Source organism: Nyctereutes procyonoides, unplaced genomic scaffold (genome assembly GCF_905146905.1).
Source record: "Nyctereutes procyonoides isolate TBG_1078 unplaced genomic scaffold, NYPRO_anot_genome, whole genome shotgun sequence".
Lineage (NCBI taxonomy): Eukaryota > Metazoa > Chordata > Mammalia > Carnivora > Canidae > Nyctereutes > Nyctereutes procyonoides.
The window spans coordinates 1,585,454-1,810,846 of record NW_026575114.1 but is presented as its reverse complement, the minus strand read 5'-3'; the positions used below and the strand labels follow the sequence as shown (position 1 = coordinate 1,810,846).

Sequence of the window (225,393 nt, the reverse complement as noted above, 5' to 3'; positions counted from 1 at the left end):
CGACTTCTTTCTTTCACATGTGGATATCCAGTTTTCCCAGGACCATTTAATGAAGAGAAAATACTTTCCCATTGACACCCTTATCAAGGATTGTTTGGCCACATATCCAAGAGCTTATTTCTGGGTTTTCTACCCTGTGCCTTTGGTCTATGTCTGTCTTTATGCCAACACTTCATGGCTTTGATTACTGTAGCTTTGCGGTATGTTTTGAAATCAGGAGGTTTGAGCCCATCAGCTTTTCTTTCTCAAGATTGCATTGGCTATTAGGGGTCCTTTGGGCTTTTTTTTTTTTTTTTTTTTAATTTCTTTTTTTTTTTTTAATTTTTATTTATGATAGTCACAGAGAGAGAGAGAGGCAGAGACACAGGCAGAGGGAGAAGCAGGCTCCATGCACCGGGAGCCCGATGTGGGATTCGATCCCGGGTCTCCAGGATCGCGCCCTGGGCCAAAGGCAGGCGCCAAACCGCTGCGCCACCCAGGGATCCCTCCTTTGGGCTTCTGCATGAATTTTAGTATTTTTTTTCTCCTTCTGCAATATCCTTGAATCTGGGGATCTCTTTGGGTAGAATGGGCATTTTAACAATATTAATTCTTCCAATCCATGATCATGGGATATCTTTCCATTTATTTTAGGGTTTTCTTTAATTACTTTAAGCAACATTTTGCAGTTTTTATAGTACACAAGTCTTTCACTTACCTGGATAAGTTTATTCATAAATATTTTGTTCTTTTTAATGCTATTTAAAATGTTCATATTTTGAACTATCTTCACACTGCAGGTATAAATCCAATTTAGTGTGTTGTTGAATTTAGTTTCCTCTTATTTTGTTGAGGATTTCCGCATCAACATTCATAAAGGATATTGGCTTCTAGTTTTCCTTTCTTGTCATGTTCTTGTCTGGCCTTGGTAATAGGGTCATGCTGCTTCATAAAATGAGTTTAGGAGGATTCTTTCCTCTTTAATTTTTTGGAATATTTTGAGAAAGTTTGGGTTAATTTTTCTTTAAATGTTTGATGAAATATGGGCAGCCCAGGTGAATCAGCAGTTTAGCGGCGCCTTCAGCCCAGTGCGTGATCCTGAAGACCAGTCCTGTGAATAAATAAATAAAATCTTTAAAAAAAAGTTTGATGAAATCCTCCATTGAAACCATCTGGTTCAAGCTTTTCTTTGTTGGGATGGTTTTGATTCCTGGTTAAATATCTTTGAGTTATAGATCTGCTCAGAATTTTTATTTCTTTATGATTCAGTCTTGCTAGGTTTTATGGCTGTAGGAATTTACACATTTCTTCTGCATTATCCAATTTATTTTGGTATTCATTGTTCACAATAGACTCTTCTGATCCTTTTTATTTTTTTTTAAGTTTCTTGAAATTATTTATTCATGAGAGACACAGAGAGAGAGAGACAGAGACACACAGGCAGAGGGAGAAGCAGGCTCCATGCAGGAAGCCTGACATGGGACTCGATCCCTGGACTCCAGGATCACACCCTGAGCCAAAGGCAGATACCCAACCCGCTGAGCCACCCAGGCGTCGCTGATCCTTTTTATTCCTGTGGCATCAATTATAATGTTTATCCATTTCATTTTTGTTTTTTGAATCTTCTCCTTTTTTCTCAGTTATTCTAGCTACAAGTTTGTCAAGTTTGTTGATCTTTTCATAAAATTAGCTCTTAGTTTCAATACTTTTTCTATGGTTTTCTATTCTGTTTCATTAATTTTTTCTCTAAATGTTACCTTTCTTCTGGTAACTTTGAGTTAGTTCATTATTTTTTTTTCTCTAGTTCCTTAAGCTGTAAAGTTAGGTTATTGATTTAAGATCTTCCTTTCTTCCTTTCTCTCTCTCTCTCTTTCTTTCTTTATTTCTTCTGTAGGTATGTACCACTATAAACCTCCTTCTTAGCTCTGCTTGTGCTATATTCCCAGTGTTCATCATCCCAGAATCCTGGGATCGAGCCCTGCATCAGGCTCTCTGGTCAGTGGAGAGTCTGCTTCTCCCTCTCCCTCTGTGTACTATCTCTCTCAAATAAAATCTTTTTTTTTTAAGAGTGTTTTTGTAATTTTTACCTATATATGGGTTGTTTTGTTTTGTTTCGTTTTGCTGTTGATCTCTAGTTTCATTCCACTGTGGTCAGAAAAGTGAGTTGGTATGACTCAGTCTTTTTAAATTTGTTAAGACTTGTTTTGTGGCCCAACATGTGATCTATCCTGGAGAATGTTCTGTGTGCACTTGAGAAGCAGGTACTACACTGCTTCTTTTGGGTAGAATGTTCTGTATATTTCTGTTGGGCACAGTTTAATCAGTAGTGTTATTCACGTACTCTGTTTCCTTACAGATGTTTAGTCTGGTTGTTTGGTCTGTTGCTGAAAATGAGATGTTGAAATTTCCTACTGTAATTGGATTACTATATCCCCCTTCAGATCTGTCAGTGTCTGCCTCACATATGTGGGTGCTCTCCTGTGGAGATGGAGAGTGGAGCCACCCCAGGCTAACATGCCACAGGCACTCCCCTCCTTGTCAAGGTTCAGAATACTCTTTTGAATAAATGCTTTCAATTTTTTGTATGCTTTTGGTCAATTTCCAGTCTTTATATACTTGTTTTGACAACTTTGTCCCATTTTGCTGTTAGCTTTCAGGAAGAGGGTTTTCTGAATTCCTCAGTCAGCTATTTTTAAAGGGTTGTGCAGTCTCCCCACTCCCCCCCTTATTCATACATGGAAAGAGGCACTAGAAGGTAGATTTCATGGACCTGGGAAGAGAAATGTGTCCTACAGCATAACTTGTGCTGGAACCCTGCCCCTTCCAACACACAGCCCTCCCAGGATCCATTCAGGCATCCGGATGATGTGACACAGACATTGGAGCCATCAGCTCAATGCCCTTGCCTCAGGGTCTCCATTGCATCCTCTGGCCAAGTCCCTAGCACTTCTAGACACCTGCAACCTGATTCCAAACTTCTTGTGATGGGACGGAAAATAATGAGCATTGGAGACAGTTACTTTCTCAATATTTCCTGTCTCATTTGGCATAAAGTGAATTTTACTCAAATTTTATCTATGGATGGTCCTGTATGATTCTCTAAACTAATTTTAAAAAATATTTTTGCGTAAGCATCCTGGATTAATAATTGCCTATATAAGAAGTGGGTATAACAAAAGTACTGTGAGACAGTCAGCTTTTTTACTTCTAAATTAATATTATTTGAGATTCTCTAATTGTATGACTATAAAGATACAGCGAATAGCGCAAGATCTACAATAAGAACACTACGTATCTCATTTATAGGTTATTTAATTTTTAAAAATGTTATCATTAAAGGTGCCTGGCTGGCTGTCAGTGGAGCATGCAACTCTTGATCTCAGGGTCATGAGTTCAAGCCTCATGTTGGTGTAGAGATTATTTAAATATTAAGAAAAAATACTTCAAAATTTTTTGAAAAATAAATAAAATGCTATTATTAATAAGCTGGCCCAGTAAACTCCTTTAAAATCCTTGGTTTTAATTCTAAATTGTGATTGTCCAAAAAATAACCCATTTACTCTTCCAGCCAGCAACTCTCCATTGAGTATCTATTTTAGTCTGCTTGGGCCACCATAACAACAAACCATAGACCGGGGGGTCTACACAGCAGACATTTATTTTTCATATTTTTATGGGTTGAGAAGTCTAAAATCAAGGTGCCAACTGATTTGGTTCCTGGCTTACAGACAGCCAGTTTCTTACTATGTCCTCACATGGTGGAGAGGGCTCTGGTCTCTTCCTCTTCTTATTAGGATACTAACCCCCTGGTGGAGGCTTTACACTCATCACCTCATCTAAACCTTTTGTTTATCTGGAGATGACTTAATTGCTCTCTCACTTCTTGGATGGGAGTGTCAGAGGGAGAGAAGAGAGAGAGTCTTTTTTTTTTCATTCTTGATTTTTTATTTATTTTATTGGAGTTCAATTTGCCAACATATAGCATAACATGCAGTGCTCATCCTGCCAAGTGCCCCCTCATTGCTCGTCACCCAGTCGCCCCAACACCCTGCCCACCTCCCTTTCCACTACCCCTTGTTCGCTTCCCAGAGTTAGGTGTCTCTCATGCTTTGTCACCTTCACTGATATTTCCACTCATTTTCTCTCCTTTCCCCTTTATTCCCTTTCACTATTTTTTATATTTCCCAAACGAATGAGACCATATAATGTTTGTCCTTCTCCGATTGACTTACTTCACTCAGCATAACACCCTCCAGTTCCATCCACGTTGAAGCAAATGGTGGGTATTTGTCACTTCTAATGGCTGAGTAATATTCCATTGTATACATAGACCACATCTTCTTTATCCATTCATTTTTCGATGGACACCGAGGCTCCTTCCACAATTTAGCTATTGTGGACATTGCTTCTATAAACATTGGGGTGCAGGTGTTCCGGTGTTTCACTGCATCCGTATCTTTGGGGTAAATCCCCAATAGTGCAATTGCTGGGTCGTAGGGCAGGTCTATTTATAACTCTTTGAGAAACCTCCACACAGTTTTCCAGAGTGGCTGTACCAGTTCACCTTCCCACCAACAGTGCAAGATGGTTCCCCTTGAAGAGAGAGAATCTTAATCAGGTTCCATACCCAGCATGGAGCCCGACGTGGGGAACAATCTGATGACCCTGAGATTGTGACCTGAGCCAAAATCAAGAGTTGATGCTTAACTGAATGAGCCCTCTCCCTCATTTTTGAAGGACAGTTTAGCCAGCTACAGAATGCTTAGTTGACAGTTTTCTTTTCTTTTAAACTGACCTACAAGTTTTCTAATGAAAAATTGACTTATGAGAAGCTTTTGCACAGCAAAGGATACAGTCAACAAAACTAAAAGATAACCTACAGAATGGGAGAAGATATTTGCAAATGACCTATCAGATAAAGGGCTAGTTTCCAAGATCTATAAAGAACTTATTAAACTCAACAGCAAAGAAACAAACAATCCAATCATGAAATGGGCAAAGACATGAACAGAAATCTCACAGAGGAAGACATAGACACGGCCAACAAGCACATGAGAAAATGCTCTATATCACTTGCCATCAGGGAAATACAAATCAAAACCACAATGAGATACCACCTCACACCAGTGAGAATGGGGAAAATTAACAAGGCAGGAAACCACAAATGTTGGAGAGGATGCGGAGAAAAGGGAACCCTCTTACACTGTTGGTGGGAATGTGAACTGGTGCAGGCACTCTGGGAAACTGTGTGGAGGTTCCCCAAAGAGTTAAAAATAGACCTGGCCTATGACCCAGCAATTGCACTGTTAGGGATTTACCCCAAAGATACAGATGCAATGAAACGCCGGGACACCTGCACCCTGATGTTTCTAGCAGCCATGTCCACAATAGCCAAACTGTGGAAGGAGCCTCGGTGTCCATCGAAAGATGAATGGATAAAGAAGATGTGGTCTATGTATACGATGGAATATTCCTCAGCCATTAGAAACGACAAATACCCACCATTTGCTTCGACGTGGATGGAACTGGAGGGTATTATGCTGAGTGAAGTAAGTCAATCAGAGAAGGACAAACCTATGTTCTCTTTCATTTGGGGAATATAAATAATAGTGAAATGGAATATAAGGGAAGGGAGAAGAAGTGTGTGGGAAATATCAGAAAGGGAGACAGAACATAAAGACTCCTAACTCTGGGAAATGAACTAGGGGTGGTGGAAGGGGAGAGGGGCGGGGGGTGGGGGTGAATGGGTGACGGGCACTGAGGGGGGCACTTAACAGGATGCGCACTGGGTGTTATTCTGTATGTTGGTAAATTGAACACCAATAAAAAATTAATTTATAAAAAATAAAATAAAATAAAATGTAATCGCCAACCCCCCCAAAAAAACTTATTTAAAAAAAGAACTGAAAAAGAGAAAAATTGACTTATGATTTTATTTAGAATTCCTTGTATGAATCAAAACCACAATGAGATACCACCTCACACTAGTGAGAATGGGGAAAATTAACAAGGCTCCTGCTTCCTAGCCACAAATGTTGGAGAGGTTGCAGAGAAAAGGGAACCCTCTTGCAATGTTGGTGGGAATGTGAAATGGTGCAGCCACTCTGGAAAACTGTGTGGAGGTTCCTCAAAGAGTTAAAAATAGACCCGCCCTATGACCCAGCAATTGCACTGCTGGGGATTTACTCCAAAGATACGGATGCAATGAAATGCCAGGACACCTGCACCCCGATGTTTGTAGCAGCCATGTCCATGATAGCCAAACTGTGGAAGGAGCCTCGGTGTCCATCAAAAGATGAATGGATAAAGAAGATGTGGTCTATGTATACAATGGAATATTCCTCAGCTATTAGAAACGACAAATACCCACCATTTGCTTCGACCTGGATGGAACTGGAGGGTATTATGCTGAGTGAAATAAGTCAATCGGAGAAGGACAAACATTGTATGTTCTCATTCATTTGGGGAATATAAATAATAGTGAAAGGGAATAAAGGGGAAAGGAGAAAAATGAGTGGGAAATATCAGAAAGGGAGACAGAACATGAAAGACTCCTAACTCTGGGAAACGAACTGGGGGCGGTGGAAGGGGAGGAGGGCTGGGGGTGGGGGTGACTGGGTGGCGGGCACTGAGGTGGGTACTTGATGGGACGAGCACTAGGTGTTATTCTGTATGTTGGCAAATTGAACACCAATAAAAATGAATTTATTATTTAAAAAAGGAATAGAGATATAAAGGATAACCAAATGGAAATTTTGGGGACTAAACAATACAATAACCAAGCTAAAAGTCCAACTGGGGAATGGGAGGGGCAGAGAAAGCAATCAGTGAACCTGAAGATAGGACAATAGAACTTACCCAATCCAGGGATCTCTGGGTGGCTCAGCAGTTGGAGCCTGCCTTTGGGCCAGGTCGTGATCCTGGAGTCCCAGGATCGAGTCCCACACCAGGCTCCCTGCATGCATGGAGCCTGTTTCTCCCTCTGCCTGTGTCTCTGCCTCTCTCTCTCTCTCTCTCTCTCTCTCTCTCTCTCATTAATAAATCTTTAAAAATAAAAAAAACCTTACCCAATCTGTAGTAACATAGAATAGAGTGAAAAAATGTGAACGAGGACCTGTGGGACTACTACAAAAGATTTAACATTAGTATCATCGAAGTCCTGGAAAGAGAGAAGAACAGCAGTCGGGCTGGAAAATTACTCAAAGAAATAGTGACTTAAAATGAAGGAGATTCACACACCTGCTCAACATGGATGAACTTTGAAGACATTATGTGAATGAAATAAGCCAGACACGAGAAAGATATAGTATGATTCCATTTATATTAGGTCCCTAGAGCAGTCAAATTCATAGAAACAGAAAGTAGAGCAGTGTTTACTGGGGGCTGAGGAGAAGAGGAAACAGGGAGTTTTCAATGGGGACAGTTTCAGTTTTACAGGATGAAAGGGTTGTAGAGATAATTAGCATTGATGGATACACAACAATGTACATATAACAACACTGAACTATAAGCTTAAAAATGATATATTTTATGTCCTCCGTGTTGTGCCCTTTACAATGCTCTAAAAAATTAGGACTTGCTCTTTGGAAGACTTTGGTAAGAAGATGATGAAAAGATAAGCTGCCAAGTGAGAGAAAATATTTGTAAACCACATATCTGACAAATGACTAGTCTCCAGGATACATACAGAACCCCCACATTTCAAAAGTAAACAGTCCTATCAGAAAATGGACAGAAGGGATCCCTGGGTGGCGCAGCGGTTTGGCGCCTGCCTTTGGCCCAGGGCGCGATCCTGGAGACCTGGGATCGAATCCCATGTCTGGCTCCCGGTGCATGGAGCCTGCTTCTCCCTCTGCCTGAGTCTCTGCCTCTGTGTGTGTGTGTGTGTGTGTGTGTGACTATCATAAATAAATAAAAATTTAAAAAAAAGAAAATGGACAGAAGACCTGGACAGATATTCCACCCAAGAAGATAATCAGATGGCAAATGAAACCATTCTGCAGCAATCACACTGCTAGGCATTTATCCTAGAATAAAGAAGATGATAATCACACAGAAATCTGTACCTGAATGTTTATAGCAGGCTTATCTGAAACAGCCCCAAACTGGGAGGGATCTAAATAGCCATCAGTGGGTGAGTGGCTCCACAGGTTGTGGTACGTCTATGCCATGGAACATTACTCACCCGTAAAAAGGAATGGACTACCGACAGTTGCAACTCTATTCATGAATTGCCAAAGAATTATGCAAAGTGAAAAAGAGCCAATCTCAAAAGGTTTCATGCAGGTTGCTCCATTCTTAAAATCACAAAAGTAACAAATATAAGTTGTCATGGTTGAAGTGTTAAGATGGGAGGGAAGTGGATCTGGCTGAACCCAAAAAAAAGGGTAACATGAAGAATCCTTGTGATAGAAACATTTTGTAGCTAGCCTGTATCAGTGTCATCAATTTCAATCTCCTGGTTGTCGTCACACTATAGTTTTGTGAGATACTACTATTGGGGGAAATTGGATAAATGATGCCTGAGCTTTCTATATAGTTTCTTTCAACTGCATTGTGATTCAAGAATGATCTCAGAAGATAAAACTTAACTGAAAAAGGTTACCATATAATAAAATACAACACACCTAGTCATCCCCACTCCCTGCCCACCTCCCTTTCCACCACCCCTTGTTAGTTTCCCAGAGTTAGGAGTCTCTCATGTTCTGTCTCCCTTTCTGATATTTCCCACTCATTTTTTCTCCTTTCCCCTTTATTCCCTTTCACTATTTTTTCTATTCCCCAAATGAAGGAGACCATATAATGCTATATGTTGGCAAATTGAACTCCAATTAAAAAAAATAAAAAAAGAAAAGGGAAATTTGGACAGAAATACAGACACAGAAGTCACAGGGAGAATGCCACGGAAAGGAGACAGGCATTGGGGCCTTCTGTGTATATGCCTGGGAATAGCAAAGACTGCTGGCAAGTAGCAGATGCTAGAAGGGAGGTGCAGAGCAGATTCTCCCTCACAGCCTCAGGATGGAACCAACCTAGCCAACAACTTGACTTTGGATTTCTAACATCCAGAATTGGGAGATAATAAATGTCTGTTGTTTTAAAAATAATAATAAATAAAATAAAATACAACACAACACAAATATAGAAAACAAGATATAGTACATCAGATTTGATCTTTAGAAACAATCTGCCAACAAAAGACTCCTAATAAATGCAGGGACTCTGGGACCCAGTGAGTTCACCTGACAGAGTTCAGCCTGGGAAGAGGGACATGGATCATGCCACATGACATTAGGAGAGGCGAGCCACTGTGTACGAAGCACAGGAAGCAGAGTAATAAGGCAGAGCTCACAAGGAAAGCTGGGCTTGGGAAGCCGGGCTAGCCACCAGCAAGGACTGAGGGAAGCTGGGATCTTGGAGGAGCCAATGCCTCTGTGCAGCCCTGGTGAGTGTCTCTCAACATATCAAGCTGAAGCTGGGCCCACCCTGCAGAATCTGATCTAAACAGGCTTAGATGAGGATATGTCATCCCAGCACACAGCACAGAGGAGGTTACCAAAGAAATGCAGCCTCAGAAAAGTTGCTCAGTCTCACCTGGGTCCCTATGCACAGAGCCAGGGTTGATGTGGACACGGCCAGCTGGGGCTGGGTGGGCATGGGACGGAGCGGAAGGGGTGGGCTCAGATGCAGACCGTGAGGGCTAAGAGCAGAGGTGTGTTCACTGTGTGTCTGAACAAGAGTGGTCAGAGCTATAGGACTGTTGAGGGACTCTTGGCAGAATGCTCAGAGGTAGTCCCTGGGCACAATGGACCTGCCCCAGAAGAGAATACTGGCAGGATGCCATTCCTAGCTGAAACTAGAATTAGAATCAGTCAAGGCAAAACAAGGCAGCCAGCACTTATGCAACGCCAGACCCACACATTCTTTCCAAATGAGATTTCCCATCCAGGAGTGGGAGGTAGGGGGTGAGAGGGCTGGAGGGGGGTGAGGTTCCAGATTTTTCTGCAGCTTCTGCAGCCTCCCGGTTCAGGAGTCTGCCCCTGCTTCCCCTGTGGGTGGCCTGGCTGGTCACTCACCAGGCCCCTTTCTGCTTCCCACAGAGGGCTGATGTGGCCAGTCCTGGAGGCCACACAAGGTCAGCGAGGCAACTGTGGGGGCCAGGCTGGTTGGGATCTGTGCACCTCCCAGCACCCAGAAGCCCCAGGAGAGGTGCCTTGGAGGCCGTGGGTGGGGCGAGGCTGGGGACCCGCAGGATCGGATCACCCTAGGTGAGGCTGCGCTGGCAACTCTGGTTCTTCCACTCTAGGGGCCAGATGCCTCGCTTCCACTCATTCCATGGGGAAGCGCAGTTCCGCTCCTTAGTCAGCCCCCCAAGTCCCAGGTGAGGTGGCAGGACCCTGACTTCTTTCCTCAAACTAAACTGAACAAAGACACAGATTACACCTCATCTGGTTCTGCTTTTTATTGGCATGCTGTGCATATACAGCAAGTTCTAGAAGCAAGACTAGGGGGTGAAGCCCAGCAGGGTGATCTCCTCGCCCCCCCAAATCCACCTGGCCCAGTGCTCAGTGCACCTGCGCCAGATTGTGCTTCTTATACAGCAGTGCCCGCCTCTTCTCTCGCTCACGCAGGAAAGCACGCAGGCGCACTGTGGGGAAGGTCACGGCAGCTGGCTGGGAGCCGGCAGGGCCCTCCTCGGTTAGCCACGGGCACTGCAAGCAGCTTGATGCACAAGGCCGGCCCCTAGATAGAGGGTGAAGGTGTCTGCTGAGCCCTTGGAGCTGAGGCGAGCGGGGAAGGGAGGCGGGAAGTGGGTAGACAAGGTGGGGGAGCGGGCATTGGTGGACGTGGGGCAAGGCGGAGGGGGTTGGCCCTGGCGGGTCCACCTTACCACGGGTGAGCACACAATGTGCTCCGGAGAAAAGCCACGGCGCCGCCAGACAGCCCTGCGTAGCAGCGGCTCAGATGGATCAGCCCCTTGCGCAGGCTTTTCTGCAGGTCGCGTGTCCCTTCACTGTTCACGGGGTACTCGGCACTCAGCCTGCACGCGGGGTGTCAGGACACCCAGGTCACTCTCAGGTGGATGGAGCCACAGGGAGCTCTGGGGTCACCCTCGATGGATAGGGAATCATAGGGAACTGAGATCACCCTCAAATGGATGGGGGACTCGAGGTCTGAGGCTACCCTCATTTGGAGGACACACAGGGGGCTCCCGGGACACCTCGATGGATCCCCAGTCTCCCAGCCCCTGCGCTTGGGGGACTTACATGATGAAGGCTGTGACGCCTATGGCCCAGATGTCGGTCTGCGGGAGGGCACTCTGGCCCTCCAGGAGCTCGGGAGCTGGGGGACAGCACAGGTGAGAGGCTGGCTGTTTGCAGGGCGGGGGGGGGGCAGGTCTGGGGGCTGGGCTTCCTCCTGTCCCCCCCTTTTCCCCTTCTCAACACCCGGGTCAGGTTGGCCTCTGCTCCCTGCGCACCCATGGTCTCCACGTAGTCCTTGAAGCCCTCGGAGGGCAGGATCCTCTCCTGGGTGAGACTCTGAGCGTTGCCCAGGTCCACGACCTTGAGTAAGTTGTACTCGGTGATGATCATGTTCTCCGACCTGAGGTCCAGGTGCAGGATGCGCTGGGCGTGCAGGTACTGGGCCGCACTCAACATCTGCCACAGGTAGTCCTTCACCTCTGATTCTGAGTAGGAGACCCTGGAGTGGCACGGGGAGGGGGCTTAGCCCTGTCCACGCCGCGGAAGTTGTGCAGGGACACCAGCCCTTCTGGTGGGCTTGGGAGGGGTGCCCCCCCAGAGCCTCCTGGCTCTGGCGGGCCGCGGAAGCCGGGCAGCAGGTGGGCGGCGAGGTGAGAGGCGGTGCGCCTGTGTGTCGGGCGCCCCTCCACGCCCCGACGTGCTGAGCATCCCGCCCTGGGCCCTGCATCCAGGCGAGGCCTCACCTCTCCGCCAGGCAGGGGAGCAGCTCCGGTCCCAAGCACAACTCCAAGATAAGAACCAGGTGCCGGGGGCTGAGGTAGGCGGCCTGTAGCTGGGCCAGGTGCGGGTGGCGCAGGCTCTTGAGGGCTTCGTATTCCCGCAGCACGTCAGGCCTGTCCTCGAGGCGGTAGGGGATGATCTTGGCGGCCAGTGCGCGCCCGCTGGCCTTCTCCTGGCACTGCCGCACGACGCTGAAGCGGCCCCTGGGCGAGCAAGCACCGGACTGGCTGGTGAGGACCCCCGCGCCCTCCTTCCCAGGAGGGGCTGGAAAGCCGGGCAGTGGGAGGTGACTGGAGCCTTGGGGAGGGGGCTGAGGCTCTTGGAACCATACCATGTGGGCATGAGAAGCAGGGAGAGAGGCTGAGGCTGGGATGGGAGCAGGGAAAGCGGGGAGGGGGGGCAGGGGGGGCTGCAGCACCTTCGGATCTGTGTCTGGAAGGTGAAGGTCTGCGTGCTAGGGAGGGGCTGCGTGGGCCATGGGATGCTGCTCTCTTCCTCCGAGGCTGTGGGAGAAGGAGCCAGTGAGTGGGAGGCACCCCTACAGCCCCAGCTCGCCCCACCTGGTCTCCTGTACCCCTTCCCAGGCCCCCTAGCAGGGGCCCCATCTGTGAAGCCCCACACTTTTTTCTCTCATTCCTCAGGCCCTTTGGGGGCAGAGGCCTACCAGTGAGTGGGTGGGTCTGAGTGAAGGGGCAGGGCCAATGGATAGGACTACCGCCCCACGCCAGCAGGCTTGACAAGCACCTCACCCAGGTGGCTGGGCCCTCCCAGGAGGACCTGCTCTGAGGGGCTGCTGTAGGGTCCCATGCCCGCCTTGCTGACGCAGGCCGTCCGGAAAGTATACAGGCCCCCCGGGGAAAGCTTGCTGGTGAGGTAGCAGCAGTCAAAGATGTCGGAAGCCAGGGTGCTCCAGCTGCCGCCTGGGCCACAAGGAAGTGGGTGAGGGACAGTCCAGGGCCTCCCCACTCCCGAGTCGGGGGGTGCAGAGACCCTTCCCCAAGGGAATACAGAGGTGGCTGGGTTCTGCCCAAGAGGCAAGGCAGCGGGGGCTCCTACCTTCCAGACTGCACTGCACGATGTAGGTCACAGGTCCGTAGGACTCCACGGGCTTCCAGACCAGCAGCACCGCATCAGCATACACCTCCCCAATGTCCGGGCGTGGAGAAGATGAGGGGCGCTCTGCAGGGCCCATGGGCAGCCGTCAGAGGTGGGCCCCCCACGGCTTCCCACCACAGCTGAGTGCCCCCAGCCCTGCCTCAACCTCCCGCACCTGCTGCCAGATTCCTGAGCCCACCATCCCCTACAGCTATGCCCCACCTGGGGGCGTCCCAGTCTGCAGAGCAGACTCTCCAGGCCCTGGCCGTGCTGGGGTGGGGAGATGACTGAGTGGTGAGCATCATGCTAAAGGGGCCTCCTCCTGGAAGGGGACCAGCACAAACCAACTCACAAAGCATGAGGTGGTCGGCGGGCACCCTAGAAGCACCCATCAGGGTCAGTACCCACCCCCACCCTGCTGAGAGGGCCTGGCCTACCCACCTGCCTTCCGGAGGACAGCCGTGGTGGTTGCCGTCCCCAGTGTGTTGCTCACACGGCATGTATACACCCCCAGGTCCTCAGCAGTCACCACCAGAATGGTGAGCAGCTGGAAGTGCTTGAGCGTGGCAGAGATGAGGAGGCGGCTGCTGCTCTGCAGGAGAGCCCCGTCTACGGCAGGACAGAGCAGGCCTGGGCAGTGGCACCAACATGCACCCTGCCTTCCAGGGGCCTGCCTCCCCCTATTGCAGGGGGCACCCTCTGCCTTCCTGCCACCTGCCCCGGGACATTTTCTTACCTTTGGTCCAGGTGGCCTGTGCAGCCGGCTGGGCCGACACTTGGCAAGCAAGAGTCACGGACTGGCCCAGGACCACTGTTTCATCTGAGAGCTCCCGTAGAAAGGATGGCGCTAGGGAAGGGGGCCAGACAAGCCTTCAAAGCCACCCCCAACCTGAAAACATGGCCTGCACCCCCGAGACGGGGATGCTAGGGAAACCCATGCCCACTCAGCTCCCCTTCAACACTAGCACCTCCTCCAGGACTGCCCCAATGCTGAGCACCAGAGCCGCCCCCATGTCCCCACTAATCAGGGCCCCAGGCCCTGTGGATGTAAGCTTGGCCCCTCCAGTGGCCCTGGAAACCAGAGAGGGGCTCCCTCCCCCTGCAGTTGGGTCCCCATGGCTGCCCCTGGGCAGCACACACACCTTGGTCCCTGCTCTTCAGGCCCAGCCGGAAGGAAGCCAGGCCTGCCTTCTTCCTGGGGGGGCTCTCTTTCTCTGGGCCTGCAGGGAGGAAGAGGCCTCTGGAAGTCACAACTGTGGGGTCGGCTTCCCTGATGCTGACTGTGTTGGCATCGGTGCGGGAGCAGGGGAGGAGGAACCCGGACCCCCACCCCCCACAGCGGGATTCCTGCATGGCCACAGAGCACACAGCCCAGGGGTCCAATCCGCTGCTGACACCACACCTTTCCCACCCTGTCAGGGTCAGTCTATCTTGGGCAAGGGCACCAGGGGCAGGGGATGGGGAACGCTCGGGCCACTGGTGTCTGGGGAGGCCTGGCCATGGAACCCAGGGTCAGGGCCAGTCAGGCAGGGCTCTCTGTTCCCACGCGGGCCATATGGTGACCTCAGGAACAGAAGCCCCTGTGTGCAGGTGATGTGTGTGGCCCAGGGAACCCCCACCCTAGAGAGTGGCTTCTGGGTCAGCACAGGGGGTGAGGTGCCCCAAGGTTCAGACAGACACCGGCCACCTGCCAGGGCTGAGGGGACGGGTGGGGGGGCGGGGGAGTCACCTTCAGGCCTGCCCTTCAGGAGGCGGGAGATGTGGGCCACAGACGCCCTCACCCTCCGGCGAAGGCCCAGCTCCACGGGCTCCTGCTCCTCTGGCAGCACATGCCTCCCTGGGAGATGGAAGAGGTCACGGGCGGGGGGCGACCATTTGCGCTTCCTGCTGCCCGTGGCCTCTCTGAGCAGGGTCTCCATGTCCTCTGGCTCCTCAGTGATGTGCAAGCTGGCTGGTGTGCCCAGGGCACCTGGCCAGGGCCACCCGGCCTCTGGGAGCGTGGCCAACTCCTCCCCGGCCTCAGACTCAGGGGAGGATGGTGGCTCTGGCTCCACAGGCTTGGGGACCCTCCTGAAGATCATGAACTCAAAAGGGAGGTACTTGATGTCATACAGGTCAGACAGGTTGAGGTAGGCAGGCTCCACCTCTGAGATGTCCAGGGATATGGTGTCTGCTGCCTCGGAGTCCCCGGACAGGTCTCGGATCTGCACCAGGGACACCTGGGAGCCACCACCAAAGTCTTCCCACGCACTCAGCTCCGGGGAGGCCAGTGAGGGTGCCCCACTGCCCTTGGGAAGGGGCGCTTTGCTGGCCTGGGGTGGCGGGCTCTGGGCCCCTACTTCATCATGCTCCTCTGAGGACTGAGAAGTGGCCCAGGCCATCCTGGCCCACAGGGGACCCTGCCCCAGCATGCCCCCTGCATCCCCACCGAAGGCAAAGGTGCCATAGCCAGCCACGCCTGCGTAGCCTCCACGCCATGCCCCCAGGGAGAACTTCCGTGTAGTAGCCTGCTCCTGAGGCCGCTGCAGGCTGGGTTCCCACTCAAGAGCTTCCTCAGGCTCTGCAGCCAGGCCCTCCCTATCCTGGGTGGGGCCAGGCTCCGCTCCCATTGGGGAGGCCAGCCCTGGGGCGCTAGGGGGGCCCCGCCTCGCAGGGAGAGGGCTGTCCTTCAGTTCTGTCTTACCGCCTGGCTGGGGACACTCTTGGGCTAGGGACAGGAACCCCTTTGGCTCCGGGGAGAGGAGGGAGCTGGAGGGAGCTGAGAGGGACCCCGTGCACTGTTTTGTAGGGAAAGAGCCTGGAGCCTGTGGTATAATGGCCGGAGGGGGAACCCAGCCTTCCAGGGCAGTAGGACCCCACTGCCCCCCACAGCTGTCCTGAGATGACCCCTCTTGCTGGGTGGACCCCAGGGCCCCGGTGATGGACTGAAACAGTCTTGGCCCCTGCTGGGGTCCCTCTGGCAGCTCCCTCTCCCGGGCAACTGTGGCGCCAGCTCTGCCCGGCCAGCTCTGCCCGGAGTCCATCCGGGCGTCCGAGGGAGCCGGGGTAGCGCACTGGCCGCCACCGCAGGCCACGGCCGAGGGGCTGCGGCTGCGCGCGCCCCCGAGCTCCAGGGATCGGCTGTGGCCCCGGGCCCCGCGGGCGCTCTCGGAGGAGGGCGCCTTGGCCATCAGGGCGGCCTGCTCGTCGCGGGCCGCCGCCTCCTCCAGCGCGCGGCGCTCCAGCAGTGGCTCCCGCAGGCCCGGCAGGGCGCGGGCGAAGTAGCCGCCCTTGAGCAGGTGCCGCCGCCGCGCCGGGGGCCTCCCGCCACCCGCGGGCCCTCGGCGCTCCGGGCCCTCGGCCGCCTGCTGGTAGAAGAGGCTGCGGATGACGCTCTGCCGCGGCACGCAGCCCGGGGCGGCGGGGGACGCCGCGGGCGGGGGCGCGGCGGCAGGGGGCGCGCGGGCCTCGGCCTCCTCGGGCAGGCTGGCCGAAGGCCGCAGGAAGCCCCGCGGGTGCAGCAGCGGCGAGTGGGTCACCGGAGACGGCGGCAGCGACTTGGCCCGGGCGAAGGGGGCCAGCTCGTTGTCGGAGGAGGAGGACGAGCTGCTGGAGGAGGCGCTGGCGCCACCGCGCAGGTGCCGCGCCACCCCGAGGGACGGGCTGTCGGGCGGGCCCTGGAGCAGCTCGGGGATGGAGCGCATCACCAGGATGGACTTGTAGCTCATCAGGGAGCGCTGCGGGGCGCGGGGGAGGGGACGTCAGCCGTGCGCCCCCCACCCCCGCCTTCTTCGCTCCCGGCAGGCTCAGAAGGGGCACCCGGGAGCCGGGAGGCGCTACAAGCTCCACGCTTCGGATCCCACGGCTCTGCCCTCGCGGGGACTCTGCACGCCCCGCCGCCCTGCCCCCGTGGCTCCCAGAGCGCGGGCCCCGAATTGGGATGCCCTGTGCCGCCTGCGGGGCCTGCTTTCTGTCGCCCCCCGCCCCTCCAGGCCCCTCCTGGGCGCTGACACCGCATGGCACCTTCCCCCCTCCCTCCCTCCCTCCCTCTCCCCGCCCCCCCCCCCCCCCCAGAGGCTGCAGGGCTCACCTGCCAGCGGCTGCGGGCCAGCAGAAACTTGAGTTGCTTGGTGTTGATGAAGTGGGCCTCCTCCGCGGGCACCGAAGTCTGAGGGGGTCCAGGTGAGAGGGGCGATAAGGGGGGCCCCAGTGCACCCTGGGTCCACACAGCCCCCCCCCCCCGGACTCAGATTGGCCCCCTGTGCACATCTGCTTGGGCCCAGCCTACTCACCTGGAACCAGGGGTGTGTGAGGCATTTGGCTGCGCTGGGCCGGGCCCTAGTGAGAGAGGAGGACCAGGGATCAGGCCAGGTGGCAGCTGCCCCAGGCCTTGGCCTAAGAGAACCCCAGATGAGGCAACAGGTGGGGGGTGCTGTGCACTCACTTTGGGGCCCTTTGCAGGGTAGCCTTGATGAAGTCCTGGGCATCCTTGCTGAGGTGGGTAGTCATGGGGCTGTTCCAGGACACCTGCCCCTCCAGCACGTTCAGGAGGGTGGCTCGGTCACTCTCACCAGCAAATGGTGATGAGCAGGTCAGGCTAGAGGCAGAGACATGACTTGCCTTCAGATGTGACCTGGACTTGTGATCCATAGAAGCCAGAACTTGTATGGGGCCCCCACTCCTGCCTGGGGTGGCCACAGTGCCATGGCCATCCAGACCCCAGGATTTCCACAATGGTCTGAGACTTGCCCAGAGATCCAGGCTCAGCCCAGGACAGGGATCAAGGCTTAGCTTGAGGTGGGATCCAGGTGAAGTCTACACCAGCAACATGCTCAGAACAGCAGTAATTGGTGGAAGGGGCCCTCCAGCAAACTACCCAGACCCTTTAGGGAAACAGCTCACTGCTTTGCCTGGTGACTCCACAGAGCATCTCTGGGACAGTGCGTGTAAGAAAAGAGCTCAGTGGAAACCCCTTATTAGTTGGCTGACCGCTGGTTAGCCCTAATAGCTGCCCTTGGGGTCCTGGATCTTTGATCTGGGGAGCGGCCAGTAGTGCTCGAGGCCTCCCCTGGGCCTGATGGGGAGGGGGTCTGGGGTCGGCTTCAGAGGAGGTGGCTGACAAAGGCTTGGGTCTGCTCACCTGAGGTAGGAGATGACACCCATGGACCTGCAGAACAAAACCACAGTCACAGGGTGTGCTCGAGGTTGTGGGGTGTGTGTGCTGGGGGGCTGCTGGCATGGAAGCTGGCCTCCCCAGGCACCCACTCACTCACCAGATGTCAGAGGCCTCGCTCACTGGGGTCTGCTCGATGATCTCGGGAGACACAAACTCTGGGGAGCCATACTTGCTGTACTGTGGCTCTCCTGGGGTGATTTTTTGGGCAAAGCCAAAATCGCAGATTTTAATGTCTTCCCGAGCAGGATGTACCATCAGGATGTTGGGGGGCTGTGAGGGAGAGTCAGGGAGGGGTGAGGTCGTGCCCTGAGGAGGTGACTCCTGGGGCTGCAGGGAACACTCAGTTCTGTGAGGCCAATGTGGGAGTGCCTCTGATTCATCAGAGCTATACCCCACCGGAGAGAGCTCCCCATCCCCAGAGGCAACCGTGTCCTAACAGGGAATCTAGACATGGTAGGCCTGTGCCCACTCCCTCCCATGTCTGCAGGCCCCAGGCTCCCACCTGTCCCTCCTGGGTCCCTGGGCACCCATGGGGGCTGAGTACCTTTATGTCCAGGTGCAGAACGCTGTGGCTGTGCAGGTACTGTAGCCCCTCCACCAGCTGCTGGACATAGACCTTGACCTGAAGCAAAGGCCAGGGCTCAGGTGGGAACCCTCCTCCTCCCCCACCCCCTTCCCTCCTCCTAGCCTTCCCTCTTCTATTCCCCCTATCTACAAGGTATCCACTTCCCTCACCATCTGAGCTTGGGATGGTGCCATGGGGCAGGTCATGTGTAAAGCCTCCCAGACCCCATGCACATCAAGGCCAGAGGACTCCTCCAGCCTGGAAATGGATCAGCCTGACCAAAGCAGGACGGGGTGCCTCAGGAGCAGGCTAGGATGGCACACTGGCCAGGCAAGGAATCAGTGTGTGTGTGTGGGGGGGGGAGGGGTGCATGGGAGGACTGGGAGAGCTCTAGGAGGAGTTGCCACACCCTGTGAGGCCCAGGGAGCCCCAGAAGTTCTCTGGGCTGGGGAGCCTGGGGGCGGGGCCTGTGTGGGCAGGGGGACAGCAAGCAGGCAATCACCTCGGCCTCGGTCACCACACTCTTCTTGAACAGACGGTCCAGCAGCTCCTCCGACGAGCACCTGGCTCAGGTCAAGAAAAGCTCCGGAGTCTGGAACCCACCCAGCCCCACACATCTTTAGCCAGTCTCACCTGGGGTGGGGGTGGGGCCATGCTGGGGAGGAAGTTGAGGAGAGTGGGAGGGACAGGGTCCCCAGGAGGGGGGCTGGGGGAGGCCGCCCCCCGCAGCAGCAAAGGGGGGGGAGCGAGCAGTGCGCATGCGTCCCTCCCTGGAGTCCCTCCCTGGAGCTCAGGTGGGCAGCCCGAGGGCCCTCTCCGCATGGACGCTGGGGGCACCCACCTAGCTGGTGAACCCCCGTGAAGCATGGCAGGGGCCCGGTGAAAACACGTCCTGGACCCTGCGGACACAGCTCCGTGGACACAGCCCTGCCCTAATCCCCGGCCCCTGGCCCCGCGAGCTACGAGGACGGTGCTGCGTCCAGGGACCCCAAAACAGCAGGCCCCGCAGGGCCCTGGGACCCTGCCTACCCTCCCTTAGGCTGAGGGCAGGATACAGCTCCAAGACAAGGATCAGGGTCTTCCGGGTCTCAAACTGGTCCAGCAGCCCTGTTACCAGCGGGTGGCTCAGCGTGGCCAGGATGTCCCGCTCGCGGTAGGCCTGGGCGCGTGTCCTGCTCCGCAGCGGGATGAACTTGGCTGCGCAGGACATCTGGCTTCCCTTGTGCTGCGCTCTCCTCACGAAGCCGAACACGCCCCTGCGCGGAGGGGGGCCACGATGGGCGGGCACAGGGCGTGGGGGGCGTGTCGGGCGCAGGAGAGGCGGGGTGGGGCGGAGCTCCCGGCGGTCGGGTCTCAGGAGGCGGGGCGGGCGGCGGGGACCCAGGGAGGCGGGGCAGCGGCTCGGGCGCCGGCTCGCGGGCTGTACCTTCCAATTTCCTCCTTGACCTCATAGGAAGAGCGCAGTTTCCTTCGGTAGCTCTGCTTCTCAGAGTCGGGTTCGCTGTCTCCTGCAGCCAAGGAGCGGGCAGTGCGGGTGAGCACGTCCACTTCGCCCCCCGTAGCATCCCGGTGCTGGAGCCTGTGGGAGGCGACGTACACACCCTCCCGCCCCCGTGCCAGCGAGGCACTGAGACTCACCCCCATGGACCACCAGCTCCGCTTTACACAGCACCTGTCCACCCGCGTTGCGGGCCAGGCATGTGTAGACACCCGCATCACTGTGTGTCACGTCCCTCAGCACCAGGGAGTAGGTGGTGCCTTCCCGCTGCTGGCTGAGCCGGGTGCCATCCACCAGCTGGGCGTTGTCCTGGGGGCACAGGCGGGTGGGCGGGGCCATCAGCCCGACCTGGGGGCCCCTGCAAGGTGGCCTGTTCCGTCCCCCAGGTACTGCCTTACTGCGGGTGGGAACGCCACGCACTCCCGACTCCCAGCACCCAAGGCGGCGCCTGTCCCTACCCGGTACCAGGTTACTGTGGGCTGCGGGTTGCCATCAATGACTGCCTGGAACTGGGCTGTGCTGCCCTTCTGTGCCTGCACATCCTCAATGGTGACCTGCATGGACGGGGATCCTGGGGTGCAGGAGGGAGCCTGTGAGGGGGGGCCTGGTGGTGCGCAAGCCCAGCATTGAATCATCAAGCTGGAGCTTGCTCTGGCCAGAGACCCCCTGGTGGGTGAGTCTTGCTCCTGGGCCTGTCCTGACACCCCAGGCAAGCAGCCAGGCCCTGGGATACTCCCCAGAGCAAGAGCTCATCTAGCTCCCCCAGTGAGGGCAGCCTTCTCCTGACTCTGCCAAGGCCCCTGAGAGTCCGTCTAACCTCTGTCTGTCCTGCTTAGAGACCTTAGCTGTCCAGAGCATGCTAAACCCTGCTGGGGAAGGGGGCATCCACACCCAATTCACTATTGTGGGCACCCCCAAAGGAGCGTTCTCACCCTCCCCAGAGAGGCCCCTCCTAGGGTATGCAGGGCACAGGGCAGTGAGGCCCCCATCACAGCAAGGCTGGGACATGCCAGGTGGCCTTGCAGTTTCCTCTGCACAAGTGTCCGCCCAGTCCAGAGCATGGGGAGCACACGTGTAACCTGCTAAGTCCCCACCTACTTGTGGCACCCGTGTCGCTGGCCTGGTACACGTATGTCCGATGTGTGGTCTCCATGAACACGTGGCTGTGGATGTCCCATAGCTCCCCTGCACCTGCCCCCAGCCAGGCTGCACCCTCCATCCTGTGGTGGTGGAGCTGGGTGAGCTGTCTGCCTTCTTCCTGCACCTCTGGAGTGTGGGCAGCCAAACCTCACCCTAAGATGGGGGTCCCTGCCTCCCCCTCCCTGGACCCCAGTGGACTTTCTGGGAGGGGATGTCCAGAGAGGGGACCCAGCCCTGTGCAAGGAGAGGGCTCCACCAACATCCCAGGGCAGCCTCTTCTCCCTGCCCTGCCCCTGGCATGTCCCCTCATGAACTGCCCCCACCCAGCACGCCAGGGAGGTTACCGGATGGGCACAGTGCATTCCTGGCCCTCAGCATGGTCCCCCAAGTCCCGCTCCTGGTCCTCCTTGGGGAGAGGCTGTGGAACCTTCTGCGGCTCAACTGGTCCAAGACAAGGGGCTTAGTGAGAGAGAGCTTGGGATGCAGCTGGGACTGCCCCCACAATGCGCCCCTTGTCGTCCTCCAGTCCCAGAGGGTGAGAGCACGAGGCAGAGCAGGGGCTTCGGGGGTGCAGGGCCCTCTAGGTCAGAAGAGACAGGGAACATGCACCCCTAAAACCCAGGGCTCCAGACCTCCCTGCAGAGCTCCGAGGTCCAGGCACCCTCGGTCCTAGCTCCTAACTTGGGCCACCAGCCCTGAGGCTCCCCCTGCTGGCCACCCAGACAAGGGCCATGCTGACAGCCAGGTGTAGCAGCTTCTGGGGGAGGGGCCTGAAGGGCTACATCCCTGGAGGGAGCACCTGTGGGGTGGGGGTCATGAGGGATCTACTCCTCCCTCTCCTCCTTCCTCTCCCTTTCCTCTCCCTCCCCCCTCTTCCCTCTTTTCCTCCTCCTTCTCTCCTTCCCCAGCCTCCTCCTCTTCTCTCCTCCTCCCCCTTCCTTCCACCCCCTACCTCCTACTTCGTCTCCTCCCTATTCCTTCTCCTCCTCCCACTCCTCTCCCTCCTCCCTCTCTCATCCTCATCTTCCTCCCCCCACCGCCTCCCTCTCCTCCTCCTCCTTCTCTTCCCCCTTCTCTTCCCTCCTCCCTCTCCTCCTCCTCACCCACCTAGGAGCACAGGGTACCCAGGGTGTCTGCTCAGGACTGACCACCAAAGCTTCCGGTTCCCAGGACAGATGTACTCATGAAGAACCTCCTAGTACCCATCCCCTGCCTAGTTTCACAGACAGGGAGACTGAGGCTGAGTATATGGGGCTATTGGGATGTCAGGGTCCCCAGGGTTCTGCCCATTTGCCCACATTGGATGGATACCTGGGGTGGCCAAGGTTGGGGCCAGCACAGGCCAAGGTTGGGGACTGAGAACAGGTGGCACTTGGTGGTCAGCCTGAGGCCACTGGGCCTCACCAGATGAATCTGCAGCCTCCATGCCTAAGAGTTGGGGGCCAGACTCCTGGGCTTTGATTGGCCCTCTAGGGTCAGGGCTGGAGCTGGCATGGTCCCCTGTGGAGGGTCCCGGAGCCTCGGGGCACACCAGCATCATTGGGACAGACGTGATCTCCTGGTCTGCTGGCTCCAGGGCAGGAGGAGAGACAGCAGCGTCTGTGGGAGAGGCAGGTCAGCGTGTAGGGGTGAGGTGTGACCTGGGCCCCAGGAGAGGGCTCCAGAAATTTTGTGCCAGTCCTCAGAGGCTGCCCTTCCCACCTGCCTGCCCCACACACCCACTCAAGGCAGCGGAGCTCAGGACCTCTGGGAGCATGTGGGCTTCTTTGGGGACAGGTGAACCTGAATACTTACCCCCTGTCCTGGCTGGCCCCTCAGGCTCAGTTCATGCCCTCCCTTCTCCCACCCCATGGCCCACTCCAGACCCCAGGGTACTGGGCCACCCAGGCCAAGGTGGGCCCAGCCCCACACTGTAGGGAAGTCTGGGGACAGCCTGGGACCAGGCGCTCCTTCCTGCCCTCCCAGGGTAGCCCCCGCTCCCTGCCTGGCACCTGCAGCCTAACCCCACCCAGGCCACTGCACCATCACTGGCTCCTACCACAGCCTCCCACACAGCCCCCTTAGGGGACTCTCAGACTGTCCCATATGTTTGCCCCCTGCTCCCCACTTCCCAGCACATTTTCCTTCTCCAGCTGGAGACTAGTGTGCATGTAGCCAAATCACAGCTTCACATGCCCAAGAATGCCCACCACTCCATTCCCAGTAGGTCCCCCTGCCTGGAACTCTCCCCTGCCCCAGACCCTTTCTCTTGCTGATTTTCCATATCCTTGGGCCCTCCAGGCCAGAGAGGCAGCTGGGCAGGCTGCTGTTTGCCCCCTGTGGCCCTAGAGCACCCGTCTTGTCCTTACCCAGTCCAAGGACATCGGCAGACCCATGACACATCACACCTTCCCTATCAACCTCGCCGACAACCCCCACTGCACAGGGGGCAGGAAGACCTGCTTAACCCCCAGCAGGCTGGGAGTGACCACTATGTGCTGTCCTGGTCACAGTATATGCACCCATGTGAGCAATCTAAATTGGCAAGCTGTCACACCTCCACCCAGGGACCCCAGAATGGGCCAGAACCTACAGGCTGATGCCAGGGGCTGACTCAGGGCTGCCATTGGTTGGTCTCTAGGACAAGGCCTGGACGGCACTCCCCACAAGTCGCCGGAGCCACCAGAGAATCAAGAAAGCAGAGGCAGTACAGGGAACTAGTTTATTATCATTGGGGGTAACCGATGGGCCGCCTCCCATACACGGACCCTGGTCCACCCTGCAGAGAGGGCTGGGCCCCACACAGGCCTCCTGGAGGCCGAGAGAAATGTTCATGGTGAAGATGTGGCCGGGAAGTCCCCACTGAGAGGAAGACTGGGTTCCCAGCCTAGAGCAGAAGGGACCCAACTGACAGCCCGGCCTCGTAAACATGGCAGGGCAGATGCAGAGTCCCTGACCTGTGTCTAGAGCCCTGAGCCCAGAGCTGCGGTCCAAGAGTCCCTCTGGCCTGCACTCTTAGGTGGCTTCTGTACTTTCTGAGATTCCCAGTCTGTGTGCAGTGTCTTCTGCTGGATCAGGCCCCATGAGGTAGGAAGTGCCTGGAGTGGAAGGGGTAGGCAGGCTCCAGCCCTGAGTTCTTGGAGATTTGGAGGGAGGGTCAGAGCACACATGTCCACAGAGCGCTGGCTTCCTCCATGCAGCCTAAGGGCCCACAGCCAAGCACCTGCTGCTCACAGCCTCAGCCCTGGGAGGGGCCAGGGGCCTTGTCCCCATCTGGGCGGATGTGCAGGGTGACTGTCTCACCCACTGTCCCAAAGCTGACTGTCTGGGTGGAAACCTCCGTTTTGAAGCTGCTCTGGCCACTGTCTGCAGATCTCTGGACCTGGATGCAGAAAGATGGCTTCCAGGATGCAGCACCCCCAGCCCGGGCCTCCTGCATAGAGAAAGAGACTCCTGCAGGGCTGAGCACCTGAGGCCCCAAGGGAGATGCCTCTCGGTGACTGAAAAAACTGGGTGGGTTTCGAGGGCCAAGGAGATGCCCCACGTTGAGCAGGACAGGCTGCCCCACAGTGGGTTCACTGATCTCTCTCTGGAGCACGGACACTTCGCAGGGTGGGTCGTCAGAAGTGCTAGGCACAGGGCCACAGCAGCCGAAGGTCTCCCCCTCCCGGGGCACATAATCCTCCAGGTCAGCCAGCGTCAGCACTTGGCCATCGTGGGTGAGGATCTTGGGGTCATGGCCCCAAAGGCCATTGGTGCCCAGGGGCTCCTCGGTTGGGAGGGCACCTCCTCCCTCCACTTTCTCCAGGGGGGCTTCCTCTTCAGCCACCTCGAGAAGGGATGGCCCCGGGGTCTCCTCTGGCCCAGTGTCCATGCAGAAGATGAGGGGCTCTCCAGTGCTGACCGTGGCTCTGCCCCAAGCCTGCGGCTCCTGGGCCAGTAGGTTATTGTTGGAGTTGTTTGCATTGGGGTCTCCTACGGGGGTCCCACCAGGCAGTGTGAAGAGAAGCCCTGCCGAGCTGTCAGGTGCCTCTCTGGCAGGGGATGTACCTCTGGAGCCTGTCTTCTTCACCCTGACTTCAATGGTCTCTTCAACTTCTACCCACTTGGGCTGGGGCCTTGTGCCCTGGGGTGGGATTGGCGTGTGGGACTCAGGCTCTGTCACATACAGCGTGGGTACGGTGGGCCTCCAGCCTGGCTCCACCTCAGGCCTGAGAGGCTGGCCAGCCCCCAGTGAGTACAGCAGCTCGGGGGCTGCCTGGCCTGGCTTAGGTGGGCTGGCAGTGTGGCGGGAAGGTGAGCGAGAGGGAGACTTGTTGGGGGACCGGCGCCGGCCACGAGGGCTCTTCACCACGGTGGTGATGGTTTCCTCTCTGCAGGGAGAGGCCAAGAGGAAATCTGTGCGGAGACCTACAGCTTCGCCCAATGCCCATGCCATCAGCACATACAGCAGCCACATGGGTGATCAGGTTAGTGTAGCAAGCAAATGGTGACACTGAGTGAACAAATTTCTACATATGTGCTTGAGCCCAACCTCTGGAACCAAAGAAACAAAGCACAAAGCCTCATCTGGCCAACATTAGGCTCTACTCTGCAGGTCTCAAAACAAGAGTTGAGGCATCAGTGGAGGCCCATGTCACATCACAAGGCACCTCCAAACCCCAGACCATGTCTGGGTCACAAGTCTCCATGTGCCAGTCTCTCCATTTATGGCCATCTGATTTTGGAGCTGCTAATGCTCCTTGCCGAGCTAATGGACAGGGACACAGGAACACAGCCATGTGGCTTTCCTCATCTGTCCCATGAGTGCTTTTTGCTTTGTATCATGAGGGGTTGCTCCAGGGAGTTCTTAGAGGACAGGAGCCTCATGGTCCTCAGTTGGAGAAAGGTTGGCAGCTGATGCCACAGGCACAGGTGCAGGTCCAGGAGGGTTGTCAGAGCCTTGCGGGTGTGACAGCCCAGCAAGAACACCTGGCTCCAGGCATGGCTTGGCTATCATGGGCTGTATGATGTCAAACAGGTACTTCCTCTTTCTGGACCCCTTCCCCCAAATGCAAGTGGGCAGGAAGGAGAAGGGGAGGCAGAACTCAAGGCCAGTGGCATGTGGGTGAGCATCAGGCACTGGCCAGGGACTTTGTAGCAGCCTCGGGGGATGGACCTAAGCTTCTGCAAGTGTGGACCACGAGGCTGAGAAGGCCAAATACTTGCCCGGGGCCAAGATTCAGAATCCCACCAGTCAGCCCTGGCACTCCTCTGCCACCCAGTGCCCCTGACCTTGCTGGGCGCTGTGGTTAAAATGAGTATTAGGGGATCCCTGGGTGGCGCAGTGGTTTGGCGCCTGCCTTTGGCCCAGGGCGCGATCCTGGAGACCCGGGATTGAATCCCATATCGGGCTCCCGGTGCATGGAGCCTGCTTCTCCCTCTGCCTGTGTCTCTGCCTCTCTCTCTCTCTGTGTGTGACTATCATAAATAAATAAATTTAAAAAAAATTAAAAAAAATAAAATAAAATGAGTATTAGGTGGTATCAGGGAGCAGAGTAGTGCTGAGTAACACACAGACCCTGGGGAACTCACAACTCTCCTGGGCCCTGGAACCTGCATTTTCTCTTAGGCTCAGGCATACATATGGTGAAAGTTCAATGTTGTTACCAGCTGCCTGTTAGGACTAAGGCAGGCTCATGCTCTCTCTCTCCCTCTCATTCAGCATCTGCCCAACTCAGGGCTCCAACCAGGAGCAGGTACACCCAAGGATAGGCTCAGAGGTGTGTGCTACCCCTTGGGGTGCACGGCAGTTACAGACCTTGCCTCCTCAGCCCTCACCTGGTAAGAAGGAAATGCTACACCCCACCTAACTAATGGGAACACTGAGGCTTGGATGTGTGACCTATTCAAAATCACGAGACTGCCTTCCAGCCTCATGCCCAGGCTCAGGAGCACTAGGCTTGTCCCTGAGTGAGAGCTTGCCCAAACATCAGGGGAACCTGGGCCAGGCCCATCTGCTGGCCTCATGCCTTTGAAATTCGCCAAGGCAGGACAGTCAGACTGGGGTTCAGGGTGCCTCTTGAGTCCCCTAGCCCAGCTGTCCCAGGTGCGAGTCCTTTCTGAAGTTTTACTGATGGGGCAGCCTGGCCCTGTCTGTTTTCCATTTTGTCATCTGTAAGATGTAAATAATAGAAATGTTCCCTTCATGGGTGAAATGTAGGGTTAATTTGTGTAAAGCTCTGGCACAGCTGTACACCTCCAGGAAGGCTTACTACTGCCCTATGTACTTTGGGCCACAGTGTGCCTTGGGGGAAGAGGGAGGGAGGGATGGAAGAGGTAACCCAGGATCTGACCAAATGTCGGGTGATAGGGTTCTCCAAAACTTGGCCAACTACAGGCCCCTTTAGGAGATCACAGGTCCATGAGGACCAACTGGAGCTTCCCAGTCATCTGATCTTAGACCAGTCTTTCTGGTCTCCTGCCTTTTGCAAGCTTTTCCACGATCTCCAGCTGCACACACTTCCCACTGGATCGAGGACAAAACCAACTCTACCTTCTGTGGGCTTACTCAGTTCCAGGCCTCTCCAGTTAATTAGCCACAACCTCAGCCTTGAAGGCACTGAATGAGGGGATGGTGGGTGTGGCACCAGGGAAATGGGGTACCTGCTGGCTTTCCATCCTGAACCACCCTGAACAAGCCTCCTTTTCCCTGAATTTCAGTTCCCCATCCCCCAATGCTAGGGTTGGTCCTGGAGGCCTTTAAGGGCCCTAGAGTTGTGCTGCCTATCAAGGTTACACTATTTTAATTAAATGCAAGTTAAAGATAATTTTAAAAATCCAGAATTCAATTCTTCAGTGGCTCTCGATACACTTTAAATTCTCAGCCACGTGTGCCTAGTGACTGCTTTTGTAGCGAGCATAATTAAGATATAATATTCCCAACACAAGAGAAAGTTTGTGGGACAAAAATGCCCTAGATCTTTGGGTTTTGAGGGGTAGAATGTTCCCTCTAGCCCACTGTGGGAAGCAGTTCAGTTCCTGCTCCAAACTAAGTGATGTGATCTGGGCCCAAGGCCTGAGTGAGCCGTTGCCAAGTACACAGAGCAAGTCTACCTTGTGGAGGCACTGGAGACCTGGAGGCCCTAGAAGAGAGCTGTGAAATGTGAAGGCAGCCAAGGCCTCAGGGAACAGTGAGCCCCTTCAGAGGCGTCTGCAAGGTGCTGGCAGTCTGCATGGTGAGCAAAGGCCATGTGAGCAGGTAGTCAGACAAGCAGGTGGCTGGGCCACACAGGCAAGGTCCATTTGGGTTAGTGGGCATGCAGGGGGCACTACAGTCAGAAGGAACGGTAGGAACACGCCTGCACTTACATGATGACGGTTTTCTTGGGGACTTTAGTCTCCTGCTCAGTGACTACAAAGAAAACAGTTGGAATAGCGAGAGTTACAGATCAGCCAGTGCTTGGGGGCTGAGCCATTTGAGTGGCATGGCAGTGTAGTAATTTGCTCGGCTTCGGAGCACTGTGTCCACGTCGTGCCTCACCTTGCCTGTTATGGGTTGGGAACTCAGTTTTGTCATCTTTAACATGTCTGCTCTGAGTGGCCGGGAGATGAGTGAATGTGACATCAGTATGTCCCACGTGAGGGAATGAGGGTCTTGTAGGGAGTGCAGCAAGAGTAGGGGCCCCACCTGGGCTGCTCACGCAGAAATCCCAGCTCCTCCATCAGCCCATGTGCCCAGGGAGCCCTGTGAATCTGTCAAACCTAACGTCCCACTTCTCAGACAGAAACTGAAGGCTGGGGGAGGGTGGCAGGGTATGGAAAGAACTATGGGAGCCAAACTTGGACTGGGATGGCTGGTGCCTGTTTTATAAAATATCCTGAAGACCAAGGGGACCTCTCCAGGGGAAAGGGGCTTTGTAGTACTAGAGATGGCACGTCTGAGCTTTGTCCCATGAGGCTATGGAAATCCCATCAAGAGCAACCAGAGACACCATGACAGGGTCCTGAGTTCCAAGTGAGTAGGGAAACCTAGGTGTTCCCATAGATGCTCCCCATAAACTCAACAGCCTTGATTGTCCTAACTTCCCACCTCCCTGGAGTCAGCAGATGGAGGACCTGAGTTCCAGGGAGAGGACTCGCTTGGGACCAGGCCACACCTATTCCCACCCATCTTGAGGCCTCTTCCTCTGTAGCTTCTGGGCAGGGCCACACTTGAAAGAGAGGTGCCCCTCCTAGCCACACCCTGCTGGGCAGCAGATAGTCCACCGGATACCAGTACCCTCAGATCTCAACAGTCCCTCTTGCCATTCTGGGGACAAAGCTGAGTGGGATGCTCAGCAAAGTCAAGTGGCACAGCCTGCAGCACACAGCACCCTGGCTTCCGGTGTGTGGGATTTTAGGCTTTGGTGCAGGGCCACGCAGAGGAAGAATTTCCCTTAGATGACCAAGAGTATTTTAATCTTGTGTCCAATTGGGTACACGTGAGTTAAATAGACCAGCTGTATATGTATGGCCTTTGGGAGCCTCATTTACTTGTGTACGTGTGTGCATGTGTGTGAACATACATACACATATGTATGTACGTCTGTGTGTTTGTGCCCGCTGCCTCTGGGAGAAGGAAATCCCCTGGGAGAGAGAATGGGATCCAGCCAAAATGCCTTGTGTGTTTGCCTTAAGTTGGACCTGGAAAGAACCAACCTGTTTGCCACCTGCAGGCCAGACCCTGTGTGCAGAGTGATGGGAGGACACTCCCCTGTTGGGGTCCCGTTCTGGCTGCTACATTGCTGGTACCTTTATTCCTGACCTGACCTGCCACCTGACAGGCTCTAAGCTCCAGTGAATACTGGCAGCCATTGGAGGAGTGCAGCTGTGCGAAGCGGGGCTTCCAGCCCAATGCAGTTCCAAAAGCAAGGGGGCAGCACCCACCCTACAAGGCTGGCTAGGGCTGTCTTGGCTGCAGAGCCACCAGGTTAAAGATAAAGCGGCAGGATAGGGTTAAGAAGCAGGACATGGCGGGCTCCAACCACTGGGTCTGTGAGGACTGGCCTTCTCGGATGTGAGGTGCCATGTTTCTGGTATTAAGAGGGCTGCCCCTCTTCCAGACTCCAGAGCCATGAGATGATGACAGAAAGTGACCTATCATGACCATGAAGTGAATGCCTCTGTAGGACACACTTGTCACCAGCCCAAGAAGGAGTGCTGAAGTCCTTGCTCCCCAACATAAGATGCCATATGGCAGAAAGCACAGGTCCCTGCAGACACCACTAGGCCCTCTGAGGGGCAGGAACATGGACCCCTGCCCACTCTGTGAGGGCTGTGGAAGGCATCAAAGGCTGTGAGGTCGAGCTTCAGATGCCAGGTAGGCTGACTCTGGGAGGGTCCTCAGATAGAGGCTCCTGGACACTGGGCCCCAGGAGGGACTGGATCCATTAGCCCAAGGCATCACAGAAGCCACCTGGGAGGATATATCTTCCAGCCCATCCACCGTGAGAGCTGCAGCTCCACCAGCTGTTGATCTAGCATCAGCCTTCATGTCGCTAGGGACAGGAAGCACAGCTTCTTCTAGGTGGAGCAACTCACACTGGGAGAAGCTGTCTCTGAGGCTGCAGCCTGCCCTGCAAGCACCATAAGGTGCTCTCTGCCTGAGCAGGCCCAGGACACATGCCAGTTGTCCTCCTTCCCATCCTGGCCATTCTGAGGCTAGGCCCAGCTGGAACCCTGGACTCAGAGGTGAGTGGAGGCATGAGGCATCCTGCTGCCCACCCTTCACCTCCCACACAGGAGCACATCTCCCCTCAAGGAGCCCAGACACCCCCACAGGCCAGGCTTTAGAAGTGTAGCCACAGCATTCTGTTTGCTTCCATGACGGCCCAACCCAGTGTGGAGGTACCAGGCCCCCTGCCATCACTCCATCTCCTGGAGCCACACAGGGACCAGCAGGTGGTGCACTGCTCTCAGCACGCTTTGCTCAGAGCCGTCCTCCCTAGGGTCCACTGCCCTGCAGCCTGCCAGGCCAAGCCTGGCCTTCCTACACACTCATTACTGCCCCAGGGGTGGTGGGCAAGATGCAGGCCCCCACCCAGGGCTGCCGTCTAACCTGGCTGGAACTCTGGGCTCAAGGTTCACCTCATGCTGCCCAGGATGGGGCTGGAACCAGCCCTTGCCTCATAGTCTCTGCATCCCCTTCTCTCCCAGACAGACCCCTCCTCAGCCCTCACTGTCCCTCCTCCAGGAAGCACACCCTGGTTGGAAAGGCTGGTGGTTTCCCCCCAACTTGGCCCCACAGCGGCACTTACCTTCCACGGCTGCAAGCTGCTCCCTGTGAAGCTGTTCCCGGGCCCGAACAACAGGGCTCTGCATGCACAGCTCTGCCCCGCCCCTCACAGAGCCCAGCTGGTTCACCAACTGCAGGACAGATGGCAGGAGACCACTTAGAGCCTGGGGCTCCCTTGGGACCATCCAGGCCATCTCTAGTATGGGGGGCCCTCTGTGGCTGTGTCCCAGAGCCACAGAGCCTGCCACAGAAGAGAGGCCTAGGGGTTTCTTAGGTGGTGGGGATACTATCTGCACAGTATGGTATGGTGGCTGTTGCCACACCTGAGCACTGGAAACGGAACCGAATCTTTACCTACAGTTAACTTGATTTCAACTCAAATTGCATGTATGGCCAGTGGTGATTGAATCAGTGTGGATCTGACTGGCTCAGGTCCATGTGCCTCCCCAGGAGCTGCATGGGGGGCAGGACCCACCTGGTCCAACCCAAGCTACTGGTCTAGCCTCAGCCTACATGTTACTAGGGACAGGAGGCCACACAGGAGCAGCCACATCGGAGAAGATGGCAGCCAGGAAGAGTCACAGCCTACACGTACCTTCCACAGACCACAACTGGCCCTGCAGGTGGGCAGATGGCTTGGGAAGAAGACAGGATGCCACCTAGGGCTCCCACTCAGGTCCCTGTCCCCTTACATGTACACTTGGTGATGGGCTGGGGGCTCCTCCCTCATCAGGGTGACAGTGGGCTGGGGGCCCCTCCCTCATGGGGGACACTGGATGATGGTGGGCCGGGGGCCCCTCCCTCATCGGGGACACTGAGTGATGGTCCCCCAGCCATTCCTGTGCCCGCCTACCTCACCTCACACTCATAATGGCCCAGGTCCTCCTTGCTGGCTGCCAGGATCTCCAGCACCAGCAGACCGCTGCGGGGCTCACTCAGGGTTCGGTATTTGCTGCTAGGCGTCAGCAGAGCCCCATCCTTGTACCACCTGCAGCCAAACCCGGGTGTGAGGCAGAGCCACCCCAGCTTCCTCCACTGAGACCCTCTTCTCACCCACCCTGCAATTCTGGGCGTCCATACAGAGCTCACACTCTCCTGAAGCCCGCCACTCACCCGCCATCCAGCAGGTGATGCCCTCTCTGCGGCAGGAGCCATGTTCAGAACCTGCCCAGCCCCAAGAGGCCCCTTCTCATCAGAAAGGCCCACGTTTAGTGTCCAGCCCGCCCCAATGTATTGAGCATGCCACCTACTTTCCCTCCCATGCCCCCAGGCTCCAGCTGCCCAGCCCACCTGATCTGAGGGTGTGGGGCGCCTTCGATGGTGCAGGTGACCTGAGCGTCCTCTCCCTCCACAAAAGGCACTGCCCGGACCTTTTTCACAAACCGTGGGGGTACTGTGGGGCCACAGGGCAGGTAAGGGAAAGACATACAGAGACACCATGGTGGGGCGTGACCCTACACCCACCAGCAAGTGTCCCAGACTCCTGAGGCGGCCCACCTGCAGGCCTGCACCCCCCATGGTGCCACCTAGGTGGATGGGGGTCTGGATGCCTCATACCACAGTCTCCCTCCCCAGACTCACCTTGCACCAGGATTTTGCCCAGTGTGCTGGCATTGCCAGAGGCACTGGCCGCAAAGCACATGTACTGGCCGGAGTCCACTCCAGTCAGGTTGTCCAGAATGAGGGCACACGAGCCGTCAGGGTCTTCAATGAGGATGTGGTGTGGATCCACCTCCACTGGCTTTCCATCTGGAAAGGAAGGCAGGGCCGTCATGGAGGGGACCCTGCTGGGGACAGGAGGCTGGACTGTCCGGGGCTTATGGTCCCAGGGCAGTGGGCTGGAGCACAAACCCCTGGCGGGGCACCTGGCTGACCACGCTGACCCACAGTCCTGTGTCCTTCCCCGATCTCTCGTGCCTGCTGTGCCTGCTGTGTGGCCTCGGAAAAGTAGCTCAGAGCTAGAGGCAAGAGCCAGGAAAAGGGACCTGACCCCACAGAGGACACACAGACCCTCAATAACCTGGCCACTGATTCCAGGACTCCCCGCCCGCCCCCTACCCCTACAGACAAGGTGAGACACTGCCTGTGTCCCTCATCACCGCCCTGTCAAACACCTTAGGCCATAGCACGATTCCCTCCTGGGTGGGGCGGGGGAGGGGGTGGGGAGATGTGTTCTTTCACTGGGTAGGCCCCCATCCTCCACCAATACCTGCAGCTCCATGGCTGACCGCCTTCCAGCAGCCCTGTACCTGCCCAACGAGGCTGCCGTTGAAGTCATAACAGCCCACGAGCAGCATCCTGACTCATGTCAGGATGCTTTATGTCAGGTGACCCTGCTCTTTCCCATCTGGGGAGAGCACCGGCAGGTGTGCCCACAGCCCCACAGAAGCTCAGCCTCCCCCAAAACCCGTGTTCTCTCCTGTGGGCAGCCCCCTGCCTGCATTTAACACTGAGCCCTGAAATGTGGGGCTGGAACATGCCTCTCTCACCACAACCACCCACCTCTCCCCAGCCCCAGGGTCTTGGTTTCTGTCTGTATCTGGCTGGCTTGTTGGTTTGTAAGTGGGGAAACACCGCAGATCCTTCACACGTTGGGGACATGGAAGGGATGCCCTCAAGGATGCGGTATTCCAGAAGAGAAAGGAGGTAAATAAGCAGAGACCCCGTGGCCCTGTGAGAGGACCTGAGCGGGTCCCTGGGCGTTGGCAGCACACACGCTGACCACACCATGGCACCTGCTGGACAGTGAACCCCACTCCCCTTTGCTGCACGAAGACAATGGGAAACAGGGCAGGAGACTGTGTCTGGGTACTGAGAAACTGGTTCAAAGATCCCTGGACAGTGCCCTGGTTGACACGTTCTGCTCTGAGCATGCCTGAGGTCAGCTGGTGCCCAGCCAATGCCAGAGCCCACGCTGGGTGCCAGCCCTGATGGGCAGTGGGCAGGACCGCCGGCGAGGAGCGCAAGGGACCCCCTCGGAGGGAGGTACAGCTGCTGTGTGTGCAGACCTGGCCGCGGACCCCCTCGGGGAGCTGTGGGTGCCCATCAGGCGGGCTCTGGGCTCCAAGGTGGCATCCACAGTGTGGTGACAGGCTCGAGGAGGCAGCGGCGAGTGGGGGGTGTTGGGGCGTTCTGACAGGTGGCCCAGCTTCCTGGGCAGCCTTGCTCGGCCCCTGAGGCCAGTGGATGCCCCGCACCTGCATCACTCATGATGTGAGCCAGGTTCCCCGCAAGCAAAGAGGGGACTGTTGCCTTGGAGCATGTCAGGGGACCTGACATGTGCCGTTTGGGATGCCCTGGCTGGAACGTGTCAGGGCAGAGGTGACCTGGGACCCCCAGACTTTGTGGCTCCCATCATGCCCCAAGCCAACCTGAGAGCCCGGCACAGGGCCCACATCAGCATCCACTGTCCCCTCTCCTGGCCACCTGGCTTCCTGCCCCGAGCTGCCAAATGTCCACCAGAGAGGTGGCTGCAAGGTATCAGCCCCTGCCCCCCGTCCGCCCTATCTCTCGGGCTGGCCGCACCCCTGCCCATGTCCTGCCACTGCTCTATCCTACAGGTTGCCACCTGTCTCCTCCCCTGGACCCCTGGATGCCAGCACCCTTGGGCAGCAAGGGCAGGTCACCGCATCTGAATCTCGGGAACACACCCTGAGCCTCTGTCCCCCACCTCCACCAGCACACCGGGCTCCGCCGACTAAGTTGGCAGGGACTACTGGACAGGAGGCCTGGGCCCTGTGCCCTGCCATGCCCATCCCTGCCCCTGCCCCCCATCCCGCTCCACACCCCCTCCCTGGTGGCCCAGGCCCCGCCCAGGCCCCGCCCAGATCCTCCTCCGTCACCCCCCCAACCCCCCCAACCCCCCCCCCCACGCCATCCCCAGCCATCCCCACCCCGCCCAGGCCTGATTTCCTCCCGGTTCTTGCTACAGGAACACCACTCTAGGGCCTGGGCCTGCGGACCTTTGTACCAGCTGACGATGGGCTTTGGGGTGCCCGTCACGCGGCAGGCCAGCTTCACCGTCTCACCCAGCTCAGCTGTGCAGTCTGCCAGCTCCTCCTCGAAATCTGGTGGGTCTGGGCACACATACACAGGCCCTGAGCTCTTGGGGGGTTGGGGAAGGACAGCGGGGCCCCATGTCCTTGGTACGTCCCTGGCAAGCCCTCCATCCCAGGGTGTGGTTGTTATGGACACTACCTGTAAGGACCTTCCCTCCAGGTGGCCCCTCCTGTCCCTAACGCTGTCTGGGCTCCTGCGCTGTGGTGGGGGTGGGGGGCTGTGCTGTGCCAGGGGTGGGGCCTGTCCTGTGCTGGGGGAGGGCTCTGTCCTGTGCTGGGTGGAGGCCCCTATCCTGTATTGGGGGCTGCTGTCCTGTGCTGGGGGGCCCCTGTCCTGTACTGGGTGGAGGCCCCTGTCCTGTGCTGGGTGGAGGCCCCTGTCCTGTGTCGCGGCCGGCGCGAGAAGGTCCGCATTCAGGAACCGAGGGCAAGGGGATGAGAAATAAACAAGAGACTAAAAGTTCATGGGATAGGAGGTTGCATGCAGCTGATGACTACAATGGACAAGCTTTATTTTTGCATGTAGAGTTTATATAGCGTCCGTAAGCAGGCGGCTTATTTCTTTAAGGAGAAGTACATCTCGCGCACAAACATACATTGTTTTTAAAACTAACACCTGTTATTTGTTTAAGCAATAGAGAGGGAATGCCACATTTAGACTAAACAGTGAGGTTTGTTTATTAAGTAATGTCTGCCAAGGCGGTCAAGTGTCAGGCCACCTACTCGCTTACTTTATGGGAACTTGTCTCGATAACATTTTAAAGGAGAAGCAAATATGTACTTTTACTTCCATAAGGGGGAAGAGCTAGGTGCAGTCCCAGCGGGTTGGCCAGGTAGGACAAGGAGCCTTTGCTCAACCTGGAACCCTGCCTGGCGCCGAGGGACCGCCCCCGACAGTCCTGTACTGGGTGGGGGGCCCTGTCCTATACTGGGGACCCTGTCCTATAATGGGTGGCCCCTGTCCTGTGCTGGGTGGGGCCCCTGTCCTGTACTGGGGGGCCCATCCTGCACTGGGGGGACCCTGTATGAATCCCGAGGCTCCCCTATGCTCAAGTAGGGGTCAGCCCCACTCCCCCGCTCAGGCTGCCAGCAGGCTGAGCTGACTGTGCCCCAGACGGAGTGTGTCCTGTGTCCCCGGGGCCAGGGGCCATGTGCACTCACGCCACACAGGCAGGGCCAGGCGCTGCTGTAGGCCACAGATCTCCTTCACCCAGGAGCTCTTGGTGATGACTGTCCGTGCCTGCAGCACGTACTTCCGCACGGAGTCCTCCCGCTCGTGCCACACCTCAAAGGCACGGTCATCACCCTCCACCTGGTCGTTGAGGTCAATGCTGCTCAGCTGTAGGGGCGGAACACAGGCTGACTGCCTGGAAGCAGGCCTCAGCCCTCGACCTGGGGTCCCCACCTGCCCGCCACCCCCCTGCCCTACCTGCCACCCCCGTGCAGTACCCCCTTCCCCGCCCGCACCCCCCTGCCCTGCAGCCTCCACCCCACCCCCCTTGCCCTGGCTCCGCAGGCACCCGCAGACCTTCATCATGTTCCGGAAGACGTAGCTGAAAGTGTCAGTGCGGGAATCCCTGCGGGGCTTACAGACCAGCAGGTGGTGGCGGAACAGGAAGACGTGCCGGTGGTGGCCCTTCCAGGGCATCCGTGCGCCCGGTGCCCCCTCCCACACGATGAAGTGGCCCTGGGGGAGCACGCGGCAAGTGGTGAGCCTGGTGCCTGGCCCCCAAGGGGCCCTGCCCAGGCGACAGGCCGTGTCCCGCATCCCAGACCTGACGGATGGGCTCGCCCAGTGCCTCCAGGGTGCCCGGGTAGTTCTCCATGAGTGACAGGTGCAGCTGGTTTTCAGCGCGCTGCGGCAGGGCCGACACCACAGCGTACGCCTGCTCCAGCAGCGCACAGTTCTGCGCGTTCCTCGCCTTGTTGCGGATCAGCTCCTGGGGGACATGGCGTCAGGCCCCGGTGGTGCAGGGGAGGGTCAGGGACGGTGGCCAAGCAATGCACCCCTACCTTGAGCAGGGCCTGGTACTGCTGGACCCGCTCCACGGGCTGTTCCAGAAAGTGCTGCAGGGGTGGTGGGGGCGGCTGCGAGGGGTCTGCGGCCGACAGCACCTCTTCTGTGTATTTCTGTGAGAACCGCAGGCCGGGGTTGGGGACACACAAGGCTCCCCAGATGACCAGTGTCACCAGAGGGGGGGTGCTGGAGGGCAGGGGCATCGGGGTACACACACGCACACACTCACTGCCCCTGTCCCCAGGCCAGCCATACCCCGGCCCCACTGTGTCACCACCTGAAGGTGAGCACAGGGCTGCAGGGGCCCAGGTGGGGGTACCTTGTAGAACTCCTGCACAGCCGGGCTGACCACTGCTGACTCAGCCTGTACTCGGCCCACCAGGAATGCCAGGTACTGCTCGAAAGCCGCCTGATTCTTGATGAAGCACATGGCCACATCGTCATCTGTGTCACAGCTCTGCAGCTCCCGCTGGAAGCTGTGGTGGAGGGCAGGGTAGTCACAGGGAGGGCGAGCCCTCGGGTTTGGGAGGCAACAGCCTGCTGCCCACAGCTGGGCTGCTCGGGAATGAGTATGCTGGGCTGTGGGGGCTGCAGGCGTGGGGCATGAGGGCATGCATGTCTGTGTGCATGTGTGCTGTGTAGGCAGGCAAGGAAGTTCATGTTCATGCAGATGTGCATGAGCAGGTATGTGTGCCACATATATATATTTTAATAAGCATCCCTTTATTTGCTCATGCCATTACAAAAAACAGATTACGTTAGCAATAAAAAAAGTGTTTTCTTCAAGTCAGAGGCAGTTGCTCCCCAAAGTGTTAAGTAAAACAGTGTACATCAGTATTAAAATGTTAAATTTTTTTTTAAATTTTTATTTATTTATTTATTTATTTATTTATTTATTTATTTATTTATTTATTTATTTATTTATGATAGTCACACAGAGAGAGGGAGAGGCAGAGACACAGGCAGAGGGAGAAGCAGGCTCCATGCACCGGGAGCCCGACATGGGATTCGATCCCGGGTCTCCAGGATCGCGCCCTGGGCCAAAGGCAGGCGCCAAACCGCTGCGCCACCCAGGGATCCCTAAAATGTTAAATTTTATATTGTTTTTACCACTTTCGATCTTCTGAACAATTTTATTGAGCAAAATAAGATAAAATATTACATATTTATTTGATGTTAGGAACGTAGATAAACACATGTAAGAGTGTGCATGTGAATGCAGGCCTGCACGTAGGAGAGTGTGCCTGTCATGTGTATGGGTAAGTTTCCAGAGTGTTCTCATGTACATGTGTTGGCGGCAGGTAAGTATACTGCAGGGGCTTCCATGGGTGTTCCCATTTGTGTCCTCATACAGGAGTGTGGTGCACTGAAGAGTAAATCAAGTCAGCAAAGTTGTCTCACATATGCATGTATGTGGGCATGTGTGTACCTCTGTATGGCGTGTATCTGCACGTGTGTGCAGGCATCACTCTCAGCTGTGCACCACTCACACTGTACACGAGTGCCTGGCACATTTGTGCACCCTTGAGGACATGCCCGCCTGCCCACCCACCTGCTGTGGAAGCGGCAGATGTCCTGCACATTGCGGAAGATGACCGCCTTCTGGCTGGCCACAGCCGTGGGTACGTGAGGGCAGCGGTCCAGGTGCTGCATGTGGTGGCTCTGCAGGAACTGCAGCTTACCCACAAAGGTCTGCTCAGAGCTCAGCAGGTCCTGGATGATGGAGCTGGGAGGGGACGGGGCGAGGGGGATCCAGGAGCATTGAAGGGGGTACTCGGCCTCCCCCTGCCACGCAGCCTGCCACCCACTGTCAAAGCAAGCCCGGTGAAGTAGGGAGAGAGCACTCCCAAGTCCACCTCACCACCACAAAGCCGCTCACATCCCCGCCTGCTGGACCCTCACCTCAGCCTTGTCTTGTATTCATCCTCAGACACGGCCTCCCCCGGGAACTCGGGGGCCTCGGTGGGCCCCCACTCGGGTGACAGCTGGTGAGAAAATGGGAGTGTGGCCTAGGCTCTGGCCCCACCTGTGGGAGTCGGGCTCCTGTCCTCACGGGGGACGACAATCCCAGGCCCCACCCCAGCCGTCCAGTACCTTAAGCCGCCTGTCCAGGTAAGCAGGGGACACCCAGCCTTGCCGAGAGGGGCTGGATTTGGTGGGTTTGGTGCGCACGAGCCAGCGCAGGGGGTGGGCTGAGTCTAGCACTTCCACGTACTGGCCTTCCCGCAGTGAGAGGGCATCCTGCTCTGCCCCCAGGGGCAAGTAGTCAGCCGTGACCACGTAGATATCAAAGATCTGGAGAGATGATGCTGAGTCAGACCCCAGGGGTGCCAGCCTGGCCTATAGCCCTCCCCCAGCCCCTAAGGACCCCAAAGGGGCAGGACCAGGGCAGGTGACCACCCAGGCTTCCCAAGGCACCCCCGACCCCTAAGGACCCCAGAGGCTACAGGGTGCCTCACATTAAGTGGTGGGAAAAGCCATCCTGAGATTCCATAGAGTTCCAGAACAGGCTCAACACGTCTCTCCTGATGGGAATCCCATCGGGGGGGGGTGGTAGTGAGGTCACGCCAGAGGGCCAAGGCACAGCCTCAGGGGTGCCACCCAGATGTGTGCCCTCCAACCTACCTCACACCCCCTGTGACCTGCCCACCCCTGCTGGCAGAGCACCTCGCCTCGTGAGTCTCCGTCCTCTGACTCTGAGGACGACTCCTGGACACTGGAGGAGGGGCGGGAACGGCCGTGCCAGGGGGATGCGGAAGGCGTCTTGGATTCCTCATCGCTGTCACCTCCCGGCACCTGCAGCTTGGCTAGGGGATGCAGGGCAGGTGACACCCAGGAAGGGCTCCCCCCATGAGTCCCCGGGGTGGATGGACAAGGGAAACCCCGCCCTCGCTCCATAGCCTGTGGTGCCCTCACCATGTGTGATCTTGGCCGACACAATCTCGGTGATCTGGGATGTGAGCTTCTGCAGGAACTCCTCTGTGCCCATCTCAGCCAGGGACAAGTGGCCACGGGCCTCCACTGCTGTGGGCTCTGCGGGGGGGCCACAACCTAGCTCAGCTGGACACATGCCCTGCACACATGCCCAGGAAGCCCCTCCAGGTCCTGTGCTGGGCTCAGTCGGCCAGCAGTGCCAAGGAGCACACAGATGTGAGGCCACCACTGCAAGGAGCTTTGCAGGGCCGGGCTAGGTGAAAAGAGAGCTGCCTGGGTGACCCCAAAGGTCAGCAGGCAGACCCTGCTGGGGTTGGGGGGCGGATCCAGGAAATAGGAGGTCCTGACAAGGGCATGCCCAGCACATGCGTCCCGCACCACCCTTATCCTGCTCTCAGATGCCATCTGCATCCAGGCCTGCTGGAGGGGAGTCCTGAGCCTAGGGCCGCAAGGCCTCCAGGGGAAGGCGAGCAGGCATTCCTAGGGGCACACAGCCTGGGGCAGCCCCTCCAGGCCTCACCCCTGCCAGGGGCATGTCGGCCCCCACCCTGCAACAACATGCTCCCAACCATCTCGTACCTTTCCTCTGCCCAGCAAGGTCAGCGAATCCCACAGGTTCTGACATCTGTGTGGAAATGGCTTGGGTCCTGAAGGGGAGCGGTGTCCTGAGGAATGCCTCAGCAAAGTCCTCTTTTCACAATGGGAACACTGAGGCACAGGGTGGGCCAGGGCTGGCCCGAGCCACAGAGCCCTCGCGGGGCAGGTTTGGGCTGCAGTCTAGATGGGGTTCCCTCCCCCACAACAGCACTGTACCCCCAGGGCTGGGACGCCCTGCTCCTAGGCCTGCTCCCTGCACTCACCCCTGTAGGAAAGTAGAGATGAGGGCCTCCTTCACCCCAGCACGCTCCTCCGCCACCCTGGTCTCCTTAGGCACTGTCAGGAGAACAGGTGAGTCAACACGTGTTGGCCCAAGCCCTGAGCCACTTCTGGTTGACACCTGGTCCAGGACATCTGGGGCCCCAGGGGACTTGGCTCTGGTCCCCTGGGAGCCCCAAGATTGAGTGGGGCCCAGGAAGGAAACACTAAGGGTGGCAGGGGGCTTCTAGGAGGGTCCCGGCCAGCTGAGCACAACTGGCAGAACGGGGATGGGAGCTGGCCCACCAGGGGCTGTGGACTCCAAGTTGGGGGCTTGGTGGACGTGTCCTGAGTAGGTCCCGACCCTGGAGGGGACTCACAGCCAGAGACGTGCAGGCTGGCGGAGCAGAGGGCCTGGCCGGCAGCATTGGTAGCGATGCAAGTGTAGGTGCCCTGGTGCGGCCTGCCCACGTCCAGCAGGACCAGGCTGTGCTGCTGGGCAGAGCTGGCCACTGTGTAGCCTGGCGTGTCGCGGCCAATCCACAGCACGCCGCGCTCAGCCTCCTCCCGAAGCCAGTGCACAGCTGGGGCCGGGAATCCTGCAGGCAGGCGGACAGGCCCTCTGAGGGGTGGGGGTCGCCTCTGAGCTCCCTGGGGGCGTCGTAGGTGGGGGCAGGAAGGGGCCTCCTCTGAGCCTCCCGGGGAGATGAGGGGGATCCCAGGGGAGGGGCAGGGAGGTACCTGCTCTGAGCCTCCCCAGTTGGGGGGGTCCCAGGTGGGGGCAGGGAGGTAGGAGCACCCTACCTTCCACCTTCACTGAGAAGGTGATGCTGGAGCCTTTCTTCACTTTTTTGGAGGTGAATCTTTCCAGGAACCGGGGTGGTACCAGCTGCTGCTGCACATCTGGAGAAACAGTGGGCAGTGGTGACCAGCACCTGGGGAGCCTACACCCTGTTGGGGCACCCAGCCCAGCCACAGCCTCCAGGTCCCAGCCTCATCCTGCCCAGGGCTGGGTTTCCACAGCCTACACCCAGCCCTCCTCCCAGCCTGCCTCCACCTGCATCACGAGGTTGTGTCCCTCACGCGCTTTGGGGGAGCCACCCGCCCCCTCTGCCCTCCGAGTCTGCTCACCCGACGCTGGCTTCTCTTCAGGATCTTTGGGGCCTGAAAGAGACAAGAAATGGAAATCAGGCCTATAGCAGCCAGGGTCCTCCTGCCCAGGGCCCTGCACCTGCTGGGGGTGGGGCCCACAGGGGAGCCCCACCCACTCCTTTACACACTTCCCAAGACCCAGGCCACGCAGCCGGGGAGTTCACACTGAGGCTATGTGAACCCAGGCTGATGCCACCTACACCCCATGGCCCCGGGAGCGTGGTGTCCCTCTGGAGCCTACGCAAGGTCTCAGTGGAGGCTGGAGACAGACTAGGCAGCATAGGGCCAGCCAGGCCCAGACTGGAAGCACCTTGCCGTCAGTGCTCAGAACTTTGGAAAACAAGGAAGCTCAGACCTCCCCTCCCACAGTGGCCCTTGGCCTCTTCCTCCGCGCGGTCTCCTGGTGCCCGCACGCCTGCCTGTTGTGTCTCAGGGCCCCCCAGCTCCCCGCACGGCCTATAGCCACCACCCAGTCACCACACCCACCCCGGACAATCAGCCGAGCAGACGAGTAGGCAGCGCCCACAGCGTTGCTGATGTAGGCCGAGTACTGGCCATCATCCTCGCAGGTGACCGACACGACCTCCAGGGTGTGCAGCGTCTTCCGGTCAGCCATGTGGATGTGCTCAGAAGCCGTCAGGGGCTGCCCATCTTTGAACCAGTACAGTCGGGGTGCCGGGTAGCCTGGGGCCACAGGAGAGTGGTCAGCACAGAGCCCCCGTCCTGGGGGCACCACCCTACAGCCCCCTGGGACCTGGGACCGCTCAGACTGCATGGTTATATCACGGCTCCTGGCCTTTCTCCCTTTCTCACCTTTCACTTTGACCTGGAACTTGGCCAGGCGTGTGCCGGGGGCCACCTGGAGATCTTTCAGCTCCTCCACCACCTGGGGCAGCTGCCCCTCCTCCGAGGTAGATTCCGTACCCTCTTGCTCCCGGCTTGTGGGTGGAACAAAGAAGGTGCAGTGAGGTGGACCAGCAAGGAGCCCAGCACCTGGGGGTCAGGTCAGCCATGGTGGCTTCTGAGGGCCCTGTGTGCTGGACAGACACTGCTGGGGCCTGGATCAGAGCTCCAGCATTCAGATTCTCTTAGTGCCACCCGCTGGGGTGCCGCCACCTGCTGGGGGACAGCCCGCCTGTGTATGGTCCTCTACCTGGACAGGTAGCCCTGGGCGCTGAAGTAGGAGGAGGTCTCTGTGGCATCTGCCGCAGTTTCATAGTCTGTGCTGGTCACTGGGAAAGGAACAGTGGTCGCAGTGAGGCTTGTGTCCTGCCTGCCTGGACACAGCCCCATCCCAGGGCCAGGTACCAGCTCTCACTTCGAGGCCATCCCTGGGAGCTACACACATTCCTGGGGCAGACGCCATGGGGTACGTGGCTGCCAGTGGCCCTCTGCACCCAGGCTGTCACCAGCCCGTGCTTCCAGGCCTGGAGCTAACTGCAGGCCCCAACAAATTGCCAACCCTGGGTGATTCTGGGCCTCATGACAGGCGGGGCTGTGTCTTCCAGTTTTACCCGCTAGGGGACCCACGCTGGAACCCAACACTCTGGCGCCTGAGCTCAGACGTGCAGCCTCCAGAACCAGGAGCAGGAACCTTCTGTTTAAGCCACATGCTCCGTGGCACCTGTTAGAGCAGCGGGACCAAGACAGCCTCCCCCATCCTGCCTCCGCCCAAACAAGATGTCAGGAACAATGGTTGTGATCGTGGGATTTAGAATAAGAAACACACATTTGGTCTTTGTCCCAGGATCCTGGCAAGGAGCTCCTAAAACCCTTAGCATTTCCTGTGCTGAGAGCCGTAAGGTGTCTTTGTTACGTACTGAGGTGACCTTGGGCAGCCCCTCAGGATGGGGGCGAGTGGCCAGGGGACCCAACCCTGGGAGCAGAGGGTTGGATGCTTCAGTCCCACCCCCTGACCTCTGGGAAGGAAGAGGGGATCAGTCACCAATGCCCAGTGATGTAACCAATCACACCCGCATCATGAGGCCCCATGAAAACCCGGGAGGACAGCCTTAGGGAGCTTGGAGTTGGTGAGCACATGGAGACGTGGGGAGAGTGACCTGCCCCGGAGCTGGCCCCAGGTCACAGCCTTGGATAATAAGCTGGTAACGTCAGACATTTCTCTGAGATCTGAGCCGCTCCAGCAAGTTCAGGGACCCGAGGAGGGGCCGTGGGAGCCTCTGGCCTGTAGCTGGGGGGTCAGCGGGGGCGACCCCTGGACTGTGGCTGGCGTCTGCTGTGAGGCGGCCTGTGGGGTGTGGATGGGGGCAGAGCGGAGTTAATTATAGGACCCCCAACTGGTATCAGAGAATTTCTTGTTGACCCCTTACAGACAGGAAACAATAATGAGCCCCAGCTTCCTGCCTTGAGTTTCCAGGTCCAGGAGGAGCAACTGAGGAAGAGCTAGGTAGACCCTGAGTAGAGGAGCTGGTGTCCACAGGACAGAAACCAGACAACAGAAAGCTGCAGAGGCAGTGAGCTCTCTCCTGGAGGATTCAGCAGAGCACTGGCTGGCACATGCACACAGGGGCAGAGACACCTGAGGGGCCATTAAAACAGCACAGAGGACGTCATGTTTCCAATAGGACTGGGAACTTCCCCAGTGGATGGCTTCAGGCCCTCAGCAGAGGGAGGGGATCAGCCCTGGACTGAGCCTGCTCCCCACCTAAGAGGAAGACCTTAGGCCTGCAGAGGTAAAGTATGCAGCCCCCACGAGGGCAGGCATCCAGTCAAGGACCACCAAACATGCTCACAGGCAGGAAAACACCACCCAGTGGGTCAAAACCAAGCCAGGACGGTGCAGGTGGAACTGGCAGAGAAGGAAGTCAAAGTATTAGGACTGCATACGTGTCTCCAAATCGTCAGAGACACAGAGCATGTGAAAAAGACTCAAGAAGCTGTAGAGAAGAAAACTACAACGACGGGACGGATGGCAGGTGAGCGATGACAGGACAGTGAAGGGAAGCAAGTAGAGGTACAAACCGCAGGAAATGAAGTGCATGGTGGCAAGAATTGTAAGGGAAGTGTGTCAGCGTGTGGTAGCATCATGGCACACAGCTTCATGTGCATGTGACTGAGGTCCCCAGACGAGGGGGAAAGTTAACACACTTGAAGAAATAACAGCCAAAAACACTTCCAAACTTGATGAGAAAACTAGAAACGCCAAATCCCAAGTGGCTCAGTGAACTGCAAGCACGAGGGAACATAAAGAAAAGCACACCCAAGAACAGCACGGTCAGAGTACTCAAGACCAGCAAAAAGAAGGAAATCCTTAAAAATACCCAGAGGCCATTTTGGAGGACTTTGAGAAACTGATCCTAAAAGTCATATAAAAATGCCAGGGACTCAGATGCTCCAAACAATCGTGCACAAGAGCAAAGCTGGAGGACTCACTTGTCTCAACTTCAACACTGAGCACGAATCTACAGGAACCAAGATGGTGTGGGGTTGGCAGAATGACAGACATACCGATAAATGGGAGAGAGGTTGGAGACCAGAAATAGACCCATGTATGTCATGGAAATCAGTGTCTGACACGAGTTCCAAGACAGTTTTTTTTTTTTTTTTTTTTTATTTATGATAGTCACAGAGAGAGAGAGAGAGAGAGAGGCAGAGACATAGGCAGAGGGAGAAGCAGGCTCCATGCACTGGGAGCCCGACGTGGGATTCGATCCCGGGTCTCCAGGATCGCGCCCTGGGCCAAAGGCAGGCGCCAAATCGCTGCGCCACCCAGGGATCCCCCAAGACAGTTTTATGAAGGAAAATAGTCTTTTCTACGATCGGTCCTGGAACAACTGTATTTCCACAAGAATGGATTGGGGCCTTTCACACCATACACCCAAACGAAGCCTACACACAAGAGCTAAAACCATGAAACACTTAGAAAAAAACAGGGGTGCAGATCTTTATAACGTCGGATTGGGCAATGGTCTTGTAGACGTGACAACAAACGTACAAGCAACCAAAGAAGCAATGGAGTTCATCACAATTAGAAATCTTTGTGCATCAAGGAACACCATCCAGAGAGTGGAAAGAAAATCCTCAGAATGGGGAAAATAATTTGAAAATCATATATCTGATAATGACCCAGTACCCAGAACATATATATGTATATAGGGCTTCTTTCCGGGATCACAGAAATGTCCTGGCACCTGATGGCAGCAACGCTTGTGCGACACGACGAATATATGTTTTCAAACGGCACATTTTTATGGCATGCAAGTGTCTAAAGCATCCCAATCCTACGAGTAAAGGCAAGTTTTGCACAGAGAAATGAAGATACGAGTGGCGTCCTGCTTCTCAGCGGAAGCAATGCAAGCTACAAAGGTTGTCTGCGCAACAATATCTTTCAGAACCACCACAGACACACAGATGTTTTCTCCAGGCATACAAAAGCTGGAAGAACTATAGCACACTCAGGCTACGGAAAAGATGCCGAAAGATGTCCTTCAGGCAGAAGTAAAGCGGAGCCCAAATTCACATCCCCACCGCAAAGTGAAATCCCTTCTATGTGGGCCAACATGTACAATTTTGTCTGGTTCGAGGGACCCGGCCAGCTGTTTGCAGCCGTGCCCAGGACCCCGGTGGGCCGCGTGTCTCAGACCCTTGGAAACACACGCAGGCCGTAGGCCCACCAAGGCAGGATGGGGGAATCCATCAGGGAGGACAGTCCTGCCCACACCCCATAGATGCTTGGGTCTCCAGCTGGGACGCTGCCATGCTCATTTCCAGAGAACATGTCCACGTGATGTTCCCGCCAGCAAGGAATGAGCGACCCCTGTCACTACACCCTGGGCACAGCGTGTTATCTCCAGTTATCATCCTCCCACCCTGCCAGGCACAGCGACGTCTCACTGGGGTTTCGTCAGCATTTCCCTGCCGCCTAATGATGCAGACAGCTCCCGTGTGCGTGTCGTCTCCTATGAACATCTGGACATGTATTTTGCTTTGTTCTAACTGGACTTTTAATTTTTATTTATTTATTTTTTACCATTTACTGCTAAGCATTCTTTATATTTTTTTAAGATATAGCTCTTTACTGGACATGTGGTTTGTAGACACATTCTCCCATCCTGAGGTCCATCCACACAGAGAAAATTTTACCAATTTTCCCTTTTGCAGGTGTTGCTTTAGTGTCAAATCTAAGAAGTTTTTTCCTGGCTGTGGCTCCTAAAGATGTCTTCCTTTTTTTTTTTTTTTTTCCTGAAAGTACCATACTTTCATATCTTGTATTTATGGACGTAATCCATGTTGAGCTGAATTTTGTTTGAGGCCAAGGTCTAATGTTTTGTTTATAAACATCCCAACTCCTCCAGCACTATGAGATTCTATCCTGGAATCTAAAAGTCTAACCTTCCTCCACTTAGTTGCTCTTGCACTTTTCTCAAAAATAAGATGGATGTACTCATGTACTCATGTGAGGCCCACCAGGAGTCATTGCGCTGGACTAAAACAGGCCTCCTGTCCCCTTGTTACTGGGGGAGACTTCTGGGGACTTAGGAACTATGTGCTAGGAGCCAGGGACGAGACCAAATACCCACTTATCTCAGCACAGCCAGTCACCCATACGTGCCTGGGGCATCTCCAAAGTCCCCAGGCCCATCCCCAGCTTAGACACCCCCCAAGGAGGTAAGGCCCCCCAGCTCCTGTGGTTCCAAATCCCGCATGACCTGACACGAGTGCTCTCTGGGTCCTCCGGCCACCCCGCCCCACCGCTCCCAGCTCCTACCCTGGGGCCACACTCACGGTCTACACGGAGCTCCGCCTTGGTGGAGGACACACCCACACTGTTCTCAGCCATGCAGCGGTAGACGCCCATGTCTGCGGGCACCACGGCCGTAATGATGAGCTGGTGGCCGCCCTGCTGGTCCTCACTGATCATGTAGTGGTCATCCTCCTCCAGCATCCTACCGTCCTTGAACCAGCACACGGTGGGCACAGGCTGGCCTGTCACCACACAGTCGAAGCTCACGGGATACCCATCCAGCACCTCTTGATTCTGCAGCTCAGTCAGGAACACCGGGGCTAGGATGGATAGATGGGTGTACAGGGGTTCGGCCCCGGGCTTTTCCCCCAGCCACCCCAGCTGCTGGCCCCTCAGTCTGCATGATCTGCACAGCGTGCTCAAGTGGGAGTGCTGGCGGGCTCCCGGGTGGAACAGGACTGTGCCTCCGGAAGACATAGACATGGCCAACATGCACATGAGAAAATGCTCTGCATCACTTGCCATCAGGGAAATACAAATCAAAACCACAATGAGATACCACCTCACACCAGTGAGAATGGGGAAAATTAACAAGGCAGGAAACAACAAATGTTGGAGAGGATGCGGAGAAAAGGGAACCCTCTTACACTGTTGGTGGGAATGTGAACTGGTGCAGGCACTCTGGGAAACTGTGTGGAGGTTCCCCAAAGAGTTAAAAATAGACCTGCCCTATGACCCAGCAATTGCACTGTTAGGGATTTACCCCAAAGATACAGATGCAATGAAACGCCGGGACACCTGCACCCCGATGTTTCTAGCAGCAATATCCACAATAGCCAAACTGTGGAAGGAGCCTCGGTGTCCATCGAAAGATGAATGGATAAAGAAGATGTGGTCTATGTATACGATGGAATATTCCTCAGCCATTAGAAACGGCAAATACCCACCATTTGCTTCGACGTGGATGGAACTGGAGGGTATTATGCTGAGTGAAGTAAGTCAATCAGAGAAGGACAAACCTATGTTCTCTTTCATTTGGGGAATATAAATAATAGTGAAATGGAATATAAGGGAAGGGAGAAGAAGTGTGTGGGAAATATCAGAAAGGGAGACAGAACATAAAGACTTCTAACTCTGGGAAATTAACTAGGGGTGGTGGAAGGGGAGGAGGGCGGGGGGTGGGGGTGAATGGGTGACGGGCACTGAGGGGGACACTTGACGGGATGAGCCCTGGGTGTTATTCTGTATGTTGGTAAATTGAACACCAATAAAAATTAATTTATTAAAAAAATAATAATAAATTAAAAAAAAAAAAAGGACTGTGCCTCCGCCAGCTTCCCCCCATTCTCTGGGAGAATCTGTGCCCTGCCAGCCTGTGTCTCAGGCCACTGAGACGCTAGAGGAATAGAAGCCAGGAGACAGCAGGAGGGGGAGCTGAGGGCAGACAAAGGCTGTGTGGGCTGGGGGTCCAGGGGCTGCAAGCATGAGGACGGCCCCAAATTACACGGAGGTTTCCAGACATGACGCCATGGGTTACATGTTACATCACACCCCTCACAGCTCCCAGGGAGTCACAAGCAAAGAGTGTAAAGGCTTCAGTTGCTGGAGCAGATAGATGATGTGGGCATGGAACCCCTCTTTTAGAATACTTGTATTCCAAACCCTCACAGAGCAAAAAACACAAGATGTGGAAAGCCAGGGTTCCTCTACCCACTTCACAGAGCAAGACCCCGAGGCCCGCAGAGGCTAGCTCATGACAGGTAGAGCCAGGACGAACAGCGAGCTCTGTCTACCCATAAATTCAGGGCTCTTCCAGCTCAGGAGTCCCCTGGGGCAGCCCCATGCCCCTCTGTCCTGTCCCACCCCAGGCCACAAGCAGACTCACCACCCTCGGAGGTCAGCGCGGGGAGCGTGGGGAGCGCCCTCTCCCGGGGTGCCGCAGGGGCCGGAGCCACTTTGCTGATGCGCATCTCCACCCCCCGGGGCCCCTGCTCCGACAAGCTGATGTCCACCCCGATGTCCATGGTGCCAAACATCTCCCGGAAGCACGCGGCAGCGCGCTGGGACTCAGCAAGTGACTCGAAGCGGATGTAGACGAAGCGCTCATCTTCATGGTAGGTCTGCCAGTCCCCGGGCTCCTGGGGCTCCGCGGGGCCCTCATCTGCACTGACGAAGATCTCTTCATCTGAAACCTCGGCGGGGCTCTTGGTGCGGAAGAGGCGGTGCAACCGCCGGGCTGCCCGGCGGAAGGCGTCATCCAGCTCACCCCCCGAGGAGCTCTCCGCCTCACTCTCTGTCCCGCTAACCACCACACATGCGCTGTGGGCCACATGGCCGAACTTGCTGCTCACCTGGCAGGTGTAGCGGCCGGCATCAGCACGGCCCAGGCCCGTGACCAGCAGAGAACAGGTGCCATCCCCAAGCTGGTCAATGTGGTGGTGCCGGCTGTCAGTCAGCTCCACACCATCCTTCAGCCAGCAGGCACGTACGTCCGCCTTGCTGGACACCACACACTCCAGACGCAGGACATCCCCCACCTGGACCTCGGTGTCCCTGAATGTGCGGGAGAACGCAGGTCCCTCCTGCTGCTTCATCTCCTTGCGGACCTTGTAGCCCTTAAAGGCAGCCTGGATCTTCACGGCTGCTTTGTCCATGGATGGGTCACTCAGGTCCTCAGCACTCAGGTCTGCTGGTGCAGAGTGAGCTGCAGCTGGCTGCTCCTGATGCTTCTGTGGCCTCCCAGATGGGACTGTGGGAACCCCGACCTGTGCACACAGGGAAGGTTTGGAAACTGAGGCCTGTGACAGGGCCAGGATGGGGCAGGGATGTATGGAGCAGAGCAGGAAGCAAAGCCCATGTCTGCTGCCCCAGCTCCACGTGGAGCCACTTCCTGCCCACCCAACAACTGGTCAACCATTGCATGCCTCAGGGCTCCTACTGCCACTGAAAGGCAACTCCACCTTCCCTGAGTCACTCTAAGTGGTCACCCAGACAGAGTGACAGGTTGTGAGGGACACCACAGAGAAACCAGTTCCAGCTCGTAGCAGCCAGGTGGATGGTGGGGTGGGTGGATGGGTAAGAGGTGGGCAGATAGGTGAGTGCTGGATGGGTAGATGGGTGAGTAGATGGGTGAGGGGTGGATGGATGAGGGGTGGGTGGGTAGGTGAGATGGTAAGTGGGTGGGTGAATGGTGGGTGCGTCATTGAGATAGGTGGTAGATGGTTGGATGGTGGGCGGGTACATGAGTGAGTGAATGGTGGAAGGATGGGTGGGCAGTGGATGGACAAACAGATGGTGGATGGATGGGTGGATGGATGGATGGATGGATGGATGGATGGAGAGGTAGTGAGTGAATGGTGGAGGGATGGGTGCTGGATGATGTAAGGATGGGTGGATGGACGGGTGGTGGCTGGGCGATGTGTGAATGGACAACAGGTGTATGGACAATGGCTGGCAGATGGGTAGTGAGCTGATAGGTGGCTGTATAAGCTGGCGTCAAGTGGACAGATGATGGAACAACGCGGGGTGGCTGGTGGAAGACTGGTAGAGACCTAAGACGTCCAGGCTGCTCCCTGCAGGCCACACAGGGCACTCACCTTGCTGGCTGGGGGTGAGGTGCTGGGCCTTCCAGCCTTCTTGAGGTAGGTAACCAGGGAAGGAGTGCCTGCCTGGGACTCGTCATCAGAGCTGGTGTGCGAGAGGTCAGCCTCCCCAGTGCGTGCCAGCTCGTCTGCCGTGGAGTAGTCCTCGGACAGGTCAGGGGCCGCTTCCTCTGCCTCCTGCCGCAGGCGCTGCACACGCCCGTCCTCCTCGGGCAGCTCACTGATGGAGTCCAGCGTGGGCTCACGGCTCATGCGGCGCTTCCGTGCCAGGGCTTCCCACAGCAGGTGCAGGTCACCCTCTTGGGCCGCCTCAGGGGGCAGGCTGGGCTGCACAGGGGCCTCATCCCTGGATCCTGGGGTCAGCTCCACTGAGGAGGACATGCCACTGGTCAGCAGGGTGGGCACACAGCCTTGATCCTGGGCCGGCCTTGGCTGCTGACTGCGCTGCCTGCCTGGGCCGCCAAGAGCTCTGAAGGCCCACTGTGCACAAGGATTTAGGGGTTCTGGACTGGCCCTGGGCCCCAGCTCCCCTGAGGAGGCCAGACCTCAACCTACCTCAGGCTCCGGCACAGAGGAAGTGGGCCCAAGCAGAAGGCCAGAGGCAGTGCAGGTGCAGGGGGGCTCATGGTGTGGAGGGGCTCATATTGTGGGGGGTTCATAGTGTTAGGGGGGCTCAGAGCGCAGGAGGTGGGGGCATGAGTTCAGGGGAGGGTGGTTCGGAGTGGGGGGCCCATAGTGTGGCGGTGCTCAGAGCATAGTGGTGGGGTCAGGGCATGGGGTTGGGGAGTCAGAGTGAGGGACTCAGAAGGTAGGGGGAGGGAGGCTCAGAGTGCAGGTGGGGGGATGCAGAGCATGGGACGTGTGGGGTGCAGGGCATGAGGGGGAGGCTCAGAAGGCTGGTGGAGGGACGCAGAGCATTGGGGGTGCGGGGTGCAGGGCATAGGGTGGAGGCCCACAGGGCAGGGTTGGCCAGGGTCCTGTGGGGGAGCAATGTGAGCTGAGCTGCCAGCCTTCTGAGGAAGCTGAGCCACAGGACTCTATGCATCTCCCCCACCAGGCCTCAGTATGGCAGGAGGCAGGCTCCTCAAGAGGACCCCCTGACTGTCTCCAGGGAGCTAATGAGGATGAGGGCCCAGCTCATTCCCACATCCCATGCCCTCCCACCCCCACTGGGTCCCCAGGACGCACCCTGGAAGGAGGCAGTGGCTGCAGAGGAGGTGGGGTCCCAGGCAGGGCTGCAGCAGTACTCCCCCTGGTCCTCTGCCGAGAAGCCCTGGATGACCAGCGTATGTCGCTGACCCCGGCAGAGAACCTGGACGCGCCCGCCAGGTTGGATGAGCTCCGTCCCCTTCAGCCAGACAACCTCACCCGCCTCGGCCACCTCGCACTCCAGACACAGGTCCTCGCCGGCACCCACCTGCCGGGTCTCTGGAGCAGGGAGCATGGGAGCCAGGGGCGCAGGAACTGGGTGCGCAGGAGTCTGGGTCTCTGGAGCTGGGGGCACTAGGGTGGGGGGTGCCGGAGCCCAGGTCTCTGGAGCTGCGGGCGTGGGAGCTGGGGGCGCTGGAGCGGGGGGCTCTGCGGGCAAAACCACCACTTCAGCAAAGACATGCCCCGAGGCTCCTCAGCCTGGGAAGACCAGGAGTGCTCTGGGCAGACTTCACCCTCAATAGCCGCAGGGCACACAGCGACTCACCTAGCCTCACTGTCTGGGGCAGGTGCACTGGCTCCCCAGCCCCCACGGGGCCCACCGCTGCCACGCGGAAGCGGTAGGTCTCCCCGGGGGCCAGGCCGTTCACGATGCACTCAGGCCCGGGCACCAGCTCATGGCACAGCCGCCACTCGCCCGTGGTGGCTGCCTTCATCTCCACCCGATAGCCGCACAGCCCACCGCCACCATCGCTTGCCGGCGCCACCCATGACAGCGTCACAGAGCGGCCACTTTGCGCCACCACCTCAGCGTCCTCTGGGGGGTCCGGGAGGCCTGCAGGGAGGGGGCTGGTCAGTGGAGGCTCCCCATCAGTGCCCGCGGGTGCCCGGCCTGCCTGCCTGGGGTCTGATCCCAGGGTGGGGAGTGGGTGCCGGGTGGTCCACCCCCACAAGCTGGTGAGGCGCTGTGCTTGGGGTCCAGACCCTCTGAGACAGCAGAGGCCGCGCCGCGCACCGCGCTCGGGCACCAGGGAGACTGTGTGCCCGAGCCCACCAGGATGGGGCCCTCTGGGACCAGAACAGCTGAGCACCCAACCCACACACACTCCCGCCCCCGCAGCAGTCTCCAGAGCCACCCACTCAGCACGGTGAGCCGCGCGGAGGCCACGGCGTCGTGGGCGGCGAAGGTGACCTCGCCAGCGTGGTGTGGCTGGGCACCGCGCAGCAGCAAGGCGTGGTGGCTGCCATCTGCAGTGACCGTCCAGTCAGGGTCGTCCGGCTGCACCGCGGCCCCGTTGAGGTACCAGGTAGCCTCGCCCACCGGCACCGCCTCGCTCAGCGCGCAGGTAAACTGGGCCTGCCCACCAACTCGTACCGACGCGTCGCGTGGCGACTCCAGGACGTCCAGGCGCCAGCCTGCGGGGCGGGGGCTGCGGTGAGCGCGTCCCGGGGCTGCCTGGAGGCGGGGCGGGGAGCCCCGGAGCCACTGCGTCCGCCAGCCCGGCCCCCCGCCCCTGGCCAAGGAGGAGGCCCGGCCCGCGCAGGAGGGGTCTCGAAGACCAGCGCCCCCAGGCCCCAGCCCTGCACCTCCCCTGGGCGGGATCCGGTGGGAGGGGGCTCAGACACCTGGCTCCCCCCTGCAGCCCCGCCTCTCCCACACACCTGGGGCGCGGCGTCCGGTGGGAAGCACCTCAGATACGGGCCCCCCACGCCCCTAACCTCTGACTGTGAGGAATGCGGAAGTCACCACATCCCCCGCCAGGAAGGTCACCCGGCAACTGTCCTGCGGCCGCAGGTTTTTGAGCAGAAGCAGATGCCGCAGACCGTTCTCGAAGTAGACCACCTCCGCGTTTTCTGAGGTGTGCACAGGCTCATCGTCCAGCAGCCAGGTGTGCGCGGCCACCTCAGGGCGGGACAGCTGGCACTCGAACAGCGCCTCGCCACCTTCCAGTGTGTCCACGTTCTCCAAACCGCGTACCACGGTGTTCTTGGCTGCGGGGAACGGGCAGCTCAGGGCGCGTGGGGGCCTCCTCTGCACTGACTCCACACAGTCAGGGGGAAGAGCCTCCCCCGCGGGAGAAAGGGTCCGAGGGCTGAACATAAGGCCGCCAGGGGAAGGGCAGCGTGGGGTGGGAAGCTCTGGTGGCCTTCAACTGTGGCCAGGGACGGGGTTCTCCACACCAGCCAGGTGAGACAGCTTACTCAGCGGTGTTCCCAGAGCTGCCTGACCCACAGCCAGGCTCATACCCCCCACCTGTACCCCAAGAGCTGTGCCCCTGCGGGGACTACAGAGTGCAGCTCTGGAAATGCGCACCCATCTTCCCAGCCCTGAGCCAGAGCTGAGGCAGGCCAGTCTGCTCCCTGACTCACACACACCAGTCCTGTCCCTATTCCTGACCCACTCTAATCCTCTTCCACACACGGTACACTGGTCTTACTAACTGAGCATGGGTTTCTTCTGTAAGCCATGAGCTCAGGACTGGGGGTGCCTGGCCCCAGCGCCAGCTCAGTGCCTGGCTGCACAGGCCTGCCCCTGCCATGGCCCATTCCTGCCACGTACCACCTCTTGGGCAGGTGATATCTGAGTGGGCTTCCAGGAGAATGAACCTCAGGGCATGACTGAGCTGGGTGGGGTAGTTGTCTAGGCAGGAGGAGTGACAAGAGAGGACACCAGGATAGGAATGAAGGCAGGATAGTCAGCAGAGCAAGGGATTCAAGGCACCAGGTGGGGTCCTGGCGGCAAGGCTGCATGTTAGGCCAGAAAGGAGGGCCAGGTGGGCCAGGGCTGGCCCAGATGCTGGCAAGGGTGTGACCCTGATGCATGTGACCTCAGGAAGCCACTGCATACAGGATCTGACCTGACAGAAGAGGGGACAGCCAGGCCCACAGCCCCACCTGCTGTCTGAGGGATGTCCCCAAATGAAACTTGTTCACAGCCCAGGGCTGAATCCAAACTTGTGCACGCGCCCTGCAGGCAAGCGTGTCTGCTCAGGACCAGCAGCCCCAGGGACTGAAGGGACCAGAGCAGAGGCCCCCAAGGACCTGTCCACATTCCTCTTCTGGCCACCTTCCTGGGCCTGGGCTGCTCACAGACCACACATCCCCACATCCTGGCCCTGCTCCTCCCACATCAGAATAAACAGCGGCCACAGGGCCTAGCAGCCCATCCACACCTCCACTGTGCACTGATGGCCACTTTGGGGCTACAGCTGCCCTTAGTCATGAGGGGAGGAGCAGCGGGGTGACTGCCAAGCCTGCAGTCACCCAGAGTTACCCAGATGGCACTCAGAGTCACCCAGATGGCACCTAGAGTCACCCAGATGGCGCCGAGATGACACCCAGATGGCACCCAGAGTCACCCAGATCACACCCAGATGGCACTCCTGCTTCATCGCGATACAATCCCGGATATCGAGGCAACAGCAAGCCCCTGAACCCCCTGCTGTCTCCCACCTCTCTGGGCTCCCCTGTCTACCTACCCTGCCCAGATGCCCTGTTCCCCCACTCCCACCTCTGTCCAGCCTGGCACTCACGGCAGCCCCTGCCCACAGCTGCTATCAGGTCCTCCTGCAGCTCCCACCGGGATAGTCCCCAGAATGGAGGAACTGCTGTCTATTCTGATCTGTGCCCCCAGTGACCACAAAAAAAATTTTAAAAACTTAGCTCTTTAAAGAGTGAAGGAAGGGGTGGGTGTGCCATCAGGCAGTAGCCAGACAAGCCCACCTGCTCATCCTGATGGCCCAGAACACTGCTCCCACCCTCCTGCTCACTCGCCACTAGGAATGGTTCAGATTTTCCCAGATAGGAAGTGGCAGCAGCCAAGTGATGACCCCCTCTGACAGGGGCTGCAGCCAACACCACTCCCCTGATTCCCCAGAGTGTCCTTGCTGTACGCAGACAGGGACACAGGGCTCCAGGGCCCTCTGGGTGGCCAGCCTGGAAAGCAGAGTAACAAAGACCCCAGGATTCCAGGAGCTTAGCCCAGCACCCCCATCCTGTCCCATCAGGCTGCTGTGGAAGGAGCAGGGGGCTGCCTGCTGCGACCCTGTCTTTCTGGCCTGGTCACAGGGCATAGGTTGTCGCCGCCTGCCTCTATACCACTAAGGACAATCCCAGCCATGCCGGAGCTGTGCAAGGCCTCACCTTGCACTTGCAGCAGGGCCACCACATGGGTGCCCGCAGCCTCACAAGAATAGATGCCACTGTCGCAGGGCAAGGCCGGCCGGAAGGACAGCCTGGCCACGGTCCAGTCCTGCTCTATGACGACACGGCGCCCGTCGGCGCGCACCTCCTGCTCGTCCATCTTCCACGTGGCCTGCACGGGCCGTGAGTACTGGCAGAGGAGCTCGGCCGGGCCGCCCTCCTCCACCACCAGGTCCTGCATGGCACTGACCACCTCCAGCGTGGGATCTGTCGGCCGACACCCCAGTCACGCGTCAGCTGGAGCCACGCAGCTGGACCCCACCCTCCCTCTGCCCTCAGAGGCTTGGCAGCAAGCAAGCGCAAGGCTGCGGCGTGAGGGGACCTGTAATGATGACCCAGGGCCCTCTTCACAGGGCAAGCCTTGCCTGCCCCCCGCACCACCCACCCTGGCAGATAGCCCTCAGGGCTAAGCCCTCCCATCCCCTGGGTCCCTGCATCCCCCTGAAGCCCTGGCCCAGGGCATGCTTTGCCTCAGCAGGGACACAGCACTTCTCCCCAAAAGCCCCCTGCTGGACACACGGCACCTCCAGCCCAGGTTGTCCCTTCTCCGCAGGCCTTGCCAACCTCCTTGGGGTCCCTATCCCTTGTTAGCCTGCTGAAATCCTACTCAACTAATGGTTCGCCCCTCAGATGTGGGTGAACATCCACACTTATTCTAAAGCACAGAGGAGGATCAGGGCAAAAGTGCTGGGTGAAGCCTTTCTGGCCAGCCATCCCAGGGGGACCAGACACCCCCACTGGTGTTCCCCGAAAAAGCCTAGCTCGAAGGGCACAGGACCTCAACTGAGCCCACAGCAAGGGAAGCAGCCACGAGCAGGGACAGTGCAGGCTCAGCCCAGGGCCAGGAAGGGGACTCTCACCTCCTGGCAGCCCTGTAGACAAGCACCTGGCCACACAGCAGGGGCCAGGCAGGAGGCAGTGCCTGGGCCCCACAAGTGGGTGGGATGGGGTTGGCTTACAGCTTTACCATTGCCCAGCCTGACCTTCTCATCCACCAGTCAGGCCAGCAGACCTCCCACTGTTCCTGCCCGTGACACGCACAGAGCAATGCCCAGTCCGTGTCCCAGGACCTGCCCAAACCTGCCACCCCGGGAGCCTGCAGCAAGCGTGCAGAGTCAGTAGGTGCAGAAGCGCCAGCTCAGGGCAGGGTCCCATTGGCCAATACCTTTGACCAACAACTTGGCCGTGGAGACCAGGGGCCCTGCGCGGTAGGTGATGGTGCCGGAGTCGGCAACCCCCAGGCCCGAGAGTGTGAGGGAGTGGAAGGTCCCGTCACGCACGGAGATGGCACTCTGGGGGCCATCCTGCAGCAGGGTGCCATCCAGCCACCAGCGGGCCTCCGGCCCACCCGCACGGGACACCTCACAGGAGAACGTGGCCACCTCCCCCGCAAAGACGTCCACATTCTGCAAGCCACGTACCAGGCATGGTGCTGCCTCTGCGCAAGAGGGCAAAAGGAGGGGAGCTGGGCATCCTGGGTTTGCGGGGCCAAGCTGGGGTCCACACAGGCTACGCTGGGCTGAGTCTAGAGATCTACCCAGGCCAGCTGGATCACCTCACTTGTAGAATGACAGGCAGACTGCCTACAGCAAGCCCATGGAGGGCTGCCTCAGCCCCCCTGTACTCAACACCCCCACTGGAACATGTCCAGGTTCACCAAATGAGACTGATGACCTACATCCATGCCCTTTTCACAAGGCACAACACATAAGCCCCATGCCCCCAGAATGTGATCTCTGTGGGGTGGGTACAGGGTGAAGAGAAGCCATGGGGCCTGCTGCTCTGATAGGGTGGGGGGGATCTCCCTTGGGAAGTAAGCCCTCCATCCCTGGAGGTGTAGAAGCAGGTACTTCTCCCATCCCCAGAGCTCCATTTGTCCAGACGTCTTGAGGTCCCCCCAGCCCTAAGATTCCTAGGCCCTATTGCCGTGTGGCAACTGCCCCCTGCTCTGTCATGCAGTAGGACCTGAACCCAGGGCCTTCCCAGACACAGATGATGACTACTCTGTACCCCTGTGCCCACCATGGCTGCATGGCTGCTCCCCTCAGAAGACCCCCATGCCCTTCCTAATGGTGCACTTAATAGTGCACCATTAACATTCCAGCCTGCACTTGCCCTTCCACCCTCTCCCAAAAGTGCACACCTGATGGCATCCTTGCCCTACCCCATCAGCTCCCCATTCCCATCTCCAGTAGAGTTCCCAAGTTCATCTATATGCCACCTACCAGGGCATCCATTCACACACCCCCAGGCTCACAGCCCTCCCCACAAGGCTATGGCCAGGTATCTGACATGAGCCAGCACACTCCAACAGGAGACACCGGGCCAAGAGGCACAGCCCTCAGTGGAGCCTGCAAAGTCCAACCCAGTCCCATGCTGCCCCCTTACAGATGCCCACCCTGGATCCACTCCACTCAGGACACCCAGAGTGCCACTCCTCCCCCATCACTCACTCAACTTGAGGGCACTGCACTCTGGAGCCTTTCCCAGTCCCACAGTCCACAGAGCTAACTGTGTCTGTCCACCCTTTGAAGATCCCAGAACAGGGGAGGGGACCTGAGATTCAGGACACATACTGTCTCTATGTCTAACTCGCCCAGCAGACTGGGGACTCCCTGAGGGCAGAGCTGCATCTGGCCCTTCTCCAAGTAGATGGTAAGATAGATGCTAGGTGGCTAGATGGGCACATGGATAGAGGTGGGTGGATGGATGATGGATGGATAGATGGATGGATGGATGGATGGATGGATGGTGGATAGATAAATGTTGGATAAGCAGATGGATAAATGGATACGGTGGGTGGATCTGCAGTAGCTGGATGGATGGTGGGTGGATGACAGATGCATGAATGAATGATGGGTGAACGTGCAGTAGATGGATGGATGGATAGCAGATGGTTGTGCAGTGGATGGATGGATGGGTGGATGGATGGTGGATAGATAAATGTTGGATAAGCAGATGGATAAATGGATACGGTGGGTGGATCTGCAGTAGCTGGATGGATGGTGGGTGGATGACAGATGCATGAATGAATGATGGGTGAACGTGCAGTAGATGGATGGATGGATAGCAGATGGTTGTGCAGTGGATGGATGGATGGGTGGATGAGCAGATGGATGGATGGATGGTGATTTGACAGATGGATGGATAGTGGACGGATGGCAGATGAACACATGGACAGTAAATGGACAGATGGATGGTGAATGGATGGATGGTGGATGGGTACATGGTGGAGAGATGGATGAAAAGGTAGATATGTGGATGTAGACAGAAGGATGGGTGGTGAATGGACGGGTGGATGGAAGAGTAGAGGAATGACCCACAGGCACGCGGCTGGTTATGGGAGCAAGCTGCCCACCTGTGACCTTTAGCTGGGCCTCCGAGCTACACGAGCCCACTTGGAAACTGATGGTTCCAGCATCCTCCAGGGTTACCTGAAGGAGAGAGGGGGTCTCAGCCTGGCAGCCCTGCTCCCATCATTTCCACAGGCCCCCAGCCCAGCCCCAACCCAGATGCATCGTGGCAGGCAGCAGGTCCCAGGGAGCCTACCTTGTGCAGGGTGAGCAAGTGGAGTGTGCCATGCTCTACTGTGATGTCATTCATCTCATTGGCCTTCAAGGGCACCCCTCCCAGGGCCCAGTGGGCCTCCTGGCCAGAGGCCCTGGACAGCTGGCACCGGAAGTGGGCATCCTGGCCCTCACTGAGCTGCACATCCTGTAGGGCCTCCACGATGGTGACCTCGGGGACTGTGCAGTGGGAGATGGGGCATTGGCCTCTGTGCCAGGCATGCCTCCCAGCCCCCAGGGCCCGCCCTAGCACCAAATCCCATTTCCTGGAGACATCACGTGGCGCACCACTCCAGTGCATCTTGGCCACCCCAGCACCACCCATTCACAGGGCCACCTCCCCACCGGTTCCCTCCCTGCAAGGGCAGGGACCCGGGGACCTGTCGGGCCCACAGAGGGCCTGGACCTTCCACCCAGGGGCCAGTGAGCCAGCCTGGAGCCCACTACCTCGGACAGTGAGCTGGGCGGAGGATGTGTGCATGCCCACATGGAAGGAGACGGTGCCTGCATCCTCTGGTGTCACACCCTTCAGCTGCAGCATGTGGGTGCGGCCACCTCGCATGGACACCTCCGTCACCTCGTTGCTCTGCAGGGGCAGGCCTTGGAGCCGCCACTCCACATCTGTGACGCCGGGCCGTGACACCTCGCAACTGAACTCCACATCCCCGTCGACCTGCACCTCAGCATCCACCAGCCCCCGCACGATGGTCACCTCTGGTTCTGGGGTATAGGTGAGGAGATCCCTTCACCAGCCAGGCCAACCTCCCACTTCTCCTTCTCTGGGAAGCTTTCCTGAACACCCTCACTCTTCTCTTGCCACAGCCTCTATGTGCCCCATATGACATCTGTCACCATGACATTCAATTGCTAGGAGCAGAGACCCGGCTGGGGGTGCCTCTGTTTGGAGGAAATGTGAAAGGAGTTGTAGAGGGGTGGGCTGCCTCTGTCCATCCCCACCCTGTGGCCAGCCCTACCCTAGCCAGGACAGCAGGGAGCCAAGCCCTTTGAGAGACGCAGGGGCTCCATGGCGACGACCAGGACAGGCCGCCCACCCGTGGGCTGGGGGTGAGAGGCAGGGCAGTGTCTGGGGAGGGGTGCAGCTTGTTTCCCAGAGCAGAGCAGAAAGGACAAGAGAGAGCCTGTGACCCCAGAGCCACCAAAACAAGGTACAGACAAGTGCTTGACCTTAATGGGTGCTGGGCTGGGCCAGGTATATGCCTGAGCAGCCGCAGGGAGAAAGTGTGTGGCAGCGAGGGCTCACCTTTGACCATGACAGAAGCCATGGTTTTCTGACCACCGGCCACGCAGACGTACTCGCCAGTGTCTTTTGGCTCTAGCCCGTGGATGAGCAGCTCACACGTGGTTCCCATGCGCCTTATCTCATATTTGGGGCTCAGGTGCAGCTCCACACCCTCCTTGAGCCACTGCACTGGGACATCAGTCTCTGCCTTGCTCAGCTGGCAGTGCAGCCAGGCCACACCGCCTGCTTCCTGCTCCGTGCTCTGCAGCTCCTCCTGGAACACGGGCCTGGGGGCTGGGGGGCCAGGGAGCGGCGCTCAGGGCTGCCAAGCAAGGCTCTGGGCTCCCAGCCGGGGATTGAGGGCTCCAGGGGGGGACAAGGGGGCACTGGGCAGCTCACCTCGGACAGAGAGGCTGGCTGTGCTCTGCGTGTGGCCAGTGTCACAGGTATAGTGGCCGGCGTCCTCCTGCTCTACGCTTCGCACCAGCAGCTCCACGGTTGTTCCCTTCTGCACCATCTGGTACTTGGCACAAGGGAAAAGCTGCAGGGAACCCTTGCGCCAGTCCACGCTGGCACATTCCTGGCTCAGCTCGCAACGCAGGCATGCCGTGGCACCTTCGTCCACCTCCTGGGCCTCCAGCTCCCTGAGGAACCGCACAGGTGCAGCTGCGGGAGGCAGAAGAGTGTGAGGGCCATGAGGGCCATGGGGGCCATGAGGGCCATGGGGGCCATGAGGGCCGGGGCAGGAGCAACCAGGGGGTGCAGGGGGGACAGAGCAGGAGCACAGGAGCAGTGTCGCTAGGGGTGCAGGGAGACGGGGGATGGGTGCAACTGCGTGGGTAGGAGAGGAAGTGGGGGTGGGACCCAGGGTGCCACAGAGGTGCAGGGGAGGATCACCAGAGAGCAGCTATAAAGTAGGGGAGGCACCACAGGTGCTTAGCTGAGGGGTTCCAGGAGATGGGACTGACTGCTGGGGCGGGGCTAAAGAGTGGGCGGCGCAAGCTGCTAAGGATCTGAGGAATGGGAACCTCAGGGGTATGTCTATAGGGTGCAGGGGTGTGGCTACCGGGTGCAGGGGTCCTCAGGGGTGTGGCTATGGGGTGCATGGGCATGGCTGCTGGGTAGAGGGGACCTCAAGGGTGTGGTTATGGGGTGCAGGGGCATGACCACAGGGTACAGATGGGAACCCCTATGGGTTTCCAGTGGGACCTTCATGGGTACAGCAGCTACAGGACGAGGGTGGATCCCACAGGGGTGCTGCTATGGAGTGCAGGAGGGGAACTGCAGAGGTGTGGCTATGTGGCGCAAGGGTGAACCACAAAGGGTGCAGCTGTGGGGGATGGGGTAACCTCAGGGTGAAGGCTGAGCTTCCTGCCAGGCTTGACAGGCCCCCAGGGGATGCCCAGGGTGACACTGCCACCCCAAGGCCCAACCCAAAGCACTGGCTCCGGTCTCGCCTTGGGGTTCACCTGTAATGGTGAGGGTGGCACTGGTGGACTGCAGGCCACAGGCACAGGTGTACTCCCCTGAGTCCCCCCGTCGCAGGTCCCACAGCACAAGCTCCACCGTGGGACCCTGCTGCCGAGGCTCCCGACGTGAGTCAGCCTGCAGCTCCAGGCCGCCCTTGCTCCAGACCACAGTGGCACCGGGCCGGGACAGTTCACAGCGCAGGGTGACTGATGTACCCTCCTTGGCCTGCAGGCTCCGGAGAGGCTCCTTGAACACCACCTGGGCAGCTGAGGGGTGGGCAAAGGCAGACAGGAGCCAGGATCAGCCCTACGTGGGAGTCCCAACATGCAGCTGGACACACTGAAGGGGGATAACTGGGCGGACTGGGGTGAGACGGTGGCGGGGGGGTCTGTCATACCACCAGGACGGGCCCGTGAGGCCATAAGGATGAACATTAGTGACCAAAGGACACAGAGGTGAGTCCTCTAAAGGCCCGAGAAGATGCCAAGACATAGACAAGGACAGGCACTCATGCACTCCATGCGGCCCCACGCGGCTTTTACCCCTGACGGTGAGCACAGCCGCCGTCCTCTCCTGCCCACACACACACGAGTACTCCCCGGAGTCCTCCACGGCCAGGCCCCGGATCTGCAGCTCGCACACGGCCCCGTCCTGCCTCAGGCTGACCCTGTCCCCGGCTCTGAGGACCTCAGGCCCCTTCCTCCACTCCACGGGGGCCGCCTTGCTCAGCTCGCAGCGCAGCGTGGCCGTGGCCCCTTCCGTGGCCTCCTCATTCCTTAGACTTTTTGTGAACTTGGTGGGCAGCTCTGCAGAGGGTCAAGGTGACACAGAGGAAATCAGATTGTCTTGGGGACACTTGGTCTAAGATGGAACACCCACGAGAATCACATACCAGTAAAGGGTCACAGCGTGAATGACTTAATGAACACACAGACAGCGAGGAAGACAGAGTCCAGAGGGGACATAGCATGGATGTGAACATCGCGACAGATACAGAATAAGGATGTGGAGGCTGGGAGAGACTGGAGAAGGTCACTGGCAAGACGCAGACGTCCACAATCCTACTAGAGAGAAGGGGTGACAGGATGACACTAAGCTGACACCAAGCTCCAGGTCCACGCGGCCCCATGCGGTGTTTACCCCTGACGGTGAGCACGGCCGCCGTCCTCTCCTGCCCGCACACGCACGAGTACTCCCCGGAGTCCTCCACGGCCAGGCCCCGGATCTGCAGCTCACACACGGCCCCGTCCTGCCTCAGGCTGACCCTGTCCCCGGCTCTGAGGGCCTCAGGCCCCTTCCTCCACTCCACGGGGGCCGCCTTGCTCAGCTCGCAGCGCAGCGTGGCCGTGGCCCCTTCCGTGGCCTCCTCCTTCCTCAGGCCCTTGGTGAACTTGGCGGGCAGCGCTGCAGAGGGTCAAGGTGACACAGACACAATCATGGTCTCTGACCACAGGGAAGAGGCAGGACACGAACATGACAGAGAAGACACAAACCCCAACAGACATGGGCCAGGTGCTGGGTGTGCAGAGCACTTGGTGTAGGCCGTGCCCCGCCCCCCCAGCCTGGCCTGCTCACAGTGTGGCCGTGGCCCTTCCGTGGCTCCCCAGACGTTACGCTTGGTGTGATGCTGGCCAGCACGGCCGGGGAGAGCCAGGACTCCAGAGCCAGTCAGCTTTCTGGGGCCCTGTGTCCAGGATGGGTACACATGCAAGGATCACACCACCTCGAAGGGCCTCACATTAGTGAGACACATGTGGAGACAATGAGGGAGGCCCACAGGCCTTGCACAGACGCGGGGCACAGGGCTGAACATAAACATCAGCATGTCTGCTGAAGGAGCAAACAGGATCCAGGACAAACACAGAACCGCAGGAGGACAGACATAGGGGCCCACAAAGTGCTACGAAGGAGGGGTGATGGGGAGACAACGGGCAGACACCAAACCCCAGGTCCACGCGGCCCCACACGGCGTTTACCCCTGACAGTGAGCACGGCCACCGTCCTCTCCTGCCCGCACACGCACGAGTACTCCCCGGAGTCCTCCACGGCCAGGCCCCGGATCTGCAGCTCGCACACGGCCCCGTCCTGCCTCAGGCTGACCCTGTCCCCGGCTCTGAGGGCCTCAGGCCCCTTCCTCCACTCCACGGGGGCCGCCTTGCTCAGCTCGCAGCGCAGCGTGGCCGTGGCCCCTTCCGTGGCCTCCTCGTTCCTCAGTCTCCCTATGAACTCGGTGGGTTGGGCTGTAACAGGGCACACAGACTAGGTCATGTTCATCATCCCACCAGCATAAAGGGGCCTGCGGGCCGGCAGGCATGGGTGCTTACCCCTCACATTGAGGTTGGCCAAGGTCATCTGGTCCCCAAAGCAGCAGGAGTACTGCCCAGTGTCCTGGGGCCGCAGGTCCCGCACCACCAGCTCCAGCACTGGGCCGTCCTGCCGCATGCTGTACTTGCTTCCGGGCTGCAGAACTTCGTCTCCCCGGCGCCACTGCACGGGTGCAGCCACCGTGGACAACACACAGCACAGTGTGGCAGCGCCACCCTCCAGCATATCCAGGTCCTGTAGCCCCTCCCGGAAGCACACTGGCCGCGCTGTGGGCAGGCACAGGCCTGGCTCAGCACCCATTGCGGCCACCTGGCTGATAGCCCCTGCATTAGGGGCCACGGGCATGCCGTGGCCTGAGAGTTCAGGCAGGCCCACCTCCCCCTTCCCACACAGGGGCTACAGAACACAATCCCCAACACTGTCTTCCAGGAGGGGGACAAACGGTCAAGAGCAGAGAAGGACAGAGTAGGGTGGTCTGTACCCCCCAAATCCACACACTGGAGTGCCCCAAACCCCAGAACCTCACAATGACTGTGTTTGGAGGTGGGGTCTTAACCAACGTGATTAACATAGATGAGGTCATCTGGAGGTGCCTAATCCCACAAGATACATGATCACGTGAGAGAAAGTTAGGGCACACACACAGGGGGAAAATGGCACGTACACGCCGTGGAGGGACCTTCGGGAGGATGTGGCCCTGCCGATGCCCGGCCCTGTGACTTCCCAGCTCCAGGACAAGGAATGCTAAATGCCGCTGTGGAAGGGCTGGCCTGTGGTGTCTGCGATGTGGCCCATGCTGACACAGGTGGAGATGAGCCGAGTTGGGAGAGGGGGGACACAGATGGGCCAGAAACCAAGACACAAGATTGCTGCTGGTCAGGAGGCCACGGTGGCAGGAGGGGCGACTGGAGCCGGACTGTGGGGGCCATGGGCCTCCCCGACCAGGAGAAGAGGAGCCACATGGGGCCTGGGCCCGCCCCAAGACAAGGGCATGACCCTGGGAACTTACCGTGGACCCTGACGATGGAGCTGCTCCAGGAATCCCCAGCCTCACACCTATAGCGCCCGCCGTCTTGCTTGGTGGCACCCGTAATGATCAGCTGGGCACGATGGCCCTCCTGGCTCAGCTGGCACCGGGCTGATGGCCGCAGGACCTTCCCATCCTTGGTCCAGCACACAGAGCCGTCCAGGGTGGTGATCTCGCAGACCAGGGTCAGCTCCTCCCCCTCTGTGACCGTAGTATCTGTGAGCTCCCGGGAGAAGATGCTGGGCTTTTCTAGGGGTACAGAGCAAAGCAAGGACACTTGGGGACTCCTGCAGACCGAGCAGCTCCCTGGCCGAGTGTGCAACTGTCCCTTCAGGCAGGGCCAGAGGGGAACAGGGCAGGCCCGAGGTGCCGCAGCCCACAGTGTGGACACAGTGGATCATCTCTGCACGCCGTATGCAATGATCACCCAAAATGAGCCCTATGGGCCGGGCACGGTCTGCCCAGGACCATGCTATGCACGTGGCTGAGATCTGCCCACCATGAGGCTGCACCCTCCAGCCCAGGGACCCGACCCCTCAGTGCACAGAGCATACCACCCACCACCCACCTGTGACCCGAAGGGTGGCCGAGGCCCGCTGGTCCCCTGCCTCAAAGTGAATGGTGCCCGAGTCCTTGAGGGCAAGCTGCCGCAGGGTTAACACGTGGTAGCCACCTGGCTGAACCTCGATCTCATTGAGCTCGTTGGGGTGCAGAGGCGTCTTGTCCAGGAACCAGTGGACAGGCCCATAGTTGGCAGGGGAGACGCGGCAGGAGAAGGTGGCTGAGGCTCCCTCACGCACCTCCACGTCCTCCAGAGCCTCCGTAATGAGTACACGCTGGCCTGCAGAGTACAGAGCAGTAAGTCAGGGTCCCCAGCCACCAGCTCCAAGAGAAACGGTCACTCCTCAAGACCCAGGCAGGCTCACAGCTCATAGGCCGCAGGTGACAAACCCAGGAACCAGGAAGGGGCGCAGAGCTGAACTGTCCAGGCCCACCTCCAGGGTCCTCCTGCGGAGCACAGAGGCTGGGCACAGAGGGCCCTCGGCTGCTGAACTGTACTCCACACCCGCCTGCATCCATCCCCAAGGTCCCAGACGCCATTAAATCAGGGATGAACAAGAGGACCAGGAGCGTGACAACAGTTTTGCCTTCACTAAAATCAAATTCAAATGCTTTGGAGGATTAGCGACATGAATCATTAGGGACAAAGACCCCACTTCTGCCGTGAACAACGTAGGTGTGGGGACAGCTCAGAAAGCAGTCCTGACGACTACGGTGGATGCTGCTTCCAGGCTCCTCCTGTACCTGCAGGGGTCTGAGGGCTGTGGGGCTATGGAAAGAACTTGGGGGCGACCCAGAAGCTGGCAGCAAGTGCAGAGCAGATGAGAAAGCACACGAAGACCAACACAACTCTGGCCACACTGCCGACAGCCTCACGACCATGTCTGGTCTTCGCAGACAGGGCTTTGCTCCTGTGGGGTCTCACTCTAACCCATGTTGTTTGGACTAAGCATGGGTGCTGCTTTGTTATGGAGCATGGTTTCTAACCTACTCAGGGGTCTCCACGTGAGCTCGCTACACGGCTGGCTGTCATAGAAAAAACACAGCAAGCCTTTGTGGTTCTTCCCTTGCTTCCTGTGGACAGATTCCATCCCCCGCCCTGCCCCGGGGGACCCTGCCCTGAGCCTGGATGCTGGCCCTGGTGATGAGGGCAGTGCACTCCCCTGCTAGACACGTGCGCCCTATGGCCCTAGGCAGCCACAGCTCCTACGGCAGGCCCGTTCCCCTATCTGCGAGGTGGGGGAGTAACCTTCAGGCTACCCACAGGTACAGCTGCTACTCATACCTGAGGCCTCCCAGGCCCCCACATCCCATGTGTAATCCTTCCCGAACCCCGGGGCCAGCACACAGGAGGGGCTCTCAGCAAACAGCTGCACGAGGACACCCACGCCGTCACACCAGGTCCCTCCAGGAGGGCCTCGGTGACAATACCCCCAGTGCTGAAGTGTCAGGGATCAGGTCCAATGGCCTCCAAGCCCATGTTCAACAAAGCTTGTGCCCACCCGGGCCTCACCTTGCACCAGGAGCCGGGCCTGGGAAGAGGCCTGGCCAATGTCACAGGTGTAGGTGTCACTGTCTGCTTTCTCCAGGGCATTGATGGTGAGCTTCAAGGTCAGGCCCTCCTGGCTGGGCACGTGCTTCCTTGAGGCATGCAGTTCTGTGACACCCTTGCGCCAGGTCACCGTGGCTGCGGGATGCTCTGTCTTGCACATGAACACAGCCGTGCCCCTCTCTTCCACCTGCACATCAGTGAGCTCCTCCATGAACCGGTTTGCCTTTTCTGGGAGGGGGTGGAAGGAGGGGAGGTTGAAGGCAGCACAGACCCCATGCCAGCCCCTCAGGATGGGGAATGGCCCCCATCCTGCACAGATCCCCTGCTGAGCCAGGAGGGGAAGAGGCCATGGGGACCCATGCCGGGATCTCTGGTAGGGTCACCTTCCACACAGACGGTCGCCGTAGTCTTGGAAGCCTCTGTCTCGCATGAGTATTGGCCTGAATCCCTGAGTGAGACTGCATGGACCACCAGCATGGCCCGAGTGCCTTCCGTGACCAGCTCGTACTTCTGACTGTTGCGAATGGACTTCCCATCCCTTAGCCACCGCACCGGGGTGCTGGCCCGAGACAGCTCACAGCTCAGCACCACATCGTCGCCCGGAGCGGCCCGCTGGTCCTCCAGGGGCTTCGTGATATCCACTGGCCTCTCTGAAGAGAGTAGAGCAGCCACACATGAGGCCCAGTCAGGCCCTAGCCATGCTGAGGGAGAGGCCAAGACCACAAAACCTATACAGAGCCCCCTTGGTCACAGGGGAGGGTTGGGGAGGGGAAACATGAGACCACAGACTCTCAGGCCTCAGGATCACTCAGATCCCCAGCATCTGCTGTGAACCAAATCACGCAGCCGTGTTTCTGCCAGGTGCACGAGCTCAGGAACGCCAGTGGTGGTGCCACAAGCTCAGGGGGCTGCCCAGCTGTGGGACCACACAGGAGACACCAGAAACTCTGCTCCCGCCCACACACTGGACGAGGACGATCTCACCCTCTGGAGTGAGCTCCCTTGGGAAACTAAACCCCCAGCACCTCAACAGATGCCTCTGGGCCCCCACCAGGGGAGCTCCCCAGGCCTGGGGAACAGAGTCCTAGCAGTGCCCATCCTAGCCCGTGGCCCCGCTCCACCTCCAGCCTGCCCTCCCCGTAATGCTCACCTCTGACAATGAGGGAGGCCTTGGAGGTGAGGTCCTGCATGGAGAACACCACCTCCCCAGCGTCACTAGCTGCAGCATCTCGGACAGCCAAGGTGTACTTGCGGCCCTGGCGTGTGGCCCGGAAGCGGCCAGAATCTCCCACCATCTTGCCGCCCACGGTCCATGTGGCTGCATCGCCGGTGCTCTCGTGGGACAGGACACACTCAAAGCTGCAGCTCTGGCCCTCCAGCACCTCCACTGTCTTGAGTCTCTTGGTGATGCCTACGTGCAGGTCTGAGGGCCACAGGAGACGGTGGTCATGCCAGCCAGGACGCCAGTGCCCCCTCCCTGATCTACATGCCCTGTCACAAGGGCTGAGACTCACTCCCACCCTCCAGCCCCAGTCTTGGTGGGCCTGCTGACCCCCAGCCTCCAGCTGGCCAAACCCTGGCGTTTGCATCACCGAGGGCTGTTGCAACCAGGGTGATCGCCATCCTATCTTACAGAGAGCAATCACCGTCCACAGTAGTCATGAGCTCAAAAGCTCCTGAGCTTCCAGTGTCCCCTTCCTGAAGGGGAAGGATGGGTGCCCCAAGTGAAGGGGCCCTCCAGCTCCCAAACTCACCACACTGCCCTGTCCTCTTCCCTGAACCATCTCAAACCTCGCCAGACCTTTAGAGACCTGCCACAGGGTGACCAGGGCACAACCCTGCCATGTAAATACAAGAAGGGAGAATGGGACCACAGCTGGGCCGGGACAGCAGTGCACACAGGAGGCCAGGCCCAGGCTGAGAGGGACCTCCGAAGGGACCCTGGTATCCCAGGGGGTGAGAGGGCTGATGCTGCCCTGCTGGCAGGTGACCTATGACGTGGCTGCCTAACAAACAAGAAGGTGGTCTGCCAACAACCACCTTCGCCGGGTAGTGCCTGCAGCCTAGGAGTCCTTCTAGGGCATCCTATGTCTGACACCTGGGCCTCTGCCACAGGCTGCCTCCAAGAGGTAACCCCTGACTACCCTCTGCACCCCTGCAACTGCTCGCACAGACCCTGGTGCAGAGCGAGGTCTCCAGCCTCTGCAGAATCCCTGGCATCTGGTGACCCTCTCAAACAGGGCCAGCCCAGTGTCCCCAGCCCAACCTTGCTTGGCATCGCTCACGCCCTGCCTGCACCTGGGCCTGCTCAGATCATAGGAACCTGCTCCTCCAGGGGTCTGCGCTGACCGCTCGGTCTGCAGCAGCTTCTGGCCTTGGAGAAAGGGTGCCCCCCTCCCCCGACCCTTTCCCCTGCCCTGGGCTCAGTCCAGACCCTGGCCCGCTCCCGCCCCCTGAAGCTAACCCCTGCCACACACCGTGCACAATGACTCGGGCGCGGGTCTCCTCCAAGCCCACGCTGCAAGTGTAGAAGCCAGTGTCGTCCCGGCTCAAGTCGTGCACCACGAGCCCACGCGTCCCCGCCGTGTGCAGGAAGTCATACTTGTCACTGGGGCCCAGCTCCACACCATCCTTTCGCCACACCACGCGGGCCTGGGGGTCTGAGACCTCGCACTGCAGGGCCAGCGTGCCCCGTTCCTCCGCGGATACATCGTCCAAGGCCTTCAGGAACACTACCGGCTTTGCTGGGGGGAGAGTGTGGGGAGCTGAGCCGGTGCCACCTCCTACCTGCGGAGAGCACCCCCCCCCACGCCGGAGGACCCCAGGGACGCCTCACCCTTGACCTCCAGGCGGGCAGTAGCCGACACTTTGGGGGAGGAGACACGCACGGTGCCTGTGTCCACCCGCCGGACCCGCTTCAGCACCAGCGTGTGGCAACAGCCCTCGTGGGTGATCTCGTGGAAGCTGTCGTTGTACAGAGGCACGCCGTTGAGCGACCACTCCACCTCCTCGTCCTCATGGGACAGCTCGCACGAGAAACAGGCCCGGCCCTCCTCCGTGGCTTGTGCGTCCTGCAGTGGCTGCGTCACGGTCACCTCGCGGGCTGCCAGGAGCACAGCGGCTGCTTAGCACCCGCCACAGGCGCCCCCGGCCCCGGCCCCCTCCCGGACCCTGCGCGCCCCCGCTACCTTCCACCGTGACCTGGGCACTGCTCTGGGCACTGCCAGCCTGGCACCGGTAGATGCCTGCATCAGCAGGCGTGAGGCGGAGAATGCGCAGCTCAGCCATGTGGCCCTCCAGCATCATCTTGAACTTCTCCGAGGGTGCCAGGGGCGTGTCCTCCTTGTACCATTGCACAGCCTTGGGGGGCGGCTTGAAGTCACAGGACAGGACCACCGACTGCAGCTCGCGCCCTGCCTTGGGCTCCAGCGGCCGTGTGAGCACCATAGGGATGTCTGCAGTTGGAGGGGAGAGGGTAGCGCTGCGGACACGGAGGGCCCCCCGGGGTCCCCACAGCCCGAGGAGGTTACCCCCACCTGTGCCAGGTCCATGCCAGGTCCATGAGCAGCCTACCTGTGGGGCCACGCCCTCACCTGAGACCACCAGGCGCGCGGTGGAGCGCGACTTGCCAATGGTGAAGTGCACTGGGCCGGTCATGGTGGAGCAGGTGCGCCGCAGCGTCAGCCGGTGCACGGTGCCCTCCTGCTCCATGCTCACATTGGCCCCGGCCTGCAGCACCGTCTTTCCCAGGAGCCACTTGGGTGGCCGCACCGATGGGATGGAAGTCTCACACTCAAACCAGGCAGGGGCAGGTTCCATCACTGTCATGTCCTGCAGGCCGCGCACGATGGTGATGGATTGCTCTGTGGGCAAGGGGCTGGTCACCGGCGGCGTCCCATAGGGAGGACAGCCAGCCGCTCCCAGGACGCTGGAGAGGTGCTCACACTGCCCTGCCCGCACCTTCCACAAAGAACTGGGCGCTTGTCTTCACGTCCCCGGCATCGCAGGTGTAGGTGTCTTCGTCCTCGGGCTGCACATCCTTGATGACTAGCTTCCGGTAGAGGCCGTCACTGACCATCTCGTACTTGGGCCCAGAATGCAATTCCACGCTGCCCTTGAACCACTGCACCTGGGCGCTGGCCCGAGACATCTGGCACTCCAGCACTCCGCGGTGCTTCTCCATGGCTATCTTGTCCCGCAGCGGGCGCAAGATGGTCACTGGCAGCTCTGTGGGTGTGGCCCATGAGGAAGCAGGGTTCTCAGGGCGCCCAGAACCCTACCCTCACCGTGGCCTGGGGGCTCTGCCTCTGTGTCCTCCTGCCACCAGGCTGGGCCCCTGCGCTGGGGCAGAACAGCCCATGCTGACCCCTTCCCCTCTCACCAGGGCCACTAGGGGGCGACCCCATGTCACCCAGGGGCTTGCTTCTCTGGGGCCCACTTGGAAGACGGGAAAGGGGTGTGTGCTCACTCAGGAGCCATCCAGCACAAACCCTCCCCTGCACTCTCACCTTTCACTCGCAGCTGCGCTCGAGATTCTGCAGTTTCAACCACAAATTTGATCTCCCCTGCATCTTCTACCAGGACCCTCCGGTAGATAAGCGTGTGTGTCCTTCCTGGAAAGACGGGCCACTCAGTACTGGGGGACGGAGGGAGGACGTGCCCACCCGAGGCCTGTGAGCGTCGCACCTTCCTGGCGGATGCGCACGTTGTCACTGGGCCGGAGCTTGCTGCCCTCCCAGAACCACTCTGCTGGCACCTCATCGAGAGAGACCTCACAGGAGAAGGTGGCGCCCTCCTTCTCCATCACCTCCACATCCTCCAGAGGCCTCACGATCTGGACCTTGCGACCTGGGGTAACAAGCCAGGCCCTGTCACACACAGACACACGGAGCTTTCCCCCTCCCCTGACTACTGAGGAGCACAGGGCAGGGCAGAGCAAGGGGGCTCAGCATTCGGCTGGGAAATGCAGGGAGGCCTGGACCCCTAATCTGCCCACCTTGCACCTTCAGGGAGGCTGAGCTCTGCGTGTCGTGGGCGTCACACACGTACACGCCCTGGTCCCCGAGCTCACACCGGTAAATGATGAGACTCCGACATGCACCTTGGGCCACCATGCCCACTGTCTTGCCCACCCGCAGCTCCACACCGTCCTAAGGAGGGATGAGGTCAGGTCAGACACTGGGGCTGCCCAACAGAGCCACCCCACCCCTGCGAGGCCACGAACAGGCAGGGGGAGCCCAGGACTCCCGCAACAGGGAGGTACCTTCAGCCAGCGTACATCCACGTTGGGGCGTGACAGCTTACACTCCAGGGTCACCTTGTCCTTCTCTGTGGCCACTATGTCCTGCAGGGGGCGGCTGAACCTCACAGGCAGCTCTAGGTTAGCAGGACAGGAGAGGTGAGAGGCAGGGTGGTGGGGGGAGGGCTGAGCTGGGTGGTATCACATGGCTGGTTCTAGGAATGAGACCCAATGCCCCTGACCCACAGGATTCCACCACCCTGTGCTGCCCGCCTCCCCCAGGGGCAGAGGTGAGGCGCTCTGCAATGGGTCCTGCCCAAGCCCACGCACCAGTGACTACGAGCCGTGCAGACGTGTGCACCCCCTCAGCTTTGAAAGCAATGAGGCCACCGTCCTGTGGCCGCAGCCCGAATAGCGTCAGGGTGTGGATGGGGCCGTGCACCGCCAGCTGGCATGTGGGCCCTGGCTGCAGCCGCAGGCCGTCATGCGTCCAGCTGCCCTCCACATCCTCATGGGACAGCTCCACCTCCATGCTGACCGTGCCCTGCTCCGATGCCTCCACTGCCTGCAGGCCCCGCACCAGCCGGACCTGGCGCACTGCAGGACAAACGCACAGGGAGGGGTGAGCCCCTGTCTGGACACCATGGTCCTCAGGCCACTCGCCGCCCCAGGGGCCTCAGAGCAGGCCAGCTGTCCAGGACGGAGAAGCCCACCCCATCCGCCCTTGCTCCCTTCCTGGCATCTCCCAGGGCCCATCCCTCCAGGGGGACATCTGCTCCGCTCCCCGTCCCATCTCCTTCCCAGTTGCCGACCCCCCAGGCCCAGCCTGCTGCTGCTGCTCACTTTCAACGGTGAGCTTGGCCTGGGTCTTGTCGTCCGGAGTCTCACACCCATAGAAGCCACGGTCAGCAAAACCCACGCAGCGAAGAATCAAGCGGTGACTGGTGCTCTCCGCGTGAATCTCCACATTCTTGCCTGGCACCAGGGCGGTAGCATTCCGCGTCCACTTAACCTCAGGCCACGGCCGAGTCAGCTCCACTTCCATGGTCACCAAGCTCCGCTCTTCCACTGTCTGTGGCTCTAGCTTCTTTCTGAACAGCACTGGGGCCTCTGGGGTCCCAAGCAAGGGAGGTCACTGCAGCCACTGCCACTCTTGGGAAGGCCAGAGCTCGGGGGCCCTTCCACCCCGGCCCACGCCTGGCGGCACAGCTGATCCCCAGCATGATCTCACATGCTAACTCCAGGCTGGGCCCAGCGTGCACCTGTACAGGTACAACTACAGGGGAGGAAGCCCAGGCCCTGGGAGGCTGTGCGTACCCCAGCATGTCTCTCATCACCAGCTCCCCTACCCCCCATGACCCTGCCATGCCTGGAACTCCTAAGTGTGGTGCAGGCCTCCTAGTCCAGGCCCTGCCACCATCTCCCCAGAAGCTGTGTGCTCACATGACTCCCACTCAGGACCTGCAGCAGCTCCCCAGGGGAGGTCCTGGCGTCAGCCCATCACCAGCTCCGGCCTCTGCCTGCACCAGCTGCCAACCCCACTTCCTCCGCTTTGCTCTCCAGGGGGTTTTGGCTTGGGATGCCTCCTCCGGGAAGCCTCCCTGGACAGCTTCAACCTCTGCCCACTCCCCAACCAGATGCATTTTGTAGGAGTTTCCTTTGCCTCCTTCAGAGTAGGTACCTAACACCTGGGCCCCACCCAGAGAAGCCTCCAGGTCACCCAGACCAGCTGGACACAAGCTGGCATCGAGTGCTGCCAGGAAACCAGCCCTTGGGGAGGCCCTCCCTGCCACGCATACACACACTGCACACACACACACACACACCTCGCACGCGGAGAGCAGCAGAGGACAAGACGCCCTCAGCCTCCACGGTGATCTGGCCAGAGTCCTCCAGGGTCAGGCTGCACACCGTCAGGCTGTGGCTGGCACCGCTCTGTGAGATTAGAAACTTCTCGCTGGGCTGCAGCAGGGCGCCGTCCCGGAACCACGAGACCGCTGTGTCGCTGGGGGACACGACGCACTGGAAGGTGGCCTCACCGCCCTCCTCGGCCACTGCTGCGCTCACCCCCGACGTGAACTTGACCATGCGGGGAGCTGCGGACGGGAATTTTGCTGGAGAGGCGGGAGGAAGGCGGGGGACCAGGTAGAGGCAGAGGCCCCACCTCGCGGGCATGGACAAAGGACGCCTCCTCCAGGAAGCTGCCCAGGTGCACCCCGCCCGACCACCTCGCGGGCATGGACAAAGGACGCCTCCTCCAGGAAGCTGCCCAGGTGCACCCCGCCCGACCGCGCACCCCACCGCCGCGTACCGCTGACCATGAGCTGCGCGCTGGTGCGGTCATCGCGGGTTTCGCACGCGTACTCCCCTGCATCCTCCAGCCGCAGGCCCGACACGGTGAGCGTGCGCCGGGGCCCCGCAGCTTCCATGCGGAAGCGCTTGCCGGCCCGGAGCTGCGCGCTCCCGTAGCGCCACACGACCTCAGCCTGGGGCAGGCTCAGCTCGCAGGCCAGCGTCACCGTGCCGCCCAGCTCCCCGCTGGCAGGCTCCAGGTGCTGGCAGAACTTGGCTGCCACCTCTGCGGGGGGGGGGGGGGGGGGCAGGCGCATCACTGCGGGGGGCCCCGAGGCCACGTCTGCGCACAGCAGCGGGGCGGTGAGTCCTACTCTGGCTCCGCACAGGGTCACTGCCCACAGCACCTCCCGGGGGAGCGCACCCCCCGGCGCCCTCACCCTGCACACACGGGGCTCTGGGAGCCGCCCAGTCCTGCTGACCTTCCACCTGCACAGGGAAGTCCTGCCCCTCTGCGCCCACGCGGCAGCTATAGACCGCGCTGTCCAGGGTTTGCGCTCCGCGGACCGTCAAGGTGTGGGTGACCCCCAGGCTGGCCATTTCGTGCCGCTTGCTTCTGCGGATCTCCACGCCGTCCTTGAGCCAGGTCACCGCAGCCACAGAGGGCGTCGCCAGCGTGGCGGTCAGGAATATGTCCTCGTGCTCCCTGACCACCAGAGGCTCCCTGCGGCCAGGTTTCTGCAGGGTAGGGGGCTCAGGCTCCGGCTCTGGGGAGGACATCGGTGGGCATAAGAGCAGGGCCCTTGCTTTCCTGGCCTGTGCCCCATCCCACCTAGGAGCCAGGCCACCTGCCAGCCACCACCCAGCTCCCAGAGCCAGAGAGCACCCAAAGGATCCACCTGGGACCACAGGCCTAAGCCAGGAGCTCTGTCCTTCCCAGAGCTGAGAGCCCAGGATCCCTGCCCACCAGGCAAGGTGGGCCCCATGGGGAAAGACTGCAGGATGGGAAACCAAGTGATACAAAGAGAACCTGACACAGCCTGGGCCTGGCCCCATGTTTCAGAAGGGCCTCAGGAACAGGGCAGGAGGGGGGATAGGATAGGACAACCTGGCCCAGGTCCATGCCTGGATTGGCACCCAAGCAAGGGCAAGCCAATGGGGCTAGGCAGAGGACAGCTGGACCCTCAGGATCCCAAGACCGAAGACCACTCAACTGAGGCTGCATACCTCCACAACAGGGATTTAAAATGGGAAATGTGTCTGTTCATAACCCTACACAGAAAAGTTCTTCTGATAGACCACTCCTTAGCAGTTGCAGGTGACCAAGGAAGCCTCAGTGGCAGGTTTTGTACTAGATAAGGTGCAGATGTGACAGAGAAGACAAAACCTTACAGAAGCAGATGCCAAGAACTTGCGACAATAGGGCCTGCAGCATGTTGTCCAACCCAGGGACCCGGAAAGTGGACAGAGGCCGAGATTGGGCCCATCAGCAGACAACCCAACACAGGGGCAACACACACCAGCTCCCACAGTGTCAAAAAGGCCCCTTTCCAGATTTGTCAGGTGCTATAACCTCTACCCAATGCTACAACCCACCTGCAAACTCGAGACTGAAAAACACCTTCTGGCCCCCAGCCTCGCAGCTGTACTCCCCGGCGTCGGCCCGCCCCGCCTGCTGCACCACCAGCCTCCTGCTGCAGCCCTGGGCCTCCACGTGCACCCTGGAGCTCGCACTCAGCTTCTTCCCGTCCTTGTACCACGTCACCTCCGTCCCGGCCTGGGCCACCTCGCAGCTCAGCGTGGCGCTGCCGCCCGCCTTCGCCTGCACCTCACTGCGTGCTGGCTGCTCCTTGGCAAACACCAGTGTAGGCTCTGGGGACACAGGGGGACGCATGATCAAAACCTTATCTAAGTCAAGATGCAGTACTGGGCGGTGCCTGGGTGGCTCAGGTCATGATCTCAGGGTCCTGGGATTGAGCTCTGCATCGGGGCGGAGGGCGGGGGGGGGGGGGCGGGCGGCGGGGGGTTTTCCCTGCTAGGCGAGGAATCTGCTTCTCCCTCTCCCTCTCCCTCTGCTGCTCCCCCTGCTTGTGCTCTCTCGAATAAATAAAATCTTAAAAAAAAAAAAATTAAAAGATGCAGCACTGGGGAAGCGGGAGTACCCAGGAAGCTGGGATGTTCTCCAGGCTGGGCACCAGCTGTATGGCCCTCAGTCCCACATGGGTCCCTGCTCCCACCGGCTCTGTGCCGACAGCTATTGCTGATGGGCTGGGGGGTAAGGAAGCTGTACCTCTATCCCCCGTGTGATGCTTCCGACAGACTGGCGTCACCTTGCTCATACTTCGTCTCACGTAGGGACCCTGAAATCCATGACAGACCTACACTATGAAGTGTTTCTACAGCCCCGGCCTGCTTTGCTATAGAACTTACGCTACCACGTAAAATGAGATAAGAGCACAGCTCCCTTCCTATTCCGTATAAGAAAGTCCACGAGCAAGAAGTGATTAAATTCCAGCATATCTGGAAGAATTCACCCGGCAAGCCTTTGGACTCACACGTGGATTCACAAAGACATTTTGTTACTGGCGCTACATCCCGGCGGGGCCGTTTGCATTGTCTACTTCTCCTAAGATTTTGTTGGAGAGAGAGGAAGAGAGAAAGCAAGCGGGGGGAGGCGGGCAGGCAGAGGGAGAAGGAGGGAGCCCGGCACAGCTCGATCCTGGGAGCATGGGAACAGGACCTGAGCCGGAGGCAGACGCTTCACCCACAGACCCACCCAGGGAGCCCCACTGTTGACGTCATACATCAGTTTGATTTCCTTTCCTACAACCACTGGGACAGTGTGTCATCACCATTCTGATTCTCTTGCATTAAATGGTGTCAGACTGTCTTAAACAGCAAGTCGAAAAGGCGCACAGCCGCCGTGGCGGTGTCCATGCTCGCCCGCGGGTCATGATGTCCTGAGACAACAGCAGTCCACTGCGTGCGGCCCCAGGACCAGGGCGGGGCTGCGCTGACCCTCATCCGAGACACGGAACATAAAGACAAAGTCACAGGATTCTCTGAGAACCGGCCCGGGAGGCACAGCTCATGGACCCCCATCGCAGACCCTTTTTGCCAGTCGGGGCGGGGGGGGGGGGGCGCCACCACAGCGCTCTGGGTCACAAGTGTGCCCATGGGCTGCGTACTCCTCTCCCTCCCTCAACCCTTGCCTCGGAATCCCACGGAGTTCTAACACGGGATATCCTAACCGAAGACAAAATGATGCAGGACGAGCTTTGTGAAGACAGCTCCCGAACACACGCCTGTTGCAGCACGGGTGCTTGGCTACCACTTCCATGCTCACTATTTCCCTGAGGCTCTGCCATGAGCATCTCTCTGGCCTTTGTGCAGAGAGGTTCCATACCCGTGTGCAAGGAAAGAAGCACGCCCAGGACACCAAAAACCTCCATCACAAACACGCAGTGTCGAGATAATTCCAAGGATGACCGGGGGCCCGCGTGCTTGCCCTGGGTACTGGACTCCACACGTCTCTCGATGGGGAGAAACACCCAACGAGGCCTCTGGGAACCACTAGAGCGTCCACAGGTGAGGACATCTGGTCAACTATGGCCGGGACACCAAATGGAGCCCAGGTGCAGGACGGCAAAGAACAACCGTGCATACGGAACGAGTGGCTGAGGGTTGCCCACGAGGGGCCCATTCGCTTCAGTAAACCCTTGCCCGGCAATATCTCTGGGATCAGCCACCAGACAGAAAGTGGCAGCTGGGAGGAAGGGACAGGAAAGCTCCCGGGTCCGTCTGGGCTGTGGGCTAGTGTGACCATCGCCTGTAATCCAGGCTATTCTCCGCGAACTGACCTGCGACGTCCAGGCGGAAGGACACCTTCTGGCCCCCGGCCTCGCAGCTGTACTCCCCGGCGTCGGCCCGCCCCGCCTGCTGCACCACCAGCCTCCTGCTGCAGCCCTGGGCCTCCACGTGCACCCTGGAGCTCGCACTCAGCTTCTTCCCGTCCTTGTACCACGTCACCTCCGTCCCGGCCTGGGCCACCTCGCAGCTCAGCGTGGCGCTGCCGCCCGCCTTCGCCTGCACCTCACTGCGTGCTGGCTGCTCCTTGGCAAACACCAGTGTAGGCTCTGGGGACACAGGGGGACATGCAGGGTCAGAGGCACCATCCAAGGGAGGAAGGCAGCACTGGGAGGAGAAAGATTACACGGGGCTGCACGGGACTGGGAACGTCCCCAGGCTCTGCAGCAGCCATGTGACTGGAGAAGCCCCATAGCTTCTCGACCATGAGGGACACGATTCATGTGCCCATCCCTCACTGCTCCGCAGGGGCCCCTACGCGTGGGGACCACACATCCCATCATGGCTCTACACACGCTTTCCAGGTGGGGGGGGGGGCGCCACATTCTAAAAGTGTCCCACCTACTCTGGTTCCAGGTGGGGCTAGAATGTTTATCACCGCCGCATGTGGGCCACCCAGTGAGGCACCTCCATTCTAGGCTGATCCACATGGGCTTGTCCAGGAGCAGACCATATCTTCTCCCAGAACTCCGTGAGAGCTGCTCCAGTGGGGATCATACATCCTACAACTGCCCCATGTGGGCCCTCCAGGTGAGGACAGGACATTCTAAGTCTGCTCCACATAGGCTGTTCCAGGGGGCACCACACATCCCATCATTGCCCCACCTGGGCTGTTCCAGGGGGGGAGTCTGGGACACTTCTGTGTACATGGACTCTGTGGTCATGATACATGGATTGTTCTACTTTCCCGGAGGACATTCGACATTTCTGTACAGTTTGAAGGGAACTTTCCCCCGCTATGGTCTACAAAGCTTCCGAGTCTCCATGCCGTTTCCTATCTTAGTATTTTCAACTGGTGTCTATCTGCTGGAGTCCCTGTACTTCCCCCAGCACCTCTGTCACTGTCTGCTGACTCATGAGGCCTGGCACCTCCCCCAGTATTACTGGGCTGCCCACTCCTGGTTGCTCCACTGTGGGGACACTGTTCATGTCTCTGCTCATTCACCAACAGTACTGTCTTTTCTCTATTCATTTTAAGGCACTCTTTCCTTAAAAGTTAGAGACTGACAACTATGTGTTTAAAGTTGTTTTCCCAAATCTGTGGCTTGCCTTTTCACTCTCTTATGGCCTCTTCAGAGGAATGAAATTCTCAATGCTAGTGTCATCACATATGTCTATCTTGTCCTATTGCATTCAGAGCTTTCAAGTTCTACGGAAGGAATCTTTCCTTACCCGAATCTTCAAACAACTGTGTGTCATCTGAAGGTTTCATGGTTGCTACCCTACCAGGACATGGCTTTTGGGTGTTGTGTGAATTCCGTTACAGTTTAATTTTTTCCCTATTTTAAAGGATTCAAGCGCCGTTTATGAAAACAACTCCTCTCTCCTTATCCTCCTTATCGTATAGACATCGCAGTAAAAACAAACAAACCTGCGGGGTGGCAGGAGTCCGTTTATGCAAAACGCTGTTTCTGTTTTGTTTTGACCCCTTGATCTGCAAACTACCCCTGCATCGAGCTGCACAGACACCGCATATCCATGTGAAAAACAATATCCCGAAGCAACTAAGACAGGATAATCTAAAGTTTAGTTGAGATATTTCCAAATATGATTATATGGTCAAAACCTCCCCTATCGGTTTCAAGAAACTGAAATGTCTCTTGCTAAGAAGAACCCCGGACAGTGCCCCCCCAAAAAGCACAGTCACATAACCAAGGTGTGAGATGCTTAGTCTACTTGATGCCTCTACCCGAGCGTGGAGCACAGCCATCATCCTGGCCACCGAGGAACTCTGGGAGGATTCTGTGCAGGTGCTCACATGCAGGACTAAGCATTAGGACGTGACAGCGCCGCTCGGGGGCGCAAACACGGCCCTGTCACTGCACACACACACCCTTCTCATTAAACCTCCATCCGTCCAGCCGTGGCTACGAAAATAGAAGGCAACGGGATGGCAGAGGTGAAAAGGTGAGGACGAATGTAGGGAGCAGCAGGGCCTATGGGGTGTGTAATGCAATCCCTTCATCACCTCCACACAAGACTCAGTTGGTGGAACTGACCTGCGACGTCCAGGCGGAAGGACACCTTCTGGCCCCCGGCCTCGCAGCTGTACTCCCCGGCGTCGGCCCGGCCCGCCTGCTGCACCACCAGCCTCCTGCTGCAGCCCTGGGCCTCCACGTGCACCCTGGAGCTCGCACTCAGCTTCTTCCCGTCCTTGTACCACGTCACCTCCGTCCCGGCCTGGGCCACCTCGCAGCTCAGCGTGGCGCTGCCGCCCGCCTTCGCCTGCACCTCACTGCGTGCTGGCTGCTCCTTGGCAAACACCAGTGTAGGCTCTGGGGACACAGGGGGACGCATGATCAAAACCTTATCTAAGTCAAGATGCAGTACTGGGCGGTGCCTGGGTGGCTCAGGTCATGATCTCAGGGTCCTGGGATTGAGCTCTGCATCGGGGCGGAGGGCGGGGGGGGGGGGCGGGCGGCGGGGGGTTTTCCCTGCTAGGCGAGGAATCTGCTTCTCCCTCTCCCTCTCCCTCTGCTGCTCCCCCTGCTTGTGCTCTCTCGAATAAATAAAATCTTAAAAAAAAAAAATTAAAAGATGCAGCACTGGGGAAGCGGGAGTACCCAGGAAGCTGGGATGTTCTCCAGGCTGGGCACCAGCTGTATGGCCCTCAGTCCCACATGGGTCCCTGCTCCCACCGGCTCTGTGCCGACAGCTATTGCTGATGGGCTGGGGGGTAAGGAAGCTGTACCTCTATCCCCCGTGTGATGCTTCCGACAGACTGGCGTCACCTTGCTCATACTTCGTCTCACGTAGGGACCCTGAAATCCATGACAGACCTACACTATGAAGTGTTTCTACAGCCCCGGCCTGCTTTGCTATAGAACTTACGCTACCACGTAAAATGAGATAAGAGCACAGCTCCCTTCCTATTCCGTATAAGAAAGTCCACGAGCAAGAAGTGATTAAATTCCAGCATATCTGGAAGAATTCACCCGGCAAGCCTTTGGACTCACACGTGGATTCACAAAGACATTTTGTTACTGGCGCTACATCCCGGCGGGGCCGTTTGCATTGTCTACTTCTCCTAAGATTTTGTTGGAGAGAGAGGAAGAGAGAAAGCAAGCGGGGGGAGGCGGGCAGGCAGAGGGAGAAGGAGGGAGCCCGGCACAGCTCGATCCTGGGAGCATGGGAACAGGACCTGAGCCGGAGGCAGACGCTTCACCCACAGACCCACCCAGGGAGCCCCACTGTTGACGTCATACATCAGTTTGATTTCCTTTCCTACAACCACTGGGACAGTGTGTCATCACCATTCTGATTCTCTTGCATTAAATGGTGTCAGACTGTCTTAAACAGCAAGTCGAAAAGGCGCACAGCCGCCGTGGCGGTGTCCATGCTCGCCCGCGGGTCATGATGTCCTGAGACAACAGCAGTCCACTGCGTGCGGCCCCAGGACCAGGGCGGGGCTGCGCTGACCCTCATCCGAGACACGGAACATAAAGACAAAGTCACAGGATTCTCTGAGAACCGGCCCGGGAGGCACAGCTCATGGACCCCCATCGCAGACCCTTTTTGCCAGTCGGGGCGGGGGGGGGGGGGGCGCCACCACAGCGCTCTGGGTCACAAGTGTGCCCATGGGCTGCGTACTCCTCTCCCTCCCTCAACCCTTGCCTCGGAATCCCACGGAGTTCTAACACGGGATATCCTAACCGAAGACAAAATGATGCAGGACGAGCTTTGTGAAGACAGCTCCCGAACACACGCCTGTTGCAGCACGGGTGCTTGGCTACCACTTCCATGCTCACTATTTCCCTGAGGCTCTGCCATGAGCATCTCTCTGGCCTTTGTGCAGAGAGGTTCCATACCCGTGTGCAAGGAAAGAAGCACGCCCAGGACACCAAAAACCTCCATCACAAACACGCAGTGTCGAGATAATTCCAAGGATGACCGGGGGCCCGCGTGCTTGCCCTGGGTACTGGACTCCACACGTCTCTCGATGGGGAGAAACACCCAACGAGGCCTCTGGGAACCACTAGAGCGTCCACAGGTGAGGACATCTGGTCAACTATGGCCGGGACACCAAATGGAGCCCAGGTGCAGGACGGCAAAGAACAACCGTGCATACGGAACGAGTGGCTGAGGGTTGCCCACGAGGGGCCCATTCGCTTCAGTAAACCCTTGCCCGGCAATATCTCTGGGATCAGCCACCAGACAGAAAGTGGCAGCTGGGAGGAAGGGACAGGAAAGCTCCCGGGTCCGTCTGGGCTGTGGGCTAGTGTGACCATCGCCTGTAATCCAGGCTATTCTCCGCGAACTGACCTGCGACGTCCAGGCGGAAGGACACCTTCTGGCCCCCGGCCTCGCAGCTGTACTCCCCGGCGTCGGCCCGCCCCGCCTGCTGCACCACCAGCCTCCTGCTGCAGCCCTGGGCCTCCACGTGCACCCTGGAGCTCGCACTCAGCTTCTTCCCGTCCTTGTACCACGTCACCTCCGTCCCGGCCTGGGCCACCTCGCAGCTCAGCGTGGCGCTGCCGCCCGCCTTCGCCTGCACCTCACTGCGTGCTGGCTGCTCCTTGGCAAACACCAGTGTAGGCTCTGGGGACACAGGGGGACATGCAGGGTCAGAGGCACCATCCAAGGGAGGAAGGCAGCACTGGGAGGAGAAAGATTACACGGGGCTGCACGGGACTGGGAACGTCCCCAGGCTCTGCAGCAGCCATGTGACTGGAGAAGCCCCATAGCTTCTCGACCATGAGGGACACGATTCATGTGCCCATCCCTCACTGCTCCGCAGGGGCCCCTACGCGTGGGGACCACACATCCCATCATGGCTCTACACACGCTTTCCAGGTGGGGGGGGGGGCGCCACATTCTAAAAGTGTCCCACCTACTCTGGTTCCAGGTGGGGCTAGAATGTTTATCACCGCCGCATGTGGGCCACCCAGTGAGGCACCTCCATTCTAGGCTGATCCACATGGGCTTGTCCAGGAGCAGACCATATCTTCTCCCAGAACTCCGTGAGAGCTGCTCCAGTGGGGATCATACATCCTACAACTGCCCCATGTGGGCCCTCCAGGTGAGGACAGGACATTCTAAGTCTGCTCCACATAGGCTGTTCCAGGGGGCACCACACATCCCATCATTGCCCCACCTGGGCTGTTCCAGGGGGGGAGTCTGGGACACTTCTGTGTACATGGACTCTGTGGTCATGATACATGGATTGTTCTACTTTCCCGGAGGACATTCGACATTTCTGTACAGTTTGAAGGGAACTTTCCCCCGCTATGGTCTACAAAGCTTCCGAGTCTCCATGCCGTTTCCTATCTTAGTATTTTCAACTGGTGTCTATCTGCTGGAGTCCCTGTACTTCCCCCAGCACCTCTGTCACTGTCTGCTGACTCATGAGGCCTGGCACCTCCCCCAGTATTACTGGGCTGCCCACTCCTGGTTGCTCCACTGTGGGGACACTGTTCATGTCTCTGCTCATTCACCAACAGTACTGTCTTTTCTCTATTCATTTTAAGGCACTCTTTCCTTAAAAGTTAGAGACTGACAACTATGTGTTTAAAGTTGTTTTCCCAAATCTGTGGCTTGCCTTTTCACTCTCTTATGGCCTCTTCAGAGGAATGAAATTCTCAATGCTAGTGTCATCACATATGTCTATCTTGTCCTATTGCATTCAGAGCTTTCAAGTTCTACGGAAGGAATCTTTCCTTACCCGAATCTTCAAACAACTGTGTGTCATCTGAAGGTTTCATGGTTGCTACCCTACCAGGACATGGCTTTTGGGTGTTGTGTGAATTCCGTTACAGTTTAATTTTTTCCCTATTTTAAAGGATTCAAGCGCCGTTTATGAAAACAACTCCTCTCTCCTTATCCTCCTTATCGTATAGACATCGCAGTAAAAACAAACAAACCTGCGGGGTGGCAGGAGTCCGTTTATGCAAAACGCTGTTTCTGTTTTGTTTTGACCCCTTGATCTGCAAACTACCCCTGCATCGAGCTGCACAGACACCGCATATCCATGTGAAAAACAATATCCCGAAGCAACTAAGACAGGATAATCTAAAGTTTAGTTGAGATATTTCCAAATATGATTATATGGTCAAAACCTCCCCTATCGGTTTCAAGAAACTGAAATGTCTCTTGCTAAGAAGAACCCCGGACAGTGCCCCCCCAAAAAGCACAGTCACATAACCAAGGTGTGAGATGCTTAGTCTACTTGATGCCTCTACCCGAGCGTGGAGCACAGCCATCATCCTGGCCACCGAGGAACTCTGGGAGGATTCTGTGCAGGTGCTCACATGCAGGACTAAGCATTAGGACGTGACAGCGCCGCTCGGGGGCGCAAACACGGCCCTGTCACTGCACACACACACCCTTCTCATTAAACCTCCATCCGTCCAGCCGTGGCTACGAAAATAGAAGGCAACGGGATGGCAGAGGTGAAAAGGTGAGGACGAATGTAGGGAGCAGCAGGGCCTATGGGGTGTGTAATGCAATCCCTTCATCACCTCCACACAAGACTCAGTTGGTGGAACTGACCTGCGACGTCCAGGCGGAAGGACACCTTCTGGCCCCCGGCCTCGCAGCTGTACTCCCCGGCGTCGGCCCGGCCCGCCTGCTGCACCACCAGCCTCCTGCTGCAGCCCTGGGCCTCCACGTGCACCCTGGAGCTCGCACTCAGCTTCTTCCCGTCCTTGTACCACGTCACCTCCGTCCCGGCCTGGGCCACCTCGCAGCTCAGCGTGGCGCTGCCGCCCGCCTTCGCCTGCACCTCACTGCGTGCTGGCTGCTCCTTGGCAAACACCAGTGTAGGCTCTGGGGACACAGGGGGACGCATGATCAAAACCTTATCTAAGTCAAGATGCAGTACTGGGCGGTGCCTGGGTGGCTCAGGTCATGATCTCAGGGTCCTGGGATTGAGCTCTGCATCGGGGCGGAGGGCGGGGGGGGGGGGCGGGCGGCGGGGGGTTTTCCCTGCTAGGCGAGGAATCTGCTTCTCCCTCTCCCTCTCCCTCTGCTGCTCCCCCTGCTTGTGCTCTCTCGAATAAATAAAATCTTAAAAAAAAAAAATTAAAAGATGCAGCACTGGGGAAGCGGGAGTACCCAGGAAGCTGGGATGTTCTCCAGGCTGGGCACCAGCTGTATGGCCCTCAGTCCCACATGGGTCCCTGCTCCCACCGGCTCTGTGCCGACAGCTATTGCTGATGGGCTGGGGGGTAAGGAAGCTGTACCTCTATCCCCCGTGTGATGCTTCCGACAGACTGGCGTCACCTTGCTCATACTTCGTCTCACGTAGGGACCCTGAAATCCATGACAGACCTACACTATGAAGTGTTTCTACAGCCCCGGCCTGCTTTGCTATAGAACTTACGCTACCACGTAAAATGAGATAAGAGCACAGCTCCCTTCCTATTCCGTATAAGAAAGTCCACGAGCAAGAAGTGATTAAATTCCAGCATATCTGGAAGAATTCACCCGGCAAGCCTTTGGACTCACACGTGGATTCACAAAGACATTTTGTTACTGGCGCTACATCCCGGCGGGGCCGTTTGCATTGTCTACTTCTCCTAAGATTTTGTTGGAGAGAGAGGAAGAGAGAAAGCAAGCGGGGGGAGGCGGGCAGGCAGAGGGAGAAGGAGGGAGCCCGGCACAGCTCGATCCTGGGAGCATGGGAACAGGACCTGAGCCGGAGGCAGACGCTTCACCCACAGACCCACCCAGGGAGCCCCACTGTTGACGTCATACATCAGTTTGATTTCCTTTCCTACAACCACTGGGACAGTGTGTCATCACCATTCTGATTCTCTTGCATTAAATGGTGTCAGACTGTCTTAAACAGCAAGTCGAAAAGGCGCACAGCCGCCGTGGCGGTGTCCATGCTCGCCCGCGGGTCATGATGTCCTGAGACAACAGCAGTCCACTGCGTGCGGCCCCAGGACCAGGGCGGGGCTGCGCTGACCCTCATCCGAGACACGGAACATAAAGACAAAGTCACAGGATTCTCTGAGAACCGGCCCGGGAGGCACAGCTCATGGACCCCCATCGCAGACCCTTTTTGCCAGTCGGGGCGGGGGGGGGGGGGCGCCACCACAGCGCTCTGGGTCACAAGTGTGCCCATGGGCTGCGTACTCCTCTCCCTCCCTCAACCCTTGCCTCGGAATCCCACGGAGTTCTAACACGGGATATCCTAACCGAAGACAAAATGATGCAGGACGAGCTTTGTGAAGACAGCTCCCGAACACACGCCTGTTGCAGCACGGGTGCTTGGCTACCACTTCCATGCTCACTATTTCCCTGAGGCTCTGCCATGAGCATCTCTCTGGCCTTTGTGCAGAGAGGTTCCATACCCGTGTGCAAGGAAAGAAGCACGCCCAGGACACCAAAAACCTCCATCACAAACACGCAGTGTCGAGATAATTCCAAGGATGACCGGGGGCCCGCGTGCTTGCCCTGGGTACTGGACTCCACACGTCTCTCGATGGGGAGAAACACCCAACGAGGCCTCTGGGAACCACTAGAGCGTCCACAGGTGAGGACATCTGGTCAACTATGGCCGGGACACCAAATGGAGCCCAGGTGCAGGACGGCAAAGAACAACCGTGCATACGGAACGAGTGGCTGAGGGTTGCCCACGAGGGGCCCATTCGCTTCAGTAAACCCTTGCCCGGCAATATCTCTGGGATCAGCCACCAGACAGAAAGTGGCAGCTGGGAGGAAGGGACAGGAAAGCTCCCGGGTCCGTCTGGGCTGTGGGCTAGTGTGACCATCGCCTGTAATCCAGGCTATTCTCCGCGAACTGACCTGCGACGTCCAGGCGGAAGGACACCTTCTGGCCCCCGGCCTCGCAGCTGTACTCCCCGGCGTCGGCCCGCCCCGCCTGCTGCACCACCAGCCTCCTGCTGCAGCCCTGGGCCTCCACGTGCACCCTGGAGCTCGCACTCAGCTTCTTCCCGTCCTTGTACCACGTCACCTCCGTCCCGGCCTGGGCCACCTCGCAGCTCAGCGTGGCGCTGCCGCCCGCCTTCGCCTGCACCTCACTGCGTGCTGGCTGCTCCTTGGCAAACACCAGTGTAGGCTCTGGGGACACAGGGGGACATGCAGGGTCAGAGGCACCATCCAAGGGAGGAAGGCAGCACTGGGAGGAGAAAGATTACACGGGGCTGCACGGGACTGGGAACGTCCCCAGGCTCTGCAGCAGCCATGTGACTGGAGAAGCCCCATAGCTTCTCGACCATGAGGGACACGATTCATGTGCCCATCCCTCACTGCTCCGCAGGGGCCCCTACGCGTGGGGACCACACATCCCATCATGGCTCTACACACGCTTTCCAGGTGGGGGGGGGGGCGCCACATTCTAAAAGTGTCCCACCTACTCTGGTTCCAGGTGGGGCTAGAATGTTTATCACCGCCGCATGTGGGCCACCCAGTGAGGCACCTCCATTCTAGGCTGATCCACATGGGCTTGTCCAGGAGCAGACCATATCTTCTCCCAGAACTCCGTGAGAGCTGCTCCAGTGGGGATCATACATCCTACAACTGCCCCATGTGGGCCCTCCAGGTGAGGACAGGACATTCTAAGTCTGCTCCACATAGGCTGTTCCAGGGGGCACCACACATCCCATCATTGCCCCACCTGGGCTGTTCCAGGGGGGGAGTCTGGGACACTTCTGTGTACATGGACTCTGTGGTCATGATACATGGATTGTTCTACTTTCCCGGAGGACATTCGACATTTCTGTACAGTTTGAAGGGAACTTTCCCCCGCTATGGTCTACAAAGCTTCCGAGTCTCCATGCCGTTTCCTATCTTAGTATTTTCAACTGGTGTCTATCTGCTGGAGTCCCTGTACTTCCCCCAGCACCTCTGTCACTGTCTGCTGACTCATGAGGCCTGGCACCTCCCCCAGTATTACTGGGCTGCCCACTCCTGGTTGCTCCACTGTGGGGACACTGTTCATGTCTCTGCTCATTCACCAACAGTACTGTCTTTTCTCTATTCATTTTAAGGCACTCTTTCCTTAAAAGTTAGAGACTGACAACTATGTGTTTAAAGTTGTTTTCCCAAATCTGTGGCTTGCCTTTTCACTCTCTTATGGCCTCTTCAGAGGAATGAAATTCTCAATGCTAGTGTCATCACATATGTCTATCTTGTCCTATTGCATTCAGAGCTTTCAAGTTCTACGGAAGGAATCTTTCCTTACCCGAATCTTCAAACAACTGTGTGTCATCTGAAGGTTTCATGGTTGCTACCCTACCAGGACATGGCTTTTGGGTGTTGTGTGAATTCCGTTACAGTTTAATTTTTTCCCTATTTTAAAGGATTCAAGCGCCGTTTATGAAAACAACTCCTCTCTCCTTATCCTCCTTATCGTATAGACATCGCAGTAAAAACAAACAAACCTGCGGGGTGGCAGGAGTCCGTTTATGCAAAACGCTGTTTCTGTTTTGTTTTGACCCCTTGATCTGCAAACTACCCCTGCATCGAGCTGCACAGACACCGCATATCCATGTGAAAAACAATATCCCGAAGCAACTAAGACAGGATAATCTAAAGTTTAGCTGAGATATTTCCAAATATGATTATATGGTCAAAACCTCCCCTATCGGTTTCAAGAAACTGAAATGTCTCTTGCTAAGAAGAACCCCGGACAGTGCCCCCCCAAAAAGCACAGTCACATAACCAAGGTGTGAGATGCTTAGTCTACTTGATGCCTCTACCCGAGCGTGGAGCACAGCCATCATCCTGGCCACCGAGGAACTCTGGGAGGATTCTGTGCAGGTGCTCACATGCAGGACTAAGCATTAGGACGTGACAGCGCCGCTCGGGGGCGCAAACACGGCCCTGTCACTGCACACACACACCCTTCTCATTAAACCTCCATCCGTCCAGCCGTGGCTACGAAAATAGAAGGCAACGGGATGGCAGAGGTGAAAAGGTGAGGACGAATGTAGGGAGCAGCAGGGCCTATGGGGTGTGTAATGCAATCCCTTCATCACCTCCACACAAGACTCAGTTGGTGGAACTGACCTGCGACGTCCAGGCGGAAGGACACCTTCTGGCCCCCGGCCTCGCAGCTGTACTCCCCGGCGTCGGCCCGCCCCGCCTGCTGCACCACCAGCCTCCTGCTGCAGCCCTGGGCCTCCACGTGCACCCTGGAGCTCGCACTCAGCTTCTTCCCGTCCTTGTACCACGTCACCTCCGTCCCGGCCTGGGCCACCTCGCAGCTCAGCGTGGCGCTGCCGCCCGCCTTCGCCTGCACCTCACTGCGTGCTGGCTGCTCCTTGGCAAACACCAGTGTAGGCTCTGGGGACACAGGGGGACGCATGATCAAAACCTTATCTAAGTCAAGATGCAGTACTGGGCAGTGCCTGGGTGGCTCAGGTCATGATCTCAGGGTCCTGGGATTGAGCTCTGCATCGGGGCGGAGGGCGGGGGGGGGGGGCGGGCGGCGGGGGGTTTTCCCTGCTAGGCGAGGAATCTGCTTCTCCCTCTCCCTCTCCCTCTGCTGCTCCCCCTGCTTGTGCTCTCTCGAATAAATAAAATCTTAAAAAAAAAAAAATTAAAAGATGCAGCACTGGGGAAGCGGGAGTACCCAGGAAGCTGGGATGTTCTCCAGGCTGGGCACCAGCTGTATGGCCCTCAGTCCCACATGGGTCCCTGCTCCCACCGGCTCTGTGCCGACAGCTATTGCTGATGGGCTGGGGGGTAAGGAAGCTGTACCTCTATCCCCCGTGTGATGCTTCCGACAGACTGGCGTCACCTTGCTCATACTTCGTCTCACGTAGGGACCCTGAAATCCATGACAGACCTACACTATGAAGTGTTTCTACAGCCCCGGCCTGCTTTGCTATAGAACTTACGCTACCACGTAAAATGAGATAAGAGCACAGCTCCCTTCCTATTCCGTATAAGAAAGTCCACGAGCAAGAAGTGATTAAATTCCAGCATATCTGGAAGAATTCACCCGGCAAGCCTTTGGACTCACACGTGGATTCACAAAGACATTTTGTTACTGGCGCTACATCCCGGCGGGGCCGTTTGCATTGTCTACTTCTCCTAAGATTTTGTTGGAGAGAGAGGAAGAGAGAAAGCAAGCGGGGGGAGGCGGGCAGGCAGAGGGAGAAGGAGGGAGCCCGGCACAGCTCGATCCTGGGAGCATGGGAACAGGACCTGAGCCGGAGGCAGACGCTTCACCCACAGACCCACCCAGGGAGCCCCACTGTTGACGTCATACATCAGTTTGATTTCCTTTCCTACAACCACTGGGACAGTGTGTCATCACCATTCTGATTCTCTTGCATTAAATGGTGTCAGACTGTCTTAAACAGCAAGTCGAAAAGGCGCACAGCCGCCGTGGCGGTGTCCATGCTCGCCCGCGGGTCATGATGTCCTGAGACAACAGCAGTCCACTGCGTGCGGCCCCAGGACCAGGGCGGGGCTGCGCTGACCCTCATCCGAGACACGGAACATAAAGACAAAGTCACAGGATTCTCTGAGAACCGGCCCGGGAGGCACAGCTCATGGACCCCCATCGCAGACCCTTTTTGCCAGTCGGGGCGGGGGGGGGGGGGGCGCCACCACAGCGCTCTGGGTCACAAGTGTGCCCATGGGCTGCGTACTCCTCTCCCTCCCTCAACCCTTGCCTCGGAATCCCACGGAGTTCTAACACGGGATATCCTAACCGAAGACAAAATGATGCAGGACGAGCTTTGTGAAGACAGCTCCCGAACACACGCCTGTTGCAGCACGGGTGCTTGGCTACCACTTCCATGCTCACTATTTCCCTGAGGCTCTGCCATGAGCATCTCTCTGGCCTTTGTGCAGAGAGGTTCCATACCCGTGTGCAAGGAAAGAAGCACGCCCAGGACACCAAAAACCTCCATCACAAACACGCAGTGTCGAGATAATTCCAAGGATGACCGGGGGCCCGCGTGCTTGCCCTGGGTACTGGACTCCACACGTCTCTCGATGGGGAGAAACACCCAACGAGGCCTCTGGGAACCACTAGAGCGTCCACAGGTGAGGACATCTGGTCAACTATGGCCGGGACACCAAATGGAGCCCAGGTGCAGGACGGCAAAGAACAACCGTGCATACGGAACGAGTGGCTGAGGGTTGCCCACGAGGGGCCCATTCGCTTCAGTAAACCCTTGCCCGGCAATATCTCTGGGATCAGCCACCAGACAGAAAGTGGCAGCTGGGAGGAAGGGACAGGAAAGCTCCCGGGTCCGTCTGGGCTGTGGGCTAGTGTGACCATCGCCTGTAATCCAGGCTATTCTCCGCGAACTGACCTGCGACGTCCAGGCGGAAGGACACCTTCTGGCCCCCGGCCTCGCAGCTGTACTCCCCGGCGTCGGCCCGCCCCGCCTGCTGCACCACCAGCCTCCTGCTGCAGCCCTGGGCCTCCACGTGCACCCTGGAGCTCGCACTCAGCTTCTTCCCGTCCTTGTACCACGTCACCTCCGTCCCGGCCTGGGCCACCTCGCAGCTCAGCGTGGCGCTGCCGCCCGCCTTCGCCTGCACCTCACTGCGTGCTGGCTGCTCCTTGGCAAACACCAGTGTAGGCTCTGGGGACACAGGGGGACATGCAGGGTCAGAGGCACCATCCAAGGGAGGAAGGCAGCACTGGGAGGAGAAAGATTACACGGGGCTGCACGGGACTGGGAACGTCCCCAGGCTCTGCAGCAGCCATGTGACTGGAGAAGCCCCATAGCTTCTCGACCATGAGGGACACGATTCATGTGCCCATCCCTCACTGCTCCGCAGGGGCCCCTACGCGTGGGGACCACACATCCCATCATGGCTCTACACACGCTTTCCAGGTGGGGGGGGGGGCGCCACATTCTAAAAGTGTCCCACCTACTCTGGTTCCAGGTGGGGCTAGAATGTTTATCACCGCCGCATGTGGGCCACCCAGTGAGGCACCTCCATTCTAGGCTGATCCACATGGGCTTGTCCAGGAGCAGACCATATCTTCTCCCAGAACTCCGTGAGAGCTGCTCCAGTGGGGATCATACATCCTACAACTGCCCCATGTGGGCCCTCCAGGTGAGGACAGGACATTCTAAGTCTGCTCCACATAGGCTGTTCCAGGGGGCACCACACATCCCATCATTGCCCCACCTGGGCTGTTCCAGGGGGGGAGTCTGGGACACTTCTGTGTACATGGACTCTGTGGTCATGATACATGGATTGTTCTACTTTCCCGGAGGACATTCGACATTTCTGTACAGTTTGAAGGGAACTTTCCCCCGCTATGGTCTACAAAGCTTCCGAGTCTCCATGCCGTTTCCTATCTTAGTATTTTCAACTGGTGTCTATCTGCTGGAGTCCCTGTACTTCCCCCAGCACCTCTGTCACTGTCTGCTGACTCATGAGGCCTGGCACCTCCCCCAGTATTACTGGGCTGCCCACTCCTGGTTGCTCCACTGTGGGGACACTGTTCATGTCTCTGCTCATTCACCAACAGTACTGTCTTTTCTCTATTCATTTTAAGGCACTCTTTCCTTAAAAGTTAGAGACTGACAACTATGTGTTTAAAGTTGTTTTCCCAAATCTGTGGCTTGCCTTTTCACTCTCTTATGGCCTCTTCAGAGGAATGAAATTCTCAATGCTAGTGTCATCACATATGTCTATCTTGTCCTATTGCATTCAGAGCTTTCAAGTTCTACGGAAGGAATCTTTCCTTACCCGAATCTTCAAACAACTGTGTGTCATCTGAAGGTTTCATGGTTGCTACCCTACCAGGACATGGCTTTTGGGTGTTGTGTGAATTCCGTTACAGTTTAATTTTTTCCCTATTTTAAAGGATTCAAGCGCCGTTTATGAAAACAACTCCTCTCTCCTTATCCTCCTTATCGTATAGACATCGCAGTAAAAACAAACAAACCTGCGGGGTGGCAGGAGTCCGTTTATGCAAAACGCTGTTTCTGTTTTGTTTTGACCCCTTGATCTGCAAACTACCCCTGCATCGAGCTGCACAGACACCGCATATCCATGTGAAAAACAATATCCCGAAGCAACTAAGACAGGATAATCTAAAGTTTAGTTGAGATATTTCCAAATATGATTATATGGTCAAAACCTCCCCTATCGGTTTCAAGAAACTGAAATGTCTCTTGCTAAGAAGAACCCCGGACAGTGCCCCCCCAAAAAGCACAGTCACATAACCAAGGTGTGAGATGCTTAGTCTACTTGATGCCTCTACCCGAGCGTGGAGCACAGCCATCATCCTGGCCACCGAGGAACTCTGGGAGGGTTCTGTGCAGGTGCTCACATGCAGGACTAAGCATTAGGACGTGACAGCGCCGCTCGGGGGCGCAAACACGGCCCTGTCACTGCACACACACACCCTTCTCATTAAACCTCCATCCGTCCAGCCGTGGCTACGAAAATAGAAGGCAACGGGATGGCAGAGGTGAAAAGGTGAGGACGAATGTAGGGAGCAGCAGGGCCTATGGGGTGTGTAATGCAATCCCTTCATCACCTCCACACAAGACTCAGTTGGTGGAACTGACCTGCGACGTCCAGGCGGAAGGACACCTTCTGGCCCCCGGCCTCGCAGCTGTACTCCCCGGCGTCGGCCCGCCCCGCCTGCTGCACCACCAGCCTCCTGCTGCAGCCCTGGGCCTCCACGTGCACCCTGGAGCTCGCACTCAGCTTCTTCCCGTCCTTGTACCACGTCACCTCCGTCCCGGCCTGGGCCACCTCGCAGCTCAGCGTGGCGCTGCCGCCCGCCTTCGCCTGCACCTCACTGCGTGCTGGCTGCTCCTTGGCAAACACCAGTGTAGGCTCTGGGGACACAGGGGGACGCATGATCAAAACCTTATCTAAGTCAAGATGCAGTACTGGGCGGTGCCTGGGTGGCTCAGGTCATGATCTCAGGGTCCTGGGATTGAGCTCTGCATCGGGGCGGAGGGCGGGGGGGGGGGGGGCGGGCGGCGGGGGGTTTTCCCTGCTAGGCGAGGAATCTGCTTCTCCCTCTCCCTCTCCCTCTGCTGCTCCCCCTGCTTGTGCTCTCTCGAATAAATAAAATCTTAAAAAAAAAAAATTAAAAGATGCAGCACTGGGGAAGCGGGAGTACCCAGGAAGCTGGGATGTTCTCCAGGCTGGGCACCAGCTGTATGGCCCTCAGTCCCACATGGGTCCCTGCTCCCACCGGCTCTGTGCCGACAGCTATTGCTGATGGGCTGGGGGGTAAGGAAGCTGTACCTCTATCCCCCGTGTGATGCTTCCGACAGACTGGCGTCACCTTGCTCATACTTCGTCTCACGTAGGGACCCTGAAATCCATGACAGACCTACACTATGAAGTGTTTCTACAGCCCCGGCCTGCTTTGCTATAGAACTTACGCTACCACGTAAAATGAGATAAGAGCACAGCTCCCTTCCTATTCCGTATAAGAAAGTCCACGAGCAAGAAGTGATTAAATTCCAGCATATCTGGAAGAATTCACCCGGCAAGCCTTTGGACTCACACGTGGATTCACAAAGACATTTTGTTACTGGCGCTACATCCCGGCGGGGCCGTTTGCATTGTCTACTTCTCCTAAGATTTTGTTGGAGAGAGAGGAAGAGAGAAAGCAAGCGGGGGGAGGCGGGCAGGCAGAGGGAGAAGGAGGGAGCCCGGCACAGCTCGATCCTGGGAGCATGGGAACAGGACCTGAGCCGGAGGCAGACGCTTCACCCACAGACCCACCCAGGGAGCCCCACTGTTGACGTCATACATCAGTTTGATTTCCTTTCCTACAACCACTGGGACAGTGTGTCATCACCATTCTGATTCTCTTGCATTAAATGGTGTCAGACTGTCTTAAACAGCAAGTCGAAAAGGCGCACAGCCGCCGTGGCGGTGTCCATGCTCGCCCGCGGGTCATGATGTCCTGAGACAACAGCAGTCCACTGCGTGCGGCCCCAGGACCAGGGCGGGGCTGCGCTGACCCTCATCCGAGACACGGAACATAAAGACAAAGTCACAGGATTCTCTGAGAACCGGCCCGGGAGGCACAGCTCATGGACCCCCATCGCAGACCCTTTTTGCCAGTCGGGGCGGGGGGGGGGGGGGCGCCACCACAGCGCTCTGGGTCACAAGTGTGCCCATGGGCTGCGTACTCCTCTCCCTCCCTCAACCCTTGCCTCGGAATCCCACGGAGTTCTAACACGGGATATCCTAACCGAAGACAAAATGATGCAGGACGAGCTTTGTGAAGACAGCTCCCGAACACACGCCTGTTGCAGCACGGGTGCTTGGCTACCACTTCCATGCTCACTATTTCCCTGAGGCTCTGCCATGAGCATCTCTCTGGCCTTTGTGCAGAGAGGTTCCATACCCGTGTGCAAGGAAAGAAGCACGCCCAGGACACCAAAAACCTCCATCACAAACACGCAGTGTCGAGATAATTCCAAGGATGACCGGGGGCCCGCGTGCTTGCCCTGGGTACTGGACTCCACACGTCTCTCGATGGGGAGAAACACCCAACGAGGCCTCTGGGAACCACTAGAGCGTCCACAGGTGAGGACATCTGGTCAACTATGGCCGGGACACCAAATGGAGCCCAGGTGCAGGACGGCAAAGAACAACCGTGCATACGGAACGAGTGGCTGAGGGTTGCCCACGAGGGGCCCATTCGCTTCAGTAAACCCTTGCCCGGCAATATCTCTGGGATCAGCCACCAGACAGAAAGTGGCAGCTGGGAGGAAGGGACAGGAAAGCTCCCGGGTCCGTCTGGGCTGTGGGCTAGTGTGACCATCGCCTGTAATCCAGGCTATTCTCCGCGAACTGACCTGCGACGTCCAGGCGGAAGGACACCTTCTGGCCCCCGGCCTCGCAGCTGTACTCCCCGGCGTCGGCCCGCCCCGCCTGCTGCACCACCAGCCTCCTGCTGCAGCCCTGGGCCTCCACGTGCACCCTGGAGCTCGCACTCAGCTTCTTCCCGTCCTTGTACCACGTCACCTCCGTCCCGGCCTGGGCCACCTCGCAGCTCAGCGTGGCGCTGCCGCCCGCCTTCGCCTGCACCTCACTGCGTGCTGGCTGCTCCTTGGCAAACACCAGTGTAGGCTCTGGGGACACAGGGGGACATGCAGGGTCAGAGGCACCATCCAAGGGAGGAAGGCAGCACTGGGAGGAGAAAGATTACACGGGGCTGCACGGGACTGGGAACGTCCCCAGGCTCTGCAGCAGCCATGTGACTGGAGAAGCCCCATAGCTAGCTCCACATAGGCTGTTCCAGGGGGCACCACACATCCCATCATTGCCCCACCTGGGCTGTTCCAGGGGGGGAGTCTGGGACACTTCTGTGTACATGGACTCTGTGGTCATGATACATGGATTGTTCTACTTTCCCGGAGGACATTCGACATTTCTGTACAGTTTGAAGGGAACTTTCCCCCGCTATGGTCTACAAAGCTTCCGAGTCTCCATGCCGTTTCCTATCTTAGTATTTTCAACTGGTGTCTATCTGCTGGAGTCCCTGTACTTCCCCCAGCACCTCTGTCACTGTCTGCTGACTCATGAGGCCTGGCACCTCCCCCAGTATTACTGGGCTGCCCACTCCTGGTTGCTCCACTGTGGGGACACTGTTCATGTCTCTGCTCATTCACCAACAGTACTGTCTTTTCTCTATTCATTTTAAGGCACTCTTTCCTTAAAAGTTAGAGACTGACAACTATGTGTTTAAAGTTGTTTTCCCAAATCTGTGGCTTGCCTTTTCACTCTCTTATGGCCTCTTCAGAGGAATGAAATTCTCAATGCTAGTGTCATCACATATGTCTATCTTGTCCTATTGCATTCAGAGCTTTCAAGTTCTACGGAAGGAATCTTTCCTTACCCGAATCTTCAAACAACTGTGTGTCATCTGAAGGTTTCATGGTTGCTACCCTACCAGGACATGGCTTTTGGGTGTTGTGTGAATTCCGTTACAGTTTAATTTTTTCCCTATTTTAAAGGATTCAAGCGCCGTTTATGAAAACAACTCCTCTCTCCTTATCCTCCTTATCGTATAGACATCGCAGTAAAAACAAACAAACCTGCGGGGTGGCAGGAGTCCGTTTATGCAAAACGCTGTTTCTGTTTTGTTTTGACCCCTTGATCTGCAAACTACCCCTGCATCGAGCTGCACAGACACCGCATATCCATGTGAAAAACAATATCCCGAAGCAACTAAGACAGGATAATCTAAAGTTTAGTTGAGATATTTCCAAATATGATTATATGGTCAAAACCTCCCCTATCGGTTTCAAGAAACTGAAATGTCTCTTGCTAAGAAGAACCCCGGACAGTGCCCCCCCAAAAAGCACAGTCACATAACCAAGGTGTGAGATGCTTAGTCTACTTGATGCCTCTACCCGAGCGTGGAGCACAGCCATCATCCTGGCCACCGAGGAACTCTGGGAGGGTTCTGTGCAGGTGCTCACATGCAGGACTAAGCATTAGGACGTGACAGCGCCGCTCGGGGGCGCAAACACGGCCCTGTCACTGCACACACACACCCTTCTCATTAAACCTCCATCCGTCCAGCCGTGGCTACGAAAATAGAAGGCAACGGGATGGCAGAGGTGAAAAGGTGAGGACGAATGTAGGGAGCAGCAGGGCCTATGGGGTGTGTAATGCAATCCCTTCATCACCTCCACACAAGACTCAGTTGGTGGAACTGACCTGCGACGTCCAGGCGGAAGGACACCTTCTGGCCCCCGGCCTCGCAGCTGTACTCCCCGGCGTCGGCCCGCCCGCCTGCTGCACCACCAGCCTCCTGCTGCAGCCCTGGGCCTCCACGTGCACCCTGGAGCTCGCACTCAGCTTCTTCCCGTCCTTGTACCACGTCACCTCCGTCCCGGCCTGGGCCACCTCGCAGCTCAGCGTGGCGCTGCCGCCCGCCTTCGCCTGCACCTCACTGCGTGCTGGCTGCTCCTTGGCAAACACCAGTGTAGGCTCTGGGGACACAGGGGGACGCATGATCAAAACCTTATCTAAGTCAAGATGCAGTACTGGGCGGTGCCTGGGTGGCTCAGGTCATGATCTCAGGGTCCTGGGATTGAGCTCTGCATCGGGGCGGAGGGCGGGGGGGGGGGGCGGGCGGCGGGGGGTTTTCCCTGCTAGGCGAGGAATCTGCTTCTCCCTCTCCCTCTCCCTCTGCTGCTCCCCCTGCTTGTGCTCTCTCGAATAAATAAAATCTTAAAAAAAAAAAAATTAAAAGATGCAGCACTGGGGAAGCGGGAGTACCCAGGAAGCTGGGATGTTCTCCAGGCTGGGCACCAGCTGTATGGCCCTCAGTCCCACATGGGTCCCTGCTCCCACCGGCTCTGTGCCGACAGCTATTGCTGATGGGCTGGGGGGTAAGGAAGCTGTACCTCTATCCCCCGTGTGATGCTTCCGACAGACTGGCGTCACCTTGCTCATACTTCGTCTCACGTAGGGACCCTGAAATCCATGACAGACCTACACTATGAAGTGTTTCTACAGCCCCGGCCTGCTTTGCTATAGAACTTACGCTACCACGTAAAATGAGATAAGAGCACAGCTCCCTTCCTATTCCGTATAAGAAAGTCCACGAGCAAGAAGTGATTAAATTCCAGCATATCTGGAAGAATTCACCCGGCAAGCCTTTGGACTCACACGTGGATTCACAAAGACATTTTGTTACTGGCGCTACATCCCGGCGGGGCCGTTTGCATTGTCTACTTCTCCTAAGATTTTGTTGGAGAGAGAGGAAGAGAGAAAGCAAGCGGGGGGAGGCGGGCAGGCAGAGGGAGAAGGAGGGAGCCCGGCACAGCTCGATCCTGGGAGCATGGGAACAGGACCTGAGCCGGAGGCAGACGCTTCACCCACAGACCCACCCAGGGAGCCCCACTGTTGACGTCATACATCAGTTTGATTTCCTTTCCTACAACCACTGGGACAGTGTGTCATCACCATTCTGATTCTCTTGCATTAAATGGTGTCAGACTGTCTTAAACAGCAAGTCGAAAAGGCGCACAGCCGCCGTGGCGGTGTCCATGCTCGCCCGCGGGTCATGATGTCCTGAGACAACAGCAGTCCACTGCGTGCGGCCCCAGGACCAGGGCGGGGCTGCGCTGACCCTCATCCGAGACACGGAACATAAAGACAAAGTCACAGGATTCTCTGAGAACCGGCCCGGGAGGCACAGCTCATGGACCCCCATCGCAGACCCTTTTTGCCAGTCGGGGCGGGGGGGGGGGGGCGCCACCACAGCGCTCTGGGTCACAAGTGTGCCCATGGGCTGCGTACTCCTCTCCCTCCCTCAACCCTTGCCTCGGAATCCCACGGAGTTCTAACACGGGATATCCTAACCGAAGACAAAATGATGCAGGACGAGCTTTGTGAAGACAGCTCCCGAACACACGCCTGTTGCAGCACGGGTGCTTGGCTACCACTTCCATGCTCACTATTTCCCTGAGGCTCTGCCATGAGCATCTCTCTGGCCTTTGTGCAGAGAGGTTCCATACCCGTGTGCAAGGAAAGAAGCACGCCCAGGACACCAAAAACCTCCATCACAAACACGCAGTGTCGAGATAATTCCAAGGATGACCGGGGGCCCGCGTGCTTGCCCTGGGTACTGGACTCCACACGTCTCTCGATGGGGAGAAACACCCAACGAGGCCTCTGGGAACCACTAGAGCGTCCACAGGTGAGGACATCTGGTCAACTATGGCCGGGACACCAAATGGAGCCCAGGTGCAGGACGGCAAAGAACAACCGTGCATACGGAACGAGTGGCTGAGGGTTGCCCACGAGGGGCCCATTCGCTTCAGTAAACCCTTGCCCGGCAATATCTCTGGGATCAGCCACCAGACAGAAAGTGGCAGCTGGGAGGAAGGGACAGGAAAGCTCCCGGGTCCGTCTGGGCTGTGGGCTAGTGTGACCATCGCCTGTAATCCAGGCTATTCTCCGCGAACTGACCTGCGACGTCCAGGCGGAAGGACACCTTCTGGCCCCCGGCCTCGCAGCTGTACTCCCCGGCGTCGGCCCGCCCCGCCTGCTGCACCACCAGCCTCCTGCTGCAGCCCTGGGCCTCCACGTGCACCCTGGAGCTCGCACTCAGCTTCTTCCCGTCCTTGTACCACGTCACCTCCGTCCCGGCCTGGGCCACCTCGCAGCTCAGCGTGGCGCTGCCGCCCGCCTTCGCCTGCACCTCACTGCGTGCTGGCTGCTCCTTGGCAAACACCAGTGTAGGCTCTGGGGACACAGGGGGACATGCAGGGTCAGAGGCACCATCCAAGGGAGGAAGGCAGCACTGGGAGGAGAAAGATTACACGGGGCTGCACGGGACTGGGAACGTCCCCAGGCTCTGCAGCAGCCATGTGACTGGAGAAGCCCCATAGCTTCTCGACCATGAGGGACACGATTCATGTGCCCATCCCTCACTGCTCCGCAGGGGCCCCTACGCGTGGGGACCACACATCCCATCATGGCTCTACACACGCTTTCCAGGTGGGGGGGGGGGCGCCACATTCTAAAAGTGTCCCACCTACTCTGGTTCCAGGTGGGGCTAGAATGTTTATCACCGCCGCATGTGGGCCACCCAGTGAGGCACCTCCATTCTAGGCTGATCCACATGGGCTTGTCCAGGAGCAGACCATATCTTCTCCCAGAACTCCGTGAGAGCTGCTCCAGTGGGGATCATACATCCTACAACTGCCCCATGTGGGCCCTCCAGGTGAGGACAGGACATTCTAAGTCTGCTCCACATAGGCTGTTCCAGGGGGCACCACACATCCCATCATTGCCCCACCTGGGCTGTTCCAGGGGGGGAGTCTGGGACACTTCTGTGTACATGGACTCTGTGGTCATGATACATGGATTGTTCTACTTTCCCGGAGGACATTCGACATTTCTGTACAGTTTGAAGGGAACTTTCCCCCGCTATGGTCTACAAAGCTTCCGAGTCTCCATGCCGTTTCCTATCTTAGTATTTTCAACTGGTGTCTATCTGCTGGAGTCCCTGTACTTCCCCCAGCACCTCTGTCACTGTCTGCTGACTCATGAGGCCTGGCACCTCCCCCAGTATTACTGGGCTGCCCACTCCTGGTTGCTCCACTGTGGGGACACTGTTCATGTCTCTGCTCATTCACCAACAGTACTGTCTTTTCTCTATTCATTTTAAGGCACTCTTTCCTTAAAAGTTAGAGACTGACAACTATGTGTTTAAAGTTGTTTTCCCAAATCTGTGGCTTGCCTTTTCACTCTCTTATGGCCTCTTCAGAGGAATGAAATTCTCAATGCTAGTGTCATCACATATGTCTATCTTGTCCTATTGCATTCAGAGCTTTCAAGTTCTACGGAAGGAATCTTTCCTTACCCGAATCTTCAAACAACTGTGTGTCATCTGAAGGTTTCATGGTTGCTACCCTACCAGGACATGGCTTTTGGGTGTTGTGTGAATTCCGTTACAGTTTAATTTTTTCCCTATTTTAAAGGATTCAAGCGCCGTTTATGAAAACAACTCCTCTCTCCTTATCCTCCTTATCGTATAGACATCGCAGTAAAAACAAACAAACCTGCGGGGTGGCAGGAGTCCGTTTATGCAAAACGCTGTTTCTGTTTTGTTTTGACCCCTTGATCTGCAAACTACCCCTGCATCGAGCTGCACAGATACCGCATATCCATGTGAAAAACAATATCCCGAAGCAACTAAGACAGGATAATCTAAAGTTTAGTTGAGATATTTCCAAATATGATTATATGGTCAAAACCTCCCCTATCGGTTTCAAGAAACTGAAATGTCTCTTGCTAAGAAGAACCCCGGACAGTGCCCCCCCAAAAAGCACAGTCACATAACCAAGGTGTGAGATGCTTAGTCTACTTGATGCCTCTACCCGAGCGTGGAGCACAGCCATCATCCTGGCCACCGAGGAACTCTGGGAGGGTTCTGTGCAGGTGCTCACATGCAGGACTAAACATTAGGACGTGACAGCGCCGCTCGGGGGCGCAAACACGGCCCTGTCACTGCACACACACACCCTTCTCATTAAACCTCCATCCGTCCAGCCGTGGCTACGAAAATAGAAGGCAACGGGATGGCAGAGGTGAAAAGGTGAGGACGAATGTAGGGAGCAGCAGGGCCTATGGGGTGTGTAATGCAATCCCTTCATCACCTCCACACAAGACTCAGTTGGTGGAACTGACCTGCGACGTCCAGGCGGAAGGACACCTTCTGGCCCCCGGCCTCGCAGCTGTACTCCCCGGCGTCGGCCCGCCCCGCCTGCTGCACCACCAGCCTCCTGCTGCAGCCCTGGGCCTCCACGTGCACCCTGGAGCTCGCACTCAGCTTCTTCCCGTCCTTGTACCACGTCACCTCCGTCCCGGCCTGGGCCACCTCGCAGCTCAGCGTGGCGCTGCCGCCCGCCTTCGCCTGCACCTCACTGCGTGCTGGCTGCTCCGTGGCAAACTCTGCAGAGGGCTCTGGGGCGACAGTGTGATGTACAGTTTAGAGACTCAGAGCTAATACCGCTTAGTCACAGAAATGAAAGCTTCACAATTCACTAAATTTACTCCTGGGAGAAAATGCCATCATGTGCCTAGCAGGTTGCTGGCATTTGTTTGTGACATGTGTCTCTCATCCTGGATCCCTAGTGTACATTTGAACGTGTCTGACTTATGAGCAATTCTTCAGGCTGGTGCAAGGGGTGGAGGCTCTTTGGTCACCTGTCCCTGCTAGTTCATTGTCCTTCCCAGGCTACAGCCAGACCTCATGGGCAGGTGCAGTGGTTCACTCCTGTACCCCCAGCATATGGTGTGCCCACGAAACATGTCTTATCAAGGTGTAACTCCCATGTAAAGTGGAGTAATATTGTTTGCACAACCCAGTGAAGTTTATTGTGCTTGTTTCCACATAAACAAACTATCAACAAACAGAACATGTCTAGTTCCCCACTCACTACTAACCATCCTCAGAAGTAACCCTATCCTGACCTTTCCCACTATGAATCATTTTTTCCAGGTCTTCTACTTCACATGAATGCATACTATATTGTGCGTTTTTTGGGTCTGGTTTTGTTTTTTCCATTGACACAATGTGAGATGCACCCAGGTTGTTCCACTGATGGATGGTTTTCCATTGTATGAGCGCCTCAGTTTATTTTATTTTTCCTGTGTCTCTTCTGGTTCATTTTGGATGTTTCCAATTTGGGGATATGATGAAAAGCACTGCTATGAATGGTCTGTTGGGGGAACACAAAACTGCTGGAACATAGTTATGGGTACATTTGGCTTTAATAGGTATTTCCAAAGAGTTTTCAGAAATGATTGTGCCAACTTACACTCCCACCAGCAGGGCATGAGAGTTCCAATTCCCTACATCCTTACCAACACCTGAAATCACCTTTTAAAAAAAAAAATCGTGTATCTCCCATTAAACTCAAGTGCATACATACAGAATCTCAGAGATTCTATGTTCTAGAGGCGGTCAGCCATGCATACAATCATTGGCACAACTCATGTGAATGGTGGCCCACGTCATGCAGGCACCAGGCACCATGGTGGTGGCTGGGAATTTGACAGTCAGCACACAGTCTACTGAGGCAGACAGAAAGACAAGCACATCAGCCATGACAGCAGTGATGCAGTGCTGTGGTGAAGTTAAATGAGGTGACACATATGAAAGAAGGGACTGATGGGGCCCTTATGCTCTGTACTCAGGGCAAACCTCACTATGCAGTGATGAATGATTAAAGCCTGGGGGAGACATTAGTTTTTTAAAAAGATTTCATTTATTTATTAGAGACACAGAGAGAGAGAGAGAGAGAGAGAGAGGCAGAGACACAGGCAGAGGGAGAAGCAGGTTCCACGCAGGGTGCCCAATGCGGGACTCAATCCCAGGAATCCAGGATAATGCCCTGGGCTGAAGGTGGTGCTAATCTGCTGAGCAACTGGGGCTGCCCTGGGGGAGACGTTCTAAGAGGTGAGCCCAGGGCCAGGCTCTTCTTTAGGGATGCATGTGAAATGATTTAGGGTGGTACAAGGGAACCACTCTCGGATGTGGGGTCACACTGGCCCTGCTGTGTCTGGGTATGATATGATAATGACAATCAAGGCACAGAGCAGCTACTGAGAAACAGGGAGACCACCAGCATGTGCACACCTGTATGCATAGAGGGGTGAAGTTAGAGGTTGAGAAGCCAGGTCTCCAGAGAAGAGGGACTGTGCAGAATGCAGCCACCACTCAGCCATGTTCCCCACAAGGGGTTTGATGAGTTCTAAAGCTGTCTGTCCAGGAGACTATGAAGCCCAGCAGAAAACTTCTGAAAACCAGAGCAAGGAGCAAACTCTGGCCCCTTGCATCCCAGGGAAACAAAGATTAGCACTGAGCATCTGCCAGGAAAGGGGCCTTACCCACACTCAGGTGTCTACAGGAGTGCCAGGAGGACTATGCCCAGGGTTGGGGCACACTCAGACACAAAACTTTCATCAAAATTGCAAGGCAGCCCCAAATCAGCATGGTTCTGGAATGGGCCAAAGTTTAGTAGTCCTCTCCCTGCCTTGCACAGGAAGGAGCAACCCTCTTTCTGGAATAAGATACCATCACCCATATCCAGCAAGTTTTCTTTTCTTTTTTTTTAATAATAAATTTATTTTTATTTGCCAATTTGAATATTTTTATATTCAATTTGCCAACATACAGAATTAACACCCAGTGCTCATTCCGTCAAGTACCCCACCTCAGTGCCTGCCACCCAGTCACCCCCAACCCCCGCCCTCCTCCCCTTCCACCGCCCTTAGTTCGTTTCCCAGAGTTAGGAGTTTTTCATGTTCTGTCTCCCTTTCTGATATTTCCTACCCATTTCTTCTCCCTTCCCCTCTATTCCCTTTCACTATTATTTATATTCCCCAAATGAATGAGACCATATAATGTTTGTCCTTCTCCGATTGACTCATTTCACTCAGCATAATACCCTCTAGTTCCATTCACATTGAAGCAAATGGTGGGTATTTGTCATTTCTAATGGCTGAGTAATATTCCATTGCATACATAAACCACATCTTCTTTATTGATTCATCTTTTGATGGACACCGAGGCTCCTTCCACAGTTTGACTATAGTGGACATTGCTGCTAGAAACATCGGGGTGCAGGTGTCCCGGCGTTTCATTCCAGCAAGTTTTCTCATGCAATGTCTGACAGTCCATCAAAATGTTTCTGGTGTGCCAAGGAGAGTAGTAAATAGAAAACAAAAAACCAAACAAACAAACAAAACAACCCCCCCCAAAAAAAAACAGGACAATATGAGATGATTGATTTTTATGGCTTTTCAGACTGGGATGTAGCCATGATTAAAACTGTTTTAAAATGAAATTTTAAAAAATAAATCAAAAATGAAAAATTTATAATTTTCCAAATAAAAATTCCAGAAAAATTTCCAGAGTCTAAAAGCTATAAGAAAAGAAACAGAAGATACGTTACTTGAAAATAGTAAACACGCTAAACTGGGAAGGAGAACACATTACACATAGAAGAAGAGAATATAAGACATTAGGAAGGCAGAGGAGGGGGCAAGATGGCAGAAGAATAGGGTCCACAAGTCACCTGTCCCCACCAACTTACCTAGATAACTTTCAAATCATCCTGAAAACCTACGAATTCGATCTGAGATTCAAAGAGAGAACAGCTGGAATGCTACAGTGAGAAGAGTTCACGCTTCTATCAAGGTAGGAAGACGGAAAAAAAATAAAGAAATAAAAAGCATCCAAGGGGGAGGGGCCCCCGAGGAGCCGGGCTAAGGCTGCCTGGCGAGTGTCCCCAGGACAGGAGAGCCTCGTCCCGGAGAAACAGGAGCTTCATCAATCTTCCCGGATGGAAAGGTGCTCGCAGGGAGTTAGAGCAGGACCCAGGAGGGCGGGGATGCCCTCGGGCTCCCTGGGACACTAACAGACACCTACGCCCCAGGGAGAGCGCCACACCTCGCCGCCTAAAGGGCTGCAGCGTGCGCACGGCTGGGTCCAGAAGCAGCGCGGAGGTGGCTCGGCGTGGAGGGGGCTGCGCGCCCCAGGAGCGCAATTCCAGCGGCTCGGGCCCGGGAGCCCAGGGCGCTTGGGACACAGCCCAGGATCCGGGGCTCTCCCGGGACAGGCAGAGGCCGAGAGGGCACAGGACACTAAGAACGCTCCTGCCGCTGGGCGACTCTGAGCTGTACAGATAAGCGGCCCCGCCCCTGGAGCATCCAGGCCCCTGTGAACTGGGAGCTGCAGTAGCTACTGCAGAAGCTGACTCCAGGGCAGGAGAGCTGGCAGCTGCCACTGTTGTTGATCCTCCTGGGGCATCACAGGATAAACAACCCCCACTGAGCCTCACAGTAGCCTAACAGGATAAACAGGATAAACAACTCCCACTGACCCGAGCACCAGGAAGGGGGCTGAGCAGCTCCCCCAGGTGCTCAGACCTGAGAATCAGCACAGCAGGCCCCTCCCACAGAAGACCAACTAGAAGGACAGAGGAAAAGCAAGTTATTGACCAAGCAGGACTGGAAAGTTCCAGCGGAAGTCGAGGGACTAACAGTATATAGAATCAGAGGATACTCCCCCTTCTTTTTGGTTTTCTGTTTGCTTCCCCGCCCCCTATATTTTCTTTTCTCTTTTTGTTCTTTTTTTCTTTTCTTTTTTCTCTTCTCGCTTTTTCTCCTTTTCCCAGTACAACTTGTTTTTGTACACTCTGCACTGAGCAAAATGGCTAGAACGAAAAACTCACCTCAAAAGAAAGAATCAGAAACAGTCCTCTCTCCCACAGAGTTACAAAATTTGGATTACAACTCAATGTCAGAAAGCCAATTCAGAATCACTATTATAAAGCTACTGGTGGCTCCAGAAAAAAGCAAAAGGATTCAAGAGACTTCATGACAGCAGAAATTTAGATCTAATCAGGCAGAAATTAAAAATCAATTAAATGAGATGCAATCCAAACTAGAGGTCCTAATGACGAGAGTTAATGAGGTAGAAGAATGAGTGAGTAACATAGAAGACAAGTTGATGGCAAGGAGGGAAACTGAGGAAAAAAGAGAAAAACAATTAAGAGATCATGAGGATAGGTTAAGGGAAATAAATGACAGCCTCAAAAGGAAAAATCTACATTTAATTGGGGTTCCCAAGGGTGCCGAAAGGGATAGAGGTCCAGAATATGTATTTGTATTTGAACAAATCATAGCTGACAACTTCCCTAATTTGGGGAAGGAAAAAGGCATTCAGATCCAGGAGATAGAGAGATTCCTAGAATCAATAAAATCCACTCAACTCCTCGAAATTTAATAGTGAAATTTGCAAATTCCAAAGATAAAGAGAAGATCCTTAAAGCAGCAAGAGACAAGAGATCCCTAACTTTTATGGGGAGAAATATTAGATTAACAGCAGACCTCTCCACAGAGACCTGGCAGGCCGGAAAGGGTGGCAGGATACATTCAGGGTCCTAAATGAGAAGAACATGCAGCCAAGAATACTTTATCCAGCAAGACTCTCATTCAGAATAGAAGGAGAGATAAAGAGCTTCCAAGATATGGGATCCCTGGGTGGCGCAGCGGTTTGGCGCCAGCCTTTGGCCCAGGGCGCGATCCTGGAGACCCGGGATCGAATCCCACGTCGGGCTCCCGGTGCATGGAGCCTGCTTCTCCCTCTGCCTCTCTCTCTCTCTCTGTGACTATCATAAATAAATAAAAATTTAAAAAAAAAACAGTATTTAAAAAAAAAAAAAGAGCTTCCAAGATAGGCAGAAACTGAAAGAATATGTGTCCACCAAGCCAGCTCTGCAAGAAATACTAAGGGGGATTTTGTAATAGAAAGAGAAAGTCCAAGGGAACAATCCACAAGAACAGGGACTGAATAGGTATCATGATGACACTAAATTCATATCTTTCAATAATAACTCTGAACGTGAATGGGCTTAATGACCCCATTAAAGGCGCAGGGTTTCAGACTGGATAAAAAAGCAGGACCCATCTATTTGCTGTCTACAAGAGACTCATTTTAGACAGAAGGGCACCTACATCCTGAAAACAAAAGGTTGGAGAACCAAGTACCATTCAAATGGTCCTCAAAAGAAAGCAGGGGTAGCCATCCTTATATCAGATAAAATAAACTTTATCCCGAACACTGTAGTAACAGATTAAGAGGGACACTCCATCATACTTAAAGGATCTATCCAACAAGAGGACCTAACAATCATCAATATTTATGCCCCGAATGTGGGAGCTGACAAATACATCAATCAATTAATAACCAAAGTTAAGACATACTTAAATAATAATACACTTATACTTGGTGACTTGACTGTAGCACTTTCTACAATTGACAGGTCTTCTAAGTGCACAACATCTCCAAAGAAAGAAGAGCTTTAAATGATACACTGGACCAGATGGATTTCACATATATTTACAGAACTTTACATCCAAATGCAACAGAATACACATTCTTCTCAAGTGCACATGGAACTTTCTCCAGAATAGACCACATACTGGGTCACAAATCGGGTCTGAACCGATACCAAAAGATTGGGATCATCCCCTGCATATTTTCAGACCATAATGCTTTGATATTAGAACTAAATCACAAGATGAAGTTTGGAAGGATTTCAAACACGTGGAGGTTAAGGACAATCTGCTAAAAGATGAAAGGGTCAACAAAGAAATTAGAGAAGAATTAAAAAAACTCATGGAAACTAATGAGAATGAAGATACAACCATTCAAAATCTTTGGGATACAGCAAAAGTAGTCCTGAGGGGGAAATACATCGCAATAGAAGCAGCCTTTCAAAAACTGGAAAGAACTCAAATACAAAAGCTAACCTTACACATAAAGGAGCTAGAGAAAAAACAGCAAATAGATCCTACACCCAGCAGAAGAAGAGAGGTCATAAAGAGAACTCAATGGAAGAGAGACTAGAAGAACTGTGGAACAGATCAATAAAACCAGGAGTTGGTTCTTTGAAAGAATTAATAAGATAGATAAACCATTAGCCAACCTTATTAAAAAGAAGAGAGAAAAGACTCAAATTAATAAAATCATGAATGAGAAAGGAGAGATCACTACCAACACCAAGGAAATACAAACGATTTTTAAAACATATTATGAACAGCTCTATGCCAATAAATCAGGCAATCTAGAAGAAATGGACGCATTCCTGGAAAGCCACAAACTACCAAAACTGGAACAGGAAAATAGAAAACCTGAACAGGCCAATAACTAGGGAGGAAATTGAAGCAGTCATCAAAAATCTCCCAAGACACAAGAATCCAGGGCCAGATGGCTTCCCAGGGGAATTCTTTCAAATGTTTAAAGAAGAAATCATACCTATTCTACTAAATCTGCTCCGAAAGATAGAAAGAGATGGAATACTTCCAAACTCATTCTATGAGACCACCATCACCTTAATTCAAAAACCAAAGAGACCCCACCAAAAAGGAGAATTATAGACCAATATCCCTGATGAATACAGATGCAAAAACTGTCAACAAGATACTAGCCAATAGGATCCAACAGTACATTAAGAAATTATTCACCATGACCAAGTGGGATTTATCCCTAGGATGCAAAGCTGGTTATGTGATAAACCATATCAACAAGAGAAAAAACAAGAACCATAAGATCCTCTCAATAGATGCAGAGAAAGCATTTGACAAAATACAGCATCCATTCCTGATCAAAACTCTTCAGGGTAGTGATAGAGGGAACATTCCTCAGCATCTTAAAAGCAATCTTGAAAAGCCTACAGAAAATATCATTCTCAATGGGGAAGCACTGGGAGCCTTTCCCCTAAGATCAGGGTCAAGACAGGGATGACCAATCTCACTACTGCTATTCAACAGAGTACTAGAAGTCCTAGCCTCAGCAATTAGGCAACTAAAAGAAATAAAAGTCATTCAAATTGGCAAACAAGAAGTCAAACTCTCCCTCTTGGCAGATGACATGATACTGTACCTTGAAAACCCAAAGCGTCCACCCCAAGATTGCTAGAACTCATACAGCAATTTGGCAGCGTGGCAGGATACAAAATCAATGCCCAGAAGTCAGTGGCATTTCTAGACACTAACAATGAGACTGAAGAAAGAGAAATTAAGGAGTCAATCCCATTTACAATTGCACCCAAAAGCATAAGATACCTAGGAATAAACCTAACCAAAGAGGTAAAGGATCTATACCCTAAAAACTACAGAATATTTCTGAAAGAAATTGAGGAAGACACAAAGAGATGGAAAAATATTCCATGCTCATCGATTGGCAGAATTAATATTGTGAAAATGTCAATGTTACCCAGGGCAATTTACATGTTTAATGCAATCCCTATCAAAATACCATGGACTTTCTTCAGAGAGTTAGAACAAATTGTTTTAAGATTTGTGTGGAATCAGAAAAGACCCCCGAATAGCCAGGGGAATATTAAAGAAGAAATCCATAGATGGGGGCATCACAATGCCAGATTTCAGGTTGTACTACAAAGCTGTGGTCATCAAGACAGTGTGGTACTGGCACAAAAACAGACACATAGATCAATGGAACAGAATAGAGAACCCAGAAGTGGACCCTAAACGTTATGGTCAACTAATATTCAACAAAGCAGGAAAGACTATCCACTGGAAAAAAGAAAGTTTCTTCAATAAATGGTGCTGGGAAAATTGGACATCCACATGCAGAAGAATGAAACTGGACCATTCTCTTACACCGTACACAAAGATAAAGTCAAAATGGATTAAAGATCTAAATGTGAGACAAGAGTCCATCAAAATCCTAGAGGACAACACAGGCAACACCCTTTTTGAACTTGGCCACAGCAACTTCTTGCAGGATACATCCATGAAGGCAAGAGAAACAAAAGCAAAAATGAACTATTGGGACTTCATCAAGATAAGAAGCTTTTGCACAGCCAAAGAATCAGTCAACAAAACTAAAATACAACCAAAAGAATTGCAGAAGAGGGCACCCCCGGTGGCGCAGTGGTTTAGCGCCGCCTGCAGCCCGGGGTCTGATCCTGGAGACCTAGGATCGAGTCCCGCGTTGGGCTCCCTGCATGGAGCATGCTTCTCCCTCTGCCTGTGTCTCTGCCTTTCAGTCTCTCTCTCTCTCTGAATAAATAAATTAAAAAAAAAGAATTGCAGAAGATATTTGCAAATGACCTATCAGATAAAGGGCTAGTATCCAAGATCTATAAAGAAGTTATTCAACTCAACAGCAAAGAAACAAACAATCCAAACAGGAAATGGGCAAAAGACATGAACAGAAATCTCACAGATGAAGACATAGACGTGACCAACAAGCACATGAGAAAATGCTCTGCATCACTTGCCATCAGGGAAATACAAATCAAAACCACAATGAGATACCACCTCACACCAGTTAGAATGGGGAAAATTAACAAGGCAGGAAACAACAAATGTTGGAGAGGATGTGGAGAAAGGGGAACCCTCTTGCACTGTTGGTGGGAATGGGAACTGGTGCAGCCACTCTGGAAAACTGTACGGAGGTTCCTCAAAGAGTGAAAAATAGACCTGCCCTACGACCCAGCAATTGCACTGCTGAGGATTTACCCCAAAGGTACAGATGCAGTCACACGCCAGGACACCTGCACCCGATGTTTCTAGCAGCCATGTCCACAATAGCCAAACTGTGGAAGGAGCCTTGGTGTCCATCGGAAGATGAATGGATAAAGAAGATGTGGTTTATGTATACAATGCAATATTACTCAGCCATTAGAAACGACAAATACCCACCATTTGCTTCGACGTGGATGGAACTGGAGGGTATTATGCTGAGTGAAATAAGTCAGTCGGAGAAGGACAAACATTATATGGTCTCATTCATTTGGGGAATATAAAAAATAGTGAAAGGGAATAAAGGGGAAAGGAGAGAAAATGAGTGGTAAATATCAGAAAGGGAGAGAGAACATGAGAGACTCTTAACTCTGGAAAATGAACAAGGGGTGGTGGAAAGGGAGGTGGGCAGGAGGTGGGCAGGGGGTGGGGGTGACTGGGTGACAGGCACTGAGGGGGACACTTGATTAGATGAGCAATGGGTGTTATGCCATATGTTGGCAAATTTAATTCTAATAAAAAAATTACAATTCAAAAAAAAAGACATTAGGAAGGCAAGTCAGCATAATGTCCAGAATTAAGCAGAGAGAGAAAAATAGTTAAAAGGCAGCAAGAAAGATGCATACAAGACATGTAGGGTAACACAGAAAGGTCGAATAAAATGTTAACCAATTTCAGACACAGAGAGAGATGGGACAGATCAGAGAAAAGCCAAGCCTATTGTTAAGGAGAACATAAATCCACACATTCAAGAGGATCTGCAGCCCCAACCAGTTTGAGTATAAAGGAAACCATACTTAGGTTCATCAAAGTAAAAGTACTGAAAGCCAGAAGCAAAAACAGTATCTTAAAAGCAATAGAAGAAGAAAAATTTTTTTTAATTTTGAAAAGGCAACAGAAGAAAGAAAGAAAGAAAGAAAGAAAGAAAGAAGAAAGAAAAGAAAGAAAGAAAGAAAGAAAGAAAGAAAGAAAGAAAGAAAGAAAGAAAGAAAAGAGAGGAAGGAAGGAAGGAAGGAAGGAAGGAAGGAAGGAAGGAAGGAAGGAAGGAAGGAAGGAAGGAAAAGATCCTTGAAGGAACATAACAGATCTGACAATTGATAGCTTAAGAGAAAATATGGAACCCAGAAGACAATGGAATATCTTTATTTTTTTTAATCCACCAAGAGATTTATGAGTTTCATGTCACTGTAAGTGATTTTTAAATCACTGACAATTTTCTATGTATCACTTTTAATGCATATGTACTTTCTTTTTTAAATTTAAATTCAATTTGCCAACATATAGCACCCAATGCTCATCTCACCAAGTGCCCTCCTCAGTGCCCATCACCCAGTCACCCCATCTCCCCTACCTCCAATTCTGCCACCCTTTGTTTCCCAGAGTTAGGAGTCTCTCATGGTTTGTCTCCCTCTCTAATTTTTCCCGATATCTTCAAAATACTAAAATATGCGCAGTTGACACTTAACAACATAGGGGTTAGGGGTGCTGACTCCCCATGCAGTCAAAAATCTGTGTATAACTTTTGTTCCTCTGAAATATAACTACTAATAGCCTACTGTTGACTGGAAGCCTTACTGATGATATAAACTGTCAGCTAACACACACTTTGCATAGTATATGTATTACAGATTGAAGTAGGCTACAGGCAAGAAAATGTTATTAAAATCGTTAGGAAAACATTTATATACTATACTGTATGTATCATAAAAGTGGACCTGTGGGGGATCCCTGGGTGGCCTGGCGGTTTGGCGCCTGCCTTTGGCTCAGGGCGCGATCCTGGAGGCCCGGATCAAATCCCACGTCAGGCTCCCGGTGCATGGAGCCTGCTTCTCCCTCTGCCTGTGTCTCTGCCTCTCTCTCTCTCTCTCTCTCTCTCTCTCTCTGTGACTATCGTAAATTAAAAAAAAAAAGTGGACCTGTGGAGTTCACATCCCTGTTGTTCAAGAGTGAATGTATTTACATATGAGGAGCTGCTACAATGTAACTTGATACCCAGAGAAAATAGCCCTCAGAATTGAAGACAAAATAAATGTTTTCACATAAGCAAAAAAAAAAAAAAAAAAAAAAAAAAAAAAAAAAAAGCACCAGAAGACGTGCTTAAAATAAATACTGGTGAGAGCTCTTCAGGCAGAAAACGTAAATAAATAATCTCAGAATATTGAGCCCAAATCCTGGCTCAGTTTTCTGACTGTGTGAACTTTCGCAAGTTACAGAATTTTCTTAGCCTCATGTTAAAATATGAATTATCAGAATTCCTCCTCTGAGGTTGTTGCTATGTTTACACAAGTGAAAAGACAAAAAGCACTCATAAAATACAGTCAAGGGCATGTCATTAATACCTGCTGACTGCTCCATGGGAAACTGTGTGAAAAAACAGGCCGCTAGACATCACCTGCATATACCCCACTCCCTGATAACTACCCTAAGGAGCATAAGAAACACCTCAAGGCACCTACCTGTGACATCCAGGCGGAAGGACACCTTCTGGCCCCCGGCCTCGCAGCTGTACTCCCCGGCGTCGGCCCGCCCCGCCTGCTGCACCACCACCCGCCTGCTGCAGCCCTGGGCCTCCACATGCACCCTGGAGCTCGCACTCAGCTTCTTCCCGTCCTTGTACCACGTCACCTCCATCCCGGCCTGGGCCACCTCGCAGCTCAGCATGGCGCTGCCTCCTGCCTTGGTCTGCACCTCACTGCATGGTGGTTGCTCCTTGGCAAACACCGCAGAGGGCTCTGGGGACACAGAGGGACAATCAAATACCTAGAACCAGATGAGGGTCTACCTTCTAGATGCCAACACCAGGATGCCTCGGCCACAAGCCTGCTCTGCTCCTAGCACCCTCTACATGGAGAACCCCACACTCTAAAGACACATAAAGCAAGGAATAGCTTAGTTCTCAGAATGTGAAGACAGGTCAAATAATTTCCAGGTATATGAGCATTATAATTCAGGATTTGGCATTTATCATCTGTGATCCCATAACTCTCCTAACCTATGGAGGCATACCCTATTGCCTGCATGTCATAGCACAGGTATTTTCAGGGAGAATTTCCTGTGCACTGTCACCATCAATGGATGACACCCAAGTCACAAGAACACAGACACAACTTCTAATTCAGCCTGTAGATTCTAGCAAGTCAATCACCATCCTCATAATCAAACCCTGGCCTTAGGACTGGGCATGGTTTTTATCAATTTACTTCTTTGCCTTCATGTCACATTACTTCTTGGACCCACTCTGTCACTCTAGACTAAATTTTTTTCCTTTGAACATATATTCATCAGCAATTTTTTCCAGCTAGCTTTTGTGAGTGGTAAATTCTCTTCATTAACTTGCTGAAAACATCTTTATTTCACTCGAACTTTTGAATGATAGTTTAGCTGGATACAGAATTCTAGTTGACTGTTCTCTTCCCCCAGAACATTAAAGATGATCTTCGTTGCCGTTGACAAGGATAACTGTCCTCCCATTGATCTTTGTTTTTCTGTGGTTCACTAGGATGCATATAGCTAGGAATTTATTTTTCCTACATTTCCCATGATCACTTGGGAGTCCTGAAGCTTAGCATTCACATCTTCAACTGCTGCTAAAAGTTCTCTGCATGATGGCCTTCAGACTTTTAACTTCTCATTCTCTCCAGTCTCTCCTAAAAGTCCTTTTGGACATACACCTGGCCAACTGCTTCTCTTCTCTACATCTGTCCTTTTTTGTTTGTTTGTTTCTGTGTTCCACTCTGTGTAACTTCTCCTAAATCTATCTTCCTATTCAGTGATTTTTCTGTCTAATGTGTTATTTATTACTTCACTAAGTTGTTCATTCTGAATGCTGTGTTTCCCATTCAAGAAGCTTCACTTGCTGCTTCTTTGAATCTGCCTGTTCTTATTATTATTTTACTTTTTTCTTGCTTTTTCAAGTCTCCCATATTACTCATCTTCAGTGTGCTGCTTCATCATCTGAGGTCCCTGGGGGGTCTAATCCCAATTTTTTCTGTGACTTCCAACTCTCTTCTATATAGGATTGTTCCTCCGGTGCTTAGATACATTTTATTGTGAGTGCATCTGATGTGGCGTCCTTTGCCATGTGGCTCTGGTGGTGGGGTAACCCTCCTGGTACTCTTACCATTGCCAGGCACTCCAGGAGTACCACTGGCCCAGAGCCCCATTTGTAGGTTAACTTCTCAGTCTGGGGTCCCTAGTATTATAAATTGAAATCTCAATCCCAAGTGAGAAATAGTTTCCTATTTCTTAGAGGGAACTTTTCCCACCTGAGCCAAGGAAGATGTACAAGTCCCCTGTGACCTCCCTGGGCTGCAGGAGATTGCTCTTCTGGTCCACTTTTTCTTTAATGATGTAGTTCTAGAAGGTTTCCATCTCTTTATGCTGATCTCCGCTCCACTTCCTATTTGTTCTCATGCCTATTTGCAAGCTGGTAAGTCAGACCCAGGTCCCTGGGACCCAAACTCCCCGCAGCAACTGTGCACCAACTCATCACCCACTGCTTTAGTTTCTTTAGTGCCTCCTCCTCTCTAGCACCTCGAAATGTCCCTTTTTTTCTCCTTGCCAGTCCATTAAATTGACCTGACTTTGTTACATTCTGCCTAACATTTGGAGATGTCCATAGTGGGAGAGTTTTCAAACTATAGAAGTCCACAGTACTGCTGCTGGAACCTGAAATCCAGAGGGGGTGCTTTTAACTCTACCTTTCCAATTTCAACTACTAGAGACTCTGCTTTGAGAACACCTCTCTATTGTCCCAATAGAAGTCAATGAAACTCTTGATTTTGGACCTGCACATCAAAGCACAGGTATTCTCAGGGAGAATTCTTTATGTTATATCACCAAGAATGGGCAATATCCTTGAGTTACAAGATATTTAATTGAATTTTTAATATTTTTGAAATGCACATAGCCAAAGTATAGACAGTTTTATTTTTATGCCTCAACCTGTATTTTTCATGGAGAAAAACATAAAGCATCCAGCTGACTTTCACCTGGGGCAGGCAGCTGGATGGAGTGATGATCCAACAATCTGTGCAGTGGCTAATAGGGGCTGTGATCAGCCTCCATGCCACTGGGTTCTCCCTCCAACCTTCCGGGCCTATATGGTCCCAGCTCCCTCAGGATCCCAGGGCTAGGTCCCATCATCATCCACTCCTTCCACAGTACTTCTTCCCCCAGTCCCTCCCACCACCAAAATGCCAACAAATCCTGAATCTCTATTCCCAGACCAGCATCAACTGAGTACCATGCCCAGACAGCCAACTACCCCCCAGAAATCCCAGGCTAGTTTGCTACCTGCTCCTCCCAGTGAATCTGCTCCTATCCACATGCCACATCTCAGATGGTGGCCCCTCAGTCTATCAGTGCTCAGTGTTCACCTAAGCTTGTAAGACTCACCTATGTCTACTGTTTCTCAGCCCACACCCACCTGAGCACCACTTCATATATTCATACACCTTCTCTGTCCCTTCAACCACCACCTCTGTTTGACCCAGACACCTCCAGAGGCAAAATCTCTGCAGTAAGATGTCTCCAGTGGCCAAACAGATTAAGTGGAGTCCACATGCTTCTTGTGGATGTGATGTTCACATGAGCTCCTGCCATATCTGCCCTTCCAGCCAATAACAGCCTTATTTCTGGAATCATGGCCTCTCTATAATTTCTCCACCCCTTCAGGCTACCACCAGAATTCAGCAAATGGATGAGTCCTCACAAGCACTACCATGTGAAAGCAGAGAACACCTCAACCACACAGCCAACCATCATCCTCAGCAATGACCAGCTGGATACACACCTTTCAGACTGTATGGTGAGGCACCTGCCACTCATTCTGTGGCCCCAGATTCACCTGAATCCTCAAGATAAGATCACACCAAGTCTCTGTATTTCTGATGTTCACTTCACAGGAATCCTCACAGATTAACCTTGAAGGAAATTGTGTCTCTTTGATATGCATGTCATAAAATCATTCCTCATCACACTGTGTGTGGGTATGTCTGTGTATATATGGGGGGTATGTATGTATGTGTGGGTGTATGTCCATGTATATATTTATGTATTTCTATGCATGTGTTTAAATGTGTATGTGTGTATGTATATCTATGCATGTGTTATGAGAATATATGTTTAAATGTACATGCATGTATGTTTCTGTGTATGTATGTTTGTGTGTGTGTTGAAAGGTGTGCTGGGGTGTATATATGTCCATGCATGTGTATACGTGTGTTGTGAACATGTATATGTGTCTGTGCACGTGTGTGTGCACACATGAATGTATTTAAATTGCACACATGTATGTGTGTGCATGTTTGTGTGTGCTTGAGATGGCGTGCCACTGGCTGTGCTCCGGAAGAAGTATGTGGACTCTCCATAGTCACTCTGACCGCACAGCTGAGCCCACACCATGAGGCCCCCAGATACACAGTGGTTTACCTTCAAAATTGACCTGATTGAGTTACAAATATCACCACAAGGATGCCTAGGATTTGTCCCACACTAGAAACACCAAAGTTTGGGTCCATCTACATAATTACAAAAAATTAGAATACATATTTTTACAAAAACACCTGTGGTTAGTCCCAGTTTTGGGCACAGATACTCCACTATATCTCAGTCACCAAATATAGCCACAGGGCCATGGAGCTGGTTTGAAGGTTCTCAAAGTAAGCAGCAGCAGGCAGATTGGGGAGGAAAAAAAACAGAATTCAAAATCCACCAAACAAAAGTGAGTCTACCTTTTCCCCCTTGTCTACACACAGGGCAGCTCAACATCCAGAAGTAGTCCCCCGCTCTCCCCCACAGCATAGGGAAGAGAACCCCAAATGCTCAGAGAGAATGGAAGACATCTCATTTTTTCTCCATGTTCTCACACCCTAGCCCATGAAGATTAGAGACCCCTAGAACACTGGGGGAGGGTGAAGAACATTGTTCTCCAACCAAAGGAGGACCCACAGATCTTTCTTTTTTCCATCCTCCTACTGATGTATGTTGGACCATGAGAGAAGCAAGTACCAGAACAACATGCTTAGAGCTCCACCTTTCCAACTAAAGAACTAAAAAAGATGACAGAGGATCTAGAACATGACATTGTCCAGGAACACCAGGGCTCACCCTTGAGCCACATGTGAGTGGATCTGACCCCAACCAGCAGACCAAAGACTTTGAGATCTAAAGGGGGGTATGGTCCCTGTCCAGAACTACACTACCCACTAGGTAAACATATTCAGGACAAACCCAAATGGTACTTCAGAGCCTCTGGAAACAAAATAACCCATGGGAGGCTGGCAGGAACCCATAGCTTGAACTCAACAAAGCTTATTTCCAGCTTAAAAAAAAATCAACACTAGACGTAAAGAAGACCCAGGGTTTCAAAATATAGTAATCAGTATATCCACAATGCCATCCAAAACAGTGCCCTAAAAAAACAGGAAACTCGCAGTTCACATGCTTGGGAGAAGACTATTAACAAATACCAATGTCAGAATGACACAGGTGCTGGAAATATCTGACAAAGACTTTAAAGCAGCTATTACAAAAATGTTCCAAGAAGTGAAAGCAAATACCCTTGGAAGGATTAGAAACACAGAAACCCTCAACAAAGAAGGACAAGATATAAAGAACCAATGTACCTTTTACAAGTGGAAAATAAAATAATGGGAATAATTCACTGAACAGGCTCAGTAGCAGAATCAGTAGACAGAAGAGCTACTGAACTTGAAGATAAGTTAATGAAAATTAAACAATCTAAGAGAAAGAAAAGGAATTTTAGATAGAGCTTCAGGGATCTATGGAATGAAACTGAAAGGACTAAAATTCATGTCATTGATCCTATAAATAGAGAAGAGTATATTTCAAAAAATATTTTCAAGAAACAATGATTGAAGCCTTTTCAAATTAGGTGAAAAACATCAACCAGATTAAAAGAGCCCAGCAAACCCCAGACACAATAAACCTAAAGAAATCCACACCCAGACACACCATTTCAGAGTCACTGAAAACTAAACAACAAAGACTCTTGAAAGCAGGAAGAGAATACAAACACATGATTTTCAGGGAGACAATTTGAATGACTGAATATCTCATCGAAAAATAGTCATCATCAAAAGAAAGAGCCAGAATTCTGTATCCAGCAAAAATATCCTTCAGGAAGTAGACTGAAAGTCAGTAACAGAAATATGAGAGTAAAATCTCTACTAGTTGGGAATCAAACAGTACACTTCCAAAAATACAGAAATCAAATTAGTCTGAAGGTAAATTAGGAAATATTTTAAACTGAACAATGAAAATAAAAACATATCAAAATGTGTAGGATAAACTTAATACTTAGGGAGAAACTTACACCATTAAATATTTATAATAGACTCCTGATGTACCCACAACTGATACACTGTCTATAAACCTGGTCACAGTCTCCCCTCTCTGAACCAGACACACGTGAATTTGGACCAGATCCTGCAGACTCTCCCTGACAACACCCCCACCCCCTCCCTCCTCTTCTCCCCTCTGTTCCCCTGTCCCTCAGGCTTTGGTCTCTCAAAAAAAAAATTATAATAGAAAAGAAAAAATTTCAATCAGCAATCCATTTTTTCCACCTTAATAATTTAAAAGCAAAATAAGGGGATCCCTGGGTGGCTCAGCAGTTTGACGCCTGCCTTTGGCCCAGGGAGCAGTCCTGGAGTCTCGGGATCGAGTCCTGCATTGGGCTCCTGGCAGGGAGCCTGCTTCTCCCTCCTCCTGTGTCTCTGCCTTTGCCTCTCTCTCTCCCTCTCTCTCATAAATAAATAAATCTTAAAAAATAAAAATAAAAAATAAAAGCAAAATAAACCCAGAGCAAGCAGAAGGAAAAGCAATAAAGATAAGAACAGAAAGCAACTAAATTGAAAAAATAGAGAAAATCAATGAAAACTATATATGGTACTTTGAAAAGATCAATAAAATTGATAAATCTCTAGCAAGGCTGAAAAAGAAAAAAGAGAGATGATCTAAGCTAACAGGGATGCCTGGGTGGCTCAGCGTTGAGTGTCTGCCTTCGGCTCAAGGCATGATCCCAGGATCCAGGATCAAGTCCCACATCAGGCTCCCTGTAGAAGCCTGCTTCTCCCTCTGCCTGTATCTCTGCCTCCCTGCCTCTCTCTCTCTCTCTCTCTCTCTCTCTCTCTCTCTCTGTGTGTGTGTGTGTGTGTGTGTGTGTCTCTCATGAATAAATAAATAAATCTTAAAAATATGTGTATATATACACATATACATATACACATATATATATGCTAACAATATCAGGAATGGAATGAAACATCACCACAGATGCCCCTGACATTAAAAGTATAATAAAGGGGGGATCCCTGTGCGGCTCAGCAGTTGCAGTTTAGTGCCTTTGGCCCAGGGCGTGATCCTGGAGTCCCGGGATCAAGTCCCATGTCGGGCTCCCTGTATAGAGTCTGCTTCTCCCTCTGCCTGTGTCTCTGCCTCTCTCTCTCTGCGTCTTTCAGGAATAAATAAATAATATATTTAAAACAAAAAAAAAGTATAATAAAGGAACACTACAAGAAACTCTGCACATAAATTAAACAAACTTGATGAGACAGAACAATTCCTCAAAAATCACAAACTACTAAAATTTGCCCAAGAGGAAATAGGTAATCTCCATAATTTAATCACTATAAATGAAATGCTTTCAAATTTTAAAACTTCGAAAGAAATAAAAATTTAGGTCAGGATGATTTCACTGGTTTCATCAGGGAAATAATTAAAAAAAGAAATTTAAAAAGAAAGAGAAGGGGAAAGGAGAAAAAATGAGTGGGAAATATCAGAAAGGGAGACAGAACATGAGGGACTTCTAACTCTGGGAAACGAACAAAGGGTGGTAGAAAGGGAGGTGGGCAGGGGGTGGGGGTGACTGGGTGATGGGCACTGGAGGGGGCACTTGAAGGGATGAGCACTGGGTGTTATGCTATCTGTTGGCAAATTGAACTCCAATAAAAAAATAAAAATTAAAATTAAATAAATAAAAAATAAAAAGGAAGAGAAATCACATCAATTCTACACAATCTCTCACAGAAAACAAATGAGAAGGGAGCCCTCTCCAAGCCATTTTGTTAAGCCAGCATTACTCTGGGGACAAAACCACACAAAATCATATATGAAAACTACAAACCAAAATTCCTCAATAATATAAATACAAATATATTCAACCAAATGCATCCCATTGAATCAGAAACATGTAAAAAGAATAACACACCATAATCAAGTGGCCTTACTCTCAGGATTGCAAGGCTAGTTAAATATTTTAAAATCTAAAGGAGATGTCAGAAAAAATGGTAAATTAACAACTTTTTAAAAAATGTGTAAAACTCTCCACCATAAAAGCAATTAAAACCCTTGCAAAAATTGTTGGAATCACCTTTTTTTTCAGGATCTGGAAATTAACCAAAGGCTTATAGCAATCTATGGAGCATATATTCCAGGAAAACAGCTGAACAGTAAGATCATCAAGATTTGTGGTGTTTTAACCTACTGAATTTTCATACCTGCCTCCCTATCCCTGGGGTAGTCTGGAAAACCAATAGTCCACAGTCACAGTGAAGAATGGCAGCCTGGAAGCCACATGAGGGGACAGAATGGGGCAAAAGCCCCATTCCCGGAGAACTGTCATTATTTGACCTATGTGGTGATTCACTAGAAAATTCCACTCATTGAAAATATCAGTAAGGGTGACAACACATGAGAGACACCTAACTCAGGGAAATGAACAAGGGGTAGTGGAAGGGGAAGTGGGCAGGGGTTTGGGGGACTGGGTGATGGGCAATGAGGGGGGCACTTGGCGGGATGGGCACTGGGTGTTATGCTATATGTTGACAAATTGAACTCCAATAAAAATTTTTTTAAAAAAAGGAAAATTCCACTCAGAAGACTGACTTCCCTCCTGCCTTCCTGCCTTCCTTCCTTTCTTCCTTCCTTCCTTCCTATCCAAGCCTGAACAGAAGCTCACTCAATGCAAATAGCCTTTTCCCCCTTAAGCAGTTGTTGAAACGATCACAAGCAATTACTGAATATCATGGCTGCCCAAGGTGGTGAATATCAGTTGGGCAAACAACAGGCTAACTAAACAGCTTAAAAGGAAATGCTGCAGAATGATGTCCATAGAGAGCTATGGAAAGCTCTGGCACATTCCTAGAAGGCCATACATATACGTACACTCAGGAATCACTTGAGAAGGTCCTAAATTCACACATTGGACTAATCTTGAGGATGTGGAAGCATGACATAAGGGCAAATATGGAGTTGTAAACTGCCTGGCTAACTGGTATATGCATGCACCAACACCCATACAAAAGCCCACGGAAAAAATTGAGAGACTTACTGGTTACAGGCATCTAAAGTCATCACTGTAGCTGACCAATAAGCTAACCAATCAGAAACTTCAGTGGTTTACACAGTATAAAATGCAGACTTCACAGAGGTAGTTCAGAAAAGTGACTGAACACACAAACAAACAGCAAAAGGTTGGACAATATGAACTCAAGATCCCACATTATATTACTTAATATTCCACTTATCAACAAAGAATTACATGACATGCCCATTACAGGAAACGAAGAAGTCACAGTGAGGTCCCTGAGAACGTCTAGATATTGTCTCACTAAACAAAGTCTTGGGAACCCTGGGTGGCGCAGCGGTTTGGCGCCTGCCTTTGGCCCAGGGCGCGATCCTGGAGACCTGGGATCGAATCCCACATCGGGCTCCCGGTGCATGGAGCCTGCTTCTCCCTCTGCCTGTGTCTCTGCCTCTCTCTCTCTCTGTGTGTGACTATCATAAATAAATAAAAATTAAAAAAAAATATGTTCAGAGAACTAAAGGAAACCATTTCTCTACAAATAAAGAAATATATGAGAACAATGTCTCACCAAATAGAGAATACCAATAACAAGATAAATTTCTTTAAAAAAAAAAAAGAGAACCGGCAAGAGAGGCAGTGGAGCTTCCAGTATCCTGGAGTCACTAACAGAGGAAGTGCACCCCGGGGTACAGTGCCCCACATACCATGGCCCATCTTGGTAAAGGGCTGGAGTGCATGTCCAGCGGGGCCTTGGGGAGAAGTCGGTCCATCAGGCAGGGGCTCCAGATGGAGGGGGCTGCACTCTTGCTTTTGGGAGCCGGGGCCCTGGGAGCGTGATTCCAGTAGCACAGGCCCTGGATCCCAGGGCGCCGGGGGACACAGCCCAGATTCCTGCATTCCCCCGAGACATGCGAAGGTGGGGAAGACACAGGACAGCAAGGACTCTCCTGACACCAGGTGCCCCCAAGCTGTGCAGATCAGTGCCCCACACCAGGAGCATCCAGGCCAGTGTGGACTGGGAGACTGTGATAGTTATAGTGGAAGCAGACTCCAGAGCTGGAGAGCTGGCCACCACCAGTGTTGTTTATCCTCCTAGTGTCATCCTGTGCCTGGGACGGAGCAGGGCCGCCAGGAGACAGGGGCCTCAAACAGCTCCCACTGAGCCGTGCACCTGGCAGGGGGCCGGCATCTCCCCAGGTGAACAACTGAGAATCAGCACAGCAGACCCTCCCCCAGAAGACTAGCTGGAAGGACAGGGGAAGAGCAAGTTCTTGGCAGAGCAGCTCTGGAAACCTCCAGGGAAAGTGGAGGGATTTACAGGGTACAGAACCAGAGGGTACCCCTCTCTTTTTTTTCTTCCTTTTTTCCAGTACAACTCGTTTTTAGCCACTCTGCACTGAGCAAAATGACTAGAAAGAACTCACCACAAAAGAAAGAATCAGAAACAGTACTCTCTCCCACAGAGTTACAAAATTTTGATTGCAATTCGATGTCAGAAAGCCAACTCAGAAGCACAATTATACAGCTACTGGTGTCTCTGGAAAAAATCATAAAGGATTCAAGAGACTTCACAACTGCAGAATTTAGATCTAATCAGGCCGAAATTAAAAATCAATTAAATGAGATGCAATCCAAACTGGAGGTCCTAACGATGAGGGTTAATGAGGTAGAAGACAGAGTGAGTGACATAGAAGACAAGTTGATGGCAAGGAAGGAAGCCAAGGAAAAAAAGAGAAAAACAAATAAAAAGACCATGAGGATAGGTTAAGGGAAACAAATGACAGCCTCAGAAGGAAAAATCTATGTTTAATTGGGGTTCCAGAGGACGCCAAGATGGACAGAGGGATAGAAAGCATATTTGAACAAATCATAGCTGAGAACTTCCCTAATTTGGGGAGGGAAAAAGGCATTCAGATCCAGGAGATAGAGAGATACCCCCCTAAAATCAATAAAAACTGTTCAACACCTCGACATATAATAGTGAAACTTGCAAAGTCCAAAGATAAAGCGAAAATCCTTAAAGCAGCAAGAGACAAGAGATCCCTAACCTTTATGGGGAGATATATTAGATTAAAAGCAGACCTCTGCATAGAGACCTGGGAGGCCAGAAAGGGCTGGCAGGATATATACAGGGTCCTAAAAGAGAAGAACATGCAGCCAAGAATACTTTATCCAGGAAGGCTCTCATTCAGAATAGAAGGAGAGATAAAGAGCTTCCAAGATAGGCAGAAAATGAAAGAATATGTGACCACAAACCAGCTCTGCAAGAAATATTAATGAGGATTCTGTAAAAGAAAGAGGATGCCCAAAGAAATAATCCAAAAACAGGAACTGAATAGGTATTATGATAACACTAAATTCTTATCTTTCAATAGTAACACTGCACATGAATGGGCTTAATGGTCCCATCAAAAGACGTAGTCCTTTTACAGACTGGATAAAAAAAAGCAAGACCCACTTATTTGCTGTCCACAAGACACTCATTTTAAACCTAAGGATACCTTACAGTCTGAAAATGAAAGGTTGGAGAACAATTTACCATTCAAATGGTCCTCAAAAGAAAGGCTGGGGTACCAGTCTTCATATCAGATGAATTAAAGTTTATCCCAAAGACTGTAGTAAGAGATGAAGAGGGACACTATATCATACTTAAAAGGTCTATCCAACAAGAGGACCTTAAATCATGAATATTTATGCCCCTAATGTAGGAACTGCCAAGTACATCAATTAATAACCAAAGCAAAGACATACTTAGATAATAATACACTAATACTGGGAAATTTCAACACGGCACTTTCTGCAAATGACAGATCTTCTAAGCACAATATCTCCAAAGAAACAAGAGCTTTAAATGATACACTGGACCAGATAGATTTCACAGATATTTACAGAACTTTACATCCAAATGCAACTGAATACACATTCTGCTCAAGTGCACACGGAACTTTCTCCAGAATAGACCACATACTGGGTCACAAATCAGGTCTGAACCGATACCAAAAGATTGGGATCATCCCCTGCATATTCTCAAACCATAATGCCTTGAAATTAGAACTAAATCACAAGAAGTTTGGAAAGATTTCAAACACGTGGAGGTTAAGGACCATCCTGCTAAAAGATGAAAGGGTCAACAAGGAAATTAGAGAAGAATTAAAAAGATTCATGGAAACTAATGAGAAGGAAGATACAACCATTCAAAATCTTTGGGATACAGCAAAAGCAGTCCTGAGGGGGAAATACATCGCAATACAAGCATCCATCCAAGAACTGGAGAGAACTCAAATACAAAAGCTAACCTTACACATAAAGGAGCTAGAGAAAAAACAGCAAATAGATCCTACACCCAGCAGAAGAAGAGAGTTAATAAAGAGCCGAGCAGGGATCCCTGGGTGGCGCAGTGGTTTAGCGCCGGTCTTTGGCCCAGGGCGCGATCCTGGAGACCCGGGATCGAATCCCACGTCAGGCTCCCGGTGCATGGAGCCTGCTTCTCCCTCTGCCTGTGTCTCTGCCTCTCTCAATCTCTGTGACCGTCATAAATAAAAAAATAAAAAAAATTTAAAAAAAAAAAAGAGCCGAGCAGAACTCAACGAAATAGAGACCAGAAGAACTGTGGAACAGATAAACAAAGCCAGGAGTTGGTTCTTTGAAAGAATTAATAAGATAGATAAACCATTAGCCAGCCTTATTAAAAAGAAAAGAGATAAGACTCAAATTAATAAAATCATGAATGAGAAAGGAGAGATCACCATCAATACCAAGGAAATACAAACAATTTTAAAAAACATATTATGAACAGCTCTATGCCAATAAATCAGGCAATCTAGAAGAAATGGACGCATTCCTGGAAAGCCACAAACTACCAAAACTGGAACAGGAAGAAATAGAAAACCTGAACAGGCCAATAACCAGGGAGGAAATTGAAGCAGTCATCAAAAACCTCCCAAGACACAAGAATCCAGGGCCAGATGGCTTCCCTGGGGAATTCTATCAAACGTTTAAAGAAGAAATCATACCTATTCTACTAAAGCTGTTTGGAAAGATAGAAAGAGATGGAGTACTTCCAAATTCATTCTATGAGGCCAGCATCACCTTAGTTGCAAAACCAGACAAAGACCCCACCAAAAAAGGAGAATTATAGACCAATATCCTTGATGAACACAGATACAAAAATTCTCAACAAGATACTAGCCAATAGGATACAACAGTACATTAAGAAGATTATTCACCATGACCAAGTGGGATTTATCCCCAGGATGTAAAGCTGGTTCAGCACTCATAAAGCAATCAATGTGATTGTTCATATCAGGAAGAGAAAAAACAAGAACCATAGGATCCTCTCATTAGATGCAGAGAAAGCATTTGACAAAATACAGCATCCATTCCTGATCAAAACTCTTCAGAGTGTAGGGATAGAGGAAACATTCCTCAGCATCTTAAAAGCAATCTTGAAAAGCCCACAGAAAATATCATTCTCAATGGGGAAGCACTGGGAGCCTTTCCCCTAAGATCAGGGTCAAGACAGGGATGACCAATCTCACTACTGCTATTCAACAGAGTACTAGAAGTCCTAGCCTCAGCAATCAGGCAACTAAAAGAAATAAAAGTCATTCAAATTGGCAAAGAAGAAGTCAAACTCTCCCTCTTGGCAGATGACATGATACTGTACCTTGAAAACGCAAAAGACCCCACCCCGAGATTGCTAGAACTCATACAGCAATTTGGCAGTGTGGCAGGATACAAAATCAATGCCCAGAAGTCAGTGGCATTTCTAGACACTAACAATGAGACTGAAGAAAGAGAAATTAAGGAGTCAATCCCATTTACAATTGCACCCAAAAGCATAAGATACCTAGGAATAAACCTAACCAAAGAGGTAAAGGATCTATACCCTAAAAACTACAGAATATTTCTGAAAGAAATTAGGGAAGACACAAAGAGAGGGTAAAACATTCCATGCTCATGGATTGGAACAATTAATATTGTAAAAATGTCAATGCTACCCAGGGCAATTTACACATTTAATGCAATCCCTATCAAAATACCATGGACTTTCTTCAGAGAGTTAGAACAAATCATCTTAAGATTTGTGTGGAATGAGAAAGGACCCCGAATAGCCAGGGGAATATTAAAAAAGAAAACCATAGCTGGGGGCATCACAATGCCAGATTTCAGGTTATACTACAAAGCTATGGTCATCAAGACAGTGCGGTACTGGCACAAAAACAGACACGTAGATCAATGGGACAGAATAGAGAATCCAGAAATGGACCCTCAAAGTTATGGTCAACTAATATTCAACAAAGCAGGAGAGACTATCCATTGGAAAAAAGAGAGTCTTTTCAATAAATGGTGCTGGGGAAATTGGACATCCATATGCAGAACTGAAACTGGACCATTCCCTTACACCATACACAAAGATAAACTCAAAATGGATGAAAGACATGAATGTGAGACAAGATTCCATCAAAATCCTAGAGAAGAACACAGGCAACACCCTTTTTGAACTTGGCCACAGTAACTTCTTGCAGGATACATCCACGAAGGCAAGAGAAACAAAAGCAAAAATGAACTATTGGGACTTCATCAAGATAAGAAGCTTCTGCACAGCAAAAGAAACAGTCAACAAAACTAAAATACAACCTACAGAATGGGAGAAGATATTTGCAAATGACCTATCAGATAAAGGGCTAGTATCCAAGATCTATAAAGAACTTATTAAACTCAACAGCAAAGAAACAAACAATCCAATCATGAAATGAGCAAAAGACATGAAGAGAAATCTCACAGAGGAAGACATAGACATAGCCAACATGCACATGAGGAAATGCTCTGCATCACTTGCCATCAGGGAAATACAAATCAAAACCACAATGAGATACCACCTCACACCAGTTAGAATGGGGAAAATTAACAAGGCAGGAAACAACAAATGTTGGAGAGGATGTGGAGAAAGGGGAACCCTCTTGCACTGTTGGTGGGAATGGGAACTGGTGCAGCCACTCTGGAAAACTGTGTGGAGGTTCCTCAAAGAGTGAAAAATAGACCTGCCCTACGACCCAGCAATTGCACTGCTGGGGATTTACCCCAAAGATACAGATGCAATGAAACGCCGGGACACTTGCACCCCGATGTTTCTAGCAGCCATGTCCACAATAGCCAAACTGTGGAAGGAGCCTCGGTGTCCATCGAAAGATGAATGGATAAAGAAGATGTGGTTTATGTATACAATGGAATATTCCTCAGCCATTAGAAACGACAAATACCCACCATTTGCTTCGACGTGGATGGAACTGGAGGGTATTATGCTAAGTGAAATAAGTCAATCGGAGAAGGACAAACATTATATGTTCTCATTCATTTGGGGAATATAAATAATAGTGAAAGGGAATATAAGGGAAGGGAGAAGAAATGTGTGGGAAATATCAGAAAGGGAGACAGAACATAAAGACTCCTAACTCTGGGAAATGAACTAGGGGTGGTGGAAGGGGACGAGGGCGGGGGGTGGGGGTGAATGGGTGACGGGCACTGAAGGAGACACTTGACGGGATGAGCACTGGGTGTTATTCTGTATGTTGGTAAATCGAACACCAATAAAAATTAATTTATTAAAAAAAATTAAAAAAAAGACTCCTAACTCTGGGAAACGAAACTAGGGGCGGTGGAATAGGAGGAGGACGGGGGGTAGGGGTGAATGGATGACGGGCACTGAGGGTGGCACTTGACGGAATGTGCACTGGGTGTTGTTCTGTATGTTGGCAAATTGAACACCAATAAAAAATAAATTTATTATTTAAAAAAAAAGAAACGACAAAAATCCACTATTTGCTTCAATGTAGATGGAACTGGAGGGTATTATGCTGAGTGAAATAAGTCAATTGGAGAAGGACAAACATTATATGGTCTCATTCATTTGGGAAATATAAAAAATAGTGAAAGGGAATAAAGGGGAAAGGGGAAAAAATAAGTGGGAAATATCAGAAAGGGAGACAGAACATGGAATACTCCTCTAACTCTGGGAAATGAACTAGGGGTGGTGGACGGGGAGGTGGGCGGGGGGTGGGGGGTGAATGCGTGATGGCCACTGAGGTGGGCACTTGACGGGATGAGCACTGAGTGTTATTCTATATGTTGGCAAATTAAACACCAATAAAAAATAAATTTATAAAAAAAACTGTACGCTGGGGATTTACCTCAAAGATTCAGATGCAATGAAACGCTGGGACACCTGCACCCCAATGTTTCTAGCAGCAATGTCCACAATAGCCAAGCTGTGGAAGGAGCGTCAGTGTCCATCGAAAGATGAATGTGGATAAAGAAGATGTGGTCTATGTATACAATGGAATATTACTCAGCCATTAGAAACGACAAATACCCACCATTTGCTTCGACGTGGAGGGACCTGAAGGGTATTATGCTGAGTGAAATAAGTCACTCAGCGGAGGACAAACATTATATGGAGAAACATTATACTTCTTTTTTTTATTTCTTTTTTGGAGTTCAATTTGCCAACATATAGCATAACACCCAGTGCTCATCCCATCAAGTGCCCTCCTCAGTGCCCGTCACCCAGTCACCCCCCACCCCCGCCCACCTCCTTTCCACTACCCCTTTGTTTGTTTCCCAGAGTTAGGAGTCTCTCATGTTCTGACACCCTCTCTGATATTTCCCATTCATTTTCTCTCCTTTCCCCTTTACTCCCTTTCCCTATTTTTTATATTCCCCAAATTAATGGACGTGGATTGAACTGGAGGGTATTATGCTGAGTGAAGTAAGTCAATCAGAGAAGGACAAACATTATATGGTCTCATTCATTTGAGTAATAAAAATTTGAAAGGTAATAAAGGGGAAAGGAGAGAAAATGAGTGGAAATATCAGAAAGGGAGACAGAACACAAAAGACACCTAACTCTGGAAAACGAACAAGGGGTAGTAGAAGGGGATTTGGGTGGGGGGATGGGATGACTGGGTGACCGGCACTGAGGGGGGCACTTGATGGGATGAGCACTGGCTGTTATGCTATATGTTGGCAAATCAAACTCCAATAAAAAATATGCAAAAAAAGATTTTATTTTTTTCATGAGAGTCAGAGAGAGAGAGGAGAGAGAGGCAGAGACACAGGCAGAGGGAGAGACAGGCTCCCTGTGGGGAGCCTGATGCAAGACTCGATCCCAGGACCCCTGGATCATGCCCTGCCAAAGGCAGACGCTCAACTGCTGAGTCTCCCAGGTGTCCCAACAAGATAGATTTCTAAAGTCAAACAGAAATTCTAGATTTGAAAAGTATAACTAGAATGAAAATTTACTAAAGGGATTGAACATCTGATTTGTGCAGATAGAAGAAAAAATCAGCAAATCTGAATGCAGGTCTCATGAAATTACCCAGTCTGAAGAGCAGAAAGTAAAAGGAATGGAGGAAATCAACAGAGCCTTAGTTGTCTGTGGGGCAACATACGCACAAGAGGGTTTTATAGGAAGAAATGACAAGAAAGGGGCTCAGAGAATATGTAAGAAAGAATGCTCAAAAATCTCCAAAATTAACATTCAAGAAGCTCAACAAATAATAGGAAATGTAGTTACACAGATAAACATAAAACCCAGTATTACAGCATTCTTAGTTTGTAGCTCTTCATTTTTTTACATGAATTAAAATACAAATGCACAAACAATAATTAGAAAACCACAAAGTTAATGGACTAAAGTTAGTGTATATAGACATAACTCTTGATGATGAAAACATAAAGCCGTCCGTTGTATGGGGCACAGAACTGTAAAGGAGCAGTTTTTAGTTTAAACTAAGATGGTATAATTTTAAACTTGAATATTACAAAGTAATGATATTAACATAAAAACAACTCACAGGGAGACCAAACTACATGAAGTAAAAACAAGCAGATTAAAAAGAGAAACAGATAGATGCGCAATAATAGTCGGAGACTTCAGTGCTCTGCTTTCAGTAATGGACAAACAGACAGGACCTTGGTAAGGAAAGGGCAGCATACGCCAAGTAGACCCAGCTGTCTTGCAAAACTCTGCACCCAACCACAGCAGGAGACACTTTACTCAAGCGCACACAGGAGGTTCTCTAGCACAGACCACCGGTTATCCCAGGAAATGAGTCTCAATAAATGTAAAGATATTGAAATAATACAAGGTATCTTTCCCAAACACAGTGGAATAAAGCTAGAAGTCATTAATGGAAGCAAAAGTAGAGAGGTGCCTGGGGGGCTAAGTCGGTGAAGCATCTGCCTTTGGCTCAGGTCGTGATCCAAGGGTTCTGGGATGGAGCCCCATGTCTGGCTCCTTGCTCAGTAGGGAGCCTGCTTCTCCCTCTGCCCCTTCTCTCCCCTCCCCACTCATGCTCCCTCTCTTCCTCAGAAATAAATAAATAAATAAATAAATAAATAAATAAATAAATAATAATAATAGATAGATAGATAGATAGATAAATCTTTTTAAAAAGAAGGAGAACTGGAAAATTCACAAGTCTGTGGAAATTCAACTACACACTCTTAAAGAAGAATTATAAGGAAAATTAGAAAATATTCTGAGATAGACAGAAATGAAAACACAACAACCAAGACTAATAAGGTGCAGTGTTTGGAGGAAAACTCACAGTTATAAATTATAGGCCTGTGTCAAAAAACATGAGCACAAATCAATAACCCAATTTCACACCTTAAGAAACTAGAAAAAGAGGAGTAAGTAAAACCCAAGGTTAGAAGGAAGGAAATGAAATCTCAGCTGAGATGAATGAAACACAGAATAAAAAAAAAACAATAGAAAAAATGGGAGATGTTTGAAACAACCAACAAAATTGACCAACCATCAGCTAGACAGACACAGAAAGTTAGATGACTTGGATTATTACAACAGAATCAATGCAGGGACATCAGCACAGACTTACACCATGAACAAGTGCATGGTAATGAGTTGGACGATGAAGATGAAATGGACAAACTCACAGAAACACACAAGCTACCAAAACTGACCCCAGAAGAAAAAGAAAGCCTGAACACACCTACAATAAGTAAAGAGATTAAATCGGTAACCAAAAACAAAATGAGAGGGACACCCGGGTGGCTCAGTGGTTGAGTGCTTGCCTTCAGCTCAAGGCGTGATCCTGGAGTTCCAGTATCAAGTCCCACATTGGGCTCCCTGCATGGAGCCTGCTACTCCCTCTGCCTGTGTCTCTGCCTCTCTGTGTCTCTCATGAATAAATAAATAAAATCTTTTAATAAATAAATAAATAAATAAATAAATAAATAGGTAGCCAGACTGGAAATAAAATAGTAAAACTAGCTGCACGTACAGGTGACACCTTTTTGTATCTAAAATAAAAATCCTTAGGAATCCACAAAAAAATCAGTATGTGAATAAACCAGTTCAGCAAGGGTTTAGGACGCAAGACCAATATTCAAAAGTTCACTCTATCTCTGTGTATTAGTGATGAACTAACCCAAAATAAAATTTAAGAACAATTCCATTTAAAGAAGTGTCAGAAAGAATAAAATACTTAGGGGATCCCTGGGTGTCTCAGCAGTTTAGCATCTGCCTTCGGCCCGAGGCATGAACCTGGAGTCTCAGGATGGAGTCCCGCATCAGGCATCCTGCATGGAGCCTGCTTCTCCCTCTGCCTGTGTCTCTGTCTCTCTCTCTCTGTCTCTGTCTCTCTCTGTGTGTCTCTCATGGATAAATAAGTAAAATCTTTAAAAAAAAAAAAGAATAAAATAGTTAGCAACAAACTCAACAGGTATTCCACACTAAAAACTATAAACTGTTGAAAAATTTTAAGGCCTACATAAACAGAGAGGCAGCCTGTATTTATGTCCTGAAAGGTTGATATTGTTAAGATAGCAACTCAAATGGGTCTACACATTCAGCTCAATCACCATCAAAATACCAGCTGTCCTTTTAGTAAAATTTGTAAAGCTGATCCTAAAAATCACATGGCAATGCAAGGGAACTCAAATAATGAAAACAATAGTAAAATAAAAAGAACATGGGATGCGTGGGTGGCTCAGCAGTTTGGCACCTGTCTTCGGCCCAGGGCGTGATCCTGGAGACCAAGGATGGAGTCCCTGGATGGAGCCTGCTTCTCTCTCTCTGCCTGTGTCTCTGCCTCTCTCTCTGTATCTCTCATTAATAAATAAATAAAATCTTTTTTAGAAAATAAATAAAATAAAAAGAACAAAGTTGGAGGACCCACACTTCCCAATTTCAAAACTCACCACAAGAAATATCAGAAAGGGAGACAGAACATAAAGACTCCTAACTCTGGGAAACGAACTAGGGGTGGTGGAAGGGGAGGAGGGCAAGGGGTGGGGGTGAATGGGTGACGGGCACTGAGGGGGACACTTGACGGAATGAGCACTGGGTGTTATTCTGTATGTTGGTAAATTGAACACCAATAAAAATTAATTTATTAAAAAAAAAAACTCACCACAAAGCCACAGTGACCTAGACTGTGGTATTGACATAAGACAGATGGACTGACATATATGTCAGTGAAAAAGGACTGAGAATCCAGAACTAAAACCTGACATTGGTGATCAACTGATTTTTGACAAATGTGCCAAGAAAATTTAACAGGGAAGAAAAGATATCTGTTCAACAAACAGTGCTGGAACACCTGGATTTCCACATGCAGAGGGTGGAGGTGGGTCTCATCGTCACAGCACACAGAAAAACTAACTCCAAATGGGCCGAAGACCTAAATGTAAGAGTAAAACTAGACAACTCTTAGAAGAAAACAGGTGTCAGTTGGTGTGACCTTGGATCAGGCACTGGTTTCCAAAATAGGACACAAAACATACAAGCAACCAAAGCGGGTACATTGAAACTCATCACAACTTAAAAACTTCTGTGCATCAAGAGACACTATTGACAAAATAAATGGGAGAAGATATCTGGAAATCTTGTATCTGATAAGGACCTAGTGTCCAGAATATGTAAAGAACCCTTACAACTCAACCATAAAAAGATAAACACCACTATGTAAGAATGAGACAGAGAACCTGAATAGACATTTGTCCACAGAAGACACCCAGATGGCTGACATGTACCTGAAGGGATGCTCAGCGGCACTCCTTGCCAGGGAAATGCACACCCAGACCACAACAAGATGTCACCTCACACTCACCAATGTGGCGACAAGCAAAAAATAAATAGATGAAAATAATGAGTATTGGTGAGGACGTTAAGCACATGGATTCTTGCACACTCTTGGTGGGAGTGTGAGAGGGCAGCCAGTGTGGGAAATTGAGCACTTCCAGGGCAGACGCATGAAATCGCTGCATGACCAAGCCATCCCAAGGGAACCAAATAGAAGCATTCACTCGCACAAAATGTCCTGGCAGCGCTGTTCTTAACAGCCCAGCGTGGGACCAACCACATCGTCTGCCGGCTGGCGGAAAGGACACAGTCCACAGAGCAGGAGGTCACCAGGCTGTATGCATGAAGCACGCACGCACAGCACAGCACATGGGGGCCATGGAAGCACCACACTCGTGCGAAGGGCCCGACTTGAGGGGCCACATGGCACATGGTCCCATGTAGTGTCCCCGACCGGCAAAGCCAGGGGCACACAACCGACCTATGGTTGCCAGGGGCTGGGGGAGCACACACGCGGTGGCATACTGCTGGCATTTCATAGTCGTGAAAGCGTTCTAGAATGAGGTGGTGCTGGAGCATACAACCTTGCAACGTACTCAAAATCGCGGAATCGGGAAAGCACAGGTTTATGGTGTTTTACTCAATTCTCCTGGCCCTGCTTCCTGCTCAGCCTCCTGTTCCAAGCCTCATACACCACCAGCCAGCGCCTTCCAGAATGTTCCAGACCTCAGCGTATGGGCCCTCCTTGAGGGCTACCCGCCTACGACACTTGGGTTCACCCTGCAGGGCCTATGCCCTGGCTGTCTTGCGTGGCCAGCCCTGGTCCCCTCCCCTGCCTACCTTGGTCAGGAAGTCAGAATTCACAGGCAGCTGTGAATATTCAGCAATTCACAGCCCAAGCTGCCCCCAGAGGGCCAGGGGGTCTTGTGGGCACAGTGTCTCAGCAAAGCCCCAGAAACTCCATTACCACTTCACATATGGGACAACTGAGTCACAGGGAGGAAATTCATGAGGTTTCAGGGAGGCAGGATCAAATGGTCACTAACAGGGGGCTCAGGACACCAGGCTCTGTCCCCTCCCAGGTCTGGAGGCCAGGAGTCCTCAGTCAAGGTGTCGTGGCTGTGCTCCCTCTAAGGTTCCAGTAGGACCCCTCCACCTGGAGGGGCCCCTTGCATTTTGGGCTCGTGGCCATGTCTCCCCAGTCTCTGCCTCTGTCACCACATGGTCATCTCAAATCTCCTTCTCTTGTAAGGACACCTGTCATAGGACTCAGCGCCCGCCCGGCACCAGGGTGCTCTCACCTCGAGATCCCTGCCTGGGTCACCTCTGCAAAGACCCCATTTCTACATAGGGCCACACTCTGGGGTCCAGCAGGATAGGAATTTGGGGGGCACACATCAGCAACAATCTGACCAAGATCACCCGGCAGGGCTGAGATCGGACCCCTTCCACACCCCAGCACTGCCTGCCTTGAAGGGAGCGTTCGGACTCAGGATGCATCCACCCCACATGGGCACAGGGGGGTCCCAAGTCAGACCCAGGCTGGACACTTGACCCCAGGCCCACCTCCTCCACCCTGGACATCCCACTGCCCAGACAGTAGGCCAGAGGCTCATTTTTCTGAGCCAAATGCACAGCCCCAGCCAAAGGGGTCCTGCCTCAGCACACCCCTTGGGGGCAGACATGCACCCTTCCTGAGGCCCTAAGCAGAGCCAGCTGCTCCAAGGTCTGGGGTGTTTGTTACTGGGCATTAGCTCACTGACTGACACAGGCCTGACCCAGCTGTTGACCTCAGTCCAGCCCCCAGCCAACGTCTCCTCCAGGCCTGCTCCTGGAATGTGGTCACACCTCCTTGTCAACTGACCTGCGACGTCCAGGCGGAAGGACACCTTCTGGCCCCCGGCCTCGCAGCTGTACTCCCCGGCGTCGGCCCGCCCCGCCTGCTGCACCACCAGCCTCCTGCTGCAGCCCTGGGCCTCCACATGCACCCTGGAGCTCGCACTCAGCTTCTTCCCGTCCTTGTACCACGTCACCTCTGTCCCGGCCTGGGCCACCTCGCAGCTCAGCGTGGCGCTGCCGCCCGCCTTGGCCTGCACCTCACTGCGTGCTGGCTGCTCCTTGGCAAACACCATTGTAGGCTCTGGGGACATGGGGACACACAGCGTCAGAGGCCCCAGAGATGACATTCTCTGAGCCCTGGAGCCCGGGTACACACGCTCTGGACTCAGGGCAGCCTTGCACACCCCCCCAGGTGCAGCTGGTGGGACCCTTCTCAGGCACAGGGGAATCCAAAGCCCTAACCCCTCCTGGGCCTGCTGGGGAGCAGCCTCCGAACACCATGATGGGCAGCCAGGACACCGTCTGGGGCAGACGGGAGGTGGGGGGCTGTGGCTGAGACCCCACCAAGGGCCAGCACTGAGGCCCCAGTAGCTTCTAGAAAGAGCCAGAGCCACAGGCATCAAGAGCCCAACCTAAGCTGCTGAGGACACTTCCAGCACCTTTCGGGTCTTGTCAGTGTCACTGCCTCGTCTTCAAAAGGGAGAAAGGGGCTGCAACTTTCCTTGTCTTTTTATTTTCCGCATCCACATCTTTTCTCATCTAAATGTTAGTTCTCTGGGAAGTTTCTTCTCCCAAATCCAGAAGGAAGTACCCCTCCCAGGCATCTGGGGCTGCAGCTCACCAGAGACACGCAGCTGGAAGTCCACGGAGTCCTCGCCCACGTGGCACGAGTAGGTCCCCTCGTCCTGCCTGCTGACTGAGGCTGCCACCAGCCGGTGTCGCGTGCCCACGTCCTCCTGTGAGAAGCGCTGGCTGGAGCGGCTCAGCTCCATGCCATCCTTGTACCAGCGCACACGCACGTGGGCCTCAGAGGTCTCACATTCGAAGTGGGCCAGGCCTCCAGCCACGGCCTCCACGCAGCCGCCAGCTGTGTCCTTGTGCAGGAAGGGAGTAAGCCCTGCAAGGGCACACGGGCAGGTCAGGCAGCATGGCCTGGGAGGCCTCACCCCGGCCAGGGCCCCCTCGGAGGCAGAACCAAGGCCCCCTCGGAGGCAGGACCAGGGCCCCCTTGGAGGCAGGACCAGGGCCCTTTAGGAGGCAGAACTGGCTGGGCTACTGAGTTCTAACCCCCCCACCCCCCAGGGCTGCCCCCAACGCCCTCCACAGCCCTGCCCACAGGTCACCCACCCCTGCAGGGCTCCCACTGCTCAGACCCCCTCAAGGCTGCCCAGAGCTGGGGCATGTCCCACGATCAAGACAGGGGCAGTGGGCCCATGAGGACCCAGACACACACGCGGGAGACGTCACCTTGCACGGAGAGCTGGTAGGCGATGCGGCCCCCACTGCTGATGCATTCGTACAGGCCAGCGTCGTCTCGCACCACATCTCGCACCAGCAGGGTCCGCTGCCTAGCTGACGCCTGCACCTCGTACTTGGGGCCTGGTGGCAACACGTGGCCATCCTTCAGCCATGTCACCGCCGCTGCCTGGTCTGACAGCTCAGCCAGGAGCTGTGCCTCTTCATGCAGCTGGGCCAGCACCTCCCTCACAGTGGCCACCGGAGGCCTGGCGGTCAGTCCTGGGGCCTCTGGGGGCCACATACAGGAGGACAGAAGGTGTATAGACAGAGAGAGGAGGGGACAGAGGGAAAGGAAACAGAGAAGGAGCGGACAGGGGAAAGGGGATGGGTGGGGAGGGGACAAAGCAGGAGTGGAGGGGACAGACGGGTGGACAGATGGGTAGGGGAGGGGACACAGGGGGAGGGAGGAGAGGCAGTGGAGAGTGAACAAAAGGGAGTGTCAGGCAGAGGGGAACAGAGAGGAGCCAGAAATGCAAACTGTGGAAGGAGCCTCGGTGTCCATGGAAAGATGAATGGATAAGGAAGATGTGGTCTATGTATACAATGGAATATTCCTCAGCCATTAGAAACGACAAATACCCACCATTTCCTTCGACGTGGATGGAACTGGAGGGTATTATGCTGAGTGAAGTAAGTCAATCGGAGAAGGACAAACATATGGTCTCATTCATTTGGGGAATATAAAAAAATAGTAAAAGCGAATAAAGGGGAAAGGAGAAAAAATGAGTGGGAAATATCAGAAAGGGAGACAAAACATGGAAGACTCCTAACTCTGGGAAACGAACTAGGGGTGGTGGAAGGGGAGGAGGGCGGGGGGTGGGGGTGACTCGGTGGCGGGCACTGAGGGGGGCACTTGACGGGATGAGCACTGGGTGTTATTGTATATGTTGGCAAATTGAACACCAATAAAAAATAAATTTATAAAAAAAAAAGAGAGGAGCCAGAAAGGAAGGGACAAGATTGCAGAGTGACGGAATGAGCAGAGAGGAATGGGAGTCGGGGAGACACCGAGGCTCTGTGCCCCCTTCCACTCATACCCCAGCCTCCCCTCTGCAGCCCTGCCTCATCCAGCAGACCCCCTACCAGCCCACCTGCCCCACCCCAAGGACAGAGGCCTGGGGGTCATAGCTGGGTCGCCTACCTCGGACCTCCATGCGGATGCCGCTCTCAATGCCGTTGGCCATGAACTTGAGCTCAGCGCCCTGCAGGCTGGCGGACACGGCACGGATGGTGAGGGTGTGGCGAGTGCCATCCTGGCGGATCACATACATACTGCTGGCCTTCAGGGCCTGCCCGTCCAAGAACCACTCGCCCACCGAGGCCAAGGTGAGGTCCACGGAGAAGGTCACCTCGCTACCCTCCACTGCTGCCACTGCCTTCAGAGGTGTCTTCACGGCCAGCTGGGGGGCTGCAGGGTGAGGGCTTCAGGAAGGGGCCCGCCTCTGCCCACCTCACCTCCTCCCCTAGAGCTGGGGCCCAAGAGCTCCCTCCCCCAGGAAGCCCACAGAGCCCACCCCCAGAGTGCCCACACCTACCCAGGTGGACAGTCCCCGGGAACTCGAGGTAGGGGCTGTGGCCAAAGCTGTTCACAGCTGACACCCGGAACTGGAAGTCCCCCTCCTCAGACGTGTTGGCTATGGTCAGCTCCTGTGTGGCCACCCACTCAGCCTCGTGGCACCGGCTCCAGGTGTAGGCGCCAAGCCGCTTCTTTTCCACCACATAGCCGTCGATAGGGACAGGGCAGTCTCCGTGGGGTGGTGGGGACCAGCCGAGGGTCACAGAGCACTCCGTCCTGGCCTTTACCACGGGGGCCTCAGGGGCTTGCAGGGGCAGCTTCCTAGGGGCTAGGAAGAGCACAGCTCACCGATGTCACCAACTCGGAGCTCCCTCAACCCCTGGGTCCCAGGTCAACCCAGCAAGGTGTTACGCAACCCCCAGCCCTAATGAGGGGGCTGCTTCCAAGGTCTGGAATGGCCATGGCCCAAGGGGACAGCAATGCCAATGGAGGCTGTGGGCTCGTGACCCCTGGCTCCAGCCCTCTGGCCGTTGATTTGGTTGTGGTGGAAAGAGTGCTCTGGCTTTCGGGGAAACACAGCCCAGGTGGCCTAGGGACAAACCCCATCTGTGCATCCAAGGCTCAGGCTAGGCAGTGACCACAGCAGAGCACATTCCTCAGGTCCATGTGCTGGGGCACATTCCTTCCCCAACAAAGGGCTGGCCCAGTAGGGGCCCCTGGGGGAGGGTCCTACCTCCCAACCTACAAATTTGAGACCAAAGGGCCCAGAAAGAGGACATGGTCACCCACAATGCCCCACACCTGCCTCACCCACGCGTGTGCTTCTAGAACAACCTCTACCTTCTAACTTGGTTTGCAGAGTGGGGAATCACCAGCACTCCTACTTCGCAGTCACCTGGGGTGACCACCGTGAAGGAGGGCAGCAAACCAGGGGTGGGATGCGTTGGCCCAACCCCCAAACCCTCCCTGTGGCAGACCCCGGGGCACAGGGCTGGGTGGACAGAGGAAGGGGGGCTCTCCAGGGCCCTTACCAGACACAAAGAACTGAGTGGATGTCCGGCAGTCCCCGGCCGTGAAGGTCACCTCGCCCACGTCCTCCAGGGTGCACTTGGAGATGGTTAGCGAGTGGCACCTGCCATCCGTGGTGATGGCCACTCGGCCCCCAGCCACCACCTCCTCCTGGTTCCTCAGCCAGTGGACGGGGTCCTCAGGCCTGGCCAGCTCCACGCAGAACATGGCCGTGTCCCCCACGCGCACCGCGGTCTTCCTGGGGAGCCTCCGGACTAGGTTGCCTGCGGAAGGCAGGGCGCGGGGGCGGGGTATGGTCAGGGGGAGGGGGCGCGGGCTCCTCCTCCCGGCGCACCTCCTGCCCCCCCTTCCCTCTCCCCACCCCCAACCGCCGCCCACCTCGCACCGCCAGCTCGGCCACAGTGCGGCTGCCCTCGGCAGTCTCGCAGATGTAGACGGCGTCGTCGTCCGCCGACACGTTGCGCACGGTCAGCCGGCGCTCGGTGCCCGCCTCCTCGATGCCGTACTTGGCGCTAGCCCACAGCCGCGTCTCCTCCTTGTACCACGCGGCCTCCGTGGACGGCAGCGGCACCTCGCACTGGAACGTAGCCGACTCCTTCTCCTGCACCTCCAGGTCCTGCAGTCGCTTCTGGAAGGGCATGGTGGGCTCTGCGGGGAGAGGGGGAGCGCGTGAGGCGGGGAGGGGCGGGGAGGCGCAGGGGAGTGCCCCGGGCGCGGCGGGGTGAGGGTTAGGGCTGGAGCGGGGGCAGGGGACGGGAAGGCTGAGAGGCTGTAGGGATGGGGAGGGGGGGGGACGGGAGGGGGCAGAGGAGAGGGCACAGAACCTAGAGCCTCCCTCTTAATATAAGATGTCTGGAAGAGGAGAAACGGGCACGTAAAGCCACAAAAAGCCCAGGGACGCTGCTCCCGGGCGCAACACCCCGTGGGCCCGTGGCCCCGCCAGCCTCCCGCCCCGAGCCCCTGGGCCCGCTGAGACCGCGGGCCCAGCCCTGCTGCCCTAGCACTTCCCCCGCACAGCGTCTGCTGCCTGCAGACCCCCCAACCCTGGGGAGCGGGGCCACTTCCCCGCCCTGGGAGACTACTGCGGGTCAGAAGTGGAGGTCAGGAGCCTCGCCCACAAAACCCGATCGTGCTTCCCGTCCTCTGCCCCCGGACCCTGGGGGAGGCCCAGACCCCTACCAGGGCCCTCGACAGAAGCCCGAACAGCGGTCCAGAAGGGTGTTCAGGCTCAGCGGCCACAGCCTCTGGCCTGCCTTTGTCCCCACCCTGCCAGCGAGAGACCCCTCAGCATCCCGTGAGGGCGGAGTGCCTGGGGGGAGGGGGCGCCGAGGATAAAGCGCTTTGCTGTTCACTCCTGTGACTCGCAAACGCCAGAGCCGCCAGGACTCCGGATTCCACCGCGGATTTCCTTCTCGGTGGAAAGGAGCGGGGAAGGGGCCGCGCGGGGATAGTGCGGCCCGCGAGGGGAGCTCACCTCGCACGACCACCAGCACGGAGCTGTAGGTCTGGCCCACCAGGTTGGACGCCGTGCAGGTGTAGAGGCCCCGGTCCGCCTGCTTGCAGAAGAGGATCTTGAGCACGAAGTTCTCCTGGGCGTCCTCGTACACCACGTGTCGCCGGCCCTCCACCACCAGCTGCCCATCCTTCTTCCAGACCGTCTCTGGCTTGGGCTCACCGGTCACGTAGCAGCTAAGACGCGCGTGCTTGCCCTCGGTCACCGTACAGGTGCGCGTGCCCGTGCCGGAGCCGGGAGGCGAGGCTGGGGCGCCGTCGGCGCGCATGGCCTCGCGCCGCCGCTGCAGGTGCGCCAGGAGCGCGGCCGTGGAGGCCCCGGGCGGGCTGGCGGCGTCCGCGTCCGCGTCCACCGAGAGCGCCGCGTCCGCGCTGGCGGCGCCCAGCGGGTTCTCGGCGCGCACTGTGTAGGTGCCGCCGTCGCGGGGCCGCGCGTCCCGGATGCGCAGCGCGCTCGCCTCACCGAGGGCCTCCACGCGCACGCGGGGCTCGTCCGGCGCGCCCAAGCGCCGGCCGTCCTTGGCCCAGCTCACGGCCATGGGCGGCGAGCCGCGCACTCGGCAGCGGAAGGTGGCCTCGGCGCCCTCGCGCACGCGGATGGACGTGGGCCGCAGCAGGAAGTGGGGCGCCTGCTCGGCGCAAGCGGCCTCAGCGTCCACCTGCAGCCCGACAGCCGCGAAGGCCTCGCCGATGGCGTTGCGCGCGCGGCACACGTACTGACCGCTGTCGCCCAGCGCCAGGTCCAGGATGGTGAGCCGGTACAGGTCGCCGTCCTGGGCCAGGCGGAAGCGCGCACCCTCCTCCACCGGCAGCTGGTCCTTCTCCCAGCTCACTTGCGGCGTCGGGTTGCCCACGATCTGGCAGCTCAGTGTGGCGTCCTTGCCCACCGACACCACAAAGGCCTTGGGCCGGGTCAGGAATCGGGGGGCCCCGCTGAATGAGTGATCCATGGCAGCGGCGGGGGTGGGGGGGGGCGGCGGGAGGGACCTGCGAGTGGGTTGGCAGAAGGTCAGAGTGGGGAGGAGACCCAGGTGGTGGCCGAGTCCCGCACCTGTGCCCCACCTGGCCATTCCCCATTCAGACCTCCTGAAGGACCCGGAGGTCTCACCCCCCACCCCTCACCCCCACCCCCACCCCATACGTAGAGTCACCAGGAGGCACCATGGACCAGAAACTCAGATTTAACCCTTTCTGGGCATTCGTGGTCTGTTGCCACACCCCCCACCACAGGCTTTGCTCACAGTTGGGTACCTCTTCCTCCTGACCCCCAGCTCTAGCCCCACAGCCCAACTCGAGGTCCTATTGAGCACCATCTCCAAACATCACAACAGCAGCCTGGCTGGCCCTCTTTCTGTCCACCAATGTCCTTCCTACCTGGGTCCACACAGACCTGCCTGTGTGTGCCCCACCCCCCAGCTGCATCCAGGCACCAGTCCCCCTCCCTGACACACCGCAGCCTCCTGGATGCTGAACCTCCAATCTGCCTGTGTCTCCTGCTCCAAGAGGAGGCAGTTCTCCCACCTGGGCAGGGCGGGCCCTGGGAGGCCTGTGCTGGGCACCTGCTGCTAGCCCAGCCCCTCTCTGACTGCTTACTCCCGAGGTCACAGGATTCTCCACCCCAGGAGGCTCTCCTTTCCTCTGTGGGTCCCTGCCCTGCTTGCCCAGGCAGTGCCCATGACAGAAGTCCCCCCTGCAGCTGCCAGTGCCTCTCCTGGGAGTTCCAGGTCCCTTTAACCCCGAGCAGGGGAAGAATGGAAATCCTGCCACCGTCTGAGTGCTGAAGCCCACGAGCTGCCCACACCCCCTTCCTGCGAGCACCTGCTCCTGGTTTGGGACAGCCCACAGTCAGCGGGCAGGAAGGACAGGCACAGAGTACTCCGGAAGAATCTGGGCGGTCCAGGCTGAGGCTGGCCAGGTTGGCCGGCAGGGCCCGGTCAACCTACAGACTTTGGCTGGCTCCCTGCGGGGACAGGGTTGGCACCACACAAACCAAAGGCCTCAGGTGACTGGCCTCTGCCCATCCCGGCAGGCCCTGGCTGGCCTTCAGCACAGGTGGGTTAGGTGAGCTGGGCCTGGCCTACCCTCCACCCCACCCACCGCTGGCTTCAGTAAGAACAGCAGCCTGTTGGGCTCAGGGCTGGCCCCAAACGCCTGAGCGCCCTCCTCAATCCCGGGCTGGGCTTCCAGCACGGACTGCCCACTGGGGACGAGTGGGGTGACATCCTGTGATTCAGGGCCTAATCCCCTTAATCCCCCTCGAGGAGGTGAGTCTGCAGCAGCCTGCTGACTCACTGTGCAGTCAGCACCTCTGTCCCCTACCCCCCACTGCCTGGCCAAGTTCTGGGGCTGGGAGGACCCAGGCGAGTGGCTACCCGGGCCCCGCCTCCATGGACGCCCTCCTGGGCCTCGATGTCCCTCTGGGGAAGGGTTACTCTGACACCAGGTCTCCAGAGGCCCTGCGCTCTGAGCTCCCAGTGACCCTCCCTTGGATTGCAGTTGGCCCGGGGGTCCCCTGAGCCAGGACAGTGCACCTCACGCCCCCCACCAGCCACTGCGGGAGCAGGTATGGGAGCTAGGTGCTCTGAGCTCACAAGTGGACAGGGTCAGAGGGCCACCTCCACAGCTGTGGCCTCTGGGAGCCAGGACCAGGATGGGAGAGGGAGCTCCCATCACTGCACGTGCTTAGAGGGAGCCAGCCCAGCACTCGGCAGGTGATAGCACTCTGGCCTGCAAGGGTGGGTGGAGACCCCAAGATCCTCGAAGGCCTCAGGGCTGGTGCTGATGCCCGGCTCCCTGGCCTGGGGCCTGTGTTCCCCAGCTCAGTGCAGCAGCCCATGAGGCCTGGGGGCCCCCTCCAGGCAGGTACCCCCTCTGCTCAGTAGGGCCATGGCACCCTAGATGCTGACCAAGGACTCCAGAACCTTGGAGCGGGGGGCAGAACTCCTCCTGGGCATGAACATGCAACAGTGCTGGCAGAGTCGGGACACTCAGGAGGGGACACGGGGCCAGCACCTCAGCCCCAGCCTCCCAGGGAAGCCCCTTCCTCCCTCAGTGTGGACCCCATTCACACTCCTCACCCCTTGGAGGCCCCAATCTGCCACTAGCAGGAGCCTCCCTCCACATGGCTACATGGCGACCATGACCTCCCCAGCCCCATCTGGGGTCATGCCTCCAGAGCTTCCAAGTCCCTAGGACCAACCTGAGCCCTGCTTACAGCCTCCATCCTTGTTTTTCTAGAACTTGGCCAACCTTGGGGCCTCCTCATGGGGCCCCTGGACCATTTCCCAGATGAACCAAGCATGGGGAATTGCTGGCAGCCTCACTGCACAACCTTGACGCCTCCCTGGAGCCCCTGCTGCCCCCACCCCTGTCCCCCGCACCCCTCTTCTAGAAAAGACCTTCCCTAAACCCCTGGGCTGGCGGCTTCCCGAACTCCCGGGGAAATTCTTTCCTGGAGTCAGGTGTCAGTGCCCCTCTGGCTGTCCCCTCTGCTGAGCCAACAGGCCAAAAATAGCCCCAGCTGTCAGCGGGCATCCATCCTAGCAGGCTGGGGGCAGGGCCGGCCAGACCCCCAGGCCTCCCTCTGAGCAGGGGGCAGCGGAGGAGAAGGTGGAGGCCTGCATGGCCCCTGACCTCCCACCCTGCGTGAGGGCCCAGCTCAAGTCACCAGGGCATCAGGGGCTGGGTTCCAGGGCCCCAACCCATGGAGCTACACGGCCTGTCTGGACACCCCCCCACCAGGCCCCTCTGTACCCCAGAGTCCTGACCTTCAACTAGACAGCCCTGGGGGAGAGGGCCTAGGTCCCGCTCAGCCCCCACCCTGCCTGTAGGCCTCCTCACCTGTCTCTACGGGGAGGCTGGGAGCAGCTCCCACGTGGAGGTTGCAAACGGTGGGCAGGGGCTGCTGGGTCTCACTTCCCTCCACAGGCCCAGGACTGACACAGCTCCCACCCAGCAGCCCACTCTCTGGCCGATCCTCAGACTGGATGGGGACGAAAGGACAGGCGGAGGCTGTCAGCTGGAGAAGGCTGGGCCCGCCCCCACGGCCGGCCAGCCCAGCCCAGCTCCAAAATAGCCCGAGTGTCAGAGCCGGGATTTGGTTTCACCCCCAGCCCCAGGGAGGCAAAGGGCAGAGGCTCTGGGTGGCCAGGGGTGGGGGTGGGGGGCAGCGATGGTGTGGGTAAGGCCAGGACCCCACCTGGTGGGGAACCCTGCTCAGACTAGCATCCTGGAGTACTAGGCAGAGGGGACCCAGGATGCACCAGAGGGCACCCAGGACAATCCAGCGGGGAGAGGGGGACTTGGGACCACCCAGAGGGCACCCAGAATGTGTCAGAGGGCACCCAGGACTGTCGGGGGGGGAGAGGGGGACTTGAGGCCACCCAGAGGGCACCCAAAATGTGTCAGAGAGCACCCAGAACTGTCAGGGGGGAGAAGGGGACTTGGGACCACCCAGAGGACACCCAGAAAGTGCCAGAGGGCACCCAGGACAGTCCAAGGGGAAGGGGGGTGGGACCACCCAGAGAGGACCCAGAAAGTGCCAGAGGACGCCCAGGACTGTCCAGGGGGAGAGGGAAACCCAGAACCCCCAGAGGGCAGATGGACTCAGGCCATGCTGAGGGCACTGCCACCTGAGGGTCCCGGAGTCTGGGTGGAGGTGGCACCCAGAAGCCCTGCACACCCCAGCATCAGCCCCCATCTATCCACACCACACCATGCCCAAGGCAGCTTCTTTATCCCTGGTCCCTCTGGGCAGCACCTGGCCTGGCTGGGTGTCCCCAGCACCTGTAAATGGGGGTGAAGACCCTGAGAACCCATCCAGGGACCTCACTGGCCATGGACAAGGGCCCAGGCCCAGGGGGATGGCTGGCAGGACAATGGTGAGCACTGCTATGTCCCCAGAAAGGCTGTCCCCCTCCATTCCCTTGGTCCTGCTACAGGGACAAGCAGGGACAATACACCAGGCCCACCTGGAGGAAAGGTGGCCCTTGCCTGGTGAGGGCCTCACCAGGACCCAGAGGCCCCTGTGGATGTCCTGGGTCTCCTGGGAGGGGGCTGCCCCCGAGGCCCAGGTCTGAGACCCCCCCCCATCAAGGAGCTCATCTAGGGGTGGGGACCAGGGCAAGATACCCAGCAGGCTGCTTATATCCGCCCACCCTGGGGGCCTCTCCTGCAGTATCCACCTGCTGACACCCAGCCCAGCGGGTGGCCGGGGCCTGGGTCTAAGCACCCAAGGTGTGGGAACAAGGGTAGGCAGGATGGGGGAGGCTCTGCTGCCCAGCCTCACCCCTGCCCCCAAGCATGGGGAAACTGAGTCTGAGCCCAGACCAGAAGCCCTGGAGATGCAGAATCAGGCACCATCATGGCCACACACAGCAGGACGTTAAACACATTTATTTCTCAGGGTGCTGGCAGGTGTCATCTGGGAAGGCGATGCTTGCAGACCCTGGGATGCTGAGGTGTTTCCCAGGTACAGATGCAGCCCCTCTCAATGTGCCCCAGTGAACAGAGGGCAGCACTGGGGGACCCCCTGCTCCCTGAGGACACTGCTCCCAGTCCGGGCCCAGGCCAGGATGTCACTGCACTGACCCCCCTAACACCAGCATACGAGGGGTACTCACTCTCCTCCTCCTCTGTCCTGCGTCCCTCCACAGCTCACCCTCCTCCTTCTGTCCCCCTCCCTGTCCTGTGTTCCTCCACAGCTCATCGTCCTCCCCCTCGGTCTGTCCTGTGTCCCTCCACAGCTCACTCTCCTCCTCCTCTGTCCTTCTCCCTGTCCTGTGTCCCTCCACAGCTCACCCTCCTCCTCCTCCGTCCCCCTCCCTGTCCTGTGTCCCTCCACAGCTCACCCTCCTCCTCTGTCGCCCTGCCTGTCTTGTCCCTCCACATCTCACCCTTGTCATCCTCTGTCCCCCTCCATGTCCTCTGAATCTCATGCTCTGTGTCTCTGGGTCACTTGTCCCCACTTCCCTTGAGGACAGACATTTGGTCCTAGGAAGTGGCAGCTGCAGTTCAGCTCCCCCCCACACACACACACCGCCTGTGCCACATCGCATATCGCGTGTCACTGCTGTTGCCCCTGCCCACACAGCAGAGGGCTCCTGTGGACAGCCCTCTGCTGGTGCTCCCTGCCTCTAGTCAGATCCCCCACACTGGCTGCACTCCACAGTATTGGACGTCGGCCCTGACTAGAAGGACTAGCCTGGGCTAGTAAGCGCTCCATCTGCGGGGAGCCCCATGCTCACAGGCATCCCAGGCCTGAGCCCCTTCCTCTGGCTGTGACCCCACATGGCTCCCCCAGGAGCAGGGACCGGGCTGCAAACTCCTGGCCTGGAAGCTCTACCACGAGCTCCTGTGGTAGCTGGCCGTGCTCCTAAGGGGAACATGGTGCACTCGGTGGGGGAGGGGAACCTGCTTCACTCTCCCCGACTTGGACCATGTGTGGTGTAAATGCTCCTCTCGGGAAGGCAAGCCCGCGTCACCTTCTGGTGTTCCCTCCAGAGACATGGACAGTCCCCAGGACGGAGTGTCTGCAATTTGCAGCAGGGGGACTGTGGTTCAGGGGGCATGGTTTGCTTGTTCACACGGCTGAGGGGTCACACCTTTCTCCCTGAGTGACTGACCAATGGCCATGAGACCAGGGAGGTGTGATGACACGCCTGTGCAGACCCAGGCACAAAATGGGGACATTAGTGGGGGAAATGGTGGTTTCCAAGTTAAGTTCCGAAAGAACTGCCGCTGCTTTAAGGGCAGCGGTGGGATTGCACACATGCAGGCCTCCCATCTGGCCAGTTCCTGGTGCCCACACTACCCGCTCCCCACCATGAGAGGCTGAGCTTTCAGCCAGGAGCTGAGGGTGAGGGCCAGGGGTCAAGCAGGGGAAAGGGACCCAGAGCCAGGCAGTGAGAGGGGCTCCTGGGGAGCAAAGGGACCACAGGGACATCCTGGGCTGGCCTGGCCACAGGCAGGACCCCCAGGCTCTGCACAGTGGCTGCACTCACCCTGGTGCAGGGGAAGGAAAAGGGGAGCTGGGTGGGGAGCTGTGGGTGGGCAGGGCAGGTCTGGGAGAGGCATTGAGGGTCCCTGGGGCAGGGAGAGCTGCCAGCCCGAAGCCATGGCTGAGGCCCGGGGAGGAGACCCAAGGTGGGGGGACCCCAGCATCCGCGCTAGTGCCCTGTGCACACTCCTGGGGCAGGCCGTCTCTCTGGACCTGAGTGCAGCCACCCGCGACCACAGCCCACACTGGAGAGGTGCCAGGACATGCCGCCTCCAGGCCTGCACCCCAGTCCCCACCAGGACCACGGAAGCCCCACCACTGGGGCCAGCCCTGTCTATCCCCACTACAGGGGGGCTCAGGGGGGCTGCAAACCCCAGAGAAGGTTGCAAAAGAAGTTGTCACAGATTTACACCACATGCAAGGAATGGGGGGGCCAGCCAGCAGTCATGGGGTAAAGCCTTTGACTCCCGCAGCTCCGGAAGGCCCATGTTCCTGGGGCCCTGCCTCCTCTCACTCCACTGGGGCTTCAAGTGGACTTTCCCCAGCAGTCCTTGGAGACACAGTAAGATCCACTGGCACAAATGACCACTGCGCGGATCCAGGGAGTGCTGCGGCTAGGGAGCCATGGGGTGGGGAGCCACAACAGGAACCCCACAGGCGCACAGATTCCCAGAGTCAGGTTGCAGAGAACTCGTCCACAAGGTCCACAAGGTTACTAACGGGTGGGTCTCAGGCACACAGCACTGCTGGGAGACCCCGGGCTTTCTCCCCTCCATGTGCCTCCCCGGTTCCACGCCCACCCGAGACCAAGCGCTTGCTCCCTCCCGGGTGACTGTGCTGTTGCTGGGTGAGCTTGGTCAACAGAAGAAAATTGAACCATGGAGGAGTCTCTGATCCTCTCTCTCTTTCTCCTAAACATACTCCAAACAGCCTCACCTTTCTGTTTCCAAGACAAGAGTGAAGGAAGGAGGCCCCCAAATGTGTGTGCTATGAGGGTACAGCACCTGCTGCCAGAAATGAGGTGCATTAAGGACCCAGGACTTCATCTGTGGCCATGAGGACCAGTGGGCAGGACAGGGCTCGCCCGGAGGGAACCTCAGCTCTGGAGGGAAACTGGGGATCATCTTTGGGGAGGCTGTGCTCCAGTCAGGGGTCAGCAAAGCTTTCCAGGGAAATGCAGACCCCTCCTGAGGAAGTGCATCCCTGGTGCAGGTGCAGGCAGCGAGCTCCTGCGAGCTCCTGCTTCACCGAGGTCATCTGCACGAGGCCATATGCACGTGTCCTCAGGACTCTGGCTAGGTAGGGCCTTGGCTGAGCTGGGTCCCCTGAAAGCCAGTCTTCTGGGTGTGGTCCCAAGGGCTACCTCCAAGGTATCCAGGTGTGCAGCACGCCTTCTGGGTGTGGTCCCAAAGGTTGTCTCCAGGGTATCCAGGTGCACAGCATACCTTACTGGCTGCATCGTAAAACCTCACCTGTGCCCAAGACAAAGTGTGCCGAGGTGCAGCTTCTGCCTCCTTCCTAAGATGGGTTGGGGGCCTCAGGAGCAGGAGGAGGGCAGCTCTGCACCTGTAGGACCCTGCTGACCTTCTGTCAACCCACAAGGCTGTCCCCACTCCCAAACGGGCTGTGTGTGTTCTGAGTAGGGGGAAGACATGGGTGTTTTCTTCACTGAGAACTCAAGTGTGAACCAAACCTAGAGACCCCTTGATTCCAGGAGGACCCCAAGATTTCCTGGCCTGTGGTGCGGACCCAACAGACTCACAGGTGGGCTTGCTTTAGACCAAATGTTGACTGCTCCCTCAGGTACCCCCTGCACCACTCTGGGAGCTAAACCCACACACTGGAGAGCTGCCCCCCCCCAAATTCATACACTGCCACCAGTGCCATGGTCCTGGAGGCAGGGCCTTCAGGGGGTGATGAGGTCCTGAGGGTGAGTCCCCAGGATGGGATTTGTGCCCTCGTGAAGGGGGTGCCAGAGAGTGCCCTCACCCCTTCCGTCACAGGGCACAGTGAAAGACGTCACCTGTGACACCACCTGTGACCTGGGAATCGGGCCTCCATAGACATGGCAGCATCTCCAACACCCAGTCTCCAAAGCCCTGAGAAATGTCTCTACGAGAGTCCCATCTGCACTGTCCCATCTCAGCAGCCCCAGAGGACTGAGGGACCAACCGCTCATCGGAAGAGCCACAGCCACATGTGTGAACCCATGGCTGTCACATCTGAGTCATGAAGCATTTTGTAGTAGGCTTTTAGAGGATCACACAGCCCCAACCAGGTCGACTCAGAGGCAATCACAGAATCTTAGGGAGGGCTGTGCCTGCCCGTAGCCGAGCCTGCTGGGGAGCCAGGGCCAGGTGCTAGGCAGCTGGGCTGCCCACACGGCTCAACCTGTGGCATCTGGTCTCATCCTGGTTCCTGACACAGAGCTCCTAGCCCCCTGGGAAGGCCCCGGCAACAGCAGCACCCCACACTCTAAGCAGGCCACTCGGTAGGCTCCGGTGTGGGGGCTGGTCACCAGGAGGATGAAGCTGGACCAGAAGCCTGGAATTTCCAGCCCCACGTCCACCCTAGGGGCAGGTTCCTCATCCTTCATGCCTCCTTGATAAAGCTCCTACGGGAATTCCAGGAGCAGGGCATTCGGGGAGCTTCTGGGTTCGTGCCTCCCAGTGTGGGGAGGGAGGGGCACCCCGAGTCCACAGGGAAGGACACTCCTGTGCTCAGGGCCTCCCAGACCTCACCTGTGTGCTTGTCTACCTGACTGCTCATGAGTGCCCTGCGTCACATCCTTCATTGGGTAAGAAGCCAGTAACTGTCCATAACTGTGTCCCTAGAATCCATGAGCTGCTCCAGCACATACTGGAATCCAGGGTGGGGGCCCTGAGGACTGCCGACCTGCAGCCTGTGGGTCGGAGCACAGGTGACACGGGGATTGGCATCTGTGGTGAGATAGCCTTGTGGCCTGAGAGCCCTGATCCCATGGGGCCTGACGCCAACACCACACAGACAAGGTCAGACCTGAGTTAAATGTAGTCCCCCAATGCCCCCACCCCCACGCTGGTGTCCATGGAAAATCAGAGAATTGGTTGTTATCGGAAAACACCCCGGGTCCCATCGGTTCTGAAAGCTCGAGGGGAGTGGCAATTGTAACAAAACTTCCCTGAGGAAGTGGCCCTTGTGGAAAATGAAAGTGTGAAGATGAGTGAAGCCATCACGTCACCTGCACACCCACGGCCACACTGTCCAGCCAGTGAATGGCACTAGCTGGGCTTTCTGGTTTTCACCCTGTGACATTCTGATAAACCACCCCTTGTATGATGGATATCACAAGCGCTGAACATTTCTAAAATTTTTTTTAAAATTAGGCTCCACAATCCAACATGGGGCTTGAATTCAACGATCCTACTGATGGAAGTGCCCCAGGTGTCCCGGTAAATGCTGAACATGTTGATGAAACAGTGCTTCTGCTTCCCAAAGCACCAGCCGCCTGCAGCAGTCACCCAGTGCTAGGAGGCTCCACCTGCCCCAGGCCCTCCCATCACTGGAATCATCCCTGTGCCCCGTGGAAATACTTTTTAACCAAGACCAGGGGGAAATCACACATTTTGTAACTTATGTCCGGAGGTGTGTCGATCCTCTGATCCTCTATTTTGTTGGACGTGGTCAGTCCACACTGGGATGAAGCTGGTGTGTCTCCAGAGCAGGTCTGCCACACCTTGGGGGCCCACAGACACCCTCCCAGCTGGCAGATCCCCCCAACATATTCACAGTGCATAAGAGTGCTGTCAGCCCTGGCAACACATTAGCATCTACAGTGTCCCACATGTGCCCAGGCCACAGCCCAGAGCCATCGGATCACCACTCCTGGGGTGGGTAGGCCGGGCAGCAGGGCCCCTAGGCCTTGTCCCCGAGAACCATGGCCCCAACCTCCATGCAGAAACAAGGTACCGAGGTCCCACTTGCAGGGACTTGCTCGGCGGCAGACCAGGTATAACGGGCAGGTGAAAACCAACTCAAGAAAACACGTATAATCTCTGGACACGTCTCCTCAGGGCAGGGAGCCCACGAAGAGACCCAGATTCGGGAACATCTATGAAAACAGGTATGACAGTGAGCATGTAGTGCTGTCTGGCCATGTGCTCCAGCTTGGCTGCTCAGCAAGGCCAAGAGGACGGGCTCCCCATCAGCGATCAGCAGGTGGGGTATGCGCCAGTGCTGCTCACTCCACAGCCACGTCGGGGGTGCTAACCCCTGAAGCAGCACGGGTCCTGGGTTCCCAGCAAGCGCCCACCACATTTGGAGGCCGCACCTATCCATGGAGGCACGGCAGACACAGCACCCAGGCCCTGGCAGAGCAGTGGCTCCAATGCAGGAGAGCCAAACAAGCAGCCCAGGCTGCTGTACAGGGCACAGCGCACACCCCAAGGGCTCTCGAGCTCTGCTTGGAGGAACCCAGGCAAGGAAGGTTCTGGCCCAAGGCTGCCCTTGAAAACATCAGCCTGTCTTGAGTAAGCCAGAGAGCTTGTCAGGAAGCTTCAGTGATAAAGCTGTGGCTCAGGGCTGGATGAAGGGAAGAGAAGGAAATGGAATGGGATGGAGTGGAACCACAGAAAGCCTGGAAACCAGAACCAGCAGCTCTCCTCTGAAACACAAATGATGTCACCACTTCACACCTGTCACAGGATGATGTCCCCAGCAGCCATCCTAGAGGAGAACAAAACTCCCTGGACCACACTGAGATTTGTAGTGGCTGCCCAAGAAAAGACACCAGACACAAACTTTGGAAATGATGCCGCCACACACATGCCTTTCAGGCGTTCCTACATGCATGTACCACAGTACAGGGACAGTTAGGGCAGTGGTGGTGGCAAAACATGGTGAGCGTCAAGTAAGTCAGGGCAGGGCACCAGAAACACTGGCAGCTCCTCAGCTGTTGCCATGGAAGACACTGGTACGAGCATTCCCCAGAGACACAGAACCAACACAGGCCCATCCATGTTCACCTGGGTGAGCAGGCTGGAGGCCCAAGAGAGCCAGTGCTCCAGTGCAAGTCCAAGGACAGAGAGGGGATAGGGGACCCAGAGGAGGGCGTGGGGGGGGGGGCTAAGTTGGATGCCAGTTTGAGGACCGCAGTGAGGAGCCAGCTAGGGCAGCAGTGGCTTCCCAGGCCTGGGGTCAGGCGTTGCCCTGACGAGGCTCTCCAGCACGCCTTCTGTGCAAAGCAGAAGGGAGCCCACGCTGTGGCTCTCACCATGGGGGTCCCTGCACCCCATGGGCCCTTCGAAGGACCCAGCAGTCAGGACAGTCCTCACGGAAAATGCCATCTGCATCTTACCCACAGCCTCAGGCCTCCCCTCTGCAGCGTTGTGCCAAGAACCCAGCTGTCTGGGGTGCAGCTTGTGTTAGAGGGATTCCCACACTGCGATAAACGGCACTCCCTTCTCTGCGTTGTGTTGTTGGTTTTGGAGAACATAGCTTTTCATTAAAAGTATGTCTCCCATGTGAACATCATCTCCTGTCCTGCTCTGTGTGCCAGGTAAGGAGCCAAGTTTACTCCCTTGGTGAAATGTCATTGAGTCAAGATCCCTGAACCTGCTTTATATTGTGATTAACTTTTCCTTTATGATACAATAAAGCTGACAGCATGGAAAGATGCAATCCACGTGAGCATCTTTGTAGTGTCGTCATGACGGGCAGGAAGGCCCAGGTCTCACTGAGACCACTCAATGGGTGAGGGGCAGCCCCCTCAACAGACAGTGTTGGATGTCCACAGTGGAAGTTCTCCCTGACATTGGCCTTGGCAAAGATTTTTTAGACCTGATGCCCAAGTACAAGTGCCAAGAGCCTGTGGTAGGGAGAACCACATGGAAGCCCTAGCTTCTGTGCAGCAGGTGAAACTGTGGATAAGGTGAAGTGACAGCCTACAGATCAGGAGCACTCTCTGTAAACCACATGGCCGTAAGGGATTGTGGCCAAATGAACCCATGTGGCCCAACCGAGGCAGAAAAAGAAAGGGTCAGATTCACAGTAATTAGTCAAATGGTAGCTGCCAGGGGCAAGCGGATGAGGACAAACATCATCCTTCATGACAAGAGAGAGTCCCAGGGATCTGATGCACAGCATGGTTACAGAAGGAAAACACAAGCAGACACTTCTCCGAACTCACTGGATTATGCACTTTACATGGATGCAGTTGACACATCAATATAGATGATTTAAAAAAAAATGATATCATGGGGCACCTGGGTAGCTCAGCCTGCCTTCAGCTCAGGGCATGATCCTGGGGTCCTGGGATCGAGTTCTGCATCGGGCTCCCCGCAGGCAGCCTGCTTTTCCTCTGCCTGTGTCTCTGCCTCTCTCTGTGTGTCTCTTATGAATAAATAAGTAAAATCTTTTTTAAAAAATATTATTATGGGATCCGTGGATGGCTCAGTGGTTTGGCACCTGCCTTCGGCCCAGGGCGTGGTCCTGGAGTCCCGGGATGGAGTCCCACGTTGGGCTCTCTGCATGGAGCCTGCTTCTTCCTCTGCCTGTGTCTCTGGCCGTCTCTCTCTCTCTGTGTCTCTCATGAATGAACAAACAAAATCTTTTAAAAAAATGATATCATGAGCAATCTCATCACAATGAAATTGAGAACTAAGATGATGTGGACAAGTTTTTAGAAAACACAACCACCATTTCAATTCATGCCTACAAAAACCAGTAAACTCCAACAACTGGTCATGATATTTCCTTTAGGTTTTATTTTTTATATTTTGGCAGGGAGAGAGTGCATGGGCAGGGTTAGGGAGGGGCAGAGGGAGAGAGGATCTGAATGGACATTTTTCCAAAGAAGACATGCAGACAGTAACTGATACTCCACATCACTCAGCCTCAGGGAAATACAAGTCAGAACTACTGTGAGGTACCACCTCACACCTGTCAGAATGCCTAGGATCAGAAAGATGAGAAACAACAGGTATCGGAGAGGATGCAGGGAAAGGGGAGCCCTCATGCTCTGTTGGGGGCAATGTAAGCTGGTGCAGCCACTGTGAGAAACAGTGTGGAGCCTTCTCAGTGAAAAACAGAAATGCCATAGGATGCAACAACTCCACTTCTGAGTATCTATCTGAAGAAAATGAAAGCACTAAACTGAGAAGACCTCTGCACCCCCATGTTCAGAGCAGCAGTATCTACAGAAGCCCTGACACCGATCAGGGAATGGATAAACATATGGTATATGTACAAGGGAATAGTATTCAGCTATATAAAGAACAGAACCTTGCCATCTGCAACGTGAACAAACCTCCCAGGCATTATACAGAGTGACATGAGTCACAGACAGACATTTATTTCTTGATTACAGGATTTTACTCAGATGTGGAATCTAAAAAAAACCCAAAGAACTTAAATAAGCTTCCTTCCTCCCTCCCTCCTTCTGTCTCTGTCTCCATGTGTCTCTCTCCCCTCCCCCCCTGTATGGTATCACGTCTCATTCACAGACTTCAGCATTGGGATCAGACTCTCTTCTCCCTAGAAGGGCTGGGTGTCCATGGACAGCTTGAGCTCTGAGTTTCCATCCATGTTCTCTGCCTCTAGGAAGCCTGACCAAGGTTCACCGTGGGCTGCGTGCTGCAGCTGCATTGCCCTTACCCGCCTGTGTCCTTCCCTTCAGGACACACACCTGCCCGTACTGACCCAACTCACACCCCTCATCATCTTCTGGCTGTGTTCTCTCCCTGCATGGAGCCTGCTTCTCCCTCTGCCTGTGTCTCTGCCTCTCTCCCTCTCTGTGTCTCTCATGAATAAATAAATAAAATAATAAAATAAAATAAAATAAAATAAAATAAAATAAAATAAAATAAAATAAGTGACATGTACCAAGAACAGCTAATGGTGTCAATTCTGTTCACCACTAGATTTCCAGCACCAGCATGAGGTCTGCATTTAGAAATCTCTCCAGGGACGCCTAGGGGGCTCAGTGGTTGAGCATCTGCCTTCAGCTCAGGTCGTGATCCCAGGGTCCTGGGATCAAGTCCCACATTGGGCTACCTGCATGGAGCCTGCTTCTCCCTTTGCCGGTGTCCCTGCCTCTCTCCCTCTCTCTCTCTCTCTCTCTCTCTCTCTCTCTCTCAGAAGAAATAAAATCTTTAAAAAATAAATTAATTAAAAAAATTTGTTTAAAAAAGAAGTCTCTCTATGTGTTTGCAGAATTATGTAGACAGGGGATCCCTGGGTGGCGCAGCGGTTTGGTGCCTGCCTTTGGCCCGGGGTGTGATGCTGGAGTCTGGGGATCGAGTCCCACGTCGGGCTCTCGGCATGGAGCCTGCTTCTCCCTCTGCCTGTGTCTCTGCCTCTCTATCTCTCCGTGTCTCTCATGAATAAATAAATAAAATCTTAAAAAAAAAAAGAATTACGAGACAAGCTCACACTCATATCCTCAATTCTAAAGTTGAAAGTACAACTGACTTAAAAGAGAATTTGCCTGTCAGTGTAGGTAGAGAAATTTATAATCCTTGTTTACACAATAAACCATCATGCTCTTGAGAAATGAAAAAAAGAAAGAGAAAAAAATGTAAGGCTTCTGGTAGACACACACTTCCTCTGAAATTTATATGTGAAGGTGCAGGCCATCCAAGGCCTGAAGAGCCTTGAAAAAGAATTAGGTGGAAGAGCCCATCATGCCCAAGAGAAGGCGTGGACGGATGAGCGGGACAGAACAGGGTACCCACACACAGACCCACACACACATACCCAGCTGGCCTCTGGCACACCAAAGGAAGAGGGGCCTTTTTTTTTTTTTTTATTTAAAAAAAATTTTTTTTTAAATTTTTTATGATAGTCACACAGTGAGAGAGAGAGAGGCAGAGACATAGGCAGAGGGAGAAGCAGGCTCCATGCACCAGGAGCCCGACGTGGGATTCGATCCCGGGTCTCCAGGATCGCGCCCTGGGCCAAAGGCAAGCGCCAAACCGCTGCGCCACCCAGGGATCCCAAGAGGGGCCTTTTCAAGAGAGGGTGCTGAGGACCCACACATCCACCCAAATCTCACCCCAGATGTTTGCAAGACTCGTGCAAATCAGGGGCTCAGACACAGAACAGACACCATGCAGCTCTCAGAGAAAACACGGAAGAAAACCTTCCGAGTCTAGGACCCCAGCAAAGAGCGCCTGCACAGGGCACCCATCACAATGCATAAAAGGGAGCATGGGTATCAATACCCCGCCACTGGGCATCTACCCAACGGATTTGCAAAGATAAATGCACCCCTGTGTTTTGTGCAGCACTGTTCACAGCAGACGAGACCCGGCAGGACCTGAGGCTCTATCCAGAGATAGATACCAGGGGGATACTCGCCACCGAAGAGGAGATCCTGCCATCTGAGGCCACCAGGCCGGACCCAGAGTGTATGGTGCTAAGTGAAGTGAGTCAGTTGGAAAAAGATAAATACCTTGTGGTTTCACTCACTTGACAAAGATAAAAACATCCAAACAAAACCCAGAAGCAGACGTGTAAATACAGAGAATACACTGAAGGCTGCTGGGGGGGTGGGGAGGTCCCAACTCCCTATGATAGAACGACTAAGTCACGGGGAGGAAAGGCACAGCAGGGGGACACGGTCCATACTATTATGACAGCATCTGCGGTGACAGATGGCAGCTACACTTGTGGTAAGTCACCATGAAGTACAGAGAAGCTAAGTCACAAGCTCACACACCTGAAGCTGCCATGATGCTGTGTGTCAGCTACACCTCAACAAAAAATTCATTATATAAACAAATAAACAAATAAAAAAGAGGTGGGAAAAAATGACAGAAGGGACATCCCTACGAATCCTAGAGAAATTAACAGGGTAATAAGGGAATACGATGAGCCACTCTGTGCCCCAAAGCTGATAGCCTGGAGGACACACAAGGTGCCATCTGCCAACAACACTCAGGGAAGGAGAGGCAGGCAGTACCAATAGGGCTCAACCTACCAAAGAAACCAAGGCAATAATAAATAACCTTCCAAAACAGAAAGCACCAGGGCCAGCTGGGATCCGAGTGGATTCCACCAAACATTCCAGGAAGGAACCTAACAGCCCCCTCTAGTCTCTGTGGGAAGATAGCACATGGGGAACACCTCCCTTCTCCATGAGCAAGGCCAACAACACCCGGACACTAACACCAAAGACATTACAAGAAAAGAAGACCACAAACCAACATGTGTCTTCAACAGAGACACAGAAACAAAAACACAAAAAGGAAAAAGGAAAGACCATTGTTTTGGAGCCCGTCAAAATTTAGACCTTCTGCTCTACACAAGCCCAGGTGACAGATGGCACATCCAGCCACCCACAGGGCTGGAAATGTGCAAGCCACGGTCGACCCTTGGCACTCATGGTTTCTGGCTTGGCAAATCCGCCCATGTGTGAAGCGTGCCTATGCGCCCACAGCAGTTCTGGAGACATGCTACACCCCTGCAGACACATGCAGAACAGTGACACGATGCTACAACATGCACCCTCCATAGGGTCCCTTCCACGGTTGGTTCAGGACCGTGATCTGCACTTGGGGATTTCTGCTGGAGATGTCTCTGTGTACAAGCAGGGACCTGGGGGGCTGTCTGGTGCTCCAGAGTGCAAGGGGGCTACACTGTGCCTCACAGGGAGCATGAGCGTGCAGGAGGTGCTGCAGTTGGGCCTTGAGTCTCGCTGGGGCCTGTGGGTCCAGTGTGAATGCATCAGCAGTACCTACACATAAGCGGTCTTCAAACAAGACATACATCAGGTGAAGCCACCTATTTCCGACAGAAATGTTGAGGCCGGAGCTTGGCAGGAAGCAAAGTGCGCTTTGTGGGAATCAACACAACAGGACACTCTAGTACAGAATGCACGCACCCTTACAGGTGGGCTGCCCCAGGTCAGGAGAATCCTCAGCATCTGAGGAAGGACTGGGACAGAAACCCAGACTCCCCAGTAAAAATGAAACACAAGATCCCACTAGGAACCTGGCAAAAGTCCTGAGAAGGCATTGCAGCACGAGGGCAGACAGGCCATCAGGGAAATTCATGTCAAATCCACCACAAGATGCCTCTCACAACAGGTAAAACCAAATCCTCTGGCACCCCAAAACAGGAAACTGGATCTCTGGCATGTTTCCGATAGGAGCGCATGACACAGCAGGTGCTCCGGAAAAGTCTGCAGACCTTGTCAAGTTAACACATCAATGGCCCAGGCCGGCCTCACCTCCTCTGGGCATGTGTACACGTGAAACCTGTGCATGAACATTCACAGCCGCCGTTTCTGCAGTCGACTCAAGTGTCCTGGCCCAGGGGGTGGCTGAACAGACCCCGATGGATGGCCCCACGGAGCCAACAAGCAGGCAGAAATGAGCTCCATGCAGCCACCATGGGGACCTAGCACAGTCCTGGAGAGCTGTGCTGAGTGGCCCAGGGGAGATGTCTGGGTGGGTCCTCTCCCAAAGCGCCGCTGACAAGACAGAATGTAGAAAGAGGGCAGATGGTGGTGGACATGGAGGGGCTATAGAGGCTGGGGGGGGGCATCCTGTGACCCAACTGTCCTGGAGACACTGCCCCCGGGTGACAACCCCAGCAGGACCGTACAGGCACAGGAACAAGAGGAGGGGGTGCTCACCAGGACACTGGGTCCTGTGCGATGTTGCAGCTACTGCTGGGGACCGGCAGGGGGCGGGGGGGGCCAGAACACAGGGTGGTGGGGATCCCAGGCAGGTCCAGGCAGGGGGCCCCAGCGGTGAGCCCTGGGCCCAGTGTCCGCCAGAGCCCGGTCCCTCCCATGGGTCCACCATACCCTCTGCTCCTGTCCTCCAGGCCACCGGCCACCCAGCAGGCAGCCCTGCAAAGCCTCCCTGATGCCTCCTATAAGGAGGTGGGCCACCCCTGGCTCCTCACCCGTCAACACCCTCCCCACCCCCAGCCTGGGGATCCTGCCAGGACCGCCACATTTCCCCCAGCTCCTCCGGTGCACAACAGCCCACCTCCCTGACCCCACCTGAGCTCCGCCCAGCCAGGCCTCCTCCAGCGCCCCGCCTCCTGGACCCCCGCCCCTCCCGGCCCCCTCCCGGCCCCCTCCAAGCCCCGCCCTCCCAGCCCCACCCTCCAGGTCCCTCCAAGCCCCGCCTCCGGCCCCCCCTCCAGCCCCGCCTGCAACCACACTGCCCTATGCAGTTGGAAAGACAGTCCAGGTGTAGCATTCTGCAAGGCTCTCCCCAAGATGTACTCTCTCTCCGGGGATGCCCAGCACACCTGCCCCTCCACCCCGACCCTGTGTGTGCGTCCAGGCCCTGCTACACCCCGACTCCACACACTGCCTATCGTCCCGCTACTCCCCCACCCCACTGTGCCTGGACCCTGCACACAGCCTGCCCCATTCCAGCTTCATCACATGAAAATCCAGCCTACTTTGTAGTTACCTCATGGCTGGTGGGCACTCACCTACTGAGGGAACAGATGAGTGAATGAAAGGTAGAGCAGGACACGACATGGCAGACTCCAGAATATTCAGAATATTCCCTGTGGAATTCCCTGGAATATTATTCCAGAATAATCCCTGTGGCCAACTTTCCCCGACCAACTCCCCTTGGAGAGCTCTCCACAAAACACAATTTCTTCAGAAATTACTCACAAATATGACCACACTGGATCAACACCCCAGGAAGAAATGGAGACAGGGACGTTGGGGTGGCTGGGGTTCCCCACCATCGCTCACACACAGCCAGGCATCGGCTGGATGTCTGAAATCTAAACACCAGATCTCCAAGTGGAAGTTACAAGGGCTGCCACAGGTCAGCAAGGCCACGCTGTCCACGGGCACACCACACGGAGTGGTCACGCAGAGAGCATGGGCGGCTCCCCACGCAGCCCTGTGGGTCTGACCTCGGGCGGTGATCTGACCAGGTGAGGCTTATGTCTACAAAGGGCTCGCTCCCATTGTGGGCATCCGCGGAGACGCCCGCCAGAACAGGCAGAGGCCACCTGCTCAGAGCTCGGACATGGCAAGGGAGTCAGCCACCCAAGCCCATGTCTGCAGATTCACAGGCAGTTGGGGGCCTCCATCATTGGTGATGGGGGTTATGGTGTGGCTGCCGGGGCTGGGGCTGGAGACGGGCCAGTTTCCTGGGCAGGCTATGGGGTCATGAGTATTTACAACAGTCCAGCCAGGGTCCATCAGTCCATCTGTCCGCTCAGGGCTGCTTTCCCCGTAACAGGACACAGCGACACTAACTGTGGTCCAGCTGCCCGACAGGAGCACTGCCCTCCCCGCAAAGCTCTAGAGCAGCCTCAGCTGTGGGAGGTGGGGTGTAGACACTGTCTGGAACGGGGTGGACAGGAGCTGCCCGGTGGTGGGAAGTTCCAGGCTCTGGGGTGCACAGCTGTAAACACTTCTCAGAACCCATGAAATAGCAGCATCTATGCATTTCACCATAGGCCAATTTTACCCCTGAGGGGAAGAAAGAGGTTGATGTTGATGAAGACATTAGGCATGAGGGGGCTGAGGTCTGCCACCTGCTTGGACAGGCAACGAAAAATGAAAAAGGCTGAGGGGCCCAGAAGATGGGGGTGCTGGCCGGGGACCCAGCAGCCAACTGCCTGCAGTCAGGCAGGTGCACAGGTGCTCACTGCCAACTCTCATGCCCCCTGGGTTACGTGTACACAACAAAATGTAGAGGGAAGTCAGGGCACTCAGGTGGCTCAGCTGGTTAAGGGACTGACTCTGGCTTTCAGCTCAGGTCATGATCTGGGGGTCCTGAGACTAAGTCCCACGTCAGGCTCTGAGCCAAGTGTGAAGTCAGCTTCAGATGGTCTCTCTCCCTCTGCCCCTCCCCTCCTCCAAGCTCACCCTCTCTAAAATAAATAAATAATTTCTCAGTCTCTAAAATAAATAAGCCTTTAAAAAGCAATGTTACAAAAAAAAAAAAAGCAATGTTACTTGACAGGATGAGCACTGGGTGTTATTCTATATGTTGGCAAATTGAACACCAATAAAAACTAAATTTATTAAAAATAATAATAATAATAAACAAAAAATAAATAAAAAGAAATGTTGAGGGAAACACGTCTAAACAAGCTTCACAGTGGGGACCAGGGGCCTTGGGAGGGCCAGAGGCCTCCACCGGCCACTACCCGGACCCTCTCAGGGCACAGGGGTGGGGCATATGACAGCTTACTTCTCAGAACTCTGAGCTTCGCACGCACACACAAGCAGCTGTGAGACACAGCAAGGGGCTGAACACACACACCCGTTCTCAGAAATTGGCATTTGTGAGCACAGAAGCAGGTGTCAGTATCACGCACTGCCTGATGCCCTCGGACCCCCAGTGGCGAACACCAGTCTGCCCGCCTTCTGCCATCTGCTCCAGGCTCCCAGCTCCCCAGCCCTCCCATCCTCAGAGGCCTCTTCCCAGGGCTCTGCTGGGAGATTTCATCTGCTGAGTTCTCAGGGTGTCTGGTCTACACAAAACCAAGTCCCACCACCTTCTACCCAAAAGGAAACCAGAATTCCACACAGGCTACTTGTGGGTCACATTTTAATAGCCACCCTGTAACATCCAAGAGGACACCCCAGCACTAGAGGTTCACATTGCAGAGGACAACGGAAGTCAGTGGTCTCAAGCGGGGAGGAAAGTCACCCCCAACTGAGAAACCTTGGCCACATCTCAAACCAGCAGCAAGTAAACCAAGCAGAAGCTCCATCCTGGGCCCTGCTGTCCAGGCCCAGGGCAGCTCCAGGGCAGATGTGGAGGGCTGGCATGAGGGAAGGCAGTGCCCAGAGCCCGCCTGTTCTATTGGCCAGCCCCAGATGCAGAAGGATGCAGGCAGCCCCAGGGCGAGGCTGGACTGCCCTTGTCCTGCGTCGATGCTGGAATGACCTGCAAACCCTCAAAGCTGGTATCTTGTCCAACATCACACAGCAGAGGCTACAGCTCAGCTCAGCCCAGAAACAGATGTGCAGCAGGCTCCTCCTCACCCCCAGGCCAGGGTGGGCTTCTGCCACTCCCAGCCACAGGGAAGCCCCCACACAACGGCCCATGCAGGGCCTCCAACCCACCACGAGAAGCACGGTGGGCAGGCCATGCCTGGACCGCACCTGCACACCCGCAACACCGGCGGCCCTGGGAGGCCCACTACACCTGGGGGCCTCCAGAGCAGGGGACCGCTGTGGGCAGTGAGGGTCAGCCTGCAGAGCGTGGCCAGCAGACAGGGCCCTCCACAGCTCCCTTGGCAGCTCCAGAATCTCTGAGAGTGGCGGGCATCCGGGGCTACTTGGTGGCCATGGGCCACCAGTCCGGCACAGACACAGTTACGGCCACCTGGCTGCTCTCAGAGGTCCTGATGTGGAGAGGACCTCTGATTTTCTCTGACCGTAGCAAGGCCAGGCCCACGTCTCCCTGGCCTGCCCGGTACTTGCCAGCCACCTGCCCCGACTCCATGAGCACCGTGGTGCCAGGCGTGATGCCACTGGCAGGGAGAGGGCCTGAGAGCTGTACCGGGAAGAGGCGCTTGCGGATGACGCCCATGTGGTGGGTGCGGGCTGTCAGCTCCTGGCCGATGTAGCAGCCCTTCGTGAAGCTGACGCCATTCATGAAAGCCAGGTTGGACTCCAGGGGCAGGGCTACTCCTGGGGGCAGGTCACGGATCCCCTCGGGAACACCTGCGGAGTAGGAGGGAAGTGGCTCCCTGAGGCCTGAGGGGTCCTTCAGCCAGGGAGTGGGGGGCACCCCTCCCATGCCCCACACCCTGCAGAGCCCGCTGCCCACACACCAGCCTCCAGCACAGGTGGGGTTGTGGAGAGCTAGCACTGAACACCTGAGCCCCCGCCCAGGCCCCCCAGGGCACAGGCCCAGCACAGGGCCACCACTCCACCCCACCCCCACCCGACCATGCCCCATCCCACACCCAGACCTTGCCGGTACCGGTGCCGGTGATAGTCCCGGAGGTCTCCCAGCTGGCCCCTGGGTACCAGGGCCAGGCCCTCATCCTGGGTGAGAAGCCGCCAGCCCATGCGGGCGGTCCGAGGGTCGCGGGTGAGGATGGTGGCCCCGTTGGTCTGCTCCCACAGCGGCACAGCCCCACCAGCCTCCTCAGGGGAACTGGGCAGTATAGCCCACACACGCAGCTCCGGGTGCGGCTCCACCTTGACCTTCCGTCGGATCTTGTACAGAGCCAGGTGCCCCTGCAGCGCGCCCAGCACTGCACTGTCACACTCCAGAAGGAAGGCGGGTGCCTCGTCCAGCTCGGGGAGACTGCAGGCAGAGGCAGGAGCTCCTGAGGTCAGTGCCCAGCCATGGACCACCCGTCTGTACCGCTGTGTGCCACCCTGAGCCCCACACGCCGTGTGAGACCTCACGTCCACCGAGGCGGCCCTCCCCATCCATAGGGCTGGCAGAGCTAGTGCGGGCCCAGGGAGTAGACCACGCGGGGCAGGCCCGGGGCCATGGCACTGCGCAGTCTTCACAGACAGAGGAGCACAGACCACGGCTAGTGCAGGGTCCTTAGCGGGACGTCCAGGGCCCACACAGTACAGAGGTGGGATCCTGGCTACAGAAGTGGATTGAACACGGACCCACAGCTGAGGGGAAACCAAGGCAGGGAACTGGTAAGACCAGCCAGGTTTATGTCTGAGAAGGTCACCAGGTGCTGCCCCTGGCCCTTCCCCTAGTCCCCACCAGCAGGCGCCCCCCGGCCCCTCCCCCAGACCCCACCAGGTGCTGCTCCCCTCCCCTCCCCCCATGCCCCACCACCAGGTGTCCCTGGTCCTTCCCCCCAGGCCCCACCAGCTGGTGCCCCCAGACAAAACAGGGTTAAGTGCTGCCCTGGAAAAACCAGTCACTCTCAAAGAAAAGAGCTGCAGGGGTTTGCTTGCCTCACCCTAAGTATACATTGTGTTGTGTTCACACTCATCCCACAAACAGCAGTCATGGGTCCCAACCAATACAGGTGGACAGAGCTAAAAAAACGTCAAGGTACGTGAGCCCAAGCCAAACAACTCCCTTTGTCTGACCTCCTAAGACGACCCATTACTCAGGGTAGAAAGGAACAGCCAGGAAGGAGCAGGGGCTGAGAAGGGCGGATGTGCGCACAGGGCTGACGGGACAGCTGTCCTAACCCCGTCACAGACACCTGCGCACCCAGACACACATTCACACATATGTGGCTCATGTCCCACCCCTGAGTGTTACCCCAGACCACAGGAGGCAAGACTGTGTGTGGAACTAGGGGAAGGGTGCTTGGAGCCTCCCTGCTCCTTTTTCTGTTTCCTGTGTCTACAATTATTAAAAAAAAAAAAAAAAAAAGTTAAGAGATAAAAAAGCAGCTGCCTAGGAAGGTGGAGCTCAGGGTGTCTGTAGGGGATCAGCGCCCTGCACAGCGCCCAGTATGCTGGCATGTGCCCTGCCATAAACACAAGACTCCACTCTACCCTGGTCCAGGATCTTCACACATACACGGTCCCTTGAGGATGCGGCGGGGGGCCAGGACCGGACAAGGACAGAGGCTAGCTGGCATGCTCCAAGTCACCTAGGGGTGCACCTACTGGGTGCACAAGGGGGGCTGAGGACACAGTGGCCTGCAAGCTCCCAAGAGCCACCCCCCGAAGGCCAGGGCAGGAGTGCTGCCGAGATGCTGGTTATATGCATATATGCCAGGGGGCACCCCCTGCTGGAAACAGGGGAGCAGATGAGGGTCCCTGTCCTCAATGGGGAGAGCACCTAGCAAGGCCAGCATAGCCAGGGGCAGAACCTACAGCATCTCCTACATGGTCTGTACCCGGGGAGGGCCCACAGCCCTCGGGGAGGGTCCCGCATCATCAGGGCCACGTAGGGGTCACATGCATAGTTGGAATGAGACAGCACACAGCCTGGCCTGAAAGGATGAGCCAGCAAGTGTCACATCCGACAAACGTCTGTTGTTCAAAATACAGAAGAGCCCTGGAAACTCAATAAGAAACAAACAACCAGATTAAAAGCAGGCCAGAGACTTTAAGAGACAGCTCCCAGGGAAGACAGCAGAAGGCAAAGAAGCTGGTTTGCAGGACAGTACAGTCGGCGGCTTCTGGCAAAACCAAATGCTCTTCCGCTACAACCCAGCCGTGGAGCTTCTAGGCACTGCCCCAAAGCAGATCCCCAAATCCCGACTCGGTGGTTTACAGCAGCTTTACCACAACCGGGAATTGTGAATGCCTACAGACACCTTGGGCCGTCCACACAATGGACAGGACTCAGTGCTGAGAACAAACGGGCTTCTAAACCACAAGGAGCCGTGGGGGAACCTGAGGGGTGGGTTACTGGGTGAAAGCCACCCATCCCAGCAGGCACGCACTCTGTGATTTCAAGTGTGGGGCGTCCTGGAGAAGGCGGGGCTGTGGACACAGGAGACAGGTCCCCTCTGGGGGCAGCGGGGGAGGACTTGGGGAGGACTGCAGAGCTTTGGGGCCATGAAACCATCGTTGTGTGACCCTGCGGTCCTGGGCACACATCCTACTCCATGCCCACGGCAGGCACAGCACCAGGAGTGAACCCCATGGATGGGGGGGAGGGTGAGGGGGCTCTGGGTGATGCAGCACCAGTGCGGGTCCATCAGCTGGAACCCATGCACCCTCCTTCTGGTGGGGACGCTGACCTGAGGGCGGCTACATGCAAACAGGAGCTCTCCAATCCTTCCCCTCAATTCTACTGGAGCCAGAAGCTGCTCCAAACAGTCAAGGCCACTATAAGAGCAAAGCAGCGAAGCCACCCCTGCGACCAGGTGCCGCCCCTAGGAACACCGAACGGGGAGCCTGAGGAAGGAACGAGGTACGGACACCAGAAACTCCAGAGAGCAGCAGGCAGGGGGCGCTGGGCTCCCAGGGAGGTGGCCCTCTCCCCAGTTGCGCACCTGGGCCAGGCAAGTGGGCAGGACTGGACCCACAGGAGGAGCCAGACCCCACCGCAGGTATTGGGACCTATACATACCTCATATGGGTGTATGGCTCCTCACCTCCCCGAAGGGAGCCGACTGTGGGGCGACCCCCTGCGGCACTGCAGACCCCACACGCGGCTGAGCAGAAACAGCCACTCGCAAGGTGCTGACCTCGGAGACCAGCTGGGCGCCGCCGGGTGGGGTGCTCCGCCCGGGTGCCCCTCCCACCACCAAGCGTCCTCCCCCAGGGCCCTCCGCGCGCCCCCGGCCCTCCGCGCGCCCCCGGCCCGCCCCAGCTCTGCGGCCCGCGCTCACCCGTACAGGAGGACGTCGTAGAGCGTGCGGCCCTGCGCGGTGAGGAAGTGGGCGTAGCCTGCTCGCACCAGGGGCGGGGCCTCGCCGGCCGCAGGACCCGGAAACGGCAGTTCATTGGTCAGCAGCCCCAGGAGGAAGGGCGCGGAGTCCGGCCCGCGCACGCGCAGCAGAGCGCGCTCGGCCAGCGGGAAGCAGGCCCAGGCCGCACCACCCACAGGGTCGTCGCCCTGACAGCCCGCGCTCTGAGCCAGGCGGCGCTTTGGAGCCGCGCGCAGCCGCCAGCACCAGGCCGGGCCGCCGCGCCCCGGAACCGCGCCCCGCAGCAGCGCCGCGGCCGCCATCTTGGGGAGGAGTGGGGCGGCGTGAAGGGGCGGCCCCGCTACCGCGCGCGCGGGCGGGCGCCACAGCGCTCTCTGGCGGCGGGCGGGAGTACACGGGGGGCGGGGCTCGCGGAGCAGGACCGAGCTTCCGGCGGGCGGGGCTTTGGCGCGGAGGGGGGTGGGGCCAGAGCTGTGGGGCGGGATTGTGGGGAGGGGACGCAGAGGGCGGGGCGGGGTTTGCGCGGTGGGCGGGGCCTCCGGGAGGGGCGGGGCCTCGCGTTGTCCGTCAGCCTCCCGCGCGTGGTCCTGGCTCCTGGCCGGTCCCTGTCGTCCCGCTGGCTTTCCTGCGGCAGGGAGAGCTCCGCCACCTCGCTAAGGCGCCGTCCAGCTCATTTACGTGCCCCCGCCACCGGCTCCCGGGACTCCCGCTGCCCTCTGTCGGGGAACCTGACTCCCGAGGGCGTCCGGAGCAGGCCAGTTTCATATGTGTGGGCGCAGGTGCCGGGGCTTCGTCTGTCGTGGGGACGTGTCCGTGGCTTGGAGACCCAGGCCGCAGTTCCTGTGGGTATCGTGTGCAGGACGCCTTTCTCCCCCTGTGGATTCTCAGCTCTCACAATCCCCTTTTCTGGTGCTCTGGATGCTAGATGTGCTTGGGAGGGGGCCTCCGCTCTGCCCCCACCCACGTGGAGTCACACCCCACAGGCCGCCTCACAGCAGACGCCAGCCACAGTCCAGGGGTCGCCCCCGCTGACCCCCCAGCTACAGGCCAGAGGCTCCCACGGCCCCTCCTCGGGTCCCTGAACTTGCTGGAGCGGCTCAGATCTCAGAGAAATGTCTGACGTTACCAGCTTATTATCCAAGGCTGTGACCTGGGGCCAGCTCCGGGGCAGGTCACTCTCCCCACGTCTCCACGCGCTCACCAGCCCCAAGCTTCCCAAGCCTGTCCTCCGGGGTTTCCATGGGGCCTCATCACTGGGCATTGGTGACTGACCCCTCTCCCCTCCCAGAGATCAGGGGGCGGGACTGAAGCATCCAACCCTCTGCTCCCAGGGTTGGGTCCCCTGGCCACCCGCCCCCATCCTGAGGGGCCGCCCAAGGTCACCTCCTCCACACTCCCTCAGGGGCTCCTTACGAGCACCAGGACGCCTCCATCGCTCTCCTCACTTGGGGAAACCCCAAGGGCCTTGGGCGTTCTGTGCCAGGAGCCATGACAAAGACACACACGTGCTTCGTGGTATAAACCACATGATAAAATTTGGTTTATATATATACCACGTGGTATAAACCAACTCCCAAGGGGAGTTGCCAGGTCATACGGTAATTTTCTGACTTTCCAAGGAAAGTCCATACCATTTTCAGTGGTGTGTGCATCAATTGGGAGACACAACCCATCCCAGGTGGCTAAACCAGACATCGGTGTCTTGAAATTCTGGAGCCTGGAGTCCAGGAACGGTCAGTTTCTGCTGAGGCCTCTCTCCGTGGCGTGCAGACAGGGCCCTCTTGCCTTTACTGTGCCTTCTCCTCACCTGGTCTACCTGTCAGAGCCCCCCATAGCAACCTGGCATGCAAATGAGGCCAGAGGCCAGGCTGTGCCAGCCCCTGCCCAGTGCTCCAGGGCCATGCTCACACCCTGTGGTACCCACCCCCCTCACACTGCCTGCAAGCACAGCTCCACGTCCCTGTCTGCACTTGAGACATCTTCCCCAAATTCCATATCCGCAGCCTGCTGGGCACCCCCTAGTGTGTCCCGTCCCTCAAGCAAGAGCATGTTTGCACCAGTGGGACCCGCACAGCTCCAATGGCCCTGAAGAACAATTTTGGGACACCTCCCTCTGCACGCCTGCATCCAGGAGCTTGGGGCTCCACGTGGCACCAGGTCCCCCTGCGGCGTGGCCCCTGGGACTACCCGGGTGGTCTCCTTGGGTTCGGGTACTGAAGAGACCACTTGAAAAGGCTCTGGCTGCTGGAGCCACAGCCACCCCGAGTGGCATCCCACGGTAAGCAGTGTGGTCCTGCAACTAGCGACCCCACAGCTGTCCACCTGCGGCCATCTCCAGACTGCCCCCCCTTGCCCTGGCCACTCTCTGAGACACTGAACGCCCCCCACTGATTCATGTGGTTAGTGTGTGAAGCACCAGCATCCGGGGGCTCTGTGGCTCCCTGCCGCACCCTGGGGCACAGGTAACAGTTGCAATGCACAGGCCAGGGTCCAGGCAAGCTCCATGGGAGGGCCCATCGTGCGTGGTCCGAGCACCTTGGCAGCCTCATCCGGGGCCCTGACCTACCCGTCCCTCTGCCTCGGCACCTCTGCTGACCCGGCTCCCTTGCACCCTTCCCAACCCTTCTCACACTCATGCTGCCCAGGACCTAGGAGGTGCCAAGTCCTTCCGGACTGGCGGCACAATGACGAGTGTGGGTGTCCCAGGTCCTTGGCCCCCCTCCTGGCTGGCGCCCTGGCTGTGATCCGCCAGCCCTGGTATGCGTCCCCCCTGGCCGCTGGCTGTGCGCCCTTTCTATAGAAGGTCTTCCTCTGCCCAGCCTGGCATTCCACAGGTGACCTGGCACCTCCCTGTGCGCCCGGGGAGGATGGAGAGGAAGCCACTGGGACGACACGGGCTGGGGGTCACGTTCCTCTGGCCTCACGTCAGCCCATCCCTCAACAAGAGAGCTTTCCCACCAGCTCTGGCCAGCAGGCACCCCCAGAACCTTCCCTGACCTTCCCAGTGCCCCCCCACCCCCTGCACCGTCCATCGCAGCAGCTGCCTGCCCCAGGGCTGCTCAAGGGCTCCCCAACCCAAACAGAGCCAGTGAAGCTTTGGCTTCTGCCTCAAGTCACTGCCACGCCCAGAGCCTCAGGGCAGGTGGCTGCCCCCACCCACCCACCAGCGCTGCCCCAAGTCCCCTCCTCCGGGAGGCCCTCTGGGGTCTCCATGCCAGCCTGGCCAGCCCGCCAGTGTGTGGGCTGCGCCTTCCTGGGTGCAGCTCTGTGCCAGAGGTGGTGGAGGCGGTGGAGGCGGTGGGGCGGGGGTCTGTCCGGCAGCGGAGTCTCCCGGGCACCCATACTCCTCCACCCGGCTTGGTCTGGCAGCTGCATTGTCGCTGTGCCCCCCATCGGAGGGGCGGAGAGCCGGGAGCTGGGAAACCGGCAGGCCTAGGGGTCCCGGACTCGACTTCCCAGCTGCTGCTGGGCCAGGGGTGGTTTCCTGTTATTCTCTGCTCATGGCCTCCTCCCTTCCCAAAGGGAAGCGTCCTGGCAGCCCCTCCCCACAGCCCTCCACAGTTGCCCCAGTGCCAGCAAGTTGGCTCCAGCTGTGGAAACGGAAGACAGCCAGACAAGGCCATCCCGTCCGCTCTGGCCCCCCAGCCCAGCAAGGTCTGGGCTCTGCCTCCTCCGCGCTGCAGGGACCAGAAGATGGGGGGCAGTTAGGGGTTGGCCCTGCACCCTGGGTTCAGCCTGTATCCTCACAGCACTCCCAGGTGCGTGGGGAAACTGAGGCACTCATGGAGAGGGGCTTGTTCAAGTAGCTCAATGAGTATTGAGTGCAGGGGACCGCTCAGGTGTGTCTCCAGCTCCGGGAGTTAGGAGCCTCAAGAGCCTGGGCACCACGTCCTTTAGGGCGCCTTCAGGTGTGGGATCAGGCCATGTCAGTGTTCTGTAGGCTCTAGGCCTGGGCAGCCAGGACACCAGCCGAGACGGCATGACCACAGAGCCTAAGTCCCTGCGTGCAGAGGGCACAGAAGTCAGGGGATCGCTAGGGGTACATGTGGGCCCCCGCGTCCCTGGGGTGGGTGCTCTGTCAGCAAGCCTTGGCTGCTAGGATGTGGATTAGTGGGAGGTCTCCAGAAAATCAAAACCACTAGGGTATGTGTCGAGGGAGAGAGATTTATCTTAGGAAATGGGGTCGTGTGGAGACGGGGCTGGCGACCTGCATGATGGGCTGGGGGCCAGGGGAGCTGGGCTGTAGCCTGAGTCTGTCCCAGCAATGTGAGTTACCTTCCATGCCACCTTTTTGTTCTGCTTAGACCTTCACCTCATTGGGTCAGACCCACCCACACTGGCCCGGCATCTACTTTACTTGGTCTGCAGATTTTTTTTTTTTTAAGATTATTTATTTATTCATGAGAGACACACAGAGAGAGAGACAGAGACACAGGCAGAGGGAGAAGCAGGCTCCATGCAGGGAGCCCGATGTGGGACTTGATTCTGGTCTCCAGGATCATGCTCTGGGCTGAAGGTGGCACTAAACCCCTGCGCCACCCGAGCTGCCCGGTCTGCAGATTTAATCCCCAGACTGAGCAGGGACCTCAGGCTTTACTCGGCAGACCATCACCTGATTGGATGAGGCCCACCTCCACTGGCAAAAGCAATCTGCTTGACCAAAGTGTGCTATCAGTGTCAATGTCATCTGAAAACACACCTTCATGTGACATCTAAGCTGGCGTAGGCACAAGTCACTGGGCACGGATACCTAGCCTACCCACATCTGCCTTCTGTATCCAGGGACTCACAGCAAAACGGTTTCCCCAGCAGCCCCCTGGCAGGTCCTCCTCCTGTTGACCCCAACTGCCTCAAATTGCATGTAAACCAATTAAGAGTGGGGTGAGGGAGGGGATTGGGGTACAGAAACCAGATAGGCTGCACCCTAGAGGCAATTCACAAGGGGGTGTCAGGACACTGGTTTGAGGAGGGTAAGTGAAAACAAAGTCCCTGGGAGCAGGCCAGGGGTGAGGGTGAGGGCGTGGGTGAGGGGGGCGTGGGTGAGGGGATGGGGTCCCTCATCTATGGGAGGGGGGGTAGTAGGTGACCAAGCAGGCTGCAGCATGGGTGAGGGGACAGGGTCCTTCGTCCATGGGGGATGCAGGTGACCCAGGCTGGCAGGGCCCATGTGATGGTGGTGGTCTCTGAGACCCCACCGTCAGATTTCCTATCCCACATGTGCCCTTCACTGTAACATGGACCCTCCCACAATGAGTCCGGTTGGCTCCTGGATCCCGCAGGCCTGTGGCCACTGTGGAAACAGTGTGACATCCAGGCTGGGGACCAGAGTCACCGGCCTGAGTCACGCTGAGAGGCCCCACCGCAGAGACCTGGACTCCCGGGACAACACCACCAGTAGCACACCTCAAGTACAGATGCATAGGCCTCCACCATATCCTGGGCTGGACGCCCCTGGGGACCCAGCGTCACTCGGTGTCACGGGCAGGCTGACACTGGGCCGGGGACACTGACAAGGGTTTGCCGGCCAGGAGGGCTTGTCCCAGCCTGCTCGGGGCCTGAGTGGTTTTGGAGGATGCTGGGTCCCCTAAGTCGAGTTGGAGGGGGCTCCTTGCTGGCAGCAGCTGACCCTCCCCTCAGGGAGTAATGAACCCCTCAGGTTCAGTAATGCTGTGCCCTGAGTGCCCGCCACCCGCCTGTGTTCTTTGTTCTCACCATCTGCGGGTTCGGCCATGACCCCCTGGCCTGCTGCCTGGCACTGAAGGGCACCCACGTGGCTTGAGCCTTGCTTCTCCCAGCAAGGCTGGAGCTGAGCCATGCATCCCTAGGGGGCAGTGGTACACACAAGCGCATGTACACACACCCGCACACATCACACATGCATACACACAGGCATGCACACTCACCTACATGTCCACACCACACTATATACACAACATAGGTGTGCATGTCCACATGCACCCACGGAGGCAGCTGTAAACAAAAGTTAGTTTTATTTTGCTTCCTTTGTCCTGGGGACTGTGTTTGAATTAGGGAGGGGCTGGGGGCAGAGAAGGGGCACAGAGGACCCCAGAACCCCTTCCCCAGGATGGCCTCCACCCAAGCCCCAACCACCACCTGCAGAAGGTGAGCCCACAGGTTTGTAGGACTTCAGTGTGTTCAGAGGAAGGGGCCACAGCACAGTACAAGAAGCCCCAGCAGCTGTGGTCTGTCTTATGGCGTCACCACTGTCCGGCAGGGAGCTGAGAGCATGCTCCCTTCCGAGGGAGGACCAGGGCCCAGCAGGGGCCAGGCCCATCCCAACCTTGGTTTCCCCTTCTGCTCAAAAAAGACCTAGGATTGCTTTCAGCCCTGCAGGAAACAGGAGGGGCGCAGGGGGGGAGGGAGCCCCATTGGTGCCACAGGGAGTAGGGACCTAGCACGGTGCCCCCAGTGCCCCCATCCCCCCCAGGTGCCCCTGGGTGACGCAGGTGGGCTGCTGCAGAGGAGAGGGTGAAGCCCCTGCCCGCTCAGCGGGGTCCCTCCTACTAGGGCAGCCAGCCAGGGGGCCAGGAGCGGCTAGGAGGGGGTGGGAGGAGTGTACCCCAACCACAGTCCCCTCCACCCTTCCGGGTTGGGGATCAGAGCTGGGGACCCTCGCAGGGTCCTCGTCCTACCCTGGACACAGGGGGGCTCGGGGAGGGGCCGGCAGGGACATGGAGCAGACAGCGTGTGCCCCCCTCCCGCCTCCCGAGAGTGAGGGTCCCCGCGGAGGTGGGGAGGAGAAGGAAGAAGACAGACGATACCCTGCGCCGCGCCGTGTCCGCTGCCCGCCCCGCCCCGCCCCGCCCCGCAGCCCCCGCGCCCCGTGAGGCGCCCGTCAGATCCACACCGTGGTCTTGCCCTCCCTACTGCTGGCACTGCCCTTCTCTGAGCCGGCCCGGGGCTTCCCGCCCGGCCCGGCCTGCCCGCCGCCCGCGCCCGTGCCCCCCGACGCGGCGCTGCCCGAGCCCGAGGCCGGGGCGCTGGGCCGCGTGGGGCCGCGGGCGGCAGCGAGGAGGCCGGGGCCCGGCGGGCTGTCGCGTTCCCCCAGCGCGCGGCCGTCCCGCAGCGCCCGCAGCGCCAGGCTGGCCATGTCAGGCTCGTGGGGGCGCGCGCGCTCGGCCGCGCGCACCACCAGGCTGTAGTCGGGCGGGCAGGCCAGGCCGGGGGGCGGCGGGCAGGGCGGCGGGCGGGGCGCGGGCCCCGGGGCGGCGGGCGCGGGGCGGCGGGCGCGCACGGCGTCCTGCGCGCTGCCCAGGCCCAGGTGCGCCATCTCGCACAGGTTGAGCAGCAGGCAGAGGCAGCTGACCACGTACATGACCAGCAGGAACACGGTCTTCTCCGTGGGCCGCGACACGAAGCAGTCCACCACGTGCGGGCAGGGCCGGCGGCCGCAGGCGAAGAACGGCCGCACCTCGAAGCCGTACAGCAGGTACTGGCCCACCAGGAAGGCCACCTCGAAGGCGGCCCGCGCCACCAACTGGGCCACGTACACGCGCATCAGGCCCTCGCGCTGGATGCGCCTCCGCCCGTCGTGCTGCCCGGCTGGGCCCGCCACCCCCGCCGCCTTGTCCAGGCCCGCGCTCTTGGCCGCCAACGCGTCCTCGGCTTCCGCGTCGTCGTCGCCCGGGCCGTCGGCCGCCCCCGACTCCTCCTCGTCGTCGCCCAGGCCCAGCATGGGCTCCTCCTCGCTCAGGCCGGCGGGCTCGGGCCACCCGGGGTGCGGCGGGGGTGGAAGCGGCAGGGGCGCGCGGGGCGGCCGGCGGCCGGGGGCCCCCGGGGGCGGGCGGCGTCGGGGCGCGCGGCGGCGCTCCTCCTCCGAGGCGCGGGCCAGGCGGTGCACCGCGTAGCCCAGGTACATAACGGACGGCGTGGAGATCACCACGATCTGGAAGACCCAGAAGCGCACGTGCGACAGGGGCGCGAAGGCGTCGTAGCAGACGTTGTCGCAGCCTGGCTGCCGCGTGTTGCACGTGAATTTGGTCTGCTCGTCCGAGTAGATGGACTCCCCGCCCACGGCTGTGAGCACGATGCGGAACACCACCAGCACGGTGAGCCACACCTTGCCCACGAACGTCGAGTGGTTGTGGATCTCCTCCAGCAGCCGCGTCAGGAAGCTCCAGCTCATGTTGGTCATAGGGGCGGGGGCGCGGGACCTGCAGGGGCGGCAGGGGGAGCTCAGCCTGGGGCGGGGCGGGTCAGAGGGTGGGGTGGGGTGGGCGGGTGGTGAACCAGCGGATCTAAGGGGCACTCCCGGGGCGCGGAGGGGGTGGGACAAGACCAGCGGGGAGCGGAGGGGGAGCTCAACCGGGGCAGGGGACGGGACCAGCTGCCGAAGGGGCACCCGGGGTGGGGAGGGGAGAAAGGACCAGCGGACTCAAGGAGCACTCCTGGGTGGGGTGGGGAGGTTAGGACCAGAGGACCGGAGGAGCACTCCTGGAGCAGGAGTCATGGAGCACTGGGGGGGCGGGGCGCATCTCAGCGCCTGGAGCCAGGGACCCTGCCTGAGGAAGGGGGGTGTCTTGCCACCCTCCAGGAGCTCCATGCCCACCCTGGGTCCTGACCTCGCCCTGAGGAGGGATACCCCTGCCTCACCCCAAGACCCCTCCCACATCCCAGCGGCCTGCAGCTGCTCCAGCACCCTGTCTACCCTCCCACCAAAGCCTGGCCCCTGGCAAACTGTGCCCCACCCCCAGCTCTGGGGACCCAGCCCAGACCCTGAGAGCCCATGGGAGACCAAGGCCAGCCCCCTCAGGCAGTGTGCAGGTCAGTGGAAAGTGTCTCATGCAGCCCGGTCCCCACCATCCAGCCCCCAACCCAGCCCCTTCCAACCCCAGGCCCCCTAGCAGCACGCCGTGCCCCGCTTTCCACTCCACAACTGCGTGGGGCCTTGGCTTCCTCCCTCTGCACGAAGGACCCCCCACCTTCATGCCTCCCTGAAGGCACCTGCGGGGTCCCCACGCTGCTGCCCAAGCCTTGGGGCTGCTTCCCCTCCTGTCCCAACACCACCACCCTGTCCACCCTATGGCCGCATAGCAGGACATCCCCACTGGGAAGCCAAGGGAGGCCCGACATCCGTCCAGGACAGGGACTGGTCCAGCAAGACACAGGGACCTTAGGGCATCTGTGACCCTTGGAGACAGCCACAGGGCCACCCGCCACGTCCCAGATGGGAGGCCCTTGTGGATGAGCTGCCCTGGAGACAGACGCTGCTGTTCATCTTTCTCTGCCTCCAGGAAGGGGACAGGGGCGTCAGCCTCCCAACGCCCACCCTCCCAACTTGGTGACCAAGGCCAGTACCTGCGTCGGGGGGAGTTTGGGGACAGGAGACCCCTGACGTCGGGTGCGTCTGCCCCCTCCCTCTGCGTGGGAGGCAGCGTGGGCAGGTGTGGAATGGAGCTGCAGAGGCAGCAGGGGCTGGGGGAAGCTCGGCTTTATGCAGCTGGAGCCTCTCCCCTTGGGTGGGGGCAGGAAGAGGGGGCAGCTGGGGTTCCTGGGGAAATGACCCTTCTTCCTCACATCTGTGTGCAGTGCCCCTCAGAGCCACACATGCACAAGCCCTTCTCAGATGCATACATGCGTATGGTTGCACATGTGAACCCCCACCTGCATGCTCATGTGTGCACACGCTCACAATCAGATGCGCAGATGTCTATTTGGGTATTTGGGTGCACACGGGACACACATGCTCCTGTCTGCACACATTTACAAGCAAATGCACTGGCACATGTGCAAGCTCTCGGACACACGTGTGCACACTTACACCCTGGTGCACAGGTGCACACCCCCGGGGAACACAGACACACATGCACCGCCCCGCCCACACAGGGCTGCGCACCCAGAGCCCCAACTCCCTCCCTGGAGTGACTCTGACCCCCTGCACCCCCAGACTGGCTGCTCTTCCTTCCGGGGTTCTAAGCACAGGTCTCCCGCGACCTGTGCCTGCCCCAACCTGACAGCCCCACCTCCGCAGAAACCCAGAAAAGGGGGAGGCATGGGGGGAGGGGGGCCCCCACCTCTTCTCTTCCTCCCAGGACTGGGGCCCCAGGAGGAGCAGAGAGGAAGAGTCGTTGGTGTGTGCTCTAGGCGTGCATGGTAGCCTTGCTGTAGGCCCACCAGTCCCCGGGGTTCCCTGTCCCCACAGGCCCCTGGCCAGCTCCAGGTGTGCGCTGTGCAGCCCGTTCCGAGGTGTGAGGGTCAGAGCCCTGTAGGTGACACAGCCCATCAGGTCTGGCCCTGCAGGCCCCTCAGTCTGGGGGCGGGGGGGGGGAGGGTGCCATCTGGGGAGCAGGAGGCTCTCCCCGAGGTCTCCCAGCACAGTGGGGACTCAAGTTGCCTTTGGGTGGGGGGCAGAGGCTCACAGGTGGCAGCACCACTACTCTTCAGACGAGGGTCAGTGCCCAGTGTGTGCAGGGCCTGGGTCGCACCTGCCTGACGCCATCGCTGCAGTAGCCAGGAGGCTGCACTGACTGGCTGTGCCTGGAGGAGCCCAGGCCTGGCATCAGGACCACGCAGGATGGGGGTCTAGATCCAGGCTTCCGCCGCCCCCCACCCCATGCCTCATGACACACGCGGGTGCTGGCAGGAAGGGGACCCCAGCCCTTAGCCGCCCCCTGTGACCTGGACCGCCCTCTGCCCGGCTCCCCGCACCCCGGAGGCACACTGCCAACTCCCGCTCCCAGGGCTCCCAAGAGTCACAGCCAAGCACCAGCCACCCAGGTAAGCGACCCCAGGTCGAGCCCACGGCTGCAGGGCCTGTGCTCTGCCCCGGCAGGTACACGTACACACACACACACACACACACACACACACACACACACACACACGCGCTCCTGCCCTCCTGGACATGCCCACATGCACTCCTGCCCAGGTCCTCGCCCTGCTCACACCTTGCACATGCCCTACCCCGCACACACTCGTGCCAGTCAACATCCTGCATTCCGTGCCCTGGCTCACACCCTGCACGCTGCCCCCACACCCACCCCTCCACGCGGCACACGTCCCGCCCGCGGCCACGCCCCCATGTGTCCAGGCCCGCCCACACTCCATGCCCCGCCCCTCCTGCCAGGGGGCGGGGACCGCAGCGCTGCCCTCACCGGCCTGGGGCGGGGGAGGGGAGGGTTTCTCACTACTGGACCCGTTGGGGGAGGGGCGGGGAGTCGTGAGTTAGCGTGGGACACCTAGGTCTGCCCCCGTGTTCAGCTGCCCACGACACGATGACTCCCCGGGGACTGACACGGGGACGTGTGTGTAGGGAGGTTTGTACACACGCCTAGTCCCTTGCCTGGTAGCTCACAGGGTGGCAGCAATGGACACACGCACCATGGTCCTCCTCGGCGAAGAGCCCTGCATTTGTGGACATGTGGTGGGTGTCAGACATGTGCCAGAGCATGTGCCTGTGCCCGAGATCGAGGAAGTGGAACGGCACACACACGCAGACATGGGCTCTCATGCACACCCGGGCGGACATACACTCATGCACCTGTGTGCAGACACGCAGGCTCTCATGGACTCGTGGATCGACATGGGTTCTCATGCACACGTGTGCCGACACAGGCTCTCAGGCACATGGGCTCTCGTGCACATGTGTGCGGGCACACAGGCTTTCATGCGCACATGCGCACACGTGTGCCCACACACATGCACCCACACAGGCAAGCACATGCACACATCCATGCATGCACGTACACACGTCCTTACACTGCGAGGGTCGCGTCTCTGGATAGCAGGAGTAAGGAGTGGTGCAGCCTGGGTTCTGGAGTCCCCCCAGGCATAAAGTAGAGGTGAGTGGATTCTGATAGAAACTATTATGTGGATGAAAGTAGAAGGAAAGGGAATTCCAAAGTTTCTGCAGCCCCCTCCCCTAGCTCCCGTCCTGAGGGCCAGCACACCAGGAGGGACAATGCAAGCTGGCACAAATCCCCACCCAAGTGAGAAGCCGGCTTGGGGACCAGGTCAGGTTGCCCCTGTGCAGAGACAGTCATCAGGGCACCGGGGTCAGCAGGGGCCAAGTGGTGAGAGATTCTCCCACAAGTACCTGACTTTCCCGGGGACTGGGGTGTCAACATGGACAAAGTGAGGAAACAGAGCACCCGAGGCCCACAGGCACTCTCTGGGGATGACTCGATGCCCCCTGAGACCCTGGCACCCCAGAGTAGCTGTGAGGATGAATGCTCTGTGCCCTGCTGGACTCCACAACGGGAGGGCCAGGGGACAGTGTGAGAAGGCAGGGACCTGCCCCCAGGGGCGCTGGGGTACCGCCTGGCCCCCTGCTACCAGATAGGTTCTGGGAGGAGGCTGCAGGCAGGGGACCAGGCCTGGCTGCCAGAGGACCCTGACCTGGAGGAGGGGGATGCGGGGGAGCCGACCTGAGGCCCAGGGTGGGGGCACACAGGGGGAGGAGGGTCTGTTTAGATGGCATGTCACCCAGAGCTGGGTCAGGGGTGGGGTTGTGGTGGTGATGGTGGGGTGGTAGTGTCACTTCAGGGATGCGGGAGGGGCCATTGTGGGGCTGGGGGCCAGCGGGTCACCCGGGGGGGGGGGTAGGGGGTGGGTTCAGGCAGAACCAGGCCACCCCTATGCACCCCCCCACCTCAGTGGCCTCCGTGGAGGAGGAAGCTCTTTGCACCCCTGAACCTGAACAAGCCTGGGAGGGCAGGGGGGCACATGGGGGGCTGAAACTGGGCCTGCCCAGCTGCTTCCTTCCCATCCCAGCCCTGCTTCCTCCCAGGAGCCCCTCCAGGCAGGGAGGGGCTTCCTCCCTGTGAGGCGGGGCTGTGGGCAGGGCCCCCAGAACCCAGAACGCTCAGCCCACCCAGAAGGCTTCCGCTCCCCCTAGAATGCTTGCCCCCAGAGAACGCTCAGCTCCTCTGCAGTGTCCCCCCACCCCCCAGAGCCAGGTTCCTCCCCTTTCTAACTCATAAGCACCCTGAGGTCAGCTTGGCCTGGCCTCAGGACTCACCCACGGACCCCCTTGTCTGCTAGGGGTTGCTCCTTGGGGTTCCCCTCTGGGTCTCTGCCCCTGGACCCCCATCCTGGCCGCCCCAGTCAGGTTCCACCTGCACCATCCAATCCCACGGTGTGGACTCCAGGCTGCTTGGGGGGGAGGGGCAGGGAATGCACATCCACCCACCCCTGCAGCAGCCAGCACTCAGCGTGCTGAGGACCAGCCCCCAGGCTTCCGGCCCTCACAGCCTCCCTCCCTCCCCCTCCACACCCCCCCACTCCCCCACCAGCCTCCCCTCTGGCAGCCTCACTCCCCCTCCACACCCCTAGGCGCCCCCCTCTGCAGACTCCCTCCCCTTCCATATCCCCAGGCTCCCTGTCCCCTCTTCAGCCTCCCTCCTTCACCCCCCCTTCGCCTTACCTCTACAGCCTCCCTCCTCCTCCACACCCCCAGGCTCCCCTTCCCCTCTACAGCTCCCACTAGGCTCCCCTTTCATGCCCCCTCCTGCTCCTGGCTCATCTGCAGGTCCTGCCCAAGGGGTTCACAGGTCCCCATCCTCAAGGTTCTTGGGCTGGCCTGGTGCATGTGCAGACTGTGGCACTGACACACGGGGCAGGCATGCATGCACACTCCCCTACTCCCCTATTGAGCCCCTTCCCCCAGGCCCTTGGTGTGTTCCACCCCTACCACACCTGTGCTCAGCAGAGGCAGATGCACCTGGGAAGCTGGCTGGACGAGTACCCGCCAAGGACCCAGGGTTCCCTCTCTGTCCACTCCCACTGCAACCCTGATGTGAGGGTGGTCCTCCCACGGGGAGCCCTGGGGCCCCGGGTGTGGGGGAGGGCTGGGACCTGGGAGAGCACCCTGTGGGGCCCTCCAGCCCTGCCCAGGCCCTGCTGGCAAGGCCTGGAGGCTGCATCCACCCCCCTTCTAGCAGGAAGGGGACACCCCACCGGACTCCGCACATCCTCGGCACCCGCTCCAGCCCACCTGGTACAGATCCCCTGCCCCACAGCAGAGCCTGGCCATCCGCCCTTTCCCCATTCCTGCCTGGGTTGCCCAGACAACTCACTCACGACATCTGGCACACTGGGGGCCGCTCCTGGGGAACAGGCTCAGGTCTGCTCTCGGTGACCCTAGGGCCCAGACCTGAGGAACTTGAGTCTACCAGGCGCCTGGAAGGAACCTCAGGCCGGGTCAGAAGCAGGGTGTGGGGCCGGCAGGTGTGCCCACCCCAGTTCCTCCGCCCATGTGTACAGGGAAGCCTCCGCAGCCTCCTACCAGGCCCGATGGGTCTGAAGTCCAGCCTCTGGACATGCTGCAGCTGCCTGGCCAGCAGGAGCTGGCTGGACAACGCAGCCTGAGAAGTCCCAGCTGCCGGGGAAGGTCCCAGGCGCATCCCCTCCCTTCCTGCTCACCAGCTGGCCTGAGTAGGGCCCCCTCCCCCATCATCACACTTTGTCCCCCCACATCAGGGAGGGGGGCCTTGGTCTGGCCACGCTAAGTACCTGTGGTCCCCTTGGGGCAGCCACTGCAGGAGGGGGATGCCTGGGCCAAGACCCTGTGCCCACAGAGAGGTCGCATGACGCTCATCTCCAAGTCGATGCCCACACCTGGTCCCCTGGACAGGGCCCTACCTTCTCCAGGACAGGAAGTGGGAGTCCCTGAGCCCTTCCACCTGCCAGCCGGCTGGACACTGGCCCTTCAGGGTGTATGCCTGGCTGAGTCCTGGGCCTGACCCAGGGCCACCTCTCACCACCAAGCACAATGCGGGGGGAGGGCCTTCAAGGGCTCCATTGTTCCCCCCAAGGCCTAGGGTGTGAATTCTCGATTGTCCCGGGCTGGACAGGGCCCAGAGAAGGGGCGTCCCCTACGGCCCCCTCCCTCCCCTTCCCTCATGTCAGGCTGGCCCCGCCTCACCTGCCTCAGGCCTGGGCATGGGGCGGCCCAGGAACCCTCGCATCCAGGCCAGGCTCCCACCTACCCTCCTGGTGCATCTGCACTTTGGGACAGGGTCCACCCTCCCCGTCTGGCTTCTGCCTGGGTCCCAAGAGCACAGCCCAGGCGTAGCACATCTCCCGCCCTCCACAGCACCCTGGCTCCAGGTATCTCCCTGGACCCCTGAGTCCCATGTCCCCCCTGGAGCCCAGCACTGGACTGGGATGGGCCGCAGGACGCAGGGTTCGGCCTCCCTCCTGGGGCAGCAGTGCTGTCCCTCAGCCACCACAGCTCAGCTCAGGGACCCTGAGGACAAAGGGCTCAGGCAGGGCGAGCTCCGTGCCCTCCCCACAGCCTAAGGGCACCTCCACAGGGCAGCAGGAGAGGCCAGCAGACCCGTCTGCTCCTGCCAGGGCCCCATACCCACTGGGGCCTCGGGCAAGAAGCAGCCCAGCTGCAGGGGATGTACCCAACACCTGATGGGGGGGCAGCTGCTGGGGCACAGGAAGTCGGGCTGGCAGCCCAGAGCAGCAGGTGCTGCGCAGCACATGCGGCTGGTCAGGGATGGGCTGCCAGGAGTGGGGGTGCACGTGTACAGCCCGTCCCCAAATCCCCGCCCAAAGGGCAATCCACGGGCTCACAGACACCGTAACCCAGCAGTTTTTTATTGGAGGCCACCCCAGCTCCCAGGAGATGGGGAGAGGCCAGGGTCCACCAGCCGTGGCAGCCTGAGCAGGAGAGGCGAGCAGCACCCCCACCAGGGAGGACACCACTGGCATTTCTTCTCAGGAGCAGCTGGTTCTCTGAGCCTTCTTGATTTCCTGCCACGGAGAGGAGGAGGGTTGGGGTCAGGGTCGGCTGACAGGCCACGTAGCCTCTACCAGCCCTCGGGCCCGTAAGCACAACAGGCCTAAGTGCCCCCTGAGAGCCCACCTCTGATAGCGCCTCCTCCAGGGCCCGATAAGCCTTCTCCAGATTGTCGTTGATGATGACCAGGTCAAACAGGCCCTGCTCCTTGCCTGTGGGGTGTGTATGGGGGGGAAGGACACAGGATGGCATGGGCCCTCCTCCCCAGGGACTCCCGTGCTGCATGAGGAGCCTGGGGGGGGGGGGACGCTGGTGCCCACACTCACTGCTCTCCATGTCCACCTGGGCGGCAGCCAGCCGCTTGGCCAGGCTCTCCTCTGTCTCTGTGTTGCGCTGGCGCAGCCGCTGCTCCTGAAACATGTGGGAGGGTCAGAGCCTCTGTGGTCACCTGCTGCTCCCGCTCCTGCCCTGGGGCTCCAGCCTCACCCCACCCCCACCAGGACATCCAGTGAGGGTGGCTGCACGAAGACGTAGATGGGCCGCAGATCAGTCTTCTTAATGTTACGCACGCCTTGCAGGTCCACGTCTAGCACGCATATGCGGTTCATGGCCTGCACGGCCCGCACGGCTGCTTTGCTGCAGGAATAGACAGACAGGGATGGCTCAGGGGGCTTCCTGTGGCCTCGAAGAGCCTGAGCAGAACCATCGCTGCCCATGCCCTGGGCGTGGACCTGGCCGGGGCGAGCATGGGAACCTACCCGGATCCCAGCACCTCCTCCAGCTCTCTGGAAGCACCTGTGTGCTGGGCCCTCTGTGGGGCTGAGGGTGCCTGTGGGACAAGGCACAGGGTCCTGGCTGTCACCACACAGCCCAAGGCCCCAGGGACTCCCTCTGGGGGCCCACCAGCATTCCCAGCTGTGCCTAGGGTGTAGCGAGATGGGTCTTGCAGGGGCTCAGGGACAGGCTGCACATGGAGGCCTGCCTGCTTGCCCCTGACGTGGCTCTGGGCCTGGAGCTCTAGGCATCCCAGCCAGATGGGAGGTGCTAGCAAAGACCCTACTGTGGGTTATGAGGAGGGAAGGGGAGCCCAGCATAGCCCAGGCCCCTAGGGGACCCAGATGCCTGGAGTCCCCGCTGCGCACGGGTCTGGGGGGGCCCTTGGCTTCCAGGGGCTTGGCCAGGTGGATGGAGGCGGCCTGGAGAGCCCCAGTGCTGTCCCATCCTGAGTGCTGGCGGGGTGGGTACTGACCCCAACTGCCCCAAGAACCCACAGAGCACCCCCTGCCTAGGTCCAGCCAAAGGGAGAGCCCCTGGGAGGGAGAGGACACCGGCAGTGGCCCACCTGGTCCCATACAGGTTCCCCGAGAACTCGGCGTGCTCGATGAAGTCGCCTGCAGCGATGTCCCGCTGCATCACCTCCCTGGTGACGAAGTAGTAATCTGCAGGGAAGGGCCCACTGAGCCACAGCGGCTGAGCCCCCAGGGCCCTCAGGGAAGGGACCCATCTGGCTCACAGGGGGGTTGCACTGGCCATCAAGCAGGGAGCATACGTGCACACAGCATGTGGTTACACGCCCCTGCTCAGGGAGCCTGGAAACCATGGGCTCCCTGGGGGAGGCTCCTGGGGGATGGGGGGGGGGCCAGTCAGCATGGGCAGGGGAGGTGGAAGGGACTTCCTGGGTCCTGCTACCACCACAGAGACCCTCGTGGTGCATGGAGAATGGCCCACAAGCCAAGGGAAGGGCCTGTGGAGATCTCCACAGGGCGTCGGGGCCCCCACCCCGTCTGGACACCAATGCCCCAAGTCCGCCTGCCTTGCAGAAGGACCCGAGGACCCAGCTCACCTTTGCCATTCTCTTCTCCAGGCCGCGGGTCCCTTGTGGTGTCTAGGAACGAGCACCCAGGATCCATGTGGGCCCAGGGTCCCTATACTCCATCCATGGTCCTCCCCACAGGGCCTGGCTCAGCCTCCGTGTGTGGGTGTACGGGGTCAGGATCAGGGTAGCAGTGTGGGAACCCTCCCCGTGGGTGGGTGTGGGAGCTCAGGGTCAGGGTCAGCAATGCGGGCCCCCCCCTGTGGGTGGGTGTGGGGGCTCAGGGTCAGGGTCAGCAGTGCGGACACTCTCCCTGTGGGTAGGTGTGAGGGGGTCAGGGTCAGGTCAGCAGGGGGCCCAGCCCCGCATCCCCCCTTCAGGCTCCCCGAGCCAGAGCCTCACGGGACACGCTGAAGCCAAAGATGCTGCCGTGCTCCTGCAGCAGTCTCTTGAGCAGGGTGCTCTTCCCTGCCCCTGACGGTCCACTCAGGACAACAGGCCTTGGTCCCGACATCCCTGCGGGTAAGGGGAGTGGTGTCAGCAAGGCCGGAGGGACGCGCCCCCCTCCCCGCCCCCCGCATGCGGACATGTGAACAACCCCACGGCTGGGGCAGAGCTGCAGACCCTGGACTTAGAGCCCACCTGTGGTTTCCCTCCCCATCCACAGCAGGTGCCCTGTGCCCCCAGCACCCCGCCCCACAGCCTCAGACCCATCTGTGAAACCCAAAGCCTGGTCTGAACAATTCCACCGGGCCTAGCCGGAGGGACCACAGCATCCTAACTGCTCTGATGTGGGGCCCCGGGAAGCTGGCAGGTGGATAGTTGCCCCCACCCCCACCCCACACGGGAGGAGGGGAGCTCTGCACCCACCCGACCACCCCAGGCTGGACCCACCTCCGGGTGGGCTGCAGCCTCCTCACAGCCTTGGCTCCCTGAAGACCTGGCAGGGGTGGTAACCCGGCCCACGCCCCACCCTCCGGGCACTAATCCCTCCCAAGGCAGCTGGCCCCACCCCCCCAGGACAGAGGGAAGAGGCAGCTCCCCCCCACCCAGGCACGCGGTGCCACATGTGAGGAGGGCCAGGCACAGCCTGCCATAGGGAGGCCGGGAGGGTGTGTGGGGAGCTGGCACCGCCCCCTCCTGGCAGGTTCCTGTCCAGGGTCCCCAAGGGCAGGGCCAGATTCCCTGGGGCTGCCCAGTGCTCCGGCCGAGGGCTGCCACAGGGCCACTGGCTTTCCTAATCCTTGATGTAGGCCAACACGGTAATCTGGCTCAAGGCGGCTATTCTGAGACCACCCCGCCACACACACTGCCCCGGGAGGACACCACCCCAGGAGGATGGAGCAGGAGGGATCCCCTGCTGAGCACACACGAGCAGATTGAGGCCGCACATGTGAGCGTCACCTCCAGTGACACCTCACCTTACCAGGTGTCCTGCTCAATGACATGTCTTTCAACTTAGCCACAACCCCACTGGACTCCCCACTCTGTCTTGGAGTCCAGGCTCTCCTGTCCAAGGCCCAGGGTCACTGCCGCTGCCCCCTGCTGGTGGGGTCACCCCAGCTCTGTGGGACTTCCCAGGTGCTAGGGATGGGGCGAGCCAAGTGGGGCTGCAGGCTGGGGTGTGGAGCGTGGAAAGAAGGCTTGGCTCTGTCCACCACGTGCCTGTCTGCCCGCCCACCCCACCCCAATATGGACATGCACATGCACCCCACCTTCCTGCCTGCAGGGCTGAGCAGGTCTCCCTGGGCCCTGCTGTCCTGATGGTAGTGCAGGGGGACACCCGCCCAGTGGTGATCACAGCGCCACTCCCTCAATCCAGCAGACGTAGCTGGGCACCTTGGGACCCAACTGGGAGCACCCACGTCCCGGGGCAGAAGAACATAAAGGGGCTCCCCACCAAGGATGGGAGGACTGGCACCCCCACGCCCTTAGCACTGTGTAGCTCCTGCTCCCCAACCCACAGGCAGCTCTGGCTACTGCAGACAGCAAACCTACCAGGAAAGACATGTCTTCCATCAGGGCCCCACAGTGCACATGAAGTCCCAGCGCCTGCTGCCCTCACAGGTCATGCCACTCAGGTCTTACTGGCTCCTGACCTGACCCCGGGGCCCTCCGGTCTGTCCCAGGAGGCTGTGTGCCCCAGAGCCCCGCCAGTGCAGGTCACTCCCACCTGAGCAGACTGCAGTGACAGGTGTGCTCAAGATCCACCAGGGCAAAGGCCGACCCCCCCCCCCCCCCCCCCGCAGCTCGGAGGCAATGGCGCACCCTGCCGGCCTTCTCCCAGTATCCTCCTGCCTGCCCCCCCCCCCCCTCCCCGCTGGCCCTCAAACCCAGGCTCCAGACCTCCTCCTGCCCTCCCTCAAGTGCAGAAATCCTGATACGGTGGGTAGGCACAGAAGCTTGGCCCTGCCAAGGGCACTGAGTGGGTCCTCATGTGAGGCCCACAGGGCCGAGTTCCCTCCCTGCACCCAAGGCTGACTCCACCCATCACAAGCACAGGCTCACCTGACCAAACCAGGGCAGCCTGGCCTGGCACCCAGGGCCACGTAGGCACAGTGCTGAGCAAAGTCACCAGCATGGGATGGCACTACAGGCCCTGGCTGTGCTCCAGGGTGCCCTCTCATAGTGGACCTGGCCAAAACGGCTGGTCATGGCTGTCCCTGAGACAGGCCATGTGAGGACACATCCCAACTAAGCGACCTCACACAAGCCTGTCTTGAGAGGGGACGCTCAGAAAGCAGTAGACACCTTTTTTCTCACTTGCTCTGCCCACTTCCTTGAAAGAAAGCCAGGCCCTCTGAAACTGTGGACGGCTCCAGGGCAGGGCTGGGAGGCCCGAGGCACCAGAGCTACAGAGCAGGAAGGCGCCCAGACCCTCAGAGGGGACACCCAGCCCCCACGCGCAGGCAGGGTGGGGGCAGAGGTGGCGGCCCCCACACCTGTGCTCCCAGTAGGTCACCCTCACTCCTGCACATTTCCTCTGGACAGGGGGTTGACCGCTTCCACCCCCAATCCTATCACAGTGCCCCCTCTCTCAGCTACACCCAACACACTACAGAAAACAGACACAAGCTGCTTAGACTGAACTGTGCCCGCAAACAAACATGCGGCAGGTGATAACCCCCAAGACTGCTAATCCAGCCACAGGGCAAGGGCTCGGTCGTGTTCCCAGAACACCCACCCTGGTCAGCACAAGCAGACCGCACCTCTGCAGGCACAGCAGGGACCTGGGCTGTGGGTGGCCCTGAGGAGGGCTGGAGTGCCACTCTTACCAGAAAAGGGCAGCAGAGGGGTGTTCAGCTGTGGGTGCAAAGTCCGGAGACGGAAGCACCCCAGGCCCCCTTGTGGATGAAGGACAAAGCATGCCCAGTCAGGGTCCAGAAGATCTCAGGGTGACAGAACAGTCTGGGAAGGTCCACATTTGGGGACTCAGTAGAAAACCATGCCCGCCCCCCCCCCCACTGGCTATTAACTCCTCCCCTTCCTTCTGGCGGGAAAGAACCAGTGACAGCTGGGAAGGCGGCAGGCCCCCGCCCCGCACCCCAGGCCAGCTCATGGACAGCTGAGCTCACCCCCCCCCGCTCCCAAAGCCCCGTATAATCACACCAACCACCCGTATCCAACAAGCCTGACTCCTGTCTGTGCTCCTGGGACAGGCTGAAAGACGCCCAGGAGCCAGATGCGCCGCAGGCTAGCCGAGGGGGACGGAGTGGGGCCGGATCCGGAACGCGGCCCCACCGCCTGGACGCGAGGGGCGGAGCAGCCAGCTTCACCCGCGCACGCTCCCCAACCCCCGGACGCCCCGGCAGAGCGCACCCTTGCGTGGCCGTGCGCCCGAGGCCGGCAGCGGGCCTGCCCCACTCTGGTCCAGCCTCCGTCCCCGAGTTCGGGAACACGCGCCGCTCAGGACAGGGGCGGCCACACCGAGCGGTCCGACGCCCGCCCGCTCTGCCCCTGCGCTCGCTCCCCGCACGGTCCGCAGAGGCGTGGGCGCGGCGCCCCGGCCGGAAGCGCCCCCTCCGACCCCCGGAAAGACCCTTCCGACCCTGGGAGCAGCTCCGGTTCTCGCTACGACTCCCGCGCAGACCCGCGCGCTCCGGACAGCCTCGGAGCGCCGCCCGCCCGCCCCTCGGCTCCGCTTCCGTCCACGGAGGAACGCGCTGACCCGCTCGCGCACTCCGAGCCCCGGCGCCAGCCACTCACCGTCCGAGGGGGCCCGGCCCAGGGCGGCCGCCGCCAGCCCGGCCAGCGGGCGTCGCAGCATGAGGGGCGCCGCCGCCGCCCGCGGGGCTACGTCACAGCACCGCGCCAGCACGCCTCCCCCGAAGGGCTAACGTCACAGCCCGGCGCCGGCCTCGCCCGCCCCTCAGGGTTGCGTCAGCACCGTGCGACGCCGCGAGGGCTGAGGGCGGAGGGCGGAGGACGGAGGACGGAGGACGGAGGACGGAGGTAGGCGGTAGGCGAGGTGGCCCCGAGCTGCGGGACGGGGTCAGGTCGGTGCCGGGAAGGGCGCTCCCGACGGGTGCTCCGGGCCTCGCCGCCGGCGCTCGAGGGCGGCGGCGTCGGGAGTAGCCCGGCAGCCCGTCTTCCCGAGGCGCGGGGAGGGCTGCCCACGCTCCCGGGGGCCGAGGCACGCTCGCCGTCGCGGCCAGAAGGGCTCTGTTGCCGGGGTCGGAAGCGCGGCTTGCGGTCGCGGACACTGGCACGGACGCCCCGGAACCCTGCGCGCGGGAGGAGCGGCCGTGCGTCCCCGGTGTCCCGGTCCGCACGCTGCTGTTCGCCGGGAATCGCCGCCGTCCCGCCGACCCCCCTCCCCGCCGCTGACCTCCCGTCCCGCCGACCCCCCTCCCCGCCGCTGACCTCCCGTCCCGCCGACCCCCCTCCCCGCCGCTGACCTCCCGTCCCGCTCACCTCTCCCGCCGCTGACCTCCCGTCCCGCTCACCTCTCCCGCCGCTGTCCTCCCGTCCCGCTGACCCCTCCCGCCGCTGACCTCGCGTCCCGCTGATCCCTCCCCGCCGCTGACCTCCCGTCCCGCCGACCCCCCTCCCCGCCGCTGTCCTCCCGTCCCGCTGATCCCTCCCCGCCGCTGTCCTCCCGTCCCGCTGATCCCTCCCCGCCGCTGTCCTCCCGTCCCGCTGATCCTTCCCCGCCGCTGACCTCCCGTCCCGGCGACCCCGCTCCCCGCCGCTGACCTCCCGTCCCGCCGACCCCCCTCCCCGCCGCTGACCTCCCGTCCCGCCGACCCCCCTCCCCGCCGCTGACCTCCCGTCCCGCTGACCCCTCCCGCCGCTTACCTCGCGTCCCGCTGATCCCTCCCCGCCGCTGACCTCCCGTCCCGCCGACCCCCCTCCCCGCCGCTGTCCTCCCGTCCCGCTGATCCCTCCCCGCCGCTGTCCTCCCGTCCCGCTGATCCCTCCCCGCCGCTGACCTCCCGTCCCGGCGACCCCGCTCCCCGCCGCTGACCTCCCGTCCCGCCGAACCCCCCTCCCCGCCGCTGACCTCCCGTCCCGCTCACCCCTCCCGCCGCTGTCCTCCCGTCCCGCTGACCCCTCCCGCCGCTGACCTCCCGTCCCGCCGACCCCCCTCCCCGCCGCTGGCCTCCCGTTCCGTTGACCCCTCCCGCCGCTTACCTCCCGTCCCGCTGATCCCTCCCCGCCGCTGTCCCCCCCGTCCCGCGCTGACCCCTCCCCGCCGCTGACCCCTCCCGTCCGCTGACCCCTCCCGTCCGCTGACCCCTCCCGCCGCTGATCCCTCCCGTCCGCTGATCCCTCCCCGCCGCTGACCTCCCGTCCCGCTGATCCCCTCTCCGCGCTCAGGACCGCTTCCCGGCTTCTGGCGCTCAGAGACCGTCCACAGCTTAGTCTAACAGCGAGTGTGTGTGTGTGTGGGCGGGGGCAGCCTGACAGGTCACGGGGAGGACAGAGACCTGGAGGGGATGCCTCTGTGGGAGACAACATGTGTCCGAGCTCTCCCTGGGGCTAGGTGAAGGTTAATGAGGTGGGAAACCCTATTTTATTCCCTCCCCAGTCCTCAGGTGCCACAGGGGCCCTCAGGAGGAATGGCCGCCAGGGGCAACCTGCTTGGGTAAGTGGGGACTTGGGGCCCCTTGGCCTTCTGTCTGGGTGCTAAAGGGGTGGTCAGCACCTTGCTCTGGAGCAGGCAGGGGGGTGTGGATGGCTGCCCTGGCAGGGGTTGAGGGAGGCAGCAGGAAACACACCGTCACCGTGACTTTCCTGTTCAGATCTGCAGCCCAGCCTGGCTCTGGGTCCGTGGAGAGGGCCATGCCTGCCTGCTGTTCCCACTGAAACCACTTGGTCTCCCCCACAGGACAAGTGTGGCCTGAGGATGGTTTTTATGAGGACAGAAGCAGAGCCAGTCTCTAGTTGGCTCTGTGGATATGGGGCGGAGGGGGCTCCTGACACCGCCACCAGGGTGAAAGGAGCCAAGGGACTCTGGCTGCTGCCTTCCTGCAGGGCATCTGCCCTAGGAGAGTTCCCCATGTAGCCCTGTCTTGCTGATAGGACAGGGAGCATCCGCTGTGTTCTCAGCCCTGCAGAAGCCGCCTCCCCCTTCCCCTCCCCCCGCCCCCGCCCCCTGCAGTCTACCGGCCCAGGGTCCTCAGGGTGACCATGTGCCCTCTCCCCAGTGCTGCTCCTGCCCTGCCAGCCTAACCACAGGCTTCTCTGGCGCTGGAGCTGGCCATCTGTCTCCTCTCTGCTGGTGTTTCTTTTGCCAAAGTTTACTGAGTCCCCAGTTGGGGCTCTGGGACTTCAGAGCAAATAAGATGTGGTTCTTGCAGCTAGGGCTGCGGGGTCTGGTGTAGGACGCATAGGTACCATACCCTCAGGCCGAGGGGTGCTGGGAACGCCACCCAGGGCAGGTGCCTGTGCAGGGGCTGTACTGCTGCTCTGTGGAACCGGAGATCGTGAGAGCTGAGTGAAAGCCTGCAGAGCATGGGGACTCACCAGGAGCCAGAGAGGGGATGGTTTGAGCTTCGTCCATCAATGGCTCCACCACTCACAGCCCGGGAGCCCTCTGAAGGCACTTGGTGGTGTCAGACACAGCACTGGGCAGCAGGGCTACTCCTGGAATGCCTGACAGCTCCAGGGAGCTGTGCAGTTGTACCCTGTCACAATCTGGGGTCGTGGGAGGGGACGGGTGGGGGAGAGACAGCTTTGGGGTCCTGTAGCCCCTATAGGTGGCCCGCATGGGGCTTCCTCTTCTGGTTTCTTGGAGGCACACCCTGCTGTGTGCAGGGAGTTGAGCTGCCTGCCGTGTTCAGAAGCCAGGTGGACCCTTGGGGTGTTGGTTACAGGTGGGCGGCTTCCTCTGTTGGCAGTTCTGGAGGCTGCAAGTCTGAAGTCAGGGTCCAGGCAGGGTTAAGTTCTGCCAAGGCCTGCCTTCCTGGTCCTGAATGCTCTTCTAAGAGCAGCAGTCCCACCGTGGGGGGATGGGGGAGGCTCATGACCTTCTAGGGTTCCCATGTCTGATGTCATCTCATGGAGGTAGAGCTGCAGTGTGTGAATTTGGGGGAGACATAAAAGTCCAGGCTATGGCACTAGGTCTCTGCTCCCCTGGAATCTTTCCTGCCTGATGCTGTGTGGTGACCGTGCTCTCAGCCCACTGGGGGCCTGGCTGCTGACCTCTGACGTCACTTGTCCAGAAGGTACCTGCACTTGCCCCTGCAGCCTCTTCCATGGGGCAGGGGCTGCTGTGACCACACTCCAGTCTGGTATGCGTCACCGCGTGCCCCCACAGGAGCTGGACAGCCTGAGCTGCATGGGCGCTTGGGTCCGAGCACCAGCCACTGACCAGAACGTGTGTTTGTAGCCTGCTGCGGCAGCAGGTACTGACGGGGGCTGCTCCAGTATGTCGCCTACACACATCCTCCTGGCAGGCTGACAGCAACAGGGCCTTGCTCACGCGTGTGCACCGACAAGCCTATGCACGCCTCTACCCTGTGCTCCTGGTCAAGCAGGATGGCTCCACCATCCACATCCGCTATCGGGAGCCACGACGAATACTCGAGGTATGCCTCCCTCCCCAGTGCTCCCTGGGGTGCAGCTGCTCCTCCAGGGGCTCGTGGGCTGTGCCCACAGCAGCTTAAAGGGGGGAGTAGGGGGAGAAGCCATGACCTGGGATTGCTGGAGGTGGAGTGCTCACCCCATCTGTCAGACCAGACAGCAGCAGTGAGCTAGCTGCGTATGTAACGATGATCAATCTTGAGAAAACAAGTCTGTGTAAAGATGGAGAGCTCTGATGACAGAGAAAATCCAGCAGAACATAAAAGCCCTAAATACAGAGTGGAGAATGAGGTGAAGTGGAGGCAGGGACAAGGTCCTGGGCCCTCCAGGTGAGCTTGTGCATGCCCTTCCCCACAGATGCCCATGGACCTGGATGCCCTGTCCCCAGAGGAGAGGCGGGCACGGTTCCGGAAACGAGAGTCACAGGTCCAGAAGAAAAAGGAGGAGCCAGAGCTCTATGATGACTTTGACGTGGAGCCGTACAAGCAGTTTTGGACGAAAAAATGACCAGGCCTGGAAGTGTCCTTAAACCGTGTGTTCTCAAAGCTGCCTCCACCTGGCCTTTCCTTCCCGCATGCTCGAGTCTGTTGTGAGCTCTCTGCGACCCAGTGGGCTAGGTGGCTAAGGATTGGGTCAGGCTGTGGTGTTCAGAGGTCTGAAGGGAGTGCCCGTGTGGGAGGAGGAAGGAGAGGGCCCTTGAGCCCCTCACTCCCTGACCAGCTGCAGCCTCGGGGGCCAGGGGCCCTCAAGAAGAGAGTGGGAGGAGCAGGGTGTCAGGGATGTTGGTACGGGCTGTCAGTGGACTGGCCCACAAAGGGAGGTGCCTTCAGCTGGGCTTGTGGCCCCTGTGGCTACAACAAACCTGTGGTCGGCTGCCATTCTTCTGCTCCAGCGGTGGGTTTCAGCCTGGCCAGGCTTCTGCAAGACCAAAAGGGCAAGCCCCAACATTTCCACTTGTCACTGGCCTGGCCCAGGCCTGCCTCTTGCCCTGGCCTGGGCTGTCGGGACTCTTGGAAACCTGAGTGCCCACCGTAGGGCACTGATACAAAAGGTGGGGAAGGCGCCCATGTTCCATGGGAGGGGGCTGTGTCTGGGCTCCCGGGGAAGGGTGCTGCATTAAGCACCCACCTTTGGACTCCTAAGTCCCTGCTGGTCCACTGAGTTTCCTGGCCACGTGCAGGGTCCTGGGAACATCCAACGGCATTGTCTGCCCTTCCCTTGAAGTGGGGTCACAGCAACGATGCAGGGGTCAACAGCAGAGCAGAGGGTGAGCGGGGCAGGGACAAGTGGGACTTGTAGCCACAAGGCAGGGTGGGTGCTGGTGACGGAAATCACTAAGAGGGCCCCCCCAGGCAGGGGGTTCTGGCAGAAACCACCTACTGAGATTGCTGCTGGTGAGCCTGGCAAGACCTCCACTAACGCAGGGGCACCTGCTTAGCTTCTGAAGGGGGCGGGAGGTGGCAGGCTCTTCGCCACAGTGGGTGACACGGTGAAGTGGACAGAGGGCCCAGGCCCAGGCAGCGCTCTGGTCAGTGGAGGTCCCATGAGCACCAGGTGTTCCTGTGTGTGGGCCCCTGACCCCCGCTCCGCAGGACCTCTCTGCCACCCACGTGGGGGGCTTCACACACTGTCCATGCTGCTGCTCCCCCGTGTCCAGGGCTCGGAGCTGATCCTGCTTTGCCCAGCACAGCCGCCCCCCGCGGCGCCAGAGGAGCCCGTGCATTGGCGCACCTGCACCGTCCCGCCTGCCCTCCACGCTGGGGTCTCCAGGGGACAGCCCCGGGAGTTGCAGGCCGTGTCACGCTTCCTCCGGAGCCGATCCGCCTCCGGTGCCCGCTCCCGGCACTGCGGCCCCACCCGCTCGCCCATCTCCCGGCAGGCACAGCCCCAGGACCGTCGCCCGCACAATGTGGCTCCCAACGCCGGCAGGATCCTCGGGACCCGCCTTGGCGCCTACGCCGGCTCCCTTCCCTGGCGGTGCGCCTGGCGCTGGGGGCGGGCGGGGCGGGCCGGGGCCGGGGCCGGGGCCGGGGCCGGGGCCGGGGCCGGGGCCGGGGCCGGGGCCGGGGCCGGGGGAGCAATGCGCAGGCGCTTGCGGCGCTGCCCGGGTATGCGCGAGTGTGACGTCAAGGCGCGCGACGCGGCAGCGGGCCCCGGCGCCGGCGCCGCCCGGGGCGGCCAGGCCAGGGTTTACGAAGGCCGGGGGCGGCGGACGGCCGACGGCCTGGCACCATGTTCGGCTCCAGCCGGGGCGGCGTGCGTGGTGGGCAGGACCAGTTCAGCTGGGAGGACGTGAAGACCGACAAACAGAGAGAGAACTACCTGGGTCAGTGCGGCGCCGGGCCCGGGGGTGGGGTGCGGGTGGGGTGCGGGGCCGCGGGGCGGGGAGGACGCCCGAGCTGCAGTGCGAGGTGCCGCAGGTGCGGGAAAGCGGGGTCGCGAGGTTCTCGGGCGTGGGAAGCCGGGGGCGCGGGTGCGGGGAACGTGCGGGCATAGGGGTCGGCGGTGCGGGGAAGGAGAGGGCGCGAGGTGCGGGAAGGCGGGGAGCGGCGACCAGCGGGCCGAGCAGTCGCGCTGCGTCCCCGCAGGCAACTCGCTGATGGCCCCCGTGGGCCGCTGGCAGAAGGGCCGAGACCTCACTTGGTACGCCAAGGGCCGGGCGGACGGCGCGGGACTGAGCCGGGAGGAGGAGCTGGCGGCCGTGCGGCAGGCGGAGCAGGAGGCACTCATGGCGGCGCTGTGAGTGGGCCCCGCGGGGTTGGGGGAGCTCGGGGGGCCCGGGGGCGAGGCGGGGTCCGACGGGCAAGGCCAGGGACTCCGGCCGCCGCCTGAAGCTCGCCCGCGGCCCCCACAGAGGCTACAAGAACGTGAGGAAGCAGCCCACTGGCCTGAGCAAGGAGGTGAGGGGCGCACGGGGGGCGGGGCGCCCGGAGTCTGTGCGAACCCCCGCCTGAGACCCGCTGCGCTCCGCACAGGACTTTGTGGAGGTCTGCAAGCGAGAAGGAGGGGACCATGAGGAGAAGGGAGTGGACCGGCTGCTGGGCCTAGGGAGCTCCAGGTGCGTGGCTGGGGGGTGGAAGGCGCCCTCCCCAGGTGGATGCACCGCCCCCGAGGGAGGCCTGGGCCTTCTCACCGTGGGGTCCTCGCCTGCCTTCCCGCAGCGGCTCTGCAGGCCGAGTGGCGCTGTCCCGGGAAGACAAGGAGGCCGCCAAGCTGGGGCTGTCGGTGTTCACGGTAAACCCCCCTCTCTGCGGGCGGGGCACCCCAGAATCGGGCGGGCGCCGAAACTGGGACGCCCCCCCCCCCACAGCCCCCTAGCGTGCCTTCCTTCCTTGGCCCTTCCCTCCCCAGCACCACCGCGTGGAGAGCAGCCGCCCAGGGGCCTCCCCCGCCTCTGCTAGGAAGAAGCCTCGGTTTGAGGAGGAGAAGGTGCAGCCTGGGTAAGGGCTGCTCCCACCCCTTGGTCCCAGGCCCACCTGCTGGGATCCCCCGAGGGGGAGGCAGGGTGCACTCCCACCCCTGCTTTTCCTCCCTGGATGGGGAAGCAGGGCACCTTCCTACCTCTGCTGCTCCTGGCAGTTTCCTGCCACAACGGGAAGGACCGCTGTACCCACTGGCCACGGCAGGGTGTGTGTGTGTGGTGTGTGTGTGTGTGTGTGTGTGTGTACGTACGTGTACGTACGTACAGTGCACAGGGGACCCCACCCCACGTCCCTGCAGCCTGGAGAGCCACAGGAAGAGCAGGAAAGAGAAGAAGAAGAAGAAGAAGAAGAAGAAGAAGAAGAAGAAGAAGCACAAGAAAGAGAAGAAGAAAGACAAGGCACACAGGAGCAGGGTGGCCTCTCCACTGTCTCCAGCTCCTGCGAGGTAGGTGTGCTCAGCCTTGGTGGGGCAGAGGGAAGGTCTGGGGAGCGGGGCAGCCTCCCCCTGACCGCATGTCCCCATATCCCCAGGCCGGGGCACCACCAGTGCAGCTCTGACTCTGAAGATTCTTTGCCCTGCTCCAAGAGGCGACGCAGCCACCAGTGACTGAGGCCAGATCACAAGGGGCCCCCATGTCCAGCAGGGGACCTGCCCCGGGAGGACACACTTGCCTGGGAAGGCCCCGAGACACTTCTATTTTTCTTCAACTCACTTTGTACATAAATAAACTTATTTTAAGGGGAAAGTCTCTCATCCTTGAGGGAAGGTGGCTGTCATGTCCCAGTAAAGTTCCAGCAAGACCAGCCTGAGACCCTGCTGGTGGGGGGGGGGGGGCCTCTCCCTGGGTTACCACGTCCAACCCCAGGGCACAGACGTGTACCTGGAGCCAGCAGTGTGCCCCACCCCTGGGAGGTGAGCACCTAGTCATTAAACCCTCCTCTTACAGCCTGCCTGCAGGGAGGATGAAACCCAGTGTGCACTCATGATTGTGAAACTGGCATCTTTGACTTTAAGTCATCAAACTAAAAACGATTCTGTCTTCATAACCCTGGCCCTGGTTTTTCAACCTGGTAGTGGTGTAAACAATCTTGGGCGGGGGCCAGACTGGGCACCCCCAGCCAGGAGAAGGAACCAGACCAGCATGCCCAGTCAGGTGGGAGGGATGGCCTCCAGCCAAAGAGCCACTAGGAGCCCTGCCAGGGGTTTCCTACCCCTTAGGAGCAGGCTGGCTGGCAGGGATGGGTGTGGGCAAGAGCAGGCCTCGGGCACACCCAGTGTGGTGACCCTGCTGTCCCTCCACATCCCAGTCCTACAGAATAGACCAGGACCAGGGGCTGCACTACCAGTCAGCGGGTGGACGATGAGAGGGCGCTGGGTCATATGCACACCTAACACGGGGAGCAGTGAGCCACACCATGTAGGTCCCTAGCCAGTGACATCCTCTGTGCACAGTGGGAAGTGTGGGTCAGTGGCACCCAAGCACTGGAAAGCCATGAAATAGTTAAGAGATTTTATTCTAGTAGCTATAATTACAGTGCTTGTTTGTCGAAATGAAAACTGAAAACAAGTATACAAAACAGTTGATTACTAATCGTGTATTGAAAGCAGTAAGAGGTTCCACGACACCAAATAAACCAGTTCTGAGAACTTCCCCAAGATAAAGTTGAACAGCTCCAGCTTCTTCAGTGTTTATCAAAATACAAAAGAAAACAGTAGAGGTCGTTGTTTTGATGGCAAATCTGACCCTTGCAGGCTGAGGGAGTGAAAGCACATGTAGACCGGGGCGCCTGGGGCTCGGGGCTGAGGTGCTGGGATGACTGGCCTGCCCACCCGCACTCCTGCTGGTGAGACCCCAGGCAGCCCAGAGGAAGCCAGAGTGCCCACACTGCCCCCAGGGAGGCCGGGGTCCCTCCGAGGGGGTCCGTGAGCGGTGATGCAGCCCCCAGCCCATCTCCTGGGCGGCCGTGTAAGCACAAGTACAAGCACAAATGCTAGGGGATACAGAATGACCCGAGACAAGAGCGATCACAGGGACCCTATTGTGACCATGCAGAATGGACCGTGGCTGGTTCTGCCCTGTCTCACGTTCCCGACGGGAAATGGCCCACTGGTGGACTGGACTCTGGCCGCCACTGCAGAACCTACACTAGGCACGTATCTCCCTTCTGTGGGTTCAAGTGTTCTCCTTTTCTTGTATTTGTAATGATTTTAAAAATGCACTGAGTTTGGGTTAAAAACCAACCACCAAAATGGATCTCAACATAGACCTAATGCCCAGAGGAGGTGTGCCAGGCTGGTCCCACACAGCGACTCCCGGAGGCCCCATGTGCCTAAATCCCTTCTCAGTATTGAACGGTGGGTTGATTCTCTTTGTACAATAAAAAAAGCTGAGTAATATTGCATAGGAGTACCAGAAACTGCCTCGTTGGGAACACAAAACTATTTACATTAAATAAAAACCCGGCTGCAGGCTGCGTCTGCACATTTACAGCATGGTGAAGCACACTGTGACCAACCATGGAGACAGCTTCTGGCACTCACACCACATGAGAGTAAAGCAGGGTGGAAGGAGGGAGTGAGGGGAGGGGGGCGCGGCTCACTTCTGGTTCCGGAGCTGATTGGACAGCCAGTCCAGTCCCTCATACAGCCCATCCCCGCTGGTGGCACAGGTGGCCTGAATGTACCAGTTCCTGTGGCGCAGGGAGTGCAGCCCCAGCTTGTCCGTGATCTCAGCTGCATTCATGGCATTCGGGAGGTCCTGGTGAGAGAGGCCCAGTGGCCTGGGGTCAGCAGATTGCAGAGACCAGCCCTCCCGCCCTGGGACCCCTGGCCGCCCCACCCCTGCCCCCATCCTGCAAGCCGTCCACTGGCACAGGGCACAGTTTGCTGGCAGCCAGGTCCCACTTATGCACCTACCTGCTTGTTGGCAAACACCAGCAGGACGGCATCCCTGAGCTCATCCTCTGCCAGCATCCTCATGAGCTCCTCACGGGCCTCATTCACACGCTCCCGGTCATTGCTGTCAACCACAAAGATGAGACCTGCGGAGCCGTGGGCATTAGTACCAGCACCAAAGGCACCCCGACCTCTCCCTCGGGCCATAGCCCCTCTGCTCACCTTGTGTATTCTGGAAGTAGTGGCGCCACAGAGGCCGGATCTTGTCCTGGCCACCCACATCCCACACGGTGAAGCTGATGTTCTTGTACTCCACGGTCTCCACATTGAAGCCTGTGGGAGCATGACCCGAGTGAGCCTCGCGAAGAGCTGCCCCCGCCGTCCCCCCATGCCCACTGCCCCCCCTCCTCACCTATGGTGGGAATGGTGGTCACGATCTCACCCAGCTTTAGTTTGTACAGGATGGTGGTCTTCCCTGCAGCATCCAGGCCCACCATGAGAATGCGCATTTCTTTTTTGCCAAAAAGGCCCTTGAAGAGGTTTGCGAAGATATTTCCCATGCTGTAGACTGGTGGGAGCAACACTGGCCAGAGAAACCTGTAGAGACAGGAGTCCTGGGTCTCTGTGCTGCTCAGGGCCAGCAGTGTAGAAGCAGCTTGGGGCCCTCCCTCCAGCACCAGATGAGACCTGGTTCCCAAGGAGCAGACATGGAGTCCTGCCCTTACATGGGAGCTCTGGGGATCTCAGGGCAGGTATGACCGAAGCCAGAGGCTGCTGTCACCAGAAAATGATGCCCACATCTGCTCCACCTGCCCTGGGCGTGATATATAACACATGACACATGGAGGGGGAATGCTTTCAGTGAATGTGAGATGCTCCAGAGTATCGGCAAAACGGCTACAACAACCATCCCAGCAGTGACACAGGCCAGAGCCCACCTTCACTGACAAACTGAAGCTTTGCATTCACCCATAGGCAGGACCTGGGCCCTGGGACAGCACAACAGCCATGACATCCGAGGGGGAACCTGTCAGGCGGGCACTTTCACCCCAGGGTGGAAGTAGCCCCTAGGCCACATCGGGGACTATTTGCCCCAGGGTCCCCTCGTTGAGAGCAGAAACCTGGCCTGACCCCTCCTCAGGGAGGTACTTTCATTCTTCTAGTTTCTTTTCCTAACAGGGACTTGGGAGACACTTTCTCAAATGCAGGTTGCCCAGGAATCTAGGTTTTTAACACCTAGCAAAGCCACGTAGCAGGGTGTGGGGCAGCCTTCAGACAAGAGCAATTGTCTGTGTGGACAGAATGTTAGTGTATTTCAGGCAGACAGGCAGATAGAGCAGTCCTGAGGTGGAAGGAGCCCAGCCACGCACAGCTGTCCCTAGGAGTGTTCAGGAGACCCCAGGCTTTGGAGCATGGAGAGGATGCAGGCCTGCCTCCATGCCACTTCTGATGACAGGCTCAGGTAGCATCACCAGGGCTCCACTATGTTCAGCCCTCATCACCAGTGAGCACTGGGTGAGAACATATACATTCCCACTCCCCCTAGTTTCAGCACCCAACACACTCTGGCCGAATCACCACCAGAATAACTGTCAAACCTGCCTCATCATTCCTACAACCAGTCCATCAGCACTGGCCCCTAGGATCCAGGAGGCAATGACATTCCTGTTTTACGTGGTGGGTCTGATGCTGTGGTGGCTCCAGGCATGCCCAGTGGAGGCCTTCCAACTGGCTTGAGTACACTTTTTTCAGTTGTTAAGAAATTTTATAATTAAGTCCTCTCTACCCCCAATGTGGGGCCTGAACTTACAACACTGAGATCAAGAATTGCACGCTCTACTGACTGTGCCAGCTGGGCGCCTGGATTCAATGCATTTTTGACATTTTTATTCTTCTGGTTGTGAACAGTATTTATTCACAAAATTAAAATTTAAAATAATCTTTACTGCAACATTTCCTTTTTCCTCAGCCAATTTTCCCAACATATACTCTCTGGGGAACACACATGTTCATTCTCAGTTCACTGTTGAAATCACTAATGAAGAGGTACCCAACCCACAAAGACAAAAAGAAAAAGAGGGCGACAAGGCATTCTAGAAGCCATGGTGGGGTAGGTGGGCCTGACCTCATCATGTGTGTCCTCAGCTCTGCATGGAAGGGACCTTCTTAGAGCAACTGAACCAGGGGCCCTGCTGCCCCCTGTATCCTTGGCAGGTGAGGTGCTGGACAGACAGGCACTCTACCCCACAGGCCTCCCAGCCAGGGCAGGACCTATGGCTGCTCGTTTCAGGAGGACCCAGAATAGCCATGGCCTAGCTCCCTTTAAAAACCTACCAATGGAAGAAAGGAAAAGAATTTGGGGGGCGGGGGGACAGAAGACTATTGAAAACAACCACGCAACCCACACCTAGCCCCAAGGCAACAAGGTGATGATCTGATGCAGAAAAAACAAGGACAGGGTGTTGGACACAGGGAAAGGCTCTTGGCAGACCTGACAGCCAAAGTGAAATACACACACATACACACACACATACACACACACGATGGATAAAAAAGATTAGGAGCAATTTAAAAGGTCCACATTGACCTTGGTCATGGGAGTGTCTTTTTAGACACAACACCAGAGGCATGAACCATGAAAGAAACAACTGACATGGTGGACTTCATTAAAGCTACGAACTTCCACTCTGGGCAAGACCATGTCAAGAGAGTAAGACTGACCAGACTGTGAGAAAACATGTGCAAGATCAAGGACTGTTGTCTAAGAAATACCCAAAAGACCATTTAAAATTCAATAACAAGCAAATTTCTTTTTTCTTTTTCTTTTCTTTCTCTTTCTTATCTTTCCTTTTTTAAAAATTTTTTTAAAGATTTTATTTATTTATTCATGAGAGACACAGAGAGAGGCAGAGACACAAGCAGAGGGAGAAGCAGGCTCCCTACAGGGAGCCCTATGTGGGACTCCATCCTGAGTCTCCAGGATCACGCCCTGGGCTGAAGGCAGCGTTAAACTGCTGAGCCACCCCGGCTGCCCAACAAGCAAATTTCAATTGCATTTCGGAACTATAAAATGGGAGACACCAGGGTGGCTGCATCAGTTGAGATTTTAACTCCTGATTTTAGCTCAGGTCATGATCTCAGGGTCATGGGACTGAGCCCTTCACTGGGCTCCAGAATGGGCACGGGGCCTGCTTAAGATTCTCTCTCCCTCTACCCCTGCAGTTCCTCCTTCTCTTAAAAAAAGAAAAATCGTAAGACCAAACACCTCCCCAAAGACATATAGATGGCAAATGCACACATGAAGAGACTCTCCACATAATATGTCATCAGAGAAATGCAAATCAGAGCTGCCCACTATACACCTATTAGAAAAGCCCAAACCCACAACCCGGTGACACCACCTGCCAGTGAGAATGTGGGGCCACGGGAACCTAATGCCTCATTGGTGGTTTGTAGGACAGTACAGCCTCTCTGGAAGACAGTTTGGCGGCTTCTGGCAAAACCAAATGCTCTTCCGCTACAACCCAGCCATGGAGCTTCTAGGCACTGTCCCAAAGCAGATCCCCAAATCCCGACTCGGGGGTTTACAGCAGCTTTACCACAACCGGGAATTGTGAATGCCTACAGACACCTTGGGCCGTCCACACAATGGACAGGACTCAGTGCTGAGAACAAACGGGCTTCTAAACCACAAAGAGCCGTGGGGGAACCTGAGGGGTGGGTTACTGGGTGAAAGCCACCCATCCCAGCAGGCACGCACTCTGTGATTTCAAGTGTGGGGCGTCCTGGAAAAGGCGGGGCTGTGGACACAGGAGACAGGTCCCCTCTGTGGGCGCCTGGGGGCAGGGGGGAAGACTCGGGGAGCACTACAGAGCTTTGAGGCCGTGAAACCACCACTGTGTGACCGAGACATCCTCCCATATGTGTCCATGCCCACAGCAGGCACAGCACCAGGAGTGAACCTGGAAGACAGGGGTGTGGGCGGGCTCTGGATGATGTAGCACCAGTGCGGATCCATCAGCTGGAACCCATGCATCCTCTCTCTGGTGGGGACGCTAACCTGAGGGCGACTGCAAACAGGAGCTCTCTAATCCTTTCCCTCAATTCTACTGGAGCCAGAAACTGCTCCAAAGTCTTTGGAGCAGGGGGAGCAGAAATTCTTAAACAAAATAACATCTAACAGAAACTCCAAAAAACAAAGAGCACAGAAAATTTTGAGAAGTTAGTTCTTAAATGTTCCAGCTCAGGAAAACAGAAACCTCAAGACTGAGGGAGCCTGGGGTACAAACACTGAAACAGATTTACTCAAGACACCAGGGGTCAAAGCACATTATGGAAGGGACACAGCAGGGCTTTCAACCTCCAAGTCTATAATACCCAGCCACGGTAGCAATGCAGGGGAGGGGCAGAGCAAAGGTAAGGCCAGACATGCAAGCCTCCAAGTAGGTGGCCACAGGTGAGGGGAGCCCGGGGGGGCTCCTGCACAGGCTAGAGCAGGAAGGCAGAGTTCCAGAGAAGGGGAAAGCGCTACGCGCATGGCTAAAAACTGGGGCCTGGCAATCCTACTGATGACAGGTGCGATGACAGGTACGCAAAAACACCCAGGGATGAAAAGGAACAAAAAAGAGAGCGTTTTAAGATTTCCTGTGGGAAAATGTAAGCCAGTCACCAGCTGGCTCCATCACAGTTCCATTACTGTTACTGCTGGGATCCAGGGCCCAAAGCAGACAAACTAGGACTGTTTGCAGCACATTCATCTAGAAACAGCCCTCAGAGCAGAGCCACGACAGGGGACTGGGCTGTCTACTTGTTTCAGCGTTACTGGATCTTGTTCTTACCAATCGACACAAAGTCCCAGGGGCCCCCACTTTGTCCCTGGCCTCCTCTGATGAGCTCTCAAGACCAATGTGGTCCCTGTCCTGCCCGAAGTCCTAGAGCCCCCCAGGGGGGCTGGGGATGAGCATAAAGTCTTGGGTTTACCATTTCCTGTTCTGCAAAAGGTCAAGACTTAGCACAGCATCTGCCACAGGAGACAGTTGACACAGACCGCCAGAGCCATCCTGTGGCCTCTCAGCACAGGTTCTAACATGCAAGACACCTGGCCCAGGCACTATGTCACACCTTCTGCCACCAGAATCCCTTGAGCTCAAGTCCAAACCCGTCTTTCAGGTTTACTGTGATGATCCTCTGCATCAGGGAGCAATGAAAACATGGACTTTGTCACCAAAGCTCCCTCCTGGGAGGAGTGAGTGCCACCCCACAGCCCTGTAGGAATGAGTTTTTCCTCTGTTAGGACCAGGAAAAATGTAAAGCAAAGAAGGTGGTGGCCTTCGTTCTCGGATGCAAAGGTCTACTTGGCCACAGGCCAACGCCAACAACGGGGCCTCCCTGGGCAAGCCAGTCCAAAGAGATAAAAACGCAGCTCCGTGAGTTTACAACTGTTCCACTCCGATAAATGAACACAACGTGACTGGTTTAGCTGCTGTGGAAAAGTGCAGCCTCGGCATCCCCTCCACAGGCCTGTGAGGTTCCAGAAGACACAAAGGAAGAAAGTCTGCTACCTTCCCTGAAACCGTCAGAGGTGATTACCAACAGAACCTGAACTGTTTGCAGTCGTTAGCCCAAAGAAACCAACAACCCGAGTTTGACTTGGAAAATGAAAACGTGACCCAGGGAGGCAAAGACTTGAGGGTTTGGGCTCCATTCTGTGCTGGGAATGGGGAGTTCAGATAGACGAATCCTGTACTCCAATGAAACGGTGGGAGACACCTGAGCTTTTCTTCTTTCCACCTTTGTGAAAGTCAGGTTTATTGGGCCTGAGTTACACACTGTAAAATGTGCAACTCCACAGTCCAGACTCTCACTTGATATCTAATGGGAAAGAAATTCACAAACCAAAGACTTTCCCTAGGAGCTGATATGCATTGGGGACCACTTTTTTTTTTTTTTTGTGCCCAGGAGAGCATATTCCTATATATTTTATATATATATATAAGTCCAATTTGCCAACATATAGCATAACACCCAGTGCTCATTTCAGCAAGTGCCCCCCCCCGTGCCCGTCATCCAGTCACCCCAACCCCCCACCCACCTTCCTTTCCACTACCCCTTGTTCGTTTCCCAAAGTTAGGTGTCTCTCATGTTTTGTCACCCTCACTGATATTTTCACTCATTTTCTCTCCTTTTGGGGATCACTTTCTAAGGGTTTCCTGAACAAGCAAATTGTGTCTAGCAGCCACCTATGTGCAGAGTCACTCAAAAGCCCAACTCACCCAACATGTAGAATTTGACTGTAAAAGGGGTTTGTTGGTGATATGATCACAATGTGCCACAAAGCAGCTTTTTGCCCACCTACTCAGGACCCCAGTCTCGGGTCATCACCCTGCCTGCAAACCCAAAGCTCCACTTAGTAGCGCAGGCTCCTTCGGCAGCTGAGCAGCACATGACACATCATCCCTATTTCATAGAATCAGTCTGTGCCAGTACTAGTGATGAGGTACGTCTCATACTCCTAACACAACTGTGACAAAAGACAGGGATCAACATGCTCACAGGGGAGAGTATTCAGCCTGGCACTCAGTGGATGCAATTAAACTGTAATCTTTTCTCCCACCCAGTGTTATGTACATAACGGACACATCACTGAACGAGTCTCAGGTATGCAACACAATGACTCTGTGGGTAGGTATATACTGCAAAAGGATCATCACAAAAGTCTAGTCAACATCTTTCATGTCCCAAAGTTACATATTATTTTCTTATGAGAACTTCTGATTCTCCTCTTAGGAATGTCTCTATTATAAAATTCAGTCCTGTGAACTAGTCACTGTAGTTCCTGATGTCCCAGGACAGACTTAGACTGTTAAGCCTGCACCTCTGGACCACAGTCACCCAGCCTCCCACCCCTAGCAGGAACTTCCAGCAGGAAGGGACAAGGCACCCAAGCAGAGACTATACTATCCCTCTGCTCTGCACCCTTAGGCCAGCTGTCTACTTGCCCTCACTCTGTGCTCTGCCTCTGAGAGCTGAAGAAGGGGCTGGCAGATCTGACTCAGAGGGCACAGCCAGGGAAATGCAATTTGCTTGCCCTTTGCCTGCTTTAGATTCAGAGTTAAGGGACGCCTAGGTGGCTCAGTGGTTGGGAATCTGTGTTCGGCTCAGGGGGTGATCCTGGAGACCCAGGATTGAGTCCCACATTGGGCTCCTTGCACAGAGCCTGCTTCTCCCTCCCTCTGCCTGTGTCTCTGCCCCTCTGTCTCTCATGAAAAAATAAATAAAATCTTTAAAAAAAAAAAAAGAAGATTCAGGGGATCCCTGGGTGGTGCAGCGGTTTGGCGCCTGCCTTTGGCCCAGGGCGTGATCCTGGAGACCCGGGATCAACTCCCACATCGGGCTCCCGGTGCATGGAGCCTGCTTCTCTCTCTGCCTGTGTCTCTGCCCCACCCCCCCGTGACTTTCATAAATAAATAAATTTTTAAAACAATGTCATGCTAAAAAAATATATATATATTAAAAAAAAAAAGATTCAGAGTTAAATGCAACAGCTAGAAGTGAATTTCGTTATCAGTGTAGCTCCTCTACAGTAACACACATGCCCAAGAACCACTGTCCACTGTCAAAGGGAACAGACCACATGGGGACTGCTGGACTGCAACTCACCCCTCTCGCCACCAGCTACAAAGACCAAAGCTCCTAACTGAACAACAGATTTATGGTCTATAGTTCCCCTCACTAAAAGTCTTCAAGTTTTACTATTTTTTAACCTATCCTTAAAACACCTCACCGAAATGAATGGATGGGAACAAATAAGCAGACAAGCTAGCACAGTGTGAACAATATGCACAGGAGACCACTTAACACAGGTCAGTCGGCCCCCGAATCGACTCATCTGAGACAAGACACACACACTGCGGCCCTGCCAGGATGCTGCGTCAGGAGCCTCTCTCAGCTCTGTGCATTCGCCCTGCTGGCAGACGTTGACTGACTGTTCCAACACCATTTCCTCACGCCTGACTTGTCCCTGGGGTGGGGCAGCAGCGATGGGTTGCCTTCCAGGTCCTCCTGCAGGGCTGGTGATGGGGACCCCTGGCCCTCACTCTACTCTGACTTACATGTTAATGGCACAATTACTTTCCTTCTGACCCTAAATGCAGTAAAGTCTGAAGGACCTGTTACTGAAAAAGAAACCCCAAAGATTAAAAAAGCAAATTTGCATCAACCACAACAAATTAAGCTGAAAATTGAGGAATTCAAGTAATTTTTGACAAGGCAGAGCAGCATCTGAAAAACCACCCATCACCCCAAGAAGCATCCTGGCACTGACCCTTACCAATCTGCAGGGGGTTAGTTACTGGTCCTTCTCAAGCCAGCTGGAACTGTAGCTCAATCCCCCACAGTGGCAACCAGAGGACCAGCAGTCTGGGATGGGTCAGGAAACCTCAGACCTCATTCCAGGGACACTCCAGTGCCTTCTCTATGAGGTGCTCACTCAACCTGGGACCTTACCTTGATAGGAAATGGTCCTTTCTACACTGCCTTCCGGGTGTACCCTCACCACACTCATGAAAGGAGCAACTGCACAAGAGCAGCGCCGGGCACAGAGCTTCAACAACATGCAGCAAACACAAGTGGCAGACCAGGGAACGGGAGTGGAAGAGTGCCAGCATACGCCCTCTGACCCCACCTCCACTGCGAGCAAGTTCTCAGAGGAGTCTTTCATGGTGGGGTCCCCATACATGTGCTGAGTCTGCTGCACCTTTTCTGTGCCTCTTCAGAGGGGTCACCAAAGCCCACCACACAGGCCCTGAGATCCCCCCCACCCCGATACCCTTCTGGGAACCACCTAGGACAAGGAGGCCCTGAGGCTCTCTCAGCACAGGGGCATGGGGGGCAGATTAAGCTAATCTTCAACCCTTGGCTTCTGTCTTCCAGGGACCATTATTGAAAATAAAATAAACGAGCAGCCCCATCTCTTTTCTGTAGGACGGCCTTCCTGAGGACATAGAAAAGCCAAGTGCAGCAGAGGTTCAGCACCTCTGTGGGATCCCCTAGTATATCTGCCCTCTGCCAGTAGTCTTCTCAGGCTCAGGGCCCCTCTACCATGCTGGTCCTGTTCTGGAGGCCACCATCCTTATGGGGACTTCTCATGTCTGGCCATCTCTCCATGGCCTCTTCCTGCTCTGGCCACACTTGCAACCACAGACAGCCCTGGTGCCCATACCATCCTCTGCTTGAAGCCCCTCAGATGAACAGGAGGTCCCATCAGGTCAGCATCCTGCACATTCATATTCTGGTACCACCCCCTCCAGGGACCCACCCCCCCTCCTGCAGACTCCTTTCCTACAGATCTCCCAGCAAGACTGAACCCCAAACATAACCTAGCAACCTCCTCCTAGGTCGTTGGGTCCAAAACCCAGAGATACCCACCACCTCTCTCTGTGCCCCTCATCCCCCATCTGCCTGCTTCACCAGCAACTGCCCTCACCCCTCCCTCTGAAAGGCACCAGTACCTGCCCATGAACTGGCCCTGGCCCCCTCATCTCCCCTCTGGCATCCCAACAGCCTGTGGCTTCCACCCCACCAGCAAGGGGTCTGCTGGTCAGAGTAAAATGCCTGCATACTACCTGTCATGCTAGGGTGCTCACAAGGGTCACAGCTGACACCATGGAGTTTCATGTGCTACACCATCATCTCAAGAGGAAGCTGGCAGCCAGCACAACCAGCACACACCCTGGACTGCAAAAAACCGGTCATGTTGCTCCATCTATCACCAAATGGGGAAATAAAGGGCAGTGACCCATTATCAAACATGTGCTTCCAGACTAGGAACGACCACACTACAAATTCCGCCAAACCACCTGCCAGAGACTGCTGCAAATACACACCACTGCAGCACATGTCAGGGCCTCAGATCTGAGGACAGGGTGGCTCTGTCAACAAAGCAGTTAAGTTTCTCCTGGAAACAGAAAGAAACTCTGTAATAAAGTTCTACAAAGAACAAAATACAATCTTCCTTGATTTGCAAGGTAGTTGCATTTCTGGAAAATTCAGAACATCTATTAAAACCACACACACACACACACACACACACACACACACAAGTGTTGCTTTTGTACACAAAACACAGATACGAGGTCACACAGAACGCATTCTTCCCAGTCCCACAAACTCCAGGGGCCTGGGACCACTGGCTTGCAGCAGGCTTCCCCACCCTCCTCACCCAAACTGCTCCTGGCAGGTGTCCAAACCACCAGGTGCACTCCTGCCAAAGGGCCTCAGCACTGAGGGCTCCCCCAGCAGGGAGAAGCTTTCTGTTTCTCCCACACATCCACAGGACCCACTTCTAACCCTCTGTCCCCACACCCCTCTCCAACATCGCACATCCATCCACCCTGTCTCATGCTCGGCCAGTGGGGCTTCCTCCACTGCTCACCCACAAGATCAACTGTCAGGGAGCAGAGGAAAAACCATAAAGCCACACCTATCAGGACCCAGAGGGATTAAAAAGTAGAAAGACTAATCACAGATCTATAAATATGCGTTTCCTAAAAAAAAACGAGTTTGTCAGGAAAAACCCATCAGGTCAACAATGAGTTTCATGCTGGGGCGGTCTGACAATCTTCTGACATTCCAGGGAGGCAATCAGGGCTGTAGAGACATGGCAAGCGTGTGCATCTCGGCAAGGGCCCATACCATGAGACCTCAAGTGCTAAATATGTTTTCTTCACTTTCCTCAAGAATTGGCAAAACCTTCCATCACTTTGACAGAGAGAAACACTAAAAGCTATTATTATTTTCAACGAAGTTTCACCACCCATACCAACAGAACATAGGGTATTTTTTAACATGAATTAATAGATTCAATTAATCAGGAATCCCATGCTCACCTACAGATAGGAAAATTCACAGGAAAACACACTGTTGGCAGCAATTTTTAAGACAGCCTCTGTTTTGAATCCTGTGATCAAAACGCTGGCAATTTAAGTCTCTCTTCATTGCTACCCCTCATGAATGAGACTACGCAGAATCTTGAAACTGCTTCCTTGGCCACTTGCACCTAGGTCAAACTGATGCGATACTGAAGAACATCACCTTAAAAGGTAACAGAGCGGGATCCCTGGGTGGCGCAGCGGTTTGGCGCCAGCCTTTGGCCCAGGGCGTGATCCTGGAGACCCAGGATCGAATCCCACGTCGGGCTCCCGGTGCATGGAGCCTGCTTCTCCCTCTGCCTGTGTCTCTGCCTCTCTATCATAAATAAATAAAAATTAAAAAAAAAACTTTAATATTGAAAGGTAACAGAGCTAACCACCAAGTTTTCTGTTTGGCTTCCTTATACTGCACCACACAAATGATTTCACATGTACTACAAACCAAAAGACATGAGATGTTTTACATTTGACTTGTCTTTTAGAATACCTTCTAGTTCGCTAGCATTCCTATGAGGAGCAAACTTATTAAAATGTATGTGGATCCTAAGTGGGCCTCCCTTTAATTTATGCTGTACACTAAAGGTCACCTCTGCAGCCTCAGAGATACATAGAAACATTTGTGTCCTAAACAGTATCACCCCCATGCTTGTAAAATCTCAGCCCACCTTCTGCTTCTGTGCTTTTCGTTTCTTCTCTTCTTTAGTCAGGGCTGGAGAGGAGCCCCCTCTGCCCTATCTTCTGTGGACAGGCTGCTGAGCTCTCCTGGCCAGGGTGTGCAGAGACCAGGACACGAGGGGCTATAGGGACGTTTGCCACTGCTCCCGACTCACACAAGGAAGTTGGGGAGGCAAGCCTGCAGGGGATGGCCTATGATGCTCCTAAGGACACACAGCTCTGAGGCTGATTTTGTGAACCTTGTCACATTTCTTTAGTCACATTTTCTTTTTAGTCAGGCCAACCGATCCGAGAGCATGCACCATCTCCCAGGACAGTGACAAACTGTATAGTAGGTACACTACACCTATGCTTTAGAGTTCCTAGTAATCACCAGAATATGCACCTAGGATGACGTAAATCAGCTGAGGGTCACTTGCGTGACCTGGAATCCCCTCAGCCTCCTCCCCATCCGTCCACCACTCCCAATACTCTGAACTCACATGCTCACTATCCCGCTCTTCCTCTTTCTCATGCGTGCCCTAAGCTATTCTTTCCCGGCCACGTAACAAGTCACTCAATCCACTACTGGGTCAAGACCAAATACCGGCCATGCCAACAAGGAGATGGGAGTACAGGGCCTAAGCTCTTACCTAACTTCAGGAAGCCAAGGAAGAAAGAGAGCAGACTGAAATTCACACACCAAGACACCCTCTTGAAGAACTGGAAGGATCGGGGCAGCCCCGGTGGCTCAGCGGTTTAGCGCCGCCTACAGCTCAGGGTGTGATCCTGGAGACCCGGGATCGAGTCCCACATCGGGCTCCCTGCATGGAGCCTGCTTCTCCCTCTGCCTGTGTCTCTGCCTCTCTCTCTCCTCTCTGTGTATTCTCATGAATAAATAAATAAAGTCTTTAAAAAAAAAAAAAAGAACTGGAAGGATGGAGTGCAGCTTCTCACAGCAGGTGAGCACACTCGCTATGGACCTGCACAGGCTCATCCCTCTGGCCACCTGACTGGAGACCACACCCAGCATTACTGAAACAAGCAGAGAAGCCCAAGGGTGCCTTCCTGGACTTCCGAGCCTGTCCAGTCTGGGGAGACACAGCTCAGCAGGTCTGAACGTCCTCCTTGTGGAGCACACAAAGCTAACGTTTGACCACATGGGAAAAACCAGAACTGTGAGGGGCACACCACCAGTTTCTGCTTTTGGGGGCAATCAGACAGCACACGAATCAGCCATTCTCCAAACCCACTATCTCAAGTCCTTTGAAGTAGCAAATCTGGACACCTGTCTCTGAAGGCAGCCTCCTAGGAAGCAGAGCCTCCATAATGCCCCAGTGATGTGGATTATTTCCAGCAAGGCATTCCTGAAAACAGGGACAACTCTGCAGAAGCACATCTACGTTCAGCCCATTAACAAGACCAAATCCTTAGGGGAGGAGGACAGGACGCTCTAACAAAATGGCTAGATTGGTGATTAACACACACTCAACTCCTTCTAATTCTGGAGCCAGCTGGTGAGAGCATATGCATTTCCAGCTTGTGCAGTTAGGGTACTCCGTGCTTGCCGCCACTCCAAGCGATATCGGCAGCCCCGCAGTGGGTCCCCCATATAATACTCTGGGAGAGGTCTGTCTCAGCACAGGTACAACACAGCCTGGCGTCCACACTCCTTCACACAGACACACAAAGCCAGAAATGCAGAACCAGCCATGCAAACAGCAGACAGAAAAACGTGCTGACCACTCACTTGCTAGTTCCGAAACAAGAACTACAGCCGACCACTGGAACACCAGCAGCAGGCCCAAGGCACAGCACTAACAGCGACTTCCGGGACCACCCCAAAGCTCTGCGTTCCCTCCTCCTGTCAACGACTTCTTGTGCAATTCTGCTTGACGTTTGAGGAAATGGGAGGGTGCCAGAGCTCAGAGGGCAGTCGGAGCTAAGCACTCTACACTAACCAGCAAGCCTTGTTAACCCCTGGCCCAGCACCACCCGCACTATGCAACAAGTGAGCGCTAGGGCGCAGGGCCTTCCCATCTCTGCCCACCGCGGGCGGCCGGGAAGCAAGGCCCGTGTCGTGGCCCCACCACCGGCGCCTCCTGGGGCCGCAGAGGCTACCCTCGGACCCCAGGACCCCTCCCCAGGCACCGGTACGGGAAGGCTGCCCCGTCCCACCCCCATCCTCCGAGCCCATAGGAACTGGGCTCAAACCCTGGCCCTCGCGTGACCTTGGCAGCGTCCCGGACCCCGGGCTTCGGTTTCCTGGTCCTCGAGACCCCGAGGCGGGAGGCCTCGCAGGCGGAGCAGGAAGCGGAGCTTCCTGGGGAGCCCGTGGCCGGGCCGGACTTCCGGGCGTCCACCCCGGCGGCTCTACGGGGCGCGAGGCCGCGGCGGGGCGCTGGGGCAGCCGACCCTCGCCCGGGGCTCCGCCCCCGCCGCGGTCCCCTCTCACGGTCGGCTCTCGGCTCCTAGCCCCCGCCCCGGCCCCGGCCCCGACCCGACCCGACCCCCACCCTAGCCTCGACCCCAGGCCCGCTCTTGGCACCCTTCCACCCAGCCCCGGCCTCGACCCGGCCTCAACTTGACCCCCAGCCCAGCCTCGACCCCCGGCCCAGTCCTCGACACCCGCACTGCCTCGTTCCTCATCCCGGCCTCGACCTCGGACTCGACCCGAGCCCGCCCCCGTCTCCATCCCCGGCCCAGCCCGCCGCGCCCGCCCCGCCTCGGCCCTCGGCCCCGGCCCCCGGCCCCCGGCCCGCGCGGCCCCCAGTCCCGGCTCCGGCCTCGGGCCTCGCCACCCCGGCCTCACCCCGGCCCCCGCCCCGCCCGGCCTCACATGGCCCTCACCGCCCCGCCGCCACGGCGGTGGGCAGGGCCTCGCGGGGCCGGGACCGCCCCCGCCACCCAGCCCCGGCCTCGACCCCGGCCCCGGCCCGCCGCCTCACCCTCGGCGGCCGCGGCGAGGCTACTGCTCCGAGCCAGGCGTTGGTTTCGCTCCCACAAGATGGCGGCTCTGACGGCGGCCACGTCAGTGCCTCCTGCCGCGGGGGACGCTGGGGAACGGGGCGGGCCTGCCTGCGGCTCCGCCCACTCCCCGCCGCAGCGCGCACGCGCAGACTCTGGGCAGGAGCGGGCGCGCGGGGACAGGGACTGCGCCCCGCCCCGGGCCGCCCCGGTCCCGCCACGGCGCGGGCGTACTCGCTTTCCCTGGCCCGGGGCGGAGTGAGCCTGCGCCCGCGCCCCGCTTTTGCCGCCCCCGGGTGTCTCAAACCCACCTACTGGTGTAGATGAAGGGACCGAGGTGGGGAAGGGCCCTGCGGCCGTGGTGCCCTCCCTGACCTAGCAGGTCCCGGTGGACCAGACCAGCGGCCGGGCGTGGGAATCGTGGCCGCAGTCGGTGCCCGGGCCCCGGCGTGACCCCAGAGCCCACCCGAGGGAGCAGGCCGCAGACCGAATAAAGAAGCCGCGTCCAGTGGCGCAGCCAGGCTGGGGACAGCGCTGTCCCCGGGGCCCCAAACACTGGAAGGAGGAGCTGCCTCCCCCGGGAAGCCTCCTTGCGCTGGTCTGAGCGGCGCCGCTCCCCAGGCTCCAGGCTCAGGCCCTGGCTGTGATCCCACGGAGGACCTAACTCTTCCCTCCTGCCCTAAACGTGCCTCGAAGCCTCATGCAACGTGCCCTCAGGGGTCTATACCTCCAGGAGTGGCACAGAATCCTGGTAGTGCTGGCTCCCTACCCCCAGAAACCAGTCCTGCCAGATTATGCTGGTGGTCCTGTGTCTTCAGAAACTTTCTTTGAAATTTAGAAAATCTAGACAGGAAGGAGTGTCCAAAAGATACACGCACAGTTTAAAAACGAATGATTCCTGTGTGCCGGCCTCTCGGTAAAGGCATCCGCCGTCCTCTTGATTCTGTCCTTCCTGGCTTGTCCCCTGTGGGGTGGGAAGGGGCATTTTTAGGCTGTGGAGGCTGAAAAAATTAAGGCCATTCCACTTTAAGTTCAGCGTTAGCACAAGTACAGCCATCCCAGGCCCCTGCGAATAAGAGCTGAACTTTACCTTACTTCAGTTACAGGAAGAAAACGGCTTACAGCTTAATGTCCTAGAAAGCCCCATATTAGAATAAGAACAGAGCTCAATGCCCTTGAAAGCCCCATATCAGAATGTAAACAGAACTTGAGGAATTGCTCCAGCCCTTCTGGGGGTTCCCTAGACCAGCCCTTAAAACTAAGCTGAAACCCACCTTGGGGACCAAGTCCCTGCTCTGCTGTGTCGGGTGTACTTGGGCCGAAGCTCGAGCTTATAAATAAACCCTCGTGTGTTTGCATCAGTGTCGGCTCCTTGGTGGTTTCTCGGATTCTTGGTGGTTTCTTGGATTCGCAATCTTGGGCCCAACAAGGCCAGGCCACACAGGTATGGGGTTCATCAGGGGAAGGATCCCTGCCCCCGCAGGAGATCTGTCAGTGAGCAAGGAAGTGCCAGGGGGTTTCCTGGAGGAAACCGAGGCCCAGGTGCTCACCAGAGGTTCTCCAGGGAACTATGGCCCTCTGCCCCTCTTCCCTGAAGCCCACAGATAAGACACCCTGGGGACACATGGATGGCATGGGGTGCCTGCCCACCTCCTGCCAGGAGGGGTGAGGTGAGCTGGCTGCAGGGCACTCTAGATTCTCACCTCTAGTCTGACCTCTGGCCAGGGGCTTGGGTCAACCTCCTATTCCCTAGGGGGCCCAGGCCCAGGCCCAGGTCCAACACAAGGATGCTAAACAGGAAGGGTGGCTGGGAAAGCAACTCAAGGATCGGAGGACTGGCAGGAGCATAGAGGCAGAGGAGGGGATTGGTGGGGCGCTGGGGATACTCCCTCCTTTGGGGTGCCCTGGCCGGCAGGCACCTCTCACAGCTATGTGATGGGTGTTGTTCGGGGAGGCTGAGCATGCTCACAGAGGTTGCATGAGGCTGGGCCTCCTGCCTGCCCCATCAGCACCTGTGCTATTGTGCCAGCCGCTCCCTGCTGCCCAGGACAGGGGCTGCTATCTTGGGTGTCTCCAGATCACTACTCAGTTAAGGCCCTCATTATCTGGCGCCTAGGACAGTGTGGGGAGAGGGGACCTCTGGTTCCCTGGTCTGGACATGGACCCCTGAGCCCAGAGGGGACCCCAAGACAAATTCCTGCCCAGATGGGTGAGGGCCCCACATCTCCCTCTGCTCTGTTCCCCTCTTCCCCAGGCCTAGCCCCAAAAGCCCACCTTCCTGCATGTCCCTCCTAGGCCAGGCTGCAGGACCTTCGGCCCCTACACTCACCCCTCATTCCCCACCTCACCCCGAGGCTGCCCTGCCTCCTGTCCTGGGGCCAACCAGGCGGTGACTCTCATCCCTGTGGTCATGCCAGCGTCCCATGGTAGGCAGGGTGTGGGCACCGCCCAGAGTCACACATGGGGGAGGCCTGCATCGCCTTAGGGCCCTTGAACATCCCTGCTTACCTGTACCCACTCCTGCCTCCGTTTCCCCATCTCTGAACCCTTACTGTGGCCTCCTCCCCCAGCCCAGCTCGTGGGGCCCCTGCTCATCCCTGGCCCAGGCTGGAAGTACTCCTGATCTGGGGCTTTGCTCCCTCTGTCCCGGGCTGGGCAGCCCCTGCATGTGTTGCTTGACTCCTCCACCTGGGGCACCGTGGCCCTCCTGGGGCGGGCCAGCGGCATGGGGCAAGAGTATCTCCTGCCTGGTTCTCAGCGCCTGGGGAGACAGCGGGGGAAGACGAATGGGGCGCCCCACGCAGCAGGCACCGTTTCTCTGCTCTGAAGCCCTCTGTCTGCCATGTAGCGTTCCTCACCAAATGCAGTCGTCCTTCCCAAACAGCAGTAGGCCAGGACCTGTGGATTCGTGGGCAACACAAACCCCACTTTCCTATCACATTATAGCTGGTATGGGAGCCAGTGGCAGGTTCCTGCCCCCCTCACACCTGCAGTCAGGGAAGGTGCCAGCCCACCAGTGGCCCCGTCATCCTGTGGAGCCACTGGGAACCTCCCACCCCTGAGGTCGTGCACCCAGGGTGCTTTTCTGCTTTCAGTAACTGGATCTGTTCCTGTGGAAATGGAACCTCATTTATTTTAGACACTAATGAGACAGGGCCCCTTTCACCAGCCTGATAGAGGGTCCCTGTGGCACACATAGCCTCCACATTCCACATCGACAGGGACCCGCGACACCTGCTGGCCTCAGATGCTGCTCTCACTTGTGGGGCCCCGGCAGGTAGTCTGTGGGCACCTGTCTCAGCCCTGCTTCCCCACGGTGGTTGGAATGGGGTCTCTTGGGTGGCCCTGGCCCTGGCCCTGGCCCCCACCCCAGCCAGCAATGGCACAGCTAAGCCCACCCAGCTGACAGCATGGTTCCCACTAGCCTGAGAGGCCACCAGGACTGGCTGGGGCATTGGCTCTTGCCCAGGCAATGTGGACAGCTAGACCCCTGGAGGGCCCCTGGAGGGTGGCAGAGTCTCTGGGCCCCACGCCTGCGCCTCCTCCCACCTGAGCTTGGGGCTGGCTCTGTGGTATCCAGCCCAGGGGGTGGGGTAGCACACCCGATCTCATGGTGTGTCACATCCCCAGCCTCCAGCCTCACCCAAAGACAGTGGCCAGGGCACTCAACTGCTTGGCACCCGGACCCGCAGCCCCGCTTCCCTGTGAGCCTGGGTCCTGGGGGACAATTCTGGTGGGGACAGGACAGGCTGCCTTGGTGACCAGTGGCTTCTCTGGGACAAGCCGTGGCGAGTGGCCATGGGGGCCCTGGTGTGCCCCAATGTTTTAAATGGATACACACGTGTATTCAGGGAGTGTTGGGACACGGATACATCCATGCACTTGCCGGGCCACCCCCGGTTGCTGGGTCCAAGGAGGTGCGAATTGGGCTGCAGGGAGTGTCGTCACGCTGGTGTGGCAGGAATACTGTCCCTTGGGTGGCACCTGGAGCGGACTTGGGGCGAGCCGGCAGGGCATCTTTACCCAGGTCCGACCCACCAGCCATTGGGAGCAGCCATGCAGCTGACACCCTCGCAGGCGGGCCTCCCCTCTGCGGCTCTGCACAGAGCCATTTTGGAGGGGAGGCCACTGGTACTCAGGGCCTGGCCAGGCTGGGCTGCCCTTCCAGGGGGTCTCAGAATGGAGCCCCCACCCTCAGACTGGGGTCTTCCCTGGCCTCCTGGCTTCACCATCCACAGGGCACCCCCCCCCTTCTTGCCCCTGCATTACCTTGTTGGAGCAGACGACTCTGGCCCTCCCCAGTGGCACCCCTGCCCTCTTCCCTCTGCCCTCTCCCCTTCAGTAACACCCTGAGCCTGCCCCTCTTCCTAGGGACCGGGGCCCTCTTCCTAGCCTTCCCTATGTTGGAGAAAATCCTCCCTGGGCCCTGTGAAGGGAGCAGTGGACCCTTGGCCAGGGCCCACCTGGGACAGCAACAGGACCTGAGTCTGAGCTCAGAGCTCACCAACCAGCCTTGGGGTGTCCCGTCAGGGCACGTGGCGGGGGTGTGTGGTGCGGCTGCATCTGTGGCGCTGGCACTGGATTCTGCTCTAGTCACAGCTGTCAGGAATATCTGGGGGCCAGGGGTGCAGCCAGGCGGGCAGGGGCCAGCCTGGGGCAGGAGCAGCCCTGGAAGGTGGGACAGCATGCGTGAGCTACTGTCACTGGAGGCATGGAGAGGAGGTTCAGTGGTTTTCCAGCACAGGAGTTTGGCTTCAGGTAAGGCTTGCTGAAAGTGAGCTGGAGCTATAGTCCATTATGTGTTGTATAGAAGAAAGTCTGACGTGGGAAAGCTGGAGTGGAAGAGCTTCCTTTTGTCCCTGGAGCACGTGTTTGGAGGGCAGTGTGGGTAAAGGGTACGAGTGATACGTGGACACAGTCAGGGTGGAAGGAGAGCCCTCTGTGGGGCCTGAGGTGTGTCTGGGGGTGCCTGGCACCCTGTGAGGTGGTGGGTTGGGGAGGGAGGACGTGGTTGGGCCCCCATGGGTCTGGCACAGAAACATGCACTGGGAAGGCTGTAACCCCCAGCTTCACTGGGATGAAGTTGTTCTCTTGAGGTCGACCTCAAGTTTGAGGCCCAGACAGAGGGCAAAGGGGGAACCCCGCCAGGCCACGAGGCTCTGTGCATTCAGGGTTCTGAGAACCCCGGCCATGTGCCCCAAACCTGGGGCCCCTGCTCAGGGAGGCAGGAGGGACCCTCCTGAGCCTTCAAGGTGACCTGGTCTCCAGACCTGGGAAAGGATGAAGCCTGGTGTCCTGAGCCACCCGGTGGTGGTCAGTGGCCGCAGCAGCCTGGACCTTCGGGTGGGTGCTCCTCACTCACTCAGTGGGTTCGTGCCTGAAAGAGTGGGGGCTCTTTGGACACCATCTCCCTGCTCTGTCTGTGTCCACATGGTCTCTGCACACAGGCACTGCTCTGGGGCTTGGGGTCACCATGGCTCTGGCTACTGGGGTCAGACCCATTCCCTCCTGGGCCATCCCAGGCAGGACCAGCAGCGGGCTGCCTGACAGCAGCTTGTGAAGACACCCCGTCACCCCACTCCCTTCACTCATTGCCCCCAAAGCCTGGAGTCTGCAGGAAACTAGGTGTGGATGTCAGTCCTGCAGCCATAGGTATTGCAAGACCGCCAAGGGAAAGATGGGCAGAGCTCACACGCCTGCCTCAACCTCCCCACACTGGCCCCTGCCCCGTCCTGGGTGTGGACCATTCTGGGGAGCCCACGTGGGATGCACGGACTCTCCCAAGGACTCACATGTGTCTCGTGTGCCACCCTACCCAGCAAAGCCAGAGCACCTGGACACCAAGCAGAGTGGGGGGCCGCAGGGGTCAGGTACCTAGCAGGTGGCCAGGTCAGAAGCCCCCAGGGGGGCTGACAGGCTCTCCATCCCCACGTGCATGGCCCTCTGCTGCCGGACACCCCCAGCTCATTTCAGCTCACAGGCCAGGCACTCCGGCCCCCACTCTCTTCCGCCCTGCCTAGGGTCCTCACCCAGGGCCTTTGTGCTGGCTGCCCACCTCCAGGTGAGTTCCCTCCCTCTGTCCCTCCCTCCCTCCATCCCTCCATCCATCCCTCCCTCTATCCCTCTGTCCCTCCCTCCGAGGGGCTGTGTGCTCCCCCTGCTGCCTCTCTCTGACCCTAGCTCTACTCTTTTCCACTGCATACCACACATTTGATGCATTTATTTGTTTTACTGTGTGGCCCCCGCTGACAGGCAGGGCCTTTGCAGCAGACAGGTGGTGGATGCTCGTTGAGCACTTGTCCGCTGTTCGGGCGGGTCCCAGGGCCCGCCAGGAGGCTCAAAGTGGGAGCACAGGGACCAGACCAGAGCCTGGGCAAAGGCGGGCTGGCCTCCCCACCAGGGGCAGTGCAAGGCGAGCCGGATTCGCGGCGGCGGTCAGCGGGGGGCGCTGTTGCCCAGGACACGGATGCCCGTGCGCGCTGGGAACTACACGCTTTAATTAAAACCCGCCCCTCTGCCTGACCCCTCTCTGCCACCGCATTCTCCACTTAATTGGGGCTCTTCAGAGCGGCCGAGGTTAATTAAAAAGCCCACCGGAGGCATCGTGGTGTCCTGGCATCTGCCGCCAGCGCCTGCCTGCGCACCCCACCCCGAGCCCCAGAGGGCTGCCCCTCGCCTGCCCCCGCCCCTGGACCCACCTCCTCACGGCTTGCCCCCCCCCCCCTCCCCCCCCCCCCCCCCCCCCGCTCCGCCGGGGCCAAATATCCTCCAGGAACCCTGTTTCTGACCTCAGGGCGGAGGGCTGGAGCGGACATTGCCTGCAGCCCTGCGATGTGCTGACCTGTGTGCTCCAGTCGCAGCCCCCACCTGTGGGCCCGGCGGTGCACCAGGGCCTGGGGAGCCGGTTCCTGGGAGGCCAGGGGTCTCTGGCTCTGCCCAGCGCCCAATGAGGGGGAGTAGGGTCTCAGAGGAAGAGAACAGAACTTGCCCCAGGGGCTCTGCTGCCAGGTGTGTTCAGGGCAGTGAGTGCCCCGTGGGAAGCCGGCAGTGCCACGCGGGGGCTTAGGCCGCCAGGGGAGAAGCCATTGACACTGGGATCTGGGACCTGAACCTTCAAGGACCTCATATCCCCAGGCCTGGCTGCAGGGAGGGATGTGGCACAAGCCGGCAGAGAAAGGCAGAGTCCCTGACAAAAGCTAGTCTTGTTTGGCCATTGATGGGAGCACAGGTCAGAGCATCCCGGCCGCTGCCCCAGGATGGCCTCCTGCCCACCTGCAGCCCTGGGCCTGGGCCTGCAGGCAGAGTAGGGGCCAGACCCAGGGGCCACAGAGGGGCGGGGCAGGGGGCTAGGGGGCCAGAGCGGGCATCCGGGCTCTGTTAGCAGAGAGAAACACCCCTCGTTAACTTGGTGAGAAAAATCCAAACCCGACAGTGACGGTGCGCAGGTGTGCTAAGTTCTCGTGGGAGCAGCACAGGGGGCTCCGGGGACATGCTGATGGGTCTTCCTGGCCTGTAACCTGCTCAGGCTCCGGGACCCCCCATTGGAGGGGACACAGGAAGTGTATGTGTCCCTTCTCTGGCTGAGGATGCAGGCACCTCACCTGGGGGCCCGGCCGGGCTCTGCTCACAGATGAGGTCCCTGCAGGGACACAGCTGGCCCTGGAGTTAGGAACGCGTGTTGGTTCCTTGCACCTGCCACGTGTGGGGCCATGTGTCAGAGAGAGGC

The 225,393-nt window shown here is 56.7% G+C and overlaps 7 protein-coding genes across 17 annotated transcripts; 2 read left to right on the top strand and 5 right to left on the bottom strand.

Annotated features, from left to right (window-relative positions):
• Window positions 1–10,426: 10,426 nt before the first annotated feature.
• On the bottom strand, window positions 10,427–145,952 carry OBSCN (obscurin, cytoskeletal calmodulin and titin-interacting RhoGEF). The gene is made up of 114 exons (XM_055333724.1): window positions 144,965–145,952; window positions 143,869–144,138; window positions 143,493–143,753; window positions 142,481–142,789; window positions 142,087–142,353; window positions 140,895–141,173; window positions 140,269–140,544; window positions 139,453–139,728; window positions 116,604–116,879; window positions 108,521–108,670; window positions 104,773–105,048; window positions 102,547–102,822; window positions 102,353–102,452; window positions 102,093–102,217; window positions 100,422–100,559; window positions 100,285–100,359; window positions 98,415–98,690; window positions 96,150–96,425; window positions 93,924–94,199; window positions 91,660–91,935; window positions 89,434–89,709; window positions 87,172–87,447; window positions 84,946–85,221; window positions 82,683–82,958; window positions 80,457–80,732; window positions 78,193–78,468; window positions 77,079–77,363; window positions 76,616–76,882; window positions 76,131–76,400; window positions 75,148–75,414; window positions 74,635–74,901; window positions 74,329–74,441; window positions 74,062–74,215; window positions 73,752–73,913; window positions 73,574–73,678; window positions 73,026–73,292; window positions 72,659–72,928; window positions 72,254–72,520; window positions 71,902–72,168; window positions 71,543–71,809; window positions 70,216–70,488; window positions 69,449–69,715; window positions 69,027–69,293; window positions 67,521–67,793; window positions 66,935–67,201; window positions 66,590–66,721; window positions 65,925–66,191; window positions 65,577–65,840; window positions 64,741–65,004; window positions 64,143–64,406; window positions 63,600–63,866; window positions 62,530–62,796; window positions 62,152–62,424; window positions 61,338–61,610; window positions 60,874–61,070; window positions 60,683–60,758; window positions 58,490–58,762; window positions 57,265–57,531; window positions 54,841–55,113; window positions 54,262–54,537; window positions 53,669–53,956; window positions 53,161–53,550; window positions 51,967–52,340; window positions 50,256–51,135; window positions 48,412–48,690; window positions 43,820–43,898; window positions 43,480–43,604; window positions 43,153–43,350; window positions 42,646–42,678; window positions 42,319–42,417; window positions 41,895–42,113; window positions 41,520–41,592; window positions 41,239–41,306; window positions 40,642–40,758; window positions 40,393–40,532; window positions 39,820–40,020; window positions 39,628–39,710; window positions 39,278–39,451; window positions 38,045–38,201; window positions 37,722–37,838; window positions 37,484–37,648; window positions 37,237–37,395; window positions 36,870–37,047; window positions 35,613–35,726; window positions 33,232–33,399; window positions 32,941–33,043; window positions 32,509–32,638; window positions 31,673–31,781; window positions 22,728–23,015; window positions 21,761–21,857; window positions 21,375–21,496; window positions 20,735–20,847; window positions 20,417–20,585; window positions 20,205–20,286; window positions 19,834–20,034; window positions 19,281–19,341; window positions 18,758–18,835; window positions 18,311–18,483; window positions 18,178–18,204; window positions 17,482–17,634; window positions 17,330–17,375; window positions 17,128–17,205; window positions 14,788–16,774; window positions 14,201–14,278; window positions 13,795–13,905; window positions 13,500–13,667; window positions 13,020–13,142; window positions 12,713–12,883; window positions 12,382–12,466; window positions 11,927–12,166; window positions 11,459–11,682; window positions 11,247–11,322; window positions 10,871–11,020; window positions 10,427–10,722 (listed from the first exon to the last, which is right to left on the bottom strand). The coding sequence occupies exons 1-114, from the start codon at window positions 145,950–145,952 to the stop codon at window positions 10,545–10,547; spliced, it is 25,809 nt and encodes an 8,602-aa protein (XP_055189699.1). The 3' UTR covers window positions 10,427–10,544.
• A 20,558-nt stretch (window positions 145,953–166,510) lies between these two features.
• Window positions 166,511–171,560, bottom strand: IBA57 (iron-sulfur cluster assembly factor IBA57). Of its 3 annotated transcripts, none has more exons than XM_055333769.1 (3): window positions 171,212–171,560; window positions 167,903–168,243; window positions 166,511–167,651 (listed from the first exon to the last, which is right to left on the bottom strand). In XM_055333769.1, exons 1-3 carry the CDS (start codon window positions 171,550–171,552, stop codon window positions 167,260–167,262), a joined length of 1,074 nt encoding a protein of 357 aa, XP_055189744.1. In that variant the 5' UTR covers window positions 171,553–171,560; the 3' UTR covers window positions 166,511–167,259. The 3 variants fall into 3 exon arrangements, with proteins under 3 accessions (XP_055189744.1, XP_055189746.1, XP_055189745.1); XM_055333771.1 differs by lacking the exon at window positions 171,212–171,560 and adding an exon at window positions 170,950–171,116; XM_055333770.1 differs by lacking the exon at window positions 171,212–171,560 and adding an exon at window positions 169,743–170,942.
• A 5,697-nt stretch (window positions 171,561–177,257) lies between these two features.
• Window positions 177,258–185,915, bottom strand: GJC2 (gap junction protein gamma 2). Its single transcript, XM_055333747.1, has 2 exons — window positions 185,852–185,915; window positions 177,258–179,424 (listed from the first exon to the last, which is right to left on the bottom strand). Exon 2 carries the CDS (start codon window positions 179,403–179,405, stop codon window positions 178,107–178,109), a length of 1,299 nt encoding a protein of 432 aa, XP_055189722.1. The 5' UTR covers window positions 179,406–179,424; window positions 185,852–185,915; the 3' UTR covers window positions 177,258–178,106.
• An 881-nt stretch (window positions 185,916–186,796) lies between these two features.
• GUK1 (guanylate kinase 1) lies at window positions 186,797–193,155 on the bottom strand. 6 transcript variants are annotated; one of them, XM_055333740.1, is made up of 9 exons: window positions 192,386–192,522; window positions 192,048–192,180; window positions 189,175–189,288; window positions 188,803–188,844; window positions 188,302–188,398; window positions 187,451–187,595; window positions 187,286–187,370; window positions 187,086–187,171; window positions 186,797–186,973 (listed from the first exon to the last, which is right to left on the bottom strand). In XM_055333740.1, the coding sequence occupies exons 3-9, from the start codon at window positions 189,284–189,286 to the stop codon at window positions 186,938–186,940; spliced, it is 603 nt and encodes a 200-aa protein (XP_055189715.1). In that variant the 5' UTR covers window positions 189,287–189,288; window positions 192,048–192,180; window positions 192,386–192,522; the 3' UTR covers window positions 186,797–186,937. The 6 variants fall into 6 exon arrangements, with proteins under 6 accessions (XP_055189715.1, XP_055189712.1, XP_055189714.1 ...); XM_055333737.1 differs by lacking the exons at window positions 192,048–192,180; window positions 192,386–192,522 and adding an exon at window positions 192,979–193,155; XM_055333739.1 differs by lacking the exons at window positions 192,048–192,180; window positions 192,386–192,522 and adding an exon at window positions 192,979–193,133 and having other exon boundaries at window positions 187,457–187,595.
• On the top strand, window positions 193,074–197,345 carry MRPL55 (mitochondrial ribosomal protein L55). 3 transcript variants are annotated; one of them, XM_055333745.1, is made up of 4 exons: window positions 193,074–193,210; window positions 194,804–194,860; window positions 196,607–196,805; window positions 197,158–197,345. In XM_055333745.1, the coding sequence occupies exons 2-4, from the start codon at window positions 194,835–194,837 to the stop codon at window positions 197,305–197,307; spliced, it is 375 nt and encodes a 124-aa protein (XP_055189720.1). In that variant the 5' UTR covers window positions 193,074–193,210; window positions 194,804–194,834; the 3' UTR covers window positions 197,308–197,345. The 3 variants fall into 3 exon arrangements, with proteins under 3 accessions (XP_055189720.1, XP_055189721.1, XP_055189719.1); XM_055333746.1 differs by having other exon boundaries at window positions 193,169–193,224; XM_055333744.1 differs by lacking the exon at window positions 193,074–193,210 and adding an exon at window positions 193,235–193,268.
• Window positions 197,346–198,864: 1,519 nt separating this feature from the next.
• Window positions 198,865–200,968, top strand: CUNH1orf35 (chromosome unknown C1orf35 homolog). The gene is made up of 8 exons (XM_055333736.1): window positions 198,865–199,126; window positions 199,389–199,539; window positions 199,655–199,700; window positions 199,776–199,858; window positions 199,962–200,034; window positions 200,152–200,240; window positions 200,521–200,667; window positions 200,754–200,968. Exons 1-8 carry the CDS (start codon window positions 199,033–199,035, stop codon window positions 200,827–200,829), a joined length of 759 nt encoding a protein of 252 aa, XP_055189711.1. The 5' UTR covers window positions 198,865–199,032; the 3' UTR covers window positions 200,830–200,968.
• An 835-nt stretch (window positions 200,969–201,803) lies between these two features.
• ARF1 (ADP ribosylation factor 1) lies at window positions 201,804–217,785 on the bottom strand. 2 transcript variants are annotated; one of them, XM_055333734.1, is made up of 5 exons: window positions 217,649–217,785; window positions 203,531–203,715; window positions 203,341–203,451; window positions 203,140–203,264; window positions 201,804–202,981 (listed from the first exon to the last, which is right to left on the bottom strand). In XM_055333734.1, exons 2-5 carry the CDS (start codon window positions 203,676–203,678, stop codon window positions 202,820–202,822), a joined length of 546 nt encoding a protein of 181 aa, XP_055189709.1. In that variant the 5' UTR covers window positions 203,679–203,715; window positions 217,649–217,785; the 3' UTR covers window positions 201,804–202,819. The 2 variants fall into 2 exon arrangements, with proteins under 2 accessions (XP_055189709.1, XP_055189710.1); XM_055333735.1 differs by lacking the exon at window positions 217,649–217,785 and adding an exon at window positions 216,451–216,577.
• Between the last annotated feature and the right edge of the window lie 7,608 nt (window positions 217,786–225,393).

Bases quoted from the DNA above. Each gene is read 5' to 3' on its own strand.
- MRPL55 (XM_055333745.1), top strand. From the start codon at position 194,835: ATGGCCGCCAGGGGCAACCTGCTTGG. The intron at 194,861-196,606 runs GTAAGTGGGGAC...GTGTGTTTGTAG, and splicing joins GCCAGGGGCAACCTGCTTGG to CCTGCTGCGGCAGCAGGTAC. The intron at 196,806-197,157 runs GTATGCCTCCCT...CCTTCCCCACAG, and splicing joins AGCCACGACGAATACTCGAG to ATGCCCATGGACCTGGATGC.
- IBA57 (XM_055333769.1), bottom strand. From the start codon at position 171,552: ATGGCGGCCGCGGCGCTGCTGCGGGGCGCGGTTCCGGGGCGCGGCGGC. The intron at 168,244-171,211 runs GTGAGCGCGGGC...CTCTGCCTGCAG, and splicing joins TACGACGTCCTCCTGTACGG to TCTCCCCGAGCTGGACGAGG. The intron at 167,652-167,902 runs GTCTGGGTGTGG...CCTACTCCGCAG, and splicing joins CCGGCACCGGTACCGGCAAG to GTGTTCCCGAGGGGATCCGT.
- GUK1 (XM_055333737.1), bottom strand. From the start codon at position 193,039: ATGCTGCGACGCCCGCTGGCCGGGCTGGCGGCGGCCGCCCTGGGCCGG. The intron at 188,845-189,174 runs GTGAGGCTCTGG...GCTCGTTCCTAG, and splicing joins CTTTGGCTTCAGCGTGTCCC to ACACCACAAGGGACCCGCGG. The intron at 187,371-187,450 runs GTGGGGTGAGGC...CACATGTTTCAG, and splicing joins CACTGGATGTCCTGGTGGGG to GAGCAGCGGCTGCGCCAGCG.
- ARF1 (XM_055333734.1), bottom strand. From the start codon at position 203,678: ATGGGAAATATCTTCGCAAACCTCTTCAAGGGCCTTTTTGGCAAAAAA. The intron at 203,452-203,530 runs GTGAGGAGGGGG...ATGCTCCCACAG, and splicing joins GACCACCATTCCCACCATAG to GCTTCAATGTGGAGACCGTG. The intron at 203,265-203,340 runs GTGAGCAGAGGG...ACGGCTCCGCAG, and splicing joins CTACTTCCAGAATACACAAG to GTCTCATCTTTGTGGTTGAC.
- OBSCN (XM_055333724.1), bottom strand. From the start codon at position 145,952: ATGGATCACTCATTCAGCGGGGCCCCCCGATTCCTGACCCGGCCCAAG. The intron at 102,218-102,352 runs GTATGCACGGTT...CCCCATCGAGAG, and splicing joins AACCCTCAGCCACTCGTTCC to ACGTGTGGAGTCCAGTACCC. The intron at 39,452-39,627 runs GTGAGGGTCCAG...GTCCCCTCCCAG, and splicing joins GAATACAAGACAAGGCTGAG to CTCCATCATCCAGGACCTGC.
- GJC2 (XM_055333747.1), bottom strand. From the start codon at position 179,405: ATGACCAACATGAGCTGGAGCTTCCTGACGCGGCTGCTGGAGGAGATC.
- CUNH1orf35 (XM_055333736.1), top strand. From the start codon at position 199,033: ATGTTCGGCTCCAGCCGGGGCGGCGTGCGTGGTGGGCAGGACCAGTTC. The intron at 199,540-199,654 runs GTGAGTGGGCCC...CGGCCCCCACAG, and splicing joins GAGGCACTCATGGCGGCGCT to AGGCTACAAGAACGTGAGGA. The intron at 200,035-200,151 runs GTAAACCCCCCT...TTCCCTCCCCAG, and splicing joins TGGGGCTGTCGGTGTTCACG to CACCACCGCGTGGAGAGCAG.